Genomic DNA, 262,698 nt, shown 5'->3' with positions numbered 1-262,698 from the left:
GTCTACTTCAGGCGACTGTGTAGATCCTGACTGATTACCCGGCCATGAGCCTCTCATATCTGCCTCAACCAGGACTCTCTGCAGTAAACAAGAGTACATTTCAGCCCTCATGTTTAGAATCTGCCTGTGTGAGTTGCGATGCCAAAATTCACAGAGCAAATATAGGCACACCCATTTATCTGCAGAAGGACCTGGAAAAGCCATCCTGGTCCATGAGCATCACCACTCCAAGCGGTCGGACAGGACTCTGGAGCTCTCGGGAAAAGCGGGAAGGCCACACAGTACCAGGAGGGGAGGTTCACCGTGGGCCAGGTGTGAGCTGAACAGGGGATTCCCAGAGCCTGTTTTCCCTAAGAACCTGGAATAATGAGGCAATTCTAGCCTAATCTAGAGGCTGCACTGAGTATGTGGGAAGCACGTCACATATTTGGGGTTCCCGAGGAAACCAAATGAGGATACCTTGGGAAACCAAATATCTGGATGAACATGGGGCACACAGTGGAGATCTCTGATGAGTCACCAAGAGGCCAGTGGAAGATCAGCCAGTCCAGCTAGAATTCACTGAGGTCCTTTCACATCACTGGGGGTCCAAAGAGGTCAGTCCTATCCCAAAAAGATTTTTGCTGTCCCCATCATCATTTCCAAGGGTCACAGGCAGTGAATTGCTAGAGCTATCCAGTGCCTTCTGAGTCAGTCAGGGAGTCACCTGGGCCCACATTATGCCACTTAGAGAGGGACTGATGGGGTCACGGAGAGGCCAGCAGCGGTGAGTATAAAGGGAGGCAGTTACCTGAAACCTCATCTCATGTGGAGATGAGGCAGGGGTGGTGTGGGGGTGGGGGCTATGGGCATGCTGGAGGAGGATGGGCCGACTCATTCATCTAGAGAGAAGAGGCTGGGCTGGGCACAGTGGCTCACGCCTGTAATCCCAGCACTTTGGGAGGCTGAGGTGGGTGGATCACGAGGTCAGGAGATTGAGACCATGCTGGCCAACATGGTGAAACAGTACCTCTACTAAAAATACAAATCTTAGCCAGGCATGGTGGCGTGCACATGTAGTCCCAGCTATTCAGGAGGATGAGGCAGGAGAATCGCTTGAACCTGGGAAGCGGAGGTTGCAGTAAGCTGAGATCATGCCACTGCACTCCAGCCTGGGCAACAGTGAGACTCCGTCTTTTAAAAAAAGAAAAAAAAAAAAAGAAGAGGCTGGGTTGGGCAAACCATCAGGCCCAAGTTTGCTAGGGGCTGGGATGTGGACCCCAAGACTACTAGGACCCAATGCTGACCTTTGAGATAGGCACAGCACAGGGATCTGAGGGAACAGATGTCCGGAATGGGGGACTACAGCTTCTCTCATAAGTGCCTCAATGTGAGCCCAGCGTGGTGGCTCACACCCGTAATCCCAGCACTTTGGGAGGCTGAGGTAGGAGGATCGCTTTTGCCTGGGAGTTTGAGACTAAGCCTGGGCAACAAAGTGAGACCTCCATCTCTGCAAAAAAATAAAAAATAAACTAGCCGAGTGTCCACACCCGTAGTCCCAGCTACTTGTGAGGCCGAGGTGGAAGAATCTCTTCAGCTTGGGAGGTGGAGGTTGCAGTGAGCCATGATTGTGCCATTACACTCTAGTGTATGTGACACAGTGAGATCCTGTCTCAAAGAAAAAAAACAAAAACCTCAATGTGAAGCTGAGGTCCCCTCAGAGCCCCCGGCCAGTTAGGCTGGACCCAACCCAGCCCCACCTAGCAGCTCAACAGCAGACCCTGCCAGGCTCTAGAGCCAACCACACCCCTGGCTGGGGCAGAAGGCAGATGACAGGCCCTGCACTTAGGGTCAAGCTCAGGAAAAGACTGAGTATGTGAGCGCATGCGAGTACATGTCTAGCATGTCCCATCTTGCCTATCCTGTTGCCCCCGAAGCCGTAGAGGCTTGTTCATTCATCAGGCATGTATGCATTCAACAAGGTACTAATGACATTTACCCCCTGACCCTGCAAAGTCATTCCTAAGTCGGAGTCCTGTCCAACTGCTTGGAGTGGTGATGCTCATGGACCAGGATGGCTTTTCCAGGTCCTTCTGCAGATAAATGGGTGTGCCTATATTTGCTCTGTGAATTTTGGCATCGCAACTCACACAGGCAGATTCTAAACATGAGGGCTGAAATGTACTCTTGTTTACTGCAGAGAGTCCTGGTTGAGGCAGATATGAGAGGCTCATGGCCGGGTAATCAGTCAGGATCTACACAGTCGCCTGAAGTAGACTGGCCTGAGAGGCAAGTCCAAAGCGGATGCTACTGAGGACATGCAATAGTTGAGGGAAGCAATTGGTATCAAAGGTCCCAATCCCAACGGAGGTAGGAGGGAGGGAGACAGGAGCAGCTGCTGCTTAAAGAGCCGACCTGGTGGGCGCGGTGGCTCACGTCTGTAATCCCAGCACTTTGAGAGGCTGAGGTGGGTGGATCGCAAGGTCAGGAGGTTGAGACCAGCCTGGCCAACATAATGAAACCCCGTCTCTACTAAAAACACAAAAATTAACCGGGCGTGGTGGCGGGCGCCTGTAGTCCCAGCTACTCAGGAGGCTGAGGCAGAAGAATCGCTTGAAGCCGGGAGGTGGAGGTTGTGGTGAGCCGAGATCGTGCCATTGCACTCCAGCCTGGGGGACAGAGCAAGACTCCGTCTCAAAAAAAAATAAAAAACCGACCCAAGGCCAATTCCCAAGATGAGTTCTTAGACCCAGCGGCCACGCTTGAGCACGAGAAATGGACACCTACGGCCACCAAAAGACAGAAACAAAAATATTAACAGGCCAGTACTGGAAACAACCTGAATTCTCACTAACAATAGAACGGATGAACTATGGTGTAGCCAATCAGTGGGATGCTCTTCAGCCATGAGGATGAATAACACGGATAAGTCACACAGACATACCGTTGAGTGAAAGAAGCCATTTCCCAAGGGGGGCTTGATGTACAACTCAATTGGTACCAAATTCCCAACAGGCGCAACGATCTACACTAGTAATCAGGGTCGTGGTTCACATGAGGGGTGTGGTGCGACGGAGGAATCCAGGGGACCTCTGGGTGCTGGTGACACCGGTGTGTTCACATTGCGAGTTAATCTCGTGGTACACGTATGGTTTGTGAACGCTCTGTTCATAAAAAGTTTACTCAAAAAAGATAGTGACTTAAAGGACAGCAACACCCACTCTGTCTCACCAAGCGCCTGGCATATACTTGGCACTCAGTAACTATTGACTGTGCCAGGGATGACACAGGAGTGAGCCAGACACAGTCCTGCCCTCAGGAGGAGTGGAGATGGGAAAACTCGCTTCCTCGGCATAGGTGTGGTGTGTCCCTGGAGCAGGTGGACAGGTGTCAAACTGCCGTTTTCCTTGGGGAAAGCTTTAGAGAGGACCCAGGATGTGGTGTGAGGAGACTGGTGGCAGAAAGATGGCCATGGATGGCCCTGAGAGAGGAGGCCCCTGGGATGGGGCCTCTGATCAGCTGGGGCCACCCATTGGGAGCTCAGACCCCCACCCCGGGGGCCTGGAGTCCACCCCGCCTGGCCAGAAGATGGCACCGCAGGAGGCCTTTCCTGCAGCTCTGGGCAAGTCACGGACATCTGATTCTGGAGCTGCATCTTTGGAAAAACACTTTCAGCAAGCAGAGCTGAGTGGAAATACACTGCTTCTAGAAGGATTACCAAAGCTCTGAATGATTTATTCACTGCAGTGTTCATTGATGAGGCCCCTGTGGGCTTTCCTCTTCCACAAGTAACATGTGACCTTTGCAAAGCATTTTCCCACACGTTGCTGGGACCTTTGCTGCAGATGAAACATCACTTTTATGTTCTGTATTTTTCAGAGGCCCAGTGCCTTGTTCGGCTCACACAGGGGCCATGATGGGGCTGTGCCTCGCTCTTCCCAGTGGGCCACACTGCCCCTCCTGGAGAGCTGGGCGAGTTTCCATCCCCCTGATGGCAGGAGGAAGGCGCAGATGCAGGGGCACCAGGGGCCCCTCCAAGCACCGCCTCCTTCATGCCACTGGCTAGGGTGTGAAGGCCGAGTTGCTCCACCCTCTCCCACAAGCATGTCTCCTGCAGAGCTCCGTAGAATAAAGCAGGACAATCGTGAATTAGAGCAACGTTAGTGCCATGACAAGGGTTCTGTAAAGTCAGAACTGACTGGGTACAGGATGGGCCTGTCATCTGCAGGTGACTCCCCACTGATGGGCTCAGCTCAGGCTGTCGTCTCTCCTTCCCTGTCTACCTTCTCAGCGGGGAGGACAGTGCCGCCTACTCCATGAAGCCCTTCCCCTGCTGATTGAGTCGTCCCTGCCCTGACCCACCGTGTCAGCCCTGCCAATTCAGCCTCGCCTTCTGTATGCCCGGCCAGATGCTGAGCAGGGCCCATCTCCACTCTGGGCAGACTCTTCCCTGGGCACACAGCACTTGAGAACGTAGCTGCCCCTGGTGGCTGCAGAGCTCTCTGCTGGACACAGAATGCTTCCTGTCCTCTGCTTCCTGGAACACTCACCCCAGAGCCTCCCTCCCACTCTTTCCCAGCCCCTGGGGCCAAGTCTGGTGCCTGTGTTTGGGTGGGAGAAGCTGGCACCGTGAACTCTGAGGTCACCTGGATGCTAGAATTCACTGACTCCAACATTCTAAGCTGCTGCTCAACTTCTGCAGGGATCTGCTCTGATTTCTGCGGAATGGTGACTTGCAGAGAACTTTGTTTTCTTTCTATTCCTTTGCTGGGTAAAGAAATGAAAGATTAGATCAGAAGCAAGATGGAGGAGTCCAAATTTTAAGAATAGAAAAAGTTTTGCACAGGTTCAGGTCCCTCCCGTGCCCTCAGCCGGCACACCCTCCACGTCACAATGTCTCAGGCTGTGTTGTCTGGGCAGGGTGTCACCTCTGTCCCCTCCAGAGGGGAGACCATGTCTGACCTACTCCCTGCTTGTCCCCATTGCAAAGGACAGCGCCTGGCATATACTTGGCACTCAGGAAATAACCACTGACCGACAGGCTCTGACTGTGGGCCTGAATTCAACAGAGTGGCTGCGGATTCTCACTGCAGCCCGCAGCGGGGAGCACCGGCCTCCCAAACACACATTTTTTTTTTTTTTTTTTAAACAGAGTAGGAGACAGGCTGGTCATTTTTTCCAGGATTCCCCGGTCCTCACTCTGGGAATGTGACCGCACCTGCATAACCCCAGGGGTCAGCTTCTTTTAGTACGTCACACCCTTCAGGGGCTGGGAAAGCAGTTGCAAGAGGGCACGCGAGACACGTGGCCCAGGAGAAGCCCTCCACGGTGGGCGTCCTCCCAGACAACCAGCACCCCCTGCAGGGCACCCTCATCTGGCAGAATCAGCCCTTTCCCACCTGCAGGCCCTTCTCAGCGCCTCTGACTTCCCACACACTCAGCACAGATTACAAACTGGTCCCTGGCAGTGCACTCTAGCGGGCCTCTCTCACAAGTTCTGCGGGCCTCGTTTCAGGGAAAGCGGGTTGTGGATTCCTGCTGCCCTTGGATGGCCCCTGCGCAGCCACACCTCTGAGCGGGCACTGAGCGAGCGTGGGGAGCTGCTCCCTGGGAACTAGGCAGGAGCTTTTAAACACCCTTACACACAGCCATTCTGCGGGAATACATGCTTTCTCGGTAAGGCTTTTACTGTTCATTCCAGGTAAATTGGAAGTCACACACCCCAAGCTCCAAATACAACTCATTAGCTGGCAGGTCTCTGAAGCCAATTCCTTCTGAGGAAAATGGAGATAATAGCAGCTACCCTCCCAGGTGACTGGGGGAGAATAAAGTGGCTGTGCATAGTGGTGTTTGCAGCTGGTGGCTGCTATTATCCTTCATTACAGCTTGTAAAAAGGGTGTCTAGGCCATTTACACACAGATAGGCTGGGTGGGGTGTGTAACCGAGCTGGACTGATAAGCACAGTGATTCTCAACCCTGCTGATTCAGAACCCTCACCCCGGGCCCTGCCTGGAAACCCAGCAAGTTGAACAGAGCCTGGACGCACACCCAGAAGCTGGCACACATGAGTCCCAGGTGGGGCAGAAGCCTGGGCCAGCCATGGTGTCCAGACGCCACCCCGCCACCGTCCCTGCCACATGCCCCTGGACCGAGAGCCACATAAGCCAGAAGCTCTGCCAGCAGCCCCAAGTCCTGAAGGAACCACACAGCCTGGCACCCCTCCTGCCAGGAAGGCCCTCTGAGGCCCTTTCCCCACCTCCACTCACCCTCCCTGGCTCAGTTCTTGATTAATGTTAGGACAGTTAGCCCACGTCACGGAGACAAGGAACTTGGATGTACACCGCCCATCATGCCCTTCAATAAACCCCAAACTTGAGAAACATGTGCAGATATCTATAAAAACATGTCTTAGTCTGTTTTTGTGCTGCTATAACAAAATACCTGAGACTGGCCGGGTGCAGTGGCTCACGCCTGTAATCCCAGCACTTTGGGAGGCTGTGGCGGGCAGATCACATGAGGTCAGGAGTTTGAGACCAGCCTGACCAACACAACGAAACCTTGTTTCTACTAAAAATACAAAAATTAGCCAGGCATGGCGGCGGACACCGGTAGTCCCAGCTACTTAGGAGGCTGAGGCAGGAGAATCGCTTGAACCCAGGAGGCGGAGGTTGCAGTGAGCTGAGATCGCACCACTGCACTCCAGCCTGGGCGACAGAGCAAGACTCTCAAGAATATATATCTGAGACTAGGTGATTTATAAAGAACAGAAACTCAATTTCTCACAGTTCTGGAAGCTGGGAAGTCCACGATCCAGGTGCCAGCAGGTTCAGTTGTCTGGTGAGGGTTGCTCTCTGCTTCCAGGATGGCGCCTGATTGCAGCATCTTCCGGAACGGGGGGCCACCTGGCCGCAGGCAAGCCGGCTGAATACTACGTGCAGCCTCTTTTATGAGGGCCTTATTACCATTCCCGAGGGAGGTGCCCTCACACTCTAATCACCGCTTAAAGCCCCCACCTCTTAACACATTGGCTACTAAGTTTCAACACCTGAATTCTGGAGGAGACACATTCAAACCATAGCAACATGAAAACCTGTGCTCGTTTATACCATCCGGAGGAAGGCAATGCTCCTAGTAAGAGGACTTCAGAGTTTTCATATATAAAAAACAAAACCTGACTGGGCGCGGTGGCTCATGCCTGTAATCCCAGCACTTTGGGAGGCCGAGGCAGGTGGATCACCTGAGGTAAGGAGTTTGAGACTAGCCTGACCAACATGGTGAAAATACAAAATTAGCCTGGTGTGCTGGTGGGCGCCTGTGATCCCAGCTACTTGAGAGGCTGAGGCAGGAGAATTGCTTGAACCCAGGAGGTGGAGGTTGCAGTGAGCCTTGCGCTCCAGCCTGGGCAGCAGAGTGAGACTTCGTCTCAAAAAACCAAACCAAAAAACCTCCCTTTGGATAATAAAATGTGAAAAAAGCAGAATGGAAAACAGGCTATGACAAATAGCACCTGGTAAGAGTGAATCTTCACAAAGGTTGAAGCCCAGATTCTCTTCTAAAAGTGCCCAAAATAAATGAACAAAGTCACATAGAGGTAGGTTGGGACAATACATCCCACCTGAACAAATGTATAACCTGAAAGCAAAGAACCTCTAGGCCATCTTTTTAAAGAACTAAACTATAACAATAAAAACAAATGCTGACAGAGCTATGGGAGCGTTTCCTGCTGGACGTGTCCTTCCCCAGCCGGCAGGTGCCTGAGGGCAGGGCTGTGTACGGCTCCCTTTTGTGTTCACAGCAGCCAGCCCAGTGTCTTGCCCAAGGGAATGATTGAGCAATCCTGCGGCCTCAAAGGGAAGAAAAAGGCGCAGGGGAGACTTCAGTGAAGCTGGAAATTGACCGTAACTATCTTCAGGTGTGATACAGACGCATCCATTTGAAACCACCTTTGCAAAACTTGTTAACAGTGAGAAAATTCCGGCAGTGTAGAAGATCTCACCTGCCAACCCCCACTCTGTCTTTGGCCTTCAAGCCACCCTTAATTATTCCCGTGCTTAGGCCAAGCTAACTTTGGAAGATATTTACTTTACTTTAAATAATAGCCTTTCCCCAATACTCAACTGCCTTTGTACACTCAACTTGGTCTCTCTTTAGCTAATGAGAGACCACCAGGCTAGGAGGATAGAGGAGCCTGAATTCTGTCTGCTAAGGTGTCGATATAGACCATTGCCAGCCGTTATTCCAGAGGCCACCAGATGGGCAACTTCCCCAGTTACTCCTGCAGGTAACATCACAATTGTAGAGCCTAAGATTGGCCTTTAGATATATCTTTTTGGGTATTTTGCATGCCTGACAACAAATGGTCCCACGTGGACCCACAGCCTCTTCTGTGGCCTCATCCAGATGAGCAAGCCACTTGACTCAGCGTGGAGGACCATTTCCCATACGCCTATGATAGCATCCCCAACCAGTCATCAGCAAGCACGCTTGGCTACCTATCCCCACCCCTTCCCACAGTCTACTTTAGACAAACCCTAGCCTCCAGATGCTCAGGGAGACTGATTTGAGTAATAATAAAACTCCCATCTCCTGTTCAGCCGGCTCTGGGTGAATTAAACTCTTTATTGCAATTCCCCTGTCTTGAGAAATCAGCTCTTCTGGGAAGAGGGCAGGAAGAATCCACTGGGTGGTCACACATTCAGATTCTGTCAGGTGTACTGGTCCATTCTCGCACTGCTATAAAATACCTGAGGCTGGGTATTTATAAAGAAAAGAAGTTTAATTGGCTCATGATTCTGTAGGCTGTGCAGAAAGCATGACGCCATTTACTCAGCTTCTGGGGATGCCTCAGGAAACTTAGAATCAAGGTGGAGGATGAAGGCGGAGCCAGCACTTCACATGGCTGGAATGGGAGGAAGAGAGAGGTGGGGAGGGGCCACACACTTTTTTTTTTTTTTTTTTTTTTTTGGAGATGGAGTCTCACTCTGTTGCCCAGGCTGGAATGCAGTGGCACCATCATGGCCCACTGTAACCTCCCACTCCTGGGTTCAAGTGATCCTCCTGCTTCAGCCTCCTGGGTAGCTGGGACTATATAGGTGCACAGTACCATGCACAGCTAATTTTTTTTTTTTTTTGAGACAGATTCTCCCTCTGTCACCAAGCTGTAGTGCAGCGGTGCCACCTCAGCTCACTGCAACCTCCGTCTCCTGGGTTCATGTGATTCTTGTGCCTCAGCCTCCCAAGCAGCTGGGATCACAGGTGCCCGCGACCACGCCCAGCTAATTTTTGTATTTTTAGGAGAGACGGGGTTTCACCAGGGCTGGTCTTGAACTCCTGACCTCAGGTGATCCGCCCGCCACAGCCTCCCAAAGTGCTGGGATTACAGGCATGAGCCACTGCGCCCAGCCAGTGCTACACACTTTTAAACAACCAGGTCTTGTGAGAACTCACTCACTATACAGTACCAAGGGAGCCTGGGGCCGGGGGTGGGGGGCAGTGCAGTGGCGAAGGGATGGTGTTAACCCATTCACCAGAGCTCCACCACCAGGATCCAATCACCTCCCACCAGGCCCCTCCTCTAACACTGGGGATTACAATTTGAGATGAGATTTAGGTGGGGACACAGATCCAAACCATATCACCAGGTACAAAGGAGAAACAAAGCTATGATGGACACTGCTGTTTTTTGGACAACTCAAATGCCCTCCCCTCTCCCGTCAGTGCCCTTATCCAGGGATCATCTCCTCATCGCAGGGGGCAGGATGGCAGGAGAATGTTCAGACCAGTTACCTGCCTTCCCCAAATGGTAATAGGAAGGGTCTTCCCAGATCCTCCTTATCACCCATCATAACCAAGTGGTGGGCATGTGACCTGAAAACACAGCTGGAGCCCCCTGGGGCTGGAGCAAGGCAGGTGCAGCTGCTTGTTTTCATATCCTGGGCCTGGCTCCTAGCCTGCTCTGTGATCCTCCAAGCTCCCAAGGCAATATCAGCAGAACCAGGTGCTATTGCTGAGTCTAAAGATATTTCCAGATAAGAGACTTTGCTCCCAGGGACCTGCTAGAAGAACGTGCGCTAAGTGCCACAAGATGGGACAGGGTCAGGCTTCCTGATGGCAAGAACTGGGGCTCAGCTCAGGCCTGCCACATCCCCAGGGCCTAGCACTGCCCAGCTCTCAAGCCTGTGTCTCATCTACCATTGGATGAGACGAGAGGGCTCTTCAAACCCAATCCAAAGCAGATGCTTAGGGAGGCATGACCTGAATGTAAAGATGCTGCCATTTACTCAATTGTGCTGTGACTTGAATGACAACTAAAGGAACTCTTGGGGACTGATAAAATAGGAAAGGGGCTGAGGAAGAATAATTTGTTGGTGTGTGCTGGTCCTGGTTTGAACAGAGGTCCCGATAATCCCATAAACTGCCTTGATTTATTTTTTAAATTGACAAGTACAATTTGACATATTATGGCACACATCATGATGTTTTGATATATGTATACATTGTGGGATGGCTACATGAGGCTATTTAAATGTATTACCTCGTATACTTATATTTTTATGGTAAAAACAAAATCTACTCCATTTGCAATTTTCAAATATACAATATATTATTAACTGTAATCACCAAGATACACGACAGATCTCAACTTATTCCTCCTAAATGAAATTTTGTGTCCTTTGACCAACAGCTCCCCAACCTCCCAGCCTCCAGTAACCACCATTTCACTCTTTGTTTCTGAGTTTGACGTTTTTATGTTCCCTATATGTGACATCATGCAGCATTTATCTTTCTTTGGCTAGCTTATTTCAGTTAACATAATGTCCTCCAGCTTCATCCATGATGTCACAAATGACAGGATTTGCTGCTGTTTCTTCTATTTATTTATTTATTTATTTTGAGATGGAGTCTGGCTCTATCGCCCAGCCTGGAGTGCAGTGGTGCGAGCTCAGCTCACCGCAAGCTCCATCTCCTGGGTTCACGCCATTCTCCTGCCTCAGCCTCCCCAGCAGCTGGGACTATAGGCGCCCGCCACCACGCCCAGCTAATTTTTTGTATTTTTAGTAGAGACGGGGTTTCACTGTGTTAGCCAGGATGGTCTCGATCTCCTGACCTCGTGATCCACCCACCTCGGCCTCCCAAAGTGTGATTTGCTTCTTTTTAAAGGCTGAGTAGTATTCCTTCGTGGATATAGACTGCATTTTCCTCATCCATTCATCTGTTGGTGGTCACCGAGGCTGACTCCTTTTCTTTGGTATTAAGAATGCCGCTGCAGTGAACATGGGAATGCAGACAGCTCTGTGACATATTGATTTCATTTCCTTTGGATATATTCCCCGTTGTGAGATTGCTGGATCATACGGTAGCTCTATTTTTAATTTTTCAAGGAAGCTCCATACTGTTTTCCATAATGCCCATACTGATTTACACTCCTATCAACAGTGTACAGGAGTTCCCTTTTTTTCGTATCCTCACCAACACGTATTCTCTTATCTTCTTGATAACAGGCATTCTGACAGGTGTGAGGTGGTATCTCATTGTGGTTTTGATTTGCATTTCTCTGATTAGTGATGTTGAGCATTTTTTCCATACACCTGCTGGCCATTTGTATGTCTTTTCTGAGAAATCTTTAGTCAGGTCCTTTGCACATTTTAAAAACCGAGTTATTTTCTTGCTACGGAGTTCCTTAGATATTTTGGATATGAGCCCCTTATCAGGTGTATGGTTTGCAAAGAATTCCCCCCATTCCATAGGCTGTCTCTCCACGCTGTTGTTTCCTTTACTGCACTGAAACTTTTTAGTTTGATGTAATCTCATTTGTATTTGTATTTTTGCCTTTGTTGCCAATGCTACTTTTGGATCATATTCAAAACATGTTTGCTCAGACCAATGTCATGGAGTTTTTCCCCTATGTTTTCTTTTGATAGGTGTTTGTTTTTTGAGACAGGTTCTCACTCTGTCACCCAGGCTGGAGTGCAATGGCGTGATCATGGCTCACTGCAGCCTCAATCTCTCAGGCTCAAGTGATCCTCCCATCTCGGCCTCCCTAGTAGCTGGGACTATAGGTGCACACTACCACACCCGGATAAATTTTTTTGTATTACTTGTAGAGACAGGGTTTCACCATTTTGCCCAGGATGGTCTCAAACTCCTGGACTCAAGTAATCTATTTGCCTCGGCCTTCAAAAGAGCTGGGATTACAGGTGTGAGCCACTGCACCTGGCCTCTTCTGGTAGTTTTATAGTTTCAGGTCTTACATTTAAAATTTGAATCCACTTTGGTTGATTTTTGTATGTGGTGTGAGATGAAGGTCCAATTTTATTCTTCTGCATGTGGATATTCAGTTTTTCCAGCACCATTTATTGAAGATATTATCATTTCCCCACTGTGTGTTCTTGGCATTTTTGTGGAAAATCAATTGACTGTAAATGTGTGGATTTATTTCTGGGCTCTCTGTCCTGTTCCATTGGTCTATGTCTGCTTTTGTGCCAGTACCATACTGATTTGTTATAGCTTTGTAGTTAGTTTTCAAATCAGGTAGTATGATGCCTAGAGCTTTGTTTTTTTTTTTTTTTTTTCCCCTAGGAAGCAAACAGTATTATTTATTGCTACATAACAAATTACTCCCAAACTTTGTTGCTTAAAATAACAATAAACATGTATTATCTCATACAGTTTTCAGAATTCAGGAATTTGGGAACATCTTAGCTGAGTGATTCTGGCTCAGAACCTCTCTCATGAGATTCCAGTCAAGCTGTTAACTGGGGCACCAGTCACTTGGATGTCTGATTGAGACTGCAGGATCTGCCTCCAAGCTTACTTGTGGTTGTTGGCAAGAAGCTTCAGTTTTTCCCTTATGGGCCTGTACATTGGGCTGCTCACAAAATGGCAACTGGCTTCCTCCTGGGTGAGTTAAGAAGGGGAGGGAGGGAAGGAGAGAGGGGAAAGGATGGGGAGAGGGGGAGGGGGGTGGAGAGGGAGATGGGGGAGGCAGAGAGAGAGAGAGGGACAGAGAGAGAGAGAAAAGAGCACTAGCAGATGCACAACCCATATGAAAGTTGTAATGTCTTTTTAAAAAAAAAAATTCAATTGACATATAATTATACATATTGATGGAGTACTGTATTCGTCCCTTCTCAAACTGCTATAAAGAACTACCTGAGACTGGGTAATTTATGAAGAAAAGAGGTTTAATTGGCTCACAGTTCCACAGGCTGTGAGGCCTCAAGAAACTTACAATCATGGCGGAAGGGCTAAGGGGAAGCAGGCAACTTCTTCACGTGGTTGCAGGAGAGAAAGATCAGAGGGGGAAATGATACACACTTAAACAGATCTTGTGAGAACTCACTCACTATCACAAGAGCAGCAAGAGGGAAATCTGCCCCCATGATCCAATTACCTCCTGCCAGGTCCCTCCCCCAACACTGAGGATTACAATTCAACATGAGTTTTGAGTGGGGACACAGAACCAAACCATATCATTCTGCCCCTGTCCCCTCCCAAATCTCATGTCCTTCTCACATTTTGAAACCGATCATGCTCTCAACAGTCCCCCAAAGTCTTAACTCATTCCAGCATTAACTCAAAAGTCCAAGTCCAAAGTCTCATTTGAGACAAGGCAAGTCCCTTCCGCCTATGATCCTTTAAAATAAAAAACAAGTTAGTTACTTCCAAGATACAAGGGGAGTGCAGACATTAGGTAAATGCTCCCATCAAAAGGGAGAAATTGGCCAAAACAAAGGGACTACAGGCCCCATGAAAGCCCAAAACCCAACAGGCAGTCATTAAATCTTAAAGCTCCAAAACAATCTCCTTCGACTCCATGTCTCACATCCAAGACACACTGATGCGAGGGGCAGGCTCTCATGGCCTTTGGCAGCTCCATCCCTGTGGCTGCTTTTGTGGGCTGGTATTGAGTACCTGTGGCTTTTCCAGATGGTGTGAGCTGTTGGTGGATCTATCATTCTGGGGTCTGGAGGATGGTGGCCTTCTTCTCACAGCTCCAGTAGTCAGTACCCCAGTGGGGACTCTGTGTGGGGGCTCCAACGCCATATTTCCCCTCTGTACCACCCTAGTAGAGGTTCTCCATGAGGGCCTAAACCCTGCAACAGACTTCTGCCTGGACATCCAGGTGTTTCCAGACATCCTGTGAAATCTAGGTGGAGGTTCCTAAGCCTCACAGGCCCAACACCACATGCAAGATGCCAAGGCTTGGGGCTTGCACCCTCTGAAGCAACAGCCCAAGCTGTACCTTGGCCCCTTTTAGCCATGGCTGGAGCAGCTGGAATGCAGGGCGCCATGTCCTGAGGCTGCACAGAGCAGGGGGCCCTGGGCCTGGCCCAGGAAACCATTTTTCCCTCCTAGACCTCCAGGCCTGTGTTGGGAGGGGCTGCTGTGAAGGTCTCTGAAATGCCCTAGATACATTTTCCCTATTGTCTTGGCTATTAACATTCAGTTCCTCTTTACTTATGCAAATTTCTGCAGCTGACTTGAATTTCTCTCCAGAAAATGGGTTTTTCTTTTCCACCACATGGTCAGGCTGCAAATTTTCCAAACTTTATGCCCTGCTTCCCTTTTAAATATAAGTTCTCTTTGGTTATGCAAATGAGCATAGGCATTTAGAAGTACCCAGGCCACATCTTGAACACTATGCTGTTTAGAAATTTCTTCTGCCAGATACCCTAAATCATCTCTCTCAAGTTCAGAGTTCCACAGATCCCTAGGTTAGGGACACAATGCTGCCAGTCTCTTTGCTAAAGCACAGCAAGTGACCTTTGAGGTGACCTTTGCTCCAGTTCCCAATAAGTTCCTCATCTCCATCTGAGACCATCTCAGCCTGGATTTCATTGTCCATATCACTATCAGCATTTTGGTCAAAACCATTCAACAAGTCTCTAGGAAGTTCCAAACTTTCCCTCATCTTCCTGCCTTCTTCTGAGCCCTCCAAACTGTTCCAACCTCTGTCTGTTATCTAATTCCAAAGTTCCTTCCACATTTTCAGGTATCTTTATAGCATGCCCCACTTCTCTGGTACCAATTTTCTGTATTAGTCTGTTCTCACACTGCTATAAAGAACTACCTGAGACTGGGTACTTTATGAAAAAAAGAAGTTTAACTGACTCACAGTTCTGCAGGCTTTACAGGAAGCATGGCTGGGAAGCCTCAGGAAACTTACGATCATGGCAGAAGGGCAAAGGGGAAGCAAGCAACTTCCTCACATGGCGGCAGGAGAGAGTGTGAAGAGGGAAGTGCTACACACTTTTAAACAACCAGATCTTGTGAGAACTATCACAACAGCAAGGGGAGAATCCGTGCCCATGATCCAGTCACCTCCCACCAGGCCCTTCTCCCAACACTGGGGATTACAATTCAATGAGATTTGTGTGGAGAAACAGAGCTAAACCATATCAGGTACATAGTAATGTTTCAATACATATAATGTGCAATGATCTGATCAGGGTAATTAGCATAACCATCATCTCAAACATTTATCATTTCTTTGTTTTGGGAATATCCAATTTCCTTCTTATAGCTATTTGAGACTACATTATTAACTATAGTCATCCTACAGTGGTGCTGAACACTAGAACTTTTTCCTCCTGCTATTTATTTTGTATCCTTTAAAAAATCTCTCCCTATTCCCCTCTTCTCCCTACCCTTCCCAGTCTCTGGTATCTTCTGTTCTACTTTTTACTTCTATGAGATCAACTTTTTTAGCTTCCACATATGAGTGAGAACATGCGGTGTTAAACATTCTGTTCCTGGCTTATTTCACTTAACATAATGTCTTCTAGCTCCATCCATCTGTGTTGCTGTAAATCACAGGATTTCATTCTTTTTCACGGCTAATATTCCATTGTGCATATATACCACATTTTCTTTAACCATTCATCTGTCGTTGGACACCTAAGGTTGATTTCATATCTTGGCTATTGCTAATAATGCTGCAATAAACATCAGGGTGCAGATGTCTCTTCAATATACTGATTTCCTTTCCTTTGGATAAATGCCACATTGTGGGATTGCAGGATCATATGATAGTTCTATTTGTAGTTTTTTTGAGGAACCTCTATACTGTTCTCTATAGTGGCTGTGCTAGTTTACATTCCCACCGACAGTGTATAAGAGTTCCCTTTTCTCCACATCTTTCCTTGCCAGCATTTGATATTTTTTGTCTTTTTGATCATAGTCATCCTGGAGTGAGATGATACCACACTGTGGTTTTGATTTGCATTTCCCTGATGATTAGTGATATTGAGCATTTCATCATCTATCTGTGGCTATATATGTCTTCTTTTGAGAAATCCCTGTTCATATTATTTGCTCATTACAAAATTTTTTTTCTGTTGACATGTTTCTTGTATATTCTTTTCCTCTTTTCTTTCTTTCTTTTTTTTTTTTTTTGGATGCAGGGCCTCACTGTGTCACCCAGGCTGGAGTGCAGTGGCATGATCATGGCCCACTGCAGCCTCAACCTCCTAGACTCAGGTGATCTGCCCACCTCAGCCTTCTGAATAGCTGGGATTGCAGGGACACACCACAATGCCTGGCAAACTTTTTGTATTTTTTTTGTAGAGACAGCATTTCACCATATTGGTCTCAAAATCCTGGACTCAAGTGATCCACCCACCTCAGCCTCCCAAAGTGCTGGGATTACAGGCGTGAGCCACCACGCCTTGCCTGTATATTCTGGATACAGATATTCAAATCCTGTTGGATGAACAGTTGGCAAATATTTTCTTCCATTCTGTAGGCTGTCTTTTCACTCTGTTGATTATTTCCTTTGCTGTGCATAAGCTTTTTAGTTTGAAATAATCCTATTTATTTTTGCTTTTATTGCCTGTGCTTTTGAGGACTTAGTCATAAAATCTATTCTCAGATCAATGTCCTGAAGTGTTTCTCCTATGTTTTCTTCCAGTAGCTTTATAGTTTTGGATCTTACATTTAGGTCTTTGATCCATTTTGAGTTGATTTTTGTAGAGTGAGAGGTGGGGTCTAGTTTCTTTCTTCTACCTATGACTATCCAGTTTTCTCAGCATCATTTACTGAAGAGGGTGTCCTTTTCCCAATAAGTATATGTGGTGTCTTTGTCAAAAATCAGTTGGCTTTGTCAAAAATCACATACATGGATTGATTTCTAGGTTCTCTATTCTGTCTATGTATATTCTTATGCTGGTGCCATGCTGTTTGGTTACTATAACTTTGTAGTATATTCTGAAGTCTGGTAGTGTGAGCCTCCAACTTTGTTCTTTTTGCTTAGAATTGCTTTGGCTGTTCAGGGTCTTTTGTGTCCCATACACATATTAAGATTTTTTTTCTATTTCAATGAAGAATGACATTTGTATTTTGATAGGGCCTGCATTGAATCTGTACATTGCTTTGGGTAATATGGACATTTTAGAAATGTTAATTCTTCCAGTCTATGATCATGAGATGTCTGTTTGTGTCTTCTCCAACTTCTTTTCTCTTTCTTTCTTTTTCCCAATACAAGGTCTGGCTCTATTACGCAGGCTGGAGTGCAGTGGTGCCATCTCAGCTCACTGCAATCTCCACCTCCTGGGCTTAAGCCATCCTCCCACCTCTGCCTCCCTTTTAGCTGGGACAACAGGGGTGTGCCACCATACCTGGCTAATTTTTGTATTTTTGGTAGAGATGAGGTTTCACCATTTGCCCAGGCTGGTCTGAAACCTGTGAGCTCAAGTGATCCTCCCACCTTGGCCTCCCAAAGTGCTGGGATTACAGACAAGAGCCACTGCACCTGACCTCCAATTTCTTTAATCAGTGTTTTCTAGTTTTCGTTGTACAGACCCATCACCTCCTTGGTTAAATTTATTCCTAGATTGTTTTTATTTTTTGTAGCTGTTGTAAATGGGATTGTCTTGATTTATTTTTCAGCTAGTTTGTTATTGGTTATTCAGCTACTGTTATTAGAGAAACACTACTGATTTTTGCATGTTGATTTTGTATCCTGCAACTTTACTGAATTCATTTATCAGTTCTATGAGTTTTTTGATAGAGTCTTTAGGTTTTTCTAAGATCATGTTGTCTGCAAAAAGCGACAATTTGACTTCCTCTTTTCTCTTGCCTGACTGCTCTGGCTAGGACTTCCATACTATGTTGAATAAGAGTAGTAACAGTAGGCATCCCTGTCTTGTTCCATTTCTTGGAGGAAAACCTTTCAGTCTTTCCTCATTCAGTATGTTAGCTGTGAGTCTGCCATACACATCCTTAATTGTGTTGAGGTACTTTCTTTCTATACCTAACTTATTGAGAGTTTTTTTTTTTATCATGAAAGGATATTGAATTTTATCAAATGATTTTTCTGCAGGTATTGAGATGATCATATAGTTTTTGTCTTTCATGCTATTGATGTCATGTATCATGTTTATTGATTGGCATATGTTGAGCCATCCTTGTATTCTTGTGATACATCCCACTTGATCATGGTGTATTATCTTTATAATCTTTTTGATGTATTGTTGGATTTAGTTAACTAGTTTTTTTTGTTTTGTTTTGTTTTTTGAGACAGAGTCTTACTCTGTCACCCAGGCTGGAGTGCAGTGGCACAGTCTTGGCTCACTGTAACTTCCACTTCCCGGGTTCAAGCGATTCTCCTGCTTCAGCCTCCCAAGTAGCTGGGACTACAGGCATGCACCACCATGCCCAGCTAATTTTTGTACTTTTAGTAGAGACAGGGTTTCACCACGTTGGCCAGGCTGGTCTCTATCTCCTGACCTCAGGCAATCCACCTGCATTGGCCTCCCAAAGTGCTGGGATTACAGGCATGAGCCACCATGCCCAGCTTACTTACCTAGTATTTTGTTGAGGATTTTTGCAGCTATGTTCATAAGGGATATTGGCCTATAATTTTCTTCTTTTTATAGTGTCCTTGCTGGTTTTGGTGTCAGGGTTAGGCTGGTTTTGTAAAATGAGTTAGGAAGAGTTCCCTCTACTTCAATTTTTTGGAATAGTTTGAGAAGAATTGGTACTAATTATTTTATAAATGGTACGTAGAACTCCATGGAGAAGCCATTTGGTTCTGGACTTCCCTTTGTTGGGAGACTTTTAAATTACTGATACAATCTAATTATTTGTTATTGTTCTGTTTGGGTTTTCTATTTCTTCATGATTTAGTCTTGGTAGGTGGTACGTGTCTTGGAATTTATCTATTTTTCCTAGGCTATCCAATTTGTTCGTGTATGTGCTTGTCCACAGTCATCTATTATGATACTTTTTACAGTTGTAATGTCTTATCTTTCATTTCTGATTTTGAGCCTTCTTCTTTTCTTAGTCTAGTTAAAGGTTTATTGTTTATCCTTCCAAAAAACCAACTTTTGGCCAGGCACAGTGGTTCATACCTGTAATCTCAACACTTTGGGAGGCTGAGGTGGGAGGATTGCTTGAGCCAGGAGTTTTTTGAGACCAGCCTGGGCAACATAGTGAGACTCTGCCTCTACCAAACAAACAAACAAAAAACAGTAGCTGGGCATGGTGGCGTGCCCCTGTAGTTCTAGCTACTCGGGAGGCTGAGGGAGGATCACTTGAGCCCAGAAGGGTGAGGCTGCAGTGAGCAGTGATTGTGCCACTGCACTCCAGTCTGGGTGACAAAGCAAGAGCCTGTCTCAGACAAACAAAACCCTCTTAATTTCATTGATTTTTTAAAATTATTTTTCTAGTTCTAGTCTCTATTTCATTTATTTCTGCTTTGATCTTTATTATTTTCTTCCTCTTACTAACTCTAGGCTTAGTCTGTTCTTTTTATAGTTCTTTAGGTTGTTATGCCAATAGGTTATTTGGAGTTTTTCTTCTTTCTTGATGTAGGACTTCATTGCTATACACTTTCCTCTTAAAACTGCTTTTGCCACATACCATAAATGATATTTTTATGGGATATTTCCATCTTCATTTGTCTCCAGATATTTAAAAATTTTTGTATTTCTTCTTTGACCCATGTTCTTTAGGAACATGTTGTTTAATTTCCAAAGATTTGTGAATTCCTTAAAATTCCTATTACTGATTTCTAGTTTCATACTATTGTGGTCAGAAAAGATACTGTTATGATTTTCAATCTTAAATTTGTTAAGACTTGTTTTGTGGCTTAAATATGGTCTATCCAGGAGAATGTTCAATGTGCACTTGAGAAAAACGTGTATTCTCATGCTGTTGAATGGAATGTTCTGTGTATGTTTGTTAGGTCCATTTGGTCTAATGTGTAATTCAAGTCCAGTGTTTCTCTATTGATTCTCTGTCTGGAAAATCATTGTTGAAGTCTCCTATTATTGTATTTCAGTTTATTTCTCTCTTCAGCTCTATTAATATTTGCTTTATAGACTTGGGTGCTCTGATGCTGGGTGCATATATATTTACAACTGTTTTATGTTGTGGATGAATCCACCCCTTTATTATTATATAACTGTGTCTCACTTGACACTTTTTGACTTAAAGTCTATTTTATTGAAGTACAGGTACTCCTGCTCTCTTTTGGTTTCCTTTGCACAGAATATCTTTTTCCATCTTTCATTTTCAAGCTACGTGTGTCCTTAAAGGTGAAGTGAGTCTCTTTTAGGCAGCATATAGTTAGATCTTATTTTTAATCCAATCAGCCACTCTGTCTTTTGATTGGCAAATCTGATCTATTCACATTCAAGGTAATTATTGATAGGTAAGGACTTACCACTGCAATTTTGTTCATTGTTTTGTAGATCCTTTGTTCCTTTCCTCCTCTCTTGCTTTCTTTCTGATTAGATGATTTTCTCTAGTGGTATACTTTTTATTCCTTGCTTTTTATCTACCTACTATAATTTCTTGCTTTGTGGTTACCATCAGGCTTACATAAATCATCTTATTTTTTTGAAATGGAGTCTCGCTCTGTACCCCAGGCTGGAGTGCAGTGGCACCATCTCGGCTCACTGCAGCCTCCACCTCCCAGGTCCCAGATCAAGCGATGCTCCTGCCACAGTCTCCCAAGTAGCTGGGATTACAGGCACGCACCACCATTCCCAGCTAATTTTTGTATTTTTAGTAGAGACAGGGTTTCACCATGTTGGCCAGGCTGGTCTTGAACTCCTGACCTCATGATCTGCCTGCCTCGGCCTCCCAAAGTGCTGGGATTACAAGTGTGAGCCACTGTGCCCGGCCAACATCTTGGTTATAACAGGCTATTTTAAACTTATTACAACTTTATTTTGATTGCATAAAGTTCTGCTTTTACTTCACCCTTCCCACATACATTTCATGTTTTTGATGTCACAATTTGCTTTTTTATATTGAATACTCCTTTGCCTTAGTTCTTTACACTATAAAAGAAGAAAAGGAATAATTGAGTTTTGCTTTGAGAACATCAAGTTCCTTTGGCCTTAATTTTAGGCTCAATGAGAAACCTTTTGATACATAACTTGGGGCAGGTAGCATCACTGGCTCTGGAATCACAACTCTGAATTCCACCTGCTCTGCTACCTCTTTGGTAGGTTACCTTGGTGAAATTACTTATCACCTCTGAGCCTCAGCTTTCTCATCTGTCAGCTGGGGTTGAGACTGTCATATAGCTGCGGCAGGCATCCAAGCAATGATGACTTAATGGTTCAACCACTTCCCTCAATTTTATCTCCTGACACCTTCATCAGGAAGCAGTACCCTTGTAGCCCAGGGCTTGGGAGAAGTTACATAATAAAAGCTAAGCTAGCATTTCTGGGGTATTTGCCATGTGCCTGAATGGCACATAGCAAACGTTTACATGTATTATTTCCTCTTCATAACAGTTCTGTTTATAAAGAAACAGAGGCTTAGAGAGGTTAACTGATTTGTTGATTATATGTAGTACATGGCAGAAACAAGATCTATTTTCTATTTAAGAGTTAAAAATTTCTATTGGCCAGGTGTGGTGGCTCATGCCTGTAATCCCAGCACTTCAGGAGGCCGAGGCAGGCGGATCACCTGAGATCAGGAATTCGAGACCAGCCTGGCCAACATGGTGAAACCCCATCCCTACCAAAAATTAAAAAATTAGCCGGGCGTGGTGGTGGGTGCCGGTAATCCCAGCTACTCGGGAAGCTGAGGCAAGAGAATCACTTGAACCTGGGAGACGGAGCTTGCAGTGAGCCAAGACAGCACCACTGCACTCCAGCCTGAGCAGCAAGAGTGAAACTCTGTCTCAAAAAAAAAAAAAAAAAAATTCTACCTAGTTTATGTATCTATTTCCTATGGGTTTGGTTAGTATCAGTCCATGAGAGCCTGACGATTCCACTGCACTGAGAAAAGGATCATCTGAGTATGTAAGGTGGAAACCTAGGTGTCTGGGTGTGGCGACCTCCTGTGGCAGTTGGTTCAATGATATACGAAGTCCCATGGCCAAAAACTGAGTAAGTACTATTCTCTTTGGCAGCCCAGCCCCTGTCACGGGAGCATGTGGGTGGCTGGGCTGCTCTGAATACAGCTGACAATGGAGCTGCTTATCTGAATTAAGGAGGGTTGTCACAGGCAGGATTCCTGACTTTGAGCTAATAAAATTGTGACAACAGGGCTCGAAATGTCCTCCATGACTTGACAGACTGAGAGCCAGCCAGCCAGGAGACCTGCAGAACTTAAACACAGAGCATTTATTGTTAGAAAGGGCAAGTCTTACACTCGAATAGGTTTTAACATGAACACATTAAAGGGAGATGGCCCTGGCCCCCACAGTGTCTGCTCTCTCCAAGGCATGCTTCAGTTATACTGCAGCCTGGCCAACCACTGTTCCCTGTAGAAGTTGAAGTTCCTCTGTATTATCCAGCAGCTGGAGGAGACGGAGTACGGCAGACTCTGGAATGCCATTTGTGTGAGTTCCACCTACTTTCTAGGCTTCAGGGTAAATGGAAAAAGTCACAATAGGCAAAATGTATTTCCTAAAAAGCTGGAGAGAGGTATGTGACATTCCTTTGCTTAACAAGCAAAACAAAATCAATGAGTCTGGTGAACTGACGCCATGACAGCAATGTGGAGAAGACTGGGAGTCTACACTGGGAATGGTGCTGTGGACGCTCTAGGCACAGGAGCCCAATTTGGAACCTCTTCTCAGAAGCGTGGGAGGTGGTGGAGGCCAAGCCCACCAGAGGCGGGGCCTCTCCCCAGCTGCCTCGGGATCATCTCTGGTTCTCCTGGGCCAGGCTCCATGGAGTCATCAATCCTCAGTCACAGGTGGAGGAATGAGCTGCAGCTGGAAGTTCTCATTCTGGAAGATGCTGTTGAAAGCAGGAGCACTCTGCGAGCCACTGAATGGCCTATAGCTCTCGCTGCTGCGATTCTGGGAGAGTTCCGTGAGGAGAGCCAGCTGCAAAGGAAGGACACACATCAGCTAAGGTTTGTGGGGAGCAGAGGGAAAAGAGGCTCCTGAATCCACTGCTTCAGATACATGAGAGACAGTGCTGTGTTGCAGGAGTAGTAACATGCAGGGTTTGAATCTTAGGTCCATATATCACAAACGAGCAGTGTGACTTTGGGCAAGTTCACTTCATTTTTTAGGGTCTAAATTTCCTCATTCAATAATGAGACTGGACTGGTTTGCTCCCAAGGGCACTCAAACTGTGCTCTCCCTGGCACTGGAGAGCTCTCCCACCCTGGGCTGGCCCTGTGCTGAGGGCTCCTCCAGCTGCTGTGGACGGCCCTGCTGCCACCCTTCTCTCCCTGTGGACGCGCCCTGGGCTGAGGAGCTCTGTTCTCAGCTCTGCTCATTCCACCCTCTCCATCTTGGTGCACTCTCCTCGGGGTGAATGACTAATTATGACCACTGGCTCTGACCTCTCTTCTGTAACCTGGAAGGCTTCAAACAGACACCCAGCTGCCAACTCAAACTCAGGGGTTCCAGAGTGGAACCCCTGGATTCTACCTTCTCCTTCAAGTGAGTTCTCCCTGCTCCCAGCTTCCTTATTCCCACCAATGACACTAGCAGTACCCTCGTTCTGTCAGTGGCTCAATTCTGGAAGACCTGCCAAGGAGGACAGAAGGGTAGGAGGAGATGCTAATGTCGGCCTGTTGGGAAGCCAGCGCTCTGCCACTCAGGGGGACCATCCCTTTCACCTAAAGAGGCTTTCTGCGAAAGTAGGGAGCTGGCAGCCTGGCTCTTGAGGTGCCCTTGATGGTCAGAGGAGAGACGAATTCTACACCCAAGGTCCTTAGACTTCCTGCCTGATTAGGGTCTTTGCCTGTTGCTTCCCAGAACATTGTGAGTTAACTTCCACCCCACAGAGCTAATGTGAAGGAGAACTCAGAGCCCAGGTCAAAATGGTCCCTAATAACAGTAGTTGGGACCTGTGGGATGGGCCACCGTGTCCACTACCAACACTCTAAGGGACCCTGTGTAGGCTCACATGGAGGCCAGTGAAAGCCTGGTCCATGGGGAGTGTACAGCTGAGACGAGGGGGCCATCAGACTCCTCAGGGCAGCCCTGTCTGTGTCTACCAAACACTCCAGGAGTCCGAGGGGATGTCTAACAGCCTCTGGTGACTGTATCAGGTGTCTTTCCATGACAGGCACTTTGCTAGATCCTTGACATGTGTGTTATTTCTCATCCTTCACAACACAGTGACTTGCCCTCGGTCACCAGCAGTGAGTGGCGGTGTGGGATTCACCCGCCAGGCACCATGTCTTCGAGGTGCCCTCCGACCTCTGGCAAAGGGTTTTTCCCTCACACAGGCAATGGTGGCACAAGCTCACATGTGTCCATGTGTCATTTCTGTGGAAAACTCAGTACCAGTGGCTGTGGTAACTGGGAAGACATCTGAAGGCCCCTAAGTTCTAAGTGTCAATTTATCAAAAGTGGTCCAGGTCCTGGCCCAGAGACACATGTATGGTCTCATTCACAACTCAGTAACTCTGACTCAAGCACTACTCCAGGGGCCAAGAGTCCACTTCGTGCCACTTCCTTCTTCCGTAACCCTCTCAGTTGCCCATCAGCCTGCGACGTTCTCTGCAATGACTGTTATGTACGATGCCTTGAACAGAATGAGCCACAGACGCTCAACTCAATGCTTTCACATCCTGACACTGTGAGGTGGGAAGATCAATTGCAAAAAAAAAAAAAAAATTTATTTCCCAGGAAAACAGATATTTTTGTGTTCCACTTTGGTAACTTTGTGATCCGGAAATCAATGAGCCTTAAATAAGGGCTCAACAGTTTGAAGCAGAAGAACCTCCTTGGAAGGCCCAGAAACCCAACTCCTGGGGCAGAGCTTAGCTGAGGCTGGAAAGGGATGGGGGTGAGGCCAGTTCAATAAAGCTGCTGGACTGCATCCAGGAGACCCCTAGAGAAACTTCCTGGAATAACAACCTCTGCCCACACCAACTCTCAAAGAAGGAGCACCACTCTTTCCTCTGGCTGCCAAGTAACCTAGTAGGTTCTGCCTAAGAAAGGGGAGTGCGTGAAGGGGGCCCAGGTAGAGAAGCAGAGGATACAGCAGTTTGCACAAGCTCGAGACAAGCTCAGGAACAAATGGGACCACCTAGAATTGAGGTGTGATTTGGGGAGTGAAGAAGATGGTAGGGTTTGGACTCATTCTTTAGGTGGTGGAGATCCAGAATGTGTTATAAGCAAGGGAGTAACATGACATACTTGGTTTTAGAAAGGGTAGCCAGGCAGCAGCATGGAGAAGGGACAGAAGGGTTTCTAGCCAATCAGAAGACCTGCAGTGGCCTCCGTGAGTGATAAGGAGGCCCCACCCGGGGTAGTGGTAAAAGAGGGATTAGTAGACAAGATCCCACAGGATGTCCCCAGTCAGGTGGCAGGAAGGTGAGGAGTGGGCCTAGTGCTGCCAGGTCTCTGCTCTAGGTGGCTGGATGACAGAGGTATCATTCCTGAGGCAGGCACCAGGCATGAAGAACAGGTCGAGAAAGCGATGAGTACACGTCCAAAGTGCCTGGGGGACACCCGGTCTGATGTGGTGGCAGTGACTGCTAGAAGCCCTCCAGTCTGTACTCTTCTTCCACAGTTAGAGTAGACCAAGAATTGTAGCCCAAGGTCTTTTGGAATAAAAATCAATTTTCCCAGTCTCCATTGCAGTGAGGTATGGTCGTGGGTCTAAATTCTAGACAGTGGAGGTAAGTGGAAGCAACCATGTTGAACCATACGAGTTTAAGTCATGTGCTAAGGAAGGCAGAGCCACAGGACAGAAGAAAGCTGAAGGGAGGTACGTGGATGTGCCCTGGCTGGCTGCATTTACACTTCTCTCTTGCTTAAACCACTACTACTTTGCATTTGTCTTTCATGGCCAAAACTAATTCAACCAGTGCAGATGCCCAGGAGGGTCTAGGGCTTCGGACAGATTGGGCACCTATCCATATCCTAAGCAAAGCCCTCCTGGGATCAACCTTCTGGCCTGCTCTCTCTGGAGGGAGGTCAAACACAGAGGCCCTTCTGTGTCCTCACAGCTCATGGTACGTAGGGGACAGACAGCTTCCTACTTCCTTTGCTCTCTTTGCCAAGCTCTGAGTGCTCCTTGGGGCCAGGGTCTGTTGTCCATGTAGCCATAACAGGGATGCCAGGGCACCTTCCAGGCTAGAAGGAGGCTAGAGGGAGGTTCCAAGACACTGCCTGTCTAAAGCAGTAAATTATAAATAGGGAAATAAAAATATAAACAACCACGCAAACATTACCCTGGAGCTTCCTCGGTAGAGACGGCAAAGCTGATCAAATGCTTGGATTTGCTGTGGATCCAGAACAGGTTCTGAGGTTCCCTGAAAAATAAAAACCGATACGATTAACAACATCACGTGGCTAGGCAGCCTCTGAACTTGCTCTACACGATGCTGAAGCAGAACATGGTGCTTCCTTCATTCTCCTGAAAACAATCCACGCTACCAGCTATTAGTGAGATATATACTGAACATGAGTTAGAAATCGGCACGTCCCCTAAGATCCCTCCTTGGTGTGGCTGCAGGTTGACCTGTCTGTGGACCCTTTTCCCAATGGAGTCTCCAAATGTCCCGTATGTATAGGTTCCTTTCAGGTTTCTTGATCCCTCTTTGGCACCATTATGCAGAGCTAGTTAGTTCCTTCCAGCCTTGCATTCCCATGTTCATCACTTCATACGGCCAGCAAAGATACCGCTTTTCTCTGTCATGGTAACAGGAGACGCACTGTCATTTAAAAATCTCATCCCTGTCTCATTATAAAGCTGGTCGCCACCTATGGGGTTGCAAGATTCGTCTGCTGCTTTTGGGAAAAGGGCCGGTCTAGCCTGCTCTTACAGCAGCCATGTTTTGTTCCACCTGTTATTGTGGTGGGACCTGCCAAACTGCGGTTCTTCTCTCAGTGGACCTGATCCAGCTCATATGCAGAGAGAAGAAATGGGATCCTGGGGGAGGTGGCCATAAGCTTTGGAGTCAGAGGAGAATCTGGATACTAGTTCTGACAGTAACCTGCTATGTAACTTTAGGCAAGTCACCTCACTTCTCTAAGCCTCAATTGCCTCACCTGTGGGAAGGAAGGGGTAATGCTTACCTTTTGAGATTACCAAAAATTAAATGAGATATATATTTAAAGTGTCGCCTGCCTAGTACCAGGCGAGGGCTCAGTATACGCTAGCTTTTCTTACAATTCAGAGATACCCATAGTTAAAAGTTGATTTCAGAAGTGTTTTTGTTTATGTATAAGATTGGTAAAAGGATGTTTTTCTTTGCCCTATATCATGAACCTGTCCCAAGCGTCTGCACTGCACAGGTTGGTGGGTAAGAGCCTGCACTGCAAAGTTCATCAGCCTAAGCCCAAACCCTGGCTTTAGCAATTACTAGCAGCATAATCTTAGGCAAGTTCTCCGAGTTGGGTACTTTTTGCTTGTTTGTTTGTTTTTGCTCACATGGGGATAATGACTATAGCTACATCACATAAAGTGGCTACGAAGATTCAAGAAGGTAATGCACACAGAACACGTAGCAGATGCACGGGACTCTGCAAGTTCTCACTGAGCGCTACTAACTAGAGAGCACAGGAAGGCCGGCAGGTACTGCGCACAGAGCCAGTCTCCAAGAAGCAACATCGTGTGGCCCTCGTCCTGATGTGGCTACAGAAACAGAAAGGAAGGGGACATCAGAGCAACGTGCACAGGCAAAACTGGGTAATGAAGGAGGTTGGGGGATGTGCAGGAGAGGGTATGCCGAGTGTGAGAGGGAAAACTTTATGGAAATGAGAGCTGCTAAGGTCAGCTCCCTCTGTCTTGCTTACCAGTGCCCAGTACTGTGCTTGCACAGAGCAGCCACAGAGTCATCATCTGCTGATCAAATGAAGGGATGGGAGGGCCGGCATGCAGATTTCTGATTTCTTACTATTTATCACTGGCGTTGTGACCAACCCTCGCCATGCAGTAAGAACACAGGGCAGGGCTCTGACACACTTGGGCTCAATCTGGACTCTGCCCAAGACTAGGTGAGTGGCTCTGGGCAAGGAATTTAGCTTCTCTCAGTCTCAGTTTCTTTATCTGTAAAACTCTACTTTGCAGAATTGTTGTGAAAATTAGACATAATGTATGGGCTTGGCATCTATTTGATGTTCAATCAATGGCAGTAATTACTGCGATTGTGTTGTTTATACTCCCAGAGAGAAGTGTCCCCCTAGAAAGAACAATGGGATGAAATCAGGAAGCATGGGCTCCAATCCTGTTACCAGCTCCCTGTATAACCTGAGGAGGTCACATCTCTCCTCTGAGTCTATGTTCCAACTGATCAAAGGGCAATGCCACCTCAGGCCACACTCCACCATCCAGGGAAGAGGTGGGCACCATGAGATTAACAGGCATTTAGGGCATGAAAGTTTCAAGAAAAACAGTAATGTTTACTGAGCCTAATCATGGCTTTTATCTTTTACTGCATATTCAGAAGCAAATTAGGGGCAATGTCACAAAGATACATGGCAGCCCTGAAGATAAGTAACAGTTTCCGTCTACAGATGCCAAATTAGGGTCAGACAAAAAATAAAGGGGAAGCAACCAAATATGAACATAATCTCTGTTCACTCCAAAAACATAAAAGTATTCTCAGACCACTAAACCTCCCGAAGGATAAAACTGGTTAGGAGTGATTTTCCAATTGGAAGAGAAGGAAAAACGCATTTGCTGCTGTCTGTTAGAGCAAATTTCTTTCTTCCCATGTAACAAAGTCCAGTGTTAAGAGCTAAAAAATAAACTGTAGCGAATATGAGAGGAAGAAACAGTGGCAACCCTGGAAATGACCTTGTAGTACTCAGCATTAAAGGAAATCCTGTGGAAAACGAGGTCCTGATGATCTCTGAGAGCCCCAGGGAGAGGGGTGTTGGGCTAACATGGGGTGCCAGCACATTGCAAAGCTCAGTGACTCACAGATGTGGAAGTGGGAGCAGTAACTACATCCGCTGGAAGGAAGAAAACAAATCAGGGCTTTCAGGATCTACAGACCTCTTTTTTTTTTTTTTTTTTTTTTTTTTTTTTTTTTTTTTTTAGACGGAGTCTTGCTCTGTCACCCAGGCTGGAGTGCAGTGGCGTGATCTCAGCTCACTGAAACCTCAGCCTCCCAGGTTCAAGCAATTCTACTACCCTCAGCTGAGTAGGAGAGATTATAGGCACGTACCACCATGCTCGGCTAGTTTTTGTGTTTTTAGTAGAGATGGGGTTTCACCATGTTGGTCAGGCTGGTCTTGAATTCCTGACCTCAGGTGGTCCACCTGCCTCGGCCTCCCAAAGTGCTGGGATTACAGGCATGAGTCACCGTGCCCGGTCACAGACCTCTTAACAAACATATCAAGCTCTGATATAGGAAAACAACCATGATCCACTGCCACCCTACAGGGCAAGTTCTCAAGAACAGGGATGGTACTACTCCTACGGATACTGGACACGAAGCCTTCCAAATCATACTTGAAGACACGGACAGTCACAGAAGCCTGAGCTTGGCTTGTTCGTTTCTTACTCTCTACAATTACTAAGATCCTGAAATCAAAACCCTAACACTTCCTTTCCTAATTATCTTTCTACACTAACACATGAGAAGATCAAACCTAGTTTGCGAGAGACACGGGCCACTTTGTATAATTCGTAACGCGATCATGTCTTTTCGGTATTCTAGAAGCCTCCTACAGGCGCTTCTGTAAATTTCTGGTGGCAATGAAGGTGGAGATGGAGTAGGACGAGTGGAATGAGAAGCATATTTCCACCTTTTCTCCCTGCCTGCCCTCCACCTCACTTTCAAATCTTTCCCTGTATCTCTTATAGCCTCAGCCAGTCTTTTGCCACCACCTAAGCTGTTTCACACTGGAGGTCCTTAATAGTTAAAAGTTTTGCCTAAATCAAAGTTTGGCTTCAGAGATAAAGGAAAAGCCACACACCTCCTTCCCCTCTGCAACCAGGAAATACCTTTTCTAAATTCCCATGCACAACACAGTTTGCTCTCAGATTGAACCTGACTCTTCATAGACCCTCATTCTCCAATGCCTCAAAACTCTCAGTAGGTCCCAGCTAATAATGAATTAGGTAATGAAATACTACGACAGGCAGACAAGTTGCTAAGCTGCCTAGAGAGAGGAGGGGAAAATGTGGCAGAACGTCTCTGCAGGAGATTCATTTAGAGTAGTAGTCATGACCCTAGAATGAGCAGTTCTAAGGGAGGCGAGTGCTTGAGGCCACAGAGACAGACTGAAAGGCTCAGTGAAAAATAACCTTAAAAACCCAAGCCCTTCGATACCACAATTAAAAAGAAACAACATGGTGACCGTTCACAGCACAGGGGAAAAACGCTGGTTTACGTTTTCTCAGATGCGACAACCCTCCCTCCCCCGCTGCAGCGGCTCGCTTTATTGATCGTGTAATAACCATGTGCCAGCCACTGTTACAGGTACTTAGCATGGATCATCTCATTTAACCATCTCAAAAACCCTACGAGGTAGGTACTTTTCTTATTGTTATTTTACAGGTGAAGAAACTCAGGTCCTGGGATTCAGTGATATGCCAAGGTCACTCTGGTTGGTGGTGGAGCCCAGATCTGAATTGGGACAGTCCAGTTCCAGAGATGCCTTTCGTCTGCCATTCTCTCGGCAGCAGTCTGGAAGAAGCCTGACGAAAGTCACTTTCTTTTTTTTTTTTTTGAGACGGAGTTTCACTCTTGTTGCCCAGGCTGGAGTGCAGTGGCACGCTATCGGCTCACTGCAACCTCCACCTCCCGGGTTCAAGTGATTCTCCCATCTCAGCCTCCCAAGTAGCTGGGATTACAGGTACATGCCACCATGCCCAGCTAATTTTTGTATTTTTAGTAGAGACGGGGTTTTATCATATTAGTCAGGCTGGTCTTGAACTCCTGACCTCTGGTGATCCGCCTGCCTCGGCCTTCCAAAGTGCTGGGATTATAGGTGTGAGCCACTGTGCCCAGCCGAAAGTCACTTTCAAGGGACCCAAAAGGTTGTGTGAGGAGCAGTGTAGGACTTGCCTGGGTCAATTTGCCTAATCAAGCTCCTGTGAAACTGACGGACACCTACCCTCCTTCTGGGGATCCTTCATGATTCTGCTTTAATTTCAAAACTCATCCCATCATTCTATAAAGTATAAACAAAAGACCCATGAGAGAGAACGAGAGAGCAGCTAATGGAAATAAATATGGCTACTAGTGTTCTGCTTAAAAATGACTTTGGAAGCCTAGACCAAAGCCCAGTGTTAAGAACTAAGCTTCATTCTGCAGTGAGACACTTCACATACAATGTCATGACAGTTTTGGGTACACACTAGGCGTTCACGAATGCCTTCTGCCATCACAGAAAAAAGTCTGAACTTGGCTCTGACACTAATTAGTTGTATTGATATCCCTCATATCAGTTGTCTCAACTACAAACGGGGAAACCTCTGCACAGCCTACCTTACAAGGCTCTTTCTTGTGAGGGAAGGGCTGGGAAGGGAAATGGAGAAAGCTCATTTCCTGTTGTCCATTAGTCTCTGGCCTTCTGCTAGCTGCGTTTGTGTTTAATGTATACATTAGCCCAATGAAGAAGAAATTATTTTCTCTAATTTACCTGTGAGGAAACTGAAGTTTAGACATATTAAAATACAGCTTGTAAGAGACAGGGTAACTCTTGATAACAGGTCTAACCCTAAAGCCCACTATGACATGTTAGTGACAAACATAAGGTGCTCTGAATGTATATGGTTTCATGGGCTGCTCGCGGACACCCTGGGTTGCCTGGTCTGTGTCTGTAGGGGCTGATGCTACATCTGCCCGAGTGCCTACCGGGATCCTGTGTGGTGCCATCATAAGGTTAGCACTAGGTGAAGGCTGTGTCATTAGATGAGGGAACCTAAGTATCTTCTGTTTGGTGTTGGTCACCTGCTTTTGCTCCCTCACAAAAGAAAATGTCCCCCAATTGGTTTAAAGTCTTTGAAACCCACATACTGTTCCCACACAGGATTGGTATTCCTTGCCCAACCTGCTTTGAAAGGCAACAGCTTGGGGGAAGATCTGTGGTGACAAAGGCTGATCATCTCATTATATATTTTTAAAAAAAGGATTAAAAAATGTAGAATACAGTTTGAATTTTTAGATAACGAATGTAGCTCCTTGGTCAAATTCATGAGAGCCTTCCTGTTTTCTTGACACGGTTGGAAAGGGGTGGCCATCTCAGTGTATCTGCTTCACAGGCAGGGGAAGCTCAAATTCCCAAACATTAAAAAATCACTGCCGGATGCTGCCACCCACAATGTAATGGAGGTATTTTCCCGAGTCATCATTATCCCGAGATGCCAGGACAGAGAGCAGGACCATTACAAACGGGGACACTGATGGATGACAGTGAGACTGACCCCCTTCCAGGGGCCACTCTCCTGTGCAAACCTGGAGTCTTGCCACATGGCATACTGTGGCCATTCCATAATTACGTTTTCCTTTCGTCAGTACAGGAAGATCTTAAAAAAAATCCAGAAAGATTTATTGTTACAGGGCATGTACTAGGGAAAGGGATACTCCGGGGATCTGCCCTAGCAGAACTTCAAAATAAGCCTCAAAAATACGTGGCTGATTTAATAGTAATAGCTTGCCAGAAAAAAACCTCAAAAGTCTCTAAAGGAAGACAACACAATCCAGATGCTCAACAACACAGAGTAGGGGCTCTCTTTTAAGGAGGTGTTATGATGTCTGGAATAATACCCACCATCAGTTGATATTTCATGGAAAACCAGGGAGCAAAATTTCAATATTTGGATGGAAGAAATGTAAATTCTAACTAGAACACATCTAGGATATTTGAGAAAACAACAAAACATAAAAGTCCCAAGGCTGTGACTTGTCAGCCCCAGCAGACTGCACCAAGCACCTGCCCATATTTCACATTCATCTCCTCCTCCTTCCCTTCTGCTTTAGCCAATGGAGAGTCCCACTGTTTCCCAAACATGCCCAATCCAATGTTTGATACTGTATGAAGAAGTGGGAGCTTTCAGGGCTGGCACAATTGATTTGAGACAGAGGTCCAGGCAGAAGGCTACGCTCTGCAGTGACAGAATGTCAGCCATCAGAAAACACCACACACATTAGAGCAGCACAATCTGCGAAGCTCTGTTCAAATTCCATGACCTTTACAAACGGGTGATAATTCAGCACAGCGCAATTAAGAATGGCCTACTGAGTTCTTTTAATGCACAGTAACAGGCTGCTAGTGGCTCTGTCACACATACTGAAGAGAAAGAAGAGAACTGCCATGTATTTTGGGAAGTGCCTAAAAGCTTCATCAGGAAACATGTTGGAGGGGAAAGGCCCATCTGTAACTCGATCAATAATCTCAACATCCAAGAAGATGGTAGCCGTGAGGCAACTCCTGTTTTGCTGAGGGAGTTCCCTTCCATAGAGAGAGCGCATAGGATAGTATAGAGAACTACTGGCACCGAGATGGTCTCACACACAGCCCCATAATAAGACACACATATGACAATCTGAGTGGGAACAGACAATTACTCAAGCTGAAGTGTCATATTAAGAAGCGCAAAACCCACAGCCATTAGCTCTCAGTTGCATTAGCACGAGAGCTAATAAATGATGTTAGCTAAGTCTCTGATGATGAGCTGTAAGGCTCTATCCTTGGCTTTTTTTTTTTTTTTCCTTTGAGATGGAGTTTCGCTCTTGTTGCCTAGGCTGAAGTGCAATGGCATGACCTCAGCTCACTGCAACCTCCGCCTCCCAGGTTCAAACAATTCTCCTGCCTCAGCCTCCCGAATAGCTGGGATTACAGATGCGTGCCACCATGCCCAGCTAATTTTTTGTGTTTTTCAGTAGAGACAGGGATTCACCATGTTGGCCAGGCTAGTCTCGAACTCCTGACCTCAGGTATTCTGCCCGCCTTGGCCTCCCAAAGTGCTGGGATTACAGGCGTGAGCCACCGCGCCTGGCCAACCTTGGCTTTTTTATATACAAATATTTTATCAATGGCTTAAAGGGAAAAGAGGCCTATCCTTGGGAGGAAAAAAATGATTCCCAAGGGTCAGAAACTGAAACAATATAAGCAATGCCTTCAACTTGGCTCCATAAACCAAGGGTATGTGCATGAATAGCACGTGTGAACAGAATCGGGAGTTTGATATCAGCATGTTAGCTGTGAATCAACCATGCAAAATGGCTGCTAAAAAAGTTAATGTGCTTTGGTTCCATTTACAGAAACAATGTAGAGTAAGGAAGATGATGATGTCATTTTGTTCTAAAATGACCTCACCTGAAGTACAATGGTAATACTCAAGGAGATGTGGTATGATAGGGTGGAGAAGATAGAGGAAATGGATTGTGGATGTTCTGCCTGGACAAGAGACCACCAAGGGCTGGAGATTCAGGACCTCAGCTACATGAAGGACTGGAAAGTCTGTTCTCTAACAGAAGGATTAAGCTATTTTTGGTAGGTCCTAGGGGAAGGACCAGGATCAATTGGCATCACCTACTACAGGGAAGAATTATCTTAGTTAGAGCTTCCAAAGATGGAATATCCTGCCTTAAGAAGGTGGTTTTCAAGCGGAGGCAGAACACTGCTTGTTAAAATGGATGAGGAGAGAGGCTACTTCTAGCACGACAGCCTGAAGAGCTCTGCTACAGTGTGGATGTTGTTCCCTCCAACACTCGTGTTGAGATTGGAGCTCCAATGTTGGAGAGGCCTAATGGAGGTGTTTGTGCTATGGAGGTGGATCCCTCATGAATAGGTTAGTGCCTTCCCTGAGGGTGGGAGGTGAGTGATTTGTCACTCTATTAGTTCCCGTGAGAGGTGGTTGTTTAAAAGAGCCTGGTACTTCCCTCCCCTCCCTCTCCTGGTGCTCCTCTTGCCATGTTGAAACAATGCCCAAAGAGTTAAAAGCAATCTACGACTAACAGAAATTCTTGAGTTTGCAAGATAGCAGATAAGGAACAATTTGCTAAAATGCTGAAACTTCCTCTGCTTGTGAGATTAAAAAACAGGTTGAAATTGGCTGGAAGCAACATGGCTGACTGGAGTTTGTGCAGAATGAGCTCGCTGATGTCACAGCCAGCCCAATTTCTACTGCATATTTCATACTAATTCTTCCCAAATTTGCACATGAGACCCATGAGGTAGCATGCAGAGATAAACACGCATCCCTGAGGACTTTCCAGACCTTCTCTTTTCTTCTACTAATCACCTGCTAATCCCAGAATCTACCCCCTGAACCTTTTCTAATAAAATTACTGCCTTAAAGCCAGCATAGGGAGACAGATTTGAGCTGGACTCCTGTCTCCCTGTTAGTCAATTTATAATAAAAAGCATTTCTTTTCCAAAAAAAAAAACCCCACAGTGTCATAGCGTTGGCTTCTAATGTATCAGGCTAGCAATGCCCCTTTTTCTTGGTAACAACGTGATCTCTGGACATGTTGGCTCCCCTTTGCCTTCTGCCTTGAGTGGAGGCAGCCTGAGGCTCCCACCGAAAGCAGATGCTGGTACATGCTGCTTGTACAGCCTGCAGAACCATGAGCAAAATAAACCTCTTTTCTTTATAAATTACCCAGCTGTGGGTATTCCTTTATAGCAATACAAGTGGATTAAGATAAACTCCAAATAAAAACTGGTGAAAACTATAAAACGAAAACTCCAAGTATTTAAAGACCAAATGAAGAAACTATCCTCCCTACACTATGAAATTTTGATGACTATGGTTTGTGAACCGACTGCTCCCTTCCCCACCTTCAGAACTCAGTAAGGTAGAACTCCACACTACTGCAACCAAGAACAGCAGGCTCTCTTTATCCCAAGATCACAACTGGAAGGCCTTCTTCCCAGTAGGAGCAGGACATTGGTATATTTCATCCTGCCATCCGTGTTGCTGGGGCTAAGTCCTAGCTGAGCACAGTCAAGAGGTAATGCGGGTTCCCTTCTTCTGGAAGCCTCTACTCATGGAATGGAAGCTCTACCTTGGAGGCTGTGCACTGAAAATCTTCGGTCTCTTATCACCCTTGCCCTGGATTATGAGTCCAGGAGAGGCAGTCCAGGGGGCTGCTTAGGCTCTCACCTGAGGCTGCTGCCCCTCCCTGCTTCCAACAGCATTCAGCAACTAGACTGGGGGATGACATTCAGAGAAAAGCCTGCCATTGTCCCTATCCCCAGCTCCAGAGCCCCAGCTCAGAGATTTTTCCTTGGGAAAGAAGTAGGCTCTAAAATAAATAACTCCTAATCTTTTCCCAGAGGAACTGACTTCACTTGCAACTGAATATAGAGAATTTCAATCCTAAGTGTGTTCTTAAGAACAGTGGAGTTAGTGGTGAAATGCAACTGGGAAGAGACTTGTGGATTTAATGAAGATACAACCTAGACTATAGGCTGGCTACTTTGCAGAAGATAACTGAGGAAAAAGACAACTGCAGGAGACTTTGTGAGGTCAGAAGAAATATCAAAACTAGCTCCCAGAAACTATTACTTAAAAGAAACTGCAATTTGACTGGATTAGTTTACAGACAATTTATGTCCTAAGGCATTAGTGGAAACAATAGAGCAATCATCAGGCAATTTGTAGAGCTTAACAGTGGGGTATGGTCAGAGAAAAACAAACAAACAAACAACAACAAAACGAGAGCCCAGCCAATACCACTGTCATTCCAGGGTGACTGCAGACATACCCAAGGCTATGCCTACTTGAGAAACAATATCAGAAGCTTAATATTGTGGAGAAAAATAGACTTTACTAAATTCACCAATAACAAGCCCTGGGGGTAGGGGGACCAGCACATAGGGTATACAATATATTTTTCTAAAATGTCCAGTTTCCATTAAAAAGTTATGAGGCATACAAAGAAACAGGAAAGTATGATCAAACCCCAGGGAAAAAAGCAGGAAACAAACTGCCTGGAAGAGTAAACAGATGTCAGATTTAACAGAAAAAGATTTCAAAATAGTCACTGTAAATATCCTCACAGAACTAAAGGAAAGCACGGTTTACAAAGTAAAGGAAGGTATGATGACAATATAACATCAAATAGAGACAGTATCAATAAAGAGATACAAATTATAAAAAAGAATGATTGAAAATTCTGGAGTTGAAAACTACAACTGAAACAAATTCACAAGACAGGCTCAACAGTAGATTTGAGCCAGCAGAAGAATTGGTGACTTAAAGACAGTTCAATAGAGATCATGCAAGCTGAACAACAGAGAGAAAAAAGAATGAAGAAAAGTGAACACAGTCTCAGAGAAATGTGGAGTTATCATCAGCCCAATATATGCATAAAGAGAAGACCAGAAGAGGAGAGAAAGGAGAGTGAAAATATTTTAATACACTATGGCTAAAAATGTCCTACGTTCATTGAAAAACAATAACCTACACATTCAGGAAGCTTAACAAATTCTAAGTAGGATGAAAACAAAAAGATCTACAAACAGATACATCATAATAATATATCTGAAAGTACATAATAATGTAATGCCAAAAGTCAGTAACAATGTGAAAAACTTGAAAACAGCAAGAGAAAAATGACTAGTAATTTACAAAGAACCCCAATAAAACTAACAGCAGAAACAATGGAGGCCACATATTCAAAGTGTTTGAAGAAAAAAACTGCCCACTAAGATTTCTATATCCAGCAAAGCTAGCTTTCAAAAATGAAGGTGACATAAAAACTTTCCCAGATAAATAAAAACTGAGAGAATTTGTTGATAGGCAGCCCTGACTTATAAGAGCTACTAATGCAATTTCTTTGGCATGAAAGCAACTCACTATGGAGGGTAATTTAAATCCATGTTAAAAAAAAAAAAGGAACTGCAAAAGATAAGTATGAAATTATAAAATACAGTATAAATGCATATTTGCTTTTTTCTTTTAATAACTTATTTTAAAAAGCAGTCATATAAAATGTGTATAATAAAATGTTGGGCTTATAATATGTAGAAATGTAATATATGTGTAACATATTTGCACAAAGGAGGTGGGTGAAAACAAAGCTTTTACTAAGCTAAGGAAATGACTACAGATGGTAAAGTAAAAATTACAACAACCTATTGTTGCATCTGTAACATTACTAGATGCACTATATATAACAATATAACTATATATGCACTATATATTACTAGAGGTACTAAATATATTTTGTGGTATGTGCAATACCACAAAAGTGGGGGAAGGGAACAAAACTATATAGGAGTATATATATAAATGGAATTAAGCTACTTTAAACCAAAAGCTGAATATGAAAATCTAGGATGCATATGGTAAATCCTAGGCCACCACTAAAAAAAAAAAAACCTGAAAAACTGTTAATCATTAAAGACTTCATCAAAAAGATATACAGCACCATTTATTAAACAGGGAGTCCTTTCCCCATTGCTTGTTTTTGTTGGCCTTGTCAAAGATCAGGTGGTTGTAGGTTTGAGGCTTTATTTCTGAGTTTTCTATTCTGTGCCATTGATCTGTGTGTCTGTTTTGTAAGAGTACCAAGCTGTTTTGGTTACTGTGGCTTTATAGTATAGTTTGAAGTCAGGTAGTGTGATGCCTCCAGCTTTGCTCTTTCTGCTTAGCACTGCTGTGGCTATTCATGGTCTTTTTTTGTTCCACATGAATTTTAGAATAGTTTTTTTCTAATTCTGTAAAGAATTATGTTGGTAGTTTGATAGGAATAGCACCGACTGTAAATTTCTTTGGGCAGCATGGCCATCTTTACAATCTTGATTCTTCCAATCCATGAGCATGGACTGTTTTTCCATGTATTTGTGTCATCTCTGATTTCTTTCAGCAATGTTTTGCAGTTCTCCTTGTAGAAGATATCTTGGTTAATTATCTTCCTAGGTATTTCATTTTGTTTTGTTTTGTTTTGTTTTGTGGCTATAGAAAGTGAGGATCTGTTCTTGATTTCATTCTCAGCCTGAACACTGCTGGTGTATAGAAATGCTACTGATTTTTGTACATTGACTTTGTATCCTGAAACTGTATTAAAGTCATTTATCAGTTCTAGGAGCCTCTGGCAGAGTCTTTAGGATATTCTAGGTATAGAATCATATTATCAATGAAGAAAGATAGTTTGACTACTTTGTTTCCTATTTGGATGCCTTTTATTTCTTTCTCTTGCCTGACTGCTCTGGCTAGGACTTCCAATACAGTGTTGAATAGGAGTGGTGAGAGTGGACATCCTTGTCTTGTTCCAGTTTTCAAAGGGAATGGTTCGAGCTTTTGGCTGTTCAGTATGATGTTAGCTGTGCATTTGTCAAAGATGGCTCTTATTATTTTGAGGTATGTTCCTTTGATGCCTAGTCTGTTGAGGGTTTTTATCATGAAGGGATGTTGGATTTCATTGAAAGACTTTTCTGCAAATATAGAGATGATCATATTGTTTTTGCTTTTGATTCTGTTTATGTGCTGAATCACATTTATTCATTTGCATATATTGAACCAATCTTGTATACCAGGAATAATGCCCAGCTGATTGTGGTGAGTTAACTTTTTGATGTACTGTTGGATTCGGTTTGCTGGTATTTTGTTGAGGATTTTTGCATCTATGTTTATCAGGGATACTGGCCTGAAGTTTTCTTTCCACATCGTGTCTCTGCCAGATTTTGGTATTAGGTTGATGCTGGCTTCATGGAATGAGTTAAGGAGGAGTCCTTCCTCAATATTTTGGAATACTTTCAGTAGGATTGATACCAGTTCTTCTTTTGGTAGAAAGGAGTATAATTCGATAGAATTTGGCTGTGACTCCATCTGGTCTAGTACTTTTTTTGGTTGGTGGGTTTTTTTATTACTGATTCATTTTAGAGCTTGATATTGGTTTATGCAGAGTTACAGTCTATTCTGGATTCAATCTTAGGAGATTGTGTATGTTTCCAGGAATTTATCCATTTCCTCTAGAATTTCTAATTTGTGTGTATAGAGTTGTTCTTGATGTTCTGAAAGTCTTTTCTATTTCTGTGGGATCGGTTGTGGTATCATCTTTGTCATTTCTGATTGTATTTATTTGGAGCTTCTGTTTTTTCTTTGTTAACCTAGCAAGTGGTTTATCAATCTAGTTTACTTTTTCAAAGAATCAAGTCTTGGTTTCACTCACTGACCCTTGGCAAATATTTTTTTGCTAAGTCTCCAAAAGCAATTGCAACAAATGCAAAAATAGACAAGTGGGACCTAATTAAACTAAAGAGCATCTGCACAGCAAAAAAAGCAAAAGAAAAAACAAAAACAAAAGCAACAATACACACAAAACAACAACAACAACAACAACAACAAAACTATCAACAAAGCAAACAGACAATCTACAGAACAGGAGGAGATATTCTCAAACTCAAACTATGCATCCAACAAAGACCTATATCCAGACTCTATAGGGAGTTAAAACAATAAGCAAAAACCAAATAACAGAATTAAAAAATGAGCAAAGGTCATGAACAGACATTTCTCCAAAGAAGACATAAAAGTGGCCAATAAACATACGAAAAAATGCTCAGCATCACTAATCATCAGAGAAATGCAAATCAAAACCACAATGAAATACCATCTCACATCATCAGGATGGCTATTACTCACAATAGCAAGGACGTGTAATCAACCCAAATGTCCATCAATGGTAGACTGCATAAAGAAAATCTGGTACACATGGACTACTACACAGCTATAAAAAAGAAATCACATCCTTTGCAGTAACACAGATGAGCTAGTGGCCATAATCCTAAGCAAATTACACAGGAACAGAAAACAAAATACCACATGTTCTCACTTATAAGTGAGAGCTAAACATGGAGCACACATGGAGATAAATACGGGAACAACAGACACTGTGGAATACTAGAGGGTGGGGGGTACTATGCTCACTACCTGGGTGACAGGATTCACACACTAAACCTCAGCATCACTCAATATTCCCATGTAACAAATCTGCACATAAACACCCTGTATCTCAAATGAAATTTGAAAAAAGATATACAAATGGAAAATAAGCATATGAGTCAAAAGACACTCAACATCCTATAGCATCAGGGAATTGTGAATTTAAGAAAATGAGATACCATTACATACCTATTAGAATGGCTAAAATTCAAAACACTGACACCACCACAACACCAAATGCTGGTGAGGATGTGGAGCAATAGGAACTCTCATTCATTGCTGCTGGGAATGTAAAATGGCACAGCCACTTTGGCAGATGGTTTGGCAATTTAAAAAATGTAAAGATAGTCTTACCATATAATCCAGCAATCATGGTCCTAGGTATTTACACAAATGAGTTGAGATGCCCATGCAAAATCCTACACATGGATATTTACTGCAGCTTTAGTCACGATTGTCAAAACATAGAAGCAACTAGGATGTCCCACAGTAGGTGAATGGATAAACAAATTATAGTCCAAGCAGACAAGGGAATATCACTCAGTGATAAAAAGAAAAGAGCTATTAAGCCATGCAGACACCAAGGAACCCTAAATACTGACTGCTGAGTAAAAGACCCCAAGTTAGAAAGCCTATATACTATGCGATTACATGCCATTCTAGAAAAGGCAAAACGATGGATACAGTAAAAAGATTAGTAGTTACCGAAAGTTTGGGGAGAAGGCAGGATAAATAGATGGAGCACAGGGATTTGGAGGGCAGTGAAGCTATTCTGTATGACGGTGTAATGGTGGATACATTTCATTATACATTTATCAGAACTCACAGAATACACAACAGAAAGAGTGAACCCTAATGTAAACCATGGACTTTAGTTAATAATATATTAATATTGCCTCATCAATTAGAACAAGTGTATCCCATAGATGCAAGATGTTAATAATAGGGGCAACTGTGGGGGTGGGGAGGGAAAGCAAACATATAGGAACTCTGTGCTTACTGCTCTACTTTTCTGTAAACCTAAAACTACGGTACTCTTAAAAAATAAAGGGGCCGGGCGGGGTGGCTCACACCTGTAATCCCAGCACTTTGGGAGGCCCAGGCAGGCAGATTACGAGGTCAGGAGATCGAGATCATCCTGGCTAACTCGGTGAAACCCCGTCTCTACTAAAAATACAAAAAAAATTAGCTGGGCGTGGTGGTGGGCACCTGTAGTCCCAGCTACTCGGGAGGCTGAGGCAGGAGAATGGCGTGAACCCGGGAGGCGGAGCTTGCAGTGAGCCGAGATTGCGCCACTGCACTCCAGCCTGGGCGACAGAGCGAGACTTTGTCTCAAGAAAAAAAAAAAGGCTATTAATTACAAAAATTATTAACAAAATCAAAATGCTTATTAACTGATAACCAAATTTTGGTTAAGCTTCTTTCCTTTCCCCAAGACCCTGAACTCTGACCTATTCTCAGCCTGACCCAGAGTACAGAATCTGTCCTTTAAGGGTTGCTTCTGAGAATCGGCTGACCACAAGGAAAAGCATCTCTGATCAACTGTCCATTCCCTCCACCCACTCCTTCATACCTGGTTCTTTCTAGCTTTGTTTACCCACCCCCTCTTATGAAATAAATTTCCTTTCTGTGTGATCTTTGAGACCCTTGCAGATCTTATGGTTGGAGCATTCCCCTTACTGCAATAGTCCTCTCACCTCTATTGCAATGATTCTTCTGAATCAAGTCTCTCTTTACATAAATCCAGATTTTTCTTTGAAAGACAACACATTCTATTAGTTTAGGCTGTTTAGTTAGTTTTAACTAAAATCATTCACTACATCAGTGAACACGCAACTTTTTTTTTTTTTTTTTTTTTTTTTTTTAAGATGAAGTCTTGCTCTGTTGTCCAGGCTGGAGTGTAATGGCGCAATCTCAGCTCACTGCAACCTCCGCCTCCCGGGTTCAAGCAATTCTCCTGCCTCAGCCTCCCAAGTAGACTGGATTACAGGTGCCCACCATCACACCTGGCTAATTTTTGTATTTTTAGTAGAGACAGGGTTTCATCATGTTGGTCAGGCTGGTCTCGAACTCCTGACCTCAAATGATCTGCCCACCTCGGCTTCCCAAAGTGCTGGGATTACAGGCGTCAGCCATCGAGCCCGGCTGCAACTTGTTTTTAATACAATTATAGACTCATAAGATTTTAATGCTTCAAGGGATCTAAAAATCAACTAGTCCAAACTCTGACCAAAGGCAGGAGTTTGACCAATAGATATTCTGTCACCGACCAAACACCTCTAGTAGTAGGTAATGTAGTGTCACTCAAGATAGCTTGTTCTACCATTATGAAATTCTCATACCAAGCTGACATCTCCATTCACATAGTAGCTACCCACAGGTACCAGTTCTGTCCTCTCAACAATTAAGGATGCCTATGCTTTCTTCCAGTTAGTGTCCTCCAGATCACTGCCCTCCAGGTGTCTAAAGGCAACTAGACTCCAGCTTCTTCACATCCATAAAAAGGCATCTGTCTTACTGAGGTTTTCAACTCTGCCGATGCAAAAACAAAGATCAAATCATGTTCTCTGTTTCCCTTTTTGGGGGGGGTGTTCAGTAGAGGCAATGAAGTCATATTTGGAGTCCTATTAAGACAAATACTCTAGAGAAGGAAGCATCTATATCCATTAAGGGCTATCATTTTTTTGTTTATGAGAACTCGCATCTTTGCAGGAAAGAGTTAAGGGTGAGGCATCAAAAGGTGAATGTATCTTTATTTTATTTAAGCTTCCATCAAATGATGGCTAGAAAATGCTGCATCTATCTCAGTGCTTTCTTCATTTCCCTTGACTTTTGTGAAACTATCAACCAGCCATTCTTAGGGCCAGCGAGTTGAGACACTGGGGCCAGCTTTTCCAGTTGTTATGGAAACAGTGGCTTTGTGAGGCTTTTTCCCTTTAAAAAAAAAAAGAGCCAACCTGTAATTCAACAAAAATTATGAGCAAGTATAGCTGTCTATATTGCTGACATGAGCAGCAAGACTGGGAATTGGTTATAAAAACCTTACTTCATAAGAACACCTGGAACAACGACCAAAAAAAAAAATCAGCCAGGCATGGTGGCTCATGTCTATAATCCCAATTACTCAGGAGGCTGAGGTGGGAGAATCGCTTGAGCCCAGGAGCCTGAGGCTGCAGTGAGTTATGATTGTGCCACTGCACTCCGGCCTGGGCAACACAGTGAGACATCGTCTCTTAAAAAACTCCAAAAATCAGCTCCAAATTCTTATAACTTACCTGAATACTTAACAAACTGAAAATCAACTTCTGAGAGGCTTGGCTATGATATCCACCAGTTCAGTCACCATTAACATGTAAATGTGCTGAGAGAAGGAACTGTATTTCTTCACTGTCCTTTGTCCCTCTGAACCCTGGCACCTAACAGCCTTGCGGAATATCTACTGAATGGACTCACAGAACTATTGGAAAGGCTTTCCACTGTCTCATTCCCTGTGCATTGTCCCTAACTGGAAGAAGTTACTTTGAGGAGAACAGCTGTGGACCTTCCAGTGGCACCACCAGCCTGAGAATAGTCTTCAGCCAGAGCACCTGCCCCTCAGCTTCTGCAAACACACCAGCAGAGAAAGCGGATCTAAAACCAGGGGTTGCTCAGAGAGGTAACCACGTACCTGAGATCAAGACACAAGACAAAATGCTTTCTCTAGTTATCATAAATGTAACAGACCCAACTTTCCTGTGAACATTCTTGGTTGGTGTTTCTTTGGTAGTCAAGAAGAGATGCATCATAGCTGAGTGGTGTCTGATGCTGCCCCCAGCTAACTCTCCTGATGTACCTTAAACATTGTCAACACCTGCATTTGGATCTATCCTGGGGAGTTCATTGCAATGGGTTTTATGTCGATTTTTATCTGAAGGCAATGATTCCTGATTTTTAAATTTCTGGTCATACATGATCAAACACTGTAAAGGTCCTAGGGAACCATGTGTATCTTCCAACTTCGTTACTGAAATTATCAATTAGAGCCCACTAAGAAGAAATTTTATATAAAGTAAATACATACCAATTTTATATACAATAAATATTGCCAATCTAAAGCTTTTGTAAAGAATATCTATAATGCAAAATGCTAGTAAAAAGATACCTGTTGTGGGCAGGGCGTGGTAGCTCACGCCTGTAATCCCAGCACTCTGGGAAGCTGAGGTGGGAGGATCGCTTGAGGTCAGGAGTTTGAGACCAGCCTGGCCAACATGGTGAAACCCCTTCTCTCCTAAAAATACAAAAAAATTAGCTGGGTGTGGTGGTGTGTGCTTGTCCCAGCTACTTGGGAGGCTGCAGCAGCAGAACTGCTTGAACCTGAGAGGCGGAGGTTGCAGTGAGCTGAGATCGCACCACTGCACTCCAAGCCGGGCAACAGAGTGAGACTCCGTCTCAAAAAAAAAAAAAAGATACATGTTGTGGAATGTGATGCACACTCTGACATGCAGCGGCAGAGTGGAACAGTGACATTCTAAAGAGTGACTCCTACATGAAATACCTAAAAAGAAGCCCCAGGAAGTTAGCAGAGTCCTACAGAACATGACTCTGGTTTCCTTAGCACTTCAATCCAGCTCTTGGCAGGGCCAATATTGACAGCAGAGTCACCAAACACTTCCTTCAGTTATCGGTCAACAGAGACTTTTTGGCTAAATCAAGAACACTGCTGCTTCCTTTGTGTTTCCTACACATGTCACTTTGGCAGTCACTCTGTTCAACAGACACTACTGCTGCTTCCATCTGTCAATGCAACTTTGGGAAGAGAGACTGTAGCTCAAGGATAAGAACCAGAATATATACATAGATGTACATGAGCATACAAGCATATCCACACAAAAATATATACCCAACTAAGGAAGTAATAATTAGGTGTTGAGTTTCACATTGATCTTCAGGTAAATCTCACTCTGAGTACTGCTGATTCAATAAGGAACTGACCATGCCTGGGAGACAAGCCTGAAACAGCAATTATGTTTCATTTATTTTTCCTCTAGTCATCAGAGCCAGAAATTTCTTTTCCCCCTCACTTCTCATAAACCACCAGGAAGTCCTGTGAAATCTCTTTCGTGCATCTCTCATTCATTCAACAACGACCGAGTGACTACTTTGTTCTACACTTAGGGATACAACTGTAAACAAGACTGATGTGGTTACTGCTCTGCCCTCATGAGGCATATGGTCTAATGGGAGATGAGCATTAAGTAGAGAGGCAATCTCAACCCACCCAGGTATTGGTAGGGACTAATTCAGAGTGCTGTGAGCTCAGGGAAGGAAGGACACTTACTCAGACTTAAGGAGGGTGTCAGGGTTTTCTGAGAGAAAAAATAGCTAATATTTGAATCTATTTAATCTCTTTACTCCATTAACACAGCCTAGGGTTAGGATCTTTTTTCTCACCTGGACAAGTGTCTTACTCTTCTAATTGGTCTTTCTGCTTTCAGTCTTACCTTTGCTGGAAACCTTATGCTCAAGATAGAAAGCAAACTTCACAGACTGGGGCTCTTTGTGGTCTGAACCCCTGTTTATCTTTTACCAGACTTCTCCACGCTTTCACATTATACTGAAGACATGCAGAACCATTCCCATTTCCGACAATGTGTTATACTCACCTCTATCTGCCTAGGTCACCATTTCCCTTGTTTCTTAAGGCTAGGTCAAGCTTTATCTTCGCTGGGAAGCCTTTCCTGACCCCAATCTGGGACGGCCACCCACTGACCCACTGTGATACATGTTTTCAAGTAACTAGAGACGGCACAAACAGTGTGATAATAAGTATGTGCTAGGTAGTTTTGGGCTTCAACTCAGGGATGGTCAATGGCCCAAATTAAGAATCTATATTTCAGGAGAGTCCAGCTAACATGAACTCCGCAAGACAGCCACTAAAAAAAGCTCTTCAGCTATTCAGACGTTCACCAACACTAAGACTTGGCTCATTAGCTAACAAATGGAAATATTTTTATTGGTGAAAGTAATGACCTGTTAACCGCCATGGTGAATATTGGAAATGGACTCTCATTGATAAAGTAAAAGGCATTTGAGATATGTATATTGAATAAAATATTTTAGAGATAGTCCCAAGTTTTGCATAAACCAGGAATAAGTCTGCATCTGATCACAAAGGAATGCTGCCCGGGCCACTTGTGTCCAGTCATTGGCTTAGGAAGCTTCTGTTTGCCTGATGCCGATTCTAAGAGTAACAAAACCCTGCTTCTGTAATGTCACATCCCTGACAGAGGTCAGACACTTAAAATGACAAAGAGCTGGGACATTACTCAGTTTGAAAAATAGGTTGCAGAACCTATTTCTAAATGAGTATTTATTTAATAAATGCCTATATACATGGCAAAATTTGCTCTCACTCTAATGTGATAACAGTGTTGTAGGGGAGCAGCTAACGATTCCTCAAAGTTCTTTATGGAGGTTTCTGCCATAAAGAACATAAGAGCCGGGTGCGGGGGCTCACACCTGTAATCCCAGCACTTTGGGAGGCCGAGACAGGCGGATCACGAGGTCAGGAGATCGAGACCATCCTGGCTAATACGGTGAAACCCCGTCTCTACTAAAAATACAAAAAATTAGCCGGGCGTGGTGGCGGGCACCTGTAGTCCCAGCTACTTGGGAGGCTGAGGCAGGAGAATGGCGTGAACCCGGGAGGCGAAGCTTGCAGTGAGCCGAGATCGTGCCACTGCACTCCAGCCTGGGCAACAGAGCAAGACTCTGTCTCAAAAAAAAAAAAAAAAAAAAAAAAAAGAACATAAAAACTGCACTAAGTTAGCTTAGTCATCTCAAAATAGGGCCTTTCCTTGGCGCCTTCACAGAACCCTGTGCACCTTCCATGGTATGTGTCAAGGTGTTCGGTAACTGTCAGTTCACCCGTCTACTTTTCTCAATAAATGCTGAGGTCTTTGAGAACAGGATTGTATTTCTTTTCTGTAGTCCACTGTTTATCTCAGTAAATAGTGTAAGGAAATACAGCTGGCTGGGCGTGGTGGCTCACGCCTGTAATCCCAGCACTTTGGGAGGCTGAGGTGGGTGGATCATGAAGTCAGGAGATTGAGACCATCATGGCCAACATGGTGAAATCCCGTCTCTACTGGAAATACAAAAAAATTAGCCAGGTGTGGTGGTGGGCACCTGCAGTCCCAGGTACTCAGGAGACTAAGGCAAGAGAATCACTTGAACCCAGGAGGCGGAGGTTGCAGTGAGCCAAGATTGTGCCACTGCACTCCAGCCTGGGCGACAGAGTGAGACTCTGTCTCAAAAAAAAAAAAAAGACAGTGGCTCATGCCTGTAATCCCAGCACTTTGGGAGGCCAAGGCGGATGGATCATGAGGTCAGGAGTTCGAGACCAGCTGACCAACATGGTGAAACCCCGTCTCTACTAAAAATACAAAAACTGGCTAGGTGTGGTGGTGCGTCCCTGTAATCCCAGCTACTCAGGAGGCTGAGGCAGGAGAATCACTTGAACACGGGAGGCAGAGGTTACAGTGAGCTGAGATCATGTGACTGCACTCCAGCCTGGGCAACAGAGGGAAACTCCATCTCAAGAAAAAAAAAAGAAATACAGCCATCCCTCGATATCTGTGGGGAATTTACTCTAGGACCTCCTGTGGATGCCAAAATCCATGGATGCTCAAGTCCTTTAAAATGCATGGTATTTGCATATAACCAGTGCACATCCTCCCATGTACTTTAAATCATCTTTAGATTACTTATAATACCCAATACAATGTAAATAGTTGTACTGTTTTTTATTGTTGTATCATTTTTTTAAAATCATTTTTCCCCCATATATCTTCAATCTGTGGTTGGTTGAATCCACAGATGCAGAACCCACAAATGTGAAGGGCAGACTATACTTGCTGAATGAACAATATTATACAAGCAGCATGATAAAGTAAGAGGACATCTGATTAGGAGCTGGGAGACCTGCATTTTAATACTAGTGTCAACAACAGCTTGAGTACTTACTATATGTCAAACACAGTATTATACTCTTAAGCAGTAGACTATTTCATTTAATCTTCAGGACAATTCTGAGAGTAGCATCACCATTTTACATAAGACGAAACAGAGGGGCCAATTTACACAAGGTCACTCAGATAAATAAGCAGAAGAGTAAATCTTTGAACCCAAGTCTGGTGGTATCCAAGGCACACGCTTGACATCACTATGTTAGAAGTGTGTTCCATAGCTAACATTGGAGAGCTAAGACAAAAAATTGGAATCCCTCTGGATTTCCATTTCCTCGTCTACTTACTGAGTGAGACTAAAATGACAGGCTCCCCCAGCTCTTTGCGTTACAGTGTGATGGTTCTAAGTATCAACAGTCATTGCCTCAGTCTCGCCTGCCCCTACTGCCTTGACAAGAGTGAAAGAGATTTTTATGTGCAGTATGTTATAGGTCTTTTCAGACAACATATTTTGTTTTTATTCTCTTCTCTTCTGAAGAAGTCTCAGGGGATTCTGAAGTCAGAGGAGGGGGACCCATTTTTGGAACATTGCTTTGAAGCTAAAACCTCCTGTTAGTCAACAGAGCCAGCAGGTGGTTATTTTTGTTCTGCAGTCCTTCACTGATATGGATGCTGGCTGAAATGGTAAAAAAGGGCAAGGGAAAAAAACACTTCAACTATTAGAGAAAGAAAAATGATGAAAGAAACAAGCAGAAATGTCAATTTGTTTACCATGTTTCAACTGCACTTTTGCAGCTGGATAAAGGAAAAGGATTTTAGTGGTTCTCTTGACATCATCTATGCATCACTCAGATAGGGTGTAAAACCGTCAGTCATACCCTATCTGTGGTCACAAAGCTTACAGTCAGGAACTGAAGTAGCACACATGAGAGCTCTCTTCTGCCAGCATTTATTGAAGACCTTCTTATGTGCTGTTACTATCTCAGGCCAGTTTTTTTAGGCACAGCTCTCTAGAAGTAAAGCACATTTTTTCTTTCTTTTTCTTTTCTTTTTTTTTTTTTGAGATGGAGTTTCACTCTTGTTACCCAGGCTGGAGTGCAGTGGCTCGATCTTGACTCACTGCAACCTCCACCTCCCGGGTTCAAGCAATTCTCCTGCCTCAGCCTCCTGAGTAGCTGGGATTACAGGCATGCACCACCACGCCGAGCTAATTTTCTATTTTTAGTAGAGACGGGGTTTCATCATGTTGGCCAGGCTGGTCTTGAACTCCTGACCTCAGATGATCCATCCACCTCAGCCTCCCAAAGTGCTGGCATTACAGGCATGAGCCTCTGCACCCAGTCGAAGTAAAGCACATTATTAAGATAAACTATATAGCTTTCCTCTGAATATCTTTCACCTGCTACCACTCATTGATACCACGATACCATGCCTGGAAGATGGAAATTCTAGAAACTGATAGTTGCTAGGAGACTGATGTCGAAACCCAACTTGGTTTCTCTGGAGAAGCCAAAGAGGAGGCCTGGAGACATGTCATTAAAGCATCTAATCAGAAATAAGCCTTGACAGCATTAAGATGATTAAAAATCATTGCCATGTTGAGAATATTGTTCCACATAGGAGAATAAACATACAGAAGGAAGAACTGGTTTTTTGCCTTTAAAACAAACTCACCTTTTTAGCAGTGGGATCCCCTTTGGACTGATGATACGATGGAGACATTTTTACCTGGAAAAAAAAGGCAAACATTTTAATACCCTTTCAGTTATAGTCTAGTTTTGTCTGACCCACATTCAAAATAATTCAACTAGAATTGGTATAACTAAGATAAAACAGACATTTCCAGAGGAAATTAATAGATTAATAGATTTTTTGTTAAGTCCCCTTGAAATTTTTCTGGAGATCAAAAAATCAGTAGTGAACCAAGAAAAAAATATGATTTGGGTAAGAAAAGTGGGTCTAGATTGGTTTTAACCAAATGGTGAGGGATTAAATAGATAATAGATCTTTGGTGATGATGTTAAGCAAATGAAGTAATAAACAATGATCAGCATTTCTTGCAGAAGGCAACTCAAAATCTCTACTGTGATCTAATATCCCTTTGAAGCAAAGCATGCACAGAAGAGTTTGATAATTGTGAAGGATTTAGAAAAAGTATCAGCCAAACCATAATAAGAGGATGTTTAGTCCAAGGAAGAAAAGATAATGGTACAGAAATATATTTAAATATTTGAAGAGCTGAAATACAGAGATTTTAGATTAGATAAATGAAAAAGACCCAACTACATGCTGCCTACAAGAAACACCATCTAAATATGAAGGCTCAAATAGGTTAAAAGGAAAAGGATGGGGACAATATGCCATGATAGCACTATATTTTTTTATTATTATTATTTTTTTTTTGAGACACAGTTTCGCTTCTGTTGCTCAGGCTGGAGTGCACGATCTTGGCTCATTGCAACCTCCACCTCCCAGGTTGAGTGATTCTCCTGCTTCAGCCTCCCAAGTAGCTGGGATTACAGGCATGCGCCACCACGCCCGGCTAATTTTTTATATTTAAGTAGAGATCACCTGACCTCAGATGACTGCCCGTCTTGGCCTCCCAGAGTGTTGGGATTACAGGCATGAGCTGCGCCCAGCCAATAGCACTAGATTTTAGAGCAAAGACTACTATCAGGTACAAAAAGGGTCATCCCATAATAATAAAGGGGTCAATTCATTAGGAAGACACAACAATGCTAAACATCTATGTACCTAATAGCTTAAAAATACATGATGCAATCATGCAAATAACTATGCTGAGTGAAAGAAGTCAGATAAAAAAGTATATCTATTTTATAGTTTCATTAATCTAAAATTTGAGAAAATCCAAACTAATCTACTGTTTAATTAATTTGTAAAGATAATCAGTGGTTGCCAGGGAACAGGAGGGAGGGATTAAGTAAATTTTTGGTGGTGATGGGTAGAGTCATTATCTTGATTGTGGTGACAGTTCATGAATGTATACATATGTCAAATTTGTACACTTTATGTATGTCCAGTTTATATCAGTTATTATACCTCAATAAAGCATTTAAAGAAATTTGAAGTATATAACTAAAACAGTGGTTAAAGAACTTACAGCCCATATGTTATATTGGAAAATAAGAAAGGTTTAAAATAAAGGATCCAAATTTCCAATTTAGGGAACTAGAAAGAGATCAAAGTAAAACCAAACTAAGTAGGAAAGAAGTAAATAATAAGCAGCAAAAATCAATGAAATAAAAATAAAAATAAACAACCAAGATAATTATCAGAGTCAACATTGGTTCTCTTTGAAAAGATAAATAAAATTGATAATCTGCTATGGAGCTTGATCAAGAAATGGAGACTATAAATTACCAGTATCAGCAATGAAAGAGGATATATTACAACATGCAACATCATTTACAGGTATTTAAAAGATGATAAGAACCTTTTGTGAATAATTTTATGCCAATAAGCTTGACAAATTAAATGAAAAGGAATGAAAGGATACATTCCTTAAAAACAGAACTTACAAAAATGGACCCAAAACAGAAAATATGAATAGCCTTATATTTATTAAATAAATTCAGTTTGTTATCAAACATCCTTCTGCAATGAAAATTCCTAGCCGACAGGGTTTCAGCAGTGAATTCTAGCAAAAATATTAAATATACAGAGACCAGAGTATCTATTTATTAATTTACAGGGGTTAGTCCATTCTCATGCTGCTATTAAGAAATTCCTGTGACTGGGCAATTTATAGGAAAGAGGTTTAATTGACTCAGTTCCACATGGCTGGGAAGGCTTCAGGAAACTTACAATCATGGTGAAGGGGAAGCAAATACGTTCTTCTTTACAAGGCAGCAGGAGAGAGAAGTGCCAAGCAAAAGGGGAAAAGCCCCTTCCTTATAAAACCATCAGATCTCCTGAGAGCTCACTCACTATCACAAGAACAGCATGAGGGTAACCGCCCCCATGATTCAATTACCTCCCACCAGGTCCCTTTCCCGACTCATGGAGATTATGGGAACTATAATTCAAGATGAGATTTGTGTGGGGACATGGCCAAACCATATCAAGGGCAAAATATAATTATTACTATAAGTAGTTCAATGGATACTCGATACTGTCTGACTAGAATGAGGTACTGGTAAACAGTTACAAGATCTCAAGCCTCTTTCAACTCTGCCTAATTATAAGAGACTATAGTACAGATGATATATACTATAGGAAATATACTATTTCCTATCACTGTCGCCATCGCTATTCAAGTAGGACCACGTTGCAGGTTTTGTTTAACCTCTCTGATTTTAAGAATAACTTTAGAAAACACATCTCAGCTCAACAATCAAAACTGCTAGCTGTCCAGACTGTCCTTTCAGATTGAGCAGATCTGCAAAAATTAGACTTGACAGTCTTTGCTGTAACATACCATGACATTAATACGCTGGAATTCACTCCAGATGTATGATGTAGCTTGCTAAAAATGATCCAATTTTAACTTCTGGTATGCTCTTTTTGAAAAGGGAGAAAACAGATTTTCAAAGCAAAGTAGATATTTAAGCTTAAAAAAGTGACCTCATGAAAGAATCTGCAGACTTTTAAAAACAAGCCAAGAACTAGATGTGGTGGTGGACAATTTATATGAGAAGCCTGTTCTCTAGAGATTAAGTCGGAAAATGTTTGAAGTGGCAATGGAAGTGGTCCAGCGTCCCTCATGAAAGGCCTTATTTTTTCATTTAACAGGATTCCTTCTGGAAATGCCCCAGGCAATGAAGCTTAAAAGAGACATTTTAAATCCAGGTATGCAGACACTAGATCTGGGGATACGGATGATATACGGAGCTAGGGCCTTAATAATGTTGAACTTTTTGTGATCTTTGTTAATAAAATGATTCCTGACTTAATGAAGCAATCTGAGCTGAAGTTTAAAAGCAATATGAATATCTTCTTTATCATCTTGTTTTTTGGTTTTTTTTGAGATAGAGTCTTGCTCTGGTTGCCCCAGCTGGAGTGCAATGGCACGATCTCAGCTCACTGCAACCTCCAACTCCTGGGTTCAAGCGATTCTCCTGCTTCAGCCTCCCAAGTAGCTGGGATTACAGGTGCACCCCACCATGCCCGGCTAATTTTTGTATTTTTAGTAGAGACGGGGTTTCACCATGTTGGTCAGCTGGTGTCGAACTCCTGACCTCAGATAATCCACCCACCTTGGCCTCCCAAAATGTTGGAATTACAGGCGTGAGCCACCACAGCTGGCTTTTGTTGTTGTTGTTAAAATAGGGCTAGGAATGGTATCTTATACCTGTAATACCAGCAATTTGGGAGGCCAAAAGGAGGTTGGCTTGAGCCCAGGAATTTGAGACCAGTCTGGGTAACATGGCAAAACCCCATTTCCACAAAAAATTTAAAAATTAGCCTGGAGTGCTGGTGTGCACCTGAGGTCTCAGTTACTTGGGAGGGTGAGGTGGGAGGACTGCTTGAGCCCGGGAGGTCCAGGATTCAGTGAACTATGATCACAACACTGTACTCCAGTCTAGGCAACAGAGTGAGGCCTTTTTAAATGCAAAAAAAAAAAAAGCCTTAATTTTTCTGATTACAAAAGAAATACACGTTCAGTGACAGAAATTTAAGAAATATAACAGCTCAAACAAAGCAAATAAAAAGCACAATCCAATCACACAGCAACAACTGCTATTAAAATTTGGAATCACTGCTTTGTGATCTTTCTATGTTGCACATTATGAATGTCTACTTTGACATATCAATATTCTTCTATGATATGATTTTTCACGGCTACAAAGCAGTTCATTCACTGCCTAGACATACCATAACTAATTTAATCAACTGTGGGATATTGGGACATTTAGGTTATTTTCAATTTTTAAAAATTATTTTTTAAGATGTTGTATCCTCTTATATAATATTTGGCACACAAACTTGATAATTTCTGTTGGACAGATGGACAGATTCTTGTAAGTCCCTGCTTAAAAGTGTGTAACCATTTAAAAACACATATTACTACTTTTTCTTCAGATAAGTAAGACAGGCCACAACTCCCTTTCCTATAATTCTGAAATCCAAAAAGCTCTGAAACCAAAGGATTGTTTAAAAAATATTTTTCACACCAAAAGTCATCTGGCAGCAAAACCTGGCCTGAACCAAAGTGACGCTATTTATAGTCTTCACTTATCTCTCAAAAGCATTTAATTATGAAATAAAGACTAGTCCATACCAGGAATTGTTGGGAACAGGTCCCCAAATCTGGCCATAAACTGGCCCCAAAATTGGCCATAAACAAAATCTCTACAGCATTGTGACATGCTCATGATGGCCATGACGCCCACGCTGGAAGGTTGTGGGTTTACCAGAATGAGGGCAAGGAACACCTGGCCCACCCAGGGTGGAAAACCACTTAAGGTGTTCTTAAACCCCAAACAATAGCATGAGTGATCTGTGCCTTAAGGGCATGTTCCTGTTGCAGATAACTAGCCAGACCCATCCCTTTATTTCGGCCCATCCCTTTATTTCCTGTAAGAAATGCTTTTAGTTAATCTATAATTTATAGAAACAATGCTTATCACTGGCTTGCTGTCAATAAATATGTAGGTAAATCTCTGTTAGAGGCTCTCAGCTCTGAAGGCTGAGACTCCTGATTTTCCACTCCACACACTGTATTTCTGTGTGTGTGTGTGTGTGTGTGTCTTTAATTCCTCTAGTGCTGCTGGGTTAGGGTCTCCCTGACCGAGCTGGTCTCGGCAAGTGGTGCTCAAACATGGGGGCTCAAACCTGGGTTGAAGGGTCGCCGGAGTGATGGTTGGAGAACGTGGAACTAAGCTGGAGGACACCGAGTACTCTTAAGCAATCCCCATGGTGAGTAAGAAGGGGAGCTTGGGAGCATCAGGGTAACAATGGGACAAGTGTGGGCTCTGGTTTGTTCCACCTTGGAACCTTTTCACTCTAATGATGAGGAGGAAGGAGAGTACAACGAAGTAACAGAAGAGGTAACAGAGCAGGTCTGTTTGCCAGCTAAAGCTAAAGCAGCAAAGGAGGATGAGGTTCATCCGTACCCTTCTACACCCCCTCATTATTTTGAAGAAAAAGAGTGGCCTGATCCTCCAGATCTTTCTTTTCCAGAGGACATATGGGCAAAAAGTAGTTGCCCCAGTGACTGTTCGAGCAGCGCCTCGAGCGACCACTCTCAGTTCTATTCAGGCAGGAATTCAGCAAGCTAGAAGAGAAGGTGATTTAGAGGCTTGGCAGTTCCCTGTTAGAATACACCCCCCCAGATTAACAGGGAAATATTATAGCTATATTTGAGCCGTTTCCTTTTAAATTACTCAAAGAATTTAAACAAGCTATTAATCAATATGGACCAGGTTCTCCTCTTGTAATGGGACTGTTAAAGAAGGTTGCTGTTTCCAGTCAGATGATTCCTACTGACTGGGACGCTCTTATTCGAGCTTGTCTAACTCCTGCTCAGTTCTTACAATTTAAAACTTGGTGGGCAGATGAAACTTCCATTCAGGCTGCTTGCAATGCCCAGGCCCAACCGCAAATTAATAAAACTGCAGACCAACTTTTGGGGGTTGGCAGCTGGGCTGGTTTAGATGCCCAAGTGGTCATGCAGGATGATGCCATAGAGCAGCTTAGAGTAGTGTGAATTAGGGCTTGGGAAAAAATCACTTCAGGTGGAGAACAATATCCTTCCTTTAGTGCTGTAAAGCAGGGACTGAAAGAACCGTATGCAGATTTTATGGCTCGGTTACAGGAGTCTCTTAAAAAGGTGATTGCAGATCCGGCTGCTCAGGAAATAGTGTTGCAGTTATTAGCTTTTGACAATGCTAATCCCGATTGCCAGGCTGCTCTGAGACCTGTTAAAGGGAAAGCACATTTAGTTGATTCTATCAAGGCGTGTGACGGTATTGGAGGTAATCTGCATAAAGCTACTCTGCTAGCACAGGCAATGGCAGGACTGAGAGTAGACAAAGGAAATACTCCGTTTCCTGGAGCTTGTTGTAACTGTGGGAAGCATGGTCATACTAAAAAAGAATGTGGAAAAAATCAGCAAGTCAGGCCACCAGTTGAGGGAAAAAAAGAAAACTGCTGAGCCTGAAATATGTCCAAAATGTAAAAAAGGAAAACACTGGGCTAATCAGTGTCACACTAAGTTTGATAAAGAAGGGAACCTGATTTCGGGAAACGTCATGAAGGGCCGTCCTGGGCCCCATTCCAAACCAGGGCCTTTCCGGCTCAGGCCATTCCCTCACCCCCGTACAATGTCTGTCCCCCACCACAGCCGGTAGTGCTGCAGTGGATTTACGCTGCACAAAAGCTGTGAGCCTTCTGCCTGGGAACCCCCGCAAAAGGTCCCAACAGGGGTCTGTGGACCCTTGCCAGCGGGGACGATAGGATTACTTCTAGGAAGGTCTAGTTTAAATTTAAAAGGAGTGCAAACACATACAGGAGTCATTGATTCAGATTACAATGAGGAAATTCAAATTGTTATATCTACTTCTGTTCCCTGGAAAGCAGAGCCAGGAGAGTGTATGGCACAGCTCCTGATTGTGCCGTATGTGGAAATGGGGAAAAGTGAAATTAAACGAACAGGAGGATTTGGAAGCACAAATAAACAAGACAAAGCAGCTTATTGGGTAAATCAGATTACTAATAAACATCCTACCTGTGAAATAACTATTCAGGGAAAGAAATTTAAAGGTTTGGTAGATACAGAAGCAGACATTTCAATCATTTCTCTATAGCACTGGCCGTCCACGTGGCCAATTCAACCTGCTCAATTTAACATAGCTGGAGTTGGTAAAGCCCCTGAAGTATATCAAAGTAGTTATATTTTGCATTGTGAAGGGCCCGATGGACAACCTGGGACTATTCAACCAATTATAACTTCTGTACCTATAAGTTTATAGGGAAGAGATTTATTACAACAATGGGGAGCACAAGTTCTAATTCCAGAACAATTATATAGCCCTCAAAGGCAACATATGATGCATGAAATGGGGTATGTCCTTGGTATGAGACTAGGAAAAAATTTACGAGGTTTGAAGGAACCGCTTCAAGCAGAAAGACGAAGTTCCTACCAAGTTTAGGATATCATTTTTGATGGTGGCCACTGTTAAGCCTCCAGAACCTACACCTTTAAAATGGTTAACAGATAAGCCAATTTGGATAGAACAACGGCCGCTAAGAAAGAGAAACTGGAGGCTTTAGAGAAATTAGTTACTGAACAATTAGAAAATGGACACATAGCTCCAACATTTTCCCCTTGGAATTCTCCAGTTTTTGTAATTAAGAAAAAATCAGGGAAATGGAGAATGTTAACTGATTTAAGAGCCATTAATTCAGTCATACAACCAATGGGGGACATTACAGCCAGGATTACCTTCTCCTGCTATGATTCTGAAAAATTGGCCTTTAATAGTCATAGATTTAAAAGACTATTTCTTTACTATCCTCTTAGCTGAGCAGGACTGTGAACAGTTTGCATTTACAATTCCTGCAGTAAACAACCTGCAGCCTGCTAAGCGTTTTCACTGGAAAGTGTTGCCACAAGGCATGTTAAACAGTCCAACAATTTGCCAGACGTATGTAGGACAAGCAATTGGACCTACTCGTAAAAAATTTTCACAGTGTTACATTATTCATTATATGGATATATACTTTGTGCTGCCCCATTCGAGAAATATTACTCCAATGTTATGATCACTTGCAAAATTCGATTTCTCATGCTGGTTTAACTATAGCTTCTGACAAAATTCAGACTACTATTCCTTAATCCTACTTAGGGGCCTTAGTAAATGACACTACATTGTGCCACAGAAAGTAACCATACGTAGGGATCAATTGAAAACATTAGATGGCTTTCAAAAATTACTAGGGGACATTAATTGGATACGACCTGCTCTAGGCATTCCTACCTATGCCATGAGTAATCAATTTTCTATCCTTAGAGGAGATCCTAGTCTCACTAGCCCTCGGCAATTAACAAAAGACGCCGAGGCAGAGCTGCAGCTAATCAAAAAGCAAGTCCATAAAGCTCAAATAAATAGAATAGATCCAGAGAAGACTCTAGATTTGCTAATTTTTCCAACTCAGCATTCACCCACTGGTGTTATTGCCCAAGAGCAGGACTTAGTGGAATGGCTTTTTCTTCCACATACTAATTCATGGACTAACTCCTTATTTGGATCAAATTGCTACTATGATAGGAAATGGGAGAACTCGGATTGTTAAATTACATGGATATGATCCTGGAAAAATTACTGTCTCTCTCAGGAAAGCAGAAATACAGCAAGCTTTTATAAATGGTCTTACTTGGCAAACCCATTTAGCTGACTTTGTGGGTATTCTCGATAATTCTTTTCCTAAAACAAAACTTTCAATTTTTGAAATTTAACTAATTGGATTCTCCCTAAAATAACTAAATTTAAACCAATTGAAGGTGCTGAGAATGTTTTTACAGATGGGTCTAGTAATGGTAAAGATTCTTATTCTGGATCAACAGGTAAGGTTTTTCAGACACCCTATACTTCACCTCAAAAGGTGGAGCTTGTAGCTGTAATTGAGATATTGACTGCTTTTGATATGCCTGTTAATGTGATTTCTGATTCTTCATACGTGGTTCATTCCACACAGTTAATTGAAAATGCTCAGTTACGATTTCATATAGATGAACAACTGATGACTTTATTTACCCAATTGCAAACAGCAGTTAGGAGTAGAATGCACCCTTTTTACATCACTTACATTAGGGCTCATACACCTCTTCCAGGACCATTAACTGCAGGGAATCAAATGGCTGATCACCTAGTATCTAATGCTAGACACTTTCACAACTTAACCCATGTTAATGCCTCTGGTCTCAAACGCCGATACAGCATTACCTGGAAACGAGGTAAAGCTATTATCCAGCAATGCCCAACTTGCCAAATGGTGCATTCCTCATCTTTTAAAGGAGGAGTTAACCCTCGAGGACTGGAACCTAATCCTCTTTGGCAAATGGATGTCACACATGTTCCCTCATTTGGGAGACTAGCTTATGTACATGTATGTGTGGACACCTTTTCTCACTTTGTCTGGGCTACATGCCAATCAGGAGAGTCTTCTGCCTGTGTTAAAGATCACCTTTTCCAGTGTTTTGCGCTGATGGGCATTCCAGCTTCTATTAAAACAGATAATGCCTCAGGCTATACTAGCCAAGCTCTAGCTACATTTTTCTCTACATGGAATATTAAACACATTACTGGCTTCCCATGTAATTCTCAAGGACAAACCATAGTGGAAAGAATGAATCTCTCCCTAAAACAGCAGTTACAAAAACATAAAAGGGGAGAGAAACAGGGACTACGGGACACCCCATATGCAACTGAATCTAGCATTACTAACTTTAAATTTTTTCAGCCTGTCTAAAGGCCAGATGCTATCAGCAGCTGAACAGCATCTACAGAAACCAGCTGCAAAGACAGAAGCAGAACAACTGGTTTGGTGGAGAGATCTCATAGCAAAAACTTGGCAAATAGGTAAAATAATAACTTGGGATAAAGGTTATGCTTGCGTTTCTCCAGGACTGAATCAACAGCCGATTTGGATACCATCAAGACACCTGAAACCTTATCATGAGCCAGATGCAGAGGAAGAGACTCCGGGAGGAACCTGAGGACCCCCCGGTTGCAGCCATGTCGAGACTGATGCTGAGGAGGACCCCAACTGTCACGAGCAACACCCGTTGAACACAGCCACCTACTTGGGGACAGATCAAGAAGCTGTCACAGATGGTGGAAGAAAACCTGAGGAAAGCAAGACAACCAGTCACAATGAGTAACTTAATGGTAGCTATGATAGTGGTGATTACCATTGCCGTGAGTATTCCTTCAACAAGGGCTGACACAGAGAACAATTATACTTATTGGGCATATTTATCCATCTTGGCTGGCAATAATGCCTGGATGTAATCACTCTATGACACAGTTACACAAGCTTTCTGATCTCAGGATTTACCATAATAAAGCTACTCCTATAAGTGAGAGATACCGCCCTCAAAAACCTATTTGTAAACAGGACTGGTCCCAGTTAGAAAAAAGGAATGTACTTGTTTGGGAAGATTGCATTGCAGAAAAGGCAGAGGTGCTGCACAACAATTCCCATGGAATCATTATTGACTGGTCCCCTAAGGGGATGTTTAGCTTAAATTGCACATCTGTCTGTGTGCCATGGCCACAATGTGTTCAGCTGGTCTGAACAAAATGGTCAGATGGTAGAAATACTAAGAAGTACAGTAAGAGTTCCTATTATCTGGAACCATGGCGGTATAGTGGCACCTCAACCTCAAATGATATGGCCCGTTGTAGGAGCTAAAAATAAGGATTTGTGGAAACTACGAATAGCTCTTAATAAGATCAAAATTTAGGAAAGAATAAAAAAGCATCTAGAAGGACACTCTACAAACTTGTCTTTGGCTATTGCAAAATTAAAGAACAAATATTTAAAGTATCCCAGGCACACCTGACCTTAATGCCAGGAACTGGAGTGCTTGAAGGAGCTGCAGACAAATTAGCAGCTAGTAACCCATTAAAATGGATAAAAACACTTGGAAGGTCTGTGATTTCAATGATGATTGTGCTTTTAATCTGTGTTGTCTTTGTATAGTCTGCAGATGTGGATCCTGACTCTTAAGAGAAGTAGCTCACCATGCAAAGCTGCCTTTGCTTTTATCACTTTGCAAAACAAAGAAGGAGGACATGTTGGGAAGAGGCCCCCCAAATCTGGCCATAAACTGGCCCCCAAACTGGCCATAAACAAAATCTCTGCAGCACTGTGACAAGCTCATGATGGCCATGACGCCCACACTGGAAGGTTGTGGATTTACCAGAATGAGGGCAAGGAACATCTGGCCCACCCAGGGTGGAAAACCGCTTAAGGTGTTCTTAAACCCCAAACAATAGCATGAGTGATCTGTGCCTTACGGACATGTTCCTGCTGCAAGTAACGAGCCAGACCCATCCCTTTATTTCGGCCCATCCCTTTATTTCCTGTAGGAAATGCTTTTAGTTATTTCCCATAGGAAATGCTTTTAGCTAATCTATAATCTATAGAAACAATACTTATCATTGGCTTGCTGTCAATAAATATGTGGGTAAATCTCTGTTTGAGGATCTCAGCTCTGAAGGCTGTGAGACCCTTGATTTCCAACTCCACACGCTATATTTATGTGTGTGTGTCTAATTCCTCTAGTGCTGCTGGGTTAGGGTCTCCATGACTTAGCTGGCCTTGGCAAGGAATGTCATATACAATATGTGCACCATATTAACTTACTTTTTAGCATTTTAAATGCCAGCTTATTGTCTTCTGGCCTTTTTTTTTTTTTAAATGAGAAATCAGCCATCATTCTTATTGTTGTCTTTGGCTCCTTTTAAGATTTCTTCTTCATCTTTGGTTTCAACAGTTTGACTACAATTATTATGTGTTTGGGTACGGTTTTCTTTATATTTATTCTGCTAGAGGTTTGCTGAGTTTTTGACTCTATGGATTGATGTTTGTTATGAAATTTGGGAAAATTTCAGATATTATTAGGTCCAATGTCCCCAGCTCCCATTCTCTTGCTCCTTATGTTCCAGAAATCCAATTATATATATATTCTATATATGTTGTATATTATATTTATGTTTATCATATATAAAAATTATAGATATGTGTACATTATATCTATATATAAATTATATATAATTATATAAATATATAATATATAAATTATAGATATATGTACATTACATATCTATAATTTATAAATATCTAATTTATACATTAATATATATCTATAAAATATAGATATAGCTATACCTTGTATATATGATAGACTTCTAGATATTGTTTCACAGGTCACCAAGAGTTTTTATACTTTCTTCAATTATTTTTGCCTCTGTGCTTCAGTTACAATTATCATTTCTATTGAACTATATTCAAATTTACTAATTTTTTTCTCAGTGTTAAAAATGCTGTTGACATCTAATAAAATTTTCACTTTAGGTATGTTTTTTAGCTCTGCAATTTACATTTGGTTTTACTTCAGAGTTTCTATTTCTGTGCTGACGTTTCCCCATGTGTTCAATCATTCTGTTAATCTTTTCCACAAAATACTTTAACATATTTGTAATTTCTATTTTAAAGTCCTTAACTGCCAATTCCAGCATCTGGGTCATTCATAGGTCTGCTTCTACTGATGCTTTTTCTCTTGATTATAGTTTACACTTTCCTTCTTCCTCCTACTGATCCTATGATAGTTTGGGCTCTGGCTTTGTTAGGATTTACTGTGCTTTTGCCCTTAGTCCTGGGAAATCCCTTAGTCCTCAACCATAGCCCTTCTGCAGTTTCAACACAAAATTTGAGGTATTTATCAATCCCTGTAACATAGCAACATTTACATTCAAAACTCAGCACCAGGCAGCTGCTGAAATCTCTGCTTAGTTCTTTAGTACCTGATGCTGCTTTCTGGAAGCACTGTCTGTTTGTACACAATTTGGAAAACTGCAAAGAGAACTTGGGGCTCCCTCTTCTGTGGCATGCTTCTTTCTGAGATTTTCTCCCTCAATTTAGAGCTGCTTTGGTAGTCTTGTACTTTGACCTCTGTTTCTTCATCCCAGTAAGAATGATACTTGGTATTCAATCTATTTTCTCCAATACTCCATGGCAAGCCAAGAGGCGCCCTAGAAAAACTGGTTAAATGTAGAGCTCGTCTAGTTTGCTTCCCTTCTTTCAAGGTTTGCATTCCCTATAGTTTCTGCCTGCTTCCAGTTGCTCTCTAAACGATGTTTTTTCATATTTTGCCTAGGGCTTATAATTATTAGCAGAAAGGTCATCTACTATAGGCTGCTCTGCTGTTACTGGAATTAGAACTCTATTATGTCTCTTTAAAGTTTTTTTTTTTGTACTCTGTGTCCCTACTTTTTTCAGGATTCCAATTTGATGCATATTTGGCCACCTGAAGTTGTTCCATAGTTCACCAATGATCCATTCATTTCTTTTTCTTTTTTCTTTTTTGAGATAGGGTCTCGCTTTGGTGCCCAGGCTGGAGTCCCATGGCACAATCACAGCTCACTGCAGCCTTGACCTTCTGGGCTCAAGTGATCTTCTTGCCTCAGCTCCTCAGCTGGGACCACAGGCATGTACCACCCGCTCAGCTAATTTTTTAAAAATTTCAGTAGAGACAGGGTCTCATCATGTTGTCCCGACTGGTCTAAAACTTCTGGGCTCAAGTGATCCTCCTGCCTTGGCCTCCCAAAGTGCTGGGATTACAGGCATGAGCCACTGTACCAAGCCCTGTTTCTGTTTAGTCTTCTTTCTGTGTTTGATTTGGGATAGTTTCTATTGCTATATTGTTAAGTTCACTAATCATTTCTTCTCCAATGCCCATCCTGCTATTAATTTTATCTAGTATATTCTTCATCTCAGACATTGTAGTTTTAATCTCTAGATGTTCCACTGGTTCTTTGTAACTTCCATATTTCCATTTGACATATTCAATTGTTCTTCTAGCTTCTTGAACATATGGAATACAATTATAACTTTAAATGTCCTTATCTACTAATTTTATTATCTGGGTCATTTCTGTGTTAGTTTCAATGGGTTGTTTTCTTTTCCTCATTATCATGGCTTGTATTTTCCTGCTTCTTTGCATGCCTAGTAATTTTTGATCAAATACTAGACACTGTGGATTCTATCTTGTTGGGTATTGGATATTTTTATAATTCTTTAATACATTGCTAAGCTCTGTTCTGTGATGTGGTTAAAATACTTGCAAATAGTTTTATCTTTTTAGGTTTTTGCTTTTAAGCTTTGTTAGGTGAGATCAAAGTGGCAGTTAGTTTAAAGTTAATTTTTTTCCCCACTACTGAGGCTAAGAACTTACTTAGTACTCTCAATGCTACCTTGTGATTTATGAAGATTTCCAGGCTGGCTGGTGGGAGCAAGCATTATTTCTGGCTCTTTGTGAGTCTGGGACATTGTTCAATCTAATCCTTTTGGGTGGCACCTTTTTTTTTTTTTTTTTTTTTTGACCTGAACTAGTTTCCTCACACAGTGGGTAAATAAGTGGGTAAGTACTCAACTGAATACTCAAAAGTTACCTTCTGCAGATCTATGGAGCCCTCTGTATGGCTCTCACCTAATACTCCACCCTGCAAACTCTAGCCACCTTGTCTTTCCTGGACTCTGAGCCCTGTCCCCTTGACCCAGAGAGACTAAGCTCTGCCTTCGTTCTCCCTCTCTGAGTCATGGCGTGAAAACTTTCTCCAGGGAGTAATTTGGTAGAAATCTTAGGGTTTACATCATTTGTTTCTTATCTTTCAGGGGTCACTATTTTTTACTGCCTGGTGTCCAATGTCTTATGAACCATTATTTTATATATTTTGCCCCTTCCCTACCCCCCACAAAAAACTCCAAATGCATCTTGTCCTGAAGTGAAAGTCTTCATGTTACATTTATAAAATCCAAAAAATTCTGAATTCTGAAACATATCTGGCCAAAGTGACTTAGACAAGGGCTTGTGGACTTATACAAATATGCATTCCCACTAGTAGTGCATAAAAGTATCTGTCTCCTCACATCCTTATCAATGTAAATGCATATGTATTTTTAATGTGTCTCAGTTTAATTATGTATTTTTAAATATTTGCCAGCTTAATAAGTAAAAAAATGGTATTGTATAGTTGATTTAGCTTGCATTTCTTTGATCACTGGTAAAATTGCATTTTTTTCACATTTTATTGGACAACAGAATTTCTTATGTCCTTATCTCATATTTCCGTCAAAACCTTAGTTCTATAAAATACTAAAAACAATTTCTTGGTATTACTTTCATCCTTAGTTCTCTTTGTCTGTATGAAGATTTTTCTGCATCAAAGGGAAATGTACGAATTTACAGAACTTCAAAAGTCTGACTGTTATACAGCTCTGGAAAATAAGTGAGAACTGGGCTGGTAATACAGATCTGGCTATCTATTCATTTTCTACAGCTGCAATCACCATTCAATGTTTCCTAAGAATAAAAACCAAACTCTTGACCGAACAAGACATTTGTCTCCTAATCTAAAGTAGGTTTCCCTCATGTTACTCTCCCTTATTCTTTCCCTTTATGTCAATTAAGTACCTATCACAATTTGAAACTATATATTTGATATAATGCTTGTTTACCTGTTTACCAGGGTCTTTCAGGCTAACTAGGCCCTGTCTACCTACCTCTTCAACCTCATTCCTGGCCATTTTCCCTTTTAGGCACTACGGTTCCAGCTGCTGATCTTTTTTCAGTTCCTTGAACAAGTCATTTGTCTCCTCAGATCCTTTGTGCTTGCTGTTCTCTCTTGCCTGAAATTTCTTGCCTAAAATGTTTTTCACATGGCTGGTACCGCCTTAGCCTTCAGGTCTTGGCTTAAATATTACCTCTGCATATAAAGATTCCCTAACCACCTAAAGTACGTTTCCCTCATGTTATTCTCCCTTATAATATTCTATTCTCTCCCTTTATGCCAATTATGTACCTGTCACAATTTGAAGCTATATATTTGATATAATGCTTGTTTACCTAATTATTTATGTCTAGCTCCCTTACTAGATGGCAAGCTACATGATAGTGGGAACTATGGTCATTTTTTTGTTCACCAATGTATCGTCATACCAGGAATAGTGTTTGGCTCAATGCAGGCATACATTAAATACTGGCTGAAGTAATGAATCACTTAACATTAAATATTGGCTGAAGTAATGAATCACTTAGTACTACAGTATAATAACAAGATTATTGGAAAATGGGCAAAAGTCTCCTCAAAATGCTGCATTTATATTAGGATGATCAATCATCTCTATGTACTTCTGAGACATATTAATCTTCATTTAATTTATGTTTAATGTTGAATATACTCTTTTGAAAAATGGCACTACTGCTGAACACTGAAATCTCATTTTTTAGTATTTGGTTTAATTATAGTAATATATATTTAATTATAGTAATATAGTATTGATATGACCTATTTATATCAGAGAGCTAATATTCTTTTTAAATGGACAAATGAAAACAGGCATTAATATCACTGTTCCTATTTCATTAAATGGCATGTAAACTGAATCTCCAAGTGTAGTGGGAATTCAAAATAAATAAGCAATGTGCAATGGTTAATAGAAAATTATGGCTAGTGAACATAAATATCATTTACTGAATAATTACTTGGAAGTTGTTCATACTTCCTCCTGGCATTATTTGTACATTTACCCCAAAAGACAAAACGTTTTCCTAGAGAACACTAAACACCAAGAAATAAAACCAATTCCAAGTAGTGGGGAAAAACTCAGTTGATTTTGAACAATACCATATAAAACTCCCTGAGTGTCTAAGAATGCTCTTGGGTTTGAAGTTTTTAAAGGAATAACAACTTGAATATTCTGGTACATAACAATGTGCTAGCTTATTACCTACTCTCAAGAACTCCAAGCCCTGTTAACTGAAATCTAGCAAATCTTAGATATTTTTCTTTGAATTTATATCAAGTTACCTGTTGACTAACAAATATTATTTTTTAAACAATTAATAGCAAGCTAATTTCTTCTCATGCTAATCAATGCCAAAGACGATTGTTATTTGCTACCATGAATTTAATATAGGAATAATCAAAGGTGAAATTTAAATTATTTGATTGTATTAATGTAAGTGAGTAATGTTCTTGAGAAAATATACTAGAATGTTGAGTACTTCAGCTGAAATTAGTTTCTCCTGTGGGTAATATGTAGAGAAATCAGAAAGAGAATCAGATAGATTTACAAGGCCTATTCTATAGATCTGATTTTCAGTAAGCCTGTGGGAAGGAGGAAGCGGGGGAGATAAGGAAAGAAAGTAATTTGGGTCATTTCTCCTTTTTTTGAGGACTAAAAGTGCTTATTCCAGAGGAAAGCAGGCTTTCTGGGGAATAACCCCCATCACATCTACTGTAATCTTGTTGGCAGGTAACTATTATGTCTGAATTATTGGTTGTATATATTGACCAGTTATGAAAAAAGCAGCGAGACAGAAGTGGCAGGAAGAAAGACTTTATCTGCCACGACCATAGTTTTGAGGGTAACTATTGCATCCTGTAGAGTTGGAGCCAGAAACTGAAGAAGTAAAAGTTAATTATCTCAAGTCTTGGAAAAAGATGAAACAAAAAGCTATTTGACAGAAGGATTGCATTACAAAGGCAGTGAGGGGATTCCAATGCATTCACCATCTTCTAGGTGTAGACAGCAACAGGCGGAAGCTGCCTGGCTGTTTCAGCTTGATGTCTGAGTCACTGGGCCCTCTTGTGCTGCTCTCCATGCACTGTGTAGGAACTTAACCAGGGATGACGGATTTTTAAAGGAAATTAAGGGGGCAAAGTAAAACTTTCATATAACAAAATCTAATAGAAATGATCATAGTAGAATTAGTATTTTCATTTTAAATTTTATTATAACTGGAAATGTGAATGGTTCACACAATGGTGAGAAATCTTAATTAGGACTGCCAATATGGTATGGATGTATTTGAAAAATCAGCTTTACCAGGTTTCAATAAAGCCAGAATAAAAATAGAACAGGTTGGTGGTAGGATAATTCAGGGTGATGACGGTCTTACAAACTTGAGGTCAAATATTGGCCCTCACTCTCTGAGCTACAGATAGTTCCTACAGCTGTAAAATAAGGATTATATCACCCTCATAACTTGATGTAAAGACTAACTTAACATAAAAACATCTATCTAACACATGTATTTGATAAATTTCATATCCTCTTCCTTCTTATATTACCTAACCCACTAGATCTTTTTACAATATCTTATGCAAGAAAATCAAGGGACACAGACAGCTAGAGGAAAATTTAAGAAAAAACAAAATAGTTCTCATTCTGTCTTCCATACAATTACAGTAAAGTGTCTAGATTTGATCTTACTGAAGTTTCCTGTTAATGAAAATGTTGGGTCATCTCTCCTGTCCTGCAGAATGAGATAGCCTCAGAAACAAACTGCTGCTGATGTGTAGATCCCATTTTAAAATGGTTTCCCCTGAGAACTGCAACAAGACAAGGATGCCCACTTTCATTTATTCAACATAGTACTGGAAGTCCTGGCCACAGCAATCAGACAAGAGAAAGAAATAAAGGACACCCAATCGGTAAAAAGGAAGTCAAACCATCACTGTTCGCCAATGACATGATTGTGTACCTTAAAAACCCTAAAGACCCATCCAATAAGCTCCTAGATCTGATAAAGGAATTCAATAAAGATTTAGGATAAAAAATTAACATACCCAAATCAGCAGCACTGCTATACACCAACTATGACCAAGCTGAGAATCAAGAACTCAATCCCTTTTACAATAGCTGCAAGAATAAATAAATAAATAAATAAATAAATAAAATAAAATACTTAGGAATATACCCAACCAAGGAGTTGAAAGACCTCTACAAGGAAAACTACAAAACACTGCTGAAAGAAATCACAGATGACACAAACAAATGGAAATACATCCTTTGCTCATGGATGGGTAGAATCAATATTGTGAAAATGACCATACTGCCAAAAGCAATCTACAGATTCAACGCAATTCCCATCAAAATACCATCATCATTCTTCATGGAACTAGAAAAAAAATCCTAAAATTCATATGGAACCAAAAGAGAGCCCACATAGCCAAAGCAATACTAAGCAAAAAGAACAAATCTGGAGGCATCACATTACCCAACTTCAAGCTATACTACAAGGGTATGGTTACCAATACAACATGGTACTGGTATAAAAATAGGAATGTAGACCAATGGAACAGAGCAGAGAAACCAGGTATAAAGCCAAATACTTACAGCTAACTGATCTTTGACAAAGCATACAAAAACACAAAGTGGGGAAAGGACACCCTATTCAACAAATGGTGCTTGGGATAATTGGCAAGCCACATGTAGAAAAATAAAACTGGATCCTCAACTCTCACTGTATACAAAGTCAACTCAAGATGCATCAAAGACTTAAATCTAAGCCCTGAATCCATAAAAACCCTTCTAGACATTGGCTTAGGCAAAGACCTCATGATGAAGAACCCAAAAGCAAATGCAAAAATAAATAAATAAATAAATAAATAAATAAAAAAACACAAAAAACCAAATAAATAAATGGAACCTAATTAAACTAAAAAGGTTCTGCACAGCAAAAGAAATAATCAGGAAAGTAAACAGACAGCCCATAGAGTGGGAGAAAATATTCACAAACTATGGATCTAACAAAGGACTAACATCCAGAATCTACAAGGAACTCAAACAAATCAGCAAGAAAAAAACAACCCCATCAAAAAGTGGGCAAAGGACGCAAATAGACAATTCTCAAAAGAAGACATACAAACAGCCAAATGTATGAAAAAATGCTCAACATCACTAAACTATCAGAGAAATGCAAATTAAAACCGCAATAAGACACCACTTTACTCCTGCAAGAATGGCCCTAATTAAAAAATAAAAAAATATTAGATGTTGGCATGGATGTGGCGGAAAGGGAACACTTTTACACTGCTAGTGGGAATGTAAACTAGTACAACTATTATGGAAAACAGTACGGAGGTTCCTTAAAGAACTAAAAGTAGAACTACCATTGGATGCAGCAATTCCATTACTTGGTATCTACCCAAAGGAAAATAAGTCATTATATGAAAAAGACACTTGTACATGCATGTTTATAGCAGCACAATTTGCAACTGCAAGATGTGGAACCAACCTAAATGTCCACCAACCAAGGAGTGCATAAAGAAATGTGGTATACATACACCATGGAATACTACTCAGCCATAAAAAGAAACAAAATAACGGCATTTGCACAATCTGGATGGAGTTGGAGACCATTATTCTAAGTGAAGTAACTCAGGAATGGAAAACCAAGCATCTTATGTTCTCATTTATCAGTGGGAGCTTAACTATGGAATGCAAAAGCATAAGAATGAAATAATGGACTTTGGGGACTCAGGGAGGGGGGAAGGACTGGAGCAAAGTAAGGGATAAAAGAGTACACACTGGGCACAGGGTACACTGCTTGGGTGATGGGTGCACCAAAATCCCTGAAATCACCACTAAATAACTTTTCCAAGTAATCAAAAACCACCTGTTCCTCAAAAACTATGGAAATAAAAAATTTAAAAATAAAATTAAATGGTTTCCGAATCTTTCTTGATGCTCGAGAAGGTAGGAAGAAATTCAGTGAACAGATTACCTTTCTTCACTGCAGGAGGTGTGGGGAACATAGGAAGAGGGCAACCAATGTAGTGTAAACGGCTTTCAAAATTTTACACCAATTCATGAAAAATTTCTCAAGAAAACTTGGAATAAAAAGGAATTCCCTAAACATGATATAAAGGTTACAGACTAAAAGCCTACAGTTAACATTACACTTACCAATGAAAAAATATAATGCCATAAGTATTGGCACACATAAGTACTTAAGTTGGTCCTTGCTTGCCTAATGAACCTCACCTCATATCACTCTCTTTCTGACCCTCTTAATTTCATTCTACTTACCTTCTAGTTCTGGGTTTGTTGCACTTAAACTCGTCTAGCTTACTCCTTTTCTTTTCCCTTCAAGGGAAGCTAACAGGGCACTTCTAGCAGGCCTTCCATGATCCCTCATGTCTATTTTATATCTACTCATTATCTGTACTTACAGCATAGTTCATCTGTAAGTACTTGTGGTATAATAAAAATACATATATTTGGCCTTTGTCTTAGGTTCCTGGCACACAGCTCCTAAAACCCTTGGAATCTCCTGAGTGATGAGAGTGTCTTTTGCATGAGAATAAGATGACTGCTGGCTGGAGACCCCTGGATAGCTTCAGCATGAGGGCTAGGTGCCAGAAAGACCAAGCCATGGTTAGAGGTTTGGAACTTTCAGCCCCATCTCCCAACCTGTGCAGAGGGGAGAGGGGCTGGAGATTGAGCTCAATCATAAATGGCCAATAATTTAATCAGGCATGACTACATAATGAAACCTCCAAAAAAAACCTGTAAATGGTGGGGTTGAGGAGCTTATGGGTTGGTGTAGACATTGATGTGCTAGGAAGGTGGTAGGCCCAGAAAGGGCATGGAATCTCTACCACTCCTCATCCCCCTCCCCAACCTTGCCCTATGCACCTCTTCCATTTGGCTCTTCCTCAGTCGCATCCTTTATAATAAATTGGTAAATGTAAATAAAGTGTTTCCTGAGTTCTGTGAATCATCCTAGTGAATTATGGAACCTGAGAGGGGGTCATGGGGACCACTGAATTTGCAGCCAAGTCAGACAAAAGTAGGTAGCCTGAGTACTTTGTTTGTGACTGGCATCTAAAGTGAGGACTGTTCTTGTGGGACTGAACGCTTAAACCATGGAGTCTCTAACTCTAGCTAGTATCAGAATTGAACTGAATTGGAGTCAGAAAAAACTTGAGAGTACATTGTTAAAAATCCTTTTATAAGTTAGTTGACTGTAAACTCTGCAAGACAAGACCATGTTTGCCTTGTCTACCATTGTATCCCCAGGCACCTGGCACAGTGCCTATCACACTGTTCAATACAAACTTGGGGAAGGTATAATTGGAAAGGCTACCACTGGAGAGTAGAAGTTCTACATTGTTATCTGGAGAGAAGTTAGTCAGGAGGTTTTCCCAGGCTCTGCTTCTAATACAATGCTGATGGCTGTTGAAACAAAAAGAGAGGCCGGGTGCGGTGGCTCACGCCTGTAATCCCAGCACTTTGGGAGGCCGAGGTGGGCAGATCACGAGGTCAGGAGATCGAGACCATCCTGGCTAACACGACGAAACCTCATCTCTACTAAAAATACAAAAAATTAGCAGGGCATGGTGGCACGCACCTATAGTCCCAGCTATTCGGGAGGCTGAGGCAGAATGGTGTGAACCCAGGAGACGGAGCTTGCAGTGAGCTGAGATTGCACCACTGCACTCCAGCCTGGGCAACAGAGCGAGACTGCATCTCAAAAAAAAAAGAAACAAAAAGAGAAAAGTAACAAGCCCAACTTTTCACTATGTGATGTGAATGTGAAGGCCAACTATAGGATAGGGTAGCACAGAGGAAGGAACAGGAAGCCAAAAATATGATACTACCTCAAAGAGGAAGTATAGCCAAGTAGAGCACAATGATCAAGTCCCAGTCCCAGTAACTTCTCCACATTGAACCCCTCATGTTGTCAAGCTCTGCTCTCCTGAAAACTATCAAGCGGTAGAGTTCAAACTCTGCTCCACTGTCTGCTTTAAAAAAAGGCTGTAAAATACATAAAATTATCATCTAGTCCAGTAGTCAGACTCCAAAGGCAGTGAAAGAGCATATGTATATGCACCTTGTCCATCATCAGCCCTGCTTAAAAGTCATAATTCTGCACTCTTATCATATAGGTACTCATTGGTACCTGCAAGTACTCAGCTCTACTTGCTAAGCTGTTACTCTATCAAAAGGTCTTAAAAGCAGGCTCATGTGTGTACACCTCATCTGTCCAACTAGATCTTAAGCCATTTAAAGGCAGAAAATGTCATCTGTTGCTCTCAAATTCATGTTTTTCCATACTGAGTAGAGAGGAGAGGCTCTTCGAACACTAAATAGGACTGAAAAGAACATTTCATGTACCCAGTACCCACCAGGTAAATTTGTTGAGACCTATGGGAACCGAAGGAAATGAGACCAGGCCCAAATGACACTGGTAAGAAAAGACCATTTCCATTTTGCCACGAAAACAAGTCTTACCTGTGATGGGGTTATCCTTCCCTTTTTAATTTCAGATGAATTTTCACTGAGTTTTCCTACTTTGTTACTTGAACTGCATTTGTAGCATGTCCATCTTGTTTGGCCCTCAAATTCCACAGTGCATTCTTTGTTTTGTAGGCAGAATGAGTGATACAAATGGCCACAGCTACAAAACGAAGGCAACCAATTTGTACTTTTTATTATCACAAAATCCATAAATATAAGCTTGTAAGTGTACTTAGAAGCAATAAAAATCTCTAACAAGTAGAAATGCACTGATGGCTGTACAGGGTAAGAAACAAGAAAGGGAATGTACTTGCTGCTGTCCTCTCTTTTTAAAAATCCACATTCATATATTTGTATACTTATGTTGTGAGTACGAACAAATCACAGTTCTCTGACTAAAAACTACCTAGAGGATGAGTTGAACTTCTGTTCATTTCTCAAACTATGACATCCGGATAGTATTTTTAGATAATCTGAAAAAAAGGCAACTGGGGGCTGGGCGTGGTGGCTCACGCCTGTAATCCCAGCACTTTGGGAGGCCGAGGTGGGCAGATCAGCTGAGGTTAGGAGTTTGACATCAGCCTGGCCAACATGGTGAAACCCCGTCTCTACTAAAAATACAAAAAATTAGCTGGATGTGGTGGCGGGTACCTGTAATCCCAGCTACTTGGTAGGCTGAGGCAGAAGAATTGCTTCAACCCGGGAGGGGGAGGTTGCAGTGAGCCAAGATCGTGCCACTGCACTCCAGCCTGGGCAACAAGAGCAAAACTCTGTCTCAAAAAAAAAACCAAAAACCAAAAAATTAGCCAGGTGTGGTGGCACACACCTGTAGTCCCAGATACTCGGGAGACTGAGGCATGAGAGTTGTTTGAACCCGGGAGGCAGAGGTTACAGTGAGCTGAGATTGCGCCACTGCACTCCAGCCTAGGAGACAGAATGAGACTCCATCTCAAAAAGAAAAAAAAAAGCAACTGGAAAAAATCATAATTATTTAAGTAGCTTGATAACAACATGAGTGGTCTGCTCACCAAATTCAAGGCAAGGGTTGTGATTTGATTAAACATTTATAAAAATGTCATTGCTGTAGTAAATCCTTACGCTATTCTTATAAAGAAATTCCCTATTGATTACACTAAATTACCAAATCAGCCTCCCAGAAGTTGAGTACTGAGAATAATTCTCAGCCATCTACACAGATTTATCTTCATTTCTCTAACCTAAAATGTCAGACATTCCAGAAATCAATCCTTTTCTTTTCTATAGTCTTTATACTCTTTTTCTTTTTTCTTCCCTTCTCTCTCTCTCTCTCTCTTGATATATATATATATATATTTCTTCTTCTATACTCTGTTGTTGTAGCTACCTTTGCTCCTTTAGAGATTACTTCCAGGTTCCATAGCTTTAAAATACCACTACCTTCCAAATATATCCAGAATCCTGCCACTTCTTATTTCATGACTATTACCTAGACCATCTCTCACATGGGCTACTACAACAGCCTAAGTGGTCCGTCTGCTTTCCCCCTTGATCTCTCTAGTCCTTTCTTAACACAGCAGTCAGAGTAATCCTTAAGACATAGGTCAGATCATGTCACCGCCCCAGTCCTCAAAACCATCCAGTGGCTTCGCATCTCAGAGTAAAAGTCTCACTTTCATTATAAAAATGAGTTAGACTTGGGCCAGCTCCTACATGATTTGGCCTGTGCTCCTCTGAAGTCTCTTTCACTGTCCCCTTCCTTGGCTGCTCAGGGGCCACTAGCCTCCTCACTCACTACTCCTCAAGAATGCCAAGGCTCTCCCGCCTCATGGTCTCTGCACTCAGCTCCTCTGCCTGGTGTACTCTCTTCTGACATTGCATGGCCACTTCCTTTAGATCCCCTCAAACGTCACTTAAACAAGAAGGTTCCTGGACTACTCTATAAATTAGTAGCTCCCAACATTCCTTTTCCTCTATAGCATAGCTTGTTTTTTATTCATGTAACTATTATTTTTCTATTAATTAATTTTTAAGTTGTCTGTTCATAAGTCACCTTAACAGTGAGCCTTTCCCTGACCAACCTATATAAAATATCTGCACCCCCCACCAAACACTCTGTATCTCCTTTAACATTTTTTCCCCCATGGTAGTTATCAGTATCCGGCATTTCACTTGTTGGCTTATGGTCTATCCCTGCCACTACAATGTAAACTCCATGAGGGAAAATCCTTTGTTTTGTTCATCCTGTAATCTATCCCCTTGAATAGCAGCTTGCATACAGCAGGTGCTCAATAAATATTTCTTGCCTGAATGGGCTCTTTGTGTGAAGAGAACTACTTCCCCTTCCAACCGTCAAGTCTACCAATCTTCCTGCAGAGGTAACACTCAGATAGTGCTTACTCATGCCAGGCACTGTTACAAGTGCCTTATATAAATCATCTCATTCAATCCTCACAAAACCCTATTATCCTATTTACAGATGAGGAAACTAAGATATAAAGAGGTTAAACAACTTGTCCAAGGTCTCACAGCTGGCATGTAGCAAAGTCAAGATTTGAACTCAGGAAGTTTGGCTCCACGGCCATATCATGTTACCTCTATCCATACATTCTAGATGAGCTGTCTTTGCTCCTGAGACCAACACCTTCACTCTGCACTAGGGTTCCTCTCTCTTTGCAACGTAGCTTAAATATCATATGCTGACAACTTCTAAATTAAAATTTTCCAGTCTCAACACATCTCCAGATTTCTGACTTGAATAACTGTCTAGCTGGCATCCCTACTTGATGTCTAACAGTACATTTCAAACCTAACACGTGCAAGACAAAACTCTTGATTTCCCCAGTTCCTTGTACCTGTTCTTCCTCATCTTAGACAACGGTACCATGTTTACCCAATTGCTCAGACCAAAGATTCATTTTTCTCTTATACTCCACATCTAATACACCAGCAAGTTATCCCTACCTTTAAAGGATACTCAGAATCCAAACACCTCTCAGCACCTTTGCTCCTCCCTCTCTCGTTCTGCTCAAAGGTCATGTCCTCAGATATGCTTTCCCTCATTCAACAGCACTTGTCCTGAACTCGTCATCCTTCTATCTATTTGTCCTGTGTTTTATTTTTCTCCATAGCTCTTATTCCTCTGTATTTATGTCTTTCCTGGGCACCCTAACCTCCACCCCAATGCAGAATGTAAGGTCTGTGAGGGCAGGAACTTGCCTATCATGTTCATTGCTAGAATGACTACCCGTGTATCCATGTGGATTCTTGCCTGGTAATGCCACAGATGTACATGTACCATACATGTAACATTTCCTTCCCTTTCTTACCTAAAGACAATAATTTCATCAGCCATTTCTTGGCGTCTCTTGTACTGCTGCAAACATATAGAGCAGTAATCTTGTTTGGGATTCAGTCCTCTGGTGACCGAAGCTCTCAGGTTACACAATGACCAATGGAGATCTTGGTTTAGAAGGCTAGTTGTTGTTTCCAGCAGGGTCTATGAAACACCAAAACAAAAAACAAACAAACAAAAGGTTATAAGATGACAGAGATAGAGGAGATGAAAGGTGAATAGCACTTGTTTAGTTTTCAACTACCAACAACTAAAATTGAAACACACTATAAAGGGATAACATTGTTGAAACAAAAAAACATCAAAACCTCCCAAATTCAAGCAGTTAACCTCAATGTGCAGAGTAATGGTGAGTGTATACATTACAAAGATTCTCAAATCTGTCATTAGTTTCTACTGAGAAATGTGAGCTCTGCCATTCTGCAGCTTAATTCAGTATTGATGGCTTTCACATGACTAGATAAGCCCAAAAGTATTTATTACATTTATATAATAACTACTCTCTGAATGGCTCAGAGTGTTGTAATAAAGAATACAGCTAAGTCTGAATCCCAGATTTTTTATTGAAACTGCATTCGTGGTAATGTTTCAAATATCTTTTCACTAGTAAAGCTAATGGCCATTACTCTATTTTCATCTTCCTTGGGCAGAGAGATCACATTTTCCTGATCAGCACTTAGAAGTCATTTGTATCTACTCAAGACCATGACATCTATCATTAAGTCACATAAAGACATTTTAACAGCTATCACATTAAGTCATTTTAAGGCTCTATGTATTTATATAGTATTGTTTTTGTACTGTATCTCATTCTTAACATTCATATATATCATCTGGCTATGTATTTGGGTTCTTTTCTCTCAGTCACGAAGGGGAAGATAGAGCTAGGTACTGCCTGCCCTCCTTGCTATACAGCTTAACTCTTTAACTTTGCCTGTAATGCAATACTTTTGGTTCTAATGGTCTATTCTAATTCTTTCCAATCAGTATTATCTTTTTCTCCTCTTCCATAGTTCCAAAATTGGCAAACATTTTCTGCCTTGCACACAACTATACCTCTGCTAACCTGGAATCTGTGACTGCAGGGGTTATCAAGCTTCACTGGGCTACGCTTAGCCAAACTGCAATTCTTACAACATTCTAAGAAAAGCTATCACCCAGATTTTCCTTTTCTTCTCTCGGATTCTTAAAAAAAAAGCAGACATTGTCTCCAACAGACCTAAATGGTACTTTTCCTAGGTGCCTTCATGGGTCACTCTGCAGTACGCTAAGAAAAAAGCCCGTACACCAAGCTGGCTCTTAATGAGACTTACAGCTAAAGACAATTTTGAGTTAAGGGAAGACTAATGACCATTTATGGTGATATGGTTTGGCTGTGTCCCCACCCAAATCTCATCTTGAATTACCACGTGTGGTGGGAGGGACCCAGTGGGAGGTAACTGAATCATGGGGGCAGGTCTTTCCTGTGTTGTTCTCGTGATAGTGAATAAGTTTCACAAGAGCAGATGGTATTATAAGGGGGAGTTTCCCTGCACAAGCTCTCTTCTCTTATCTGCTGCCATGTGAGACATGCCTTTCACCTTCCGCCATGATTGTGAGGCCTCCCCAGCCACATGGAACTGTAAGTCCAATAAACCTCTTTCTTTTGTAAACTGCCCAGTCTTGGGTATGTCTTTATCAGCAGCATGAAAACAGACTAATACAATGGTTAGTGACAACTATCTGTTTCAGAATGTTTAAAATAATACTCATTTAATTTTATTTTACAATTTTCTATATTCATGTTGATCCTTCCTTTTCATGTGGTATAGCTTTGTATTAAATTATTTTTCCAGAAAGTTTCTCACACTTTCATTTTGAAAAAAGATATTTGTTTCATTGCCAATGAATTAAAATAAACTAAATTTGAATTAGATGCATTTCTACATTCTGAAATGTGTGTGTGTGTACACAAATTAAGGTCAAGAGAATTTTTTTTTTTTTCAGAGATAGGGTCTTGCTCTGTCACCTGGAGAGTGCAGTGGCACAATCATAGCTCACTGCAGCCTCCAACTCCTGGGCTCAATTGATTGTCCTGAGGAGTTACAATTATAGGCACATGCCACCATGCCCAGCTAATTTTTTTTTATTTTTTGTAGAGACAGAGTCTTGCTATGTTGCCTGGACTGGTCTCGAACTCCTGGCCTCTGGCAATCCTCCTGTCTCAGTCTTCCAAAGTGCTGGCGTTACAGGTATGAGTTACCATGCCTGGCGAGAGAAAAACTAAAAGAAATACACACACATACACCTCAGTCTACCTAACTGCCAGTAAATAGATGGTAATTTTTTTTTAAGTATAGTTACAAAAGAAAAAAAAATAGCATTTTTCTACCTTAGGACAGACTTAGATGTAACAAGTAGCTTACTTACTTGTTCATAGTTAAAGGTATCTAACATTCCCAAGATAAGTCCCTGGATTTCTCCAAGTTTTCCTTTTCCATAAACTGGATCCTAATCGGAAAAAATTATAATTCTGTTACAATTCTGTATTTTAAAATTACTTTAAAATGTAAGTTATCTGAAAAAGCCAAATGCTTTTAAGTATTTTTCTACAGTCACAAAATATTTATTCTTCCATGAACTTTCCACTGGAAATGTACCATAGTCTTCCTCTGACCATCTCAAATATTTTTGAAAAACAAAATTTAAATTATCCAAGCCCCTTTCTTAACAATCCTTACAAGTCTAATTAAACTTTACTTTTATTTTGTTTCTGCAAGAAGCTTCCTCTCCTTCATATAAAACAGCAACTCTCCCTCTTTGAGCTCATATATATGTTACATTAAAATCCGTGTACTCAGGAATACCCAGAATCTGTCCAACAACTCCTCCTGTGATCCCATTTAGCCACCTCCTGCCCCTAACCAACTCAACTGCATCAGTTTTGGAGACAAACAAACCCAAAAAAACAAAAAACAAAACAAAAAACAAAAAACCACACCAAAAACTGAAATCCAACCAGAGATAAACACTGTTGATATTTTGATGTATATTTCTCTAGTCTTGTTTCTGGGAGAGGTGAGAAGAGGAAGAGAAAGAGGGATATATTTTTTAGTGTATAAAATTTGAGTATTTTACAAAATATTTTTATATTTTTTTAATTCAATGGTATATTGTGAGCACTTTTCCATACCAGCAAATATTTCTTTTTTTTTCTCTACTCTTGTGACACATTACAAGTATTTCTTAATAGGTACAGAATATAAATCATGTGAAAACATCATGTTTTATTCATTTTCTGCTTTGAACACTTCACTTTTCCCCTTTCCCAAACTCCAGCCACTATTATCAAATGCTAGTGGCTGCAAATCTCAATTGGAATCTCTGATTCTTTCTTTAGAGATTTCTAGACAGAAAACTATAGACTCAAAGGGCATTTTCATGGCTATCAATATATATTGCCAAATTGCTCTATTTTAGGATTTTTATCCCCATCAGCATATGTATGTGCTCACTTCACTGACCTTTGGCTAGACTAATAATTATAATTTTAAAACTGTGAATAAATGAGTCAAGTCTATTACTTTTCTCTAATATCAAGTTATATATGACATAAATGACTCTTTTCCATGCCAAATAGGAGAATCCAACTACACAGTTATGATAAAAGTAGCTGCTACTTTAAGTGAGTAGCATATGCCAAGTACAGTACTAAGGAGTTTATGTTTAACATATTACTAAATTCCTTCAACAGGTTTTATGAGTAAAGAAACTGAGGCTTAGAGAGGTTACAAAAACTTCTCTAAGTCACAAAACTATCAAGCAGATAAGATGGGATTTGAATCTAGGTACTTCAGAAATCACGCTTTTAATAAACACACTATACTGGTCTCCCAAGTTTGGATACAAAAACTAATAAATTAAGTAATAAATTACTTTTTGCTTGAAAATATGGGTTTCTAACATAGGTAAGTAAATGATAAACTAATGATTGCTGGAAAACACGAGAAACATGTCTGGCTATTTCTTAGGGAGTAAGGGTTATTAAACTCTTGGTACTGTTAAGAGTTACTGTGAGTTCAGAAGGAAAAAAGGCTATGGAAGCAGGAAAAACCTGTATAAGAATTGTCTCAGGATTTGCTTTTCTCTTCTGGGTTCTAGTGATGGCTCTTGCAGAATAGGCTGTGCAGTTTCTAACTAAGATTGGTTTTCAGTGCTTTGAGTCTGTCTAGAGCAGCATGAGACTGTCTGCCAGAGGTTTCTCTGGACTCTTCAACTGCTAGGGTTATGCTGAAGAAATCCAAGGCACAAAATAACTATGTATTTGTGTAGTAATTATCAAATTAACAAGTTTGGGCTTGAACACATCACTTAAGCTTAACAGGAAAAATTTCTACTTCACAGCTAGAGATCATATCACTAAGCTAAAGATATCTGTCAAATATGTGGAAATCATTTCCAAAAGGCAAGATACAGATATTTCAGACTAGTCCTTCAGAGAAAAACAACTCAAAGCCATATACCCACTGCACATTTTTTTCTTTTTATTTTCTTTGCATAAAAATAGACCCTTGTTAATGCTTAATTATACTTTTGGTCAAGTTCTTAATAAGTATACGTTTGTCAAATATCAACAGATGGTACAATATCTTATTAGAAAAATCTATTATAATATTTACTATAATATGTGGATCCAATAAGACAACAGAGCTCTGGCATGTGTTTTCGACAAGGGTGGTTTGGAGAACAAAGAGGTCTTAAAAGGTTAAATTCTGGGAAAAGGAAATCTCTATAGGTCATTTTTATATTTGTATCAGTACATCTCACTGTAATATACATAATTTAAAAGCAAAATCAAGAAAATGACCTCATGCTGGGACAACATATAAATTATAGAATGCAAAAGGGAGCTCAAAGCTTCTAGCACAGCATGCTCCAACCCACTAGCTCTTCAAATTATTTTCCAAAGATGTCAGCTAGATTCTTCAGCAATGAATAAATGCTGAGGTTTCTCTTCAGTTGTTTGTTTGCCAACTATGAAGGAAGAGCATACTTGGGTACCCAGGTAAATTTGGTTTTCAAGACACACACTAGAAAAGATGTGATGACCATGTTTTTTTCCTATTGCTTTCTGGTACCTATTGTATCATGCATGCGGGTGTTTAAAATAAAAATCTTTATTAATTGAGCACTGCTTTAAAATATGAATGATGCCCTGCACAGGAGAGTCTATAAATAATTTGTTTGCCTTTCCTCAGTGAGAAAGTAATAAACAGCTTCTCAGAAGCTAAAAGTTACTTCAGCCATAGAGCAAAGATAGAATGTATATAACGAAAATATGGTCCTTTAAAATGTTCTTTTATCACCTAATATTCATGGGAAAAAAAAAAAAAAACAGTGTAATTTGGGTCCCAGGCATCAGTCTGAATAAACACGTGACGATCAAGAAGATCTGTGAGACCCTCTTATCATGTGACCACTTCTTTTGGAAAAACTAATTTTTTCAGTTGTATCTGAGCAATTGTGCATCTAAGTAACTGCTGCTCCCTACTTTTTTCAGTGGGGATCTGATACAGTGAGGTGGGTATGAGAAACGCCTTGATTAGTGTTAGATACAGAAGAAAAGCCCTAAAACTTGAAGTTAGCAGACCTGGATTAATTCTAGAGGTTCCCATTTCAAAACTGAATAAACTAAGACAAATTATTTGATCTTTCTGAGTGGCACTTTTCTCATGAGATACATGAGGTACTGCTATATCCCCAGCTCAATTTGCACAGTTAGAGATCAGAGAAGATAATGAACACTAAAGTGATTTGTAAACTGGTGAGAACTATAGAAGGACATTAGGTGAGGGAGTCAACTAATATTTAATGGGCATATACTATGTTTCAGGCACTGCACTGGGTGTTGTAGGTAACATAGTGAACAAGGGAGACACGATCTCTGCTTTTACAAAACTCACAGCCTCGGGGTTAAGCTAATATGAAGGTAGGGCTCAAAAAGAGTTTATATTTACAGGTGTGATTAGGCCTGCAGTGAGGGTGGAAAGGCAAGGGAGAAAAAACTTAACTCCTAAAATATTCTAGGAGATAGAGTAGAGAGGATTTAACGTGGATTAAATACTGGAACTGCTGAGGAAAATAATGAGGAATTCTACCACACAGTTAAGGAAGAAACTATACAAACTGTCTACAATCTATTCCAGAAAACAGAAGCAGAGGGAAAACTTTTCTTTTTTCTTTTTTTTGTAGACAGTCTTGCTCTGTCGCCCAGGCTGGAGTGCAGTGGCGTGGTCTCGGCTCACTGCAAGCTCTGCCTCCCAGGTTCACACCATTCTCCTGCCTCAGCCTCCCGAGTAGCTGGGACTATAGGTGCCTGCCACCACGCCTGGCTACTTTTTTTGTATTTTTAGTAGAGACAGGTTTTCACCGTGTTAGCCAGGATGGTCTCGATCTCTTGACCTCGTGATCTGCCCGCCTCGGCCTCCCAAAGTGCTGGGATTATAGGCGTGAGCCACCACATCCCGGCCGAGGGAACACTTCTTAACTCATTCTCTGAGGCCAGCATCATCCTAATACCAAAACCAGACACAGATATTACAAGAAAGGAAACTATATGAACAGAGATGCAAAAATCCTCAACAAAATATTAGCAAATTGAATCCAGTAATGTATAAAAAGAATTATACATAACAACCAAGTGGGATTTATCCCAGGTATGCAAGGCTGGTTCAACATTTAAAAATCAATTAATGGGCTGGGTGTGGTGGTTCATGCCTGTAATCCCAGCACTTAGGGAGGCAGAGGCGGGAGGATGGCTTGAGCCCAGGGTGAGACCCGCTTGGGCAACACGGTGAGAACCCATTCTCCACAAAAAAGGAAAAAAAAAAAGACAAGAAAAATCAGTTACTGTAATCCACCACATCAACAGGCTAAATAAGAAAAATCATATGATCATATTAGCAGATGCAGAAAATGCACTTGATAAAATCCAACGCCCACTCATGATAGACAAACTGTGAGCAAACAAGGAAGGAAGGGACACTTCCTAAACTTGATAAACAGTATCTATAAGAACCTTGCAGCTAACATCATACTTAATGGTGAGAAACTGCCTTTCTTCTAAGACAGAAAATAAGGCAAAGATAACCCCTCTCACCACTCCTATTCAACACTGTACTGGAAGTTCTAGTTACAGCAATAAGACAAGAAAAGGAAACAAAAGATATACAGATTGGGAAGGAAGAAATAAAACTGTCTTTGTTTGCAGATGACATGATTGTCTAAAAAACCCTGAAACAATTAAGTGATTATAGCAAAGTTACAGGATACAAGGTTATTATACAAAGTCAATTGGTTTCCAATATGCCAGCAACCAACAGTTAGAATTTAAAATTAAAAAGATACTATTCACATTAGTACCTAAGAGAAATATTTAGATATGTCTAATAAAATATACACAGTTTGTATGAAGAAAACTGTAACACTCTAATGAGGGAAAGCAAAGAAGATCTAAATACATGGAGAAATATTTCATGTTCATGAACAGAAAGATTTGATATTGTTATAATGTTAGTTCTTCATTTGATCTATAAGTTCAATGTATTCCTAATCAAAATTCCAGCAAGTTACTTTGTAGATATCAACAAACCGTTTCTGAAGTTTAAAGCAGAGAGGCAAAAGACAAGGAATGGCCAACACAATAATGAAGAAGAGCAAAGTTGGATGATTGTCACTCCCTGACTTTAAGACCTATTATAAAACTAATCAAGACAGTGTTGGTATTGGTGAAGGAATAGAAAATAGATCATTGTAAAAGAACAGAAAACCCAGAAATAGACCCATATGAATATGGTAAACTAAGCAAAGGCAATTCAATGGAGAAAGGGACAGTCCTTTCAACAAGTAGTGTTGGAACTAGTTCCAACTGTGTATATTCACATGCAGAAAAATGAATCAACACTGACCATATATTTTCCCCCAAAATTAACACAAAATGGATCATAGCTCTAAATGTAAAATGCAAAATACAAAACTTTTAGGAAAAAACAAAGGAAAAAAATCTGGGTAACCTTGAGTTTGGTGATGAGTTTTTACATACAACATCAAAAGCATATTCCATGGAAGAAAAAGTCAATAAACTAGACTTCATTAAAAGCAAACACTTCTGCCGTGTGAAACACACTGTTAAGAGAATGAAAAGACCAGCCACAGAGTGGGAGAAAATATTTGCAAAAACACGCATGTGATGAAGAACCTTATCCAAAATATACAAAGAATCCTTAAAACCCAACAACAAGAAAACAAACACTTCAAAAAGCACGTAAAAGCTCAATATCACATGTTGTAAGAGAACTACAAATTAAAACAATGATGAGACTACTACACGTCTACTAGAATGTCTAAAATCCAAAACACTGACAATACCACATGCTGCTAAGTTATGGAGCAACAGGAACTTTCATTCAGTGCTGGCGGAAATGTAAAATGGTATAGACATTTTGGAGGAGAGTTTGGCAGTTTCTTACAAAAGTAAGCATAGTCTTATATAATCCAGCAATCACATTCCTAGGTATTTACCCAAATGAGTCTAAAACTTAAGTCCACACAAAAAGCCTGCATATGAATGTTCATAGCTGTTTTACTGAAAATTTTCAGAACTGGAAGGCAACCAAGATGTTCTTTGATAGGTATGTGGATAGACAAAACTGTGGAACATCCATACAATGGAATATACGAGATAAAAAGAAATGAACTATCAAGCCCCCAAAAGAAATGGAAGAACTTTAAGTGCATATTGCTAAGTGAAAAAAGCCAATATGAAAAGACTACGCACTCTATGATTCCAACTATATGACATTCTGGAAGAGGTAAAACTATAGGGACAGTTAAAAAAAAAATCAGTGTGGGCACGGTGACTCGCACCTGTAATCTCAGCACTTTGGGAGGCAGAGGTGGGCAGATCACTTGAGGCCAGGAGGTCAAGACCAGCCTGGTCAACATGGCAAGACCCCATCTCTATTAAAAATACAAAAATTAGCTGGGCACGGTGGTGTATGTCTGTAATCCCAGCCATTTGGGAGGCTGAGGCATGAGAATCTCTTGAACCTGGGAGGTGGAGGTTGCAGTGAGCAGAGATCACGCCAATGTACTCCAGCCTGGGTGGCAGAGTGAGACTCTGTCTCAAATAAAAGAAAAAAAATTAGTGGTTACCAGGGGATTAGCATAGGGAGGAGGATGAATAGGTGGAGCACAGGGGCCTTTTAGAGCAGTGTGATATGGTAATGGTGGATATAGGACATTATGCATTTGTCAAAACCCATACAACTGTACAACACAAAGGGTGATTCCTAAACTATGGACTTTAGTTAATAATTATAATGTATCAATATTAATTTACCAATTGTAACAAATATACCACACTAATACAAAAATGTTAACCGTAGGCAAAACTGAGTGTGGGAGGGAGAAGGGGTAAAAGGGAATTCTCTGTATTTTCTGTTTAATTTCTCTGTAAATCTAATACTGCTCTAGTAAATAATAATAGAAATACTAAACCTCAATGAAAGGCCTGGTTGTGTAACTGAGGCTTGCTGACTGATGCAGCTCCATGGAGAGTGACAGGACAGCTAGCCAGCCTTTTTCTTGAGGAAAACCTGAAGCATCCAATCTGTTCAGGGTTTATTCCTCTGAGATCATTCAGTGTCTCAAGAAAATGAACCTCTGTCTCCTTCGTGAGAAGTGAGTGCGTCTGATGGCTGCTGGAAGGGGGAAGAGGAGCACAGGGAATCCCATCAGCAGACTTTCCCCAAATCCTCATTTTCAGCCCTGTGTTTTACTCCCCTCCCCTTGTGTCTGAGTCATTCCTCTGCTAAAAATCTTGATGACAACTGATTTTAGAATAAAATCCAAACTCCTTATCATGAATTACAAAGCAATTAAAGACACAGTCCCTGCCTATCTCTCAAATTTCAGCTCTGTAATTTTTCTTTATTCTTATCCTATGTTCTGAGCACACTTAAAAAACTTGTAACTTTCCAAATGTACCATGCTTTCACCTCAAAGTCTTTGTGTATATAGAATAATCCTACCTCCTTTCTTTCCTTGATTTCCTTAGACTCTTTTAAGAATCAGCTCAGACATCTCCTCTTCCAGGAAATCTTTCCAAATTTCCTACTCTGTTTCAGGTATATACTTTTATTGGTACTCCTTTGGTCATATATAGTCATAAATACCACTCAATCTAACTTACTCAAAAAAGTTAATTATTGTAAAGATGTTAGGGTATTTCACAGATCCAAGAAGAGGAATGCTGGTAAGGCTTAAGAGTCACAATGAGAGACTCATGTGCATCAGCTTTTTCTCCCCACATCGTCTCCTCTCCTGGTCTCTATGTCTTGAATCCTTTTTATGCATTGTATCCATTTGTGTGTCTCTTCTTAGTGTCTACTACATTCGTCTCCTTCTCTCTACAGATAATGCTTTTTCACTCTTCCAGTCCATATAATGGAAAAACAGGAACTGTCCGCTCCTGAAATTTGTACCTGATGTAATCCAGAGACCTAACGAGAGACTTATAGGTCTTTTCCAAGTTCAGTTCCAAAATGTCCTGGAAAGCACACTGATTGGCCTTGTTTAGGCCATTTGCTCACCCCGAGTCAATCAGCTGGACCCAGGAGGCAGGGTCACACTTTCCCACAGCTCCTCCTGCTCTTACGCAGATTAAGTATAGAAATGTAGGCATGGCAATTATCCTATATGGATTCAGAGCAGATAATCCTAAAGGTGGCCACTATTACTTGAATAGAGCCCTATGAATAGTTGTATCAGCACATTTGTCTCTTAAATAAGAGCTCTTATGGGTTCAGAACTATGCCTTTCATCTAAACAGCATAACATACAATTAATATATTTAATTAATAATGAACTCAAAAGACCAGGGACATAAACAAATAAAAAAAAGCTCACATGACATAATAAAAAAGAACATGAATTAGGAAGTGAGAGACTTAAGGGGTGGTCCAGGTTTTGCTGCTAATGATAGGCTAAGAACTCAACTTCTCTATACTTCAGTTTCTTCTTTTTTCAGCAGAAATGTTTATAGTAGCCCTGCCTACCTCAAGGGATTGTTGTGGGCTTCAAATGAAATGATATCTGTGAAAGCACCTTGAAAAATAAAAATCTCTGTACAAATATAAGGTAGCATAATTACAGCAATCACAAACATGCAAATGAGGAATTTAAGAAATAGCATACCTTCCTGATTAGTGGGAGTTAACAACCATTGAAAATAGAAAATGATAAGAAAAAATTATAATGAATGCCAGTATAACTCAAAATAAAGTGAAGATTTTCAAATATCAAGAGACTTCTAGATTCCAAAGTCTTGAAGTATAAAAAATTTTAAAAATCATGTTTTTGCCAAGAGAAAAACATGTTTTTGTTATAATTTACATATCATAATGTGTGGTTAAAGCTCAATATAAAGCAAAATGTATAACACAGAGAGAACCCATTTGGCTTTATGATTTCATTTCTTATAACTTACTTGGAAAAGTATTCCTGCCCTTATGGAGATATTACTTTATACATGATTAGAAACCTCATAAGTAATGAGCTTTAAAATGGATATGTGAAGCAGTCTATATCAAAGAATTATTCAACACATGATAATTGCTAAGATCAAATGAAATAATACATGTAAAAATGTGTTCTGGCCGGGCGCCGTGGCTCATGCCTGTAACCCGAGCACTTTGGGAAGCCGAGGCGGGCGGATCACCTGAGGTCAGGAGTTTGAGACCAGCCTGACCAACATGGAGAAACCCGGTCTCTACTAAAAATACAAAATTAGCTGGGCGTGGTGGCACATGCCTCTAATCCCAGCTACTGGGGAGGTTGAGGCAAGAGAATCGCTTGAACCCGGGAGGCGGAGGTTGCGGTGAGCCAAGATCACACCATTGCACTCCAGCCTGGGCAACAAGGCTGTCTCAAAAAAAAAAAAAAAAGTATTCTAAATGATAGTATACCACGTAATGACAAAGACTACAGGATGTAGTCGTCTTTATCAGAAAAGCCCCAGAAGCTTAATATCAGATGGGAAGTAGAGATTGGTAAGTCTTTTTTTTTTTTTGAGACGGAGTCTCGCTCTGTCGCCCAGGCCGGAGTGCAGTGGCTCGATCTCGGCTCACTGCAAACTCTGCCTCCCGGGTTCACGCCATTCTCCTGCCTCAGCCTCCCAAGTAGCTGGGACTACAGGCGCCCGCCACCACGCCCGGCTATTTTTTTGTATTTTTAGTAGAGACGGGGTTTCACCGTGTTATCCAGGATGGTCTCAATCTCCGGACCTCGTGATCCGCCTGCCTCAGCTTCCCGAAGTGCTGGGATTACAGGCGTGAGCCACCGCGCCCGGCCAAGCTTGGTGAGCCTTAAAAGAGCTGATAGGAACATTCTTCACTGAATAAAAATCATTTGAAAATTATAAAGACTAATGGCATCATATTACGGTTTGCTTTGTATGTGTGTGTGGTGGGGGCGGGGTGCATGCACATGTATGCCTATACTGAATAAAGTGAGGATAGACAAAATGGATTCTAAGTATAATTCCTGTTGTTTCCCCAAGAATGCTCACAGGTTTTTTTCTAAAAATATATCTTGGAGTATTTTGAGTGTTCTCTTTTGATGAAGCCGAGAAGGTTCAGGCTTTTTTGTTGAAAGAAGCAAACCAAAATGATGCTTCCTACAAAAGCTTTGGACACAAAGCCAGCTAGAATTTAGAGTCAAGGATGAGTATTCAAGATAAAAATAATTTTAGGATGAGTTAGAAAGCCTAAATAACAACCAATGCTTAGGAAATTCCTGTATTAATTTTTAGATTATCTTTTTGGAATCTAAAAATTATAATCAGCTGATAACTCCCTCCCAGTTAGCAAACCAATAGGAAACTTGTATATCTGAATCCCAAGGCAACAGGGAATATCTGAAGGCTGCACGCCCTAACTGAAGGTCACAAGCTTATGTCAGGCAAAGTCACACCAATAAACTGACAGAAAAGATTCAAGAATGAGGGTTGGAAGTTAGATATTTAGATATTTAGCTATTGCCAAAAATTAGCCGCATTATGCTTGAGATCCATTTAAATATTAGCCCAATTCACTGTTATTTATATATAACTAAAATGTTAGTTGAAATCAATATTTAATATTCACCCCTTTTAACTCACCTGTAAGATTCTTTGCAAAATTGATGGAAGAGCAATAAATGCTGCCATGCTATTTAAAACTTGCATGGTCAAAGACTTCAGAGCTGTTATAACAAAATATTAACATTAAGGTTAGTTTAAAATAAGAGTTTTCAGTTTTTCCTGTAAGTCTGTGGAAAACAGTGCATTTATATAGCTTGTTAGAAACTTAGCTAACCAAGGCCTCTTTGATATTTTAAAATTAACTGTTGACAAGTTACAAAGACTACAATTATTTAAGATAAATTATATGAGTGGAACAACAGAAAGAAACATGAAAGATGAGATCAACCATACTATATGGTTTCATTAAGGAAAAATCATAAGAATATGCTATTGGAAAAAGATATTATACTGATAGTTTCTGCAGACAAATATTGGACTGATGATACAGGTGGACTCAGTCACCTGAATTCTGAAGAACTTACCTTCAGAGTGTAGATGAGGAATGGCTGAACTGGACAGCTTCTGAGGGGCCATCATTGCCTCCAATAACGGAAACCAAAGTGCCTATAATGTCAGAGAAAATCAAAGAAAAAGAAAAGTGGTCAAAGAAAACAATGAAAAACAAAAGAATAACTAACATCAGCATAATGTTTTACAGGTTGAAACGTACTTCTCACATACATTTGTTGGTAAAAATTAGAAAAAATTAAAATGGAAATATTTGGGGCAAAAAAAAAAAAAAAAGACAATACAAAGCAGAAACCACAGCTAGAACAGGCATCTTTATCATGAAGCCCTGGGAAACATAAGGAGGCCACCGTTAAGTAAGTCTAGGCCTCGGAACTGCAATCTTACGTGTCTCAGGGGAGGGCAGGTTCAAAGAAGCCAGGAAAGAGCTTCCTGCTAGAATCTTATCTACTCTATTAAAAATTTATCACTGACAAAGTTTAAAATAACACTATTGCTGCATAAAGAAATACGCACCCCCACTAGCTGTCCCCCACCCAATTTCCTTTAGCTATGTCAAGCAAGAAAAATGAGTAAAGGTTATCCAAAGTTTTTTCCACATCAAGCATTATCTTATATTTCCTAAGTCATCACGGACCAGGAAATAGAAGTTAAAACTGTATCAGTTAACATGATCAACCATGTCAAGAGATTAAAAAAAAACTATCATTTATTTATATTATGTTAATCACTATTAAATGCTTTACATTTACATTTTTGCATTTCAATCTCATAATAACCTTATACAGTAGGTATTATCTTCACTAGAGATGTGAAATTGAGGCTCACTGAAGTTAAGTAATTTTTCAAAGATCACACAGCCAGTCAATTACCTGACTCTAAATTCTGTGTTCTTCCTAAACCTTAGGAAAAATATTTATTAATGAATGGCCAGGCGTGGTGGCTCATGCCTGTAATCCCAGCACTTTGGGAGGCCGAGGCGGGCAGACCACCTGAGGTCAGGAACTCAAGACCAGCCTGGGCAACATGGTGAACCCCGTCTCTACTAAAAATACAAAAAAATTAGCCAGGCGTGGTGGCAGGTGCCTGTAATCCCAGCTACTCAGGAGGCTGAGGCAGGAGAATCGCTTGTACCTGGGAGGCGGAGGTTGCAGTGAGCCGAGATCATGCCATTGCACTGCAGCCTGGGCAAGAAGAGCAAGACTCGGTCTCAAAAAAAAAAAAAAAAAAAAAGAACCCACTGCTGCCCTGCCCCAATGAAGATGCTGCCACCCCACCCCTGCTGGTGTGCAGCACACCCCACACCACTGCTGTCCATGCTGGCACAAGCATGTGCACCTGTCATGCCGCTGTTGCTGCTGGCACACACACACAAGGATGGACTCTACAGCCACTGCCTCAACAAAGTGCTTTAGCTGGCAGCCCCCACTGGAGCATTGCTACCAGCTGACCAGAAACATTTCAGCTCCTCCAATGCAGCAAGTACATAAGCTTGAGGGGCCAGAGCACAAAGCCATAGGCCTGGTCTCAGCCACTCAGGGTTAGAACAAGCAGCCCAGTAGTGCTGAGCTGAGCCTTGGCCCCCTGAAATCTTCCGGAAATGAAGACAGTTGACTGACCCCACATTATACCACAATCAAACCTTCAAAGGCATCAAAGAATACAAAAGCAAAAAATGCCATCCAAAGTACAGCAACTTCAAATATTAAAGATACACCAGCTTATACGGATGAGAAAGAACTGTGGAAACTCAAAAAGCCAGAGTTTCTTCTTAACAGCAAACAACCCCACTAGTTCCCCAGCAATGGATCTTAACCATGCTGAAATGGCTGAAATGACAGATATAGAATTCAGAATCTGGATAGGAATGAAGATGTTTTGAGATTCTGGAGAAAGTTGAATCCAAATCCAATGAATCTTAGGAATCTAATAAAATGATACAAGAGCTGAAAGATGAAATAGCCATTTTAAGAAAGAACCAAACTGATCTGTTGGAGCTGAAAAACTCACTGCAAGAATCATATAATACAATTGGGAGAATTAACAGCAGAGTAGATCAAGCTGAAGAAAGAATCTCAGAGGTTGAAGACCAGTTCTTCAAATAAAAAATGAAGACCAGTTCTTCAAATAAAAAATAAAGGCAAAAAGAAAGAAAAAAAGAAAAAAAATGAACAAAACCTCCAGGAAATATGAGATTATGTAAAGACACCAAACCTTTGGCATTCCTGAAAGAGAGGGAGAGAGGACAAGCAACCTGGAAAACATATTTGAGGATACTGTCCACAAAAATTTCCCTAACCTTGCTAGGTTCTTGACCTTGAGAAGCTGACATTTAAACTCAGGAAATGCAGAGAACCCTTGTGAGATATTATACAAGATGACCATTACCGAGACACATGGTCATCAGATCTCCAAGGTCAACATGAAAAAAAAATATTTAAGGCCGCTAGAAAGAAGGGGCAGGTCACCTTCAAAGGGAACCCCATTGGGCAAACAGTGGACTTTTCTGCAGAAACCACACAAACCAGAAGGGATTGGGGGCTTATACTCAGCATTCTTACAGAAAAAAATTCCAACCCAAAACTTCATATCCAAACAAACTAAACCTCATAAGCAAAGGATAAATAAAATCATTTTTTTTTTTTCTTTGAGACAAAGTCTCGCTCTGTCGCCCAGGCTGGAGTTCAGTGGCGCCATCTCGGCTCACTGCAAGCTCCGCCTCCCGGGTTCATGCCATTCTCCTGCCTCAGCCTCCCAAGTAGCTGGGACTACAGGCGTCCGCCACCACGCCCGGCTAATTTTTTTGTATTTTTAGTAGAGACGGGGCTTCACCATGTTAGCCAGGATGGTCTCGATCTCCTGACCTCGTGATCTGCCCGCCTCGGCCTCCCAAAGTGCTGGGATTACAGGCTTGAGCCACCGTGCCCGGCCTTAAATCATTTTCAGACAATGAATGCTAAGGAAATTCGTTACCACCAGACATGTCTTACAAGAGGTCCTCAAGCGAAACATGGAAACAAAAGACTATTACTGGCCACCACAAAAAACACACTTAAGTACATAGACCACTGACCCCATAAAGCAACTACAATGAAGTCTGCACAACAACCAACTAAACACATGATGACAGGATCAAATCTGCACATAACAATAGTATCCTTGAACATAAACAGGCTAAATGCTGCCCTTAAAAGGCACAGAGTGGTAAGCTGGATAAAGAAGCAAGACTCAATGGTATGCTGTCTTCCAAGAGATCCACCTTACATGCAATGATACCCATAGACTCAAAGAAAATGGATGGAGAAAAATCTACCAAGCAAACAAAAAAACAAAAAAGATCAGGGGTTGCTATTCTAATTTCAGACAAAAGAGACTTTAAAACAACAATGAACAAAAAAGACAAATAAAGGTATTAAATAATGATAAAGGGCTCAATTCAACAAGAAGACTTAAGTATCCTAATACATATGCACCCAACAATGGAGCACCAGATATATAATACAAGTTCTTAGAAACCTATGAGGAGACTTAGATAATCACACAATAATAGTGGGAGACTTCAATACTCCACTAATAGTATCAGATAGATTATCGAGGCAGCAAACTAGCAAAGATACTCAGGACCTGAATGTGACACCTGACCAAATGGATCTAAGTGACATCTGCAGAACATTCCACCCAATAATAACAGAATATGCATTCTTCCCATCTCCACCTGGCACATACTCTAAAATCAACCACATGACTGGCTATAAAACAATACTCAACAAATTAAAAAAAACGAAAATCATACCAACCACATTCCCAGACCACAACATTAAAAAAACAGAAATCAGTACTAAGAAGATCTCTCAAAACCATGCAATTAAATGAAAATTAAACAACCCTACTGGATGACTTTTGGGTGAAAACAATGAAATTAATGCAGAAATCAAGAAATTCTTTGAAACCAATGAAAACAAAGATAGAGCATACCAGAATCTCCGGGACACAGCTAAAGCAGTGTTAAGAGGTAAGTTTATAGTGCTAAATGCCCACATTGAAAAGTTAGAAAGATCTCAAATTAACAATCTAACATCACACTTAGAGGAACTAGAAAAACAAGAGCCAACCAACCCCAAAGCTAGAGAAGAAACAACCAAAATCAGAGTTGAACTGAATACAATTGAGACAAGAAAAACCATATAAAAGACTAATGAAACCAAAAGATAATTCTTTGAAAGAATAAATAAGATTGCTAGACCACTAACTAGTAAGAAAAAGAGAGCCTAGGTGCAATGGCTCACAATTGTAATCCCAGCTTTGGGAGGCTGAGGTGGGGAGATTGCTTGAGTCCAGGAGTTCGAGACAAGCCTGAGCAACCTGGGGAGACCCTGTTTCTACAAAAACACAAAAGTTAGCAGGGTGTGGTGGTGTGTGCCTATAGTCCCAGCTACTCTATTTGGGAAACTGAGGTGGGAGGATTGCTTGAGCCTGGGAGGTCGATCATACCACTGCTCTCCAGCCAGGGTGACAGAGCAAGACCCTGCCTCAAAAACAAAAAAAGAAGGAAGGAAAGAGGGAAGAAGAGAAGGAGGGAGGGAGGGAGGGAGGACGGATGGACAGACAGAAGGATGGAAGGAATGACGGAAGGAGGGAAAAGGAGAGAAGATCCAAATAAATGCAGTCAGAAATGACAAGGGGACATTAACACTGACCCCCAGAAATATAAAAAATAGCCCTCAGAGACTATTATAAACACCTCTATGCACACAAACTAGAAAACCTAGAAGAAATGAATAAATTCCTGGAAACATACAACCTTCCAAGATGGAACCAGAAAGAAACTGAAACCCTGAACAGATCAATATAGCAAGTTCTGAAATTGAAGCAGTAATAAAAAGCCTACCAATGAGAAAAAGGCCAGGACCAGAAGGATTCACAGCCAAATTCTACCAGGCATATAAAAAAAACCTGGCACCAATTCTACTGAAACTCTTTCAAAAAAATTACGGAGGAGAGACTCCTCCCTGACTTATTCTATGAGGCCAGCATCATTGTGATACCAAAACCTGGCAGAGACACAATAAAAAAAAAAAAAAAAAGAAAACATCAGGCTAATATTTCTGATGAACATACATACAAAGGTCCTCAACAAAATACTAGCAAACCAAATCCAGCAACATATCCAAAAGCTGACCCACACCCACAACCATCTGAGCTTTGAAAAAGTTGACAAAAAAAAAAAAAAGATAAGCAATGAGAAAAAGACTCCCTATTCAAGAAAGGGTGCTAGGATAGCTGGGTATCCATATGCAGAAGAATGAAACTGGGGAACTATGTATCACCATATACAAAGATCAACTTAAGATGGATTAGACTTAAATGTAAGACTTCAGAGTATAAAACTCTTAGAAGAATACCTAGGAAATATTATTCTCAATATCAGCCCTGGTAAAGAATTTATGGCTAAGTCCTCAAAAGAAACTGCAACAAAAACAACAACTTAAAAATGAGACCTAATTAAACTAAAGAGCTTCTGCACAGCAAGAGAAACTATCAATGGAGTAAACACACAACCTAGAGAATGAGAGAAAATATTCACAAACTATGCATCTGACAAATGTCTAATATCTAGAATCTATAAGGAACTTATATCAACAAGCAAAAAACAAATAACTCCATTACAAAGTGGGTAAAGGACATTAACAGACACTTCTTAAAAGAAGACATGCAAGTGGCCAATAAACGTATGAAAAAAATGCTACGCATCACTAATCATCAGAGAAATGCAAATCAATAAGATACCATCTCACACCAGTAAGAATGGCTTTTGTTAGAAAGTCAAAAAATAGCGGACATTCACAATGCTGCGGAGGAAAGGGAACACTTACATATAGTATTGGTAGGAATGTAAATTAGTTCAACTACTGTGGAAAGCAGTTTGGAGATTTCTCAAAAGAACTGAGAGTTGAACTACCATTTGACCCAGCAATCCCACCATTTGGAATATACCCAAAGGAAAAGAAATCATTCTATCAAAAAGATACATGTACCGTATGTTGACTGCAGCACTATCACAATAGCAAAGACATGGACTCAGTAAAGTGCCCATCAACAGTGGACTGGATAAAGAAAATGTGTTACATATACACCATGGAATACTATGCAGCCATAAAAAGAATGAAATCATATCCTTTGCAGCAACATAAATGGAGCTGGAGGCCATTATCCTAAGCAAACTAACGCAGAAACTGAAAACCAAATACCACGTGTTCTCATTTATAAGTGAGAGCTAATCATTGGGCATATGGTCATAAAAATGAGAACAATAGACACCGGGGAATATAAGAAGGAGGAGGATAAGAGTTGAATAAAAACTACCTATCAGGTACTATGCTTACCACCTGGGAGACAGATTATTCATTCATACTCCAAACCTCAACACCATGCAATATATCTAGGTAACAAAGGCCAGCATCATTCTGATACCAAAACCTGGCAGAGACACAACAAAAAGTCATGTACTGTCTGATTCTAAAATAAAATTTGGGGGGAAGAAAGAGCAAGTTAAATGAAAAAACAAACAAAAAAAAGTCCAAATACAGGCTGCCAATCAAAAGATGAATAAAAATAAAAATTTAGGAATAAAAAAATTGTAACAAAAAGACTGGTATGATCTACCTAAATAAAAGTTAAACAACTATGGAAATTATAGACACAGAAAAAATGTGTTATAAACCTTAATTAGGTAAAACACTGTGATTAATTAAAATTAGTAGGTATGTGAAGAGGAGAGTAGGAAGCAAGTATGAGTCCATGGGAATTTCATTATTGGCATGGCATCATACATATCATAAAAATGGAAATGTATAATAATTATAAACATATACACATAATTACAATGGGAGCTAAACATTGGGTATACATGGACGTAATGATGGGAACAATAGATATGGATGAATACAAGAGGGGGAATGAGGAAGGAGGACAAAGGTATATGCAAATTTTCAACTGCAAGGGGGTTGGCACCCCATGCCTTGTGTTGTTCAAGGGTCGACTGTAATACGCCATGATTAAATGTGACTTATCCTAGAAATGCAAGGATTCAACATGTCAATAAATAAATGTGATACATCACATCAACAGAATGAAGAACAAAAACCACACGATCATCTCAATCAATTCAGAAAAAGCATTTGACAAAATTCAACATCCCTTCATGATACAAATCTCAATAAATTAGGCAGAGAAAGAACACACCTTAACATAATAAAGGCCATATATAACAAAACCCACAGCTAACATCATACCAAAAGGGAAAAAGCTGAAAGCCTTTTTTCTATGAACTTGAAGAAGACAATGATGCCCACTTTTACCACTGTTATTCAACATAGTACTGGAAATCCTAGCTAGAGCAATAAGGCAAGAGGAAGAAATAAAAGGCATCCAAATTGGAAAAAAGGAAATCAAACTGTCCTTATTTGAAAATGACATTATCTCATAGATATGAAAACCTAAAGACTCCACCAAGAAACTGTTAGAACTGATAAACGAATTCAGTGAAGTTGCTGGATTCAAAAATCAACATTCAACAATCAGTAGCATTTCTACATACCAATAACAAACTATCTGAAAAAGAAGTCAAGAAAGCAATCTCATTTACAAGAGCTACAAACAATAAAACAAAATACCTAGGAATACATTTAACCAAGGAGGTGAAAGACCTTTATATGGAAAACTACAAAACTCTGATGAAAGAAACTGAATATACACAAATAAAAAGACATCCCATGCTCATGGATCAGAAGAATATTAAAATGACAATACTACCCAAAGCAATGTGTAGATTCAATGCAATCCCTATCAAAATACCAGTAACATTTTTCACAGAAATAGAAAACACAATCTTAAAATTCATATGGAACTACAAAAAATCCCGAATAGCAAAAGCAATCCTGAACAAAAAGGATACATCTATAGGCATCATACTACCTGATGTCAAAATATATTACAAAGCTGTAATAACCAAAACAGCACAGTACTGGTATGAAAACAGACACATAGACCAATGAAATAGAACAGAGAACCCAGAAATAAATCCACATATTTGTAGCTGACTGATTTTTCACAAAGGAGTCAATAATATACATTAGGGAAAAGACACCCTCTTCAGTAAATGGTGTTGGGTAAACTGGATATCCATATGGCAAAGAATGAAACTAGACTCTTATATCTCACAATATACAAAACTAACTCAGCATAGATTAAAGACTTAAATGTAAAGCCCACATGCATACAACTACTGGAAGAAAATATAGGGGAAATACTTCAGGACATTGGTCTAGACAAAAATTTTACACCTAACACTTCAAAATCACAGGTAACGAAAACAAAAAAATAGACAAGTAGCATTATGTTAAACTATAAAGCTTCTGCACAGCAAGGAAATGATCCAAAGAGTGAAGAGACAACATGTACAATGAGAGATAATATTTGCAAACTAGTCATCTGACAAGGGACTAATATTTAGAATATATAATGAACTCAATAGCAAAAAAGAACTAAATAATCCAATTAAAAAGTGGGCAAAGCATATGAATAGACATTTCTCAAAAGAAGATGTCAGCCATACAAATGGCCAACAGGCTCATGAAAAAAATCTTCCAACATCGGTAACCATCAAGAAAGTGTAAATCAAAGTCATCATGAGACATTACATCACACTTCTTAGAACAGCTATGATAGAAAAGATCAGAGATGAGTCTTGCTGAGGATGTGGAGAAAAGGAAAGCCTTGTACATGGTTGGTGAGCATGTAAATTAGTATAGCCATTTTGGAAAACAGTATGGGGGTTCCTGAAGAAACTAAAAACAGAACTACAATATAATTCAGCAATCCTACTACTGGGTATTTATCTAAAGGAAATATATTGTAATCAGTATATCAAAGGGACACTTGCACCCCTGTTTACTGTAGCACTTATTCACAATAGCCAAAATATGGAATCAACCTAAGTGTCAATCAACAGATGCATGGATAAAGAAAATGTAGTAAATATATACAATAGAATGGTATTTGGCCATAAAAAAGGATGAAATCCTGACACTTGCAGCAATAAGGATGGAAGGGGAGGTCATAATGTTATGTGAAATAAGCCATGCACAGAAAGACAAATATCGCATGTTCTGAATTACATGTGGGGAGCTAAAAAAGTTGACCTCATGGAGGAATAGAGTAGAATGGTTACCAGAAACTGGTAAGGATGGGTGGGGGTATGAGGAGAGATTTGTCAATGGGTACAAGCATACAATTAGATAGAATTTTAATAAGTTCTAATGTTCAACAAAACAGTAGGGTGATTATAGTAAACAATAATTTATTGCATATTTCAAAACCGCTAGAAGACTCAAAATATTCCCAACAAAAAGAAATGATAAATGTTTGAGGTGACAGATATCCTAAGTAACCGATTTGATCATTACACATTGTATGCAGGTATCAAAATATCACATTAACCCCATGAATATGTATAATTATTATACATCAATTAAGAACATTCTTTAGTTTTACTTAAGTTTCCTATGGGAAGCTGAGTAATATACATATATTTTTTGAGTACTATATTTTTAAAAGCAAGCATTATTTAATGCAATTTTACTAAAATTATATCAACCTAGGCAGACAAAAAATATCTAAAGTTATGTTCACCAAATGATAATGATGGTTATTTCTGAGTGACAGGATGAATATATTTTAATTAAAAAAAACCCATTCTTCTGCATAACTTTCTATATTTCATGATTTTTAAAAATGATGAGTATGTATCATTTCACAGACAGTTTCTTTTAATAAAGAAAAGCAATCACATTTATGTAACTAGGCTTGTTATACACAATTTACATTCTAAAGACTTTTCATAATTTATGACCTTCAAAAATTCTGGACAAAAACTTAAAGGAGAAATTTACTCATCTCAGAAGAACAGAAAATATGCCATGATTTATTGTTTTCATTGTAACATGTATGGCTAAATATAGATATATAATTAACCTGTTCCCCATTTCAAAAACCCAGGCATTAGAAAGAGGCCAGTGTCAAGTCAGAGGCCTGAGCCCTGGAAGGGCAGGCGAAGAGTTAAGCCATATCATGATACAACTTTACTTCTTAAAACTATTGCAGAATTTAACTATCAAATCACATCTCGCCCCCTTAGTTTCTGCTTCACTGCTGTAACTCCCACCTTGCACCTGCTGCTCAACGATACCTCCTTCAGTTTTGTTTTCTTCTTTTGTGCCATCTGGGATCTGTGATAGCAGTGGTTCCAACCTTGGCTGCACATTGGAATCATGAAGGGAGCTTTAAAACATGGTGGTGGCTGGGTTTCATCCCCAGAGACTTTAATTTAATTGATCTGGGGTGCAGCCTGAGTACTGGAATTGTTCAAAGCTCCCCAGGTGACTCTAGTGTGCAACCAAGGTTGAGAATTACTACACCATAGGCTTCTTTAACCTTTCTTCAGCTTTCTCTGTAGCCCTTGAGGGCTTTCCTCCAGTTCTTCATGCCTACTTTCACCACAGGGAATAGAGACGATGATAAATGATGACCTATCTCTGGTGCAACTACATGGCATACACAAAATCTCAGTCCAAAGAGAACAGGCACATCTAGCATTCATGCACCTTAAGTTTTGCAGCACAGCCAAACCATGAATATAAAGCCTTTGGTGAGAACAAAGAAGCCACACACTCTTTATAGTAACTTCGGGAGTCTCCTACTCCTGGGAACACTAAGAAGTGATTAAAATCCACTTGAATTAAACCCGGGTGGCTGAGAGGGCAGTGGAAACAGAACTGATTCCTAGTTTCAGACAAGTACAGGCTTTTTTTTTTTTTTTGAGATGGAGTTTCACTCTTGTTGCCCAGGGCTGGAGTGCAATGGTGCGATCTCAGCTCAACGCAACTTCCGCCTCCTGGGTTCAAGGGATTCTCCTACCTCAGCCTTCTGAGTAGCTGGGATTACAGGCATGTGCCACCACGCCCGGCTAATTTTTTGTATTTTTAGTAAAGATGGGATTTCTCCATGTTGGTCAGGCTGGTCTCAAACTCCTGACCTCAGGTTATCTGTCCGTCTCGGCCTCCCAAAGTGCTGGGATTACAGACGTGGGCCACCATGTCTGGCCAAGTACAGGCTTTTAAATACCTAAACAGTCATTCTCCTACCTCACGTTGCTGCTGGTTCAAATTATGTGAATTTCTCTGGCAAAGAGCAATGGTCTCCACCATAGTATCTTCAACATCCTTCAATGAGGGATCCTCTTTGGTATCTAGATTTAGAAAAAGTGTAAACATCATTTAAGGATATGTTGCTGATAATCTCAGAGCCTCTGTGAAAAGTTAAACTTTTTTTTCTTTGCATCACCTTCATTTTCTAGTATATAATAATAAAACCTGATGCTAATGTTTTATAGATTAAAAAACAGATTATTCTGTGAAATAAAGAGTTTCCCACAGAAATGTTTTACATTCATAGGACAGATAAAGCACATCACACTTAGCATTTCAATATGCTATGGAAATATGGAAAATCCCCAATCATCTGTCTAAGGATTAGTTACTAGAGAGACTATCATTCACCTTTCTTGGTATACTATCTCTTCTTCTGCCTATTTCTTAAATGTAGATATTTCCCGCAAGATGCTATTTTAGGTCTCTCTTCATTTTCTCAATGATTTCAGCCATTCTTGTTTCAACTCTCATATCTTTGTTCATAACTTTCAAATACACATCTCCAATCTTTATTCCATTCAAAATCTACAGGTTGAATTTTCTAATGAACCTAAGACATTTATTTCCACATGGATGTCCTGCAAGCACTTTCAACTTTATATGCGCAAAACCCAACTTATTTTTCTCATTTCAAATCTGCTCCTCCTCCTCCATTTACAAACCAAGTTAATGGAATCATAATCTTTAAGTCAACCAGTTTATAAATCTTCATCTTTGGTGCTTCCCTCTCCTTCACCCCACACATTCAGATAACTTGCGAATATTTGTTGATTCTACTTCTGTGCTTGCATATGACCACAACTTTTACCCTGGTGGAGCTTTTCATCACCTCGTCTATGCTACTGCAATAGTCTCTTAGTTGAACTTTTGGCATCCCAATCTTGCCTCCCTCATTCTCTTTTATACTGTCACTAGGGTTCTCTTAAGCACAAGTTCAAACAGATCAGTCCCTTCCATAAAAACCACCAAGGACTCCTAATTCTGAAAAATAGAATGTAAGTAAGGATCTGACACTAAGTAAACAGAGCAAAGACTTGGGCTCATCTCACCCTCCGTGCTCTGGTGTTGCCCTATTCTTTTTTACTCGCTGATTACTAGTCAGGCACTTCCATGTTCATGTTTTCCTCAGCCTAAAAGGTTCTTCTCCTGCTTCTATCAAACTCCTATTTATCCTTCAAGTCTTTCTTCAAAGGTTTTCCACAAAACTCACTGGTTTATGGGTCACAAATAGTTCTGTAATTTTCCACACACCTTAGTCACTCTCAGTGTACCTTTTATGACACACCATTCTACTGGTACTACAAGGTTTTATTTACTTATCTGTCTCCTTCAGGAGACTAACGTTCTTTGTGCAGTGGGTAGGGGAATCTGTGTTTTAGTAGTCTGTGTATAGCCCATAGGAACAAAGCACAATTAGCAAATCCTCCCAAATACTTAAGCACACTATCAAAATTGAATAGGAAAGTAGATGGGGCCGGTCGTGGTGGCTCATGCCTGTAATCCCAGCACTTTGGGAGGCCGAAGTGGGTGGATCACCCTGAGGTCAGGAGTTTGAGACCAGCCTGGCCAAGATGGTGGAACCCCAACTCTACTAAAAATACAAAAATTAGCTGGGTGTGGTGGCTGGTGCCTGTAACACCAGCCACTCGGGAGGCTGAGGCAGGAAGAATTACTTGAACCTGGGAGGCAGAGGTTGCAGTGAGCTGAGACAGCGCCACTGCACTCCAGCCTGGGCAACGGAGTGAGACTCAGTCTCAAAAAAAAAAAAAAAAAAAAAAAAGTAAGAAAGTAGATGGCAGGCATGAGACTATTTCTGGAAAATTTATTTTCACTGGAATTCAAAACACTGGCCTTTGCAAACATATCACCTGCAAATGATTATAGTGATTTTGGGGGAATGCTCTTCTTAATTTTTTTCTCAGTCTTTCCTGTATTGTCTTGAAAAGTTATTTTTGGCTGGGTGTGGTGGCTCACGATGGTAATCCCAACACTTTGGGAGGCCGAGGCGGGTGGATCACCTGAGGTCAGGAGTTCGAGACCAGCCTGGCCAACATGGTGAAACCCCATCTCAACTAAAAATACAAAGATTAGCTGGGAGTGGTGGCACATGCCTATAGTCCCAGCTACCCAAGGAGCTGAGGCAGGAGGATCACTTGAACCCGGGAGGCGGAGGTTGTAATGAGCTGAGATCACGCCACTGCATTCCAGCCTGGGCAACAGAGCAAGACTATCTCAAAAAAAAAAAAAAAAGGGGGTGGGGCTGGGTACAGTGGCTCATACCTGTAATCCCAGCACTTTGGGAGGCCGAGGCAGGCAGATCATGAGGTCAGGAGTTCAAGACCAGTCTGACCAAAACGGCAAAACTCCGTCTCTACTAAAAATACAAAAATTAGCCGGGTGTGGTGGCACGCACCTATAATCCCAGCTACTCGGGAGGCTGAGGCAGGAGAATCGCTTGCACCTGGGAGGCAGAGGTTGCAGTGAGCCAAGATTGCGCCACTGCACTCCAGCCTGGGCAACAGAGCGAGACGCCGTCCCCCCAGAAAAAAAAAAAAGTTATTCTTATAACACTAAATTTTTAAAATTGCCACAAAATGTAACAAACATAACCAAATTGACTAAACACATACTGATAGTACAAAAATGGTAATTAAGTGTCCAGTTGAACTATCAATATAACAAAGTCAATCAAATATTCACCGACGTTCCAAAAAGATTTACTGTAATACCTGATGATCATAAAACAACATATACCCTATCATCTAGGACCTTAATACAAAAATATAGGTAAGTAATCTACAGAGAATTAGGGAACGGTATGTTAGTGAAATGTGTGGACCAAGGGGTCTCTAAGAAATGTGTGCTAAAGAGGATAATCTAAAAATCACCCACCAAGTGATTCCCTGATCTTCAGGAGGGCTGTTTTAAAAATGTCAAGGAATATGAAAACAAACAACCCAATTAAAAAAATGGGTAAAGGACTTGAATAGACATTTCTCCAAATAAGGTAGATAAATAGCCAAAATACTCACGAAAATCATCACTAATCATTAGAGAAATGCAAATCAAATCCATAATTAGATACTACCTCACACACATATGGATAGCTACTATTAAAAAAAAGAGAATATAAATGTCAGAAAGGATGTGGAGAAATTGGAACCCTTGTGTACTGTTGGTGGGAATGTAAAATGAAGCAGCAACTAGGGAAAACAGTATGGCCATTCCTCAAAAAATTAACAGAATTAATGCTTGATCCAGCAATCCCACTTGTGGTTATATACCCAAAAGAATTGAGAGCCAGGTCTTGAAGAGACACTGTACATTCATGCTCATAGAGGCATTAGTCATAATAGACAAAAAGTGGAAGTGGCCCAAGTGTCCATTGAAGGATGAATGAATAAATGAAATGTGGTCTATACATACAATGGCATTTATTCAGCCTTAAAAAGGAAGAAAATTCTGACACAAGCTACAACATTTATGAACCTTATGGTAAGTTAAATAAGCAAGTCCCAAAACGACAAACACTATATAATTTCATTCATATGAGATACTTGAGTAATCAAATTCAGAAAAAGAATGGTGGAAAAAAGAAAGTAAGACGGTATTTGCCAGGGGCTGGGAGGAGAGGGGAATAGGGGAGCTGTTGCTTTATAGGTACAGATTTTCAGTTTGGGAGATTAAAAAATTTGGAGGTGGATGGGGGTAATGATTATATAATTATGTGAATATACTTAATGCTACTGAACTGTATACTCAAAAATAGTTAAAATGGTAAATTTTATGTTAGGGTATATTTTACCCATAATTTAATTTTTTTTTTTTTTTTGAGATGGAGTTTTGCTCTGTTGCGACACCCAGGCTGGACCGCAGTGGTGCAATCTCCACTCATTGCAACCTCTGCCTCCCAGGTTCAAGCGATTGTCCTGCCTCAGCCTCCCAAGTAGCTGGGACTACAGGTGTGTGCCACCACACCCGACTAATTTTTGTATTTTTAGTAGAGACGGGGTTCACTATGTTGGCCAGGCTGATCTCGAACTCCTGACCTCAGGTGATCCGCCTGCCTCGGCCTCCTAAAGTGCTGGGATTACAGGTGTGAGCCACCACGCCTGGCCACCACAATTTATTAAAATAATTTTTTTTGAAATATCAAGGAATATGATGAAAATTTTGTATTTGCTGAGGACAAAACCACTCAAGATACTAAATTGTCAACTTTTACTGCTTTGGGTTAAAACTGTATAAATTCGGTTTGGAAACACTGGCTATGTTCAATGTCCTACTAATTAGAAGCTCTGATTTGCTGTTGTTTGGCACATTAATTTTTAGGATGTTAGTTATATACCTCATTTAAACATAACTAAACCATACTTTTGTTATAGCAAAAGTATAAACAAAAAGATAACCAGCCTAGCGTGGTGGCTTATGTCTACAATCTCACCACCTTTGGAGGCTGAGGTGTGCAGATCACTTCAGCCAAGAGTTCGAGACCAGCCTGGGTGACAGGTGAGACCCCATCTCTACAAAAAATACAGAAATTAGCCAATGTGATGGCATGCGCCTGTAGTCCCAGCTACTTGGGAGGGTGAGGCAGAAGGACTGCTTAAGCCTGGAAGATGGAGGTTGCAGTGAGCCAAGATTGTGCCACTGCACTCCATCCTGGGCAACAGAGCGAAAGCCTGTCTCAAAAAAAAAAAAAAAAAAAAAAAAAAAAAAAAAAAAAAAAAAGATAACCAACAAACAGTGCCTAATTTTCTGTATATTTAACTCCACCAAAAATTAACATCACAAAGCCACAATGGTTTCTATGATTTCCTGTTGTGAACTCTTGAAAATTAGCTAAAATTTGGATCCATGTTAAAATGAATAAACAGTAATCATGCATATATGCAAGTGTAATTATTACATAATAAATGCAATTTATTAAACATCTTTTAAAACATGGGGTCCATGGATGAAAAATGTTGTAATTATTTTCAAGAACTTACTTTCACCTTGATGTGTTACCTCTTGAAGTTTGCTTTGTAGTCTCTAGGAGATAAAAAGAACATAGGAGTTAAAAAGGAACACTTTATAGTTCTACCCACCCAATACTTGAATTAACATATTTTAAAGGTAAACCCCTCAAAACTACAAGGTTATTAAGAACAGTCCTTTACTGTCAGTCAGAAGTAAATTCTTCTGTTTATAGAAAGTACAGCTAGCAGTATGAAAAGGGACCCACAGATCAAGTAGCACTCATTTTGCCCACCTCTGCTTCTGTCATCCCACCACAGTCACTTTGGATAAGGGAATCCAATTCATATTGGGTGATATAGTTTGGATATTTGATTCCTCCAAATCTCATGTTGAAATGTGATTCCCAATATTGGAAGGTGGGACTCAGTGAAAGGTGTCTGGGTCATGGGAGTGGATCTGTCACGAATGGCTTGGTGCGCCCCTCTGTGGTAATGAGTGACGTCTCCCTCTATCAGTTGACATGAGAGCTGGATGTTTAAAAGAGCTCATGGCACTCCTCCCCCAACCCCACTCTTGCTCCCTCTCATGCCATGTGACACGTCAGCTCTCCTTTACCCTGGCTTCCTGAGGTCCTCACCAGAAGCAGATGCTAGATGCTAACACAGCCTGCAGAACTGTGAGCCAAATAAACTTCTTTTCCTTAAAAATTACCCAGCCTCAAGTATTCCTCTAGAGCAACACAGAAGAGACTAATATACTGGGTTGTGAGTAAAAGGGGTGTAATATACTGGGTTATGAGTAAAAAGCTTATAAGCTAAAATCATCAACTACTTCCTCTCAGTTACCTCATACCATATGCAAATGATCAATAACTTCTCACATCTATCCCTCTTCTCTCCATTGCCACTGACACACCCAGTTCAAGCTCTCATAGACTCATACCTGTACCATTGCAATGGCCTCCCAAGTACTGTCTGCTTTGTTTTACCTCCCTCTTCTCTGTATCCTGCCTTCCATCCCCCAACAGTCACCAGAGTAGTCTTTATGAAACAAACATCAAATCCGTTTCTTGCTTAAAAACCTTTATTTGATCCAGTGTGACAAGAAGACTAGCTACAATTCTTTAGCATGTCCAACAAAATCTGTCCAAATCTGGACCTAGCCGTTGTTTCTCGCCTGACCTGCCTATATATTACACAGCGGAGTCCTAGTGAAGCTGCTGGCACTCTCTTGGTCATCCATACTTCTTTGCTTTGTATTCCTAAACCTTTATGAATGATGGCCTCATTCCCCACAGAGATCTCCTGTTTCTCCTCTCATCAATGTCAGAAATACTCTTATTTATTCCTTAATACTAGGTTCATGGTATTGTCAACAAATAAATTGCAAGAAAAAGAAAGAGGTATAGGAGTAATTTACAGATTAAAAGAGATTAAGAGCCTACACAAAGCCTCTGTGGATGATTCTTCCTGGCTTATTTTAGAATCATATGGCTAGAAAGAAATGAGAAGCCAATATGGAACATTTTAAAATATAAATATGATATCCCTAATCTATTCCTAGCCACACGACAATATTAAAAAACACAACAAAACAAAACTGCTACGTCACTTCACCCATCAGGATGGCTACTATCAAGAAAACAGAAAGTGTTAGCAAGAATGCGGAGAAACTGGAACCCCTGAGTGTTGCTGGTAGCGATGTAAAGTGGCATAGCTGCTATGGAAAACAGTAGGGCAATTCCTCAAAAAATTAAAAATAGAATTGCTATTTGATCCAACAGTTCTACTTCTTGGTATATATCCCAAAGAAATACAAGCAAGAACTCAAAGGCGTTTGTACACCCATGTTCACAGCAGCATTGTTCACAACAACCAAAAGGTAAAGCAGCCCAGGTGTCCCCTGAAGGAGGAATGGGCAAACAGATTGTGGTGTATATATATAAAAATACTTGTCAAAAACTCATCAAATAGTACATTTATGACATTTTTTTTACTGTTGTACATTTTACCTTTTAAAAAAGTACCACAAAGAAATATTAAACTCTAGTTAATGCTATGCATGATAAAAATATTCAGGGTTAAAATATATTACGGTCTGCAACTTGCTTTGAAACATAATTAAGATGGATTCATGAATGAATAGAGGAATAGACAGAAATATGATGAAAGAAACATAGTAAAGTGTTACCTCTAACATTATTAGGAAGGCACCATGAATATCTCCTTTCTTTTCCAATAGATAAGCGGTGACTTCATGAAGTTGATACTTCTGAGTAATCTAGGAAATAAAAAAGATAAATATTTTTATTCACCAATCTTGTTTGCGGAGTGGGAAGATCCCATTGAGGATGAAAAAACTCATATGATAAATAATGAATTTATACCTTATTAGTATGATATTTTACAGTACAATATGCAAATAACTGACTTTCTAGTCATATAGTAGATCATTTGGGAGTTCTAACTGGACCAAATTCACTCATTTTTTTCATTTATTTATTTTAAAAAAATGTTACACACCTGAATTAGGTATACACACTGGAGAAAAGCTAACTTATATACATACATACTAACAATACAAACTAGAACTTGATCAAGTATAATTATTAAAAAATTGAAAATGACAAAACATTACAAATCAACTTGTGAAATATTAATAAAAATTAATAAACAAAATCTCTAATTAGTAAAAAAAGAAGTATCAGGCTAGGGAGAAAAAAGGAAAAAAGTACAGAAATGACAGCAAAGAGAGATTTCACAAACTCCATTGTAGCTTTTTTGAAAAGATTAACAGGTTAGAAAAAACGTTTATTAGAACAAATAACACATTAACAGTTTAACAGAACAAAGGAAAAAAAATGATAGTCTCAATAAATGCAGGAAAAGCATTTGGCAAAATACAGCACCGAATCATGACAAAAACAAAACACTCTTACTCAAACGGGGGATAACATTTTCTTAATAAAAATTATCTACCAAAATCCTATGATAAATACCATATTTAATGTAAAATATTAGATATGTTCCCTTTTAAATCAGGAACAAGGTTAGAAGTCATACTGTCACTGCTTCTATTCGCCAATACCTTAGAGATCCTAGACATCCAATAAGAGAAAGAAAAAAACTACAAGATTGGAATTAAAATAAAACTGCCATTCTTCTTATTGTCATAAAAATCTAGAAATTGAATTTTAAAAGAATTCTTCCTGGTTGCTCCATAGAAAACAATGTACAAAAATTAGTAACATTTTAAAACAGCAGCAGCAATCAATATAGAAAGGTCATCTTGAAAAATCTCCTTGTACAATATTAACAAAAACTATAAAGTAACTATGAACAAATTTAATATGTGCAGGAACCTTATATAAAAGCTATAAAACCTCACCAAAGAGCAGAAAAGGCAGTTTAAAAGGCATACATTTTCCTGAAAGAGAAGAATCAACACTATACAGATGTCAGTTCTCTCTGAATTAGTCTATAAATTCAATGTATTCATAAATCAAAATTCCAGAGAGTTTGTATCTTTTAAAGAAACTTGAGAATGTGATCTCCAAATTCATGTGGAATACTAGGAGATGTAGGACACTAAAAATAGCCAAAGCATTTTAAAGAAAAAGAATAAGGAGGGAGGATTCTTTTTCCAAATAATAAATCTATTGAAAAGCTGTATTAATTAAAATATGTGGTATGGATATAGGGAAAGACAACCAAAGGAAGAGAATGGAAGCCACAGAGTCATGTATATTTGGGAGTTTAGTATATGGCAGTATGGCATTAAAAACCAGTGAGGAATGGATAATAAAATGCCACATGGACCATTGGCCATCATGTGGAAGATAAAAATCCTTCTTTTGATCAGCTTGCAAAAACTAACTCCAGATGAATTAAAAGCCTAAATGTAAGAAGCTGAACTATAAAATTTATATATAAAAGAGAATGTCCTTTGTTCCATTAAAATAGGAAAGGAAATAAGACACACACACACACACACACACACACACACACTTAAGCCTTAAAGAATGGTAAACTAAAACAGAAGTCACTAAAAGCCAAGTTAAATGATGTGCCATAATAAATTGGAAGAAAGTACCTCCAACACATAAAATTAGCAAAGGATTAGAGACTGGGAAATCAGAAAAAACTTCTTGAACTCAATAAGAGAACCACAGAAACTCAACAGAAAAAATGGGCAAATGACATGAATAAATAATTCAGAGAAAAGAAAATTCCAATGGTCATCAAACATATGGAAAGATGTTTAATGTCATGAGTAATCACTAATACCCACCATGGCAAAAATTAAGAAGACTAAAAATACTAGGTATCAGCAAGGATGTGAAAAACAGCAAATATCAGACACTGCTGATGAGAATAGAAACAATCTGGAAATCAACTTGGCAATCAGTAGAACTACACTACTTTGTTGTCTAAACAATTCCATTTGCAAGTATATTATTCAGAGAACCCTCATATGGGCACACAAGAAGATATATACAAGGATGTACACTGTAACACTGTTTATAACAGCAAAAGATTGGAAACAATCTAAATGTTTACCAACAGGGAAATAAACAAATTGGCACATTCATTTGATAGATTACCGTAAGATCATTAAATGAATGAAGTAGATCTACATGTATAAAAATGTTTTAAAAATTTAGTAAAAGTGGCCGGGTGCACTGACTCACGCCAGTAATCCCAGAACTTTGGGAGGCCAAGGTGGGCGGATCACTTGAGGTCAGCAGTTCAAGACCAGCCTGGGCAACATGGTGAAACCCCATCTCTACTAAAAACACAAAAATTAGCACGGTGGTGTGCACCTATAATTTCAGCAACTTGGGAGGCTGAGGTAGGAGAATCACTTGAATCTGGGAGGTGGAGGTTGCAGTGAGCTGAGATCATGCCACTGCACTCCAGCCTGGGTCACAGAGAGAGACTCTGTCTAAAAAAAGAACAAAAACAAAAACAAAAAAAACAAAAACAAAAAAATTGGTAAAAAAAAAAAGCAACTTATAATAAAATATCTACTGTATGATATTAATACAAATTTTAAAAACATATAAAACTAGCATGTATTTTATAGATACATACACATATAGAAAAAATTCAAAATATAGATCAGAAGGATAAACACCAGTTTAGGATGGTGGAGACCTCAGGGGAGAGGGGGGAATAAGACAGATAATGGGTGCTCTACTTTTAATATAAACAAACAAAAACAATAAGATAACAAAGAACTAAGGCCAGTATGGCAAAATGTTAACTGTAAAATTTGGTTGGTGGGTATATACATAATTGATATTCAGCACATTTCTGTAAATTTGAAATATTTCATAATTAAACATTTTTAAAAGTATGTGTGGGCAATTCAGGAGGCAGATGCAGAAAATACAGGCAACTGTTTCAGGAGTGTTGACAGCAAAGGAAAAGCGATACATGACAGCTGAAAAATAAATGTTAAATGGGAAACATACTAATCTGTTATAGAAAATAACGTGTGTGTCTGTACATTTTCATTTAGAAACAAGAGAAAATAAGGGAAGAGAATGAAGGCAATGAATGTGCTAAAGTTACTCAACTGCTATTTAGTCTATTAAGTTTTATGGCACAACAAGACTAATCATCTGTGTCTGCAAACAAGAGTTTGGTCTCCTTTCAATATTTTTACTATGTTCCTTTTTCTATGCTTATTGAGTTGGTTAGAATTCCTATCATGCTTGATCAATAACAATTTCTATAAAGCTGACTTTACTAAAATAAATGGAAAGGCAGTTTATCCCAGCAATTAAGAGCATGCACTACAGAGTCAGACTATGTGGGTTCAATCTCAGGGGCTACCACTTAGTAGGTATAAACTTACACAGGTAACTTCATATGTGAGTCTCCCTTTTAATTATGACTTTGACTTACGAATTACCATTATTTCACAGTGAACTGTGATCCTATTCTGATCCAATCTTTTAAACCTTTGACATGTTTGACAGGCTTCTCAAAATCAAAGTTCAGATTCTAAAATTGAGTCTTTTTAACCTCAACCTAATATTGGGATGTTGCAGAGGGTCCCTGAAGCATACAAAAAAGAGAGAATACACCAGCTTATCTGATGTGCTAAATTATATGGGAAACACTGTGACATAAGAAATCATGTTTCTTTGAGTTGAATTTGTATATAGTGTTATTAATATGTGTTCCAAAATTCTATGAGATTCCTAGAAATCTGGTTATGTCTTGGTATGTTATCAGTCATATTTTGGGTTATTATGTTAAACTGCTGTAGGCCACAGAAAATAACGAAATATCCTTGACAACTATGCCTTTAATCACAGCCATTTTAAGTCATTTTGTCCACAGTTACTTTATTTTGACGCTTTTTTTCTGAAATCTCCTTGCAAATTCTAAAGTGTTGCATCTTCAAGGAGGTCATGAAAAAGAGTGCAACATTATTCACAACAGCAAAGACTTGGAACCAACCCAAATGTCCAACAATGATAGACTGGATTAAGAAAATGTGGCACATATACACCATGGAATACGATGCAGCCATAATAAAGGATGAGTTCATGTCCTTTGTAGGGACATGGATGAAGCTGGAAACCATCATTCTCAGCAAACTATCGCAAGGACAAAAAACCAAACACCGCATGTTCTCATTCATAGGTGGGAATTGAATAATGAGAACACTTGGACACAGGAAGGAGAACATCACACACCGGGGTCTGTTGTGGGGTGGGGGGAGGGGGGAGGGATAGCATTAGGAGATATACCTAATGTAAATGACGAGTTGATGGGTGCAGCACACCAACATGGCACATGTATACATATGTAACAAACCTGCACGTTGTGCACATGTATACTAGAACTTAAAGTATAATAAAAAAATTAAAAAAATAAAAATAAAAGAATAGAAGGGGAAAAAAAGAAAAAAGAAAAAGAGTGCAACAAATACTCTTGAATACAGGTTTCTGACAACTGTGACACCGTATTATCACTGGATTGGGTAAAAATTTCCCAAACCCCAATGGAAAAAGCAAACAAACCTGGCCTCATAAAATTGCTAACCTGACATTAAGAAAAATAAGAATAATTACACTGGACTGAAAAAATTTTTTATGACTTGTTTGAAACACTGCTGATACTTTTTATATGTTGCTTTCCAGAGTTAAGAAAACATTTTTTTTCTGGGGTGGTGGTGGGGGGCAGTGGCTATTCATAGCATTACAATAATTTGGTAAAGTATATTTTTGTGGCAAAATTAAAACATTTACTTTTTTCTATACCTGATCCTTCCCAAATTCAGAAACTGAATATTCATATTCTATGGCAATATAGTTATTTTCATGAGTTCAGTAAGAATTTGCTCTGTTTGTAGCAGAAAAATTGGAAACATGGGTTATATTACCAAGGCTTTGACCGGGATGTCATTATTTTTAGATATAACCAGACTCCTTTAAGAAACTAAGCTTAACTTTAAGGAGGCAATAAAGGCCTTGGAAAAACTGGCCTGGTACCTTGTCAAGATAGTGTGCTTACAGGGTTCCTAGCCTGGCAGTAAGTAAAGAATGTCACTTCCTGAGAAGCCCAGGAACTTCAGAATATTTGGGGGCCTCAAGAAAAGAGTATACCCAGGTACTACAGGTAAAATCTGATGATGGCAAGCCCATGGCTTCGTTTCCCAGTCTGAAGATGAGAGACTTTTAAAGGTCTACTCTGAGATTTCTTGTAAGTTTCAGCAGAGGAGATTTTTAAAAAGCCTAAATGGCCAATCACTACTCTTGCAGTACTTACATAAATAATCAGGCCAAATATGACACTAAACTTATTTTACAAGTCAATTGAACTTACTCTGATTATTTTTGGTAAAAATGGGGGAACTGGAGAAAAAACTATTTCAGAAAAAAAACTACAGTAAACATTATGAGATTCTAACTCACGGTTTTTCAGATTTTATTATTTACTTGCAATTTGACTAAATCTGAATTTTTAGTTTCCTCCAATATCTGACCAACTCTCCAAACTAATATTTGAACATTTTCTCCCATTTTTCTGACTTGGAATCACTGAAATTAAAACTGCTTTTCCTGAAGCTCTGCACACTAAAGCTAGACAACTTGATATTAACTTTGGAGGAATCACCACAACTTACTTATGGACAGAAAGTTCACTGGAACACCTCATTCAAACAGCAATCCAGGAAAATCTGTCCGATTGCCATTTCCTACTTCCACCCCAACTATAGATACTTTAAACACAAATCTTGAAATATTCTCAGCTGGCTCCCCTCCAGACTGAGAGACAAGCTTAGAGACTGCTCCAAACATTAACTTTTGTTTCCTTTTTATTTCTATAGAAATGTCTTTTATTAAATGCCTATGTGCCTATACCTTTGTCGGAAACACACTTACAACACCACCACCTCCTAAAATGAGATGCAACTATTTAACTAAACTGACCCATTTTCACAACCAAGAGCTTGTTTCAATAAGGGACAATGTACCCGCATTTGTTCCTTTCCACTTGTTCCAATCTATGATTTTCTCCCCTCTGCCAATCTATTACGTCAAAACCACTAACCCAAATCTCTCCACTGTTACCCACCCGGCGTTTAATATGTGAAACTTTCTCAAAGTAAAGTTTCAAAGGGGGCACTGAACAAAACCAAAATATGTTTCCCCCAAATATTGAGGATTGTTAAGTTAAAGACAATGAAAATGCAGGGAAATCCTCTGCTCCCGCCTCTATCTGCCTGATGGCAGGACATACATTCTTTACTGGAGACAGCACTTGCTTATCGGCCCGGAGAAGGCACCAGCAGGCACGGGAGGAATCTGGGAACACAGTTGACTATCTTCCCATACATGTTTCCACCTTTTACTAGGCTGGAACTGCTCTCTCCTGTCTTGTCACTATGTAAGATTTAAGGCTCTTTGTTAAAATACAGTTTAAGCAAAGCCCCTAAGCCACTGCCTTGAGAAAGATACTTTTGAACTGAGGTCTCTCCTACATGATGGGTATAGCACATATCAATAAACCTCTGTTTGTTTTTCTTTTGTTAATCTGACTTTTGTTTTCAGGAGTATGTCTCAACTAAGAATTTATAAGGTTTAAAAAAGAAATTATATATTTTTTCCCCTTGTCTTTGATCATCTGTCAAATGGGGAATGTTAAGAAGAGTTTACTCTTGTCTCTTCTACATTGTTCGTCTCACCTGAATAGTTTCTTCCAGACGGTAGCACTCAAGGACTTGCAGAGTCTCTATAACTTGGGTTGGGTTGAACTGACACAACAGCTCAATGAACTGCTCTGTGATACAAGGAGATATTTGCAGTAATTCTTGATTTATATGAATACCTTCCCTAAAAACATAAAAGATAAAGAGAATACTCAATTGTAGCATTATTTAATCACATCTATAATTAAAAGCTACCAGTAAAAAGCACATTACATTAAAACTAGGACTACCTGCTGGTCAGATAAAAATATGAAATGAAAGTCTCAATGTTATTTAGGTTACTTGAGCAAACTGTACATTACTTAAGAGGCATTGTAAGTTGTAATATTACTCAGGTTATGTTGAATAATTAAGGAAGTAACATTCAGTTGAAACTCTTCTAAATCATACCAAAAGTTGTGTTTTATTCTAAAAGAAACAAGAGCCACCCAATTTAGTCCTAATACTTTGATCTCTAAGTAACTATGTATAACCATCTTCCAATCTCAGTAAGTGTTTCTTCTTTATATTCTTCATAGCACCAATCATATCACATTGCAATGACTTCTTTAATTATCTATCTTCTCTAAAACACTATAAATTCTGTGAGGGGTAGGTACCAGGTATCTTCTCAGTAGTAAATTTTTGAAGCTAACCAATGTCTTGCACATAGTGAGGACTAATTTTTTTGGTTATTGTTATAATAAATAAAGGAGTAATACTAAAATACACAATATTTATGGGTTCATTTGCCTTGTACACCAGCTACTCACATAGCCCGCTATTCATAATGCCCACACAAAAGTTTTGGAAGTAGAGTATTAACTGCATCATACTGGCCACTCAAGCACTCAACTACTGATGGCCGAAAAGTAGCTGCTTAGGAAATCAACTGTTCATTGGAGACCTAAGAATCATCCTCTCTCTAGCTTCAAAAGAAGTTAGTTCCTTCTGAGAGTCCTATCTTCTCTTCGGAATTCCTCAACTAAAGCTCATTATTATATAAATAATTGGAATAGGGTTAATAAGATACAACAATGATTGCTTGGAAAACTAGCCCAGTTCTGAAGAAAGGTTAAAGCACATGGTCTAAAGAAGTAGTTTCCAGCTTTTCTCATATTGTGGCACACAGAAAATAAGATATTTGTTTGGTCCACTGTAGTGAAGTAAGATTGCTCACAAGGGACTCTGGTTGTCCCAAGAGCTGAGACAGTCTGCAGGCACACTTGTAACCATGTACAGTACATCAACAGCCACAGGGTGGGACTCTCTGGACTCCAGAAAGAACAATTTGGATTTTGTAATTATTCATAAGTGATGGTAAGTAGTGCTTCTACTTTTACTAATAAGAAGCTTGGGTCAAAGAAAAAGAGACTGTATTTAGACACAGGGCATTTTCCCTAATTTAAGAGCTTTGTGATACCAGAGGTGGGTAAACGATAAACTAAAAAAATTCTGCTGCTTGGAACTTTCAATACTTGCTGATGGGCTAATTCAGTATCTCCTCAAATTGGCTATAAATTCCAAAGAAAGAGTGTTCTTTTTTTTTTTGTATCTTATAACTGCCTTTAATACAGAAGTTTGTTCAGTGACTGGCCATTCCCTACGTATACCACCACCTTAGTTCTCACCCACAACTTGAAAATCATGTTTAAGTATGTGTGTCCCCAACCACATTGTAAAGTCCATGGTATTGCATTCATAATTGTATACCCATCATTAAGACATAATAAATAGTGCTCAGTAATCTGATGTAAATATATATTGAACTGAACTGAAATGAATGTAGACAGTACATTGGACTGCCTTCAAACAGAGGAAAACGTGTAGGGTCCAGCCCTACAGGGCTTAGCAGGTGTTCTCCCTGTGTGCAGAGACAAGAGATTGTAATAAATAAAGACACAAGACAAAGAGATAAAGAGAAAATAGCTGGGCCCGGGGGACCACTACCACCAAGACGCGGAGACCGACAGTGGCCTCAAACGGCTGGGCGTGCTGATATTTATTGCATACAAGACGAGGGGGCGCAGGGTAAGGAGGATGAATCTTCTAAGTGATAAGGTGAAGCAAGTCACATGATTATGGGACAGGGGGCCCTTCCCTTTTAGGTAGCCACCGCAGAGACAGAGAAGGCAGCATATGTCAGCGTTTTCTTCTATGCACTTGTAAGAAAGATCAAAGACTTTAAGACTTTCACTATTTCTTCTACCGCTATCTACTACGAACTTCAAAGAGGAACCAGGAGTACGGGAGAACATGAAAGTGGACAAGGAGAGTGACCATTGAAGCACAGCACCACAGGGAGGGGTTTAGGCCTCTGGATGACTGCGGGCAGGCCTAGATAATATCCAGCCTTCCACAAGAAGCTGGTGGAGCAGAGTGTTCCCTGACTCCTCCAAGGAAAGGAGACTCCCTTTCGCGGTCTGCTAAGTAACAGGTGCCTTCACAGACACTGGCGTTACCACTTGACCAAAGAGCCCTCAAGCGGCCCTTATGCGGGCGTGACAGAAGGCTCACCTCTTGCCTTCTAGGTCACTTCTCACAATATCCCGTCAACACCTGACCCTATACCCGCCGGTTATTCCTAGGTTATATTAGTAAAGCAACAAAGAGTAATATTAAAAGCTAATGATTAATGTTTATAATAATGATTGATAATTGTCCATGATCATCTCTATATCTAATTTGTATTATAACTATTCTTAACTATTTTCTTTATTATACTGAACCAGTTTGTGCCTTCAGTCTCTTGCCTCGGCACCTAGGTAATCTTTCGCCCACAAAAACGTAGAATAGAGGGCTGAAAACTACAGGGACTAGGGCTATAAAGTCAGAGATAATTAGGAATAAATCCTATCGGAAAGTCCTACATGGAGAAATTAGAAGCAGCACATGATAAATCTAGGGACACGGCAGTTCTCTATGTGGGAATATAATATTGTGATATAATAAGCACACAGCTCCTAAAATCCTTAAGCTTTCCAAAGTGTTATCTTCTTAAATACTAGTGAGATGACTGAGGGCTGGAGGCTCCTGGCCAGCCTCAGGATAAGGGCTGGTTGGTTGTCAGGAGGGCCAACCATGTGATTAGAGAGTTGGAACTTTCAGTCCCACCCCAGCCCTGACACCTCTGGAGAGGGAAGAGTGGCTGAAGGTTGACTTGATCACCAATGGCCAACGATGTAATCAATCACGTCTACATAATAAAGCCTCCATAAAACCCCCAAGGACTAAGTTCAGGGAGTTTCTGGATCGCTGAACATGTGGAGGGTCCTGGAGGGCAGTGTGCACTGAGAGAGCATGGAAGCTCCCTGGCCCTTCCCACAAACCTCTCCCTATTCATTTCTTCTATGTAGCTGTTCCCCTATATCCTTTGTAATATCCTTTATTATAAACCAGTAAATGTAAGTAAGGTGTTCCCTGAATTGTGTGAGCTGCTCTAGCAAATTAATCGAATCTGGGGAGGAGGGTCAAGGGTATCCTGATTTAAAGTCCTAGTTGGTCAGAAGCACAGGTTACAGCCTGGGGCTTATGCTCGGTACCTGAAGTAGGGGCTAGTTTTGTGGGACTAAGCCTGTGGGAAGAGAAATAAAAGGAAAATCCTAAGCTCCCCAACCAACTTCATGAAACTGAGATGGAGCAGGGGCCTCTCTTAGCGGCCTGCCACACACCTTCCCCTCCTTCAAGCATGAAAATAAGGAAAAATCTTGAATCTCTTCGAGGGAAATTCCAGGCATCTAGCTAGTCTTTAGAAGTAAATGAGCAACCTGATAACAAAGAAACAGCTTACAACAATAGCCACCCAAGTAGGTTAGAGCCACAAGATGTTTGATTCTCTGTAGAAATTAAAGATAACATCTTAACATATGTCCCTGAGTTGTTTTTCTGAAACCTGCACCACAACCAGATGGAAAATGCCAACCACTGTCATGCAGAACTCAGATAAGGGGGCCCCTGAGGACTGAGCTCTGTCTGCTGTTGTTTGCTCTAGATTGCTTCCTAAAGGGTCTGAAGAGAGTCACGCCCACAAGCCAAACCTTAATATTCCTTCTGCTGACCCCAAGTTCTCAGGCAAAGCCTTGCTTCCTTAACCAACTGCAAATCAAAGAATCTCTGAATCCACCTATGCCACATAGGACCCCCACTTCAAGATATCCCACCTTTTTAAGCCAAATCAATGTATAAAACCTCCATGTAGTGATTTGCAATTTGGCCTGTAATTTCTGCTTTCCTGAAATGTTCCCCTGCCTTTAAAAACTCTTCCTGTAAGCCATCAGGGATGTCTGGTCTTAAGCATGAACTGCTGATTCTCCTTGCTTGGTGCCCTGCAAATAAATGCCCTCCGTTCTCTCACTGCAAACCTCAACGTGGGTGTTTGGCTTTACTGCACCACGTAAGTGGACCCAGGTTCAGTTTGGTAACAGACCCCATCTTAAAAATTGAGTTCCCAGCCATGACAGGATGGCAGGTCAGACATGCCTCAGTAGGGCGCTCCCTTATTAGCCTTTAACCAGAATTCTTTCCTAAGGAGTAAACAGAAACCAGCTCTGGAAAACAAAAAACAGATGGCTCATTCTTTCATTGCCTTTAGCCAACTGTCTGAGGTTGTGACCAGACTCTTCCTCCACCTTTGCTGTTTCAATGTGACAGCCCATCAGTTTCACAACACATCCTTTCCTAAACACTAACCACCACCTCCACAACTGTTTTGCCGAATGGCAGAGGACATGCAGTGAGGGTTTTCGTGTCATCTGCTTCACCTTTTGACATCAGAGGGCTGAAAACAGCCCATCTGGATTGTGCTAATGCTGCCATATTTTGAACACGGGTCCCACAAAAAGGCGTGAAGCTCGATTGTGCATGTGCTTATTTCTCCTTTCATAAATATTCATGACTCTTCCTATAGGTTACTGAATATATATACTTAGCTACTCTACTCAGCATAAATTACTATTCCCTTTACCCCTCCCTTGAACTGCTTATTTTCAGCTTCTGCCAGAGGCTACACTTCCCAGCCTGTAGAATGGCCACCTTGCAGGTTGCAACTCTTTATCTGAAATAAAGCTCTCCTTTCAAAATTTATGAACCTTGTGATTCTTCAGCTGGCAAGGATCTGACAGTAACTCCAGATACATAGTGTCAGAAATGAGTGAAATTGTAGGCTACCCAGTTGGTGCCCACTAGAGAACTGCTTGATTGGTGTGTGGGGAAAAATCCCCACACACATCACCAATGCAGACTGGTTTATCTTATTATCAGAGGAATCAAGGTTGTGTCTCAAGAGAACACTATTAGGTAAAAGAAAATGGGAATGTTAACCAATGTTTCCCCACATTCAGATGAGCCAGTGTGTTTTCCAGAGGTTTATGCCAAATTGTAGCTTGTGTTTCATGCCACGTTGGTATTTCATTTACATCAGACTTCTGTTAATATGTCTTATAAATGCAAGACTATGGAGCAAATTAAGACCAGACATAAGTATGAATAACAGTACTTAATTCTTTCCAGAAAATTTATTGACATAACCATTTATGAGAAACAAAGTTGTGAATATGCATCAAACCAAGCAAATCACCCAGATGAGTAGATTTTGATGGATTCATTTGTGAGAGAAGTAACGTGTCTGATGGGAAATGATCAGGCCACATCAATATAATCAAAACTTTAATAAATTAGCTGGAGCATTAATGAATTTACATCCATTTCTGACTGTTGCTTATCAGTCTTGCACATAAATTTGTTATATCCATTTCCCAAAGCTATCTGTTAGTCTTCTATTAACTATCTGCTTTGCAATATACCCACTGCTTTCTTTTGTCAGTTTTAGAAGAAAGCATGTGTGTGCCTTGTGAAACACACACACAAACCCTCCCTACTACAGAATTCAGGTTGGAGCACATATCCACTCTTACTCAGATTGTGAAAATCATTTCAAATTATAACTCTGTAAACTGAACCATTTCTAGGGAAGACTAAAAATATATATCAGTTTTGAAAAACATACATCAAATTCTTTTTTTTTTTTTTTTTTAGACAGTCTCACTCTGTCGTCCTGGCTGGAGTGAAGTGCTGTAATTTCAACTCACTGCAATCTCCGCCTCCTGGGCTCCAGTGATCCTCCCGCTTCAGCCTCCTGAGTAACTGAGACTATAGGTGTGGGGCACTATGCCTGGCTAATTTTTGATTTTTTTGTAGAGATGGGGTCTCACCATGTTGCCTAGGCTGGTCTTGAACTCTTGGGCTCAAGCAATCCACCTGCCTCAGCCTCCTAAAGTGCTGGGATTACAGGTGTGAGTCACCATGTCTAGCCCACATTAAAATTATTCTAAAATTCAAATTCTGTAAATTAGTTCAACCATTGTGGAAGACAGTATGGCAATTCCTCAAGGAGCTAGAACCAGAAATACCATTTGACCCAGCAATTCCATTACTGGGTATATACCCGAAGGCATATGAATCATTCTACTATAAAGACATAGGCACACATTGTTTATTGCAGCACTATTTACAATAGCAAAGTCATGGAACCAAGCCAAATGCCCATCAATGATAGACTGGATAAAGAAAATGTGGTACATATATACCATGCAATACTATGCAGCCATAAAAAGGAATGAGATCATGTCCTTTGCAGGGACATGGATGAAGCTGGAAGCCATCATGCTTAACAAACTTACACAGGAACAGAAAACCAAACATCAGATATTCTCACTCATAAGAGGGAGCTGAACGATGAGAACACATGGACACAGGGAGGGGAAGAACACATACCAGGGCCTGTTGGGGGGTGGGAGGCGAGGGAAGGGAACTTAAAGAGGATGGGTCAATAGGTTCAGCAAACCACCATGGCACATGTATACCTATGTAACAAACCTGCACATTCTGCACACGTAACCCAGAACTTAAAGTAAAATAAAAATTAAAAAATAAATAACATTCAAATTTTGACTTCCTAACATTTGACAAAGAAAATAAACATTGCGTTGGAATTTTTTTAAAGGCTAGTCTAGTCCCACCCCCTCACTCTAAAAACTGTATCTAAATAGGCCAGTCTAGATTAATCTTCCATTTCTCTAAGAAAGAGGATTTCACAATCTCCTTCATATATTGTTTTTACAATTTAGGTCCACTTCGGCTTAGCCTAAATCCTGTCTGCTTAAATTCTCTGCTCTATCCCATATATCCAGTCCTTAGATGTGGTGGCCCCCTTTTGACTACCCAGTACCTTTTAGACTGAGAATGCAAATATATTATCCACAACAAGCTAGAGTTAAAAAAAAAAAAAAAAAAAGCAAAGAAAAAGCAGAAAACTGCTGGGCATGGCTGCTCACGTCTGTAATCCCAGCACTTTGGGAGGCTGAGGTGGGTGGATTCCTTGAGGCCAGAAGTTTGAAACCAGCCTGGGCAACATGGTGAAACCTCATCTCTACTAAAAACATAAAAAATTAGGGCGTGGTGGTGCGTACCTGTAATCCCAGTTACTCGGGAGACAAAGGCAGGAGAATCACTTGAACCCAAGAGGTGGGGGTTGCAGTGAGCCGAAATCACGCCACTGCACTCCAGCCTGGGCAACACAGTGAGAGACTCTGTCTCAATTAAAAAACAACAACAGCAACAAACAACAACAACAACAAAAACCCCTATTTTCCCTATAGTTGTCATTCAAATCACAAGGCCTTTAAGCTGAACTTTCAGCTTTCCATACACATTGTGAGTTAAAAATGCCAAATGTAATCCTGTGCCAACTAAGCAAAACATAAATGAATGTTCCAATCTGCCTGAAAAATACATTAAATGTGATTATTACAGGTAGTAAAGACAGTATCTATAAAATCTGTATGAAACTGTAACATACAAACACAATGGTCTCTACAAACTTGACAAGCATTGACTGAGACAGAAACTTTCCTCTGGCAAGAAGGAATCCAGTGCATCCTTGGTCTCTTTGCTTCCCATCAAGACCGCCACGATCCACAGAGCTAACAGTATTTCCGCATATAGGAACAGCCACAATCCCTCATAAACTTTTAAGAGGCACAGAACAAAGCAGGCAAGCTCATCACTGCCTGACAGCAAAGACTCTGACACATCACGTTAATGTAACAGCAGATCTAAGACAGCTGGCTGTAGGGGATTTGGTCACTTTCCACTTTCCTGGTTTGACTAATAATCAAATGCCAAAATGTAATTTTTCAAATCTTTTTTTTTTTAAGACAGAATCTCATGCTGTTGGCCAGGCTGGAGTGCAGTGGCATGATCATGGCTCACTGCAGCCGCGACCTCCCCAGCTCAAGCAATTCTCTCACATCAGCCTCCCAAGTAGCTGGGACTCTAGGTGTGCACCACCACGCCCTGCTAATTTTTATAGAGATAGGGTTTCACTGTGTTGCCCAAACTGGTCTTGAACTCCTCGGCTCAAGCAATCTGCCCATCTCAGCCTCCTAAAGTGCTGAGGTTACAGGTGTGAGCCACCTCACCCAGCCTAATCTTTCAAATTTTAATAAAATTTGTTATTTCTCTGATAGTCATGAAAAGAAAGTATATATTGTTCTCCTACGTAGGAAGGAAAAATGAGCTTTATAACCTAATAGAAATAAGAGCCTAATGATTTCAGGGACAGGAGGAATAATTTAGCTCTATAACCACATCAGGTATAAATGTTATTTGAATCATTCTAATTCTATACAGGCTGGGATGTCGTATTTTCAGACTACTTTAAGAAACTAAGGTTAACTTTAAGGGGCCATTAAAGCCCTTAGAAGAACTAGCCTGGTGCCATGTCTACATGGTTCCCAGCCTTGCAGTAAGTAAAGAATGTCACTTTCTGACAGGCCCAGGAACCTCAGAATATTCTGGGGACTCCAAGCAAAAATGAATTCACCCAAGTACTACTGGTAAAATCTGATTACTATGCTGGCCACTGATTTACTACTGGTAAAGTCCGTGGCTTGACTTCCTGCCCTGAAGACCCTTTTTTGTTTTTTGGAGACAGGTCTCCCTCTGTCATCCAGGCTGTAGTGCAATGGCTGTGGCACAATCACAGCTCACTGTTAACTTCAAACTCCTTAGCTCAAGCAATCCTTCTGCCTCAGCCTCCTGAACAGCTGGGATTATAGGTGTGACTACTATGCCTGGCTAATTTTTCATTTTTATTTGTTTTAGAGATGGGGTCTCACTATGTTGCCCAGGCTGGTCTTGAATTCCTGGCCTGTAGAGTCTTCTAAAGGTATAATCTGAGGTTTCTTATAATAAATTCCAACAAAGCAGATTTAAAAAAAAAAAAAAGAGCCTACATGGCCAATCACTATTCTTGTTGCACTTTATGCAAATGATCAGGCCAAGTATAATAAGGCTAAAACTGGTTTTTATAATTAAATTAGTGTAATTACTGTAAATATCTTTAGTAAGAATGAGGGTAATTATAAAGAGAACTTATGTTTCAGAAGAAAACTATAGCACATCTGTTATTAAATTCTAGACCTGTCTACTGTTTTTGAGTTTTTTTATTACCTGGACTAAATCCTGAATTTTTAGTTTCCTCCAATATCTAGCTATGACTCCCAGATTAATGTTTCTAATTTTTCTCCTACCTTTCTGACTTGAAATCATTAAAAGTTTAAAGTGTGCTTTCCCTGAAGCCCTGCCAGCTAAAGTTACACAACTTGATATAAACTTCAAAGAAATCATACAAATTATTTATGGAAAAAAGTTCACTGAAATTTTGACGCAAACAGCAATCCAGAAAAATCTGTCAGAATTACCAGTTTACTTTTACTCCAACTGTAGATATTTTGAAAACAAATGTAAAAATCTTCTCAGCTGACTGCTCCAGAATTAAACTAGCTAACAGACTGCTCCAAACATTAACCTTTGTTTTTCTTTTGCTCCCACAGACTTGCCTCTTGCTAAATATATTTGTCTATATCATAGAGTTAATTTTGATTTTAAAAAAAAAACACAAACCTGCCCACAACATCACCTCCTGAAATAAGATACAACTGATCAACTGAACAGAGTAATTCTCAGGACTAAAAGACTGTTTCAATAAGGTATGGGACAATGTACCCAAATTTGTTCCTTTCCACTTGTTTTTAATCTATGATTTTCTCCCCTCTGCCAAACTCTTATGTCAAAATCTCTAACCCAAAATCTCTCCAGAGCTACCCACCTAGCTTTTAATATGTGAAACTTTCTGAAAGTAAAGTTTCAAAGGGGGCACAGAACAATCAAAATACGTCTCCCCAAAATATTGAGGATTGTTAAAGACAATGAAAATGTGGGGGAACTCTCTGCTCCCACCTCTATCTGCCTGATGGCAGGACATAACATTCTTTACTGGAGACATCACTTGCTTATTGGCCCAGAGAAAGCACCAGGAGGTACCAGCGGAATCTGGGAACAGATTTTACTATCTCTCCACACGTTTCCACCTTTTACTAGGCTGGAACTGCTCTTTCCTGTCTTGTCACTATGTAAGATTTAAGGCTTTTTGTTAAAATACTGTTTAAGCAAAGCCCCTAAGCCACTGCCTTGAGAGAGACACTTTTGAACTGAGGCCTGTCCCACATGATGGGTACATCACACATTAATAAGCTTCTGCTTGTTTTTCTTTTGTTAATCTGAGTTTTGCTTTCAGTAGAGTGTCTAAACTAAGAACCTGAAAAGGAAAAAAAAGTTTTTTTCCCTAAAATGACTTTACAGCTATTATTACACATAAGTAAACTGCTCTCAAGAAAACAGTGTGGATGAGGAGGGAGGAACAGGTATGTGAAGGGAAGAATGGCAATGTGTAGTGTACCTGATGAACGCATAGGTCAGCACTGCTCAGGAATAAAGGAGAGAAGAGATATGGGAAGATGGAAGAAAATGCTGCTGGCCAGGTGGGCCTGAATCCTTTTGTACCAAGAAGGGCCTTGTATACCAGGAAAACTGGATTTCACCTTAGGTAATGGGAACTGAAAGAGCTTTAAGAAAGTGGCAGAGAACATTATCATTATCTGCCTGTTCAAAAACGGAAAAGGAAGCCAGGCTGGTTATGAAGCTGCCACTGCAAAGATGATGACGGTGAAAGAAATCTAGCATGGTTGACTCCGTCTTGTCACAAGCCTCATAGGCTGGCTGTCCTCGCTCATTCCTGGGTGCAGGCCAAGCTAACCATGAGTGGAATTTAATTTACAGTTTAACTTTGAAGCAAGGATGATAACAATCCCCCTAAAACTAACCCCCTCCTTGCTCAGGGACCAAAATCACCTTTGTAAGACTAATGAAAGACTACAAGATTGGGATTATGGGAAGAGCCTGAATTCTGCTAAAATATAGGTGTAGCTAAATGATAGCCAGCCATTGTAACCTAGCTTGCCTTTCTATAATCCCTTGCTGCTCAAGGAGTCATATGGCCAGACATCATAAGATTTGTGACTTCCCCAACTGCTCCTATAGATAACACCACTATTGTAGAACCTAAGATTGGTCTTTGGAGATGTTTTCAGACTTTTGCATTCTGGCCATCTTCTGACTCTAACCAGACCTGGGACTCATGACTAAAGTGGTCCTGTGGCCCCCACTGAGGCAGACTCAACACATAAGGACTATTTTCCACACTACTATGATTTCATCTCCAACCAGTCAGCAGTGCCCATTCCCTAGCTCCTTGCCCACCTAATTATCCATAAAAGCCCCAGCCTCTGAGTTCTCCAGGAAACTGACTCAAGTTATTACACCAGACCTCCCATGTGGCTAGCTCTGTGTTAATTAATCTCTTTCTCTACTGTAATATTGTGGTCTCAGTGAATTGGTTTTTCTGTGTAGCAGGAAGAACCTGTTGGGAGATTACAGTTGGGAAACCAGCAAAAGAAACCAGAGGAGGGATGTTGAGTGCCTAAACCAGGGCAGTAGGGGTAAAGACAAGAAGAAAAATTACATACAAGAGATAGAGAAGAGGTAGAGTTTATAGATTTTGGTAACTGTTTCTGTGCGGTGTGGTGACAAGGTAGAGTGGGAATGGATAAAGGAAAGTGAAAACTTGATCATCACTCTCAGGATTTTATTTAAGATACTTATACATAATTACCTGCTTTTGCCTATCTTCCTCCATTAGAATGTAAATTCTCTGAAGGCAGGGCCCTGTCTTATTCATCATTTTATCTCCCATGCCTGTCAAGTGCTTGGTATGCTGTAGTTACTCAGTAAATTGCTACATAAAATAAATGAGGTTATGATATTAATTGTTAAGAGAGAAGAGGTTTAGGCTGGAAAAAGTGAGTATAAATAAAAATTTCATTATAGGTAAGTACTGATTAAAGGAATAAAGAAATATATATGTAATAAACATATATATATAGAGAGAGAGAGAGAAAGAGAGAGAGGAGCTGACTGGTGATTAGGAGGTGATGATGTGTTACAATTTAAAAGATTGATTTTGAGTTGCTAGCAAAATACTAACCAAAGATATAAGATCTAGGGGTAAGCCAGGCCAAATTAACAATCACCTTGGCCACTGTAGGCACTCATTGAAGTAGGTATTTTTTTAATATGTCAAAGTTCATGAACATATATAATCTCCTAATTTTGTATTTTAACTTTGAAATATATTATTTCGATACTGAGTGTCAATATCTTAAAATGTCCCTTCAAAAATATCCACAGCAACACTGACAGATTCAACTAAAATCCAATGCATAACCATTTCCATAATCCATATTTTGCTCCTTGACAAAGTTACTCGTTTTCTTAACAATGTTCAATTTTTACTTTACTTTGATTAAAGACTTTCAGATACAATGTGACGTATGTGTTTTTTTCCTACAGGAAAATCATACTATATGTTTCAGAGGCCTTCAGAATATTGTTAACAAAGGCTAAATCAACATTACCAGGAAAATCATACTGAGGAAAATATTCAGAATATAAATATACTTGCACATTCTCTTTACTCCTTATGCAGCTCATGGCCTCACAAAAAACACGTGTCCTTTTGTATTACCCTTTAAGCATCCCCACTGCATAAGGAATCTGCAGCTGGGTGTAAGCACATCAGGAGAACTCCTGTGAGAATTCATGGCCAGCAGCAATGCACCCAGGGGATGGGGGTAGAGTCGGGCTTTACGTAGCAGCTGTCCCAAAGGAAATAATTGGAAGAGGATGCAAATCCTCTCTCCCAAGCTGTTGTCCTTAATTCAGGCAAGTAATTTCCTTCTGGAGGATTAATCCCCTCTCCCCCTAAAACTACCTAATCTTTCTATGTACAGATGCCACCAATATCTTTGCAGGTCAATTAATTTGACTGAGGAAACTATTTACACAACCAAGATGACATAAAGACACTGGGTAAAGACATAGAGAAATATCCACACAAATTCAACTGGATGACCTATCCTTTTAAAAATGCTGTTGACAAAATAAAAACTACCCCCTCAAAAACAACTTGATACTTGTAAATGTTTGTTTGTTTGTGTGTGTGTGTGCAACCTCTGCCTCCCAGGTTCAAGCAATTCTCCTGCCTCAGCCTCCTGAGTAGTTGAGATTACAGGTGTGCGTCACCACGCCCGGCTAATTTTTGTATTTTTAGTAAAGACGGGGTTTCACCATGCTGGCCAGGTTGGTCTTGAACTCCTGACCTCAGGTGGTCCGCCCGCCTTGGCCTCCCAAAGTGCTGGGATTACAGGCGTGAGCCACCGTGCCTGGCCATACATGTAAATGTTAAATTAAATATGCATAAACTATACATACAAGAATGAGAATCCTATTAACTCAGGTGTTGGCGGCAAGAGCAAAAAAAGCAACACTGAGATGATACATACACACCAGCAGTCCTCATCTCAAAATAACTGTTTTCTTTCATAATGCTGCTTTAGGAGTTTCATGGCGGAAAAAACCTGGAGGTTAAAAATATCTATTGCTTAAAAAGAACAAAAAGAGAAGAAACAAAGGCAAAAATATTTCACAGTTGGCTGTCAAGTAAACTGCTAGCCGGGGCCAGTCCACCTATTCTTGATGTTGTTTTGACCCTATATCCGTATTCTGTACTCCCTCAGTTTTCCCAGTACCTGAAAAGACTCTAATCCTTTACTTTAGGTTAGTTAACAAGCATGGTCACTAAAAAACAGCTAAAATGTAATGAGAAGTTAGTCAATCAGAGACTAATATAAACCGATCCATGTGCTCTGCTTTCTTCTTACCCTTGAGGTCAACTGTATTAGGAAAAGGTGTTGAGTTTTTTCCCCATCTTTTATATGCTTCATTGTTTTCATATGTCATTTATATATTTCTCATTGTAAAAGGGGCCATACAATACAGAAACTGACAAAGCAACTAGAAAACAGTTTTGATGGGGAAATGGAGGAAGGTAATTTGGATTTTTTACATCTATAAAGAACACTCTATATCTGAGTGTGCCTATAATGCAAAGAGCTTGAAGAAGTGTGTGTACCCTGCATCCCTGGAAAGAAGGGAACGGAATGGGGTGGAGGTAGGGTTCAAAGGATACCGAAAACAGACCTTACACAAATGAAAACTTTGTCTAACAACCACTCTCAAAGCAAGAAAGGGAGAACTTCCTCTTTTTTCTTTACTCCCTCGGCACTCAACCTTCTTAACCTACCTTCTCTCCCTCAATCCAGAACTCAATATGTTGCTAGTATTATATATTTATTTACACTGTGGGTTAAAGAGGCTTTTATGGATTAGCTTGAGATACTATCATTTAAAATGTTCTTTACATAAAAATGATTGAAATGCCAAACATTAAATTCAAAAATAAGTTCAGAGCATAATCTAAATCAATGCCTGCCTCCTATGGAAGACATAAAGTAAGAGGATAAAATATGATGAATCCAAGAATCGGGACTCTCAAAGCAGAACACGCGGTCTTTGATACTTTGGAGGCAGATCAATACAAATGTGAGCTCTTTTTAAAGGCAGAGCTAAGGTAAGCTGGTGACTTCAAGGCTCTTAATTTCTGGTAGACAAACGTAAAGCTAGAAATTTGGCTGTCAGAGTGAGGTCATTCCTGGTCATGTCACTTTTTGGGGAAGGGGAGAGGCAGGCCTGTGAGCGCGCTGCCTCTTTTCAAGGTCGGTAAGAAAGGACCTTGCGCCTGAATTGATATGACAGGAAAGGAATAATGTGTGAGAGGTAATTATCCTGGTTAGGGTTAGCTTAGGGAAATAAAATATACCTGTTTCTCAAGTAAAATGATCTGTGGTTTACTGGTGAACAAAACAACTTTCACAGCACTCGTAAAGGGTCTTACCTAACTAACATCTTTCAAATCTAGATATAGGTAACAAGGGAGCAAGACTGTCCATTGAAGACCTTTGATACTTGTGATATGCCTTTTTTTTGGTAATATTTATTTTAAATAGTGACCGCAATACCAAAGCAGGTATATTATTTGTATTTGCTTTTTATTAAAAAATGATTGAAATGCCAAACATCAAATTCAAAAAGTTTAGAGCATAATCTACATCAATGCCTACCTCCTATATAAGACATAAAGTAAGAGGATAAAATATGATGAATCCAAGAACTAGGATTCTCAAAGCAGAACACTAGGTCTTTGACAGATATTTACATTACCTAATACTGTTTTTTTTTTTTAAATAAAAAAATATATTTGATCACCATCACTTTCCACACTTCATTTGAGAAAATGCCAAGTTCAAAGCTGACCTTCCCCTGTTGCTCCTGCTTGAGTCTCTCCAGGTAGGATAGCAGAGGAAAAGGACTTGATTAAAATAAATTATCCTAAGGGCAGAGCAGTGAATGGATCTAACACTGGGAAAAGTATGGGAGAGGAAAAGAGGGAACTGTGCCACAGAAAAAGAGGTGGGCAGGCTCTGGAGAAAGGGCTGAGAAGTGGGGCTGGCATTTCCTTCCTCCTCCCCTGAGCTCCATCCTCTGCCCTACTTTCATGTCTCCCCCTCCCAGCTCTCCCCACCTCTACCCACATTCCTTTCTTCCCTCCCACTCCCAACTCCAATTCTAAAATCTTTCCATCAGTTAATTCTGGGAGTAGAAAAGGGCCCGAACTGACTCTGAGGGAAATACACATGATTAATAGGAATTAAAAAAAAAAAAAAAGGATGTCTACCCTCAGTAATAATCTGAGGACAGAGAATTAAAATACAGATACTTTGAAAAGGTCTTGAACACAAGTGGAGGGGGCTTTGTAATCAGTCTGCTTTTAGTAAACATCTACACATACATATTCGTTTGACTAAATTTAAATGTACCACAGCCTATTCAAGATTTAAATGGTTGAGCTTTCAAAAAAATTTTACAACCAACAAAATTACTGGTATTTTGGTATTTTAAAATCTCACAGAACACGGAAATAACCAAAACTGATATTACAATTGCTAACGTAAGTAAATAGTTGTTTTCAATGGCCAGCATATATTACAATGAAACCTAAAGTTTGTATGTCTGATATGAAAGCTATGTCATCTTGGAAAATTACACGTAAACCATGCTTAACTCTAGGTGTGCATCAAAATATTCCAACTCCTAGTGATTCTGTGGGTTGGGACAAGCCATCTGAATTTTTAAAAGCTTCGTAGGTGATTCTGATGCACACTACTAGTCAAGAGTAGCTATCTTAGAGGATATTAAATATTACTGCCCTCAACTCCCAATATACTCTATGTAGTTACAGCAAAACTTTAAAACCTCATATGCAGCACTGCTTTGCCTACAAATCCATTATTAATTTCATCATCTCCTTGAGTTTGCTTTTATTTGATATAAACATCAGAGTAGCAGTTGAAAAAACACATTTTAACTTTCCTTCCCACACCATCAGGAAGTTGTTTAAAACTAAACATATTAAGTCAGAGTTTAAAAGGTAATACATTTAGAGGTGGGCTGGGAACCAAGTGTTAACTTTGGAAAGTAGAGCCACCATCAATCACCCACATGAAGTTAGGAGTAGGCAAGAGTGAAACAAGGGCAGGAGGGGGAAGCTAACTCTTCTGAAACATGTCCTTGTGGCATGGCTTCATTATTTTATTTACACCCATGAGAACTCACCATATATGCTCATGTTCACATGGAAAGAAAAGTATTATCTCAAGATATAATCTATCGTTCAGATCTTCTATTTTCACATTATCTGTGTAACAGTTGCTCCTACTAATATAAAAAATTAAGAGCTAATTGTATTATTTAGATACCATGGGCTGGTAACTTTATTTATTTCCTTTTATTTCTCATATATATATATATATATATATATATAATGAAAGACTAAAGTTTATCAACATACCTTGGGTCAAGAAGACTCCTCAAAAATTTGAAAAGCAAAACCTGGTTCTGAATAGAAAAACAATAAAAATTACAATTAAATATTAAAACAAATTTTTCAAATATTCCATGGTAAAGAACTACTTTAACCTATCCCTTTATGCACAGATATCTGAGTATATCCACAAAGCCCTCTGTACAGATCTAAGAAATTCTAAAGAATCATCTAGAGGTTCTTTATGTCTTCTCAATAATTCTAATCACTGTCGCACATTCACTTCTCAGTGTAAACGGAACACAAACACCCTATTATCGCCCAAAAAAGACCTCTAGTGAGACAAATCCTCGAGCTGTTCACAGCACAAGGACCCTCGGAGTGGCAGGTGCTTGGAACTGCTCTGTGGATGCTGAGCTCTGGATGCACTGATCGGTTTCACCTTGCCTTAACCTGGTCCTCCTGTGGCAATGGGTTGCTGTGAGATAGTTCATCCAGGGAGGGTGGGAGTTTGAGGTCCAAGTTAACAACCACCACCAAAAAAGTTCATGAATATAAACAAATACAGAAGAGATGCCAATCAAACTGCAACACGTTAGCAATCAATATGCCATAAAATCTGGGTTCTGTTTTTGCCATTTACTCACTTACGTGACTTTCTGTAAGTTACTTATCCTCTGAGCAATTCAATTTCCTTATGTGGAAAAAAAAAAGAGGACAGCAATATCTTCTCTGCCTTCCACATTGGGTAGTAACTACTACATGAGGGTTAAATGAGATAAACCTTCAAATACTACAAAAATATGAATATTTCTAAATTCTTGGGAAACCTATGCAAAAATTGTTATTGTTTAGTTTTTGTTTTTTATTTTTTGACACATTCACACTTTATCTGTAAAAAATGGGGGACTCTTAAAGATGAAAAAGATTAATATAAAATATGATTTAAAAATATATTTATTTTTACCAGTCTGATTTTCTATTTTTTCACTATCACTTTGTGTTATTTTACATGACTTTCTTCTCGGTTATAACATAATATTCTGGCAATTTTTCATTTTAAGAATTCTGAAAACAATTGGTCAGAGGCATATTTCTTGCCATCAAAAGTAAAGGTACTTTGTAAGATCTATGTGGGATTCTTGCACAATTTATAAAGCTATGCAATAAAGTAAATACTTCATTTCTTTAAAAGAAATGTCTAAGACTCCACAAACAGACCTTTTTTTTTTTTTTTTTTTTTTGAGACAGGGTCTCACTCTGTCACCCAAGCTGGAGTGCACTGGCATGATCACAGCTCACTGCGGCCTCAACCTCCTGGGTTCAGGTGATCATCCCACCTCAGCCTCCCGTACAGCTGGGACAAAAGGCACCCACCGCCATGTCCAGCTAATTTTCTGGATTTTTTTGTAGAGATGGCGTTTCACCATGTTGCCCAGGCTGGTCTTGAGCTCTGGAGCTCAAGCGATCTGCCCGCCTGGGCCTTGCAAAATGCTAGGATTATAGGTGTGAGCCACTGTGCCCCGCCCATACTTTACTTTTATATATTTGTCTGATGAATGACATTATATTCACCTACTGGGCCTGTCTCTTAATATCCGTAGAGACTACAAAAAAAAGAAAAGAAAATCCTACAAGTGATAATTTTAAATCTTAAAGGACAATGACAACATAGCCACCACCACAGGCAAAATTTACCAGAAGTGCTGACTTTTAAAGGGGAGAGAAGCTCTGGAGGTTGAGAGTAGCTTTGGTAGAAACCTCCTCCTACCCTCCCTCACTAGACTGGATTTCATGTCCTTCCGTGTACTACTTTAGTATCCTGGGCTCCATTAGCATTCCAATCAAGCTAGTCTGTAATTGTCTTTTGGCTTATTTGTCTTCTTCCTAGAGAGCAGGATCACACTTACATGTTTTTGTATCCTCAGCACTTAATGTTTTTGGCCCAGAGCACGTACAGGAGTATTTACTGAATTAATGGGCGAGTCTTTTTCTTGAGTTAATGGACCTCATTCATCATTATCATGCTGGACAACCAAGCCTGATATCTGGGAGTTGTTTTTAACTCCTCCCATCACATTCAACTGATTTCCAGATCCTATACATTTTACTTCACAAAAATGTCCTAAATCTGTCCTCTCTAACTGCCACTGACTTAGTGCTAGTCCTCTCCATCTTTTGCCTAGACCTTCTTCTCTCTCCTCCATTTGCTCTCCTTTCCAGTCCATTCTCCCCACTGCTATCCAAAGTTCATTTTCTGTAAAATGGATCTAATGATACTGCTCTTTAGCTTTAAAAAACTTCAATAATTCTCAGTACACAGAAGACAGTTTAAATTTCATAGCATCACATATGAAACCGTTCCGTATTTGTCTCCAAGCTGTATTTTGCAACCCCTCTAGTTTAGCTCCTCCCCTCCAGCCTATCACTAGTAGCTTAACCTAATGCCACTTCCACCATCACCCCCCGCCGACGTCATGCTTCACACAGACCTGACTGTTCTCTGAACATGCATGCTGCTTTATGCCTTCAAGGCTTTTATACCCAGAACCTTTTTATTAAGAAAGCCCTGCCCAAGTCTCTGCTTGGAAATCTGACATTAGGCATTCAAGACCAGATTAGGGATCTCTGGGCATTCTTGTCTTTCTCGCAATCCATCACCCTCTTCTTCTCTTGTTCCTACAGTACTTTTCACATATCTCTAGTGTAGCTCTTTCAACACTGGACTATAATTATGCAAGTGCTTCTCTGTTCTAGAGGAAAAATTTAAGAAAAGGTTGTATTCTTATTTCTGTCCCTAGGGCCTAGCACACTGGTAGAGAGTGGAGCTGCACTAAATGTTCAAATGAATGAATTCCATATTTTGGTCTCTCATGCCAGCTACCTCCTACTCACTGCTCTGATTTCCTTCTTGCACAGCTATTCCCAACCACTATTAATGTCACTTGAGGACTCTGGGTGGTGCTTCATGTCCCTGTCATTGTCCTATTCCCTGCCTCTATCACTTGTGGCTACAATGACAGGGAGCAAACTCAACATCAGCACGGCCATGGTAAGTGGTAAGTGGAATACCTTAAACAGTCCATTCAATAGTACTTTTAACTGAGCTTCTCAATATTTACCATGCATATAGCTGTATTCCAGTTAAGATTTTCCAAGAAAAATTCTAAACAGCACAATTTCAGGATGACAAAGTTTTGAATAAATATGAATCTCAAAGAAAACAGGGTTGTGGGCCAGGCGCGGTGGCTCACGCCTGTAATCCCAGCACTTTGGGAGGCCGAGGCAGGCGGATCATGAGGTCAGGAGATCAAGACCAACCTGGTAACATGGTGAAACCCTGTCTCTACTACAAACACAAAAAAATTAGCCAGGCGTGGTGGCAGGCACCTGTAGTCCCAGCTACTCAGGAGGCTGAGGCAGGTGAATGGCTTGAACCCGGGAGGCGGAGCTTGCAGTGAGTGGAGATCACACCACTGCACTCCAGCCTGGGTGACAGAGTGAGACTCCATCTCAAAAAAAAAAAAAAAAAGAAAACAGGGTTGTGGATCCTACAGCAAAAGAAAATGGGAGAAGGGAGGATCTGTGGATTAGGATTTCTAGAATAAGTACATTATAGTTCCAGAAATGCTTCTTTGAAGCTCATATTTGTATGCACAAAGATGAACTCCCTCATTTCCCAACTAAGAGATCATCATACAACTGCTCCCAACCACACACACACACACACACACACACACACACACACACACACACAGTATTAGGTTGGTGCCATTAAAGAAATGGCAAAAACCGCAATCACTTTTGCACCAACCTAATAGAAACTGCTAATAAATGTCAACTGAAGAAATCACTACAATCAAAACTTCTTAGGTGACGATTTAATAATTGTCTCTCCACTAGATATTTTCCCCCAATATATATTTGCAATATGTACCTGAAGTTTTTTAATGACCGTTTCAATATGTCCAGAAAAGTGGGTGGCAACCAGCTCCGCAGCTTTACAAGGCTTCAGGGACACAAGTTCCTGGAGTTAAAGGAAAAGACAAAGCCATCTCTAATGGCTTATTTAAACAGCCTATCCACAGATGTGAGGCATGATTACCTACCTCAATACAGTCGCAAGCTTCCATACTGCATTTCAGCAGACCTTGATATAGGGCCTCAATTTAAAGTGCACTTTGCAAATGAGCAAAATTAGAAATGTGCCATGTAAAAAAAAAATCAAAATTTCATTTAAAGAAAGGTAATTCAGAATTCTTAGAAAATGAAAGCACTATAGAGTTCTGGATTTCAGCCATGATACCTGCAGGAGAAACGGAACAAAAGCTTCCCAAATTTCCTGTCAATGCATTTCACTCTGGAGCTTAAAGTAATAACTTGAAGAAACGAGAAAGAATAGTTGTAATTTATCTGGCCAAGAATTTTAAAACTTTACTTCTGGTGCCTAGTGGATTTAGAAACTGCAAGCATTTTAAGAAATAAACTTCAGGTCTTAAATTTTATATGAGAGTAAAATGTTGACCACTTTTAATTAAACACTGTTAATAAAATCTATTTGTCAAATATAAGACTTTTAATTTGACCTCCCCTTGGACTTTCCTGGACACTACTGGCTATCCTTTTCTTTTTAAAACTCTCTTCTTACTTGGTTTCTGTCACCTAATATTCTACCTTTCCAAGTGTACCTTCTCTGTGGGGACACTATGATCAAACACAACCACAATACACGGCTAAAACACAAAGACCAAATGTAGACCAAAATAGGTATTATTAAATAAAACTCAAACAAGCCACTATGACTGCAACATTCACAATGTATCTCTTAATTATTGTGTTAGGTAGTACTTGTAGATTCGTAATAATTAGCTGCCACAAATAACTGTAGTTTACATAACTTTAATGCAATACTCCTGATGAGAGAGAAGGTATAACTAAATATTACAAAGGAGACACTACTACTGATCTGTAGCCATTCAAAAATAAGCTACGATGAATGAATTTATGCCAAGAATTTGGAAATTCAGACAAAATAAATTCCTAAAAAGTATAATTTAATAAACTGACTTGAGAAGAAATAGCCTGAATTGATTTTTTTTTTTGGTAGAGACGGGGTCTTGCTATGTTGCCCAGGCTGGTCTGGAAGTCCTGGGATCAAGAGATCGATCATCCTGCCTCGGCTTCCCAAAGTGCTGGAATTACAGGCATGAGCCACTGTGTCTGACCCTGATTTGATTTTTAACCATTAAAATAACTGAGTAGTTTAAAAACTTTCCATATGAAAAACTGTAGGGTCAAATAGCCTCACTGGTAAGTTCTAGCAACCATTTAAGGAAGAAATAATTCCAGCCTTAACTAAACCTCTTACAACAGAGAATAGAAAAAAGAAAAATTCTTCAGCTCATTGTAAGAGGCTAGTAACATTTTGACACCTTAAACCCAATAGGACAAAATTACAGATCAATCTGAATCACAAATATTGATATAAACATCCTAAATAAAAATGAAATTCAGCAATGTATAAAAATAATATATCAGGATCAAGTTGCACTTATCTGCAAAAATCAAGGTTGGTTTAATACCAATAAAATTTAACACAAAAACAGAATAAGGAAGAAAACATGATAAAATTCAAAATCCATTCATGAGGAAACTCTTGGCATACTAGAAATAGAAGAAAACTTCCATAAAAATCCTTACAGTAAACATACTTATGTTGGAAATGAAATTTTAAAAAATGCCATTAACAACAGCATTAAAAATATGAAGTTGTGACAGTAAGTATAACAAAGGATGGGGCTGGGTGTGGTGGCTCATGCTTGTAATCCTAGCACTTTGGGAGGCCAAGGCAGGTGAATCATTTGAGGTCAGGAGTTTGAGACTAGCTTGGCCAACATGGCAAAACCCTGTCTCTACTAAAAATATAAAAATAAGCTGTGCGTGGTGGCCATATCTGTAATCCCAGCTACTTAGGGAGGATGAGGAGGGAGAATCATTTGAACCCAGGAGGCTGAGGTTGCAGTGAACCTAGATGGTGCCACTATACTCCAGCCTGGGCGACACAGTGAGTGAGACTCTGTCTCAAACAAAACAAAACAAAACAAAAACAAAGGATGGAAATTCCCCACAGAGAGCATTATAAAACTTAATAGGAAGATATTAAATAAAGGATTATACCATACAGTCATAGATATGAAGACTCAATATTGTAAAGATTGCAAATTATCTTCAAAATTATTGATAGATTCAGTGCAATGCCTGTCATAATCACGAAGTTAAAAAAATTTTGGTGGAACTTGATAAGTTGATTCTAAAATGTATTTGGAAGTATCAAAAGTCAATAACAGCCAAGATTCTGTTAAAGATATCAAGACTCATTATACAGCAACAATATTAAAAACAGTGTGGTACTGATGCAGAGATGGACAAACAGACCAATGGAACAGAAGGCCCAGAGAAACAGACTACACATATAGATCCTTGATACAGTCATCACAAAGGTAGCATTGCTGAGCAACAGGAAAAAGCAACCTTTAAAAATAACTGCTGCTGGGAAAATTGGGCATCTGTATTCTAAAAAATTAACTCGACTTCCATCTCATACTATGCACAAAAATTACTTTCAGGTGGAACTCAGAGCCAAAGATTAAAAAGAAATAAGAAAGCAAGTAGGACATAAAGAGGGGGGGAAATGATTATTTTGACCACTTAAAAACACACACACACACACACACACACACACACACACACACACAAAGATCGAAAGGAAAAGCCACAGAATGGGAGATGGGAGAAGATATTTGCAATATATATTGCTGATAAAAGACTAACATCCACAATACATAAAGAAATCTTCCAAAACAGTAAGTATGAGACATTCAAACAGAAAAGTGGGCAAAAAACTTCAGCAGGCACTTCACAAAAGAGAAAATTTAAATGCCCAATAAACATATGAAAAGGCTGTCAGTCTTATTAGTAATTAAGGAAAGGTAAATGTAAAACATAATTAGGTATCATTACACATCCACTAGATCGGGAAAGATTTAAAGTCTGCCAAGGATATAGAGTCCATAGGAACTCTCACACAGTGCTGGCATCCAGTGAAATTTAAAATATTAATCTCAACTAACTAGGAATTATATACACTAGAGCAGAGATTATGAGTTAGCATACATCAGAATAATGTAGGGGATTGCTGGGCCTCACCCCCAGAGTTTCTGATTCAGGAGGTCTGAGGTGGAGGTCAAAACTTTGCATTTCTATCAAATTCTCAGCTGATGCTGTGATGTTGGTTTGGGGACGAAACTGAGAATCACTGCCTTAGAGAAATGTATGTGGCTATGCTCAAGATGCATATATACGAATGATTGTGAACAGACTGTTCTTAATAGTTAAGACTAGAAACAACTGAAATGCCTAGCAGCAGTAGAATGGATAAACTGTGATATACTTATAAAATGGAATACTATACAATAAAAATCAACTGCAGCTATGTAAAACAAAAGGTACAATCTTCTCAAACAAAATACTGGGCAAAAATAAGAAAATAAAGTTCAAGAATAGGCAAAACAAAAACATATATTTAGGGATGCATGCATATGCAGTAACAGTATACAAAAAGGTAAGAAACTGTCACAAAAACCAGGATAATGGCTGTATGGGGGAAGGGGGGAAGAAAAAACTGTGATCAGAAAAGAATATATGGGAAAAGTCTGAGGTATGGAAATATAATATTTCTTGTTGAGGACCTAGGATGTTTGCTTTTCAATTTTTAATTAAGTTATACATTTGTTTTATGTACTTTTTTGAATGCTTTATAAATTTCAAAATATAACATGTCAACACAATTTAATGAAATCTTTCATATTCAAAAAACCATCTGAACCAGAGATCGGTCATCTAAGAAAGACTTTCAGGGATCTGTATATCCCTGAAACTTTAAACAGAATCATGTATCTATGTACATGTGCAATATTATGAGGCATAAATCTTTCATTAGAGTCTCAAAAAAAGTGTTAAGAACCACTAAGCTATAAACTAAGTGTATCTTGTCAGAAAACTTCATTATGATGCCTTTTTGTCCTATGTATTTAATGTTGATTATATTTACATTACTGAAGACACAGAAGTCCTTCAACAAAAGCTTATACACCTGTCATTGTGGCCTTAAGAGTATTAAAAAGTTCAAGGTGAAAAAATATGCAGATGTGGGAAAAACTAGTCAGCAAAAATAATTATTGTGTAGCAAAAATACTTAATGCTCCCCTAGCTTGAGTTTTTTGCTGAGCAATGTTTTCTCATTGATTAATTTATCACATTTCACATAATGCAGAGATGTGGCTTCATTTTTGATGTCTGGAATCCATGTGCTCAAACCACTGTATAATGCAGACGAGGTGAAATGAGAACTGAATCATAATATAACCATGGAGACTTGAAGAGGAGGATGAAAAAGAATACTAAATCATTAAAGGGAAAAAGTATAAAACACAAAATCAGAGAATGACTTGTTGGGTTATTTTGCCAAGATATATTCATCTTGTTTTTAGCAGGAATATAACAACACTAAATAATATATTCCATGTTCTCAATCCTATATACAGCAGTGTGGAAATTACTTCAGACCACATATCTCACGACTGGCTATACTACCTTTCGTGCCAGATATTTCACAAGAAGATGTTGTTCACACCTCTGATCTTTCTAAACTTTACAACCTTCGGGAACTAAAAGTATCCACATCATATCCTTTCTTATAGTTTTTCATATCTATAAAAAATGTTCAAACATGTTGAATAATCATATCTTTACTACATCTCTAAATCCACCACCTGACTCTTGCTATACGAAGAATGAGAGCAACTCTGTAGATATAAATGTTATTTCCAAAAGTAGGATTACCTCAGTTTAAATGTTATTTCCAAAAGTAGGATTACCTCAGTTTAAATGTTATTTCCAAAACTAGGATTACCTCAGTTTAAATGTTATTTCCAAAAGAGGATTACCTCTTTTCTTACTACTTTTTTTCAATCATCAGAAATAAACAGAATAGATAAAATAACATAAAACATAAAAATAAGAGATTTCAACAAAACTGCTAGTTCTGTTGGATTCTGGGGTAAGGAGTATGTTATGAACATAAGGAAACTAAAGTAAGAAGTGATTTTTGGGTCCCATTTCAGAACACATTGTGATCACAGCCCTCATCACGCAAGTAGTCTATTTGTATATCTAGAAGCATTGTTTCTTAATAGGAACTTTTTGTTTCAACAGAAGTGAATACTTGCACCCTCTGTAAAATAGCAGGCATCAACAAAATCAGTGAATTAGTTGACCACAGCTAGGTCAGAATCATCATCCTCTTATATAAGGAAGAGAAACACATCAGAGAGAAAACTCATTGCAGTAATTTTTCTAAAAGTCCATTAGATGATTGGAGGGAATGGCACTCATCACATATTAGGAAAAAAGGACAAGCAGTACTCTCAGAATCATTCTACGAACTTTGTAAAAACGCATTAATAATAGTTTGTCACTGGCTGATTGAACATGGGCTAGTTTCAGAAGTCATGATGTAATAGATTGCATGTGACACAGACTTTATGAATACAAATATGAGGTAGAATAATTACACGAAAAAGATTTCAACCCTAAATTAAATCAACTTAATATGATACATGCCATTGCTTCATTGGCATAAAGTTAACTTGGGTTAGATGATCATTCAGATGGTGAAGTGTGAAGTTTTGTGCATCAGTACCTCAATGTGATCCATTGCTTTCTGCCATACAGACTGCTTCTCCTCTGGACTGTGTCCGGGAATGGACAAGATATTGTGAATGTAATTAAAGACTTCTTCCTGAAGAGCACAAGACAATATAATTTATTCATTCATTCACTCACTCAAGATTTAGTCCCTACCAACTGAACCAGTCTTGGTAAACATCTGTTATCTGAAGATGAAAAATCATCCGGAGATAGTTAACTGATGGAAAACTCGGTCCCTAAAAATAAAGAGTAATTGTTTAAAATTTAGGGTAGACTCTTGGAAGCAAAAAATCAGTTCTAATTAATTTTGGTTTGAATTTATTAATCTTCAGTGACCTAATGAAGGAGTATCACACTTTGGCTTTTGGGGATCCCATTGTCCACATTCCCAATTTCAGCACAAACCACTCCTGCCCTTGTCTATTATGCTCCACCTATACTGATTTTCACTTCATCTATATGATCTCTACTCAGCTCCTTGAACATGTCAATTTTCCCCACCTCAGGTCTCTTGCATATACAGTTACCCATCCTGGAACACTCTTCTTGGCTCTTTCCTTCACTGGCTTCTCAAATTCCAAAACTCAGTTTATATGTCACTTTCTCTGAAATTCCTTCCCTGGCTACTCTGTGTAAGTCAGTTCCCCATCAACCTCTAAAGTTGCACTCGGTTTCTCTTCCCTAGCATTTATCCCAATTTGTAATCATATTTGACTTTGTTTACTGTCAGTTTCATCACTAAATTATACATTCCAAAACTGCAAGAACTGTATCTGTTTTAATTATCAATGTGTATTTGGCTCATACACATGCGCAAATATTTCTACTCAACAGTTATTTGTACTCAATAAGAGGGAAAGTTGAGTAAGAAAAAAGAGTAAAGCAGTATCTTGACTCACCTCTCGCAGAGGGTCACGTAAGTAGCAATCAATAATTTTGTCATATTGGTGTTCTCTTTCATACATAAATTCACAAATTTGATAGCTAGAATGTAAAGGGAAAAACTTCAGTGTATCAAACAGGGAGGTTTTTGAGATATTTGCTCTGGCACACAGGTTAGTATTAGGAAAAGTGGACCAGGTGTCCTGGCTCATGCTTATAATCCAAGCACTTTGGGAGGCTGAGGCAAGAGGATTGCTTGAGACCAGGAGTTTGAGATCAGCCTGGGCAGCATAGCAAGACCCCGTCTCTACAAAAAAACTAAAAGTCAGGTATGGTGGCATGTGCCTGTCATCTGAGCTACTACGGAAGCTGAGGCAGGAGGATTGCTTGAGACCAGGAGGTTAAGGCTACAGTGAGCTATGATCGCACCACTGCACTCCAGCCTGGTCAACAGAGGGAGACCTTGTCTCAAAAGAAAAAAAAGAAAAATTAATATAGTAGATGTGATTTCTATTGTTAAATAAAGTTACAGTGAATAACTAAGGGAGATGAGTATTTGCCGTTAACCTTTAACTATAGGTTCAAGAGGCTGCTAAATATTATGTTTATAAAAAATTTCAATGCTGAATACAAAAGAAATACTAAAACAATAGTGTATCACATAAGAAATAGTGAATATGTTAGATATTAATTGATAATTTACAAAAATTTTACATAAAGTTCCTCTGTTCAGAATTACATGTCATATAAATACAGCATGCTAGGTAAGTAGCAATGTGATCATATCATCTTATTTACTACATCAAATACTGCATTGTCTCTAATATATCTAAGATAACCATCAACAATTTATGAAACATGGAAATATTAAAGAAAAAATCTAAAATAATAAAACATAAGGCTATTTCACTTTATGTTTAAACAATTATATAAAAGTTTCATATCTGCCCTATCAATTTCTGCAAATTTTACTAATTTCTAGAATTCAATTAAAAGGGAAAAATTTTCACCCTTAGCTTTTTGTTATTTGTATAATCTTTCCTAATTAAAAAAGCAGCAATGTATCAATAAACTGGGCTTTAAGTTAAAGAAATGTAATTTAATATTTCTATGGCAAACTAATATACAGCCTCAAAACAACTTACAACTCAGCTTTTTCTGCCATCCGGATGAGTCGACTCTCTTCAAATTGAACTATGCCTCCAGCCTGCAGCAATTCTAAAAGGACCTGAGTATTTACAATAAATGAGTAAAAACACTTGAGAATTTACTAGCTCTTTAAGAGTGCATTCAGCCATGCAGACTATAACATCTAATTTTTTTCTTTTGTATTCTTAGTTGATGATATTTTGGCTTGCTGTCACATATAGAAGGGGTTAGACTGACATTATAAACTTGATCATACTGCATTTAAGCCCTATAAAAAGATAAATGGCTCCGCTTTCCAAACATGGAAAGAACGCCACAGTGTTTACGAATAAAGCCCTATTAGACATTGAGCTGACGCTCTGCTAAGCTAAAATGTCCATATATATCTTTCAAGAAGTGAATTTTTATCTCACTTTTATGTCTTATGGTTCTTTACAATCTGTCTATCCACAGCTGGTATCCATGTTTACATGTTAATTTTTTAAAAATTAAGTATTGGGGCTTTTCATAGCAGCATTATTCAAAATAGCCAAAGGGTGGAAATAATCCAAATGCCCCTCAGTGGATGAATGAATAAACAAAATGTAGTATATGCATACAACAGAATACTGTTCAGTAGGAAGAAAACCTGATACATGCATGCTGCAGCATGGATGAACCTTGAACACATTCTGCCAAGTGAAATAAGCTAAATACAAAAGAACGAGTACTGTGACTGCACTTACGTGAGGGACCTAAGGTAGTAAAATTCATAGAGACTGGTAGTTACTAAGGGCTGGGGAGGAGAAAACAGGGAGTGGGAGTTATGATTTAATTGGTATGGTAGTTCAGTTTGGGAAGATAAAAGAGTTCTGGGGATGGATGGTGATGAGGATTGTACAATGTGAATACCACTGATGTATACACTTAAAAATGGTTAAAATGGTAAATTATGTGTTACGTCTATTTTACCACAATAAAAAGCAAACAAAAATATTGGAGCTCATAGAATTAATTTTTACAACACTAAGCAGCTGAAATGAGGGGACCCATATACTATTTGTATTCAATATAATTTAAGAGATAACCAAAATTTTACCAGCTGTTCTTTTACCTAGGATACTCTGCAGCAGTCACTGGGCCATAGCTGTGCGGATAAAGGGGTCACTGTTGCTATCCGATAGTCTCAACTTCCCAGCTGCGTATGATTACCACAGTGCCATAAAGCCATACTTCAGCACAGCTCTCATGGTACTTAATTTTAGTAGTTTACTTACCTGACAAAATCTGGCTATCAATACAAAATGGGTTGACTCTCTTAGTGCCCACAATTATGGTGGGTATGCTTTTTAAAGAATCCTACTCCTCAAGGCAACCTCAAGAAAGTGGCATGAACAGAAAGAAGTGGTACTCAAACAGTTACTATCTCACGATAATTAGCGGAAGGACAGGTGGATTCTAGTCTCCAGAATGGTCAGCCCTAATGCAGTGGGGTTTTAGGGCACTCTCAAAAATTAGGTATGTCAATACTCAGGACCCTGCAGCTTTTTTGTTTCAGGACCACAGCAGCTAGCAGTAGTTACCAGATTAATGATGCCAATGGAATGCAGGGTACAAGAAGTCCTAGCTGTTGCTACATAATAGGGGAAGTTTCTTTGATGTCACGGTAGATACAAGACAGATCCAGTCTACCTAGGAATTTAGTTTGATATAAGCTTCTTACACATGTACCTCTAACAATCATCCACTCTATTTTCTGGTTCCCACTGACTCTAACTTCGTATTAGGGTTTGGCACAAGTAATCGCCCCTCATGTGTAGTGAGGTCTAGCACAGAAGAATTCTTTCTGGCTTACTCTTCTTTCCTATTTTTTAGCAAAAAGAGTTCTAGTAGTTCATACCTGCTGTCTTTCAGAGTGTCGGGAGTCATCGTCAGGACTACAAAGGAATTCAAGGACCTGGCCGAAGAAAAAGTATTTTTTATTTGATATCAGCATCTAGACATTAATACTCTCATAATAAAAATAATAACTACCCTTTCAAATAACCAACTCATTCACACCCAGACATAACAAATACCACAGGTGTAGGCTACCTTCCCAACTGATTAACCTAGTACATGTAACATCAGGTGCAGGTGTGCTAACTATTTATTTATTTATTTATTTATTGAGACAGAGTCTCACTCTGTCGCCCAGGCTGGAGTGCAGTGGCGTGATCGCAGTTCACTGCAAGCTCTGCCTCCCGGGTTCAAGTGATTCTCCTGCCTCAGCCTCCCGAGTAGCTGGGACTACAGGTGCCCGCCACCACGCCCGGCTGATTTTTTGTATTTTTTTAGTAGAGACGGGGTTCCACTGTGTTAGCCAGGATGGTCTCGATCTCCTGACCTCGTGATCCACCCGCCTCGGCCTCCCAAAGTGTTGGGATTACAGGCGTGAGCCATCGCATCCGGCCTGGCAACATAACTCTAAGAGGCTAGGCGCAGTGACTCACACCTGTAATCCCAGCACTTTGGGAGGCCGAGGAGGGCGGATCACTTGAGGTCAGGAGTTCAAGACCAGCCTGGCCAGCATGGTGAAACCCCATCTCTACAAAAAATACAAGAAATTAGCCGGGCGTGGTGGTATGTGCCTGTAATCCCAGCTACTTAGGAGGCTGAGGCAGGACAATCACTTGAACCCAGGAGGCCAAGGTTGCAGTGAGCCAAGATCGTGCTGCTGCACTCCAGCCTACGCGACAGAGCCAGACTCTGTCTCAAAAAAAAAAAAAAAAAAAAAAAAATAGAGAGAGAAAAGAAACATAACTATAATAAGGCAGTGTTGTCAATATACCTTAACTTTAAGTTTCCTGATACGATACCATGGACCTAGCAAAGCATGGGCTTAGGAGTCAGGCCACTTGAATTTGGATACTAACTCTATTAAGACTTAATATTTACTGCTAATAATAACACACTAAGTATGACCTTACATGAATTACTTAATCTCTCCAGGCTTCAGTTTCCTCATCTATAAAAGGAGGATAACTGTCCCTATTTTAGAGCTGTTGAGAGGACTAAGGTAACATACACACATAAAGCTTTGGAACAATGTCTGCCATTGTGAAGACTCAGAAAATGTTAGTCATTTTTAGTTACTTTCTCCAGACAAAAAGTATTTTCTTTGCCACCTGTGGAAAAATAGCTATTTAAGCAGGATTACAAGAAACCTTGAAAGTCATTTGTAAGTAAATTGAGATTGTACAAAAGTAATCTTTTCTCCAGGTGATGGTCATAATAGTCTTACTACCAGTGAGATGGGGGAGATTCTTAAATTGGGAAACTCTTGAGCAACGAATTCTAGGCAATTCAGAGCAACAGAATAATTGAGAGAACACAATCTCTATAAACCAATCTCCACAAAACATACCCATACACCCATATACACATACCCCCCTAACTTAGATCCAAAACCTGAACAGGCCTCTCCTTGATAAGGTATTTACCCAATAGTCTGTCACATCAGGAAAAAGTGTAATCCAGGGAACTGTGTGCAGTAAACAGGAAAAAACCTTTTAGTTTTCACTGCTAGACACTTACCTGATCAAAAAGTGTTCTGTTTACAAACAAGGTGTTGTCAGGCTTTGCAAGCTGCCGAGCAAGGAAGGTAAAGAGACATCCTACTTGTGAGGGGGTAAAGTCTGAATTCTCCACCATAACCTGAAGAGCAAAGGAGACCATTTATTCAATACACCATTTGGTTTGATGCAAAAAAAAAAAAAATACAATTAGAAGATGGGATAGCCTCATTACTGAAGACGAGTAAAAAGATTCTTTTATTGACTGTGCAACAATTGAATTCAACGCCATTTAGAATAAGCACAACCACTTGCATACTCTGAGAAGAAAACATTTTAGTGATTTTTGGCCTATTTCTATCACAATTCGGATGAGAACTGAATTGATAAAGAGGTAGAGACGTAAAGTGTAGTATTTCAAAGAAATATTAATCACGTTTCCCTCAGTAATTCTTAGAGAATCCTTCTACAACTAATTTTTTTTTTTTTTTGAGATGGAGTCTCGTTCTGTTGCCCAAGCTCGAGTGCAATGGCATGATCTTGGCTCGCTGCAACCTCCACCTCTTGGGTTCAAGTGATTCTCCTGCCTCAGCCTCCCAAGTAGCTGGGACTACAGGCATGTGCCACCACGCCTGGTTAATTTTTGTGTTTTTAATAGAGACATAGTTTCACCATGTTGGCCAGGCTGGTCTTGTACAATTAAATAAGCCCTACTAAAAATCTGTCCATCAACAAGGGAAGAAGAGAGCTGCTTTGAGGTTTGAGAGTAAGATAACTGAGAGTCAAGGTAGCCCAGAGAAGTCAGCTATCACACAGACCAATGAAGTGAATGGCTTCCACCTTCTATCAAGCAGTTCCTTGAAGACATGGTTTTGTATAAAAGGCTTTTAACAACACACACAGTTATCAAATCATAGTCATTCCTCTGGCTTTAACTCAGCTCTCATTTCCTAAGTACTCACTATGTATAAGATGCTATAAGTGTCTTTAAGAAAATTAGGAACAAGAAGGAAAAGACAGCACATCTTAAATAAAAGGCATAATATAATGACTGCTATTATAAAGGCACAAATGATTACAGAAGCACAGTGGAAAATTTTAATTCAACTGGTTAGAGAGGGAATTTGAAAAGAAATGAGAATAGCTTTTAAGCTAAGTTTTAAAGCCCGTGCAGAAATTTTGACAGGGGTAAATGTCAACAGAGAAGGCAAACCTGGCAACGAGAAGAGTGAGAGCAAAATCTTGGACACAGAAAAACACATTTGTCAGGGGGAACAACAATATTTATTAGAATGCAGCAGCATGCAGGAAGAGGGAAACTATAGATTAAAGGGAAGATGAGGTCTCAAATGTCATCCTAAGGAATCTAGAATGTATTCTACAGAAAACTGGGGAGCTACTAAACGCGTTCCACCAGCGGAGTTGATCATGACCAGTACTGTGCTTAGGAAAATTATCCTGTCAGCAGTACATGGGATAAAATTAACAGAAGAAAGAAACAGAAGGCAGGGAGAGCAAGATACAAGTGACTGCAGGAGTCTAAGGGAGAGACTAAAGGGCTCTTAAGTAGGGCAGTGATCATGAAAATGGAAAGAGGCAGAGAGAGGGCGGACAGGACAAGTATTCCTATGTGTGGAAACATGTGGTTAAAGGAGCAATGAAACAGGACATTTTTTGAGCCTGATTGGCAGGTGGGATAATGATGCCATTAACAGAGAGAATGCAGAAGTGTAGGAGGGAAGACCATGTACTGTTTTGGGCGAGCTGAATTCATGGGGGCAACTCTACAACAAGTCAGGGTATAGTACCCTCACACATCTATTAAAAAGTTCCAAGTTCCCTCCTTCCACCCTCCATTCAAAGATAAAGTACCAGGTTTCTCCCATTATACAACATTCCCTAGCTTTTGACCTACTTCTTGCATCCCTCTCTTTTGCCCTTTCTGCTTTTAGTCCAGTAATCATCACTTATCAAGTGCAAACTCATTATTAGAATATGTGGGTATTTCAAGTTATAAAAACTCTATCTCATACATATATATTCTTATATATATATGAGAATTCCCTCATCAACTCAGCAAGTGTCTAATTGGTTATTATCCTACAAAAGGCCATTTCCTTTCCATTTCTTCTCTTTAGCCTATTTCAGAGACCACGCTTACAAATTTTCTGGGCAATGTAAAAAGTCACAAATTAATAGATGTTTCCTCTCTGTCTGCAGCCATTCAGCACACATGATAACATCCACTGGCCTGTTCTCTGGTCACTGCCTATACTCCTCCTCTCACCGGCTCCCTCACAAGTACATGTTAACCAATCAGCTCATCTCTAGCACTAGAAATGAAAAAAATAATCTCAAAATCTCATTCTTCATTGACGCAAGGTAAACACTATCAAGACAACATACAAGAATGGCAAGTCACCAACAGAAATAGTCAAATACTTATGGAGCTTTCTCTTCATTTGGATCACTCTTCCAACTTAGTATAGTTTTAAACTCAAATTACAATGTAACCAACTTACATTTATCTGACATCTGCTGGGTTACAGGCATTGTGCTGGATCTGTTCTAGGTATGCTAAAACAATGACCAAAACAGTAACAATAATAATAATTAGAATAATCCTCACAGTCTCTACCTTCAGGAAGCTCAAGTCTAGATAAGACAGATAAGAAAATATGTAAACATGACACTACAGTGTGCTAACTGAAGCATAAAGTGTTGCCTGAGCACAGACAAGGAGCAACTAATCAACCTAGATGTGTGGGAGAGCATTCAAAAGTTTCTCATAGATGGTATTTCAGTTAAGTCTTGGGAAATGATTAGGAACTTGCCAGTCAGTGAAAGGAAAAGGCATGACAGGCTGAAAGAAAACCCTTGCAAAGAACATAAACTATGAACACACCACAGAGGGTCTAGTGAATTCTAATATTTTAATATGGTTGAGGGTCCTAATACAAGGTGTGTGGGGTAGGATGACGAGGTGGATGACAGAAGGGACCAGTTATAGAGACCTAGTCAGGACTAGAATATATAGAGGGATCTTGGATGTTCAACAGTTTAGACGGGTATGGCAGAAACTATTACTTATGCTCCAACATCTAGTCTTCCCTCCTAACTTAGAAACGGAACTTCTCAAGGCTGGGCGCAGTGGCTCACACCTGTAATCCCGGCACTTTGGGAGGCTGAGGTGGGCGGATTACCTGAGGTCAGAAGTTCGAGACTAGCCTGGCCAACATGGTGAAAACCCCATCTTTACTAAAAATACAAAAATTAGCTGGGTGTCGTGGCAAGTGCCTCTAATGCCAGCTACTCTGGAGGCTGAGGCAGGAGAATCGCTTGAACCCAGGAGTAGTGAGCTGAGATCGTGCCACTGCACTCTAGCCTGGGCAACAGAGCAAGACTCAGTCTCAAAAAAAAAAAAAAGAAGAAGAAAAACAGAACTCCTCATGTTTAGCTAAGCACATGGTTACAAGAATACAGACTATGTTTCTCCATCTCCCCCACCAACTAAGGGGCCTTATACGGTGTAAGAGGAATTGTATTACACAGCTTTTAAGAAGTTTCCTTAAGGAGAGGGAACATTTTCTTCATCTCTTTCTACATTCAGGCTGGCTAGAATGCAGAGGTAATAGCAGGAGCCTGAGCAGCCATTTTGGTTGGAAAGATGGAAATCACGTACTAAGTGTAATACTAAGACAGAAGGAATCTGCGTCCCTGAGTTTATGAAGTCACTCTACTAAACCAGGTTGCCTACTTCCAGACTTCTATGAGAAAAATTAATTCCCATCACAATTAAACTATTGTTATTTTGGGTTTTCTCTCACAGCAGAACTTAATTCCAAATGACCAATAGGAAGACATGGAAGAGTATTAGGTAGAAGAGAGGCAAGGTCACAAATTAAAGGAGGACAAGACTGGGAATAAATCTAGGTGAAAATTCTCCATACTAGCCAACTCAATCAAACTGGCATCATCTGACAGGTCAGCAATCCTATTTTCATAATCATCACTGCCTGTCTTACAAGGTTAAATTAATATTAATTGATAGCTCAAAAGAAATAATGTATATAAACATACAGAACTATTATAAATGTAGCATATTGATGTTATGCACAACTAGAAAACACTTTAATTCTGGTGTCTTGTCCAAAATAATTTAACATTAAAAGAAAGAAACCTCCACTTTACAGCCAAATGAACAAAAATAAAAACTCTAAGCTTTCAACTACAAGAGGAAACTGGCCTGCCTGAAGTCATGCAGATGGAAAAGCAAAGAACCTTTCCCTGCATTCTTCATTAGCAACAGCATCAATCTCAAAACAGCTTTCTCCTGAATCTAATTAGATTTATACTGGGATGATCATTTCTGTGTGCCTCAAATCCATTCTTAAGTGTCATCCAGCATCTCAGTGCCATGATAGAATACGGCACTGCCTTAGCAACAAAGTGAAGTTGGCATGAGACACAGGAAGATTCTTCACATTAATTGTTTTCTCAAAGCACTCTGAAGTTAGTCTCTATTATTACACGTAATCATACTAACATAGCAATTATCACCATATGCCTTTCTCACAGTACTGCTCTCTATTCCGGTCCCCAGTCTAAAGCCAACATACACTAAAAATTTTTTTAAATAAATAATTAGTACTTAATTCAGCTCTTGAGGACAAAGACACCGTAATAAAATTTTAAGATATGATTCCAAGAAACCACTTAACAAGATTATTTTATAACCTGCTATAAAACAGCTCAACTATCTTAATATAAATAACGATATAAAGACATGTATTCTTTGAATACTTACTTTCAACAAAATATCCACAATTCGCTGTTGATATTCCACAGCTTGCTTGTCATTTTTAAAATCTTCAAAAGTCTAAAAGGGAGAAATAAATTTTTTAAAGTAATTATTATTTGCACATGTAGAAGAAAACAAGTTATTAAATTCTTGTTAATAAAATCCAAGTAATTTCTCAAATAAGATAACTATTCCTCATTAGGTTTTGTCTTATACACCTTGCGTGACATTATTTTTAGTGAGTCAATTAGAAAGCTATGGCATTTAATATTGCACAGTATTCTGAGACTTAAAAAAAAAAATCACAAATAAGAATTTGAGAAAGGAAGGAAGGCAAAGTCCATAAGCAAAAAAGAGAGCGATAACACTAATGAAAAGAGTTAATTTGGGAGCAAAGGTTTGAGAACAGAAGGATAAAATACTACATGTTCAGCCATCATTCAGTCTATGTTATTTGGAAATAACTAAGACACATTTTATTAGCTGTCATAAAAATAACTTTCACAATTTCCATGACAATTAAGAAAAATGATGTCCAAAGATAGGCATTTAAAAAAATTATTATGGTAAAAAAAATGTTAAAATTCTCAAGCCTACTTACTATTCTCAAAACACTGCCAACTATAGCAACTTTTATTTTATGTAACTGATCAAGCACAGCCAAAATACTTTGAACATAACATGCATCAAAATAAATTACAATACCAGATTCTGTTTGTCAGTATATGTAACAGCATGTCACAAAAAACCTAGTATATATAGTATATATGAAGAAATTGAGATTATGTCCACTGTCAAAAAATGGAAATGAAAATTTTTACTGAACAATAAGAATGATGAAAGACTTAAAGATAGTTCCTATGGTTTTCACTTAGTTCATTTGATTCTGAGAAATGTTTAAATCCACGTAGCACTAATTTATTGCTATTTCCTTGAAACAAGAAAATGAACTACGCATTGTCCCAGTAGACTTAAAATAAAAAGGAATTTCACAGCCATGAACTTTCAAGACTACATCATAGTCCTGTTCAAACAAGAGTAGTTACTGTTCTTTAAATGGGCCTGAATTTCCCCCAATTTCTCCAAAGTACCTTTGCTCATGCTGTTCTCTTATTAGCATGTCCTTCCCCTCCTTCTCCTGTTTGATGCACAGAAAAAAAAAATATTCTCAACTTTTTTTTTCAACTAGTCTGCTTTACTGCCAGGTAGCTGGGAAATGCTGAAAAGAGTTACCAAGGAGACTGTAGGAACTCTTACTGTGGAAGGCTCAAATAGAAGTTATTCTGATGTATATGTGGGTTGAATATGACCCTGACTGAAGATAGGAAGACGGACTACAAAGTCTTTCTCAGTTCTATCTTCGGATTCATGAGAACAACAAACACACACATACACCCATCCCTGCCTGCTAAAGTAAGATGATACTCTGCAGGTACAAAGGGAAGGTACCATCCACTAATGTAAGTGCTATTCAACTAAAATACAAAACCATGGAGAATTAACACAAGCATTTAAAAACTACGGCAGTGACAGCAAGTAAAAAAGAATTTCCTTCACCATTTTCCTTTTGGCAGCATGTAGTCACTCCTTTGAAACAGATATTGGTAGTCTGATTCTGTGAACATAATTAAGTGGTGATATACCACAGTGTGAATATTATGATATGCTTAATGACTATTTTGGTGGTAGTTAACATCTGCCACCAAAATGGCACATTGTTAGACCATTATCATCCCACAAAAATGCTTCTAATTATGGATGTTTACTAGAGGAATAATATGCAAAGATGTCCTAATGGAGAATTACAGTTTCTGAAGTACAAAGGTAGACCTAAAACCCAAGTTGTAAGTCATCTGTGAATTTGGACATAAAAAATTATTTCCGTAGTACTTCAAAAATTACTATGGGGTTTCTGTAAAATAATGATAGCAAGCTACCTCCTAATCCACAGGTCAACATTCTCTGTAAAGAGCCAGACGGTAAATATTTCTGGCTTTGGGGCTACATGTGGCCTCCATCACAGATTCTTCTTTATGAGGCTGATTTGCCTCTTAAAATATCTTTCAAATCCTTTCACTTCTTGGTATCCCCACTGCCACTGCCCTAATTTAAGCTACCATTATCTTCTATTTAGATTACTACAAAATTTACTAACAGATCTCCCTGCCTCCATCTTATCTCATTTCAATCCATTTGTATGCCCCCAAATTCATGTTGAGAATCTAATCACCAATGTGATGGTATTAGGAGGGAAGCCTCTCGGACGTGTGCCTAAACCAACAGAATCTGCCAGCACCTTGATCTTGGACTTCCCAGACTCTAGAACTGTGAGAAATACATTTCTGTTGTTTATGAGCCACCCAATCTATGCATTTTGTTATAGCAGCTCAAACAGCCTAAGACACAAGAGTCAAAGGGAATCTTTTTAAAGTATAAAATTAATATATTTTTCTTCCTAAAAGGCTTCAATTGCTACCAACTGCTGTAGTATAAAGTCCAAATTTTGGCCAAGTGTGGTGGCTTACGCCTCTAATCCCAGCACTTTGGGAGGCCAAGGTGGGCAGATCACCTGAGGTCAGGAGTTTGAGACCAGCTTGGCCAACATGGTGCAAAAATTAGCCAGGTGTGGTGATGTGTGCTATAATCCTGGCTACTGGGGAGGCTGAGGCAGGAAAATCACTTGAACCCAGGAGGTGGAGGTTGCAGTGAGCCGAGATCATGCCATTGCACTCCAGCCTGGGAGACAAGAGCAAAGCTCCATCTCAAAAATGAAGGAAGGAGGGAAGGAGGGAAGGAAGGAAGGAAGAAAAGAAGGAAGTCCAAATTTTTTATTGCAGGTTGCAAGACTCGGTATCTGCCTACCTCTCTGGATTTGTTTCTCTCTGTACTTCTCTATATACTTAAAAGATGCAGCTATATTGAATTTTTTTCAATTACTTGAATACTCATTGCTCTGTCTCATTTCCAGGCCTTTCTATATATTCAGCCCTCTGCCTACAATATTTTTTCCTACCCTTCCCCTGACTAACTTCTATTCATGTTTTGAGACTCGGTGTAGACACCATTTTATCTCAGAAACATTCCCTAACGTTCCAGTAGGTGCCCCTCATTAAGTGTTCCTATAGCATCCTGTACTTCCCCTAAGGCATATATTACACTGTGCTATAATTATTTATCTACAAGTCTGGATCCTCTTCCTCCACAAAAGCAGTTTATATCTTGTTGCCAAGGCTGCATCCCCTAATGAGGATAATACATGGGATATACCATGCACTCAAATATTTGTCAACCAAATCAGAGACTGTTTTGAAGCCTTACTATAAATCCCAGTGTCATAATTCAGACATCAGCATAATTCCAAATGTGTTTCGGTGCTACCACAGCCCTTAAAGAAATAAAAACTGCATTAAGTTCTTTGTTTTCTCTAACACTCTTTCTAAACCTCCTCCTCCATCACTTCTTGTTTCTTTTTTTCCTATGTGCCAGTCACCAACTACCCTTATGTTCCCCTGTGGACATTTAAAATTTCCTAAACCAACTAGATCTGACTTCTCAGTTTCTCCCTCTCTTCTTTCTATGCAATTAATGTTACTACTTCTGATGTCAGATTTTCAAATTAAACCAATTCAAATGATAATAACCTTCTCATGAGTACTTACCTTTTTAAAATAATTTAATAGTTTATTATATTTATATAATCCAATTTATAAAAGTAGTATATGCTTATTAGGGAAATTTGCTTCATCTCACAGAGTTAATCACTATTAATATTTAGGTGTATTTCCATCCTGTCTTTTTTTCTCCAAATACTGTGTATATGTGTGTTTTGCATATTCGTGTGCCTGCTGCTTTCGCTAAACACTATAAGCATTTTCCATAATATCAAAAGCTTTTCAAAAAACAACAATACCATTTAATTCAGAAGATACATTATATCTAATTACTCCCCAGGGGCATTTGCACAGACAATCTGGCTCACCCAAATTGTACATGTTCATCTCTAATTGAACACGTATAAAGGTGTTTTTTCAGCAAAAAGCTTCCACGTTCCATTTCGACTCCAGCTATTTTTACTATCATCACTACCACATCTCCTTCAGCATCTCCCTTCCATATTTTGTATGCCAGGCCCTCAGTTCTCCTTAACTTTTTGATGAGTGTGTGTTAGAGAGAGAGGAAGAAAGAGAGAGAAGGAGAGAGGGAGGAAAGGAGGGAGGGATAGAAGGAGGGAGGGAGGAAGAGGGAAAGGGAGGAAGGCAAGGAATTAGAGAAAAAAATGGGTAGCACAACCAAATTAAACATTTGAAACCCTGACTTACTGCTAGTGCATAAAAACTGTACCTGCATAAGAATTATGATTTTTCTATTAAAAAATATTGCTTTTTCTTTTTTCTTTTTTTGAGACAGAGTCTCTCTCTGTAGCCCAGGCTGGAGTGCAATGGCACAATCTCAGCTCACTCATTATTGCTCTGTCTTCTTTGAAAACACCTTAAAATAATACTGTCTCTTACCAGTGCCAATACATTTAGAAATTCTCTTGTGTCAAAATGTAGCAAAGTCCGAATGTAAGGATAGATTTCTTCCTCAGGAGAAGCCTCTGCTGAATGCAAGCGAATTAGAAATTCAAAAACCTGCAAGTTGGGAAAAAAATGTTGATTATTTTCTCACCTGACAAAGTATCTTGCTGAAGCAGTGATTCTCATTTGAATAAAATAAAGGCAGGCTGAATTCAGTTTAAATTGCTACTGTATTTTAAGTTCTCTCTTAAATTCTTTCTCAGCTCTAATTATTGACTTTAGTAATAGTGTGTAAGCTCTCTCCTGCAACAGGTGATAGCTCCTGACCCACGTGTAAGCCTCAACTGCAATTTGTCTTCAGTGCGTCTTAACCAGAGACGGAGAGCAGTCAAAAGGCTATAAAAATAGTACCAACCTGGTTTTTAACCAAGGGAACAAGATCTTCAGGGATGTCACCAAGGGGATAGGCACGACCTGCTAGACAACAGCTAGAAGAAAAGAATGAGAATGGATCTGGTGACTTGTAAAGGGGATAACTTTCAAGCGAGTAACACATTGTTTCTCAAACTTGAGATACTAGTTCAATTTGTAAGTAGGCTCAGCTTTTGTCAGTTAGGTCAAGTTCCAAAGCAGGTCAAGATGACACCCAGTTTAGAAAATGTGGGCAACAGATATGGAGGTGAGGTAATGCATCCTGTGACTGAGTGGGAGCTTTCGTTTCTTCGTACGTTTCCTAAGAAAAATCAATGCTCTATTAAAGGGGCAAGAAGGAATGAGGACAGACTTCTAAAGGCCTCTATACCCAGCGTCTAGAAAGATGGTGCCTAATGGCACCATTATACTATGATTAACCTGTTAAAAGCCTGGCGTTCTCAGATACTGTTAAACCAGGGGCTCTAAGAATGGTATTAAAGATGGGGAAAGAGGCTAAATGTCTGGGAAGTCTGCGACAGGACAAACCGGGGAGAATTAGAATCTGAAGAGAAATTCACCCTACAGTTTTACCTCCAAATCAAACCTTCTTCATGTCTGAAGACTTGCCTTGTGAGCTGAATTACTACAAATGTCATCTGAACATGTCTACCTTTTTTCTATTTTTTGGGGGGGAGGGAGCAAATTTTAAAGCTTTTTGAACTACAATTTTCAATGTTAGACTGGAGACAACTGGACACCAGCATATCCCGAAGAGTTTAAAGTACAGATGATAAAGCACAAAGTAAACGTATTTCTTTCACACTAAAGAATCAATGTAACAAGTGTGAAACAGGTTTCAAAGTTAACTCTGACGTTAGATATGAGCTAAAATGATGTTCTGCTAGGTTCTGCCACCTTCCTGCCAAATAGCCATCTACCTAAAAGTTCTATCAGGGCTCAATTCTGAGCTGGCATAGTCTACTAGAATGAACCCTGCTCCAGGAGTCAGGAGATAAACATTCTAGTTTTACCTCTGTTACTAACTTTTTCATGATTTGAACAAGTCTCTTGCCCTCATATATAGAAACAATACACATCCCACATAGTTGTCACTAGTAAACATAAAAAACCCGGGTTTCAACACCAAGGTTTCTCAACCTCAGCCCTACTGATACTTCGGGCCAGATAATTCTTTGTTGTGCTACTCTGTGCATTGTATGATGCTTAGCAGCATCCTTGGCCTCTGCCCACTAGATACCAGTAGCATCCCTTCTCTAGCCCCAGTTATAACAACCAAAAATGTCTCTAGATGTTGCCAAACATCTCCAGGGAGTAGGAGACAAAATTATCCATGGTTGAGAACCACTGCTCTACATAAAAGAATTGTGCAAAATTAAAAGTACTATATAGATAAGAGATCATAGTATCTCTAAAAACATAGGAAAAATATAGAAAGAACATACATGCAGATGAATAAATAAAACAATCTTACCTAATATATACAAGGAGCTTATTGCCCATAACAACTTGTTCATCTAAAATAGAAAGAGAAGTATCTTCAGCAATTTTCTCTCAAAACCTTTTCAGAAAAATAATCTTTATGTAGAAACAAAAAAATAAAACTTGGCATTTAAGGTGAGGTAAGTATATTCCCAAATAACAGGAAGTTAAGACCACTTTATTGGTTTTTGAGTTTCCATTAGATTCTTGTCACAGACACAAGAGCAATATAAGCTACTCTAAGATAGATGTAGAAGGAATAGATCTGAGGGTAGAGATCTATGTACTGTTGGCCTAACTAACTTGGGGCCAAGGGAAGGTGTAGGGCAGGCAATGAGCTGATGAACTGTACATCAGAACCAATTAATTAGTGTTAAGGCATAACCATACTGTCTTCTTATTTGTAATATGGACTTTTACCACCTACCGTGCTCTAGGCTGAAAAGGCCATTGTTCCCAAATGTTTAAAGTAACAGAACTAAACTAAATGATCTTTAGGGCCCTTTCTATTCTTAAGTTACATAAAAAATGTAAGATTCTGCCATCTTGTGATACGAGCCTGTTCTCTGACTAAAGAAATCAGAAAGATAATATGACAAAGTTTGAAGCCAAGGGGTCAAGGGCAACACAGAATGGAGCAGGAGCATCAACAGGGTGAAGTGACTGGGAACGCCCACAGCGCACAGATGATAGGAATCTGTGATTGGCAATAATGAAGAGCTGGAGTTTCTATTTTTGGTAATATGAATACTGGACATAATGCAAGCCAAGTGTATGCCTTTATCAGTAATCTTTCACAAATACTCAAAATCTGTGATGTTGTTAGTGCATGTAAACATGAATTGCTCCAAATGTATGAATAACTACATTTTGCTTCCATTCCAAATGTCATTTGATTCACATCAACTAGTATGACACATGGTGATCACCACCTGCATGGCATAACAACTTAATGTTTATTGGCTAACTAGATAAACACGAGTGAAAGAAAAATAAAGTCTCAGGATCCCAAACTCACTATGCCAAAAGGAAAAGTTAAGCTTCGGAACTGAGTCATGTAAAAAACAAAAACAAAAACAAAAACAAACAAACGAAAATCCTGGCTCCCTTTGGTTCCTAAACAGATTGCTGCAAGATAGAAGGCCATGTCTCCCCAGCTGGCCTCCCTCACCCTGACAATGTAAATTAATAGCTGATCTTCACAGGCACTGGACAAAGATAAGACTATAAATTATTCCTCAGCCCATCCCAAGACAAATGCATATTTGACTTCTCCTCTATTCTATGTTTACTTTACTGTTGTACCTGAGCGAGTTAGAAAAACGCCACACTTTGAGACGAATTAAGAGTCTTTTATTCAGCCGGCAGCCAAAGAGAAGGCTAACGCTCAAAATTCTCTCGGCCCCGAGGAAGGGGCTTAACTTTTATACTTTGGTTTAGAAAGGGGAGGGGAGCTTAAATGCAACAACTCTTCAGAAGTAAAAACATGCAAAAAAATTAAAAGGACGAATGGTTACAGGGAAACAAACAATTTAAAAGACAAATGGTTACAAAAAAAAGCAAGGTACCAGGTGCGGGGCTCTAAATCCTTCATAAGAGTTAGATATGGGCACTACGCTGGACACAAACTCAAGGCTTTATGGTGTTATCTTTTGAGCAAAATGCTGGGAACTTCATACATGGTTTGTTCCAGTACTTTATCAGTTAACTGGACTCCTTTGATATGTTGACAATCTGCTTACACAGGTTAACTCCTTGAGGAAAGAGGGGTGGGTAAGGAGTCCTTAATGTCTTGTAAATCAAGGGGGCCAGATGGAGCTCGTCCAGCTTTCTCAGCTAAGGGAGTCTATTCATGTGGAAACAAGGCTAGGTGATTACGAGAGCAAAAGGGAGAGTCTAAAAACAGGGTTAGTGAAAACAAGGTTGGGCATTACATTACCTTCTGTAAAATGCAGATTCACTGAGCATGAGACAAATGCATAATTAACTGTTCCTCTTTTCCCTCTTGCCCATTCTCTACCCTTTAAACACTGAAGTTCTCAAAACCCTCTGTGGAAAAAGCACAGGCCGAAGATCCTACTGTAGCTTGTGTCTGTTTCTCCTAGTGTGTCCTCAACCTTGGTAAAATAAACCTCTAAATTGAGACTTGTCTCAGACATTTTTTGATTTACACACCTTTCTTGCTGGAAATCTCAGGTAGAATATATCTAGCTCACGATATTCCTAGAGAGAGCTAAACGTATTTGTTTAACTTACCCATCTCCATTATTCCACTACTGTGAGCCTCTTATGAGCAGAGTATGTGACATTTCTGTATTTCTAGCATCGAGAATAGTGTCTGGCACATACGTAGGTAATTAGTAAATTGTATGCTGAAATGAACTGACACAGTACTTAATTTTCTACAACCTTTCTCTTCCCAATATCTTCTTTTAGACAACTTTTCATTATAAAAGATCATCAATTCCATTCAGACGTTTTAATTCTCCACTTTCATTTCTGGTAGATAGAGATGTGAAAGGCAATTTTCAACTTTGCCTCAAAAAGATTAGGTTCAGGGCTACTATTAGGTACGGGAAGTTAAGACTATAAAATGACTCATTCACCCCCACCCTTACAGTAAAAAATTATAAAACCTGGACATCATACAGAAAGTAACTACCTGAAGATACCAAAGAGTTGCTGAGGACTGAGCAGAAGCACGAACTGGTGAGGACTTCAGCCTCATTTGGGGGAGGAGAGACAGGCAGCCACACTGTCCTTCCTTCTGGCCTGTCCCTGAGGTAAGCGTACTCTGAACTGCACACATAGGGAGGCATGGAAAGGCCCCTAACCTTCCTGGCACGGTGGCGATCAGAAAAGTGAGGTCAGGGAACCACGACTATGGAATGGAGTTGGGGAATCCCAAAAGGTAAAGAATCAAAGAAGAGATCCCCAAATTGTCTGCCCACATCTGGAGTGGATCCATTTACTAAACCACCATGCAGGAAAAAGACTCAAAGCAGCTTAGTCAAAGACAAAAAACCAGGATCAAGAATGGAGCTCCCTCTCTGAAGGTTTTGGAGTGAGGAGAGAAACACGTGGGCTCTGGTGGAGAGTTCCTTCACTTGGAGAAGCGGAGATAGGGAGTTAGCTGTACAAGTAAATTACCACCTCTGTGGCTTTTGGCCTGGGTCTAAGTGCTGTCTGTGTGGCAAGCACAGCAGAGCTGGAGGCCATCACAGAAAAAGCAACAATCTTTCTGGCAAGGGAAACATGAAGTTAAGAAACATAAACAGTTTAAAAATTAGGAGAAACTTGCCGGGAGGCCGAGGCAGGAGAATGGCGTGAACCCGGGAGGCGGAGCTTGCAGTGAGCCGAGATAGCGCCACTGCAGTACGGCCTGGGCGAAAGAGTGAGACTCCGTCTCAAAAAAAAAAAAAAAAAAAAAAAAAATAGGAGAATCTTGCAAAGAAAAGAGAAAGAGGAAGGATCCCCAAACTCTGTCTACCCTCATCACTGTCTGACCCCTGAGCCATGCGTGTGGATCAGAATCAAAGCAGATCAGCCATCCAGAAATGACCTGAGGAGAGACTGGAGCTGCACAAGAGAGAGGGTTTGCAATTCAAGCCCACCAAGAAAATTATCTGATAAAACAATGGAAGACGATACTCAGTGGTGAAAAATACCTGATAGAGCAATGGAGAAAAATACTCACTGGAGAACCCATACTCTCCACACAATGTAACATTCATAATATCCAGATACAGTCCAAAATTATCCAGCATGAAAAACCAAGAAAATAAAACATATTCTTCTTAAAAGTGAATCAAGTCCAATCCTGGGATGAACAAAATGTGAGAACAAGCAAAGACTTTAAAGCGCTATTATAATTATCCTTAAGCAAAAGAAATGGTTTCAGTGCGTGAAAATTTCAACAGATAAATGAAGAGTTGCAGCAGAGAAAACAGAAACAAGAACTAAATGGAAATTAGACCGAAAAATATAACTGTTGAAAATAAAAAATCACTGAGCAGATTTAACAGTTGAATTGACATGAAGGAGTTAAGAGCAAATGAATATGAAGGAAGAGCAATAGAAATCATCCAAGGTGAAAAACAGAGAGGAAAAAAGACCAAACAGAACACAATCAAAACCCAGAGAAACAGACCTCAGAAATGGTGGAGTAAGGACCTGCAAAAATCTCCATAAAAGCAATACAAATACTGGTAAAAACTGTCAAATTGGCTTTTTCAGAACTCTTGAAATTAACTAAAAATTTGCCATAATCTGAGGAATGTTTATTCAGAAAAATGCCTGAATCTCAGGAAGACCAGTGAATTTTAGAGTTTTAACTTTATGTATTGCCATCTCCCTTTCTCCAGCTCTACTGTAGTTTTGAAAACCAATATTGCCTTACAACTTGGGCAGCTGTGAAAACAAGTGGAACACAGTGGGTTTGATAGCGACAGGGGGTAGTCAAATGCCTAGGCAGATAGGGGCGGGTCCCTTGTGAAACCCCACCTTCAAGCCAAAAAACAGCCTGAAGGCTGAAAGACCAGATTACTGGTCCGGATGAAACCTGCAAATTGGAGTGAGAGCTTCTGTTTCTGTCTGCACATCCTTTCCCAGTTGATTCTTTCTGAATAATGCCTTTTAACCAATCGAATGTTGCCTTTTCCAATACTGCTACAGCCTGCCCCTCCCCTATTCTGAGCCCACAGTAGCCCCAGACTCACCACATTGAGGGGACTTGCCGGCCTTCGGGTAGTGGGACCACCCCTGTATCCCCTCTCTGCAGAAAGCCATTTCATCATTCAATAAAACTCCCTACCTTGCTCACTCTTCAATTGTCAGCATATCCTCATTCTTCTTGGATGCTGGACAAGAGCTGGGGACCCACCGAGTGTGGGTACCTAGAAAGGCTGTTACACTGGCCTTTTGCCTTCGCTGGCAAAGGGCAGCCACCCCACACAATGCGGCCAGAGGCCGACCGAGCTGCTAACATGCTGCCGTCCATCAGGCTATGGATGGTAAAACTAAAAGAGCTAATTAGCACACTAACACCCCATCTGGGGCTTCAGGGTCGTGGGCACCCTTGTCTGGGTGCTGCTGCATTCCCCTCAAGACCGCGGGCCTCACATGGAGCTTGCTCCTGTGTCAGCACTTGGGAGTGGCCAGCCGGATCCCACACTGGCTTGCTCATGTGCTCCTTCCCACAAGGGGCTGAGCGCAGCAGGCCAAGAAGACAGGGTGCCCCTGCTGCAAGTCCGGCAAAGAACCGAGAGAAAATTCCTGTGTCAATCTTGTAGCCCCTCAAACGCCCCATCCTCAGAGAATTGTCACTATTTGACCTATCTGGCAGCTTACTTAAAAGCTCCATTTTCAGGGCTTATTTTTTTTTGCCCTAACTCAGAACTCACTCTGTGGGAACAGCACTATCCCCAGGACATTTGTGAAAACAGTCAGTGCCATTGTTCAACATTACAGCAGGCTGAGACAGTGTTAGTAGTTGGGACTAATAAGTGGTGCACCAAAAACCTTAAAAGGAAAAACTGGAGAACGGGAGATCTGCAGGGGCTTTTGAAGAGTTCTAACATATTCCTGGAGTGCTAAAAGGATGTATGCATATAAAGGGCTTTGCACATACCCAGGGAAATTCTCAAAGGCCCTAATTTATAACCCATGGCTGACTTTGCAGCTCTGCGCAAGCAGGAAGGGAAGGCTACAGCAGAATTCTAAACTGCCTGCCAAAGAACTGAAAATTCCAACATAAAATGAAGCAGGAACTGATAGGATTAAAGTGAGAGAGGGACAATTCAACAATATTTGGAGACTTCAATATCCCACTTTCAAAAACAGAACAATCAGTAGAAGATGAACAGGAAAAAGAAGACTTGAACAAAACTATAAGCAAACTAGACCTAACAGACAAAGAAGCCCAGAGAATTTCACCCCAAAATATGGCACCATGGTGTGCAGATTATTTTAAATTAAGGGTCATTGAAGGTCAGCATATGCTGGGAGAGACTTGTGAAAGGAAAATAAATCTTGGGACCCCAAAATCACTATGCCAAAGGGAAAAGTCAAGCTGGGAACTAATGTCAGGCAAACCTGATCCCATTCTATCCCTAAATAAGATAGCTACAAAGATAAGAAGCTACATACCTCCCTCACAATTTACCCACAAGGAAATTCCTTGTGGACAAAGGACAGACAGAACTCAAAGTCATTCCTCTGAGGCTCACTGGAGACAAATGCATATCTAATTTCTTTCTCTGCCCTATTGTTTATGTAAAAATGCAGATTCACTGAGCCAGACTAAATTGTGTATTCAGTGGAAGGCTGATCAAGGACTCAAAAGAATGCAACCTTTTGTCTCTTACCTACTTCTAACCTGGAAGCCCTCACTTCAAGCTGTCCTGCCTTACCAGACTGAACCAATGCACATCTTAAACGTATTGATCGATGTCTCATGTCTTCCTAAAATGTATAAAAGCAAGCTGCCCATCTTGGACACATGTCGTTAGGACCCTGAGGCTGTGTCACGGGTACATCCTTAACCTTGGCAAGATAAACTTTCTAAACAGACTGAGACCTGGCCTAACAGGTCTCAGATAACTTTAACAGGTGAAAGATATTTTGAGTTAACAGGCTGTACTCTGATATTATGTGATGTACCTTAAGACCAGACCCTCCAAAGAAAACACAATTAATTGCCTTCCATCCCTTTCCTGAAATCTCTTTATCTACTGAGGAAAAGAAACCTAAGGAATACAATCGCACCTCTACAAGCTTTTTCACAAGATAACGTCTGCCTCTGAACAATGATCCAAATATTATTGGATCATTCAAATTCCAAAGAGGATCCTTTACAAGTTAACTTCTGTCTCCCGGGTCCATTCGTTCCCCTAATAATCATTTATGACCCCTTAAAAGAACTGCCTATTTCCCCATCTCCCTTCTACCCCTAAGAAAGGATGCATCTGTACCTCATTGGGTTTTTGAGTAATCATAGTCCTTCAATTACCCCATATTTATGCATGTTAACAAAAGTATATGCCTTTTTCTACCCATTAATCTATTATTAATTCATTTCGACAGACTTAGACTCAAAGTTTCAGAGGGAAAGCTTAAATTTCCCTACACAGACATCTGTGTAACACTCTATCCAACAACAGAAGACATTCAACACATTACTATGCTCAAGTGCACATAGGACATTCTAGAGAACAGACCTTACGTGAGGTCATAAAACAAGTCTCAACAAATTCTTAAAAGATATAAATCATTAAAAGTACATTTTCTGACCACAAAAAAAGTAGGAATCAATATGAGAAGGAAATGTGAGAAATTCACACATAGGTGGAAATTAGACAACACACTTCTAAATCACTAGTATCACAAGAGAAATTACAGAATACTTTAGGATGAATGAAAATGAAGACAACATACCAAAACGTATTGCTTAGAGGAATATTTGTAGCTGTAAACACTTAATTTAAAAAAAACACAAAAACAAAGACCTCAAATCAACAATATGAGCTTCTACCTGAAAAGCTGAGCTTCCAAAGGGTGTGAAAAATTCTAAGGCTTCTGATACATATATTGTGCTAAACTGCTCTATAGAAAGATTGAACCAATTTTACTCCCACTAGCAGTTTATGATAGTGTTCATTTCCTTAAGAAATAAGTATGATTTTTAAAAATATTTATTAATTTGTTTGGTTAAAAAAAAACCTCTTCATTTTAATTTGCATTTCTTACATTACTAATGAAGTTGAACACCTTCTCAATGTTTACAGGCTAAGTTTCTTTTGTGAATTGCCTTAGTGTTGTCTATTCTTCTATTAAGGTGTTAGTCTTTCTCACAGATTTTATTACTTTTTATATATTGATATTGAGCCCTAAACCAAAGAATTAAAAGTATTTTCCTGTTCTGTCAAAAAAAAAAAAAAAAAAAAAAAAAAGCTGGGCTTCTACCTAAAGAGCTTCTAACCCAAAGAACTGAAGAAAGCAAATAGACTAAAGTTGAATGCATGAAATCAAAATTGGTTCTATGAAAAGATCAACAAAACTGACAAACCTTTAGACAGACTAAAAAAAGAGAGAAGAGTCAAATTACAAAAATTAGTAATGAAAGAGACATCACTACTGACCTTACAGAAATAAAAGGAATTATGAAGGAATACTATAAACAACTATATGCCTACATATTAGATAATGCAGATTAAATGGTCAAATATCTAGAAATTTAAAAACTACTAAAGCTACTGAAACACTCAAAAAGAAACAGATAATCAGAGTAAACTCCAACAAACAAAGAAACTAAACTAGTGCTATGGTCTGAATGTGGCACCCAAAACTCATGTGTTGAAAACTTAATCCCCAATGCAACAATGTTGGGAGGTGGGGGCCTTTGGGGAGGTGTTTAAGTCATGAGAGTTCTACCCTCATGAATGGATTAATGCTGTAGTAAAAAAGGGCTTGATGGACTGGGTTCACTCTTTTTCCACTCTTCTGCCAAGTGAGGACACAATGTTTGTTCCCACTTGCCCTTCCAACTTCCGCCATGTGAGGACACAGCAAGAAGGCCTTCATGAGACACTAGGTGCCAGCACCTTGATTTTGGACTTCTCAGGCACCAGAATTGTAAGACATAAGTTTGTGTTCTTTATAAATTACCCAGTCTTAGGTATTTTGTTACAGCAGCACAAAACAGAGCAAAACAACTAATAATTTTAAAACTTCCAATAAAGAAAAGCCCAGGCCCATATGGCTTCATAGTGAATTCTGTCAAACATTAAAAAAGTTAACACTAATCCTACACAAACTCTTCCAAAAAATAAAAGAGAGAATACTTCCCAACTCATTCTATGAGGCAAACATACCAAGATACACTCATAACAAGACTGGTATTCTTTTGATAACAAGATATCAAAAGAAAACAAAACTGTAGAACAATATCTCTTATGAACATAGACACACAAATCCTTCAGAAATACTAGCAAACCGAATCCAGCAACATATTTAAAAGATTATATACCAAGTGAGATTTATCCCAAGAATGCAAGGTTGGCTTAACATACAGGATCAATTAAATAGATCATATCAATAAAATAAAGGACAAAATCCACAAGATAATCTTAATAGCTGCAAAAAAAGCATCTGATAAAATTCAACAGTCTTTCATGTTAGAAACACTCAAACCGGGTAAAGAAAACTTCATCAAATGGGTAAGACCATCTACATCAAATTTAATGATGAAATATTGAGTGCTTTCCCCCTAATATCAGGAAAACAAAAAGACGTCCATTCTTGCCACTTCTGTTCAACACTGTATTAGTGGGTGTAGTCAGCCCAATTAGGGAATAAAAAGAAAGGCATCTATATTAGAAAGAAAAAAATTATAATTATTTTTATTTGCAGAAGACATAATCTATATTTTCCTTAAAAAGTTCTAAGAAGTTAAAAATTAGCACTAATAAATGAATACAGCAAGGACGTAGGATACAAGGTCAATATACAAAAGTCAATCTATTTCACACCAGCAAATCCTGAAAATAAAATTAAGGAAACAATTTCATTTATAACAGCATCAAGGTGAATAAAATCCTTAGAGGAGGAAAAGGAGTATATGACCTATACATTAAAAACTGCAAAACGTCATTGAAAAAAATTAATGAAGACCTAAATAAAATGAAAAGATGTGCTGTGTTCATGAACTGAAAGATTTGGTAATATTAAGACAGTAATAAAATTGATGTACAGATTCAAAGCAATCCTTATCAAAATCTCAGCTGCCTTTTCTGCAGAAAAGGGGAAAGCAAAGTGACTTTAAGACCAAAATAAGCTGGGTACAGTGGCTCACACCTGTAATCTCAGCTACTTGGGAGGCTGAGGTGGGAGGATTGCTTGAGGCCAGGAGTTCAAGATGAGCCTGGGCAACACAGCAAGACCCTGTCTTGAGAATTTTTTTTTAAAATTCAGCAGGGCATGGTGGCCTGTAGTCTCAGCTACTTGGGAGGCTGAGGAAGGAGGATCACTTGATCCCATACGTTTGAGGCTGCAATGAACTATGCTCACACCACTGTACTCCAGCCTGACTGACAGAGTGAGACTCCGTCTCTAAAATAAAATTAATTTTTAAAAAGATAAAAATAGAAAAACATACCACATTCATACATTAGAAAATTCTACAGTGTTAAGATGGCAATTCTCTCTCCCAATTAATCTATAGCATCAATGCAATCTCAAAGAAAATCAAATGAGCTTTTTTAAAAAAACTGATGAGCTGATTTTAACGTTTATATAGAAAGGCAAAGAATCTGTACTAGATAAACCAATTTTGAAAAAGAAAAACAATATTGTAGGACTTAAAATATGTGATTTTGAGACTTACTGTGAAGTTACAATAAGCAAGACAGTGTATTACTGGACAAGGATAGACATACAGCTCAATAGGACAGAACAGAGAGCACAGAAACACATCCACAGTTATATGGTCACTTGACTTTTCATAAAGGTGTCAAGGTAATTCAATGAAAATAAGATAATCTTACCAATAAATGGTAAGACTTATGGGAATAACTGATAGCTGTATGGAAAAAAATCCTTGAACTTTACCTTACATCATTTATAAAAATTAACTCGAAACGAATTATAGACCTAAATGCAAGAGTTAAAACTATTAAATTTCTATAAGAAAATGTAGGAGAAAATATTTATAACACTGAATTGAATCAAGATTTCTTTTTTTTTTTTTTTTTTTTTTTGAGACAGCATCTCACTCTGTTACCCTGGCTAGAGTACAGTGGCACGATCTCAGCTCACTGCAACCTCCGCCTCCCGGGTTCAAGCGATTCTCCTGCCTCAGCCTCCTGAGTAGCTGGGACTACAGGCACGCGCCACCACGCCCGGCTAATTTTTGTATTTATAGTAGAGATAGGGTTTCACCATATTGGCCAGGCTGGTCTCGAACTGACCTCGTGATCCGCCCACCTCAGCCTCCCAAAGTGCTGGGATTACAGGCATGAGCCACCGCGCCCGGCTCCAAGATTTCTTAAACAGAATAGCAAAAGCCTAAATGACAAAAAAAATTAATAAGATGAACTTCATGAGACGGAGTCTTGCTCTGTCGCCCAAGCTGGAGTGCAGTGGCAAGTGGCACGATCTTGGCTCACTGCAACCCCTGCCTCCCGGGTTCAAGCAATTCTTCTGCCTCAGCCTCCTGAGTAGCTGGGACTACAGGCACCCACCACCACACCCGGCTAATTTTTATATTTTTGGTAGAGACGGGGTTTCACCATATTGGCCAGGCTGGTCTTGAACTCCTGACCTCATGATCTGCCTGCCTGGGCCTCCCAAAGTGCTGGGATTACAGGCATGAGCCACCACGCCTGGCCAGCTTGGGAACTTTTAACAATTCAATAATATGAAGACAACCCCAGGTCATCTCCACCAATTAAAAAAAAAAAGGGGGGGGGGCTAAATATTTAAACAATTCACAAAAGAAGATATGTGAATGGCTAAACAAGCACATGAAAAAATGATTAACATCACTAATGATCACAGAATAAAAATTAAAATCACAATGAAATACCATTACTCATTAGAATGGCCAAAGTTTTAAGAAGATTTTAAAACACTGACAGTATCAAGTGCTTGCAAGGATGTGGAGCGGGAACTCTCAAATATTGCTGATGAGAAATGGTACAGCATTAGGAAAAACCATATAGCAGTAGCTTAGAAAGTAAAATATATATTTACCATACAATCCAGCCATTCCAACCTTAGGTATTTGGCCAAGAAAATGAACACATTTGTCCACACAGAAACTTACAGCTAGGGGTCAGGAATGGAGGGTAAGAGAACAAGGTGAGATACTTGAGGTAATGAAAGTTTTCTATATCTTGACTTTATCAATATGAATTCAATATGAATATCCAGTAGTGATATTGTACTTTATTTTTGCAAGATGTTATCATTGGGGAAACTATGTAAAGACTATATAGGATCTCTATGTCCCATTTCTTACAACTGCATGCAATTACCTCAAAAAGTTTAACTAAAAAAACAAAACAAAAAAAACCCAAAAAAACCTTAAAAAACTTGTCCACAAATGTTGTAGCAGCATTATATTATTCATAGTAGTCCCAAACTGAAAGCAACTCAAATATCCATGAAGTGGTGAATGATTAAACAGCTTATGGTATATTCAATCCATGGACTATCATTCAGTGGTAAAAGGGAACAAAATATTAATATACATAGAACAACATGGATGACTCTCAAAAATATTACGCTTCATCCACGTAAAGTGAAAGAAATAAAACACCAAAGGTTACATAGTACATAATTCCATTTACATGAAGTGCAGTGACAGAAAGTAGATCAGTGACTGCCCAGAGCAGGGCTGTGGGGAAAGGATCAAGTACAAAGGGGAAGGAGGAAACTTTTTAGTGTGAGAAGCTATGGCTCCTTCTACAGCTTGATTATGGTGGTGTTACATGACTGTACATGATTACCAACATTCACACTGCACACATATAATTGGCCAATTTTGTAACATTTAAATAATACCTTAAATACAGGAAAGCAAAAAATTAAGGCTTAGAAAATAAATACCTGTTAGTGTTTTTCCTGCATTCAGAGGAGGAGCAATGACTCTGAAAAGTTTCTGCATTAAAATTAATAGGAAAACAACCATCATCATCTCAAATGATATTATTTAAAAAGTAAGAATCTTATGCTATTCATCACCATTCGCTAATGGAATTAGTCATTTACCATTAAGATTAAATATGAAAACCTTTAATCTGTACATGAAATGTTTAGAAGGCTCACTGAGAAACAATCACTGTTGTCATATTCCTCACCGAAAAAAACCATTTAATAAATACCAGTTATATAAAGGGCTTATCTGAGATTATAATTTTGATATAAAGTATCCTTTGGTTCTTAAACGCTTTATTCTTTTAAAAACTAGTAAGTAAGTGAAAGGATTTCCCACTAAAGTGATAACAGAGATGATTTTAAACTGAAAACACCCAATCAGCAGCCACAGAAAGAAATATCATCTAAACTTAAGCAGAGTCTCCCAAATATTTAGCTGCCATGGACCCCCCTTCAGAGGGAGATTCCTATTTGGGAAAAAACTGATCCTTAGCACCAGGAAATGCAAATTCAGCTGTCCATTAGCATCAAAAAGCCCAAAAGAACTTTCCATGCTTTCCCACTGAAGACCTAACTACGTGCTACCCCCATTTTTGTGAAGCTGGTATATAAACGTCTACCTCTGGCTACTCAGCAGAGATGCTTATTACTGAGTGTTCCCGCACGTATGTGAATAATCCTTATCTTTTATCCTGTTAATCTGTATATTGTCAGTGAATTCAAAGCCTTCAATCCTTTCCCTGTACCTCCCACCACTGGGACCTAAATTGGTAAAGAAAAAGTTTTTCCTCCCAACTCAAGGCACTATTCTTACCTTAGTCAAAACTAGAAAAAAGGAAAGATTTCAGAGACTATAGTAGTCATCTCAAATGTGATGACACGCTTTCATTCTAAAAAATCTAGACAATTTCAAGAGACAGGACACCTTCTCTTAATTCAGACCTCTTTAAGTACTAAAATAGCTAAACTTTAAACACTTCGAACACAAAACAAGGTAACCTCAATAGCTCAGTGTTCCATTTGAGATGTATCAGTATAAATGCAAACCAGATTTTATTAATATGAGGAATACAAAACCCACGTAAAACAAAAATTTCAAAAGCAACGTAACAGAAATACAGTAATCATCTTGTCAATGCAGAATGCATCAAAATAGAATCTGTTTTGAGGGATTATTTTGAGCAAAACTAGAAACTGTATTAATTCTTCTGAATTGTGGCTTAGTTGTGGCATGCAGGGAGGCACTGGACCTCACTGAGGAGGCAGCTGATGAGTCTTTTTCAGGGAACTACTGAACCTTAATGAAGGAGCAGCCGAGAGGTATTCAAGACAAAAAAAATCCTTGAGATAACAGACAATCAGGGCGAAACCCCCAAAACCAGGGGTAGAAGGGTGGGGGACTAACTTTAGAAACTAACCGAAAGAGAGGTGCAACCAAAACTGAAGGGTTATGAATTAGAGGGGTACTCACCCTACCAAACTGAATGTGCTTAAAGAAGCCTGAACTATCATAGAATGCTGACTTCTTAATACTGAAGGTAGTTTTGGATAGCAATAAATTAGCTAAATGGTTGACTGGATGCCTTCGGCAGAGGCCTGCTTTTTTTGAGGGACACTATAATAAAGCATTGGGCTAGGAGGGCACTACATGTGTCTACAACTCATTCTCCACTGTTCTGCCATCAAACTGAAAACAAATAAGAAAACAGATAAGGGGTTTGGTTCTTCTAAAAGTAAGTCCAAATGTTTTTTAGATTCTCCTGGTAAGGAGAATAAAAAATTAGAATGAATGCTATAAAATTCTGAGTCAGTAAAAGTGAAAAATGATCAATTAACAAATAATGGCCTCCTACCATTTTCAGGAGCCTTCCCCAGCAGAATATATCTACAAATAGCATTACTCAATAGTACATTGATTATATAAAATAATTATACAAAATAAATTTTTCATATCTTTAGAAAAAGTTACTGCAGTATCAAAAATTCTTAGGAGAAAAACATGTAAAGCCTAACAAGCAAGCATTAATTTAAATTTTATCTATTGTTCGCTGGTATTTGAATACCTACTTATTTAGATAAGAAAGCAAGCAATGGCAGAAGGTATAAAATTGAAGACTATCTAAAAGCTCCAAGCTAAAATGGGTTCAAGGTCAATAAATCTGTAAGAATTTTTAAATAATTGGATAAAACTAGAAACTATTAAAAGCAAATGGAGAATAGGAGAAAAAAGTTAGTAGACAAAATTAATTACGTATCCAAGTTAGGAAGTATCTTACCTCCATTGGACTAATAAATTCATTCATGCCTCTGTTGTAGACATAGATCATAGCATCATATAAACGATTTTCCCAACACATGAGAACTACCTGTGAAAAGGAAAATCCACTTGGTCCATACAATTCAGAGTCACCAATTATTTTCCTTAATGCTTTAAGAATGGGAAAGGTCTTGAATTCTCTTCCCTAATTTTTCTTGTTTCTTCTCTGATAAAAACTGAAATTCAAGTACTCAAACACAATGCAAGGGTAAGAGCTGCTGTAGGTGAAATTACTACTTTTAATAGTACAACGCTTACTTTAAGACATTCACAGTGTCTAATTTTGTTTCTTCTCTATCCTTCCCCTTTCTATATTCATTTTACCTTTGATCAATAGTTCTACAAATATTTATTGAACACATATTCAGACCCTCTCATAGGCACTGGGAATAAAGTGTTAGATAAGATAAATCCAGACTTTGTCCCTACCCTTATAGAACTTACATTGATCTTGGACACCCAGCAAAAGGACGTAGGGGTACAAAATGGCGTGTGAGTTAAGACTTGGGGAAGATACTCGATTACACAAATAATTCATTATTTACAAATGTGGTAAGTGCTATTAACCTAACTGGTCTGGAGTATTCAAAAAGTCACCCCTGAAGGAACAACATTTAAGGTGGGACCTAAAGAATGGATATATGTGAGCCACAAGCAGAAGGGCAAGCTAGGAATTCTGTAGGAAGAAGCAAGAGTAAGGATGAAGGACCTAATGTGGAAGTGAGCTTGAAGTGCTTAAGGACGGAGAGAAATCAATTTGAGAAAATATTTAGGAAGAGGACTAGATATGAGTTTGAGTATACAGTACTCTATATTCTGTCCCTATGACAGCTATATAATACTGTAAACAGTGGCAAGAGGAGAAGGGCAGAAGTCGGCAAAGGAGAATGACAAGAGGGAGTGAGAGGTAAGAGGGAAAATGGAAGTGAGATGTGCTGGGAGAGTCTTTCTAGAAAAAGCCTGTTCTGGGACTTCTACGACCCCCTCTCTACCCCTCTCAGCCAGCACCATGATCATGCATCTCTTCACTGATGACTAACACATTTACAGCTTCAGCCCTAACCTCCCCTCTAACCCATACGTATATCCAACTACTTAATTTGACATCTTCGCCTGAATGTCCAGTAGTGATCTCAAAATAAAATGGCCAACCAGAACTGATTTGTCTCTCAAACTTAGACCTGCCTTAGTCTTGCAATCTTCTCAAAGGAATCACTCACTATTCACCCTGTTTCTCAAACCAAAAACTAATCATCATCCTTAAATTCTCTCATTCCCACACTCTCACACCCTCACATCCCAATTCATCAGCAAATCAATTCTATCTCTAAAACATCCAAAATCAGGCCATCTCTCTTCATCTCACTGTTACCATCTCTGGCCAGAATCACCTCCTGGGCCAGCTTCCTAACTAGTCTCTTTGCTTCCTCTGCACTTGGCCCTCATCCCTGATTCTGTTACCCCTAAAGCACAGGGTGCTCTTGCTTAAAACTTTCTAATGATTTTTCATAGCATTTAGAATAAAATGGAAAGATATATACCTTGCCCTGCAAGATCTACCTCTGTACCAAGCTCCAGATCTGCTTCCTTTTGAACACCCAAGACAAAAATCCTTTCTTTTTAATGCTAGCTGTTGCTTTTACCTATAACAATCTTCTCTTCCAAGATCTTTGCATTACTGATTCCTTCTTGTCATTCAGCTCCCAAGACTCAATCCTGCCTCCTCAAAAAGACTATCTATTAGCCAATCTAAGGTAGCCTCATATTATCTCTTTACTATATTTCCCAGTTTGATTTTTAACATAATACTTGTATTGAAATACTTTCTGGATTTTTGTACATTGATCTGTTCACTGTCAAACTTTTCTGCTAAAATTTAGGCTTTATGAGAGGACAAGCCTTGTTCACTAGGGATACTGAAGCATCCTCAGAGCCTGACATTCAGTAAACACTTCTTGAATTAACGAACAAATGCTGTTAAAAGAGTAAATAAAATAAGGATTGAAAAATACCATTTGGTGTAGTGGACAAAGAAGCCATTGTTGACTCTAGTAAAAGTAAGATTGAAGAGTTAGGAAGTGGGGGGAAAAAATGAAAATAGCAACCTAGACAATGCTTTCAAGAAATCTAGCTGTGACTGGGAGGAGTGAGATAGGGCAGTAACCTAGGAGGAAAAAGGGGAGAAGTCTTGATATGGAGACATAAGAAACTGAGGGGAGGATTTTGAAATTGTTGTTTAACATTAAAAAGACTAGAGTATATTTACATGGTACTGGGGAAAGACTGAAAATGTTATTAAGTATTATAAATAGAAGAAATTAAATTTTTTTCCTGTATGTGATAGGTAGGCAAAACTAGATGGACAACATGCTCTCAAGTCATCAGACCTATTGTCAGACTATGAAGACTATGCCAAATTACCCATATAATACAAAGGCAGGTATAAAACAGGATCTAGCTTTACTTTGCAAACTCACAGCCATTCATAAAGAGCTTCCAGAAATAAAATAATCATTTTTCCAAACCCTTAATTTCTATGTGATTTTGCACACTTTCAAAAAACTTTTGGTCTAAGACTTTTGTTAGTCTTCCATATTCAAGCTCAAGAGGGCTTGGCACCTTTGCAGGAGTAACATGCTCATTATTAGGACTAATGTGGAATTAAAAAATCAAATTGTGGGCCAGGCTCAGTGGCTCACACCTATAATCTCAGCACTTTGGGAGGCCACGGCAGGCAAATCACTTGAAGTCAAAAGTTCGAGACCAGCCTGCCCAACATGGTGAAACCCCGTCTCTACTAAAAATACAAAAATTAGCTGGGCACAGTAGCGTATGCCTTTAATCCCAGCTACTCTGAAGGCTGAGGCACAAGAATCGCTTCAACCCAGGAGGTTGCAGTGAACCAAGATCACGCCACTGTACTCCAGCCTGGGGGACAGAGCGAGACTCTGTCTTTAGAAAAAAAAAAAAAAGAAGAAGAGAGTGAGGAGGGGGGAGGGGGAGTGAGGAGGGGGGAGGGGGAGTGAGGAGGGGGGAGGGGGGGAGGAGGAGGAGGAGGAGGAGGAGGGGGAGGAGGAGGAGGAGGAGGAGGAAAAAATAAATTGTGAAATGTCTTAGGCCAGAATAAATACTGCACCTCAATTAAGAAACTTATTTCAAGAAACTCAATTAAGATAACTTATTGTGAGAACCTCAGATACACCGGAAGTATTTATCAAACAATGGCTGGCTATTCATGCTAAAAAGTTCTATAACTTGCCTGTTATACCATGCTCTGTATTTCAAAACTCTGGACATACATACCAGCTCTTTTTTAAAATGGCATCATATTTTTCAAGGTAAAAATATTCTATAATTCATGAGAAAGCAGCCATAGTTGAAATTCACTTGCTCGATGAAAATTATATTAGTGAACGAACAAGCTGATAAAGAGGGATCAGCTAACAAGCATTTATAGAGCAACTTCTAAATGTAAACTCTACACCAAGTGCTATTGGGGATGTGAAAGAAACAGAAGACAACACAATCCCTGACTTGCAAGGCACTTATATTCTAGCTTTCACTTAAATACAGTCCTAGGAAATATATTGACAAATATAAGTTTATAATACATCTTACAAAAAGTGCTCAATAAATAATTACGGTTTTTAGAAGGCAGGGTCAGGCCTGATCAGTGAAGTAAGTGTTATCAATAAAGGAATGAAGTTTATTTCATAAGTTAGTAGACTGTCTATAAACTCACCTGCTGAATATCTAGGCTGGTGATATCCATATGTACAATGAGCGCTTCCACATTTTCCATTAATTTTTTATCTTGGAAATGAACAATCAAGTCTTTCATTACTTGGGGTGTGATTCCCACCAATTTATCACTTAAAATATATGGCTCAAGGCACTCCAAAAATACTCCTTTGGCCACTGAATTCTCACTTAATTTATCATACATCTGACTAAATAAAAGATCCCTGTAACAGAAAGGGGGGGAAAAAAACTTTTAGGAACATGCCAAATATCCATTAAATTTAGTCTCCCAAATATATCTCATCTTTTCCCTACTTCAACTTACTCATGAGTTTATTTAAAATGGCAATAATATTCACAGAGTTTTATACTGCAAAAACTTTGTGTGTGTGTATATATATATGTGTGTGTGTGTGTATATATATATATAAAATCTCAATTAATCCTCCCAACGCTTCTTTAACAAATCAGAAAAGGTAAGATAAATTGTTTGCTAATAGTGACATATCTAACAAACAAAAGAGTCAGATTTTGAACCCAGCCTTCAGGCCTAAATCCTGTGCTCAATTGCTTCTTAAAGACAACACTGACATGGGAACAGATAATTGGGTGGACATCATGAAGTAGGAAAAAAACAAAAGGACTACTCATGATTTATCCTTCCCTCCTTTTTGGTATTTAAATATTCCTAGCTGACCTGCAGTCAATATGCTTCTTTGTCTAGCTATAACCCTTTGCATCCCAAAATGTTTGGCTAGTGATTATTCATGGAAGAAGAAGAAAAAAAATGTTTAATCCTTAAAATATAAACCTAGAAACAATTTTATTGCAGAAACAAAAATTGTTTTAAATTACTTTAAATGTCAACAACCTCGACAATGTTTATTTCATATTTCTGGAAAAAACCCATAAATAATTTGAGTTATATTGACCACAGACAGAATTCGGAATTCTGTTTTCATACAACATTATATGATAAGCATTATTCTAAGTTGCTATTTATTCTTCAAAATTACCATTTTGTCTAACACAATACTTCAATATGCTGAAAAATCAGAATATACTTAAGTATTCCTGTACTGTTGGATATATTACTTATTTCCAGTATTTCAAGTGATACTACAATGAACATCTACATATAAAGCCTTTCCCATTTGAAGGGCTTAATTCCTAAATCAGTCAACTTTTAGAAATTTATCTTAAGTGAAAAGATACGAAAAAATCTGTGGCACTTGAAATGTGCTATGAAATTATCTTCAAAAAGCATCACAGCATCAATTGACACTGCCACCCACAATGTATAATCCTACCAGTTTCACCAGACAATTGCAAATTTGGTTTTTCTCCCCTGACAATTTAATAATTCTTTTATGACCAGCAAAATTGAATATTTTCCATGTTTTCATTTATAAATTGTATTGCCTTGTATCATTCACTTCTTTGTTCATTCTGTTTTTTAAAAAATACAAAAACTGTGTGAATTTTATTTACCTGTTGAGATTATTTACTTTTTCCTAAGTGTGTAATTTCTTTATATGTATATCATGTCAATTGTGGAAAGTGGTAAATGGTTTATTTATTCACAGGTATGGTCTTTCATGACAAGTTCCACAAAAACATTAAGGAAGCTCCTGAAAGGACTAGGATGGGGTTTTGACTCATCTGAAGTCCTGGAAGGGGACAGATGGAAAACAGACTGGCTACAACTGCACCAGAACTCCACGCCACCCTGCAATTAACAGCATTTGCAACATTCTGGGGAAAATCCACAGCCATTTATTTTTTTCTCAAATGCACAAATGTAATTTTACATCATTTTTCCCCTCCATTTCATATTTATCAAAATATTTTCATGTCAGTTTCATTTGAATCAATAATTCATCATATTTTTGTGATGACCGATTACTAGCCAAGCAAAACAACAGATTAATGGAGTTTTACTGTAAGAAAGAAAAAGTAACAAGATAACTAATGATTCAAAGAAAATGTCAGATTTGCTAGCCCTTGTACTCTGTAATGTGTTGTTAAAAGGAACATGCTAAAAAAGATAATTATATATTTTAGTTTAGTACAAAAAGCCTTGGGGAGAGAATTAAAGAGAGCTAAAAATTCAGTAAAGGCTACAAAAGTTAACTAACAAGGCACTCCTGTGACAAACAGCATGCGATGCTGCTAAGATAAATGCAAAACCACACGTTTCTTTCTTAACCAGTCAGAAGCTATAATATAAAGCAGCAAGAAAAATAAGGCTCAGCAACTCCTGTTTGCATCTCTACCTTAAAATAAATTTTTTTTTATATTCAACGACAAATTCTCATCATTCTGGGAGAATATTTATTAGTGCATCAGGAAAGAGGGGAGTTAGAAAAGTACATACAGGCCAGGCCGGGTGCAGTGGCTGACGCCTGTAATCCCAGCTCTTTGGGAGGCCAAGGCAGGCAGATCACTTGAGGTCAGGAGTTTGAGACCAGCCTGGCCAACCTGGGGAAACCCGGTCTCTACTAAAAATACAAAAATTAGCTGGGTATGGTGGCACGCGCCTGTAATCCTGGCTACTCAGGAGGCTGAGGCAGGAGAATCGCTTGAACCCAGGAGACAGAGGTTGCCGTGAGCCGAGATCGACTCCAGCCTGGGCAACTGAGCGAAACTCTATCTCAAAATAAAATTTAAAAAAAGACAAGTACATACAAAAATTTGTAGCTCTCATATTTTTTTCTATATTTAGGTACTATTCTCCAGGGTGCTATCTTTGTTTCCTAGAAGGGCTGACTTCAAAATTGATGTTTACCATTTCAAGCTTAGCCTCCCTATGGCCAGTGTAACAGAAAATCGATCATGAATAACAGAGGACCAAAGAGATATTTCTACAAACTTCACTTTATAACAGTACTCACATTAAAGGTATTTTTGAAGTTTATCATTTATAACTTCAAAAAGAGGACAACTGTTAAATTTACTTTGTACATTATCGATTTCATAATTTTTTAAATGTGAAGAGCTGCTTTGGTTATAAGAAATTACAAATTCAGAAGTATGTGAAGGGGGGAACAAGGGCATCAATCCTAACCCTTGCCAATCCATACTAAATATATAACCAGAACCAAACAAGTAAATTCCCACCAAATACAAGTGGTATTTAATACATCCAAAGTTGATGTGGGCTGGTTTCCTTATTTATAAAAGCAAAAGCAAAATTCAAATGAATTTTAACAAATTATGTTCAAAATGCTCTATTTTTTGATACAAGTACCACAGTTCGTAAAGATTTCCTTTAAAAAGGCATGTGGTGATAGTTACACAGCTGTGAATACACTAAAAACTACTGAATTGTATACTTTAAAAGGGTGAATTTTATGGTATGTGAATTATATCTCAATATAGCCATTATAAAATTAAAAACGCCTTTTTTCCCCCAGCTTTGATATTAGGTTGGTACAAAAGTAATTGCAGTTTTTGCCATTACTTTTAATGATGAAATTTGCAATTACTTTTGCACCACCCTAATAAAATTTTAAACATCCAGTTCAACAAGTCTTAATAATTAAGATCTTTTTGTTTCTCAAACAATAGTCCTGATGTTGAACAACATGAGTGAACAAATTAAAAGACTACTTCAAGTTCACTTTGGATTTAACAGAAACATTTTTGGTTCAGATGCATACATAACACAAGCCATTGGAACGATGGCTTCTTAACAACTGTGGATATTCCTTACAGTGATATAAACTCAAAGTCGTCGGTATCATCCATGTAGAGCACCCATTTTGCTTTTTTTTTAAAATAACTGCTTTATTGCTATATAATTCACATATAATCACATAACCCTATTTTTAAACAATGTTCAAAATTATAATTATGGTTTACATAAACTCTGGATCTACTTTCAAAGTAAAACTGACATTAGGGCTACCCATATATATGCTAACATATAGCCTATATTTTGCATAGGTAAAATGACAAATCAGAAGTATTCACAAAAAGGCTTAAGACATTGTGTCTTTTGTCTAATACTGAAAAAAAAATACACAAAACCAAATTGAAATGAAATTGTGGAACAGAGACCAAATTATGAAAATAAAGTATAAGTCTTCAAAAACAGAATTCCTGTCATTTCTGATATTAAGTAATTTACAAAAGACTCTAATGCCAAATTTTAACCAAGAAAGATGTCCATAATACACTGAGTAGTATGCCCTACAGAGAAAAACAAATGTGATTACTGTGACATAGTAAAAATGATTTTACATTATAAAAGTGTTATTAAATATAAATAGGAATACATATATCCACTAGCTTAATTAATATTACTGATGGGTACTGAATTATCTGAGTTATGAAACTATGAGGTAACAGTGATTATAGTGTAATAATGGTTGTGCCACTAAGTTAAAATTAATTTCAGAGCATGTATTATGTTTATAATTTCACCCACATAAGAAACAATATAATATGTGAAAATAAAAGGACTGCCTATAAAAACAACATACTCAATCAGAAGACATTAATATAAAAGGAATCTGGGGAACAGGATTGAGTGAGTAATGAATCTAGAAGTGGAAGAAGTTACCTGAAATTGGCTGGCTGAGTACTAGATGACATTTTGTAAGACTGTGCTTGTATTACGCAAAATCTGAGCATTCCTTAAAGAAATGTTAATGTCACAGATATTTTGCTAATTTGGAAATGCAGAAGAGAAGACCTTAGACATAAATAGGACCAAATGTCAAAAAGGATAGTATAAAGAGAGGATCCAGTTTAAGGAGAAAAAATACTATGCTGCGATGAAGCTACTTACATCTGACAATCCTCCGCTACCATTTAGCATAGGGAACTGACCATTTTTAACCTTATTATCTATGGCAACTCTAAGAAAAAATTTTAAAAACTCTACCATTTAAGTGGTTAGACTGAACTATTTAATTAAACATAGAATTCTTGTATCGAATAAATCTTTAGTCATTGCATGTTTGAAATAGAAGGGAAGTGAAAGATGGCCTAGATGCAAACAATTAAAGTTGATCAAATGGCTTATTCAACCTTTCCTTCTAAGCTCAGGCCCATATATAGAAGAATCTTAACATTCTGATGAAAAAGAAAAGCCAGTATGGTGAGAAGCAAACAAGCACAACACAGACCTAGAACAAAAGAGGGAGCGTTTGACCCAATGCCTAGTTTCACAGCCCCGACCTTTCTTACATCTCTAGGAATGCTGCCCTCCCGCTTTTTCTCCTATTAGAATAGAACCCAAAGAGTAGAATTAGGGAAAGAGACAAGGAGGGAAAGAAAGACAATAAGAACACACATGCTGGAACTTCTCCCAAGCAGAGGCAGGATCTAGTACAATCTAGTCTTCGGTGTTAGAAAACAGAATTGAGAGAAAGGGAAGCCATCCATACGCTCTTTGTACTATGGTCCAGGGAAAATGTCCATGGCCTTGACCTAAGAGTGTGTATGTAAGAGCAGGAGGAGGAAGAAAGAAAAGAGGTATGAAAAGCACCAGGAAGAGCTGAACTGAGGAAGGATTCTCTTCCTCTTGGAGGTGAGGAGTATATACTATGACTGCTGTTCCTGTTATTTCTGAGATCTCCAACAACAAATATTGTATTTGTTTCTGACACAATACAGAGAAAGCATGCTAAGGAATCAGGAAAAATTATAGGAAAGAAGTTGACAAAAATAAAGAAATAATAAATAGATCCTAATTTGGTGAAAATCTAGACCAGATTTTATCTTCTATGTTATATGCTGTGGTTCATACAGAAATTATTGCATTCTCAGCCAGTCAATAGGTGAAATAACTGTTAGAGAATATTTCCTTTCCAAATCATATAAAAAAGAAAAGCTTATCTTCAGAATATTTTAGGGAATAACAAAATATTCTGGAAAAACATAATCAATTTTTTTCCCTATATAATCTTTCATCTCACAACTGTTAGGCCCACTTCAACTTTATGTCACTGTGACAGTATTCTAGTATTCAAGATAATGATCACAAGTCACCCTGCAAACCAGGAGGCAGAATTACTTCATCAGTTCAACCATCAGGTATTGGATAGCTATATTGTGTCAGGTATCATTCTAGGTAGAAATAGTCCATTTTATAAAAATAAGCCGTTTTACTCTAAATAAAATTTAGTCCTTCAGGCACTTCACTTCATCTCATTTATAAATTATCTCAATTTGAATATCAGAGTTGATTCCAGTACTTATTAGTACTAGAAATACCTCTACACCTCCACTTCCTCATCTGAAAATGAGGATAACATTTTCTCTCTTTACACTGTATTTATGAGGGTTAAGTAGAATATGTAAAACTGATTCATAAACTATTAAGGCTGCTTTAAAAATACAGGACATATAACAAGGAATTGAGTGTGAAAGTGAGGTAAAGAGAAAACTAATTTAGAAAAAGATAGGGTCAGGTTAGCAGACATATCATGGCGCTTTGCTTTCTAGGAAACAATGATTAACTACACAATCACTGTCCATCAGCTAAAAGTCAACTAGCTATTCAAGAGACACAAAGGTATTTCTGGCCCTAACACCAGAAAGAAATTTCTCCCGTAGGCCCTCATAAAGCAGACCATGTGTAATATAAAGTAATGTTCTTGGCCGGGTGCGGCGGCTCATGCCTGTAATCCCAGCACTCTGAGAGGCTGAGGCGGGCGGATCATGAAGGTCAGGAGATCCAGACCATCCTGGCTAACACGGTGAAACCCTGTCTCTACTAAAAATACAAAAAATTAGCCGGGCATGGTGGCGGGCGCCTGTAGTCCCAGCTACCTGGGAGGCTGAGGCAGGAGAATGGCGTGAACCCAGGAGGCAGAGCTTGCAGTGAGCTGAGATCACGCCACTGCACTCCAGCCTGGGCGACAGAGCAAGATTCTGTCTCCAAAAAAAAAAAAAAGTAATGTTCTCAACAAGATCCCTACTGTAAACACGATGTGTTTTGCTAATTACGTAACACTAGAGTTAAAACACTGGAATAAATTTGAGCCCCAAGTAAGCAGAACTTACTATATAGCTATCTATGACTTCATCAAAGGTCTGACATAGCAAATTACTGCCCTCTTGACAATCTTTACTGATACTTCAAAGTATGACCCAAACTTTTCTGAATCAGGCTACTAGAATTTATATAAATTCATGAACCAAGTCATGTTGCATAGGGTTTTGGGAGCATCTACATTAAATCTTCACATTTGTTCTCTATCACTTACAAAGTGGTACAAGCTAGTGGTTGAAACCAAGAACACAGGAGCTAGACTCATGTATTTGAATCCCACCTTTGCCACCAAAAGCTGTGGGACTGAGTTTTGGCAAGTAACTTAATCACTTTCTGGCTTTGGCACATCTTATATAAAATGTGGATGATAATAATCCCTACCTCACTGTTATAAAAATAAATTGCTATAAAAATTAGATAAATTAATGTAAAGGGTTAAGAACAATACCTGGTTATCATTATTAGTGTGGAAAAAAAAAAGAAAAAATAACCCCTGTGCATTAGCACAGGTTGGTTGGTTTATTTTTTATTTTATTTATTCTTGAGACAGGATCTTGCTCTGTCACCCAGGCTGGAGTACAGTGGTGCAATCATGGCTTGCTGCAGCCTTGACTTCCTGGGCTCAAACGATCCTCCCACCTCAGCCTCCTGAGTAGCTGAGACCACAAGCACATGCCACTATGCCCAACTAATTTTTAAAAAATTTTCTTGTAGAGACAAGGTCTCCCTATATTACCCAGGCTGGTCTCAAACTCCTGGGCTCAAGGAATCCTCCCACCTCGGCCTCCCACAGTGCTGGGATCACAGGGGTAAGCCAGCACGTCCAGCCAGGTTGGCTAGTTTATATAGTTACAATTTAAACTAACAAAGCCTAATCAAGAGTTTATTTATACTGATTTATTTTAAACAAACAAACAAAAAATAGTACTGCATAAGCACAATGAATCTAGCCTTTTTTGAATAGTATAAAATACTATGTTCTAGTGATGGTTCATAAAAGCATATATACCAGGCCAGGCATGGTGGCTCACGCCTGTACTCCCAGCACTTCAGGAGGCCGAGGCGGGTGGATCACAAAGTCAGGAGTTTGAGACCAGCCTGGCCAACATGGTGAAACCCCGTCTCTATTAAAGATACAAAAAATTAGCCGGGCGTGGCAGTGCATGCCTGTAATCCCAGCTACTTGGGAGGCTGAAGCAGGAGAATCTCTTGAACCCGGGAGGCGGAGGTTGCAGTGAGCTGAGATCGCACCATTGCACTCCAGCCTGGGTGACAGGGCGAGATTCCGTCTCAAAAAAAAAAGTATATATACCAAAAAAAGAAGAATGTGTGTGTGTGTGTATACATATGTGTGTGTATGTGTGTGTGTGTGTGTATATGTATGTGTGTGTATATATATGCGTGTGTGTGTATATATATATACATATAATGAATCATACACTTTTTACTTTTAAAACCCCTAAGTAGTATTGCTCTTTTGCTAGTTATGTTCTTTATCTCCAATATCCTGCCACACAGACAAATAAATGATATATCCATAGCATCTGTCTTAGGGAAGTTAATTTTATTAGGTAAATGAACTGAAAACTGTTAAAGAATCAAATTTCTATAAATTAATATTTTTAAATCTATTCAGTCAAATTCATAGAATTCTTAGCAATGGCTTATACATAAGAGGCTACCTGGGTTCAAAATAACTGAATCTGACAGGCAATGCATACTCACTTTCGCTGCAGCAGAAGGCAGTAATCAACTATGACAGGCACCATATCCTGTAGAGGAACCATAAAGAAAGCATCAGCCCCACAACCCTGTCCAGTGGTCCACTGATAATGACAGGTCTGCTTAAGATGCTTTTAGATTGTTAGGAGGATATAACTTCATATCATGCTTTTGGTAAGCAATTTGGCATTATGTGTCAAAGTCTGAAAAACAGAACATTTTGACCTAGTAATTCTATTTCTGGAAATGTACCCTAAATATGTTTAAGAATAAAAATTATTTTAATGCATTAAGGTGTTCACTGCATCTTTCTAACAGAGGGAGCAGAAGAAGGAGGGGAAGGGAAAATGGGAAAGAAAAAAAAAGAAATATGAATTACATTCAATAACATGGGAAAATAAGTAAATTTTGTTATTTAAGTAAAACACTACATATATCTTACAAGCTTATCAAGAGTTTACAATATCATTAAAACAAATACTAGGTGAAAATATGCATTCGTCTCACAGATCTGTAAAGAAAACTTGCAAAAAAAGAAAACCATAAGCAAATAAATCAAATTGATAACGGGATACAGCTGGTCCTGCTGGTGGCTCAGGTGACTTAGGTTGCCCATATTTTGTCACAATCCTCCAAACCTGCTATTTTAACGTTGATTTAACTTCTCAGTTTCATAATATTTTTATTGCTTTAAATTCATCATGTACACACTCGTATCAAGTAAATGATAATCCATAATTTTGACCCTTTTCAATGGAAAGAGTCTGAGGGAGAAACAGTAGCTTATTATGACTGGAAATTGTCAAGTAACCAAGCATCAAACTTCGGCAGTATTCTTTCCTTTTCTGCTGACTACAGGGAAATGGTTTCCCTTTAAAAATCCTGGAAGGGTTATGTTCTGGGCAGAAATCTCATCAGGAGGGAGAAGGCACTACGTGAAAAAGAGCTCCACATACTAACACCTGTCTGATAAAAAGGTCAAAACTAAGGAACTCTTATTATTGAGAGAGAGGTGACTGAAGAAGGACCTACAATCCTGAAAGGATTATAGGGCTATCCCTGAGCCATCCTGCTTCCTTTACTAATGAATATTATTCATGACTACATGTAGATTTGATTCTTCAAAAACAGGAGGTAAAATGATAGATTTGAAAAGTGTTAGAGCTACAGCAAATCTCAACCCTGACTGAGAATACAGTGGGCTAGGTAATGGGGAGTTGGTGGCAGGAGGACTTCCCTAGAAATGCTAGAGAAAATAAACATCTTTTAAAATACATAGCTGAGCTCCTAAGATAGTAAGGGCAATACCCAGGTCCAAAAGTGAAAAGGGAACTGAAAACCAACGCAGTAAGTTCCAAGCTGTTACCAATCCTATCGTGTAGGTTTGCTGGTCACAGAAGAGCTTGGGTTTTAATGCCAGAAAGAAGCTGAGGCCTTAAACCCTTTTAACAGAGGGAAATGAAGCAGAGGACCTGCCTAAAACTGGGATTCTTAAAAAGCCACATCCTCAATGAAAGGAAATTAGAAAAAAAAAAATCTGCCTGTTAGCATAGGAAGATGACAAGGAAGTTTGTCTGTCTCAGCCTGGGCTCAGAGGGGGTAAATTTATACTCACCAAGAATCTGTAATCAAGACCCTGTCTACAGGTAGAGCTGGGATTTGAATTTATACTATCTCCTTAGTATGAGAACAACTGAACCAAGAGGTTCACATAAAAAGTGATCCTGAAAATACTATGCAGCCATAAAAAAGGATGAGTTCATGTCCTTTGCAGGGACATGGATGAAGCTGGAAACCATCATTCTGAGCAAACTATCACAAGGACAGAAAACCAAACACCGCATGTTCTCACTCATAGGTGGGAATTGAACAATGAGAACACTTGGACACAGGGCGCGGAACACCACACACCAGGGTCTGTCGGCGGGTGGGGGGCTGGGGGAGGGATAGCATTGGGAGATGTACCTAATGTAAATGACGAGCTGATGGGTGTAGCACACCAACATGGCACATGTATACATATGTAACAAACCTGCACGTTGTGCACATGTACCCTAGAACTTAAAGTATAAAAAAAAGTGATCCTGAAAAAGGATACTCCTCAGATACTTGAAAGAAGCAAGTTCAAAAACTCCCCAGAGATCACCCTAAACACAGGCAAAATAACTACTGATAAAGTCCTACTGAATATGTGCTCAAAATAAAAAATTTGAAAACACTTCATTAAATAATGCACCATACAAGAATGTCTGGAGGAACTATAAAGGGCAGTAGTATACCCCGAGACTTCAAATAATATAATTATCAGGTAGAAACTATTTTTTAAAGTATATTTAAAATAATTAAGGGCATAAAATAAGGAATTAAGTGCCTGGCCTGGTACTAAGTACTATGGATATACTGTAGGGCTTAATGGAGTGTGAAATCATCAGATTCATACATTTAGACAGATCACTATGGTGACTGTAGGGTGGGGGCATCTGAAAAACCAAGACTGGAAACCAAGGCTATTACAGTCATCAAAGAAAAAAAATGGTGGACTAGAGTACTGACAACAGGTACAAAGAACAGTGGACAAAATTATTTATAACTATAGGGTTTGGTGACAGATTGATCATGGTTTGGAAGGCATTGAGAGGAGTCTATAATTCCTAGGTTTCTGGTTTAAGTGATGGTTGAATGAAGAGGTCACAAGATGACATAAGAAATGTGGGAAGAGGTGTTAGAAGGAAGAAGTTAAGTACAATCTGGTCCACAGCAGATTTGAGGAACACATTCACTTTGATGTTGAATAACAAGAAATTGAGTATAGTAATCTGAAACATCTGGGTTAGAATTACAGATTTCTAAGTTATCAGAGGAAACAATGAATAGAAATAAAATTGTCCAAGGACAATAGAGTGAGATGAAAAGCAGTCACAAATGGACTACATTTTGAGCAAGACCAATATTTATGAAATGGTCAGAGGATAGAAACAAACTGATTCAGGAAAAGTCACTGGGGTTTAAAATCAGAAGGGTGCACAGTCACAGATATCTACAGGATATAGGCTTTCAAGAAGGAAGAACTAATCATTGCTATTTAATACAGAATTGAGAATGAACAAGATCTGAAAAATATTTATTGCGTTTAGCAATTTGGATATAATTGGTGTTTTTAGTTAAGGTGTTTTATCTTCCTGATTAGAACTGACAAACTTCTAGCAAGACTGACAAAGAATAAGAGAAAACATCAGGAATGAAGCAGAGGATATCATTATAGACATTGACAACATCAAAAGGATAATAAGGGAATACTATGAAAATTCTACACACATAAATTTGACAATTTACATGAAGTGCACCAATTTCTCAAAAAACACAACTATCAAAACTCACTTAACATGAAACAGCTCATTTGAATACCCCTATAGTTATTAAGGAAATTGAATTCATAACTTAAAATCCCCCAAAAATAAATCTCCATGTTTAGATGGTTTCACTAGAGAATTGTACCAAACATTTTAAAAGTATGAAAACAAATCCTATACAATCCCTTCCACAAAACAGAAAAGGAACAAACATTTCTCAATTCATTTTGTTAAGTTAGTATTACCCTGATACAAAAACCTGAAAAGCCATTACAAAAAAAACTACAGACCAATGTTCTTCATAAAGATGTAAAAGTCCTTCACAAAATATTAGGAATGATAATTCACAATTACATAAAAAGAATTATACCTCATGACCAAGTGAGGTTTATTCCAGGATGCAAGACTGGTTCAATATTCAAAAACCAATCATTACGATATGCCATGCCAATAGCCTAAAGAAAAAAAATCACATGATCATATTAATTACATAGAAAAAGCAACTGACAAAATTCAATATCCATTCATGAAAACCCTCTTAGAAAAACTGTAATAGAGGGGACCTTCCTCAACTTGATAAAAAGTAACTACAAAAAATCTACAGCTAATATTATACTTCATAGTGAAAAATCAAATGTTTTTACCCTAAGACTGGGAACAAGGCAAGGATGTCTGCTCTCACCTCTCTTCAATACAATGCTGAAGTTTTAGTCTATGCAATAGGCAAGAAAAGGAAAAAAATAGCACACAGATTGGGAAAGAAAAAAAAAAACTGTCTCTGTTGGCAGATGACATGATTGTCCACATAGAATATCCCAAGGAATCTACAAAAAGCATTCTAGAATTAATAAATGAGTTCTACAAGATTGCAGAATATAAAATAAACATTCCATATGCCATTACTGAACATATGAATACCAAAATTAGAAATTCAATACCATTTAAAACTGCTAAGAAAAAAAGAAATATTAGGCGTAAATCTAAAAAACCATGTACAGCACCTGTATACTAAAAACTACAAAAAAAGTGAAATAAATGGAAAAACTAGGAAACTCAGCATAGTAAAAATATCAGTTCTCCTCAAACTGATGTGTTTAATGTAATTTATATCAAAATTCCCACAAGATTTTTCATAGATATAGACAAGATTATTCTAAAATTTATATGGAGAGTCAAAGAAATTGGAATAGTTGAAGCAATTTTCATAAAGGAGGAGAAATCGGTCTACCCAATTTCAAGACTTACACAGCTACAGTTATCAAGATTATGTGGTACTGGCAGTGGGATAGGCACACGGATCAATGGAACAAAATAGAAAACCTAGAATTAGATTCACTATATAAGCCCAGCTGATTTTTGACAAAGCTGGTAAAGCAACTGAGTGGAGGAAAGAAGGAAAGTATTGCCTTTTCAACAAATAATGCTGCAATTAGGTATCTATACACACACACAAAGGAACTTTGACCTCAGTCTCATACCTTATGTAAAAATTAACTCAAAATAGATCACACATTTAAGTTACACACAAAACTGTAAAACTTCCAGAAAAAAACATAGGAGAAAATCTTCAGGATCTTAGGCTAGGCAAAGAGTTCTGAGACTTGATTTCAAAAGCACAATCATACAAGGAAAAGCTGATAAATTGGACTTCATCACAATTAAAACCTTTGGTTTGCAAAAGATCCTGTTAAGAAGGATGAAAAGAAAGCTACTAACTGGGAGAACCAAGTTCAATAAAGGACTAGTTCCTTGAATATATTAAAACCCTAAAAATTCAACAGTATGATGAGAAACAATCCAGTTAGAAGAGAGGCAAAACCCATGCAGAAACATTTCACAAAAGAAGATATACATGTGGCAAATAAACACATGAAAAGATGTTTAACATCATTAGTCATTAGGGAAATGCAAATTAAAGCCACAATGAGATACCATTATGCACCTACCAGAATAGCTAAAATAAAACAGTGACTTCACCAAATGCTGGATGTAGACTAGAAACTGGATCACTTACACACTGCTGGGGGAATGTGAAATGGTACTGGCATTCTGGAAAACTATTTGGCAGTTTCTTTTAAAATTAAACATTCAACTATCATATGATCCAACAATTGTAAACCTGGACATTTCTCCTAGAGAAAAGAAGACATGTTCACACAGCAACATATACAGCATTGTTTAGAGCCACTTTATTTTTAACAGCCCCAAACTGGAAACAACCCAGATATTCTTCAACCGGTAAAATTGTTAATCAAACTGTGGCTCATCCATACTATGGAATACTACCCAGCAATAAAATGCAACCAACTACTGATATGTGCAACAACCTGGGTGAATCACTAAGGAATTATTATGCTGAGTTTAAAGAGTCAGTCCCAGAAGGTTACACACTCTATGATTCCATTTATACAGCATTATTGAAATTATAATTTATAGAGATGAGGAACAGACTACTGGGTATCAGAGGTTAAGGAGGGGGTGGGAGCAGAAGAGAAGTGGGTGTGGCTATAAAAGGGTAAAATGAGGGATCCATGTGGTGATGAAAATGTTCTGTGTCTTTACCTTATCAATATCAATATCCTGGTTATGCGACTGTACCATAGTTTCATGAGATGTTCTCTTATTGGGGAAAATTGGTTTAAGGGTATGGGATCACTTTGCATTATTTCTTGCAACTGAGTGTGAATTTACAAATATCACAAAATCACTAATTTTAAAAAAACCAAATACACATACTTCTTATGCCTGCCACTAACTGTTCCTAACTCAATTAAGGCAAAATCATCCAAATTAACACTTTCAATCTGGCTTCTTAAAGAAGCCAGGTCTTTATCAATTTAGAACATTTAAAACCATAAGTAAAACAGAGTATTAGTTAAAGCCAAATCTATTTCCATATTTTAAGCTTTGCTTCCCAGAATCAGATTACAGAGAGACAAACTATATTGTCCAGTGGATAATCCCTGATGGCAATCTCTTAGATGCCTGAAAATGAGCTAAGTGGGATCAGTAGCTCTCCATCTCCCCACTGGCAAGGGCTACACAAAGACTCAACTTCCTACAGAATCCTCACAGAGTTGCCTTCCTCCACAGAGCTGGGCAGCTGGCATTTCCCGGACTAGTAAACAACCACCTTGAGTAGCTGGTGCCCAAGCTCAGATAATATCCCTCTAAGCTCATTTGGAAGGCTCCTCTCATGAGAGCCCTGAAAGAAAGCAGAATGGGAAAGAACAAGTCCTTCTCTTGTAGCAAAGCCCTCAGTTCATACAGCCAGACCTGGTCTACATATGCCTCTCTACAGGATGCTGAGAGATTAAGGGCTTTCAAGATAGACACTGTGAGCAATACCTGCTTTAAGAATATTAAGAATATTCTACTCAGTCTCAAAAGCTTGCAGGATGCAAGAAATCACTGAATTTGGGGTCTCCAAAATTTAAAAAAAGAAAACAAGTAACTATTTCTCTAATCTCTTCTTCAATGTATGGCCTATAATGGGCCAAAAAAGACTGCTTCTCTTGTCGGATATTCATGTATATTTAAGATGTATTAAAGAAGGCAATGTGGATATACAAATAAAAAACTGAGCTGACAGATAACCTAAATTTAAGCCTGTCAATGGTTTGAGTGACTGAATAGATCATTTTATTGCATTGTGACTATCTTACCATCTGTGAAGTGAAGATATAATCTCTGGTTTTCCCTATTTCATGGGATGATTTGAAAAGAAATAACAGATGCAGATTCCTTCGCTTTTTGGAGCGATGGTACTAATTCTCTTAATTTATATTCTAAAAGACTATCAGATAAGGAAAACTTGACTGTGTGAAAATGATTCAAAATTATATATACATACATATGTATACACACATACACCAAAACAGATAAACATATCTATCTACACACAGATATACAAACACAGATAAATCTCCACAGGCTATCAGAGCTAGGCAGCTGGTATTCCCAGGATTGGTATACAAACATCCCAAACAGCAATATAGATTAGATTATCTCTCTGCATGTATATGTGTGTATGTATTTTTCTTTTCTTCTTTCAGGTATGATGATAAAATAATCTAGGAAAGACCCGACTCCTCAGAACCAGCACTTTAATCAAGCCTCAGGGATAGGGCAATGTGCTAGACATCAACACTCTTTTCCTTTCCTCAAATCTTCTCAGAGGAGGTATGGGTTAGACAAAGAAAGCTCCTACTGCCTCGCTCTGTGTTTGGCTTGTAGTCACTGTCCACTCTTTGACATTACCTCTTAATGCAAAAATATATGCCTACAGCTGCTACGAAAATAGCCTTGAATTATCTGACCCTCATAGAAATGTGAAATGAAGCTGGAAGGAGAGCTTAGTAACGATTAACATAAGGCTTCATTAAGATCTTTTAGGTTAGGCGCAGTGGCTCACACCTGTAATCCCGGCACTTTGGGAGGCCGAGGCGGGTAGATCACGAGGTCAGGAGTTTGAGACCAGCCTGGCCAACATGGTGAAACCCCATCTCCACTAAAAGTACAAAAATTAGCTGGGTGTGGTGGCGGGCACCTGTAATCCCAGCTGCTCAGGAGGCTGAGGCAGGAAAATAGCTTCAACCCGGGAGGCAGAGGTTGCAGTGAGCTGAGATCATGCCACTGCACTCCAATCTGGAGGACAAGAGTGAGACTCCATCTCAAAAAAAAAAGGGGTCTTTTAAAATTATATTATTTTTCAAATCCTTTAAGCTTGATTCACATTACAGCATTAAAATGCCTCATTATTTATACCTGTACGTTGTTTCAAAAACAAATAAAAACACATATATTAAGCGTAGCAAAATAAAATAACCCAAAATACTGTTTCCACTGTTAACTGATTAGCATTGGTTTCTTAGTTTGAAAACACTGCTAGCAACTCAAATCAGTCAATTGTTCAGGTATATTTACCATGGTTATGCTAAAATTCATTTGTATTTTCTTTTTCATATATTTCAATATCCTCCCAAAACTCATAAATTACTTAGTCCTCTCTGTTTCAAAGTGAGTTACATAACAACACATTGGTCTGAGATTATCAAAGAATAAACTGTGGGATGAAACATAGTACAGTACAGGGTCGAGGCTCCTGAGCCAGGCAGGCTGGGTGTATATCTATGGTGGTTCTATTCACTGGTTCAATGATATTGGGCAAGTTACTCAACCCCTTTGTGTGTCTATTTCCTCTGGAAAATGGAGGTAAATAATAAGCACTCCTCAAGTATGTTATAAGGACTAAATAAGATAGCCATCAGGCATACAGCACACCACATGAGCCATCATTATGACATATGTGTTGCAAATACTAAGTTCTACATTTGGTTCTTAGTTCAAACCTCTTAGAGTTAAATTGAAAGCATACTTTCAAAGCAAGCTCTACAACATAAGTTCATATATTTTTAAAAATTCTCTCAACAACTATTTATCAAGGACACTGAACCAGATGCTGGGCATACGGCAATGAAAAAAAACAGACAGGTTCCTAAACTTACACAGGTCCCTAAACATACATAGGCTAGCTGCAGAAAACTGACATTGAATGAGTGACTTCAGTGCATAGTATTTTAGAAAGAAATGGATCTGAGTTAATTTGGGGGACAATTACACTGAGACCTGAAAATAAACAGAGCTAGTTGAGCTACAAAGAAATGAGAAAGGATTTTTTATACAGAGAGAACACTGTGCACAAAGGCTCTGGGTAAAGAGAGAACAGGGATGTTAAGACACTGGAAAGAACTCTAGTATAACAGGAATACAGAGAATTAGGGGCAGTTAGGCAAGGGTAGACCATGCAGAGCCTTAGAAAATGTTAGGGAATTTAGTCTTTACCTCAGAAACAATAGGAAGTCCTTAAAATACTTTAAAATTAGGAAAGCATCATATCTAGATTTGATATACATTTCTCTTTGGCTGCTGTGTAGAAAATGAAATAAGTACAGTAAGAATGTGTACAAAGAGATCGATTTGGAGAATTCTATAATATACCAAGAGGGAAATGATGGGCACTTAGACTAGGATAGTGGCAGAATGAACAGCATGGTGGAAACAGATGAGAGAAACTGTCAGGAGGCAGAATAGCCAGGAACAAGTAAAAGACAAGAATCACCCAATTTGCGTTAGGTGCATGGTGGATCCACTCACTAACACAAGAATCCTCAGAAAAGGCTTTGTGAGGAAACAGAGTCTGAGGTACCTACAAAACATCCAAGCAGAAATGTAAACAGGCAACTTACTCTATAGACCTCAGAATTCAGAAGAGCAATCTAGGTTGTTAACACTGGTTAGATAGTCATGTGCCTATATCACCTAGGGAAGAATGTAAAGCAGTGATTTGTAAACTTTAATGTGCTTAAGGGACACCTTGAAAGCTGACTACAAATCCTGGTCACCAATCCCAGAGAGTCTGATTCAGTAGGCCTGGGAAATTAAAAAAAAAAGCATTTTTAACAAATATCTTCAAATGATTTTGAAGTAAATGGTACACAGACATCTTGACAAACATTGATATAAAAATAGAAGAGAAGGGTATTGTGAAGAATCCTAACATTTCTTGGTTAAGTAAAGAAAAGGAAGAAGAATAAACAAAGAGAATCAGTAAGCAGTCAGAGAGGTAGGGAAAAAACTGGAATGCATGATATCAGGGAAGCCAAAAAGGGACAGACTATTTCAAGAAGTCTTCATGTGCTGAATGCTGCTGAGGACCAGTAAGATGAGAAATAAAAGGGTCCACAGAATTTATAGACATGGAATAGGTTAAGGGATGAGAAGGAGGTAAGGAAATGGAGACAACTCTTTTTTTTTTTTTTTTTCTGAGACAGGGTCTTGCTCTGTCACCCAGGTTGGAGTGCAGTGCCGTGATCTTGGCTCAGTGCAACCTCAACCTCCAGGGCTCAAGTGAACCTCCCACCTCAGCCTCCAGAATAGCTGGGACTATAGCTGTGCACCACCATTCCCAGCTAATTTTTTTTTTTTTTGTAGAGACAAGGTTTCACTATGTTGCCAAGGCCGTCTCAAACTCCTGAGCTCAAGTGATCCACCCGCCTCGACCTCCCAAAATGCTGAGATTGTAGGTGTGAGCCATCATCCCTGGCCAGAGACAACTCTTGTAAGACGTCTGGCTCTATAAAGAATGGGTGAACAAGAAAGCATAGGATATTAGAGACGGCGTGGGGCAAACAAAAGAATTCGTTTGCTGCTTGACTTAGTTTTAGGGTGGGAAACACTTGAACATATATAAACGCATATGAGGAAAGCCAGAAGAAAAGGCAAGTCTCAAGATGTATGAGACAGAAAACACTGTAATTCCTTTTTATCCTACCATAATAATTATGATACAAATAAATTATAATTATAGGTTGAAATCTTTTCTCAGATAAATAAAAGCCACAACCTGTCCAAAATGTGACAAGATCCAAAAGTTATTTTCTATAACTAAGACAGGACAAATATTGATTGATCTTTGGAGAAAAGCAAAAATAGTGAATAGCCTTACATATTCTGACTCTAAGGAAAAGGTGAGGTTCCTCACCAAGGGTAAAGATTAAAATTGAGGCAGCAGGCAGGAGGTGCCACCTGCTGGTAAAACACAAATTCTCAGTATTTCGACTGTGACAGAGATCAGTCTTAATAGGAATTTCAACTAACCGAATTAGAGGTTACTTATGTCTCCAGTAATAGCTTCTTGAGACAGATACAGAATCTGAGACCTTCCCACTGAGCAAAAAAAAAAAAAAAAAAAAAGTTTTAAAAACACTTCCATCAGTTGGTCATCCTGCCTTTATCTGAATACATTCCATAATAAGAGATGCATAAATCCAAGAGCTGTTACATCATAAGTAGGTCATTTTAAACTGAAATACATCTTCTCCTAATTTCCACCCACGATATACTAGGCCTTCCCTCTGGAGCAATACGGCTAATCCCATAGGACAGCCTTCTACCATCTCTAGGCAGGGATGTCTCCACTTACTTTCTCCTCAGATTAAACAACCCAGTATTTTTTTTAACTGTTGTTTTTAAAACCTTCCACCATCTCAGTTGTGGGATGTGGCTGAGTTTATCAACAGCCTACAAAATGCCTTAGCAGTTTTATTTCAAACAGGCAGCCCAGTAGTACCAGTACTTTCCTGTATCTGAGTCTTAACACACAATTGGCTCATACTAAGTTTATGGTCAACTAAAACCCTGTCCACCTAGATCTTCCCAATCCAGTACTCACGTAATTTGATTATTTCAATCTAATGAATCTAAGTCTTGATGTTAATCTTCATTAAATTTCAACTCATGATGATTTTGATTGCACTTTCTTGTCAAGATCACTTTGAACCTTGATTCTTGGCGCTACCTAGATTTGACAGGCCAATCACTAAATCTTCACCCAAATCAATGATAAAAACTTGGGTATGAAAGAGTCCTAGGATGTAATTAATACTAAGCCACCAAAGAATATTTTTGGGTAGAAATATTTATCTAGCTGCAAATCTATTTACTATTTACTAATCTATTCCAGCCACAAAGATAACGGAAAAATTAGGCAAATGCTTTAATGAAATCAATTATGTTACGTCACAGGCATTCCAGGAATATACTATCTTTATATTCCTTTCAAAAAGGTAATCATATGAGTTTAACATGGTTGTTTTGAGATGAATTCAAGGAAAACCTTCACAATTCACACTGGGGATGTCAGCAGATAGTCTCCAAAGTCCACTCTACTTAAAAAAAAAAAACACTTTAAAAGTCAACCTATATAATTATTTTATGATTAAATATGATTAAACAAAACAACGGATTTGTGGCTGACGGTGCATGCACTTCACCTATCCTAATGCACTGAAGGTCACGTTTTCCAGAGAAAACTGTCCTCCTGAATGGAATAAATTGTGTCTCCCTGTATATACTCCACACTTAATCAAGAATGCCTTATTTGAAAATTGGTGCAAAGTTACTTGCAAATTATTCACGTTGGCCCAGATTGTTTCAACAGTATCATGGGTTATAATTCTACTGGGTCTTGAGAGTTGAACAATCATAATGATACTACACATTACATATGGTCGGCTTCAGTTTTTTAATACACTTATCTAGACTTTTCCACTTTAAAACCATTCTCTGTGGTCATGAAAATGGAGTCAAAATGAGGAGCATTGTTCTGTGGTATAGTGTGGCAGTCTGGATGTAAACCCTGAAGCCCACTGCTTGAATTCAAATCCTAGCTCTCTCATTTATTAGCTTTGTGACCTGGAACAAATCATTTAACCTCTCTGTGCCTTGGCATCATTTACAAATGTGAATAGTAACAGTAGCCACCTTACAGAGTTATGATAAGAATTAAATGAGTTAATAAATATGCATAAAGGGTCTGTAACAGTGTCTGCCACACAGTTAAGTATTAAACAGTTTAGATGCTTGCTGTAATTCTCATTCTTGGTGATTTATTAACATCACCCCTTCTCACTCATCTTCTCCCTGTGCTTGCTCTTAAAATAACAGTATAATACAATGATTAGCTAAGAACTGGGCTTTGAAGTCAGAAAGACCTGTATATGAGTCCCATCTCCACCATTTACTGCAATATTACCTTGGAACTTCACTTCACTCCTCTAAGCCTGTTTCCTCATCTATAAAATGGGGATTAAAAATGACACCTACTGCCTTGGGTTGTTTTGAGAATAAAAATACATGTCACATACTTTACATAGTATCTGGCACATCGTATGTGCTCAGTAAATCTTTGTTAAAAATCCCTATTTTGTACTCCACAGCATTGTGGTAGGCACAGTCTGGACCATATCATTCTCCTTTCTGACAGTCTTACAAGTTCATGATACTTCGGGTATGTATCTTTAGTTATATGCCTTTCTCCATATTTATAGATGTTCTGTGATTTGCAGATAGAACCTTCTTTCAACATTACTTTCTCCTTGAATGGTTGAAATTTTAGAATTTCCTGTTCCTTGTGAACCCATTCTTTTTTTGGAGCCTGTAGCCATGTGATTGTGCCCATATTTTTTTCTGAGATATTTGCTTTCTGAAATAGAGGACTCATGCTATGTATATTTTTCATCATTATTATGATTGTTAAAATAAAGTGATAATTTTTCTCTCAAGGGTCTATCTCTTCTACTTCCCCAATCATTAGTAAAAATTAAATCCAGAGAAATAGTTCCCTCCATTGTTTCCTTTACCTCCTATGAGACTAATCACTGAAAAATCAAAAATTTTATCAGATACTCTTACCAACAGAATGAGACTTCTAACAGGAAGCTAGATGGTTACAGAGCACATTACTACTAACATCTGTTTCTCTGTACGTTCTGCAGTCAGCATCAGAAACCACCATCTACAGGAATGCATCAGAAACCACCATCTACAGTTCCTGTATCTGAGATTCTTTACTATTTCTCCATCAGAACGTCACCTTTGTTCCTTTCATCTTTTAGAAAGAAGCTCTCTACCACGTTTCCCCCAACACGGTGGTTTCTATATTCTCCACACACACATACACACTCATTCCATTCACCCCTCCTAGCTTTTTCTACTAGATGATTTTTTTCAACAAAGTATACCTTCCAAAGGCCAGAGTTCCTACAATCTCTTGGTGATAGGTATATTCTTGTTACAAATATTAAGTTTTCTATCTATACTGCATTGGTATACACAAGTACTTATATATAAAGTATTGTTTCCAAACAGTTTTGTTCCCAAATGCTTTCTTTCTACCATATGTCTTCTTCCTAAGTTATTTATTTTTATAACTTTATCTAGGCTTATTTCTCCTTCTCTACTGATAAATTTAATAAGCATCCAGCCAAACAGAGTAATAACAGTTACTCTACCAGAAGCTCACTAGCATGGCATTGAACAGCACAGTTCAGGAAGCCAAATGCTTCTCTGATACCAGCCAACTCTTAACTGCCATATCTATTCTTGTCTTCCAATGTTACAAGCATCAAATAGAATATGAAAAGATAGGACCTGTGCCTACTCTTTAGAACTTCAAAATCCCTAGATTTCTTCTAAATATTTCCATTAATGTAAACCAAAAAAACCCATTATTTTGACTAGACTACAAACTTTAAGATAGTAAAGATCATGTAAATTTTACTATTGCCCAGTGCCAAGTACATATCAGACCACAGGACGCACACTTTAGCCAAATCCTGCCCAAAGCCTGTTTCTGTATTGTTCACAGCTAAGAATGGACTTTACAATTTTAAGGGGTTGCTTAAAAAATCAAAAAACAAAAAAAAGGAAGAAAAAGATGTGACAGAGACCACTGTAGCCTGCAAAGTCTAAACTCTGCTATCTGAGTCTTTTTAGAAAAAGTCTGCTGATCCCTGTATTGGACACTCAAATATTTGTTAAAAGAGGAGGTAGGCAGAGGGAAGGGAGTAGTAGGAATGCGGAACAGCAATTTGCAACAAATATAACTGGAGAGCACTGCAGAAAGTAAACCTGCATAATAAATACATACACGTCTCTACATTGTTCTTTGGCTTTCATTTTCATTAAGTTCCAAGATAAACTAAAGGTCTTTCATTAGCATATTTTATAGATCATATTTTTTATATATATATATATTTGTGATTGATCTATTATTCTTAAGTCATAGGTGCTCCTAGGAGAACTAAATTTAAACCTTGGCAGTACTAAATAACCTAGTTAACATAAATATTAGACGAGCAAGATGTCAGCCACTATAAGGTATCAGTTTACAGCAAAGGATCTTCACACGTATATCCTTTCCTTCCACACGCCACTAAGCAGCTAAGCGCTAAGTAACACTCCACAACGTTTTACTCATTTATACCCATTACTTAAAAATATAATCATTTAGAATGTTCTACAAGCCCTGAAATAAAGTTTTGAATACTAAAAAAATGTTTCACCAAAAATGAAAGTCACATTCTCAAGTAACATAAAAGAGGAGTATTAGACCTATTCAGAGCATCGTCTACTGGAAGCACATGCAATGTGTACCTGAAAATGCTGCTCCATCACTTGGATTTTTCCTTGGTCTGGGCACTTTTTCAGAGCTCGATCTGCATAATGGAATAGGATTTCTACCATCTGTAAGGAAAATAGCCTGGCATAGACATTAAAATATATCTCTAAAGTTTTTCAATATGTATGTGGCTCTCCTAAATAATACAGAATTAGAATTTGTTATTATATTAAAATTTAATTGAAAATTTTAGTGGCTTTATTTACCAACTTTTTAAAACTCTAGCCTCATTTCTTCCAGTCTCAGGGCTAGTACTAATTTGCTAATCTTTCTTAAGAAATATCTCCATGTTCTAGACCTCAGTGGCATCTATACTGCTCAGGAAATGAAACATTCAAGTTCTTCAGTAATCCTCTGCTGTAGGTGTTTCCCTAAAGAGCACAGATGAGCAAATCATTCGGAGTCTAAGGAGTAACCAATTTCTATCCAGGTTTTCTATAAATGTTTATACTAATTTGGAATATAATTTTTACCAATGCATTTACACAACAAAAGGGAGGGAATCCTATAGTCAATTAATTCAGCCCAGTCTAGAGTAGGAACAGAAGGTCAATATTAAATATTAGCATCAATTATATTGATGCTAATTAATAATAACATTAAAACATTAATCCTCTCTGCTAGTTCTGGGCAACACAAACATTTGCACATACACTAGTTCTCATAATTACTAGTAAGTTTATAAAAACTAACAAATGTCAATTTTCTGTGGGCTATTACTTGGTTCAGAAATAATCCAGATTCCCAGGTTTTCTTCCTCCTCCTTCCTGCTGTCTTTTGGCTATGTACTTTATTATCTTCATAAAAGAGTGAGCAAGGGAAAAAAGAAAAGGTGATTAAGAAGGAATTTTAAAAGTATTCAAGATGACACAGGGAATTATAACCTGACTGTTTTTTTAGATACAGGTCTCACCCTGTTGCCCAGGCTGGAGTGCAGTGCCACAGTCATAGCTCACTGTAGCCTCAAACTCCTAGGCTCAAGTGATCCTCTAGCCTCGCCTCCTAAGTAGCTAGGACTACAGGTGCACACCACCATACCTGGCTAATCTTTCTATTTTTTTTTTAGAGACGGGGTCTTGCTATGTTGCCCATGCTAGTCTTGAACCCCTGACCCCAAGTGTGTGTCTGTGTGTGTGTGTGTTTTTAATACACTCTCTTCTAGATTGTAGCCATTTATCTACTCATGCCCAAAGATACTGGCAAATGACAAAAGCAAATCTGCACTGTATTCTAGTAAAGACCCTCTTAAAATACTCACCCGGTCTGCAACAATAGCCTTTCGCTTACTGGCATCCCCTGATAATCCTGCAGAGAAGGAAAATCCAACAAAAAAACAAAAGTTAGTCCACATCTTTAGGAGTGAAACTATGTCTGGTTTCATATTTATAAGATGTGAAACAACAGGTATAATTGTAACAATTCTTAGCTATCAAAATGTTGGATAATACGCCATAATAGGAACACCTCAAATCTACTGGACCGGATAGCATATCAATGTACTTCTCTTTCATTCTAATAGTAATTTCCTTACAAAATAATTTTAAAAGCGACATTTTAATTTCTATACCCTCTATTTGTCACATTATTTGTCACATTAACCTTCTTAACTGAAAGTCTATAAGGTTTAATAGCATCCTGTTTATAAACACTTCAACACTCAGCTAAAAGTGTCCTATGAGTGGTTAGTACTAACCATTCCCTCTACTCCAGGAGAACCAACGTCTACTACACTGGAATTCTGTCTACTCACCCACTACTGCTTTTGCTTTTCCTTCATGGAAAGACCACGCAAGAGCCAACGCTTCTGTAAGACAATCTTGTTTCAGGAGATGATCCACTCTCTAAAACGGAAAAATGAGAGAAACCAGACCTCTTTGTCTGACCAGTCACCAGTCAGAATTCCTATTCTACCTAAAATCTTTCCAGAAGTTGCTGCTTAGTGGCTAAAATTATTTTAATAATTATGTGAATATCTTGTTTCAAAGAAAAATAATATCTTCAAGCACTAGATAGTATAATGACTGTATACGCTAGTATAGAGAGCCACAGGGCCTAAATATGAAAAGGGGAAATAGCTGGAATGTCATTGTAGCAGAAATGGCTAGTTGTTTATCACAACATTGATTTCCTCCTCCTTGGTAGTAACAAACCCCAAGCTTATTTGAGACAGCAATATACCAGCTGAAGGATATTTCTAAGACTACCTTGTAGCCACTGGGAACAATGTGACTGAGCTCTGGCTAACGATAAGTGGAAGTGTTGTCTGGTATTTCTGGGATGTCATCTTAAGAGGTAGGAGACAGCCTTTATTTTTCTTTCTTCCTTCCTAAAATGTGGTAACAGCTGGAGCTCTAGCAACCATACTGAATTATAAAATGGCCCTGAGACCAGAATTCAAAGACAAACATGGTGGAACAGGACAGCACGCTTAAGCTTATGGAATTCCTACAAGAGCTGCGGACCACCTAGCTCCAGGTTGCTTTTACATGACAGAGAAATCTTATTTAAGCCACTATTATTTTGAATTTTCTAATATATGTAGACAAACCTAATTCTAACTTATACTGTCAGTTCTAGCAAATCAAGTACCTAACAGCTATAATGGTTTTCTTGTACACTTCTGAAATTAAGAAGCTTACCAAATAATCTTCTTCTGAAAAGTCAAAACAGAAATGTTAAGAAGCTACCAATTCAGTAACTCTGACATGTGAAATTACTTGGAACTCACCTCTCTCCAGCTCCTCAGCATCATCACATAAACAGACTGGAAAGTAAAGAGATGGAAATTAAAATGATCACCCTTAACAGACTTCTTTGAGAGATACATTTGTCCTAGTCCCACTTCTCATTTGATATCCCTTTAAGTAAAACATTTCATACTACAGTTAGAAGTATATCTTAGAATTTACTAATGGGTCTTCAAGAACGCTTTTCTTTTTTTTGAGACAGAGTCTCGCTCTGTTGCCCAGGCTGGAGTGCAGCAGCGGGATCTTGGCTTACTGCAACCTCCGCCTCCAGGGTTCAAATGATTCTCATTCCTCAGCTTCTCGAGTAGCTGAGATTACAGGCACCTGCCACCACAACTGGCTAATTTTTGTATTTTTACTAGAGACAGGGTTTCGTCATGTTGGCCAGGCTGGTCTTGAACTCTTAGCCTCATGTGATCTGCTCGCCAAGACCTTCCAAAGTGCTGGGATTACAGGTGTGAGGCAATGCATCTGGCCTAGAACTCACATTAAAGAGTAAGTCTATTTAAAGGTCTACAGTCCAAGAAGGAGTTAATTCCATGGACAAGAAGCAAGGAAAGCCCAAGCTCATTTCCCTCTACTGACTTGGCAATATTTTGGTTAAATTTTAATAATGAAGAAATGTTTCTCCATATTTTTTTAAAAGGACAGGAACAAACTGAGATAAATTGAGGTACAAAAAGTTCCTATTCCAACAATTCTATTCTAAGTCAAATACCTCAATACATTTTAATCAGCATCCTAAGCTGATCTAAGCTAACAGCCATCTTAAGTACATGACAAATATCCATGATTAGGTAGCTGCCTGGTCATAAAAACATAAACGTGAAGGAAGCTTACAAAAGCACATCTCTGAATCAAGAAAATAAGCATCCTATTAGCCAGCACCTAAACAAAAGTAAAGAATATGTCTAAAAGTAGAGGAAAAAAATAATTAACTAAAAATCATGACTACCTAACCACAAAGGGTTTAGGATAATTGCTGATCAATATTCACTTTGCAATATACTGCCCTCTTTACCAGCAATCTCCTTCAGCCTCAACTACCCTGATACATACAAATACCAACTCACAGAGTAAAAGAGCTTACTTTTGTCCCCAAATAAAAGATCTGACCACCATAGCTACTGATGGATTGATAACAAGCCTTCTCTCCAACCAAAGCCTGGAAAAAAAACATACGTACAAAAAAGGTAAAAAAATTCCTTTGTATTTAATATATTTTTTAACATTTCGTCACTATTAATGACTTATTAGTTACACGTCTTTTTTAGTGATTATAGTTTACAATGTGTAACTTATCTCAGTCTACATTTAAATAATATTTGGCATATACTGTAAGAACCTTGCAATGATGTACTTTCATCTCCTACATTCCAGCGCTACATACTATTTTTGTTATATATATTGCTTCTATAGATCATAAACTTCACAACACATTATTTTTGTTTTAAACAGTCAATTGCTTTTGTTAAACAACAGTATTGAGATATAACACACACCATAAAATTCACTCATTAGGCACAGAATTCAATGATTTTTTAGTAAATGTACAGTTGTTCAGCCATTATCAAAATCCATTTTGAGAACATTATCATCACTCTGCAAAGATCCTTGTACCCACCTGTAGTCACTCCCATTCCCAGCTCCAAACCCAGGTAACCACTAATGTACATCTGTCTCTATAAATTACATTTGCCTTTTCCGGACATTTTATATGAATAGAATTAAACAAAATGTGCTCTTATTGCATGTCTTCTTTTACTTAGTATGTTTAAGATTCATCCATGTTGTAGCCAAGTATCAGCTGTCAGACTTTTTACTGTGGAACAGTATTCTATTAAATGGCTATGCCACATTTTGTACATCCCTTTACCAGTTAGTGAATATGTAGATTGTTTTCACTCTTCGGTTATTAAGAATAATACTGCTGTGTGTGTTCATATACAAGTTTTTATATAAGCGTGTGTTTTCAACTCTTTTGGAAACACACCTAGGAGTAGAACTTCTGAGTCAGATTGGTAATTCAATGTTTAACTTTTTTTTTTTTTAAGATGGAGTCTCACTCTGTCCCCCAGGCTGGAGTCCAGTGGCACAATCTCGGCTCACTGCAACCTCTGCCTCCTGGGTTCAAGCGATTCTCCTGCCTCCACCTCCCGAGTAGCTGGGATTACAGGTGCCTAGCACCAAGTCTAGCTAATTTTTGTATTTTTAGTAGAGACAGGGTTTCACTACGTTGGCCAGGCTGGTCTCGAACTCCCGACCTCAGGTGATCCTCCCGCCTCGGCCTCCCAAAGTGCTGGGATTACAGGCAAGAGCCACCATGCCTGGCCTCAATGTTTACCTTTTAATAAAGTGCCAAACTATCTTCCACAGCATTTGCGCCATTTTAGTTTCCCACCATCAATGTATGAGGCTTCCAATATCGCCACATCCTTGCCAACACTTGTTATTCTTTTTTTTATGATAGCCTTCCCAGTGGGTGTGAAGCAGTATCTCATTAAGATTTTGATTTGCATTTCCCTAATACCTAATGATGTTGAGCAGCTCTTTAAGTGCTCACTGTCCACTTCTAAATCTTTACAGATCACTGCTGACTGTCTGATGAGAAATGTGTTCTCATAATTATTGCTCCTCTGCATTTAATGTGTCTTTTTTTCCCCACTGGTTGCTTTAAAATTTTTCTACTTATCATTAATTTTGATCAATTCGTATACAGTTTATTTTAGTTGTGCTTGGGTTCACTGAGCTTCTTAAATGTGTGTGTCTACAGTTTTAGAAAAGTTTTTGACCATTATTTTTTCCAATTTCTTCTCTCCTTTAGAGATTTTAACTACACGTACATTAGGCTATCTGATGTGGTCTCACAGTTCACTAATACTATTTCTTAAAATTATTTTCCTGCGTTTCATTTTGTATAATTTCTATTGTTGTATCTTCAAATTCATGAATCGTTTTTTCTGTATTGCCTAATCTGCCATTAATCCCATCTAGCGCATTTTTTCATCTATAAGCACTATAGTTTTCATCTCTAGAAGTCTGATGTGCATCTTTTCAAATATCTTCCATGTCTCTACTTAACTTTTTAAACTAAAGAGTATAGTCATAATAACTACTATGTCTTTGTCTGCTAATTCTAACATTTATGTCAGGTGTGATTTAGTTTTTATTTTTCTCCTTGTTATAGGTTGTTTTTCTTCTTTGCATACCTAGTAATCTCTAATTGGATTGGAGACATTGTGAATTTTACCTTGTTGGTTTCTGGATCTTTCTGTATTCCTATTAATATTCTTGTGTTTTCTTCTAGGAGATAAGTGATTTGGAAACAGTTTGATCCTTTCTGGTCTTACTTTTAAGATGTGTTAGCTGGGACCAGTGCGCCATTTATTCTAGTCCTAATGAGGCAAGATGCCTCTAAGTACTCTACCCAATGCCCTGTGAATCATGAAGCTTTCCATTCCAGCTGGTGTAACAAGCACTGTTTTCAGCCCTGTGTGAGTACTAGATACGGTTCCCTCTAAACCTTTCAAATGGCTCTTTCCTGGTCCTTGGGCAATTTCCTTCTATGCATTTGCTGATTAGGAGTCTGAGGAACACTCAAGAGGGACTCTTTCATAGTGCTCTTTTCTCCAGTACTCTCTCTTGCAAACTCAACCCAATTTTGTCTTCCTGCAACTTGGCTCTGTCTTCTCAAATCATGGAGTCTTCCAGGCTCCATTTGGGTTCCTCCACAGCCCAGATGCTCTCTCAAGGCTGGAAGCTAGGACAATCACAGAGTTCACAGCATTTGTTCCCCATTTGGTGAGAGATTGCTGTCCATCACTACAGATGTCCAGTGTCTTAAGAACTGCTGTTTACTTTTCTTCTTCTTCTTCCTTCCCCCTTCCCCTCCCCCTCCCTTCTCCTTCTCCTTCCTCTCCCTGGGTTATTTCAAGCAGGAGAGTAAATCTGATTCCCCATAACTCTCTCTTGGCTAAAAGTACAAGTTCAAAGTCCACTAGTATTTTTAATACCATTCAAACACAAGAAAATAAAGTATGGAACAGTAATCATTATTATCACTTAGTGAATTATATTACACTATCATTTCTTATTCTGACTTTTCTTGGTTTTTAAAGTGGGATGCTGGAAGACCCTTTCATATATATTTTATGCTCTGAAGTTATAATATGAAGGAGATTTGAGCAAAGCCTACACATCATGCTGTCGTCACTCATTAAATATGACCATCATTACTATTTTTTTCAAAAAATTATCCAAGGAAGTCGCACAATGGTCTAAATTTCCTACTTAAAGATTTGTGGTTTAGGAACATGAGATCACAATTCAAGGTGACTGAACTATAAACTATCTGTGGAAATTGCTTAAGGCCATTACTGTAGTTGCTTAATGATACAATAAAATTAATGCTAAGGCCATAACTTTGTTGCGTCCTCCTTCTCTCTAGGCTCCTGCATCTCATCTATCACCTATTTCTAGAATATCTTCTTTCTCTCAAAGCCATCTTTGTTTTTTAATACCCACAGCTACCATACCTGTTCAAGCCTTTACCATTATCACCCAAATATTTCCAAAGCCTCATAGAGTACCTGTCTGTAGTTATTTATCCCTTAAATCTATCAGGCTTATTACTGCCAAATTAAGCTTTCTAAAAATATTTTGATTTTTACAATTTTTCTCACAAATTTTCCATTATACGTCATTATTTTAGTATAAAAATTAGAACTCTTTGTTATTAAGTAAAATAAGTCACATTTCTGAATAGAAGGGAAGAAAAATGATTGTTTTAGCTTGTATTCTCAAACACTTATAAGCACATCCACACCCACTTCCACCTAGCGGCTTGTAAAGAAACACCTCAAGAAAGAAATAGGTAACTCCCCAGAGTTCCTATTTCTAAAACAACTACAACAAAATACCAAGTTTATCAAAGTATTTTCTAGGATAGCAAGATAAGTGATTATCCTTACCAGTGCCTGGCTAACATTTCCTCCAGTGGCTAGTGATTTGAAATGGCTGCTATTGTAGACCAGCTGAACTTCTGAGATCTCCACTGTCTCCAATTCCTCTTGTGTTTGCCGATCAATCACATGCAACTTCTCTACGCTGTCTAAGAGCACAACCGTGCGTGAATTTATCCACTGTAATTCAAGCACACAACAAAACAAAAGTGAGACCACACCCGCATCATCATTTCGGTCAAGAAGAAAGCTTGGCTGCTCGATTAAATTACACTGAGGACTTGATCCATTTAACAATTTACATGACAGCACAATCAAAGCAAGAACTACTCAGTGACAGGCCAGAGAACAGTAGGTACAATATACTACTGACTTTTGAAAATGTTAAAATGACACTTTCATAGTGTAAAAGAAGACTAAAAGCTGTAGGTGGATTAGAGCATATCGTTTTTTATAAAAGATTTTTAAAAGCAATTGGCACAAATGACTTCATTATCATGACAAACTCTGCGTTTCTAGTTTTTATGATATTGCTGAAACAAAAGAACAAAGTAAAGCCCATAAACCTAGCTGGTCAAAGGACAATTGTTAGCACTGAAACAATACATATTTTAAAATAGAAGCTATTTTAACAATCTACTTCCTTCAAAATCTCTCTTAAAATTATGAGAGTCCTTTGTTCTATTTCTCTGTATCTCCCAAATTTTCTTTAATAAGTACTATTATAATGTTAAAAGTATTAACAATAATAACTTTAAAAATCTTCTGAAGGATGCCATTTTAACAAATTTCTTGGGTTATGTATAAAATCAGATTTCTTATTTTCAAATTTTTTTTTGGCAATCCCAATCCTTTCCCAAGAAATAAATCTTAAAATCTGCTCAATCAGAATTCAGAAGTCGCCAGAACAAAGTGCGTCCCCTGCCCTTTATGTCTCTGGTATTCATGCTGGTGTATTTGTATGTTCTATTCCATGTCATCAGATATTATTTGCATAATGTCCAATTAAAGATAACCAGTTGAAAATGCTAAAAAATACACTCTATTACTGTATGTTAGCCAGTCTAAGGGAAGAGTTTGTTCCCCTCTCCTCCTCTAAAAAATCTCTTTCAGAAAACAGGGAGTTTGATATGCAAATCTTTTACAGAAAGCTCTTATAAGGTGCTCTCTTAATTATTTTATTTAGAAAAAGTATTTTCTAGGAAAAATCACATTATTTAGCCTTATACAACCTTAATCAGTGCTAGTTCTTAGGTACTCTCAGAGGTCACCTGGTTAAAAGAAAACAAGAGAATGGCAGAAAAAAATGAACCTCAATAAGTTTAGTAATTATTCCTGAGATTAGACCCGCAGCGTTGCAAGTGTTGACGTTGTTGTAAATAAGCCTTTTAAGGGTAATTTACAAAACAATGCAGTTAATGGTCACATACACTTCTGCAGATTTTTAAAGTACTGTATCTCAAACATCTTAAACAGAAGTTATGATGATAAATTCTGAAAAACTGTATGACATGATTCAACAAGACAGTTCTGGTGATGACAACACTGATGTCTTCTAAGAGTCTGAACAAAACTATTTCACAAAATGTGTATGGAAGAAAGAATTATTTCTAAACAACTGTCTGCGAGTTAAAAATGTAATGTACAACTAAATCAATAAATCATGTAAAGAAAGGATCTACTTCATCTATATCCTAAAAAATTACAAGTTATCAAGTTGAGGAAAAAGCCCTTTTTCATTCTTTTTATTAGAAAAATGAGGCATTGCCTTATATTTAGGGTTGCCTATATTCATGCATCTACAGAATGTTACTGGACACCAGACACTGATGTGCTAAAATGTATTAATGATGGGAACCCAGAAATATTATAATTACATTGTTCTCAAAATTAACGAACAATTTGAGAGAGAAAAAATAAAATTTGATACAAAAAGAAATCTCTTTTTAAACCAAGAAGTTGGCCAGGTGCGGTGGCTCATGCCTGTAATCCCAGCACTTTGGGAGGCTGAGGCGGGCAGATCACGAGGTCAGGAGATTGAGACCATCCTGGCTAACACGGTGAAATCCTGTCTCTACTAAAAATACAAAAAATTAGCCGGGCGTGATGGGGGGGCACCTGTAGTCCCAGCTACTCGGGAGGTTGAGGCAGGAGAATTGCTTGAACCTGGGAGGCAGAGCTTGCAGTGAGCCGAGATCGCACCACTGCACTCCAGCCTGGGCTACAGAGCAAGACTCCATCTCAAAAAAAAAAAAAAAAAACCAAGAAGTCACTCAGGATTGAGATACATGGTAGAAAGAAAGCTCTGCAAAGTTTTTAGCCACAAGAAAAAAAGAGGTTGCACAAGCTGCTGAATCAATGAAGACAAAGCTCAAAAATACAAAAAATGTTTTACAGAGAAAGCAAGGCAATGATTCTCAAAAAACTCACCTAAATTCTTCTGAAGCCAAACTCCCCTTTGAGCTAAACAAGACATTAAATTTCTAATCCTGCCTGTATTCAGCAGGACATAGACTAAAAGGCAATAATTTGTGGCATCACACCACATTCAGAGTTTATTCAATATAACCAGGACTCCCTCTCTCTCTCTCTGTGTGTGTGTGTGTGTGTGTGTGTGTGTATGTGTGTGTGTGTGTGTGTGTATATATATATATATATATATATATACACACACATATACTTTTTTTTTTTAAGAGACAGGGTCTCACTATGTTGCCCAGGCTGGAGTGCAGTGACTAGTCACAGGAGCGATCACTGAGCACTACAGCCTCGAACTCCTGGGCTTAAGCTATCCCACCTCGGCCTCCCAAGTAGCTGGGACTACAGGCACGAGCCTCGGTGCCGGACTGTCCATATTTCATATGATCTTAAAGGTAATAATTCTTGGCAGAAATCCTGGTAGCTTTAATATATCATAGATTCAGAACAATTACATGAACTAAATGGGGATATTTAATTTGAATAATACTCACAGTAAAGTTGATGAGGTCATAGTATAGGTGAAGATGCTTTTGCTTAGTAACATGTATTGCTCCAGATTCATCTCTCTTTACCTGATGATGAAATAAAAACAACCTAAAAACCAGCTACTGTTTGAGGGACTTTTTAAGATATTTAATTATACTCCACCTAGAGTATCACATTTACCCATTATCCCATTCACTGTAGATAAGCCAAAAATACTGATAATTACACAAATGATTATGAAAATAGAAAAAAAATTATTTGTTCCATTATTTACACCAAAATGCAGGGCATATCTGGGGGTGGTCTAGTTGTCAGTATTGACAAATGCTGTGACATAGTTTTCACTCTGTTATAATTCAGAACAACCTAACTTTATCACATCAATGACTATAATTAAAGTACAAAAAGGAATGGTGACATGGTGTGAGGAAGTCAAAAGTCCATTAAAGAAAAAGAGATGCTGCAGTGACGTAAACCAGACTTTTCTGAACTATGATATTATTATGAGAGGACTCAAAAAGTTCATGGAAAATGTATACTATGAAAAAACTATGCATGGATCTCAAAGATTGTCTGCACCAAAATAAACTCATACTAACTTGTTATAACATGTCTGAAAAGGATCTAGTTTGAGGCATTAAAAAGGATAAGACATCAGTTTGAAAAGAGCCCCAAAGAGCAACATAAATTCTGCTAAAATTTAAGCAAGAACAAACATCAAATTTATGGTGAAGCTTCGGTGGAAGAATGTAAAATCACTGATGCTTAATAAAAGTTTATGGGAACAATGCCCCCAGAGAAATCAGCAGTTTACAAATGGGTAACTCGTCTTAAGAAGGAAGGAGATGATGTTGAAGGTGAAGCCTGCAGCTGTAGACCATACCCATCAATTAGTGAGGAAAAATATTCATCTTGCTCATGCCCTAATTGAAAGAGATCAACGATTAACAGCAGAAACAACAGCCAACACCATAGACATTTCAACTGGTTTAGTTTGCACTATTCTGACTGAAAAATTAAAGTTGAGCAAAGTTTCTACTTGATGGCTGCCAAAACAGTTGTGTCCAGGTCAGCTGCAGACAAGAGCAAAGCTTTTAATGGGAATTTTAAACATGTAGAATCAACATCCTGAAACATTTCTTTGAAAAACTGTAACAGGAGATAAAACATGGTTTTATCAGTGTGATCCTGAAGAAAAAGCACAAGCAAAGCAAAGGCTATGAAGAGGCAGACGTGGTCTAGTCAAAGCAAATGCAGACCAGGCAAGAGCAAAGGTCATGGCAACAGTTTTTTGGGATGCTCAAGGCATTTTGCTTGTTGAGTTTCTGGAGGGACAAAGAACAATAATATCTACTTATTATGAGTGTGTTTTGAGAAAGTTAGCCAAAGCTTTGGCAGACAAATGCCCAGGAAAGCTTCACCAGAGAGTCCTCCACCACAACCATGTTCCTGCTCATTGCTCTCATCACACAAGGCCAATTTTGAGAGCAATTCAATCCACCATACAGTACTGATTTGGCTCCTTGTGACTTTCGTCTCCTAATCTAGAAAAAGTCTATAAAGGGCACCCATTTTTCTTTAGTTACTAATGTGAAAAAGACTGCATTGGCATGATTAAATTCCCAAGACCTTCAGTTCTTTAGGGATGGACAATATGGCTGGTATCATCACTTTAAAAAGTATCTTGAACAAGATGAAGTTGATGTTGAGAAATAAAATTTATTTTTATTTTTTAATTCCATTTTTCCACAAACTTTTTGAAGTTCCCTTGTGTAACTCTAGCAGCCCAAAATTTCCCAAAAGGACCGTGAGTGTCAATCTTTTATTCATGTATATATGTACACACTCTATATCCTCAGTCATCCTTATAATTTGCTTCCTCCCCTTCTGCTCCAAGGTAACAGAACACTGAAGAAATATAAAGCCCAAGATACACCTGACCACCTGAAATTCATGGCATTCAATTCAACCTGGGCTTTCTTGCACACTCCCCATAGTAGTATTATAGATGTCTTTCCCTTTAAGTCACCTTCTGATCCCATCACTTACAGTGGTGACCTCACCTGATATCTTAACAAAAATCTGAGACCACTTAATGTGGGCCCTTCATGTGGACCCCTCTTCACTTCACTAAATCACTTCTCCCTTAAGAAAGGATCCTTTGGTAAAATGAACATGGGATCTAGAGCCATATATCTAAGTTCCACTATTATACCCGTGTGACCAAGGGCAGTCACCTACTCTTTCTCAGTTTCCCGAGAATATATGGTCCACAGATACTAAAATATTTACTTTGTGGCCCTTTACACAAAAAGCTTGCTAACCCCTGATCTAGATTAATAATGATTGGCCTAGACTGGTAATGGAGTCATCACAGGTTCCTAAGTAATTAAAGTCATAAAGATGGGATTAAAGTGACATTTTAGGAAGATCAGTCTTGAAGTAGCAAAAAGAATACATACAGAAGGGAGGAGAAACATTAAAGGTTTTTCTCTCATAATAAAGCACATGTAAGGTGTTTAGACAAAGAGGGTTGGTTGCAGTGAGAGTTAAGGGATGATACTTTCAAGGAAAAACAAGCCTTCTCATCATATTGGATCTAGAGACTGAAGGACATGAATGAAACATCCCATTTCTGACTTTACATTTTAGAATCAAGAAATATTTGAAGAGACACTGTTTAGGGAGAAAATGATTAAGGAATATTTCAATGTGTTGAGTTGAAAGTAAAGGTAGGACTCTCAAATGTTGTATTGGGGATGTTCTAATAAAACTTTATTTATAAAAACAGACGGCTGGCCAGATTTGGTGCACGGGCCATAGTTTGCCAACCCCTACTCTCAATCCACCCCATCTATTCAATTATATTTTCCACCACAAGTTTCTCTTTGTCATTAATTCTATAAACATTTATTGAATATTTACAATATACAAGCACTGTCCTAGTGGCTGGAAATATAACAGTAAAGATGGTCTCTAGAGTTATGGAGCTTTCTGTCTAGTGGGGAAGAAAAATATTAGACAAGTAATTTAAAAAGTGCTGAATGTGGCCAAGCACAATGGCTCACACTTGTAATCCCAATATTTGGGAGGCTGAGGTGGGAGGAACGCTTGAGGCCAGGAGTTCGAGAGTCAGCCTGGGCCTTGGTTGGAGACCCGCAAGACCTCGTCCCTCTTTTGTTTTTTTTTTAAGTGCTGAATGTTATCAAAAGATGCATGTAACTAACTTAGTTCAGAGGCCAGGGAAGGTCATGTTAATCATGAGCTCAGAGACAACAGAAGATAGCACAGAACTTTCCTGGCAGAGGCAACAGTATATGTAAAAGGCACTGAGGCCAGAGACTAGCTAGGAAGCTATGGCAGAATCCAGGCTAGACATGTACATGATTTAGACTAAGGAAACAGCAATGGGGGAGACAAAAAAGGAGAAATTCAAGAGATTTTTGGAGGTAGAGTCAATAGGACTTGGTGATAGAGCACATATGAAGAGAGAAAGGTAACTGAAAAGTAACTCGTAAGTTTCTGGCTAGAGAAACTAGGTGGACAGTGGTGAACTTGCTTCACTGAGCTAGGAAACGCAAGAGATTATTAATACAAAGGCACATTCTTGCCTCTGTGACTTCAGTTCATCTCACTTCCCCCAGTATGCATACCTACCCTTCCTGCAGTAGTTGCAGTATATCCTTCATAAAGCCATTAATACTCTCTCTAGTCCATACTAATCACTTTGTACTCTGAATTTATATCAGCTTGATTTTCATCACATAGTTCAATCCTTAAACCATTTTCTGTAGTAATAATGAACACACTGATTTTGCTTTTCAAACAAGATTATAAGCTGTGTGAAAGATGAAATTATGTTGTATACTTCCTTCTTTCCTTTGCTGCTTGTGCCCATCACAGTGTAGAGGACATAATAGGTGCTCAATGATACTTGCTGTCATTAATACACACATATGTAGTTGCACATACATTAACACATATTCACATTCATATCTTTATACATTTACATATACCATTAATTATTTGTCAGTCAAAGAAATGAAGCTGAGAAATAAACCATGAGAAGTTATGTAGCTGAGAGTGATCACCATTTTCCGATGCTAATCATTAAAGCCTTAGATAAAAATTAAATAAGTCACTCTCTCTCCAAAGACTTAGGATAGTAACACAAATTTCTCTGACACATTATTAATTGCTGATGAATAAAAAAAATTGTAAGAGGCTTTCTAATGGTCATATTAGGACTTACCAATAGAAAATGAACAACATCTCCTCTGCAGAAGGCAAGCATGGGATTCACATAATTTTGTACTGCTACAAAGTGCCAGGCCAGCAGTGGCACACTGGAAGGATCCATCTAAGTAGCGAGATGGAAAAAAACATCATCACAGTTAATAAACAAGGGGACAAAGAGAAAACTATGGTTAAAAACAGCATCTGACTAGTGTTCCTTGATAAAAACTTTCCCCAATTTCTCAGTAAAGCAAGAACTAACTGGGAGGTATCATGAGGGAACTTTCTGGGTTGATGGTAATGTTCTACATCTTGATAGGCATTTGAGTTACAAAAGTGTTAAGCATTTGTCAAAGTTCAGCAAATGTACACTCAAGATCTGTGCATTTCTTTGTATGTATATTCTACACCAAAGGAAAAACCTAAAGAAGTATTAAACTCTAGCTAATAATATGCATGCTAAATATTTAGGGGAAAGAATACTGGTTTCTGAAATTTCCTTTGAAATACATAAAAAATATAATTTGATAAGTGGACAGAGGGATGGGTAGATGGACAGATATGTAATAAAGGGCAGTAAATGTTAATTATAGAATTTAAATGGTAGCTATACAAGTATTCAATGTAAAATTCAATTTTGTTTGAAAATGTTTATAATAAAATGTTGAAAAAAAACAATAAAAACATACAAAAAGAAGCAAACACATAACACCATGAAAAAAATCTCAATTCGCCAATGAAGCTAATCTAACAAATGTTAATGGCCATCTAAGCCAGTTTTGCCATCTGAAAGGATAGACCTGCTTCCCCTAGGGCCCAGAGACACACAGGGTACCAACAAGAAAACAAAAGTGAGTTCCTTCACCATAGGGAACGCTTTCTGCACCAGCCAGAGTTCTGTACCACCATTCTCCATCCCATCCTATCAACACCTCTCCTCATATATACATTGGAAGATTACAACTCTGAAAACAATCAAGAAGAAAAAAAAGGGAAAACTGGGATATAAATAACACATGCTAGGAAGTATCATCCTCCAAAGCAAATTATCAGAGGCAGAAGCCAGGGAAAGCACATGTAATAGCAATCTATGGCGCATATTACAGTGGGGTCTACTCTATCCATAGTTCAGTGCCAAAGCTGCAGGCAGTGAGTATAAGCCTGTCTCAGCACAGCAGCCATGTAAAAACAAGTATCTTTCAAACACTGAAAATCAGGGCTTGGACTCAATAAATCAACTTATCCTTCAACTTTAAATCTGATAAGGGAATTTTATTGCACTCAGAAGGGCAACGAATGAAGCTAGGAAATTCCATGCATGAAGTTAGGTGTGACCACAGAGTACCAGGACAGCAATATACAGGGACTGTCAAGTTAAGGTTAAGAACAAAAGCCAACTGTATGCTGTCTATGAGAGAAAAGCTTAAAGTGATAAAGGTGGAAAAGTACAAGACTCATGATCCCTAGGACACTGTGCTGGTCATCAGCTTTATGATGCTTTCATCACCTTAAGGCAAGTCCAGCCAACGATCTCTGGAGCACTGACTTTCATCCTGTCTAGTTTTCTGACAATCTCATAGAATTCACCCCTTGCAAGCCATCTCTCTCAACCTCCTGACATGGTCCTTCCTTTGGCAAATAAGATGGAGGGACGTACTCACCCGGCCATAGGGAAAAGTCATCCATACTTTCAAGGATGGTTTCAATCCAATGACCAGTATCTGTAAGAAAAAAATATGTTTTCAATATTGACCTTGGAATTTTCAAATATTTGGTATTCAAAGCTTCTAAAAGTTCTGAGTTTTAACTTCTAAATACACTTACTTTTGTCAAAGATGCCATGGCCAATAATGAAAACTGTGTGATGGGATGATCTTTCAACTCAGGCTTAGAATGCAGAGGCTCAATACAGCAGACTTCACCCTTGGAACCACTGAACAGACATCTAGATTCACAGGTTCTCACTCCCATCACTCTCCTGAAAATGTAATTAGAAAATTCAGAATCAATTTAGCAATGATCCAGGGCGCTACTATCTCTACCTGGACTACTTTCATAGCCTCCTACCTCCTACCTCCTTAACCCCCAACAATCCAAGCTCCACAGGACAGCAGCATGGTCTTTTTATTATACAAGTCAGATTTATTTTTCTGCCAAAAACAGTCCACTGGCTTGCTACTGTACATAAAAAATAAAATCCAAACTCTTTCCCATGTCTTAAAAGGATATGATCTGGCTCTCCCTTCACTCCTCTCCCATTATTGTGTTCCTGACAAAGTCACACTCCAGCCACACCTGCTTTCTTCCATTGCTCTAGCATGCCAAGTTTGTGGCCACCTCAAAGTCTTTGTGTCTGAATGGTCTCTGCCTGGAATATTTTCCTCAGATCTGTGCATTTGTTGACTGACTCACCATTCAGTTATTTTTCCAGATGTTGCCCCTTCTGAGAAAGGCATTCCAGAATTATCCTCAAGTACAACCTAGTGCAATCCCCTGTCTTGTTTTCTTCACAGCACTTACATCCATCTGAGGTGATTTCATTTACGTGCTGGTTTGCTGTTTCCTTACCCTTACTGCAGCTAGAATGTAAGTTCTCTTAGAGCAGAAACTTTGCTTGGTTCACAGCTATAACTCTGGGATCTAGATAAATACCTACACATAGGAGATGCTCAATAAACATTAACTGAATAAGAAGTATGTTTTTTTCAGAAATTACTTTGTACTTAGCATTGTTAGAAGCTATGAGAAACACAAGAAACAAAGATAGTTGTTAACCTTGAAGAACTTATGGAAACATAATACTCAATGAATATTATGTTCTACTTTTCAAAAAACTCTGCTTCCTAAATGTTCTTTGATGTATCTAGACAGTCTTTGCTCTTAAAGAGCAAACATGGCAATTCTAAGATAGTTAAAAACCTGTTTACACCTGCCCATTATGATTAAAATCAACCGGGCCTTGAGCCTAAACCAAAATTAGTGAGCTATTCCAGAAGAGTGGTCCCAAGCTTGACAGCACATAAGAATCTTCTGGGGAGTAGGAGTCTAGAATCTCAACTCAGACCTACTGAGATAAAACTCGGGAGGACCAGGCCCAGAACTCTGTTTGTTCTATTAATATAAGCCTTCCCAGGTAATTGTAACACACAGTCATAATCTACTCTCAATTACAGGGGCTTTCTAGTCCTCTTCATGTTCAATTTCAAATCATTAAAACAGAGCTAGTCTTTTCATTTGTCGACAAATGTCCACTAGTCTCTTACTTAAATGTCAATTCAAAAACAGAGCCTCCGCTGTCGTTGCAAATTGCAAGAGTTGGATCATCTGTAAACTAAACAGAGAAGGAATTTATTTTCTTGTACATTTTTAAACAGTCAAGTATTAAGAAGGAAAAAATTATACAATTTTGAAAAACTACAATATACACATTTAATAGCTTTTGAAATAACCTAAACTAGATTCAGTGCTCATCACTCTAAACTTACAAACTTACCTTTATTTAGAGTAATAATGGTCCAATATCTTTAAAAAAACAGAGGCTTTCAAAAAGCAAAATCACCTTTCATCACGATAAAAGAAAAATACAAACTATGATTGATTAAAAACCCTAAAGTTCTCTACTTGGGTTCTTACAATAACTTTTTGTAACTTGCTATTACTAAGTAAATGAGATCCTTTGGTTACATTTACACCTGCCCAGTTTTAAAGAATAAAGACTCTAAAAAATACTTGGTATCTTTGAGAAATAAACTTATCTGAATATGTCTTCTGAATAACTGAAAAGTAAGTCCACTATATCTAAAACATTTTAACTTTTCATATATAACTCTTCCCAAAATGTGCTACCTCCTTGATCTTCTTCCACAGCATATACTTCAGTTATCACTACCTAACTTAGAAAACTCAGAATAATAAGTCATGTTCACAATGACAGACAGTCCTAAGGTGACCTGAAGTATGGTCAATGCTGCACGACACAAAATGGAATAAACTGAACTTGTACCATTTACAGTGACTATCCTCCCTAAACTCAAAGGTTAGTGAACCATCCTAAATGGCACGCCTCAGGTTCCCAGTCAGGGATGGCTGAGGTACTGGAGGCCACTGTAAAATTCTTCTTCCTTGACCCAAACACACACATAGTTAAGAAGCCCCACAACTTTGCTCTTACAGCCTAGATGAGCAGTTGCCAGAGTGGGAAGCATATACCCTAGGTGTGTGCATGAAATGGTCCGCTGGAGTGCAGGAAAAATAACAGAACTTGTATTTCTGTTTAATTTTCTATTTCTTTTGTACGTGCTTTATAATGTACATAAAAATTAGTACAGTAGTGTATTTATATAAATGCACACACACACACACACACATAAATATCCATAAAGAATGAAATTCCAAATTGTTATTGATGAGATACAGGCTTAAGTTTGGAGAACAATGTGTAGGAGTATTAAAATGCAAGTGGCTGATGTCAGTAGAAGACTTCAGAAATATTCAATCCTATGTGTCTTACTCCAGTGTTATTATCTACGTGTACCACCTTCATCACCATTGTCAAGCAACACAATGGCTCCTACTATATGTTATTTATCTCAACTGCATTCTTCTCTTTTCTCTCTGCTTTTATCTCTTCTGTTTCTTATTCTTTCTCCCAGTATTTTTTTTTTCTGCAAAAGGATTTCTCTTGTATAAACACCACCATCTAGTTTTTCCTTCAATCAAATATTTATTGAGCAGCTACTATGGGTAAAACACAAAAATAAATGACAAACAGATTGTGATTTCAAAGACATTCATCTACTAAGAGAGATAAGACATATATACAAACAACTATAACATATTAGAAGTTGGCACAAGCCATATGAAAAGAGGTCAAGATACTTTGCCATAATGCTCTGAAAGAGAAGAAATTCTCTCCACTTTTACTTGTCTTGGTTGTTTTTATTGTTACTAAATGCTTCAACGCTGCTCTGTCACAGAAGACTTTTTTGTAACTAACTTAGATACAGACATACAAACTCCAGATGCTTGCAGACTTTAAAAAGCATACTTACCGATGACAGAGCTCTGCAGAGCTAAGCAACAAAATGTGTAGATGATTAAAATCTAGAAGATCTGATTTTAGACTTCTCTAGCTATAATCCTTTACCTTTTATGCTTCTGAACATGGGCTTGACAGCGTGGAAGAATCAACATTCACATTGTATTTATAAATGAAATCTGTTACCTAAGTCAGTTTATTTTTTCAGGCCTGTAAGGAGAAAGCCAAGACTAGGATCTTAATGCTTTCCCTTTAGAGGCCTGAAAGAAAATAAACCAATAGATTCATTTCTAAACATAATCCAAACCTTGGTTCTTTCACGATCTGTGCCTTGAACCTCAGGCAACTCCCAAAAAAGGGTGACAGAGCACACCACCTCAGCAATAAAATTTTGATGACCTAAACAAAGGTAAAAAGACCTTTTAAGAGCTCCATATGAGTTTCAGCAGGGTGCTGCCCATCTTTACGGCCAAACTCTAGTCTAGCAACACACCAATTTGCCCTTTTTGCCGCTGTATCAATTAGACTTCAATACAACTTGAAGCTGAGTATTTCCATACTAGCCCATCTCTAGTTTTAACCTGGAAAAACATCATGTTGGGCTAGTCAAATAAAAGACAGCTCAATGTTGAGGATTCTATTTATAAGGTAATGTTCAGCTTCATGTTAAATACATTTTTTGGACTCTGATTATCAATATAGAGAAATTTACTTTAAAATAAACACAAAGGCATAATAAAAAAATTATTAGAAAAAGAAAATAAAGCTCTTACCTTGATATGCAATATTGCTGTTCCTGGAGGATGAGCATCTGTTATTGATCTTAGAAGTTTTCCACTGGCCAAATCCCACATGGTGATCTGTAAGACAACTAAGTGCTTCAAAAACAAATTTATTGCTCTTTTTTTGGACTTAAGTATCCTGTCTTCTGGCTGGAATAATCTATTCCTTGACTATAAACATTGCAGGCAAAGAACTATAAAGTTAAAACATACCTAAAGGTTGCAGATCCATTAAAGCATAGAGCCTTTATTCGATCTTCATTTACCCTTCATCCTGCCCATCCTACTTTTCCCTTTAGATTTTAAATGTTGTTCTCATACTGAGAGACAAAAGATATTTCTCTAATAAGTTAATCTGTTTAGCACTAGTAAAAAGTATCGGAAAGGCTTACTGCCAAACTAGCTAGTGATGTATGAATCAGAAGATAAAAAAACCATAACCTAATGCCAGTTTCAGAAGAAGAAAGAAATGCAAAAATCATTATCCAGGAACACAGAATCTTTCTAAAAAGCAGCCTCCATTATTTACATGACTGTAAGGAAGTACATTTTATATAACATCCCTGGTTGGTTTACAAAAATTATTTACTCAAATAGACACATGAACTAGGATATAAAAAATTACAGACTCTGGGTCAGTCGATAACAATTATGTAAAATTTTGAACAAGACAAAACTCAGATTCAGTAATCTCTGGTTAGCTCTACAAACATATTACTTCATAACACATATTTTGGTCTTTGATCTAAGATATGTTTATTTAAATTCATCTTGTTTTAACATTGTCTTATGAATTAAAGGAGGTTCATATCTTACCTGTCCTTTAGCAAAGCCACAAAGAAGTCTTGAGCAATCATTGTTGATACTGAGGGCAGAGATAGCGCCATACTGACCTCCAACACTAGTGCTACCCAGACAGAGTCGCAAAGCTTGATTCTGATCTAAAGAAAGCAGTTTTTAAAGTCAAGTGAAGGAAATGCAAGAGAGTAAATACATCGAGTACAGGCATGCTTTCAAAGACTTGGGAGCTGACAAGAATCAAAAGCAGCAGACAATGAAGTCACATTCAGTTTTAAATATATTTATTGAGCAACTAGCAGATGATGCTGGGCGTTGAATTAGACACTTAAAAATACAGAAAAAAAAGGCCGGGTGTGGTGGCTCATGCCTGTAATCCCAGCATTTTGGAAGGCCGAGGTGGGTGGATCACCTGAGGTCAGGAGTTCGAGACCAGGCTGGCCAACATGGTGAAACCCCGACTCTATTAAAAATACAAAAATTAGCTGGGCATGGTGGCCCACGCCTGTAGTCCCAGCTACTCCAGAGGCTGAGGCACAAGAATCACTTAAACTTGGGAGGCAGAGGTTGCAGTCAGCTGAGATCACACTACCACACTCCAGCCTGCACAGCAGAGTGAGACACGGTCTCAAAAAAAAAAAAAAAGAATACAGGAAAAAAAAAAAAGATCTACAAGGAAGCATAATAAAAAATGCTAACGATAAGCCAAAAAATCCACATGTAATCTGTATCTCCTTAAACAAACCATCATCTGTCTCATCCTAGAATTGTATTTCTTGCTATTTTTAAGATGCAAAGTTATGGGGAATACCATTGTCTTTTAAAATAACTATAAAACTTCAAAACTCAAGAAATTTAATTTAGAATTTGGCTGAAATTTACATTTATATTATCCATAAAGAAAATTTACTAAGCAAATTAACAGTGCAAATTACAGAGTAAACATTTAAACAGCTTCAGAAAATTATTTCAAACATCAAAATTTGATATGCTAAAAGTGGCTAGGCATGGTGGCTCACACCTGTAATCCCAGCACTTTGGGAGGCTGAGGAAGGGAAGGTCACTTGAGGTTAGGAGTTCGAGACCAGCCTGGCCAACACAGTGAAACTCCATCTCCACTAATATAAAAAATATAGCCGGGTGTGGTGGTGGGCACCTGTAATCCCAGCTACTTGGGAGGCTGAGGCAGGAGAATTGCTTGAACCCAGAAGGCAAAGGTTGCAGTGAACCGAGATCATGCCACTGCACTCCAGCTTGGGCGACAGAGAAAGACTCTGTCTCAAAAACAAACAAACAAACAAACAAACAAAATATGCTAAAAGCAAGCAATTCAAATATCTATTAGATTAAGTTTGTTAAGGGTGATAAGGGTGAGGATCTTGCCTTAATCACCTCTGATTTCTCCAGGAGGCACTCAAATATTTATTAAATTCTGTCATCTAATAATTAAAAGAAATTTCTCTAGGGTTTCTCCTAGGCAATGCTTATTTTGTCTAGAGTTCATTATTATACCCACTTGAAAACAATGAAATGAAAAATTTAAATGTCAGAATGCATGCCTACAAAATTTAACTATTTAGAAAAAAGCAAAAAACACCATATTTCCACAACTTGGAGTTTTCTCAACTTCCCCAGCACTGTTTGTGTCTCCCTTCATTATCTACATGTGAATTTTGGGGTATGTCTTACCTCCCTTATTACACTATGACCTGAGGGCTAAGATCATGAGTGAATTAACACTCCCAAAGCACCTTGCTTAATGCCTTGCGCTTAGAAGGCATCTGACAATCATCTGAATAGCTTTTACATTTGCCAATTCTCCTTCTATAAAAGTAAATCTAGTTATCAGACACAGTCATTCATTCTCAGGTCTAGGGAATAATATTAGGTCAGTCCTTTAGCCCATTCAGAGTGAATACTGTAAGAGTACTTTTCTGTGCTCATAAACTGACTTAAATAGTAATCCCTCCTTCCCAAAAAAGAGTTCTGAAACAATGAGTGTAACTACATAGCACATAGAAAATACTCGATTTTTTTCAATCATTTTGGATTTTAGCCTTCCAAGGTGAACACTGAAAAGGAATAACTCATAAATATACAAGGTCTGATGTATTTTAAAAGTTACTGTCTTTATTCACATCTAGAATTTTACAACTACAGATATTTTTCAATACATCCTGACTGTTCTCCTCCTTACAATTTTTTCACCCTTCCTCAATTTAATCCAAATTATAAAGCTTCCCTTTATTCTATAATTTTCCTGACTCTAAATATAACATCACATTTTATTTTGCTCTTCCAAAACTACCTACCTAAAATAATGTTTTGCATGATCCTTATTTCATCAGAACCACGCTGTATAGTTAGTGGATTCTCCACATACCTTAATTTACAAACTGTCATGATATGATGGTTGGGCAACAGTATTCCATATATACCTCTACTCTGGGTCACATGTATAGGTAACAGATGGACTGAAAGTAAGAGGACAAAGATAGAGCTGGTATGAAATTTCATACCCTGGAGTTTGGACCGCTTGCCTTCCAGGCACAGAGCGATGTCTAAGCAGCATACTGCGAAGATCCTTTGTAGTCCCTGCTTTGAGATCCAAACTTCACAGAGTTCTGATTCACCAATACTTAAAGACTCTCACTACTACTTTCTAATTTAACAACGTTCATACTTTAAATCGGACTATTTCAGGCACAGGAAGTATAAGCAGGAGAACTGAGAATATGATAACAAAGAGAATAAGGGTGCCATGAAGAGGAAATAGAAAAGAGTGGCAATGGATGAAATGAGGGAAGGAAAAGGACATAACTTCTAGATTAAAAACCAAACATGACTGTGCTTTCCTGACTGTTGTTCGCACATACCATCAACTAGCTAAGACAGGGAAGTAAATTATCAATCTTAGCCATTCCTGCAATATGGATTAAATTTACAGCCCACAAATCTGTTAATGGAAACATTCTCAACTTTTTTCTGGATTTTTTACAATATATTTGTTGTTTTTATAATGTTCCTTTAGAAGGTATCATGACTATGAAACCAGATACCTGGATTTTAATTCCACCCCTACCCCACAGATAGTTACAAGCCTTACAACTACAGCATGTCTTGGTAATTTTAGGAATGTTTCTTAAATTCACTTAGCCTCCCTATCTTCATCTGTAAAATGTAGAAAATGCCCATTATCTCACTGTGTTGCTAAGAGGAATAAATGAGTAAAGTAAGATAATGCACAAAGGAACCAATTCAGTGTCCCTTGAATATTACTAAGTGCTCATCACAAACTAATTTATAGATTACATTCATATATACACTTAAAAAAAAACAGCAGTGATGGTGAGAGACATGATGGACAGTGTAACAAATGTAATCTACTTTGACTCCATAAAGATATTTATCAAACTCTTATTGGTATCTTCATACATTCTTTTTTTTTTTTTTTTGAGACGGAGTTTCGCTCTTGTTGCCCAGGCTGGAGTGCAATGGCACGATCTGGGCTCACCGCAACCTCTGCTTCCCGGGTTCAAGCTATTCTCCTGCCTCAGCCTCCCAAGTAGCTGGGATTACAGGCATGCATCAACATGCCCAGCTAATTCTGTATTTTTAGTAGAGACAGGGTTTCTCCATGTTAGTCAGACTGGTCTCGAACTCCCGACCTTAGGGGATCCACCCGCCTCAGCCTCCCAAAGTGCTGGGATTACAGGCTTGAGCCACCGTGCCTGGCCACTCCTCTTCATACGTCCTATCCTTATAGTACCATGTTAACAAACTTGCTGTTATATAATTTAGACTAAATTCAGAAAAGGTAGAATTTCTGTGGAAAGAAGAAAGCAGTCTTATTGAAGAGGTTTCTCCTGCTAGAGTAACTAAACATTCTGTAGTCCAGAAAATTCTGGACAATTCTGGGAAATATTTGACCAAAATAAACATAAAACCTCTTCAAAACACTTAAATTCCATGGATACATGTAAAGAACAAAATGACCTGGACAGAAGGTGAAAATGAGAGCCACTCCAGGTTACTCTTGATTTCATGAATTTAAAAGGAAAAATTCTATTCTCCTCCTCCTCTCTGAAGTCTCCTTTGTCTACAGTTGGAAAAAGTTATTAAATTAACAGTATATCTAATTTCTTTACAAAGTCACATAAAGGTATATTTGGTTAGTACTGTCAAATCTGTGTTTTAAAAAAATTGCAGGGGTCTTAATAATGGTTACCCTGGCAAGAAATATGAAATGAGACTATCACCTTTCTTATAAACTTCACTGAGTTGACAAAGAGTTTTGCCTATGAAAAATTAGAAAATCACCAAATGGCACAAATGCAAGGAATTACTGTTTACGACAGTAATATAGCTTACCAATTAATTTAGATAACTTGAAGGCCAAATATCACAAACAACACATCTATTTGGCATTGCCCTGAATTATATCTGTATCTTTTATTAGCATGTCTTTCAAAGTACACTTTGCTTAGAGTAGATCTCCTCAGCATATTCTGGACTTAAGAATAATATGCTGAATAGCAAAGAAAAGTCACAAATAATGTACAAAGTCTGTAACAGCCCTAAAATCTAAATTTGAACATACATCAAGAATTTCTGTTAACTCTTTCCATATACCAAAATTAGCCCAATCCTCTATTTCTCAAAGAAGGAAATACCTACATCCTAGTAGGAATCCAGTTTAATTGTGTGTGGAACTCTACCTTTATTGGCCAATATTCACTATTCTTTAATACTATTCTTTTCTTATTTTTTATTTTATTATTATTTTTTTTTTGACAGAGTCTCACTCTGTCACCCAGGCTGCAGTGCAGTGGCACGATCTCGGCTCACTGCAGCCTCCGCCTCCTGAGTTCAAGCAATTCTCCCACCTCAGCTTCCCAAGTAGCTGGGATTACAGGCACATGCCACCATGCCTGGCTAATTTTTGTATTTTTAGTAGAGATGGGTTTCACCATGTTGGCCAGGCTGGTCTCGAACTCCTGACCTCAAGTGATCTGCCCACCTCGGCCACCCAAAGTGCTGGGATTACAAGTGTGAGCCACCACATCCAGCCTTTTCTTATCCTTTATTCACACTAAAATATTCTCTAGGACCAAGGGAGAAAAGATCTAATCAGGAAACATTTTTCATCGATGATCATAAAACAACAGAAGCACTTTTACCTGACCTCCAGCAAACCAACTCACAGAATTCAAGTTCTCCTTCCCTCTGTAAGGCTTACTGACTGAAGCCAGGGCATACTGAATCCCCATTGCTAGTTGGATATCTTCCAGAATGCTTATGCTTACTATGAGTCAGCTGTATTCATTCCCAAGCCTGTTCATGCCATTGTAATGTTACTGTACTTTAAAACTTAAACAGTAAATAAACCAATGAAACAGAGTGAAAAAGCAAGAGCTGTTGTTTCCATGAACATTAAATGGGATGATTTAGAAAAACCTGGTAAAGATGAGTTTCTATACAAAACTGTCACAAAATAAGGTGTTCATAATATAACAGGAAAAGATTGAAAGTTTTGTTAAAATCTAGGATTTTGCATGCATTGATTGACTCACAGGTGCTTAAGCTTTCACCTCATTTTTAAAATTTAAAATGGCAAATCTTGCATGACCCATTAATGATAAAAGTTTATGCCAAAAAAGATACTTCAGAACCCAAGTGGCAAATACAAACTCAAAGAAAAGGTTTGGGACTACATCAAAAGATCAAAGGAAAAATGAAAATGTATACACTTTCAGTTAAAAATTATATTTTTCAGTTAAAACATTGAAGGTATATATATATATTTACAGTTTTTCACAATTTCCCACTTAACTAATTTTTCAATTAGCTGGGTTTTTTTTCAATAAGCATTTCATAAGAGGACATTGACTATAATTGGTAGCATTCTCTTCCAACATTAAAAAGACCAAAAGAAACCATTCATGCAAACTAAGATTACTTACTATACCTTTTCCTTTTGAATCCATGAAGAAAAGATCAAGAGAGATAAAGAAAAGCAAGAAATCAGTTCAAAAGTTCGAAGAAAAGGCAGGTAAAAAATTTCAAGAATATAAGTGACAAGCTTTAGTTATCTGTGGGAATGATACTAAATTTGATCAAGTGATGCCTCTAGCATTTATGATTATGCTCAGCTATGGGTTATGGGAAAAAATCCATAATACTCTCATTAGAGCAAAGTAAGTAAATCCATGTTTAAGTTAGATAAAAACAAAAACAATTTCAAAAAGATAATCTACTGAAGTACACTAATAACCAAAAAAAAAAAGAGGAAAACTAAGGACCCTGGGATGGGGAAACATCTTTATTAAGATTTGAACTTTTAAGACTCTGTATAAGGTAAGTACCAATATATTTTTTTAAACACTATATGCCTATAATTACTTAAGAAGAGGCAATAAACATCAGTCTTCAAGAAACTTATAATGGTTTCTTTCTTAATGACCTGGGCCTCTGTTTCAAAGAGAAACATTCAGTACTTAAACAAGTATAGCTCTTCCTGCTACACTTTCTCCTATGATCAACACAGATGTTTAACAGAGATGAGATCTAACCCAGGCCTCTAGACACTTTATAGTATTATTACTCTGCCATTTGTTCCCAGGCTTTCAAGCATATTTTAATCCATTTGATAAAACACGTTGTCCAAACATCTGATTCCTATAAACAGTAATGAGTAAAATTTATTAGCTACACTATTAATACCCAAAGCACAACCAGAATATTATGATTCTTTCTCAAAATGTTCATTTAGACATACTTTCTTTTCCATGAGACTGTAATGAAAGATTATTATTTCCTCATATCTACAAGAAAGCTGCTGGGGTCTAAAAAAAAAAAAAAAAAACCAGGAACCAGGCCCAAGGAAATTAAAAAGACAGTATCAAAAGACAATGTTCTCTTTTCCTCTGTTAGTTTTTATTTGTAAAGTATTCATTTTAATTTGTTTGCAGTAAGCTATACTTGAGTTTGATTATAAGCAGTCACATATTCTTATAACATTGACAAGAAAGGGATGTTAAAGCAGATAGAGGTGAGGAGAAGTGAGTACTGGTAAGTGGGAACCAAAAATCAACATGCAATCTGCTGACAAATATATGTATTATCATCTATTCTCATTCACCTTAGTTCTTTTATTCTTTTCTTCCTATCTTAGAATTTGCCTCCTTTTCTCTCAGGATAGCAGAATTGCTTAGAATAGTGGAAATACACTTATATAGGATTCAGCATTCCTCAATGAACTTGGCTGAACTTGGCTCTGTGCATGTCACTTAACCTCTCTGATCCTCAGCAGCCTCAGATGTAAAATAAGGGGACTGAACTAAATGACCTCGTAAGTTTCTTTCCCAAAATTCTATTTATCTAACATTAATTATGCCCCACGGGAAGACCACCATTCTGAACACCTGATAGGAGAGCAGGCTGACAGAACTTTTCTAGGGGGCCATTAGATAATACATATCAAAAGTCCTTGATGTTCATCTCCTAATCCAAGCAATTCCACCTTTAGGAACATCTGTCCTAAAAAAGTAATCATGGACACAGAAATGTAGTAACGAAGATGTTCATCACAGTACTATATGTTTACAAACAACTTAAATGTCTTATAGTAGGAAATGATTAAGTAAATTAGGAAGAATCCATTTAATAGAATACTATGTAGCCATTAAAAATGATGTTACAGACAAAATATATAACTGCATGGAAAGATATTCATTAAAATAAAAAGCAGTTTACAAATTAACATGATCCCATTTGAGGGTGTATAGATACACATATATAGGTACAGAAAAAAAGACTAAAAGATTACATACAAAAAATGTTAGGGATTATTAATACATGGCAGGATTTGGTATATCTTCAACTTTTTGCTCATCTATATTTTCTATATTTTCTACTATGAATACATATCAACTATATAGGTTTTAAGAGTCTTTTTCAATCAATTCTAAATTCCTTCAAGGGAATTATAATTTTGTTTCTACTCTTCTGGTCCCCAAACAATAAAACTCTTATTTAAATCAATCACCTTTGAAAAGACTAGGTTTTACAATTACATTTTAAAAAGCTTTTGTCATAATACAAAATTTATAATAGTAAGCCAAATCATTCAAAACCAACAGAAAATAACTAGTTATCCACTTCCATGGTAAATAAGGATGCAAGGCCCCACAGAAATCAAATCGTGGTTCTGCTATTAAGTATTCTCAGGTAATCCATATAGAAGTCTGTAGATTCCTTACTAAATACAGTGTCTCAAGTCTTTCATTTAAGGGAGATGAAATGACTTAATATCCAGAAGAGAACACTAAAAATGACCCCCCCCCAAAAAAACTAATAATTTTTTATTTTTTATTATTATTATTTTTTTGAGGTGGAGTCTCACTGTGTTGCCCAGGCTGGAGTGCGGTGGCACAATCTTGGCTCACTGCAACCTCCGCCTCCTGGGTTCATGGGATTCTCCTGCCTCAGCCTTCCGAGTAGCTGGGATTACAGGCGCCCGCCACCACGCCCAGTTAATTTTATTTTATTTTTTATTTTTTCAGTAGAGACGGGGTTTCACCATGTTGGCCAGGCTGGTCTCAAACTCCTCACCTCAGGTGATCCACCTGCCTCGGCCTCCCAAAGTGCTAGGATTACAGGCGTGAGCCACCATGCCCGGCCACAAAAATCTAACAGTTTTTAAATTTAAAAAGAACAAAATATTCTACTCATACATTGAATTCAAAAGCAAAGAAGGTTTAATGAAACTATAGTCATTTAGTCTCATGTAGAAAAAAATGAGAAAATACAACTATCTTCTACTATACAAATAAAACTAGTTCTCTTTCAACCAAGAAAGCAATGTGATTACAGGCCAAAAAAAATTCGGTTTAGAGTGATTTACAATGGAAATTTTTTAAAAAAGCTTATTGTCAGTGAGAGCTCCTGAAAATTACTGAGAAAGCCTGTTTTCCTGAAGATCTTTTAGAATACCCATTACTGGAAGGTGATTCAGAATCAAAAATCCCCACCACCAACAACCGGAGGCAGACAAGATGATAACCCAAGGTTCCCTTCAACTTTATTCTTTTTGTCTAGGTTTGCAGAGAGATCAATAGATATGATAGCTTATAAATTCATGAAGAAGAAAATAAACTTGCAATAAGCAGCAAAACAAAGCTGTGAGGCAAATAATTTTTAGCTATAAAAATATTGACTGCTACTTTTCAAGTTTTTCTGGTTTTGTTCAAGAAAATCAAGTACACTATATAAACTGTGATTAAAGGACATTATAAAACCCAAAAGGACACTTAATATTTAAAAGCAGGAAAGCACTTAAAAATTTACCAAATATTAAAGCCAATCCATGAGATGTACCCACTGCTATCAGACTGGACACTGCCTGAAAACAAAAGGGAAGATTACATTTTAAGATATTACATTAAGAATCTTGAAATAATCAGAGTTGAACTTGTTGGCCTGCCTTCCTCTAGGCACCAGATGACATACAAACTATTGTAAATAAGAAGAATTTCATCCAGGAGGCAAAACGGGAAATGAAACTCAGGACATTTTATTTCTGAGAATCCCTCTAAATTTACTCTAGGGGTAACACTATCAAAATATCATATGTTCAACATTATAGGCAATAACATGCCACTTAGCTTCCTCTAAAGCAACTTTCAAATAAAAAATCAGGGACCCAGGCAAAGTAAGAGGCACTTATGCTACCCAACCTAGAGCTTCCTACAAGACATGGGGAAGAGATGAGAACACACTTCTCTAGTTTATCCGCAGGCGCCTAAAGCCATCCAAAGTGTTCAAAACTCACCCACTTCCTTACCAAAGACTGACTAAAAGGAATGCTAAAAAGGCACTGGAGGAAGACAAGAAGAGAGAGTACCAGCGTGCTTTCAATATCCCCTAGTTCTCTACAATACTGCAACAGAGTTCTATTTGGCAAGCCTGGCAATGGAATCCAGAGCTGTTAAATGTACTATTTTCCACAAAGTGATCCTATCAAATGATGCTTTCCATTCCTTGTGGAAGGGGAGCCAAATCACAGAAGAAGCAAATTTACTCGGGCAGGGTAGTACTACAAACAAATAAACCTGGAGAAGGCTAATATTACTCCATTATCTGCTTCTCAAACAAAAGCCTAAAAAGTAACAAAAAATTAGGAAAAAAGAAAGCATTCAACATGGATAAATGTTAAACCTGATTACTGGCAGTAAAATGACTTGTGAATTTATTACCATAACAACTTATGTAATATTTTGAACAATGTAATGATAAATCTAAGAAAACCCAATCAAATAGAAAACTTACCTTTAAAAAGTTAAAGTATACTTACAATTGCTGTAGGCAAGCCAGCATCTACTTTGTCCTAAATGAATTTTAAAGAAAGTATTTGAAAAATATTCTCATTTTAAAACAGAAAATGGTATATGGCTCTTGCTTTACATATACTTGCTCCAAATCAATTTAGATTAGAGGTAGAACCTTTATTTTTGCCCCCAACTAACAGAAATTACAAAAGCTATATATCTCAACAAAATACAAAGGGCATGAAAGGGGATTGTTTTATTTTACTAAGTATATAAGTGCCTTTGCTAAGTAAGATGCCTCAGGGAGGGTACTGATTATAATGGAAATGCAAAGGAAAAAGAGGAAAGATGTTCCATTTTCTATACTTGAATAAACTATAAGTACTATGGGGTCAAAATGGTAGGAGTACATAAAGATTTGAGAAAAGTAAACATGTTAAAGATGTTTCTACTACTAAGTAGGACTTTCCTATCTACCAATTACCTAATAACCTCTAAATAAACCCCAACAGGGTATATTAAGTCAGTTCTCAAGCGTAAGAAATTAAAACATAAATAAGTGCTAGTCCCAGCTCCTTACCGGTAACTACATGGCATTTGAAAAGTCACCTAACTTTTCTGAACATTAGTCTCCTCATCTGTTCAAAGAAATAGCAAATACTGCACTGTTTACCTCGGTGAGCTGTCCTGAGGATCAAATTAAATGTGAAGAATCAAATCAATATGTAAGAGTATCAATTCTATGCTCACATAGCTTTAAATAACCCTAAGAGTTTGTAGTGATACAGTACTGTAGCAGCAAAGAGCTTGCGTATACAGATATTACACTACTTGATTCTCAGACCTAGAGAGACGTATAGAACAGGCAATGTTATTCTGATTTTCCAGATTTTAAAAACAGACATTTCCAAGAGTTTAACTGACTTGACAAAGGGTACTTGGTAAGTGGCAGAACTACGTCTCAAACTCAGAGCTTCCAAATCCCAGGACAGGCTCCTTGTATCACTTACACATCTTCTTTTCTATGTCTGTCCTTGTCAGTGTGGTCAATTATTATCATCTCTCAGAAGGCAGACTCTACAGACTCTATTTAACCAACTCTGTAGAGCTTCCTGGGCACTCACTTAAACTTACTCCAGTACATGGAAACAGGAGAAAAAAGCAATGAGCAAGGCTGCTACACACAATGCTCTGGATAGCAGCATCTATCCAACTTTGAGTGTATATATCTGTGTGTCAAACATGCCTAACATAACGCTCGACAATTAAGAAGCATGTAATACATAGTTGATAAATGACTGATTTGCATCTAGACAGGGAAAGAGAAATGAGACAGCAGATGAAGGTCAAAAACTCTAGTAAGACCTCACTCAATGTTGTCAGTAAGTTCTTAGAAACTGACTTTAAGCAAAACAACTTAAACCAATTGTTTTTTCTTCATTAACATTATAACAAAATGACATTGAACAAAATGATGTTATTCGAAGGTCTGTTCTATATTCAAAATAGAACCTGAATAAGGGAATCAGAAGTCACCTGACTTCCAAAGCTAAAAAAAACACAGATATTAGGAAGCACTGTAGAGATTACAGAATTTTAGTACTGGTGTTGCAATATCTGAGGGTAGGGGGTCTCAAAAGCCAAAATGCATGGGAATCACCTGGGATGCCTGTATGCTTGGGATTCTGTAGGTTTGGGGTGAGCCCCAGGAATCTGCAATTTAATCAGTACCCTAGGAGGTTCTTATACAGTGGACGCATTTTGAAAAAAACACTACACTAAGCTATCTCTAGTATTTTAAAGTTGATGATAAAAATAATAAAGATCCTTTAAAAAAAAGTTACTTTGAATTATTTTATAGTCACATGTCATACTACTTTGAAAAGGATCCCAAATTAAAAAATGAGCTTCACAACTGCAAAAATTTCATCTCTCCAAGTGTTTTCCATGCATGAATCCCAAAACTGTGATCAAGGCCCCAAACAGCCCTAATAACATCACTAACCACATGGCTGAAGGCGCTATTGAGCAATTATTCAGGGAGAAATATCCAAAAATATAACTAGCTTTACATGTTAATAAACCAACCATCACAGGAAAGCATGCAATTTAAATTGAGCTGGTAATCCAAAAATAGGAAGGCACCGTATGATGACTGTCACAGGAAAGGCAGTTTTCATTTTAACATACCAAAGGAGCTCAGCCATAGCAATCAAATAAAAACAGAATGCAAACACTCTGGGATTTATTAGAATTTCCCCTCCTCTTCAAGGGGAAGGAGAAACCCTTTTAAATAACAGATTTATCTAATCATTGTTCAGAGTCTGAGTTTTAGCTCAGTCTCCATTACTCAAAATATTTTTAAAACTGCACAGGTGGGTCAAATGACTGTTCTGGTTCATCTTGATTTTGAAAGGAATGAATTTCATCACCTACATAAGGATTAAATTCAGAAAACGTCATGGAAATGTAATCCTCAACAGGTGGTTCCCATTCTAGCAAATATGAGTTACTCTCCACCTAAAAGAGGAAGAACAATTGCCCAGGTTTCCTCCATTGCTTGAGCATCTCTCTATTTAAATTCACTTCATGACATATGAGCTAGGTCAGGATACCCCAATTGTCACAGTAAATACTTTTTTTGTTGTTGTTGTTATTTGCACTAGGGGCTTTTTCTGATAAACCTGAACATTGAAGTGCAATTGTGGTATCTTGTAATTCTGTATCAATCTCTCACCCTCTTGAAAAATCCAAACTTGGCTGGATGAGGTGGCTCACGCCTGTAATCCTAGCACTTTGGGAGGCTGAGGCGGGCAGATCACAAGGTCAGGAGATCGAGACCATCCTGGCTAACACGTTGAAACCGTGTCTCTACTAAAACTACAAAAAATTAGCTGGGCATGGTGGCAGGCGCCTGTAGTCCCAGCTACTCAGGAGGCTGAGGCAGGAGAATGACATGAATCCGGGAGGTGGAGCTTGCAGTGAGCTGAGGTCGTGCCACTGCACTCCAGCCTGGGCGACAGAGTGAGACTCCGTCTCAAAAAAAAAAAAAAAAAAAAAGAAAAATCCAAATTTTTATTTCTTGTCCAACTTGGATATTCAAAATGCCAATTAAATGCCCCAAAAAGAACATAAAAACACATTAAACTTCCTGGAGTATAAATCTGTCATTATCATTATATACAGAATCTGTACATTGTACTCAGAAAACCAAAATTGAAAGACTACGTAAAACTATGGGCTTTGGGGTCAAAAGAAAAGTCTGATAGTGTCAAACGAAAAGTTCTGCTGTCTATGGACCATTAAATATCGTTTACATTAACCCAGTGCTCTACATAATTTTCAAAAAAGGCCACAGATACTCTGTTCCAGCCATTTTACACATTGACCACATTCACCAATGCCACCTCCATTTCACAACAGAGGCACTACACTTGAAGCCAGAAACCCCAATTTTGAATAAATGCCTTGCTACCTCCTAACAGAATGATCTAAGACAAGTTAATACCACCTTCCTGAGCCTATCTTCTCATTTGTAAAATAGAATACAGCTTTACCTAGTTTCCAAGTTGTAACAATAAATGAAATAAGGGACATGAAAATACTTTTGTGAATTACAAAAAAAAAAAAAAAAAATCATTCAGTTGTAAAAGATTCTGATCAATCATTTCTCCATATGAAAAGAGAAAAAAAAAACAAGCACACAATCTCAACAAATACACAAGATGGCAACTAAACTGAAAAGGAATTTAAAGAAAAGGCAAATAGTATTTATTTTAGGCTTGCTGCCATATTTCATTTAGGCACAGCCTAGACTCTGAGCAGAACTTTATTTTCATGGCTGCACTAATTTCTGTCAAGACATGTAGCCATGTCTCATAAGTCAAAAATCATCACACAAAAACCATGAAAGCCAGATTCTATTTTTCTTAAGCCTCGGGCCAAGAGAAGTGCTGTATTTTGTTTTATGCTCATTCCTACTTCATTATGCCATTGCAGGTTACAAAGTTGAGGGAAAAGAACAAAATACTTACAGCTGCAGACACTATCTGGGCAGAAATTCCCTTCAAAAGTGAATGGCGCATAACTGATCCATGAAGTGAAAAAGAATCAGGTAATTTCTTCTTCCTAAAAAAAAAAAAAAGAAAAACATTTAAAAACAGATAAAAATAGTGAAAAGGCGAGGTCCCAAAGCTTTGAAAGAAAACACACACGCACAAAAAGCAGAAGACAACATTGTATGTAATTTGTTAGATCTGTTTTTTTTTTCTTTCATTATTATTATACTTTAAGTTTTAGGGTACATGTGCACAATGTGCAGTTTGTTACATATGTATACATGTGCCATGTTGGTGTGCTGCACCCATTAACTCGTCATTTAGCATTAGGTAGATCTCCTAAAAGAGGTATGACGGATCTAACAATCCCACCTTAAAATGTATTCAACCCGCCTCGAACCTCAAAGAAGCACAAGCAGGAAAATGAATCAAATCACCATTCCTTTCTCACGATTCAAACTGCTCCATGCCCACCTTACGGAATGCGGCAGTTAGGTTCTCACGTTCTCCAGAAGGCTGCCTACAGAGCACTCCTCCGGCCTGCAAGTCTACATTACCCTACTGCCTTCTTACCCTTGCTCACCTTTCCTGTGCTGCTGCTTCTCCTATGACCACCCTCTCAATCTTCAACCACCTCCTCAAATTCCCCCCTACTCATCCTCATACAAAAAGTAACTTTTAAACTTTTACCCAACATTACTGAGCACCTACTCTGTATCACTAGAAGTATGCTCTGGGAATACAAAAATAAGAAAGTCACAGTTATTACTGTCAAGGATCTCATAGCTGAGGGGCTGAGAAGTAACTCTAAAGGATAAATGTTATACTAGAAATATGAATTAAGTGCCATATAAATGCAAATGAAGAACAGTTTAATTCTGTTTATTTGGGGGGCATTAGGGACAGCTATAGAAAAGAGAAGATGACTAATTTGACCTTGATGGATGACTAGGAGTTTGTCAGGCAAAAAGCACAGGCAGAAATATGAAGATGTAAAGGTGTACAGTGTGTCTGGGGTACACATACACAAAAGGTACAGACTAGGAGGGCTGAAGTGTGAGTGCTTAGAGATCAGGTCAAAACAGTAAGCGTGGCCCAGACTGATGCCATGCAGAGGAGTTCTGACTTAATTTTGCAGGCAACAAGATGATACCATATCTTTTAAGCAGGTAGTGACCAGATCATCAAAAACATTTAAGTTATCTATTTGAAGGACACATTGTTGAACAGGTTAACATATCCAGCAACGGCCCCTATCCCATAAGAGATAACCTAAAGAAAAGAGCATTGACACAGGCAAAATCGAAGAAGAACAGATCACTTTATCAATATTAAAGTTACACATGAATTCAATAATGTATTTATAGTATGATTCCTCCAATTCTCTTTCCTTTTCACAGTCTCTCCAAGAACTTGGAAGGTGAAAAGCAGCCCAAATTTAAGTTATTTAGGGTTAGAAGTCCTTTTCCTGAATTTTTAATCGTCTTTGTGATTCTCTGAACCCACTCCAAGAGAATGAAGGAAGGCTGATCTTAGAGAACACGGATGACAGGGAGGTGCGGGAGGGTGCGCAGAACAGTAGGGCAGTGAACCAAGCTGCATGTTTCCACCACAGACACTGTGCCAGGTTTAACGTGTGCTTCCTCCAAGGGCTCTCCTGCTTCCAGAAGTCCCTGGCTATCATTATGGTTTCCTACCGAGAGTTCAGACTGTGGTCATAGCACCTACCCTTTTACATTCTTCCTTAACGGTACCAAAATTTTCAAGATATTATATCCCTTCTACTTCCCATGCAAGGCTTCAACAGACCATATTGTACTTTAAAAAGTACAATATTTACATTTGAAACAATTGAATACTTCAACTGTAAGCAAGTATGATTGACATGAATACATACCTTTTTAAGTTGGTCCTGTCACCACTATCTGAGCTTGCCACAGATGAAGTATCATAGGAGTGAGAATCAATAGTATCAATGTTTAACAATGTAGGATCCTCAAGAACAAAAGACTCATCTTCATCATCAGTCTAAATTGGAAGAAGATAAATCAATACATTCAAAATCCAAATACTCTATGAAATGAGTCAGGCATTAATGGGTTTCTCCAGAGCACACAAGTGCTTATTTCTGCTTTTCGCCTCTATTCCATGCATTCTTATTGACCAGAAAGAAACCATACAGAATTACTAGTATTAAATTCTAGACAGCTATTTCTCTCTACAAAGAAGTCACCCCAAAACTTCTTTCGTGTAGCAGGAAGAAGCAGGAGCAGTTATGCAGATTATTGTTAGCTGTAGAATATTTCTTAAAAATCAAGCTTTTACAGATGATTTAGCAGTTAACTAACAGCCAATGGCTAATTTGAAGAAAACAAACACCATCTGACTATAGTCTACTATAAAAAGAAATGACAAGCAGACAGCAGAAAGGCATTCTGGGTAGGAAACAGTGCAGAAAGGCATTCTGGGTAGGAAACAGCACAGAAAGACACAGTGATTTCACAATAGATTTTGTCCATGGGAAAAGTAGTAGTCCAAAATGTCTGGAGGATACAAGCAGAAGTTGGAGATGACCCTAGAAAGATAAGCTGGTACCCAAACCATGAAAAGCCTTATATGCCATTACACTAGATGGCAGCAGGGCCCGTGTCTATCTTGTTCATCATTGTACCTCTAGTGCCTAGTATAATGCCTGACACATAACCAGTACTCATTTAATGAATATTTAGTATACTATATATAGCAGGCAGTGGGAAGGCAACTGACATTTTTAAGAAGTGGAAAGACATGATGGGAACCATGTTTTAAAAAGATAAGTGGGGCAGTATGAAGAATGGATGAGGCGAGACAAGAAGACTTTAAGGACCAGTAAGAGGGCTATTGCACTATCAAGGAAAAACGGGAGATCCCAACCTAAGAAGCTGCAGAAGAAGTCAACAGAGGGAATGATGAAACACATTATGGAGAAAAAATCAAACGTCTCTGGTTACCATTGAAATAGGGGGTTGAGTAGGGGTACGGATGGGAGGAGAGGTAAGGGAGAAGTCACAGAAGAGTACAAGGTTTCCAGCTTCTACAACCAGGTAAAAGGTGACTCTACTCACTGAAATTAGAAAGCAGACAAATGGCAGATAAAGCAGGATGAGGAACTTGGCTTTGCCCAAGTTGATTCTGAGTGACAAACATCAGACAACGATGTCTCACCGTCTCTTTCAGCTGCACTACCTTCTGCCTTACCACTTCCAATCAATGTACTTGAGAGATTAATGTCTACTCACTACCTCGATCCACTCATTACAAGCTCCTACCGACCTTGCTGATGCTACTAGCCAAATCCACTGGCCTGCTTTCTGTTAGCATGTTCTTGTTCTCCAGGCATCATTTAACCCTGTTGACTATTCCCTGTCACCCAGGCCGGTGTGCAGTAGCACAATCACAGCTCACTGCAGCCTCAAATTCCTGGACTCAAGCAATCTTCCACTCCAGCCTCCAAGAAGCTGGGACTACAGGTGCATGCCACCACGCCTGGCTCATTCACTACATCTCGAAGCTTTCTTTTCCTTTAGTTTTCGGTACATCTCTCCTTCCTGGTTCTCCGCTAACTTATGTGTCCTCCTATTAGTCACATGCTAGCTTCTTCTCAGCCCAACCTTTAAATACGATTGTCCCCCAGGATTATATTCTAAGCTCTCATCTTCTCTTCCTACTCCATGGACTTCCTATTTGAGTAAGCTCATCCATATCTATAGCTTTAAGAACCATGTTATCTAATGACTCCAAAATCTGTGTCTTTAGCATCAACATTTCTCAAGGTTTAGGTCCAAATTTACCATTGCTTTCCAGATATCTCTACACATAGGTCTTCTAAAAAGAGGGTTAGGACTGGCAATAAGACATTATGTTGCTTAAGTGCTATAAAGATTGGAACGATTGCTGTAGGAAAAGGGAAGGAAATAATTCAGAAATAAATACAGCAGCATCAAGATCTTAAACAAGAGAGTCAATCAAAATGTTATTTGATTTTCTTAAAAAGCCTGGGGACATAATTAAAGAAAATGGATCAGATGAATTAAGCCAGGCTTACAGGATAAGTGAAAGAAAAAGTGAAGGGAAAAAAAGAAGTGAAGATGTCAAGACTGAATTTAAAACTACTGCTACACAGTAAAAGTATCAATTATCCCCAAACTGATGTGAAAAAAACTGCACAATCCTTTCAAATTTCAGCTGATTTGTGTGTGTGTGTATGTGTGTGTATGTGTGAACTGATAAACTAATTCTAAAACTTACATGAAAATGCAAAAAAATAAATACATAAATAAGGCAATCTTGAAGAATAACATCAAAGCTGGAAGATTTTAAACTACCAGATATCAAGACCTATTATAAAGTTTCAATCACTAGAATGTGAGATCGAGGCAAGTATGGACACACCAATGGACTCAGATCCACACCTATATGATTACCTGATTTATAACAAAGGTGACACCAGATGAGAATACTCTTTTTAGTACATGGTGCTGGCTCATTGCTCACACTATCACACCCAAAAAAAATTCCAGATGAATTACAGATCTACATATGAAAGGAACAACAATGAAGATTTTAGAACAAAATAGGGTAACATCATCATAACATTGGAATTGGAAAAATTTTCTTAAATAGGGCACACACACGCACACAAATGGAAAATTTTAATAAGCTGAACTATATTAAGAACTTGTGCTCCTCAAAAGAAACCATTAATAGAGTGAAAAGGTAATGTACAGAAAGAAAGAAGATACAATATGTACATCAAATAAAGGGCTTGTATTAGCATATATAAAGAACTCCTATAAATCACTTAAAAAATAAAACAACAGAAGTGGGCTAATTATATGAAAAGGCAATTCACAAAAGAGATATTCAAACGGTCAAAACCTATGTCAAAGTACCCAATTTCATTAGTCTTTAGGGAAATTCAAATTAAAATCATGATGTGATAGCACTGCAAATCTTTTAAGAATGAAAGTGAAAAAGACAGAAAAATTCAAACGTTTACAAGGATATAGTAATCAGAAATCTCATATACTGTTGCTGGAAGTGTATATCAATACCACCACTTTCAAAAACGGTGCCAATATATACCAAAGCTGAATATAACTATACCTGATGATCCACTAATTCCCCTCCTAGGTATATGCCCAACAGAAATGTGTATAAAGCTGGGCACAGGGGCTCATGCCTGTAATCCCAGCACTCTGGGGGGCCAAGGCAGGCAGATCACCTGAGGTCAGGAGTTCGAGACCAGCCTGGCCAACATAGCAAAACCCCGTCTCTACTAAAAATACAAAAAACTTTGCCACGTGTGGTGGTGCATGCCGGTAATCCCACCTACTCGGGAGGCTGAGGCACGAGAATCACTTGAACCCAGGAGGAGGAGGTTGCAGTGAGCCCTGATCGCGCCACTGCACTCCAGCCTGGGTGATAGAGTGAGACTCTTGTCTCAAAAAAAAAACAAAATGAAAACAGATAAAAACCAGAAATGTGTGTAAGTATGTACATGCCAAAACACATTAATAAGAAACTTTACAGCAGCACTCTTCATAGTAGTCAGAAATTAGAAACTACACAAATACCTATCAACAGTAGAATGAATAAAGGTATATTCACAAGGAATTTTACACAGCAATGTGAACAAATCTAAAAACATAATATTAAGGGAAAGAAGTCAGAAACAGAAGAGTACACACTATATAATTCCATTTATATAAAGTTCAAAGCAGGCAAACTTAATCAATGCTGGTAGAAGTTAGAGTAGTAGTTACCCTGGGTTTGGGTACTAAAGGGACACAAGATGAGCTTCTGGGGTACTAGTAATGTTCGGCTGCTTTATCTGGATTCTGGTTACACAGGTTGTTCAGTTTGTTAACATTCACCACACTGTACACTTATGATTTGTGCACCTTCCTCTATGTATGATATACTTCAATGAAAAGTTCAAAAGAAATTTCTGGCTGCACAATCCAACAGCAGGATTGAAGTAAACCTAGGACTATTCTCAGAGACTGGGAGATTAGAAAGGGTCAAAGACTTGGTCTTAATGAGGCCAAAAAACAGTTTCAATAGAAGGAAATAGGGGAAAAAGGTTATGGTTAAAGAATGGAATTTCGAAATTAAAAATCTCAGAAGCAGCATAGTTTCGAAGGATGGCAATACCTAGTAACATTCTTTCATGCCCTAAATTCTGAGATCTAGGATGTCTCAGTAATCTCTAAATTTCTACTTTAAAAAGTATCGGCCAGGTATGGTGGCTCATGCCTACAATCCCAGAACTTTGGGAGGCCGAGGCCGGCAGATCACTTGAGGTCAGGAGTTTGAGACCAGCCTGGCCAACATGGTGAAACCCCGTCTCTACTAAAAATACAAAAATTAGCTGGGCGTGGTGGCGGGCACTTGTAATCCCAGCTACTCAGGAGGCTGAGGCACGAGAATCGCTTGAGCCTGGGAGGTGGAGGTTGCAGTGAGCCAAGATCGTGCCATTGCACTACAGCCTGGGCGACGGAGTGAGACTCCATCTCAAAACAAACAAACAAACAAAAACAAACAAAAAAAGTGGATGTCCATTTCTTCCCAGTCTCCTTTAAGGTTGATATTAATGAACATTATAGAATATATGCATCCACATATCCTGAGAAAAGGTCTTATTTATGTTTTCTACTTCGGCCCTTTTCATTTTTCCTTCAGTCATTTTCTTTAGTACTCCCCACAGCCCCCTTATCGTCTTCATAATGGTCTACAATTTGAACTATGTTTTCTTCCACTTACGACTTGCCTGGTTCCCTGGAGGTGTAAAGTCTGGCCAGTTCCCAGCCTCATTTCCCTCTCAAGCACAGAGATAGTCATATTGCACTTTATAACCCCAACATCTAACACCATGACCCAAATACACTAGGCACTCACAAACTACTATTGAGGATGATAACAGTGTTATCTTCTTAGTAAACCACTAATGACTATACTTACTGTTACTCACAGATAAGAAAGTTGCTGTGCAGGAACAGTTTTCCTTCATTATGAACCACAGCTCATTCACATGAGCATTATTTTCTTTGCTGATATAATAATTTACAAACAAGGCCTTATACACAGTCCTCTAAGATTATTTTTATTTTACACTTAATAATTGAAATGAGGATGCAATTAAGGCCATTTTAACAAAACTGACTAAAATTAATCTTCTCACCTCTAAATGAAAGATTTCCTCTATATTAGAAAGTAAATAAAGGACATTTCACTGTAACAGAATATTCTTTCATGAACCAAAGCCTTCTTTATCAAAACTAAAAATGCTTAAGTCTTCACACAGAACATATAGGACACTTCTGAAGTTAAAACACATTCAAAGTTAAAATACACTCAAAGTAACAGCAACATCAAACTGATATAAAACATAGAAATAAAAGCCATACAAGAAAAATAAAAGACATAATTGACAGAGAAAGTAGTTTGCATCCTATAAAGCGCTGCCTACAACCCTCATAGGATAGGCAAAGAAATAATAAAGACAGAGGCCCAACTCACTCGGAGCTTTGGTATACGTGGGCCTTTCTGTCGGGGAACTTTTGGGTCTTTATCTTTTGGAAAACATAACTGCGGATTTGAAATAGATTTATACATTGCAAGATCTTTCTCAAATTAGAAGCTAAAACCTCCAAGGGAAGTCTCAAGCAAGTTTTTAAAAAAATGAAGAAGACTGAGTTGAAGGGTTGTCAGCAGATGCAGGGTACATAAAACAGGCGTGCTTCACCAACCATGTACTCTCACAGAGCCCCTTTAGAAAGCCTTTGATCTCCCAATTCAGAAAAGAATAACACCATTTCAAAACTCTGAAAAACTTTTCATTAGAAATGGTATTCATAAGATAAACTATAAAAGATTAGTTTTCTTCATGTAGAAGAGTGATGAAGCTTATTATAAGGTTGCAAGATGTTCTTTAGTGTCAGAGGACAAGCTATTTGAATATCAGTGGTAGAGACAACTTAACCATTAGCAACACATAATACAAACCTCAAAAGTGACATAAATTTTGCATCTCAATTCACTTAATAAAATATATTTTAAAGTCTGCCAAGTATTAGGCATTGTTCTGGCCACAGAGACCCTAAAGATGAACAAGAGATGGTTTATGCCCTTGAGAAGCTCACAATCTAGACTACTGCTGTCCAAGAGAACTTTCTGTGATGACGGAAATACTCTTTATCTATGCTGTCCCCTAGCCACATAGTAGCCACTAGCCACACGTGGCTATTGAGCACTTGAAATGTGCCTTGTGCAGCCAAGGAATTAAATTTTTATTTGATTATAATTAATTTAAATTTGAAACTGACACACACGACTAGTGGCTACCCTACTGGAAAGTGCGCATCTAGGTGCATGTATGATAACTAATCCAAAAACTATTAAGATTAATGCCACAAAATGACAGTAATCATTAATATTCACTTACCTCATTTAGTATGCTTTCCAGTGTTGGAGGAGTATCAACTTGAGGAATATCAAACTCCTTGTCATCAATCTAAATAAAGAAAAAAAATAATGCTCACAAAATGATGCCTTTCCGCTTATAATTGTGAGGGGTTTTAGTTGATTAAAACCACCATCAATTAAAAGACAAACTTACCACCAAAATGACCAACTCAAAAATCCATAGTAATAATCAAGTCAAGGATACAGAGTGGTTTCCTTTCCTATCTACACATTCAGTTAAAATCAAGGACATATATGCACTAACTGCGCTATCCTGACAGCCCTTTCCAGAACACTTTTTTTTTTTTTTGAGACAGAGTCTTGCTGTGATGCCCAGGCTGGAGTGCAATGGTGTGATCTCGGCTCACTGCAACCTCCACCTCCCGGGTTCAAGCAATTCTGCCTCAGTCCCCCGAGGAGCTAGGAGTACAGGCACGTGCCACCACAAGCAGCTAATCTTTTTTGTATTTTTAGTAGAGATGGGGTTTCACCATAAGGCCAGGCTGCTCTTGGACTCCTGACCTCAAGTGATCCACCCATCTCGGCCTCACAAAGTGCTGGAATCACAGGCGTGAGCCACCACGCCCGGCCTACTTTCCAGAAAACTTGTGTTGAAAGACTTTTGCATCTGCTTTCTTAAATATGACAAAACAACATCTAAGAAAACCCCTAATTTTCTAAGTTTAGACATAAGTCATAAGCAATAAGCAAAAGTCTGACATCACATTTCTTAGTTATTTCATAAATTATGGTGAGAGATAATTAGGTCAAGCAACATGCTGTTATTCTCATACTCACAGAAACCCGTTAAAATAATATTAAATCAAAGGGAGAAAAAAATGCTGTGCAAGATAAGGAACTACCACTGGCTCTGTGACTTTGAGAAGTCATTTACATAGCTGCATGCCAGTGTCTTCATCTATACAATGGATTATCAGAGTGTTGTGAGAGTTGTAAAGCTCAAATGACAACATGAATCAAATTGTTTCATAATGGACTATACAAATGAAGAGTAATGTTATCTCATAAAACTATACACGTGGGAGGCCAAGAAGGGAGAATTGCTTGAGTCCAGGAGTTTGAGACCAGCCTGGGCAACATGGCGAGACCCTCTCTACAAAAAAATTAAAAATTAGGCGGGCGTGGTGACACACACCTGTGGTCCCAGCTACTTGGGAGGCTGAGGTGGGAGGATCACTTGAGCCCAGGAGGTTGAAGCTTCAGTGAGCCATGTTTGCACCACTGTACTCCAACCTGGACAACAGAGTGAGACCCTGTATCCAAAAAAAAAAAAAAAAATTATACACAGACTCCTATTAACCCATGCAAAAATGACAGACTTAGAGTCTCTGGGTCACAAAGCATACTCTAATCTACACTGGTTAAACATTATCACTTGACAGAAATTGAAATTTTTACCAGATCATTTTTGAACTCCAGTTCCTTGTCCAGATCTATGTAAGAGAATTTTGAAAGTGAAGCTTCTAGATTGAAAGACTTATTCAGCTCTTCGTCGCTCGTCTTGGCACAGAGGCTCTGTTCCACATTTTCATGGTCTGGTTCATTTTCCATATTTACTTCTAATAACAGTATTCAGTCCATCAAAGCAAGTGTTTTTTGTTTGTTTGGCCTTAGCTCACGAAGACCTGAATGATTATCTCTTTTCAAAAAAAGAAAAAAAAACAAAACAAAACAGTATCATTTAGATTTCCTCCTTGTCAATTGGACATTCCAAAGACTTACTTGGTCAGATTTCACCTAAACATCCGATCGCAGGCAAACTGAAATTAACAGTGGGGTACAGGGTATGTTATTAGGAGAGGGTTTCAATGAGAGCATAAAGGAGGAACAGCTAACTTGGGCTCAAGGACTTTAGGAACTGGCCCGCCACCCAAAGTCATAAAACTGGTGATAGTGATAACTTAATAGGCTCAGCCACTAGACCTGGTACCAACTGATTTATTTACCTAACAGCATAAGGGTAAATCGGTGCCAAAAGCTGCAATTAATGCCTTCTTTACATTCCAAACCCCAGGGTAGTGCTCCAGTTCCCCTGGAAATAAGCATATAAACCAGTTTTGTTGTTGGCCTCTGCACAGGGCCACAGATGTCTCTGGGAGCTTAGCAGAAACACTGAGGATGAACAACTAGCTATTTAATACAACACAAGCAAACCTAAGGGTTCAGCTCTATTAAAGGAAACAACAATGACCCCAAGATAAAATAACTCCATAGCCTACCAGAGATTTCTAGAAACAGAGCCAGTCACAGAGAAACATGGACATTTTCAGAGAAAAATGAAATACTAAAGAAAACTAGAGACTTATACAGCTTTTTATTATTTCACAGCTCTAAATGATAGATCACACTTATATCAAAAATCACAGATAATTTGGTTTACTTGCAAAACTGTCATTTTTAGAAAGCTAAAATATACTGAAAACATTACTGTAAGTTTAATAATTAAGTCTGCTTTTAAATGATTTTACTTTGTGTTTCAATTAGGCCACAAGTGACCCAACTTTAAAAAGTCCAATTAGCTTTACCTGTTTAGGATAAAGCAAAAATATGAAAACAGAAACAATGCCCTAATAATAATAAAGATCATTTTGTTTCCTAAACTAGATGTTTTTCACAGTACCAAACTGGCAAAACTCTCAGTGCAAAGCTCTTTCAAACTACATACTGCCTTTAGCGTGTATAAACACCACTACCACCAACCCTTGCCCTGCAGTGAGCTTCTCTTAGTAAATTAGATTGTGTATGTTAGTAAAGACGGATTGTGCATGTTAGTGAAGGCAGAAAAAAAAAGACTTGTAATTACTGAGCCACTTAATTTCTTTTAAGAAATGGAGTCTCACTATATTGTCAACATGGCTTCCAACTCTTGGGCTCAAGCCATCCTCCAGCCTCAGCCTCCTGAGTAGCTGGGACTACAGGCATGTGCCATCATGCCTGGCTTGAAATAACTAATTTTTTAAAAAGTGAACTGAGATTAGTTGTTTTTAAACAATATGCTAAAAATTCACTGATAATTTTATCTAATGAAGCTCATTATTTTAGTACCTATAATTAATTCACTTCCTTTGATGTTTCATTTTTATCATATTAAAAGAAATGAATAGTTACTTTGTATAAATCATGGACTTATGAAACTGACTTTTCAAGAGCTGAAACCAACTTTTCTAGCTATTACACTATTTGGTATATTACCAAATACAGACTAATTTCTTTCACATGCTACAGAAAATGGGTTTTCTATTTATAAGGTTGTGTCCTAATAAAACACACACTATCAAACACATTCCTAGAACACATAACTGAGGCCACTCTTTGCCTGGCAACATTTTAAAGTATCTTTCCAACATCAGGTTCTAAATATAGGGCTCCTTTTGCAATAACCCAAATGCAGTAGCAATACTAATGTTTATACGCATTTCTTCAAAGACCTTAGCTCATGACAAATTACTTTTTAATAAAGTCTTTCAACTCCTATTTGTACCACTAAGCAAAAATGGTTGCAATTATTTAACAACTATTTACAAACATGCACAATCTAATTCACGTTCAGTGGTTCCTAAAGATAGTTATTAACTTTTATTCTTATACATTTTTCAAAAATAGTGGGAAAGACCATACAGGAAAATAATATTTAACTGATTTAATAATGTAAAATGTTTCATATTTTATATGTCTTTCCAAAATAACTCAGAAAGGAAAACAATTTTTTCCAGCTCTTTTTATCTCATATCTGGAGTTATTAAGAGCTTCCAAGACCATGTAACAATTCAGCATCTGTGAACCCCAATATCACACTGAAGAAGTGTCAGGTGATAGGCACTCCCTGAAGATATCATCCCGCCAAGCTACCCTGCCCCATTTCTGACCTTCATTTCACTGAGCTCCTTTTACCAATGTAATGTGCTGGCAAAGTGGACAGAACACAAGCCAAAGAGTCTATTATTAGGTCTGCTGTTGTGGCCACTTTTCTTAGAAATGACCAGGAAATAATCACTTCTCCCCACCCCTGACACCCCAAAAAATAAAATAAATAAATCAAGTCTGAATCTGGACTTTATGAGTTCCTATCTGTGACCTTGGTTAATTTGTTTACCTTTTCTGAACCTATTTCTATATCATTAAAATGGAATATTGTGGACATTTGTGTTGTTTGCTCAGAACAGCGTCTCTTGTTCTGGGAAGGGCTCCTTCAAACCATGTGTTCTTGTAGAGGCTAATGGTCAAAAATCCCTTAGTAAAAGGGATTATGTGATAGCCAGAGTCTTTCACCAGGATTCATTAAAATGGAACTGATGAGGAAGAGGTATTTCCATTGTTCTCTATACAATGAATAATGTGGCTGAGCAGATCCCACACTCCCCACCCAGCTCGCTTCTGCAGAAAAGAAATCATTCACTTAACACACACCTAACTAAACACTAAGCATCTGTCACTGGAGATGAACCTCTATTGATAGAATTTAGGTTCTAGGTACAGATTCTCTAGCAAGCATGAAACCTATCTAAAAAAACGAAGTAGAGGCCGGGCACAGTGGCTCACACCTGTAATCCTAGCACTTTGGGAGGCCGAGGCAGGTGGATTTCCTGAGCTCAGGAGTTCAAGACCAGCCTGGGCAGCAACACGGTGAAACCTCGTCTCTACTAAAATACAAAAAAAAAATTAGCCAAGCGTGGTGGCGTGTGCCTATAGTCCCAGCTACTCAGGAGGCTGAGGCAGGAGAATTGCTTGAACCCGGGAGGCAGAGGATGCAACGAGCCAAGTTCGCGCCACTGCACTCCAGCATGGGCAACAGAGCAAGACTCCATCTCTAAAAAAAAAAAAAACAAAGTAGAGAAGAAAGTTCTGACATTATTCAAGCCTCAGATTCTAGTCTTCTATGAAGTTAGCTCTACCCATAGCCTTCTGGCAGTCTGGCTACATAAACCAACATATACTTTCCCAACTTCCCCCTTTCTTTTAGCACTTAAAATTGAGAGTCCTGGCTCTTATAAATGCAACTACCTACTTTGCAGGGCTCCTGTGAGGAACAAATGATATGACTATAAAGCATTGAGAATAATGTCTGGACATAATTTTCAACAGATATTAGCTATTACATTTAAAACCTCAAAATTTTCAAATTTTTCTAAAGTTAAAGATTCTAAAACAAAATCCAGTATTTTTGTAAAGGTCTAGCCAGTGCTAAGCATATCAGAACGATATCCTGGATATCACAGCAGTTCTCCATGAGCTGAATGGTACGGGTTTTGTCTAAGACTAGTACAGCCCCCACCAAAGCAACAGAGACACTTAATAAAAACTTTAATTATAACAGAAGTGTCTTATTGTTACTAACTCATTCTAAAATCATGCTTTAGGCTTTTTTAACATCAACATTAGTCTACGCTTTATTAGTGAAGCCAACTATGTCCCCTTCCCAAGTTCCTCTTTTGTCACTTACCAGCAATTATTCCTTCCTTCATTTTAGTCAGTAAGTTTTCCCAACTCAAATAGACCTGGTGAATCAAAAGGTCACCATGCTCAAATTTTTTTAAAAGGAGAGTTCACATGAGCAGCTTCTGTGAATTTTTCAGAAAGTACCTGAGCTGGGAATCTACCGGTGGTAGGCAGTATGAGGGTATCCAACAATGCCAGTCCTAATCCCCAGAAACTATGAATATGTTACTTCATATGGCAAAAGGGATTTTGCAGGTTAAATTAAGACCTCGACAGGAAGGTTATTCCGGATGATTTGGGTGGGTCCAATGTAATCACAAAGGTCCTTGAAAGGGGAAGAGACAGGCAGAAGAGAACGCCAGAGAAAGAGATGTGACACCATGTCACAGGCGTTGAACACGGAGAACAGGGTTCAGGAGCCAAGGATGCAGGCAGCCTCTAGAAGCTGCGAAAGACAAGGAAACAGATGGTCTCCGAGAGCCTCCAGAAGGACTGAAGTCTTGTCTTGACCTCTTAATTTTAGTGAGACTGGGGTGAGACTTGTGAAGTACTGAACTGTAAAATAAATCTGCATTGTTTTATACTACTAACTTTACGGTAATTTACGGCAACAATAGGAAATGAATAGACAGTTGATCCTTGAACAACACAGGTTTGAACTTCAAGGGGCCACTTACAAGTGGGTTTTCTTCCGCCTCTTCCACCCAAGACAGTGAGACCAACCCCTCCTCCTCCTCCTCAGCCTACTCAACGTTCAGACAAGGATGAAGGCCTTTATAATGATCCACTTACACGTAATGAAAAGCAAGTATATTTCCTCTTCCTTAGAATCTTAATATCTTCTTTTCTCTAGCTTACTTTATTGTAACTAAATACAAATAACACACAAAATATGTGTTAAACAACTGTTAATGTTATCAGTAAGGCTTCTGCTCAACAGTAGGTAGTAGTAGTAAAGTTTTTGGGGAGTCACAAGTTGTACTCGGATTTTCCACTGGTTGAGGGGGCAGTGCCCTTAACCCCTGCATTGTTCAAGGGTCAACTGTACTAATAAATATAAGTTAATTTGTTTCTGGTCACATATCCAACATTCTGAAATATTAACCCTTCCCTTGTGGGTTGGTGTTGCCCATGTGTTTATTAAGCAGGCCCTTCATTCCAATATATGCACCAATGATGAAATGCTTACTATATGATGCTTAATATTTCACACTTGATACCGATCCTGCTTCAGCTATCCCTTAAATGTTATCCCAGTAAAAGGCTGATAATGAACCACTCAAAAATTCCTGCTGGGATGCAATTCTACGACTAGTTCTTCACCCAACCATCATGTGAGCTAGTGTTTTTATAGTTCTTAAGAGGATACCATACCAGAGAGTACTTGCACATAACAAAACAGGCTACATGATTTCTTAGTCTTAGAATGAAATCAGATTAATCTGATAGGAAATACATGTCATGGAATCATAATTACCCAGTATGCTGTCCTCTTCTGAGTGCTGATAAACGAGTATTTTAATAGTTCAGACATAAGATTATCTGACATCTTGATAATTCTGTTATTTCCTCTTAATTGTTATTCCCAACCAATTAATAGATTCAAGGACCATTAAAAAAAAGATATGTGCCATATAAACAGCAATGACTTAATTATGACACTGGCTAACTGAATAAGAACTCTAGAATGTGTGACCTATATTACGCCAAGTTAAACTTGCACCAGTTTTTTTTAAGAGATGGGATCTTGCTATGTCGCCCAGGTTAGCCTTAAACTCCTGGCCTCAAGCGATCCTCCTACTTCACGTCTCCCAAGTAGCTGCAACTACCAGCCTGTGCCACCATGCCTGGCTTTTCACCAGTTTTCACCTTGGGAAACATTTATTCCTAACTGTTCTCAAGCTCCATGATCCTGTTTAATCCTGACATTCTTTTCCTCCTAAAAGTGTCATATGAGATACTTTTTCACATTACAATGAAATAGAATCAAGTTTTTATTTACTATATAATGCTAGAAAACAATCACAAAATCATGATATAGTACAACATTACATGCAAATTTTATTTTTGGCCTTCCCAATCCAAGCATTTCTCTTCATTCCTTTGTTTTGTTTTGTGGTTTGCTTTGTAAAGGGAAAAATAAAATGCAATGGTGGGTTAACTTCTATTAGTTTTCTATTACCTTCTGGCAAATGGACTTTTTTTTTTTTTTTGAGACAGGTTCCCCCTCTGTCACCCAGGCTGGAGTGCAGTGGCATAAGCTCGGCTCATTACAACCTCTGCCTCCCAGGCTCAAGCAATCCTCCCACTTCAGCCTCCCAAGTAGCTGGGTCTACAGGCGCACACCACCATGCCCAGCTAATTTTTTGAATTTTTCATAGAGATGATGTTGGCCAGGCTGGTCTCAAACTCCTGGGCTCAAGCCATCTGACCGCCTCAGCCTCCCAAAGTGCTGTGGGATTACAGGTGTAAGCCACCACGCCCAGCACAAGTGGACTTATTTTTAACAGATTCCCAATGCCTCCAGGATAAAATCCCAAATTCTAAGCCTGTGACTCCAGATATCACACGAGCTGATCCTTCTGCCTCCTTCCCTTACAACTGAATTTATTATTTTTGCACTAAGAGTCCTTCATGAATAGCTTCCACTTTCCCTTCATGTCTGCTCAAGCTGATTCACCTTCCCTTTCCTTTCCTTTTTCTCTACATTTATCTAACTTCCTTTCTTCCTTCTGGGCACCGTTCAAACTGGATCTGCCTATGACCTCTTCCTTCCCTAACCATCCTCTGAATTCAGAAAACATGTCTTCTTTTAAAACAGTGGCTTGGCTCTTTCCTCATGCTGATTCATTAGTTAATTTACCATGTGACTATCTTTTCTCCCCAGCTATATAATAAAAATGGGGCCATGCTCCTTTGAATATTCCACATCACTGGGCTTACTGGCTTGCACAGCTAGGTAGACATTCGAAAAATGTTTGATTAACATAGGAACTAGGAGACAGGAATAACATCTGTGTTGCAAATTAAATCTATCAGTGTTATTACTTGTAATTGTTAAGCTCCAGAGGATATTATTTGACTCACAGCATATAGGAATCTATACCATAAGAAGCCAAGTTATAATTGAATACTGCTTATATGTAGTCAAGCTTGTCAACCACTGCAGGTCATATTTATCAACTATCGGCTAAAACTTTGCTTCCTTAGGAAGGCCTTTTTTTGCCCTGCTCAACTAGGCTATGTTCCCTGTTAGTATGCACCCATAACATCGTTCTCCTCTTTTACTACACTTACCACATTGTAATCATTTCCTCATTGTCTAAACCACCATTCCTTGCCCCCAGTTGGAATGCAGGTTCCATGAGAGAGCAAAGACCAGATCTGCCTTGTTCACCATTCTATTCCCCGTGCCGATATGACACAGCAGCTGATCAACCCACCCATCTACCCATCCACCCATTCCTCCCTCCCTCCCTCCCTCCCTAGGTAAATACCCAAGCAAGACTGCATCACTGGCTTCCAGAATCTCAAATAGCAGTTCTGGTCACGTAATATAAAGTATGGTTAGTTACACTACTCCAAAACGCCTCCATCTGTGCAAGTTCCATTCTTTGCATCTAGGAGAGATATTTTTAAATCATTTAGCTCATTTATAACATGATGCAAATCCCACAATCTCAGATGTTTTATGTTCTTTTACGTTAATTCAGCTTAGAGGCCAAGATGAATACAGTGGAAATGTACCATACTTCCATTCAATTTGCAGGATTTCATCTATTATCTTCAGCAACGGGAAGGAGAGAAAGAGAAATGATTCATATAGATGATTCTATGAATCATGATTCATGATTCTGCATACCTCCACTCAATAACTTCTTGCTTCACAGTGAGCACACAATAGGAGATGGTCAGCTGCTGTTCTATGTCTCAGTTCTCACATGCCTCACACCCAAGCAGTTCACGTCACCTGTGCTCAAAATAACAAACACCATGCAGTTCCAACATGGAAAAACAAGATCTGGCCGTATGGGGCTTCCTGAGAGACCCACCGCTTGTCAGTCTCTGATATGACTCCCTCTTGGGGTACTTTGAGGGTACTCAATTTTCACCTTATTCATTTAGATACAGACCCTATTTAGAGAAACATTACTATATACTGGGATGGGCTGCTTTACTTGACCCTGGAATTTCTTTCCAAGAAGGCACATTTAGGTAATTGTAGCTCACAGTGCCAGAACTGCCACGACGAAAAAGCCCAACCCTCTGTTTCTCTTTCTGTTCTGTTGGTGAATGTCTAAATGAGGAGAGTGATCATAAGTACATACAGATTAAAAAATGTTAAAAAGAAAAGTAAGGGGAAGGAACAGTGCCTAAGACCTTCCTGTATACAGTGAGTGCTAAGTTACTGCTATGAATTGTTAGACAATCAGCTCCAGCCTAGAAAAGAAAAATCTAATCCCCTATCACAATATACAAAACAATACTATGAACGAAGTCTACAAATATCTAGATAATGTAGAAATTCTAACTTTATTGATCAGTTTTATATCAATATGTGTGTGAGGTAATAAGTGAAATAAATAACAGAGAAAAATGATCACTTCCAGCTTCTATAATACTGTCTCCACTATCATGAGAATCTCTCTTCTCAGACCCACTTCAGCTCCAAAGAACTCCTCCTAAAAAGCACAAGGGCCTTGTGTACGCTGAAATATATTCCCTTTTCTTCTTCACATAACTGACTGATGCAGGTAAATTCTTGTAAGTTAAATGCGCAAAAGACAGGATTCCACTTAGGTAAAGGCTGAGTAGATGATGGCCTTCTTTATTAATTTGCAATTAACTGTCATCTCAATTTCTCTTGATTAGGTGTCAAGAAGGATATAGAGTCATGAGAGATTTATTCTTTTTTTTTTTTTTTTTTTAAGAGCAGGAAGTAACTGGAAGCGTCTTGCTGAACTGCAACGGAAAAAACAAAGGTTAAAACACCCCAGCACCATTGCCATCTTTCCTGGAGGGCAACTGCTTCTCCTCCATTCCAACCATGTGATTTTGGTGGTGCTGCCAATCGAGTACCCTATCTACCTAGCTAGGGGAGCAGAAGAGTAGGCACATCACATTCTTGGGTCCTATGTGCCCAATCAAGGTACTTCTGGAATTTCTCTTTATTCTGGGGTGCTTAATCTTGGATGGCATAACACAGGAGTCATCTGCAGTCACATCTTTTATGCATTTATATACAGTCATGTGCCCCAAAAAGACGTTTTGGGTCAATGACAGACCATATATACAACCATGGTCCCCTAAGATTATACATAATGGAGCTGAAAAATGCCTGTAACCCAGTGATGTCATAGCTGTTGTAATGCAATGCATTACTCATCTGTCTGTGGTGATGCTGATGTAAACAGACCTACCGCACTGCCAGTAGTATAAAAGCTAAGCACATACAATTATGTGCAGTACATAATACTTGATAATAAACTATGTGCCAGTTTATGTATTTGCTATCCTATACTTTTTATCTTTAGAGTGTACTCATCTACTTATTTAAAAATTAGCTGTAAAACAGTTTCAGGCAGGTCCTTCAGGAGGTATTCCAGAAGGCACTGTTATCATAAGAGATGACAGTTCCCCTATGTGTTACTGCCTCTAAAGACATTCCAGCGGGACCTTCCCGACTCTGTGTAGGCCTAGAGTAACGTGTGTGTTTGCGTCTTCGTTTTTAAAGATTAAAATTTTTTTAAATAGAAAAAAGCTAACAGAATAAGGATATAAAGAAAACATTTTTGTACAGCTAATTGTACAATGTGTTTGTATTTTAAGCTAAGTTTTATCACAAAGAAGTTAAAAACTTTTTTAAATTAAAAAGTTTATAACATAAAAGTTACATTACAGTAAGCTAAGGTTAATTTATTATTGGAGAAAGAAAAAATTTTTAATAAATTCAGTGTAGCCTAAGTGTACAGTGTTCAAAAAGTCTACAGTAGTGTACAATAATGTCCTAGGCCTTCACACTCACTCACTACTCACTGCCTCACCCACAGCAACTTCCAGTCCTGCAAACTCCATCCATGGTAAGTGCCCCATACAGGTTCACATTTTTCAATCTTTTAAACTGTATTTTTACTGTACCTTTTCTATGTTTAGATATACAAATACTTGGCCATTGTGTTACAACCACCTTATTGTGTTACAACCACCTACAGTATTCAGTACAGTAACATGCTGTGCTGGTTTATAGCCTAGCAGCAACAGGCCATCCCACATAGTCTAGGTGTGTAGCAGACTACACCATCTAGGTTTGTGTAAGTACACTATGATGCATGCACAATGACAAAATTTGCCTAACCACACATTTCTCAGAACATATCCCCTAACTGTCCCATGACTGTAACAGGAAGAATGAGGCTTGCAATTACAGTTGCAGAGGAGATAGGGAACTGGGGGTTACTGGTCCTTTGCAGAAAGGGAGAGAGACACAAGTACTCCATCACTGGAGTCACTGGATTTAGTGATACCCCAGCCCCTTCCAGGTTTGGAGCCAATAAATCCCTTTTAGCTTAAGCCCATTTGAATTTTCTGTCACTTGCAACAGAAATATCTTTGACTAAAAAAGTATAATTGCTATTACAGTAAACCTAAGAAATTCATAACAGTGAAAAATCCAACGCAAAGCTATATTTCCTTGCTAAAACACAGAACACATTTAATAATGTCATACAGCGTGAAGATAAGTCAAATATTCATTCAAGATTCAGTTAAGAATACAACAGTTTGATCTTACCACTATGTACCGATGACACCTACAGCTGTGGATCAAGAGAACATACGATCTAAACTCTATGAAAGCTATCAATAGATCCAAAGTTAAACATACTTCATTAAGTTCAAAAGATCTTACTTCTCATTCACATACATAACTGACATTTTGTGTCACACTGGTTGAAATGTCAATGGAATAGTGAGATACAGCTAAGAATCACCAACATGTCCCAATATTCTGGAAGACAGAAAACATCCATCTGCTGACAATGGTCCAGATAAGAAGCAAATATATTAAATATAAAGAAAAAATCAACATATTACTCTGTTAGAGCTCTGGAAAGAATTTTCTCACATATGCCTCTTTGACCATATAAAGCCCAGTAGTTCAACGAATTTTTTTTCCATTTATCTTTATTGCATATTCTATGGAACAGGCCAGCTATTGCCAGAGAATTCAATACCTATTCTGTGCTTAAATTTAACCATGAGTAAACCCATGTCTTACACAAACATATGCAGATTCTCCATCCACATTTATATTAGATATATCTCAAACCCACACAGGCAGACATAGACATACACAGACAATTAACATGTAATTGTCTCCCAAATGCAGACATTTGGAGTAAGGTTTAGCACCACAAGCTAACATCCATGCTTGTTTTGCCTGGGTTTTGGGGTTTTTCAGTAGGGGAAAGTAGAGTATGGTAGAGGGTGGATGGTGCAGAGGCCAGAAGCCTTCCTATTCATTCTAACAAGAATCTAAGAAGTGGAGGGGGCCTGCTTATTTAAAGAAGGCTCCCCAGCTAGCTATTCGTGATAACCCACGGCCATGGAACCTCTCACCGATCGTACCTCCTCCCACCCTATCCTCCTGTAAAGCACCCCCATTTTGTACACCCAGACACTCTGAGCAGCTGTTTCCCTCCTTCCCCAGATGCCAAGCACAAAGAACTGGCCAAGGCACAGGAGTAGCCTCGAACTTCAGAGGCCCACCTTTCACCCTGCTGCCCTTACTCTGGTGCACAACTTGCACGTGGAGACAAACTGGAACCAGCCTCACAGGGTGCGCACCGATCCTAAGAGGTGGACATCCCATCTAAGCCTCAGGCTCAGGCACCCTGATATCAGTCCCCGGAGGCTAAAGGGGTCCACACCTGTTTCCTAGGCCCGACAGACCGGCTACACACCTGTTCCGCCGGGGGGGGGGGGGGGGGGAGGGGCATGACACCCGCCGCCTAGGCTCACAGTCGGGGGAGCGGGCGCGCCAGTCCTTCAGCCTAATTGCCGCACGACTGTAACAGGACAGAATGAGGCTTGCAATTACAGTCGCAAAGTAGATAGGGAACTGAGGGGTTACTGGCCCTTTGCAGAAAGGGAGAGATACACAAATACATCACCGGAGTCACTGGATTTAGTGATACCCCAGCCCCTTCCAGGTTTGGAGCCAATAAATCCCTTTTTACTTAAGCCCATTTGAATTTTCACATTCATTTGGAACCAGTAATTGGAAATTGCCCGACCCAGTTCCGGGCCAACGTACGACACGCCCCTCCACTCGAGAATCAACCCCGCCCGGCCCGTGGCTCGGGTCCGGTTAGCCCGTCAGGGGCTGCTCTGTTCGCTCCCCGAGGTCGCGCCGCTGTCGCGCGGGGAGGAGACGCCAAGGCTCAGAGACCTGTCGCGCGCTCTCCTCCTATCCTGAATACGGCCCCTCAATCCTGTCTCCTTCCACGGGCCCGCTCTCTGGAAACTCGTTACCTGAGCTTGCTGCCATTCCGGCCCTGGACCGCCGGCCCACGTGACCGCACCCTCTGCTCTAGCCTCACGCACGCGCACTACCTACCACTGCGGGCAGCGCTTCCGCTTTCCTCCTCGCACTGCTCCCCCTCCTGGGCGGTCCGCGCCTCTTCACCACGCCCCTATTTAAAGGGCCAGAGATACGCCGTCTTCCCCACTACGGAAAAAATGGGTGATTCGCATCTTGAGGACCAAGAGAATGGAAACGTCGAAAGAGTAGCGCAGACAAATAAATAGCAGTCCTTGAGGTGAGAGGAGAAAGCTCCTCCTTTAAGAAAGTGAATTTACTTGTAGCCAGCCCAGAAGGGAAGTTGATTCCCTGCCTTTTGGAGTTTGCAACAGTAAATTTTTTTTAACTTTTTTTTAAAAAAGATGAACTCAGAATTGCCTATTTATTTTGTCAAATAAGTACAATAGGCACACACATACTAAAATACCAACTATTATCTTGTAATATATCGTCAGTGTTGCTCCCCAAAATAATCTTAACACCAAAAATACAGGAGAAACATAGTCTCAAATAAAGGAAACATCTGAAAAATGAAGAAAAACGTATGCTTATTTCTCTTATCGCTCCTGAAGAAAGGTGAAAGCTTTCAGAACAGATTGGTTTCTAGAGTCATCACTGTAGGTAACATTAGCCCCAGGACACAGATTTTAGGCCTGCTGGGGGCTATGGTCAAGAAAACAGGAGGAAGAACACCAGAAGATACTCTTGGAAGGAGATACAGAAAATATTCGGTTGGGCAGACATTTTTGAGCATCAGCTAGGTTCACTAGACTTCTGGGCCTTCAGAAGACCCGAAGGTGTTGCCCTGCCCTCCAGGTATTTATTTTCTAAGAATTCAGTGTACAGACATAACAAAATACAAGGCAGGCTGTTCTGAGTAATATAAAGAAAGACATTGAACCACCATTTTCGCACAGACAAGGGGAAAGGGTGAAACACTCAAGGAAGGATGCGGTATCTTGTCAGGGCCTTGAAGGATTTCAGTAGCAGAGAGCAGGGAGAATGCCTAGCTGAGGGAAGGGTGGGATCAAAGGCAGTACAAAGCAAGTTTGGGAACTAGTTATTGGCCTGATGTAGCCGTGGTGTGGCCAGTGGCTTTCAACCTTCTTTTAATCATCCCTCACAGTAAGATATACATTTCAGGCCAGGCGCGATGACTCATGCCTGCAATCCCAGCACTTTGGGAGGCTGAGGCAGGTGGTCAGGAGTTCAAGACCAGCCTGACCAACATGGAGAAACCCTGTCTCTACTAAAAATACAAAAATTAGCCAGGTGT

At 39.1% G+C, this 262,698-nt stretch overlaps 1 protein-coding gene across 10 annotated transcripts; it reads right to left on the bottom strand.

Moving 5' to 3' along the window:
• Window positions 1-22,550: 22,550 nt before the first annotated feature.
• Window positions 22,551-261,468, bottom strand: VPS8 (VPS8 subunit of CORVET complex). Of its 10 annotated transcripts, none has more exons than XM_016942443.3 (48): window positions 261,374-261,462; window positions 248,804-249,044; window positions 247,365-247,433; window positions 240,777-240,907; window positions 238,856-238,949; window positions 234,848-234,880; window positions 233,842-233,896; window positions 224,512-224,636; window positions 223,687-223,773; window positions 221,139-221,206; window positions 219,700-219,853; window positions 219,537-219,596; window positions 217,892-217,999; window positions 213,645-213,725; window positions 210,682-210,852; window positions 206,802-206,876; window positions 205,693-205,728; window positions 204,715-204,805; window positions 204,223-204,269; window positions 202,940-203,029; window positions 187,596-187,642; window positions 178,866-179,088; window positions 175,083-175,172; window positions 172,759-172,810; window positions 171,901-171,975; window positions 160,145-160,187; window positions 158,654-158,726; window positions 158,233-158,352; window positions 153,728-153,799; window positions 148,943-149,062; window positions 147,267-147,323; window positions 145,384-145,466; window positions 144,256-144,340; window positions 143,349-143,447; window positions 137,526-137,615; window positions 133,616-133,662; window positions 116,350-116,497; window positions 109,333-109,422; window positions 107,172-107,214; window positions 102,115-102,218; window positions 90,928-91,009; window positions 90,482-90,564; window positions 79,693-79,773; window positions 77,258-77,427; window positions 73,947-74,112; window positions 50,844-50,897; window positions 26,597-26,677; window positions 22,551-23,279 (listed from the first exon to the last, which is right to left on the bottom strand). In XM_016942443.3, exons 2-48 carry the CDS (start codon window positions 248,954-248,956, stop codon window positions 23,130-23,132), a joined length of 4,356 nt encoding a protein of 1,451 aa, XP_016797932.1. In that variant the 5' UTR covers window positions 248,957-249,044; window positions 261,374-261,462; the 3' UTR covers window positions 22,551-23,129. The 10 variants fall into 10 exon arrangements, with proteins under 10 accessions (XP_016797932.1, XP_063663466.1, XP_016797936.1 ...); XM_063807396.1 differs by lacking the exon at window positions 261,374-261,462 and adding an exon at window positions 256,704-256,811; XM_016942447.3 differs by lacking the exon at window positions 171,901-171,975 and having other exon boundaries at window positions 261,374-261,468.
• Window positions 261,469-262,698: the final 1,230 nt, after the last annotated feature.

This window comes from Pan troglodytes, chromosome 2 (assembly GCF_028858775.2).
Source record: "Pan troglodytes isolate AG18354 chromosome 2, NHGRI_mPanTro3-v2.0_pri, whole genome shotgun sequence".
NCBI lineage: Eukaryota > Metazoa > Chordata > Mammalia > Primates > Hominidae > Pan > Pan troglodytes.
Note: the sequence above shows the minus strand (reverse complement) of the source record. Positions and strands in the feature narration are given on the sequence as shown.

Excerpts from the sequence above, each read along its gene's own strand:
- VPS8 (XM_016942443.3), bottom strand. The coding sequence starts at position 248,956 with ATGGAAAATGAACCAGACCATGAAAATGTGGAACAGAGCCTCTGTGCC. Across the intron at positions 172,811-175,082 it reads AATTTATTAGTCCAATGGAG|AAACTTTTCAGAGTCATTGC; the intron begins GTAAGATACTTC and ends ATTTTAATGCAG. Across the intron at positions 171,976-172,758 it reads TGCAGGAAAAACACTAACAG|CTGTAAGTTTCTGTGTGGAC; the intron begins GTATTTATTTTC and ends CCTGACCCCTAG.